Raw genomic sequence first — 283,341 nt, 5'->3', positions numbered from 1 at the left:
CCCTCCCTGTCCCATCCCATCCTGTCCCGTTCTGTCCTGTCCTACCCCATCCCATCCCATCTCATCCTGTCCCTTCCTGTCCCATCCCATCCTGTCCCGTTCTGTCCCATCCCATCCTCTCCTGTTCTGTCCTGTCCTATCCTGTCCCGTCCCATCCCATCCCATCCCATCCCATCCCATCCTATCAGCAGTTACAGCTCAGAGCATTCACCTTTTAGGAGCCTTGTTGTGCCTCCAGGAATGCCACTTTGAAACCAAAGGATTTGGGATGATTCCCTAACACCTTGGAGCCTTCAGAACGCTTGAAGAGACCCCATTAGACTGGTCCCAAGGTCGCTCCGGAGGCAGAGCAGATCCTTCCCCTTCCCCTCTGCCCCTGCAAGCCCCGAACAGCCCCATCAGAAGATCACCTCCCTGCCGCACAGGACCCCTCGTCGTGCCCCTAAAAGGAGGTGGGGGGGGGGGGGGGGGGGGATGGAGATGGAGAGCAGCAGCGTGGCTGTCACCAGGGGACGAGCATTTGGCTGGCACCCCTGGGGGAATAAAGCTTTGGAAATCTATAGGGTTCAGAATGGCCTGTATGGATTTTCCATTTCCTTTGCATGTAAGGAGGCAGATTACAGGCTCATTTCTGCGCCTCCGAGGAGCTCACACAAAAGCCTTAACAACGCCTATTGTCAGGGCAGACAAACAGCCCCCATCAATCTTCGATCAGCTTCATCCCAGCCCTTTGAAACTCTGATTATGCTCCAGCACAATGAGGAGCACATGATGATGGGGATGACATTAGGGACAGAATCCAGAGGTGTTTCATTACCGGCAGAATGCAGGATTATTTTGCCTGCCAAAAGCAGAGAGCTGCTCCCGCTCCAGGGGCAGCTTCCAGGCTGCAAATATCCAGGTTCAGGCCATTCAGAGAAGCAGTTTCTTCTCCAGCCAGTTCCTGTCACACCAGCTCCTGGGTTCAGCCAGGACGAAGACAGCAGTGTGTCAGAAACCACAAAATGTTGGCTTTGGGGACCCAAACACTCAATGCCTGAAGGGGACCTACAAGAAGGCTGTTTACAAAGGCCTGCAGGATAGGACAAGGGGCAAGGAATCACAGAATCACAGAATCATAGAATCAGTCAGGGTTGGAAGGGACCACAAGGAGCAGCCAGTTCCAATCTCCCCTTCCATGTCCAGGGACACCTCACACTAGATCAGGCTGGCCACAGCCTCATCCAGCCTGGCCTTAAACACCTCCAGGGATGAAGCTTCCAACACCTCCCTGGGCAACTCATTCCAGCCTCTCACCACCCTCAGGCTGAACATCTTCTTCCTAACATCCAGTCTGAATCTCCCCGTTTGTTCCATTCCCCTGAGTCCTATCACAGAATCATAGAAGCAAGCAGGTTGGAAGAGAGCTCCAAGCTCAGCCAGTCCAACCTAGCACCCAGCCCTGGCCAATCAACCAGACCATGGCACTAAGTGCCTCATCCAGGCTTTGCTTGAACACCTCCAGGGACAGCTACTCCACCACCTCCCTGGGCAGTTCATTCCAGTGCCAATCACTCTCACTGTGAAGAACTTCCTCCTAAGAAGGAACTACCTGACAGCCTAAAAAGTCCCTCCCCAGCTTTCTTGTAGGCCTCCCTTAAGATACTGAAATGACTTCCCATTGGAATGGGCTGCCCAGGGAGGTGGTGGAGGCACCATCCCTGAAGGTCTTCAAGCAAAGCCTGGCTGAGGCACTTAGTGCCATGGTCTGGTTGACTGGATAGGGCTGGGGGATAGGTTGGACTGGCTGAGCTTGGAGGTCTCTTCCAACCTGGTTGATTCTGTGATTCTGTGACTTAAAATCAGAGAAGAGCAAATTTAGATTAGATGTTAGGGACAAGTTCTGCACCATGAGGGTGGTGGAACATTGGAACAGGTTGCCCAGGGAGGTGGTTGAAGCCCCATCCCTGGAGGTAATCAAGGTCAGGCTCGACAGAGCTCTAGTGGAGGTTGTCCATGCTCACTGCAGGAGTGTTGGGCACTCTGGAGGTGCCTTCCAACCCAACCCATTCTCTGATTCTCTGATTCTGTCCTCCTCTCTGAGCCTGTCTCAGGTGCTCATGCAGCATCCCCAGTTCAGATGCGCTCAGACGCAGCTGTTAGCTCCATGCGCAGCCTCCGCTCCCATCCCCGCTCTGGGTTTAGTGCCTGGCACTGTGCTGCTCTCCCCTCACAGAAGGCATTTTGCATTTGCATTAATGCTGAGTTAATTCCTCACTATTAGTATCCAGAGATTCAACTGATTGGCTACTTCCTTTAACATAACTGTTTCTGTTGTCAGCCCTGTAAATCTGGTGAAGTAATGAAGCACCAGGAGAGGAGGCACTTGGCACCGACAAAAGGCACAGGTACTGAGAGCACAAACAAGGTGTGGGGAGCAATAAAATACCTGGCAATTTATTTCCATACTTAATGCAATGACCTTCCTGACTGTCTCCTGAGCTCGAGGATGACTTATTTCCTCGCTGAGTAAATGTGTTGTAGTGTGGGGCTTCTCTTCTGCCTTTCTCATCATTTGCTTTCCCTTCCCGTTGGGATACAACGCTCTGGATTTAGACAAAGTGTGGCTGAAGCACAGAGAGCTTCACCCTGGGGCTCTGGTGATGAGAGATGGGACCATGCTTCCTACCAACAGTCACCAACAAAGGCTGGCAGGGGTGGCCATGTCTCTCCAGCCTGCACCAGAAAAAGAGGGTGACTCCTGCCACCTTCTCATGAAGTTGCCCACCCCTCCTGGAGCCCTAGTCAGGACCTGCAGTGTGGACAATGTTCTGCTCTATCAGACCCTGGTCCTCCAAGTTCAATCTCTTGTGGGCACCCAATGTGGCACAGGAAGGCAGCAAAGACAGAGTAATGCCCAACTTTGCCAGCACCAGCAATTCCTGGCCCTGTGCTGAGCCATGCAAGCTGCATTTTGGGTAGAGGTGTTTGTGAGAGACTCACCATGGTGCAGGACAAGCCTCTGCCAGCTTGGTGATGCCAATGGAGATGATGTCCCTTTGTGTCACACACTGTATAACCTCACCCAGGGACTGCTATCCCTCCCAGGAGATCACAGTGTCCCCAGACAAGGTAGAGAAAGTGCCAGGAAGAAAAACTGCTGCCAAAATGGCCACAAGCTGCTGTGTATTGCCCCGTGATGGATGAGCAGATCCATCAGCCCCTAGGGCAGGCAGAAGATGCTCTCAGAGGACAAATCCTGTCCTTCTGTCTGGGTCACTGCGTGGTTCTGAGTCTGAAAACCCACAGCACTGGGGTTTGTGCTGGTGGCTCATACCAAGGCCAGGCACTGTGATCCCCAAGTTCTTGGCCAGCCTCACATGGGAGTGAGAAGATGCAACTTGCTCCCTCGGCAAGAGGGACTGCACCAGCCGCACGTTTTCCTCTGCTTCCACCAGCTCAGCCCACTGCCTGCACTCTGTGCCAGCCTCGTCCCTTCCCCAGCTCATCCTGCCCCAGAATCACCCAGACCCCCCCCCAAAGCTGAGCCTGGAGCTGTGCTGGGCCCAGGAGCCACACCGTGCCAGCTCCACAGGCTGCTCCGGATCGCTTCTCCCGTCCGCACCCAGCGCAGCAGAGCCGGCACCGCGGGGGACAGCGGCTGCCTGCCGCTCAGCGCTGCCGGGGAAGGAGGAGGAGGAGCGGGTGAGTGTCATTAGGAGACAGTTAGAGCTTGATGAAGTGGATAATGAGAGACGCAGTGACATGATTCTTGTGCCTCACGAGGCTGCGTGAAGCCAGCACTTCTCCAGAGCCTGCTTGCAAGCTCAGCACTGCCGTGCCGGGGAGAGCCAGAAGGAGACCCCAGCTCTGCTGTGTCTTCTCCAGGCACAGACCCCAGCTCTGCTGTGTCTTCTCCAGGCACAGACCCCAGCTCTGCTGTGTCTTCTCCAGGCACAGACCCCAGCTCCGCTGCCTCTTCTCCAGGAGCAGACCCCAGCTCTGCTGCCTCCTCTCCAGGCACAGACCTCAGCTCTGCTGTGTCTTCTCCAGGCACAGACCCCAGCTCTGCTGTGTCTTCTCCAGGCACAGACCTCAGCTCTGCTGTGTCTTCTCCAGGCACAGACCCCAGCTCTGCTGTGTCTTCTCCAGGCACAGACCTCAGCTCTGCTGCCTCCTCTCCAGGCACAGACCCCAGCTCTGCTGCCTCCTCTCCAGGCACAGACCTCAGCTCTGCTGTGTCTTCTCCAGGCACAGACCCCAGCTCCGCTGCCTCTTCTCCAGGAGCAGACCCCAGCTCTGCTGCCTCCTCTCCAGGCACAGACCTCAGCTCTGCTGTGTCTTCTCCAGGCACAGACCCCAGCTCTGCTGTGTCTTCTCCAGGCACAGACCCCAGCTCCGCTGCCTCCTCTCCAGGCACAGACCCCAGCTCTGCTGCCTCTTCTCCAGGAGCAGTGTTTGTGGATTCTTGCAGACTTTGTTGTGGTGGTGAAAGATCAGAGGACGCACGGTGCCCAGCAACCCAAAGCAGCTGCAGCTCCATGCATTTCTGAGCCCCCCTCCCCATCCCCTGGGGCTCCCTGTGCTGCAGCAGCAGCTCTGGGGCTTTCTGCTCTGGGCTCATGACGGCAGAGCAAAGCAATTGAAGCTGGAACTCAGCTGAACCCTGGAGCTCCTCCTGGTCGGGATCATCCCTTTGCTGTTCAGATCAACCTGCACTCCGGTTAATCAGCCACCGAATCCATCTTCTCAGGGGCTGCCAGCTCAGATCTCGTGTCTGGTTCTGAGAAACAGTTTTCTCCCCAGCCACAGCATCTAGAAGAAGAGGGGAGAGCACTCTCCTTGCAAACGAGCTGCCAGGTCCCTTCGTGGCTCCTTCTCACAGCACCTGCTGTGAGAGGCTGCAACGAACTGCTCAGAGATGCCAGAGCAAAGCCGATTGGCTCCGTGTCCCTTGGCTGCCCCATCACAGCCCAGGGCACAGCCATGCACACCTCGTGGTCCCCAGCACCCCAGCCTGTGATGCTGCTACATTTCGTGCTGGTGGCTCAGAGACCACTGTGATCCCTAAATACCACCACTGCAGCACAGGACAGAGCAGCACATGGCAGGGGGCAGGGCTGTGGTACCAGCATGGAGATAAACATGACCCAGCCCTGGCTGGCAGGTGGCACAGGGAGCTGGCGAGGCTGTGCCACCAGGCAGGTCACACTTGGAGTGCTCTTGATCTCTTGGGCCTCCTCCTGCTTTGTGGTGTTGAAATGTTCTGCCCTGTTCCAAACCCACATCCACAAAACTCCCCTGCCTCCTTCAGTGGGGAGCCTCAGAGCCTCTTCACCCACGGGGTGAGGAATTGCTGACCCCAGGAGGAAAACCCTTCCAACCCAGGGTGGCCCAGGGTGACACACACACACTCCTGCTCAGTGACTCATTTGATCCAGGTGGGGTTGGTCTCTTCTCCCAGACAACCAGCAACAGAAGAAGGGGACACAGCCTCAAGTTGTGCCAGGGGAGGTCTAGGCTGGATGTTAGGAGGAAGATGTCAGAGAGAGTGATTGGCATTGGAATGGGCTGCCCAGGGAGGTGGTGGAGGCACTGTCCCTGGAGGTGTTGCAGCCAAGCCTGGCTGGGGCACTTAGTGCCATGGTCTGGTTGACTGGACAGGGCTGGGTGCTAGGTTGGTCTGGCTGAGCTTGGAGCTCTCTTCCAACCTGCTTCATTCTATGATTCTATGATCCCAGTACATGCTTCCACTCCTCACTTGGTGGGAGCTGATGAAGTCAGAGAACTCAGCTGTTTTCTGAGTTATGTTCTTGAAAAGCAAAGTTGGGCACAAAGCCAAAGTCTCATTTGATCACCCAAATTAAACTCTCTTGTACCAGAAGAAGCCAGGCTTCCATAGAAATGTCAGGAGACAGACATGGAAAAGAAAGAGCCTCACAGTGCCTGGGCTGCCAGTCCCAGAACCCAAACCTGGAGCAGTGAGCAGCAAACCACAGAGTTAATCAGGCTGGAAAAGAGCTTCAGGATCAAGTCCAACCTATCACCTAACCCTTCTAACTGACCAAGCCATGGCACTAAGTGCCACATCCAGCCCCTTTTTAGACACCTCCAGGGATGGTGACTACACCACCTCCCCAGGCAGCACACTCCAATGACAATTGTTATGGCTGTGATTTCTTCCTAACATCCAGCCTAAACCTGCCCTGGCACAGCTTGAGGCTGTGCCCTCTTCTTCTGTCCCTGGGTGCCTGGGAGAAGAGAACTATAGAATCATAGAATCAGCCAGGGTTGGAAGAGACCACAAGGAGCAGCCAGTTCCAGCCCCCCTGCCATGCCCAGGGACACCCTACCCTAGAGCAGGCTGCACACAGCCTCAGCCAGCCTGGCCTCAAACACCTCCAGCCATGGGGCCTCAACCACCTCCCCGGGCAACCCATTCCAGCCTCTCACCACTCTCCTGCTCAACAACTTCCTCCTCACCTCCAGCCTCACTCTCCCCACCTCCAGCTTTGCTCCATAATTCCTGATCCTCTCACTCCCTCACAGCATAAGTCCCTCCCCAGCTTTTTTGTAGCCCCCTTCAGATCCTGGCAGGCCACAAGAAGGTCCCCTGGGAGCCTCCTCTGCTACAGCCTGCACAGCCCCAACTCTTTCAGTCTGTCCTCATAAGACATATATAGACCATATAGAGCAACCCCACCTGGCTACAGCCTCCCTGCAGGCAGCTGCAGGCAGCAATGAGCTCTGCCCTGAGCCTCCTCTGCTGCAGGCTGCACCCCCCCAGCTCCCTCAGCCTCTCCTCACAGGGCTGTGCTCCAGGCCCCTCCCCAGCCTTGCTGCCCTTCTCCAAACACCTTCCTACACCTCAACATCTTTCTTAAATTGAGGGGCCCCGAACTGGACACAGTCCTCATGGTGTGGCCTGAGCAGTGCTGAGTATGGAACCAAATGAAAACCTGTGAGCACTCAACAGACCCAAAGCCTGCTCCTACTCATCAGTTTATTAGGACTGAAATGAGGGAACAAACAATCCCTTTCCTCCTTGAAAACTTTGGAGAGGAGAACTTTTAGCTTGCTGGATAAAGCAAAGCTTGCAAATGGTTGCTCTGCAGCCTTTATCTGCAATACAGCACTGGATTCACTCTCAGCTTCTGATGGGGCAGGACCCCCACAGCATTGGAGCTCATTGTGGTTTTCCAGAGTAAAAAATGGGCTGGGAAAGGGCTGTGGGAGCCCTGAGTAGTGGAGTCAGGGAGCAGAGGGATGGACACATGGAACCCTCTCAGCATCAGGCTGTCCTTTGGGAGGGGGGAACTCAGCAGTGAGCAGGGACATTAAGCCTTGCAGCACCTGTGTGTCAGAAGGGGCACCTCGGGAGTGCCACAGCCCTGCCAGTGTTTCTGAGGATGGAGAGGGCATCTGGTGTGAAGCCCTGGCAGAAAGTGGGTCTGGACACCAGGATCAGCAAATCCCCTGGCTGTGGAGTTCAACCTGTCCCTGTGCCTGACAAGTGACTCTCATCACTCCTGTCTCTGCTTTGAGCCATGGTCTCTTCTCTAAGGCATCCAGACCCCTCCTTTTCCTATTAACCAAGCTGATGATCTGAGAGCTTTTACCCCTCCACAAGCCAAGAGAGCTGCACTCCTCCAAGAATGCCTCAGAGCCACATAATCCCATCACCAGAAAAGGTAAAAAGAGTCACAATTATTTATTGACTCAGAGCTTAAGGAAATGTTGTTTCCCCTCTCTAACAGCATAAAGGAGATTTGGCCTCTGATGCTTTCTCCCACTCTCCAGTCAATAACTTCAACAACCATTCAGCCTGGCTCACCTCAGCCCACGCATCCAGCCTCATTTCTCTGAGCTTTGGATGAGTCCAGGAGATAAAAGGAGGTTGAATGACAGCACCCAAGCGATGTGAGACATTTGCACTCCCTGCACCCAGCTCTGTGCTCCGGTGGTAATTCACCTGTGGCTTCCCCTTTGTGAGGGTGCCACCACAGCTGGAAAAGCTCCTTCTGTGGCAGCAGATGTCTGACAGGAGGTGGTGGCTGCTCTGTTATGCCAAGAAGCTCTGGGGAAGCACAGGCAGACCCAGCACGCTCCGTGGTGGCAATAATTCAGCACATCCAGCTGTGGCAGAAGCTGTTGGGTCCCCAGCCTTGGGCTGAGCAAAGCTTTTCTGGGCAGGAATGCTCAGCCTGGTGAGGTAGAGACTTCTGACAGTGCCACCTGGCTTTAAACCAGCTCAGAAGATCCCAACAGGGCTGGTTCTGAGTCTCAGCAGCACTCAATGACAAAGTTACTCCCAGTTCTCTTCTCAACTCCATTTCAAGCCTTCCACTTGAGTGGAGGTTCTTGTCTCGTGGTGACCTCTCCAGCTTTCCACAGCATCACATCTCCATCACACATAGGTTTATTTTTGTGCTCTCAGGTGACCAACTCTGGGATTCTCCAGCTCTGTCCTTGATAGCAAAGGTGGAGGGGAGGAAGTCCCCTCCTTCCCCTCTGCAAGGCTTTAGAGGCCTGCCAGGGAGATCCCTGGGGTGAACATGGAAGCCAGTAATTAACAAAGCATCCAGTAATTAATAAAGCATCCCAATAATGGAGCTTTTTCTAAACCAGGCAGCTCAGGGCTCTCCAAGGTCTTTCCAGGCTCCCAAGCCCACACTAAAGGCACAGTGATGCTGAGGCAGCTGTGGGTGCTCAGCACCTGCTCAGGTGAGGAGGATGGGGACCCCACACACCCAGTGGCTGTTGGCCAAGCCTTGCTAGGGCTCAGCTGTGGCACCTGCACTGAGAGGCCAAGCCAAAACCTCATCCCCATCCAAACTCTGGGCAAGGCAGAGCAGCTCTTTTTTAGCCTTAGCCTCAACACCCCCTCATGATGAGCACCCACTCCAGGTATGTCACTGGAGTGGGGTCACTGCCTTATCCTCACAGCACCCCACAGCAGCCCTAACGCAGAGCCACCCAAGCGCCGCTGCAGCGCTTTTGCTTTACACAAAGCCCCATACCCTCTCCCCCTACCTTTATTAATATGATTAATAATTAGGGGCAAAAAAAAAAAACAAACCCTACACCTCAGCTTAGCATAAAATAAATATGTGCATAAAAGACAGATCTAATAAACCTGGACAGGATTTATGCTTTTTCCCAGACGTGGCTTTGCAAGCGATGATGCTGCACAGTGCTGCTGATTTGCTGGATGGGAACCATATAATTTACCCTGTCAGTGAGCATAAGAAATCTTATCTATGCAAGGGGATGACTGATGGGCTCATGAAAACTGGCAGAGAAGCAAATAAAATCATTTTGTCCCTTAAAAAAAAAAAAACCCAACCAAAACCCCCCAAAAAACAAATCTCTAATTACCATGTCCTTGTTTATGACAGCGCAGGAGGGTGAGGGCTCTGTCAGTACCTACAATGCAGATCTCTGCTTTGGGCTGAAACTTTCTTTTCATTTCCAAGTTGTAGAGTTGTTATTTTTTTTTTTCCTTGGTTTTTTTTTTTTTTTTAAAGCTAGTAATTATAGCTGTTAGTTCTTTGCTCTGATGTAAGCTCTTCTTGACAAGAACAGCACAGATACCCGAACTGACACAGCCGAGCAGAGCCTGGGCTGCAGCAGCAGAAGTGTGGCCAGCAGCGTGAGGGAAGAGATTCTCCCCGCTCTGCTCTGCTCGGCTGAGACCCCACCTGGAGTACTGCATCCAGTTCTGGAGCCACTATGACAAGAGGGATGTGGAGATGCTGGAGTGTTTCCAACCTGTCCTTTGATTCAGGCTGGGCATAAGGAGGAAGTACTGAATTCAGTTCTGGAGCCACTATGACAAGAGGGATGTAGAGATGCTGGAGTGTGTCCAGAGAAGGGCCATGAGGATGCTCAGAGGGCTGCAGCAGCTCTGCTGTGAGCACAGACTGAAAGAGTTGGGGCTGTGCAGGCTGGAGCAGAGGAGGCTCCCAGGGGACCTTCTTGTGGCCTTCCAGGATCTGAAGGGGACCTACAAAAAAGGAGGAAGCTCTTCAGCATGAGAGTGGTGAGAGCCTGGAACAGGTTGCCCAGGGAGGTGTTGGAAGTCTCATCCCTGGAGGTGTTTCAGGCCAGGCTGGCTGAGGCTGTGGGCAGTCTGCTCTAGGGTAGGGTGTCCCTGCCCATGGCAGGGGGGTTGAACTAGATGATCATTGTGGTCCCTTCCAACCCAGACTGATCCTATGATTCCTCAGCCAGATCTGCTGGGAACTCATCCATGTAACAAGCACAAGCTCAGGTCAGCCCAAAATGATCACAAGGCTATGAAGCAGCCAGTGGCTGTGCTGGGAGGGTTGGGTGGGCTCTGGGGTGGGCTCTTTCACCTCTCTCCACAAGCACCTGCACAGATGGACATGGACACTTGGCTGTCCCCATCACAGATCTCAGCAGTTCATGAAAGGCTTCCTTATGCTGCATTGGGTTTGTGCATTTGCACCTCTGTCTGTCTGTCCTGGCATCAGGCAGGCACCCACCCACCCCTCTGTGTCCTGCAGAAGCCATGAGCCTGTCAGGAGTTAAAGCTCACTTTGGCAGATGGGAGCATGAAACAGAGGAAAGGGGAGCAGCTCAGCTCAGGGTGGGTAGGATCATCTGGCTCCCAAAGCATCGCTGCTGGAGCATCCCCTCCAGTTCCCAGAGCATCCTTCCTGGGGAATTCCTTCTAGCTCCCAGGGCACCTGCTCCAGCTCCCAGAGCATCCTTCTCAGGGCATCCACACCAGCTCTCAGGGCATCCCTTCCAGTTCCCAGAGCATCCTTCCTAGGGCATCCTCCCCAGCTTCCAGAGTATCCTTCTCAAGGCATCCACACCAGCTCCCAGGACATCTCCTCCAGCTCCCACAGTATCCTTCCTGTGGCATCCTTCCCAGCTCTCAGAGCATCCCTCCCTTCCCACACTGCTGAAGAGTGTGCAGGACAGAGCTGTGCTATGGGAAGTGAGGAAGCAGAAAGAGCTGCAGGATGCTCTTGGAGGGAAGGTGCAGCAGCAGCAGGTGAAGATGCTGCACTCGGCTGCAGGCAGCTCCTGTTCAGCTCTCTCTCCTCCACTGCAGTGACTGCACACACAAAGCACAGTTTGCATCTACAAGACCTTCTGCAGAGCTGCTTCTGCATCTGACTTCGTGGTTAAGGGCTGCTGCTGCTGCCTGCATCCTGCTTGGGACTGGCAGAGGAGTGGGCAGAACAACAGGCAGAGGAACTGCTACACAGCCCTGTTTAGAGAAGCATCTCCTGCTCCTCTGCTCCTGCAGCATCAACCATGCAGCCCAAGTCCTTCCCCTCTCTCTCAGTGGTTAGAACAGAGTTAATTAACACTGCTCCCTGAGAAAAATTGGCCCCAGCTGAAAGCAAGCCCAACCACAAAAAAAGAAACCCTCCAAAATACTGCTTTGGATTAAAGTCTGAGAGCTGGGACAGAAATGAGTGTTTGCTTTTGGATTTCAGGGAAAAGCATCACCTGTAGTTTGGGGTCTGGGAGGCTTGGCTGAGACAGCTGAAGGCTGTGTGGACATCCAGTGAGACCTGGACAGACAGAGCTGGGCACAGAGGAACCAAATGAGGACAAGTGCAGAGTCCTGCACCTGGGAAGGAATAATAAACTGCAGCAGTACAGGCTGGGAGGTGACTGCTGGAGAGCAGCCCTGTGGAGAGGGACCTGGGAGTGCTGGGGGAGAACATCCATGGCACAGCAATGTGCCCTTGTGGCCAAGGCCAAGGGGATCCTGGGGTGCATTAAGGAGAGTGTGTTCAGCAGATCAAGGGAGGTTCTCCTGCCCCTCTACTCTGCCCTGCTGAGACCTCATCTTGAATACTGTGTTCAGTTTTGGGCTCCCCAGTTCCAGAGGGACAGGGATCTGCTGGAGAGGGTCCAGTGGAGAGGTTGTGGAGTCTCCTTCTCTGGAGCCTTTCCAAGCCTGTCTGGATGTGTTCCTCTGTGCCCTGAGCTAGATTGTGTGGTCCTGCTCTGGCAGGGTGGTTGGACTGGATGATGCCCTTGGATCCCTTCCAACCCCTAATATCCTGTGAGCCTGTGGTGTCATTGTCCCCAGTTGTCCTCTCTGCTTATTGCAGAAAGAATCCACCCCAATGAATGTGGTTAGAGAGAGGAACAGGAGGGTTCCCATCACACTTTCCTTCTTCCCTACAAATATAGAAGCTACTGAGTCGGAGAAAAAGGCATCAGAAGGCATTCATTCATTTTATGTTAGACTGTGGTGAGAGAGAGAAATCATCACCAACACAATCCCAACAAATCTGCAAAGGAAAATGCTGCTGCTTCTTTAGATTTCTGGAAAGGGAATGGTTTGGGTTTTTTTTAAGACACAAATGTTCCTCTCTGCACTCACATTTTGATTTCAGCTGAGGTGACAGAGCTGCAGCAGGCTCCTCGTGCAGATAAACCCACAAGGTGTGGGGTGAGCTAAACCCCAGCGACTCCTCTGCTCCTTCGGGGTGAAACTGGCAGCAGGCACCAGGATGCTTCTTCCATCTGTGCTTCTCCTGCCCTTTCTTGGGTTGGAGGTGCTGGCACCATGGCACTGTCCCAGCCACCACAACCCCTAGACCAAGCCTGGACTTTGGGGTGTCCCTCCACCCACCTCCTCTCCCCACTGTCCTCAATTTACCTCGGGCATGGCAGAGAAATCTTCCTGCCCTCTTTCAAGACATGGCACCACCAGCTGAACCCCAGCCAACACGAGGCTTATCCAGGCTGCAGAAGCAGAACACCCAGCCCTGGTTCTGTGGAGTTGGGCTGTCAGATGGTCCCTGGGGCAGGTCCCAGAACAGCATCATGCAAGAGGGAGAAGAGCAGCTAAAGCAAAGAGGAGTGGAGAAGTTGAGAAGTGACATGTTGACGAGAGGAGCTCTAAAAAAAAATCACTGTTTGCTGAGATCCTGGGAAGGGAAACAGAAAAAAAACCCCTCTTACATCTTAAAAGTCACTGCAGCTACAAGCTCCAAAGGTCACAGGTTTTGCATTTTCCTTGCTGCTGGAAGCTCTGCTAATCGCTGTTTAAGCAGAGTTCACTGGTGAGGAATGGCTTCGGTGGCAGGGCTCGCTCCTCGCCCGGGGGGGAGGGAGTGGAGCTAGGTTAATAACACCTTATTCTGCAGAAAATTCCACTCCACTGGAGCATGTGTGCAGAGGACTTTGATTGCAATGAGGATTGATAGCAGTCCTGCAAAGCAGGACAACCAAAGCAGCAACAAACCCAAGCGTTCCTGCCCGCCGAGCTGGGTGCTGACTCCTGCAGCCTCTCACCCCGGGCTGATTAGTTGGCAATAATCTGAGGGAAGGGTTTGTGCTCCTCTGCTCGGCAGAGATCTACAGCAGGGTCGTAAAGCCTTCCTGGAGCTGCAGAGCTGTGTGGGGGCTAATTGGTGTAATTACCTCTGATGAATTGCCAATAGCAGCCGCTGCTCAGAGGAACTGCCTCTGTGGTCCAGGGGAGTGTCCTCGTCCTGGGGTGATGAGGTGTCCAGGACCAAGGCTACAGCAGGATGAGACCTCCCAAGCTCCTTGAGATCCCTGCTGGCCTGGTAACCAGAGAGGTGGGAGCTGCCCCAGCCCTGGAATGATTTCAAGTCAGGTTATTTGGGGCTCTGAGGTGTCCAGGACCAAGACTACAGCAGGATGAGACTTCCCAAGCTCCAGAGAGGTGGGAGCTGCCCCATCCCTGGAATGATTTTAAGTCAGGTAATTTGGGGCTCTGAGGTGTCCAGGACCAAGACTACAGCAGGATGAGACCTCTCAAGCTCCTTGAGATCCCTGCTGGCCTGGTAACTGGAGAGGTGGGAGCTGCCCCATGCCTGGAACCACTCCAGGTTAGGTTACTTGGGGCTGCCTGCTCTAGTTTCAGATGTCCCTGCTGACTGCAGGAGGTTGGACTGGATGACATTTAAAGGTTCCTTCCCACCCAAACCAGTCTCTCCCAACAAATCCTCTCCCAGAGAGGGTTGTGTGAGTGAAACCACAGGCACAGTCCTCTCCCTGGGGAGTTTCTCCTCAGCCCCGGGGTGACCTGTACAACTGGGAGCAGTCCCAGACTTCCACTGACCCAACTCTACCAAAGCCTGCACGTCTGGTGGAGGTTTTCTGCTCTGGGTGAGGGCAGGGAGATGCAGCAGCCACTTTGCTGCCAGCGCTGCCAGGAGCTGTGGTGCTATTTTTAGAACACGTGTGTGCAGCTTTTTTAGCATCTCTTTTCCCTGTGTTCCCTCTCTTGCTTTCCTATCAAAGCAGAGAGGGACAGGAAAGGGCTTTGTTGTCCTCACCTGGAGGTCCTGGTGGCAGCTCAGAAGCGGCAGGCGCAGGGAGGTAAAACACCAGGCAGATAAACTGCAAATAATGAAGAGGTGCAAGAGTGCAATAAATAAAGGGGGATTAAATCAGAACAAAGTCAGGTGACATTTATGTAGAGCATCATCTATGCAGATTACTCATGTGAAAAACGTCCAGGTGTCATCACAGCTCACTTTAGCTCCACGATTAGATAACTCCCAGGCAAACGACTCCCATACCTCTGCATCGCGCTCCAGGATGAACCCTGCTGCCTCCCAGGCTCAGCCTCACTGGGTACCAGACTCAGCTCCCCACACAGCTCTGAGCGAAGCCACAGAAGCATTTGTGTCCCTGCAAGCATCTAGCTGGTACCCAGGGGGGGCAGGAGTGGGCATGGGACAGGCTGGGCATGGTGCAGAGCCTCTCCTCGCAGCTCCGTGCTGCCAAGGCCAAGTTAGGTGATCTCTGGGGAACAGTCCTTAGGGCTCAGCACCTGCAGTAGCATCTTAGGGTTTGGTAACATCACCTGCCAGCCCTGTCCAGCACTACCACCACCAAGTCACCGGGCACAGAGCAGATGGCTGCAGCCAGCAGCAGCTCCAGCAGTGTCCCCCTACCATGGCAATGAGGAGAGCCACAGGGTTTGGCTGGTTGTGATCCATCCCTGCCTGGGCACAGCTCCCAACAACCCTTCCCAACACAGTCCTGGCTGCTGCAGATCCTTGGTTTTGAGAGTGATGAACAATTCCTTGCCATGACCATGTTAGGTCTATGAAACAAAGACTGTTCCAAGCCCAGCAAGGTCCTTTGTGGACACAAAGCAATTCCCTAAGCCACTCATCTGCTTTATTGCTGTCTTCATCTCCGCTCCTAAGCCTTCTGCCACCTGCTCTCTTCAAGGCTCAGGCACAGGGCTTTCCACGGGGGGCAGCTTTCCATGACACATTTGCACAGTTTAATGAGGCTGGAGCCTGAGCCACATCTTCAAGCACCACCACGGTGCTGAAAATCACCATGTGGGAGCAGTAACATCCCCATGTCATCACTGTCTGGTTCACTCAGGGCTATTCTTCTTGAGAACCTCAGTGGGAAGTGCACTTTGTGAGTGATAAGGGCCATAACTTTGCTTTATTTCCCCCCTCTGTGCTGTTTTTGCCTCACACCCTGTGTGGTTCTTTGTGTCATTTTTATAGTGACTTACAACAGCCTGAGCAGAGTTAGCTCTGATTTACTTCAGAGAGAGAGAGAGAGAAAGAGAGAGAGAGAGAGGGAGAGGCTCCGTGTGCCTGCTTGGAGCTGAAGGGGAAGTGATCCTTTTGTTGAGCCCTGTGTGGCACTTAGCTAAATAAAATCAGGGGGAAAAAAGGAGCAAAACAGAGATGTTTGCTTTGTGTTAAGGAATGATTTCTCCCTCAGCACACCACCACTGCTCTGCACTTAGATGCTCCTACAGCAGCTATTGAGCAGGGACCTCACAATGCTGATCCGTGTTCAACAGCTCCCTGCTGAGGCAGGCTTGACCCACATTGTCTGGAGGAAACACTCACAGCATCACAGAGTTAACCAGGTTGGAGAAGACCTTTGAGATCATCGAGTCCAATCTATCACCTAACGCCTTCTAATTGACTAAACCATGGCACTAAGTGCCTCATCCAGTCCCCTCTTAAACACTTCCAAGGATGGGGACTCCACCACCTCCCTTGGCAGCCCATTCCAATGCCAATCAGAGAATCAGTCTGGGTTGGAAGGGACCACAAGGAGCAGACAGTTCCAGCATCCTGCCATGCCCAGGGACACCTCACACTAGAGCAGGCTGCCCACAGCCTCAGCCAGCCTGGCCTTAAACACCTCCAGGCATGATGCTTCCACCACCTTCCTGAGCAACCCATTCCAGCCTCTCACCACTCTCCTGCTCAACAACTTCCTCCTCACCTCCAGTCTGACTCTCCCCACCTCCAGCTTTGCTCCATTCCCCCCAAGTCCTATCACTACCTGACAGCCTAAAAAGTCCCTCCCCAGCTTTCTTGTAGCCCCCTTAAGATACTTAAGGCCACAATAAGGTTGCTTCTGAGCCTTCTCCTCTCCAGACTGCACAGCCCCAACTCCCTCAGTCTCTCCTCATAGCAGAGGTGCTCCAGTCCTCTGCTCCTCCTTGTGGCCCTCCTCTGGACACCTTCCAGCACCTCCACATCCCTCTTTCTGTAAAGAACTTCTTCCTAACATCCAGCCTAAGCCTGCCCTGGAGCAGCTTGAGGCTGTGTCCTCTTGTTCTGTCACTGTCTGCCTGGAGAAGATATCAAACCCACCTTGCCACAACCTCCCTTCAGGGAGTTGTAGAGAGCAATGAGGTCCTGGCTGGACATTCCCTTGTGCCTTGACACAAATATTGGTGACTCCAGCAGCTGTTCCAGCCCACTGCCAGCTGTCACTGCTGCCACTGGCCCTGTCCTGCCTTGTCACATGGTTTTCACTCTGGCTGGGGGCACAGCAGAGCTCAGCCCTGTGATGGGGAGTATAACCAGGCTCCAACCTGTCCTTTGCCTCTGCAGAAGAGGATCTGCATGGGTGCTCACGTCCCCCTTTACTGCATCTAAGAGATGCCCCAGTTGGGCCAGGCACCAAGTTGGGATCCACCCACCCATCTCCTCAAGGAACAAGGTAGGAGAGCATGGGCAGACAGCTGCAGTCATCATGGTCATGCCCAGAACATGGGGAAAGAAAACCCAATGAAATACCTTTTGCAGGAGGCCACTGAGCTGGAGCTTGAGGAATAAAAGCTCCATTTTCTCCTCCTGACCTGGCTGCAGCCCCAGCTTGGCCCTGGTCCCCCCCAAGGTGAAGGCAAAGCCTCATCTTGCTTTACCTCTGTTGTGGGCTGTCACTCTGCCCCTCATTAGAGCCAGAGCAATATGTCAAAGGTGGCAGCTCCCTGCTACTGAATCCCAGCCCTCAGCACACGCATTCCCCTGCCTGCTGCTTCGTGTTGGTTGAGGCTCACTTTCAAAGACACTGCAGCCCCTGCTCTTAATAAAGTGCAAATGCCAAGCTTTTGTGAGAGGTGAGGGGAAGGTGTGTGGGGGGTACCACCACCATACCCTCTTTAAAAATTGATAAAAATAAGATTAACAGATGCCTCTGGCTGTGAGGCTCCATCGCTCCAGCCTCCTGCTCAGCACATCTCCATGGCAACTTGCTTATCTGGCCTGAATAATGCACCGGGAAACTTGGGGTCCACCCAGACTTCTGGGCTCTTCCAGTTTGCCCAGACTGCACACCCGTGACCCTGGCAGCACAGAAATGGGCAGGGGAGCTGCCTTGGGGAGCAGCAGTTGGGACTGGCTAAGTTCAGACACCTTCGCTGCTGCTGAAACTGCGCCAGTACATCCCAGCTGCAGGCTCCGGAGCGGGATGGTGCCCCAGGAGGAGATGGTCTTTGTGGATGGGATGGGATAGGAGGAGCAGCACTGTCGTGAGTCTGAGATGGAGACTCTGGTTAGGGGCTGGGCAGATGGGGCAGGACAGTCTGAAGGAGCCATGGAGTTCCTCCGGGCTCTGCTGCAGCACCCATCCAGCCTGCTGAGGAGCTGGCACAGCTCTGCGAGGCTGGGGGGCAGAGCAGGTGCACCAGGAGCCTCCCCACTCCTCACCCCAGCATCTTCATCTTCCAAAACATCTCAGCAGAGCTGGGCTGACTGCTGCTCTCCACTTGCACCTGCTGCAGCATGGATCCACCAGGGTGCAAATATTCTGTTTGATGCTCCACATCCCCCCTTTAACATTTCATCTCCTCCCTGCTGCTGCTGCTGCCTGCAGCTGGAGCAGCCTCAGCCTTTCCCACCACTCTCTTCACCAGTGCCTTCACTTGGCCTTTAGCCATGAGCAGCCCTCACCTTTGAGGTGCTGTTACCACCCCACCACACACAGGGGCAGGGGGTAGCCCCCACTACTGAAGCCTCCACCCCAGGCTTTGTCTGCAGCAGAGATTTCTCTCATCCAGGTTTTTCTGGGAGTGCAGCAGCTATGAACTTACAGCACGAGAGCAGCAACTGCTCTTTGGAGAGAGATTCTAGGATGCAGCTCTTGGAGCAGGGATGCTGGAAAGCAGATGAGCCATTTAATTCTCAGGAGATTTCAAGTGCAAGACAAGAACAGAACAAAACATCCAGAATTAGAATGGTTTGGGTTGAAAGGGCCTTAAAGATCATCCAGTTCCAACTCTCCTGCCATGGGCACTAAAACAGGTTGCTCAAGGCCTCATCTAACCTGACCTTGAACACCTCCAGGGAGGGCACATTCACAACCACCCTGGGCAACCTGCTCCAGAGTCTCCCTACCCTCACTGCAAATAATTTCTTCCCAATATTCAGTCTAAATCTCCCCTCCTCACAAAGCCAATTACCCTCCCAGCTCACCTTTCCTTTGGCCCAGCCTTGTCCACCACTACTTTTCCCTAACCTTCACCTTCCTCTAAACTGCCCTCAGCCCTTTTGGAGGTTTCAACTTCTTTCTGCTGCTGAGTGATGCTCTGTAAAGCAGGTGCTAATGAGCCCAGCTCCTTCATTTCACCCATGGAGAGATTTGTTATTGACAATAAGCAAAGAGCCAGGCTGGAGCTGTGCAGCTGGAGTTAATTCTCTTACACAGAAGGACATCGATTTGTTGTCGTGAAGCATTTGTTAACCAAGAGGCATTTCCAGCTGAAGGGTGGAAAAACCCTGCCAAAGTTTCAAGTTCTTGCAAGCCACTCAAACTTTGGTTTGCAACCAAGTGGGTGTTCTGCAGCAGAGAGGAGCCCAGGGATGACATCTGCTGGTGCTGGGCTATTTTTCTCCCCCTACAACAGAATCACAGAACTTTAGAGGTTGGAAAAGACCTCCAGAGATCATTGAGTCTCCAACCCCACCCTCTGCCAAAAGCAGGATCAAAGATGCATCTCTTGGTGGCCATGAGCAAAGCAAGCCCAGCAGAACTGGGCTTAAATGGGCTGATGCTGGGACATTTTCCATCCACTACAACAGAATCACAGAACATCAGAGGTTGGAAGAGACCTCCAGAGATCGAGTTGAGGGAAGAGATTCTCCCCCTCTGCTCCGCTCTGCTGAGACCCCACCTGGAGTCCTGCATCCAGCTCTGGAGCCCCTGGGACAAGAGGGCTGTGGAGATGCTGGAGAGTGTCCAGAGCAGGGCCAGGAGGATGCTCAGAGGCTGCAGCAGCTCTGCTGTGAGCACAGACTGAAAGAGTTGGGGCTGTGCAGGCTGGAGCAGAGGAGGCTCCCAGGCGACCTTCTTGTGGCCTTCCAGCATCTGAAGGGGCTAAAAAAAAGCTGGGGAGGGACTTTTTAGGCTGTGAGGCAGTGCCAGGAGTGGGGGGAATGGAGCAAAGCTGGAGGTGGGGAGAGTGAGGCTGGAGGTGAGGAGGAAGTTGTTGAGCAGGAGAGTGGGGAGAGGCTGGAATGGGTTGCCCAGGGAGGTGGTTGAGGCTCCATGGCTGGAGGTGTTTGAGGCCAGGCTGGCTGAGGCTGTGTGCAGCCTGCTCTAGGGTAAGGTGTCCCTGGGCATGGCAGGGGGGTTGGAACTGTCTGCTCCTTGTGGTCCCTTCCAACCCTGCCTGATTCTATGATTCTATGAGTCCAACCCCACCCCGTGCCAGAAGCAGGATCAAAAGGTGCATCTCTTGGTGGCCACGAGCAAAGCAAGCCCAGCAGCACTCCCATGCCAGGTGCTGTTTTGTTCTCTCTCTGCAAAAATTATCACCAGTGGCTGTCTGTCCACCCAAGTCCTGACCTTCAGATGCTTGGATGGCACTTGGTCACCACAGCAGCCCTAGCCAGTCAACCAGAACACAGCACTAAGTGCCTCATCCAGGCTTTTCTTCTACACCTCCAGGGACAGTGACTCCACCACCTCCCTGGGCAGCCTGTTCCAGTGCCAATCACTCTCTCTGCCAACAACTTCCTCCTAACATCCAGCCTAGACTTCCCCCAGCACAACTTCAGGCTGTGTCCCCTTGTTCTATTGCTGGTTGCCTGGGAGAAGAGCCCAACCCCACCTGGCTACAACCTCCCTTCAGGTAGTTGTAGACAGCAGTGAGGTCCCCCCGAGCTTCCTCTTCTCCAGGCTGCACCCCCCCAACTCCCTCAGCCTCTCCTCATAGGGTTTGTGTTCCAGGCCCTTCACCAGCTTTGTTGCCCTTCTCTGGACACCTTCCAGCACCTGCTCCAGCTGGAGATGTCCCTGCTCACTGCAGAGCAGTTGGACAAGAAGTCTTTCAAAGGTCCCTTCCAACCTGATGTATTCTGTGGTTCTGTGGGCAAGGGGAGCAGAACCCACTCACAGAGGTATCCTTGGGAAGGAGAGAAGCTCCTCTCCCCCCCCAGCCCCACATTCCCCTGTGTGCTCTGCAGAGAAGTTAGGTTTGCTTTTAAGTTACCTTTATTTAAATGCAAGGAAAAGAAAAAAAAAGAGAGAAATCCTCAGCTTAAATTGCAGGAGGTTTTGTGATATTTAATATCCAAAGCTAGGAAAGGTCATGTCTGCCTGAAAATAAAATGAGGTTTAATCTGGAGATTGTGTGTGGCAGTTTTTTTATGAAAATTTGGTTTAGAAATAGATCTTAAATCCATAAGGTCACCCAGAAGAATGTTCTTCTTGCTCAGAGGTTTAGCATCCCTGTACCTCAGAGGAGTAAAAGATGTTTCAGTGAAGAGGAATATAAAATCCTGCACCTTCCCTTCTGCTCCTATCTGCACCTGCACCCAGGATGGTTTCTTCTGCATCCCTCCTGTGGAGGATCACAGGATGGTAGGGGTTGGAAGGGACCCGAAATGATCATCAGGTCCAACTTCTCTGACAGAGCAGGACCACACAATCTAGCACAGATCACAGAGAAACACATCACAGAATCAAGCAGCTTGGAACAAATCTCCAAGCTCAGCCAGTCCAACCTAGCACCCAGCCCTGGCCAAGCAACCAGACCATGGCACTAAGTGACTCATCCAGGCTTGGCTTCAACACCTCCAGGGATGGTGACTCCACCACCTCCCTGGGCAGCCCATTCCAATGCCAATCACTCTCTCTGCCAACAACTTCCTCCTCACATCCAGACAGGCCTTGAAAGTCTCCAGGGAAGGAGACTCCACAACCCCCCTGGAGACTGTGCCAGTGCTCTGGGACCCCTACAGTCAAGAAGTTCCCCTCCTCATTGAACTGGAACCTCTTACACTGCAACTTACACCCATTGCTCCCTGTCCTAGCCCAGGGAGCAGTGAGCAGAGCCTGTGCCCCCCCCTCCTAACCAGCCCTCTTCTCTTTATTTCCCTATTTGTGTTCAAGGTGTAACAAATAACCTACCTTTGTTGTTCTCCTCCATCACTTCTAACACCATTTTCCAGTCCATTGATGTTAAGTTCATGACAACTGCTGCTGCAGTGACCCTGCCGTGGCCTTGCCAAGGCTGCTCCAGCTGAGCCCAAGAACTTCATCTTAACAGAAACACCATTTTGTACCCAGACTCTGGAGAGCACAGCACTGAGCTGGGCCAGAAAGAGACTTCACCCCCAGGGCACTTCAGAAATATTTCAGACTCTTCTCATTCCTTCCTTTCCTGAACAAGGACAGAAGCCAAAGGGCTGGAGGGTGACACAGCTGTGGGCAACCCCAGCTGGGCTGGGATGTCAGAAATAACATGAACAAGGTATGCAAGCCTACAGCAAGCACAGGCAGCCTCTGTTCTGGCAGGGGGCAGGACTGAAGGGCAAGCCTGCCAGTCCCTACACAGTCCCTACCAGCTGACAAACTCTCCTGCTGAAACCAAGGAGATCTTCACTGAGATGTGGCTCCAGGAGAAGCCCAGAGGGGTCTGACTGTCTGTGACTGCTCCACAAAGCTCTGCAAGGACCAGCCTCAGGGTGCTACCACCTGACAGGCCCCTTCAGGCACTGAAACCCTCTGCTGGGAACCTTGCAGCAACAGTCTCCTCTTTGGAACAGGGGTGCTGTACTGATTCACTTTCAAAACAAGCTGCAGGGAGCTGCCTGTGTGAAGGCAGGCAAGGAAGAATCACTCAGCATCACAGTAACCAGGTTGGAAAAGACCTTCAGGATCACCAGCCCAACCTCTAACCCTACTCTCCAAGATTCACCTTAAACCATGTTCCAAAGAGCCCTCTGGCAGGAGTGGAGAATGTCCTACAGAGCAACCCTAAGAGCACCCCAAAGAGAATGCACCTAAGAGCATCCCAAAAGATTACTTCTATCAACCCAGAAGCTCCACTTCATTCTTGCTCCTCAGTAGTACCCTGCCTCATGTCCTCTCCAGCAGGACTCATGTCACAGTCTAGACATAGCTATGGCACAAAACACTTCCACAGCTCTGCTTCTGGGTCCAGGCTCCTCTGCCTGCACAGGGGCTGAATTCCCTGCTGTTGCCTGTCAGAACTGTGCAGAGCTCCGTGGGTTTTAATCATTGCTGTGCTTGGCATTAGAGCTCAGTAGAGAGGAAGGTGACAGCCTCCTGCTTGTGCAGGCAGCACTGGGTGAGTGTTCAGTGTGAGATCAGACACCAGCCCCTGCAGTGCTGCTGCTGAGCTGTGTCGTGCTTAGACACCTTCACTCTGCTGTCCTGGGCTCACCCTCAGCAGCCCTGCACCTGCCTCCTTTACATGCCAAGCCAGGACATGACCCAAAGAAAGGCAGAGGAGCTGTGGCTCTGTCACCATCAGACACATTGCACCAGCTCGAGTGGCCTCAGCTGCCTTCACCACCCCTCAGCACCACCATGGCATCAGCACACAGGGCTGTGGCATTGAGTGGTGCCAGCAGCCACCTTGCCCCAGTGTGGGAGTCCTGGCACTGCCATGCTTGCCCCTAAGGATCCACAGACTGCACCAGGTTGGAAGGCAGCCTCAAAGCTCCTGTTGTCCAACCTACCTGCAGTCAGCAGGGACACCTCCAGCCAGATCAGGTCACCCAGGGCCACATTCAGTCTGATCTTGAATGTCTCCAGGAATGAGACCTTAACCACATCCCTGGTTCCAGTGTCTCACCACCCTCACAGAATCACAGAAACCTGCAGGTTGGCAAAGTCCCTCATAGAATCATAGAATCAGTCAGGGTTGGAAGGGAGCACAAGGAGCAGCCAGTTCCAGCCCCCCTGCTATGCCCAGGGACACCCTACCCTAGAGCAGGCTGCACACAGCCTCAGCCAGCCTGGCCTCAAACACCTCCAGCCATGGGGCCTCAGCCACCTCCCTGGGCAACCCATTCCAGCCTCTCACCACTCTCCTGCTCAACAACTTCCTCCCCACCTCCAGCCTCACTCTCCCCACTTCCATATTTGCTTCATTCCTCCCAGTCCTGTCACTCCCTGAGAGCCTCAAAAGTCCCTCCCCAGCTTTTTTGTAGCCCACTTCAGATGCTGGCAGGCCACAAGGAGGTCCCCTGGGAGCCTCCTCTGCTCCAGCCTGCACAGCCCCAACTCTTTCAGTCTGTGCTCACAGCAGAGCTGCTGCAGCCTCTCAGCATCCTCCTGGCCCTGCTCTGGACACACTGCAGCATCTCCACAGCCCTCTTGTCATAGGCACTCCAGCACTGGATGCAGTACTCCAGATGGGGTCTCAGCAGAGCAGAGGGGGAGAATCCTCTCCCTGGCCCTGCTGGCCACACTTCTCCTGCTGCAGCCCAGGCTCTGGATGCTTTCTGGGCTCCAAGTGCACACTGCTGGCTCAGAAGGGGGACCTTTATTATGACCTGCATCACATCCAAAGGACCCTTAAACACATGCAGGGTGGGTGACTCCACCACCTCCCTGGGTGCACCTCATTGTGCAGAACTTCTTCCTGATGTCCAACCTAAATCTGCCCTGCTCCAGTTTCAAACCAATGCCACTCATCCCATCCCTGCAAGCCCTTCTAAACAACTCTGTCCTTATCCCAGCACTTCTGGGGCTGTGCAGTCTCTGACCCGTGCAAAACCACTTGGGCAAACCCCCAAACTCCGACCAGATTTGTTCCTCACCAAAGCTCTGCTTTCCAAGGGAGCATCTCCCTGCAGCCAGCTGCTGCCATGCAGGAGAGCAGACAGCACAGCAAGGCAGTGCCTCGCCAAACCTTTTACCGGTGCTTCTATCACTCTGTTTGATCTCGTTGGGAATCAAAGGCAGCAATTACAGCCTTAATCTCCTTCTGTACGACTGCAGCTCCAACCACCACGTGTAACATAAACCACAGCACCTGCACAAAACAAAGGAGTAAGGGGGGAAAAAAAATGACATGTGCTCTGTGCTGCCTGGCTTAAGAGACTTGGAAAAGAGCTTCAGAGCTCCCTGAAATTTCAGATCCATCCCTTTCAGACAGCTCAAGTGCAGGCTGCAAGCTCACAGTTGTTTTGTAGGGTGGCTTTGGTTTTTTTTCTCCTGGCTCTTGTGTATCAAGAAGAGAAAATATCAGCCAGGGCTCACGAAAAGGCTCCCTTCTAATTCTAGATACACTTACTGATGGGGCTGCAGATCTGTGAGATTTCAGAGGCCCAAAGGGGAAGGAAAACAGAAGAGAAGAAAATGCCAATAAAGGAACTGCAGCTTTATGAGCATGGAGAAGAGATGAAACCCAAGGAGCTTTGTGCATAGCATTTCTTTGGCTGAAAAAAACATTCTCCCCCCCCCACTTTGGGTGAAATCCAGCAGAGAGGCAGCTCTAGCTAGGGCTGTAAAAAAAGATCTTGGTTTAGCACTACAAAGCCTATTTCAGTCCCAAAGCATCCATGCCTCTGGTGGGTCTTTGTGTGTGCAAAGGCACTCCTGACAGAGCCCCAGTGTGGGGCACTGGGTGAGCAGCACAGATGGTGTTTGCCTTTCACTAAGCACCTCAATTCCCCACAGAAGTACCTGCTATAATCCAAGATTTACTGCAAGTGACTGCAATTCATGGTTCCAGGTGATTCCAGACCCTGGGCATCCCTGAAACAGCCTGTACCAAGGTGAAGCCCTCATAGAATCAGTCAGGGTTGGAAGGGACCACAAGGATCAGACAGTTCCAGCATCCTGCCATGAGCAGGGACACCTCACACTTAGATCAGGCTGTCCACAGCCTCATCCAGCCTGGCCTTAAACACCTCCAGGGATGAGGCTTCCACCACCTCCCTGGGCAACTCCTTCCAGGATCTCACCACTCTCATGCTGAACAACAACTTCCTAACATCCAGTCTGAATCTCCCCATTTCCAGCTTTGTTCCATTCCCCCCAATCCTATCACTACCTGACAGCCTAAAATGTTCCTCCACAGATTTATTGTAGCCCCCCTTAAGATACTTAAGGCCACAAGAAGGTCACTTCAGAGCCTTCTCCTCTCCAGACTGAACAGCCCCAACTCCCTCAGTCTCTCCTCACAGCAGAGCAGCTCCAGCCCTCTGCTCATCCTTCTGGCCCTTCTCTGGATGCCTTCCAGCACCTCCACATCCCTCTTGCAATAGTGGCTCCAGAACTGGATGCAGTGCTCCAGGTGGGGTCTCACCAGTGAGGAGTAGAGGGAGAGGATCACTTCCCTCACCCTTCTGTCCACACTGCTCTTGCTGCAGCCCAGGCTCTGCTTGGCTTTCTGGGCTGCACCAGCACACTGCCAGCTTGTACTGAGCTTCTCGTCCATCACCTACCATGGATGGGAAGCTTGGCCCAGGGGCTGCTGGCTTGGGGAGGCTGTGTTGGGACTTGGCTGCAGAGCTCTGGAAGTTGTAAGGGCAGCACTGCCCAGCCAGGCAGCAGCTCCAGGCAACACAGCCCTTAGGCAGCCTCCAATACCACCTCCCAACCCATGTGGGGTTGACAGAGCTGGGGGAGAGCACCACTTGCAGGGCAGAGAAAGTGTCTGCTTTAAAAGCCCAAATGATGCCAACAGCTTTAACCCCATACCCATGATGAAAGTGATCATGCAGCACTCAGGGATGATGGAGGCTGCCTGGAGATATTAAACCCCCACCATGTTCAGCCCTTAAATCTCAGGAGTAACCAAGTGGCCACTTCTCATCCAGGAGCTGTCATCTGGAAAGCCTTTGCTGTGGCAAGCTCAGGCTGGCCAGCACACACAGACCTGATACAGGGAAGATCTTGGAAGCCTCTGGGAATTCATCTCCCTCATCAGTCCTGTGTCCCTGGAACTGTAGTGACCTAGGTCTGGCAGTGCCACATCCAGTTCAGCTGGGATCCATTCCCACCCTGCAGCATGCAGCCAAGCACCCACACCCCATCAGCACCATGGGTCCCCTCTCCTCCTGACCACTCATGGAATGTCAGGGGCTGGAAGGGACCTCCAAAGCTCATCCAATCCAACCCCCCTGACAGAGCAGGATCTCCCAGAGCAGATCACACAGGAACACATTCAGGCAGGCTTTGAATATCTCCAGAGAGGGAGACTCCACAACCCCCCTGGGCAGCCTGTTCCAGGATTCTGTCACCCTCTCAGGGAAAAAATCCTCCTCATGTTTAAATGAAACTTCCTCTGCCTCAGCTTCCACCATTGCCCCTTGTGCTGGCACTGGCATCCCCCAGCAGAGCCTGGCTGCAGCCTCCTGCCACTCAATCCTTTACATCTTTACAAACACTGATGAGGTCACCATCCAGGCAGGGTTTGAGGATCTCCATGGGTCCTGTGGGATGGAGGATGGACAGCAGGAGGATCCCTCCCATCACACACTAAGCCAGGAAGGTGTTAAACTGGAGAGGAAAAGTGACACCTGGATATTGCCTGCTGTAATGGAAGCAGCCAAGTGCTAAAGGCAGCTCTTAAACAGCTTTTGTGTTCCCCATTAACTCACCTGATCCTGACCAGCTCTGACAGGCAGAGAGCTGCTGGGCAGCAACTTCCCCAGCCAGGTGGCTCCCAGCCCTGCTCACCAGGATGGCCCAGGAGCTGAGTGGGACCCACCTGCTCCTCACATCCCACACCCACTGCCCAGAACCCTTCTGCACACAGCGTGGATGCCATCCTGCCCTCTGCCTCCCCTGCCAAAATGGGATGGGGAGAGCTGGGGGCCCTGCTCCAGCACCCTGCTTTTAGCAAGAGGGTCCCAAGGTGGAGCCAGAGGGGACAGTGGCAGCAAATCGCAGATGGACTTTGAGGGTAAGTTCTGGAACTGTGGAATTGCAGGAAAACAAAGGCACTTCCCAGTGCCCACAGCACCCCCCCACGGCTCCCCCTCCCTCTACTGCTCCAGAGGCTGCAGCCACACATTGCAAGCTGGGGCTGAGGGCAGGAGGGTGTTACCTAAACACAGAGATGGCAATTCTTGCTATTTCCAAGGCACAAACAAGTGGGAAGGAAAAAGAGGAGGGTGGGGGCTGGGCAGTCTCAGCATGTCTCTGCCAGCTTAGAGCTGCCCATCTTCTTCATGCCACTCATGGGCTCTTCATGCCCATCCCTGCAGGCATACCCAGCATGTCCCCAGGGCAGCTGGTGGCAGCTGCAGGACCAGGTTTCTGGGGAGGGTCCTGCTGGGCCTCTGGAGATGGCCATGGAGGTGAGGGTGAGAATGGGGCTTGTTTTCTAGCCCAGGGACATCTCTTCTGCTCGAGCCACCAAAAGGCTCTGGGGCTGAGCTTGTCTAGGTGACTGGGGGGCTGTGTGCCCCAGAGCTAGCCCCAGGTGGGCTGTGGCACCTTCCCAGACCTATGGCACCTGGCAGCAGCTGGTAAGCAAAGGTGGCAAGTGCTGGGACCTGGTGAGGATCACCCAGAGGGTCTTGTCCTTCACCATGGCTCCTGGCCTCCAACCCAGCCCTCCCCCATGGCCTCAGCCCCACAGGCAGCAGCTTCTGCCCTCCTCTGTGTGCCTCACTGCTGCCTTCCTACCAGCCTTGGAAGCATGGACTGGAGACAGAAACCTGTCTGCTGGGTACCCTGAGCCCATCTGTTCCCCTCAGACACGATACATTCTGGGAGCATCATCTGCACAACGACTTTCTCCTCGACAATCTGGGGCGGGGAGGAGGAGGGGGCTGGGGGATTTTCACTCCTCTCTGCTTCCAGCATCTCACCCCGATCCCAGGCACTCCCCTCTCCTCCTGCACCAGGGTGGCATCAGTCAGCCCCCAAACGGAAAGCTCCACCGTTCAGGGAGGGGAGGAGGCCACGGAGGTCTTCTGCTGTTTGTTCTCTTCTCGGCAACACCTTCTGAGCACTGTCACACATTTCTCTTGTGCTGTTACTCTGAGTTTCTCTTCCAGCCAGACGAGGTTGGTGAAAAGGTTTTATCTCCATTCACAGTTTCTAACAAGAGCTGAGCTCAGATTTCCTCACTGCTTTGCTTTCCACCAGCAGCTTTCCAGTACTTAGCAGATTCTCTGAGCAAGGCAGCAGCCACCTTTATTCTCCCCCCTTTGCAGTTAGCTCTCTCCTGCTTTTGCAGGATAAGGCTTATTAAAAATGCATAGAGAATAGAGGCTTGTGTAGGGAGGGAGGAGGGGGAGAGCAATGCTAGGAAAATAATTCCAGCTAATTGGAATTTGGAAAGGGTTGTGCTAGCAGGGGTTCAAAATCCCAACCAGACTCCCAAACCCAAGCTGGTTTGATGTGCTTTGGCCCAAACCTGGTTTTGAGAGAAGTGTTTCATGGAAGTGTTAAAGGAAACATCAGAGAATCACAGAATCAGGCAGGTTGGAAGAGAGCTCCAAGCTCAGCCAGGCCAACCTAGCACCCAGCCCTGCCCAACCAACCAGACCATGGCACTAAGTGCCCCAGCCAGGCTTGGCTTCAACACCTCCAGCCACAGAGACTCCACCACCTCCCTGGGCAGCCCATTCCAATGCCAATCACTCTCTCTGACAACAACTTCCTCCTCACATCCAGCCTAGACCTCCCCTGGCACAGCTTGAATCTGTGTCCCCTTGTTCTGTTGCTGGTTGCCTGGGAAAAGAGCTCAACTCCACCTGACTACAGCCTCCCTTCAGGGAGCTGCAGACAGCAATGAGCTCTGCCCTGAGCCTCCTCTTCTCCAGGCTAAACAACTCCAGAGTCTGAGTTCCTTAAAATTCTGCAGTGAAGATGTTTGGAGTGAAAAAGCCATTTGGATCCAACCAGCTTAGCTTCCAGCTGGGGATGAATCCTTGCTTCTCCTCTTCCACCTTCAGTTCACAGCCAGGTTTGTCACCTCTTGTCCTGCAGCTGTGGGGACTGAGCAAGGAAAAGTCTCTGCTCTCAGGAGCTGCCTGGGAAAAGTTTCTCCTGGGGTTTTTGGTAACAGGCTGAGGGGTTCCAGCCAGCCCCAGCGATGGGTTTGTGCCCCTGCCTGCCACCTGGGCAACAATCAGCATGCACAATGCTGGCAGTGCCTGCAGCCCAACCCCATCCACTTGCCACCTTTGCCAGTGTCAGCAGCTGAGTCTGGAGGCATCCCAGCCCCACACCACCTGATTTCTGTCCTGGGCAAAGTAGAACACCCACATGACAGCAGCAGAGCTTCACTCTCTGCTTTCCTCAGCACACAGCCCTGGTTTCTTGGTCAGGTCAGGTAAAAGGCAGGACCTTAATTGTGCTCCAGGATCTCTCCAAAGCAACCACACAAATTCACAGGCTGATTCCCCTCTAAAACGAGCACATCTATTCAAAGCAGGTAAAAGATTCCTCTCTGCCTAGCACCATGCCAAGAATATTGCTTCTTCACTAGAATAACTCTGCTCTGTCTGCCAGCACTGATGTATGACAGAAACACTGAGAGTCTTCATTGTCTGCTCAGGAACTCATACAATCAGTCAGGGTTGGAAGGGACCACAAGGAGCAGACAGTCCCAACCCCCCTGCCATGCCCAGGGACACCCTACCCTAGAGCAGGCTGCACACAGCCTCAGCCAGCCTGGCCTCAAACACCTCCAGCCATGGGGCCTCAACCACCTCCCTGGGCAACCCATTCCAGCCTCTCACCACTCTCATGCTGAGCAACTTCCTCCTCGTGTCCAGCCTGAACCTCCCCACCTCCAGCTTTGCTCCATTCCCCCCAGTCCTGTCACTCCCTGAGAGCCTAAAAAGTTCCTCCCCAGCTGTTCTGTAGCCCCCTTCAGATCCTGGAAGGCCACAAGAAGGTCGCCTGGGAGCCTCCTCTGCTCCAGCCTGCACAGCCCCAACTCTTTCAGTCTGTGCTCACAGCAGAGCTGCTGCAGCCTCTGAGCATCCTCCTGGACCTTTGAACACATTGGGTGCTTCTGTGCTCCACAACCTCCCTGGAGGTGTTCAAGGCCAGGTTGGATGAGGCCTTGAGCAACCTGTTCTAGTGGGAGGTGTCCTTGCCTATGGCAGGGAGTTGGAACTGGCTAAGCTCTGAGGTCCCTTCCAACCTAACCCATTCTATGAGTCTGTGATTCTGTGATTCTATAGTTTAGTGTTGACCCTTCAGTGCTGGGCTGAACGTTGGACTGGATGATCTTGGAGGTCTCTTCCAACCAGATGTATCAGGAGCTGAAAGAGACCTTGAAAGTTCATCCAGTCCAACCCCCCTGACAGAGCAGGATCACCTAGAGCAGACCACACAGAAAGGCATCCAGGTGGGTCTTGAATATCTCCAGACAAGGAGACTCCACCACCCTCCCTGGGCAGCTTGTTCCAGTGCTCTGTCACCCTCACAGTGATTTTTTCCCCCCACTCTGTGATTCTGTAATTGATTAGGTGGTAAATGTTGCACCACAGCTCAATCATGTTGCACCAGGACAGAACCCAGCCTCTGATGCCACTGCTGTGGGCACAACCACACTCTCACCACCCAGCAGCAACTGGCTGGAGGGATGCAGTTTGAGTGGGGAGCCTCGAGAAGCATAGGAAAGACATAAAAATCAAACAGTCCATCAGCTTCAGTTTTATTCTCTCCATAAAACACCTCCAGCAGAGCTCTGCAAAAGCAAAAAACAAAAAAAAACCCAACCAAAAAGCAGTGCAAGAAATGTGCTGCACCTTTTAACCCTCGCTCACACAAAGAGCAGCAAAGAACGTGGGGCACTTCCAGACTGACTCCTTGGCCTGGAGTCGTGTACCCCAAAACTCCTCTCCCTCTGTGGTTTGAATGGGAGAGGAAAAGCATCTGCCCTGCAGGTGTGAAGGTGGGGAGCAAAGGGCCCTCCTGGCATGAGGAGTGCCCATGCAGTGCCCACAGGGGGAGCAAAGGGACCTCCCGGCACCAGGGGTGCCCCTGCAGATGCCCATAGGAGCAGCAAAGGGCCCTCCCAGCATCAGGGGTGCCCCTGCAGATGCCCATGGGGGGAGCAAAGGGTCCTTCTGGCATGAGAGGTGCCTGTGTGGTGCCCACAGGGGGAGCAAAGGGCCCTCCCAGCACCAGGGGTGCCCCTGCAGATGCCCATAGGAGCAGCAAAGGGCCCTCCTAGCACCAGGGGCACCTGTGCAGATGCCTATGGGGGGAGAAAAGGGCCCTCCTAGTACCAGGGGTGCCCATGCAGATGCCCATGGCGGGAGCAAAGAGCCCTCTGGCACAAGGGGTGCCTTGTGCAGATGCCCATGGCAGGAGCAAAGAGCCCTCTGGCACAAGGGGTGCCTTGTGCAGATGCCCATAGGGGGAGCAAAGAGCTCTCTGGCACCAGGAGTGCCCCTGCAGATGACCATGGCAGGAGCAAAGGGCCCTTCTGGCACCAGGAGTGCCCCTGCAGATGCCCATGGAGGCAGCAAAGGCCCTCCCAGCACCAGGGGTGCCCATGCAGATGCCCATGGAGGCAGCAAAGGCCCTCCCAGCACCAGGGGTGCCCCTGCATTGCCCACGCTGGGATCGAGCTGCCATTGGCTGTGCTCTTCATGCCCAGGCAGTGCTAACTCAGCTCTTGGGCTAGGAAGGGTACAAACATTGGGCTGCTGCCTGCCTTAGAGTTCTGCCCTGCCTGGGTAGTCCCTGCAGAAAGAGTCCCCTGGTGCTCCTAAGGACAAGCTCCTGAGGGCCAGGACCATCCCTGCTTTGGGCAGCTTCCCACCATAAGCACCCCCTTTGTGCAGCTGGATTGGCCTTAGGGAGCCTCAGATGACTTTGAAAGAGAACAGTGGCCAAGCCCCTGAGCTGCCCTTCTCTCAGCCAGCCTGGCTCACCTGGGAGGGAGCTTTTGGCTCAGCCTGACTAATAGTGGGGGGTTCTGTGTTCAGTAGCTTAGCCTTTTCCACCTCCTGACTTCCAAACCAGTCAGATTTACCTGTGGTATCCTTGTGAGACCTTCTCAATCAAACTGAATCTGTTAATTAAACCTCAGTTAATTTCTGTGTGTAGTTTTGGGGGTGGGCTTTGGGGAAAAGAAAAGAATTCTGGTTTTAGAGATATATATATCCCTGACTTGGCCACATTAATTCCCTGCCTCCACAACACTCCTCAGCTCCAAGAGCTGGGTGCTGACCCAGCTCAGGCAGAGCCTTTGTGCAGCCCCAGCTGGCTCTGCTCCCCCACACTAGCAGTGCAGCTTCTCTCAGCACCTTTGTTGTTTCTTTTCTTGATCTCATCCATTTTCCTGATGTTCTGTGTCAGCTTCAGACACAGCAAAGCCTTCCCCCTACTCTGCCCTCTTTCTGCACAGCCATCCCTGTTCCCACCACACTTGGTGGTACCGTTTGAGAGTGAGGGACCACAAAGCATCCTACATTTGCACAGGATGGTTTTACAGGGGTTACTTTTGGGTGTCCTAGAGTGGTACTTAGGCAGAGTTGCTAACACACTCCCTAAATGTGCCAGCAGAGCAAATCCTTGCTTGGAAAAGCCATGAGCACAGCATTGATGCAAGGAGCATCTTTAGCTGGTGAGCTAAATGTTTCCCTCCTAGCTTCTTCCAGAAACTCAATTTTGAGGTGATTTCAGCAGCAGCTCCCAGCCCTGCACAAAGGGAGCCAGAAGGACTTTTCTCAGCAGCCAGGAAACAATGGCACCAGGGGAGCAAAGCCAAACCCTCCTGTACAGGCTCCAACAGAGTTGCCTTAAGGGTTCTAGGCAATCAATAAAATATCACTGCAGATGGATCCAGGCTGGAGCTGCTCTGCTTTTGCTTTGCCTTTCAGGTAACATTTCCTGGGCAGGGCTGGAGCTGCTGAGGGTCCCTGCCTGGTGCTCAGCATTATGCTGCCATCATCTCCTCCCACCCCATGCCTGCTTTGCCTTGGAGGGGGTGGGTGCAGCTTGCCCAGGCTTTTCTAAATGTCCTTTAAAAGGACAGTGCTGCCAGGGCAGTGACCCTGGAGATGCAGGAGTGTTTGTGATGGTGCTGGAATGGGGGGATCAGGAGTGACTGTGGGAATTTGGCAAGGCTCAGCGTTAGGGTTGTGCTGTCTGGCTCAGCACCAGGCACCCACAGCTCCCTCTGCTCACTGCAGTGTGGCACTGGCTGCAGGAGACCAGCAGCGAGCACCAACAGTCAATGAACACCTGAAAACACAACAGACAGCCAGAGGGAATAATTAACCAGGGAGCACCTTCACCCTGATTAATTTTTCCCAGTCAAATAACCAAGTCAGTGCTCCCTGGCCCTTGGTCCCATGCATGCTCCAGAAGCCAGAGAGCATCACTTCTGCCTTGGACCCACAGCTCTGAGTTGCAGCCAGGTGCCTCTGTGAACACAGAGCAAGACCATGGGGCTTGGCTGCCTGATGTCTCTGCTCTTGCTGGGAAAGAACAACCCCAGGGAGCAGGATAGGTTGGGCACTGAGCTGTTGGAAGGCAGTGAAAGGGAAAAGGATTTGGGGGTCCTGGTGGATGGGAGGTTGCCCATGAGCCAGCAATGTGCTCTGGTGGCCAGGAGAGCCAATGCCATTGGGGTGCATTAGAAAGGCTGTGGTTAGTAGGCTGAGAGAGGTTCTCCTGCCCCTCTACTCTGCCCTGCTGAGGCCACATCTGGAGTATTGTGGCCGGTTCTGGGCCCCCAGTTCAAGAGAGACACAGAACTGCTGGAGAGAGTCCAGCACAGAGCCACAAAGATGCTGAGGGGAATGGAACAGCAGAGCCTGAGGGAGCTGGGGCTGTGCTGCTGGGAAAAGAGGAGCTGAGAGGTGACCTCAGCAATGGTTCTCAATGTGTGCAGGTGAGTGGCAGGAGGCTGAGCCAGGCTCTGCTGGGGGATGCCAGTGCCAGCACAAGGGGCTGGGTGGAGGCTGAGGCAGAGGAAGTTTAATGTAAACATGAGGAGGATTTTTTCCCCTGTGAGGGTGCCAGAGCCCTGGAACAGGCTGCCCAGGGGGGCTGTGGAGTCTCCCTCTCTGGAGATATTCAAGAGCTGCTTGGGTGTGTTCCTGTGTATAAGAGATCCTGCTCTGGCAGGGGGACTGGACCAGATGAGCTTTTGAGGTCCCTTCCAGCTCCTGCTATTCTGTGATTCTGTGATTCCAAACCCATCTTCTCCTCCACTGTGTTGTCACAAGCTCCTCTCCCTCACAAAGCTCCCCTGCCAAGGAGCCATCACCAGACATGGCTGCTTTTGTGAAGCTGGTGCCAACCAAGTGCCCCATGCACCGCTGGCAGGTTGGCTCTCCTGAGCTGGGTTACTGGAGCCATATCTTCCTGCAGGGCTGCCCTGGACCCAGGCTTACTGATGGAAGTTCTGAGGAGGCTCATCACACAGTGCCAGCAGAGGCTGCTCCTCCCTGCACCCTGCAACCAGGCCTGGACTGGCACTGCCCTGAGGAGAGAGGGCACTGCAGGGGGACAAGGGACTTGCAGACACCATTCTTGGCCCATAGAAAGACAATTTTGGATTCAAACAGTTCTGCCTTTGAACAAAACCTGTTGCTCCAGCCCAGTCTTTCTTCAAGGGGAAGAAAAAAAACCCCAACACCACCAACCACTTCTCTGCTTGCACAAAGTTCTCCCTTCCCAAAGTGTTTGCATCAGCCACGAATTGGCTGATTTCCTGTAACACGACAGCAGCCACATCAACATGGCACATTTTGGCTGAGACTTTCTGCTCTTAAAAATCTGGAAAGGAAAAGTTCTGGTTCCCACAGCAACCACAGGTAGCAATTATCCTGGTTCTGCACGTTTCTAGAACAGAAGGAAGGTTTGCTCTCTGCAGCCCTCTTCCAAATGCACAGCGAAGGATGCCCTTTGTGCATCCAAATGCATTGATTTCTCTCTTGGTTTGTTTTCTCTGGGCTTGAAATCTTTCCTCTATCGACATTTTTGGTTTTTTCTTTTGGTTTTGGGGGTGGGGGAGAGCTTTTTGTAGCTGCTGGGAAACATAGACCCTCCTAAACCACATCGTACTTAATTTAGAATTGGAGAATTAAGCAGGTTGGAAGAGAGCTCCAAGCTCAGCCAGCCCAACCTAGCACCCAGCCCTATCCAGTCAACCAGAACACAGCACTAAGTGCCCTATCCAGCTTTGGCTTCAACACCTCCAGGGATGGTGCCTCCACCACCTCCCTGGGCAGCCCATTCCAATGCCAATCACTCTCTCTGACAACAACTTCCTAACAACATCCAGCCTAGACCTCCCCCAGTACAACTTGGATCTGTGTCCCCTTGTTCTGTTGCTGGTTGCCTGGGAAAAGAGCCCAACCCCACCTGGCTACAGCCTCCCTTCAGGCAGCTGCAGACAGCAATGAGCTCTGCCTTGAGCCTCCTCTTCTGCAGGCTGCACCCTCCCAGCTCCCTCAGCCTCACAGGGCTGTGCTCCAGGTCCCTCCCCAGCCTTGCTGCCCTTCTCTGGACACCTTCCAGCACCTCAACATCTCTCTTGAATTGAGGAACCCAGAACTGGACACAGTTTATTCCCTCTTAGCTCTGTTCTGAGCCACAAACACAATTCACCGTGCTTGCTGCGTCAGGTTTTCTCCCTGTGCATCACACAGAATGAATATCACCACAATAAAATTCATAGTTTGTGACACTCCCTTATTAATAGCAGCTTCTGATGGCAAAGAAAGATTACTGCAGCTGTCAGGAGTTGATACAGCTCTGGCTTCTCCTATTAGAGGACACTCAGTGATGCCTGTGCCTCCAGAAGGGAAAAGCCTTCCCTGTGCTGATGGAACAAGAGCTGAGAAGGGAAACCCAGGAGCACAAACCCATGCAGTCTCCTTCCTGCAAGGTGGTGCCAGTAGCCATGGGTGTTTTCAGGAGGAAGACACCTAGGGGACTGGAGGGCATGTCTTGTGAGGAGAGGCTGAGAGACTTGGTCTGGAAAAAGAGAAGACTGAGAGGGGATTTGATAAATGGCTACAAATATCTGAGGGCTGCCAGGAGTGGGGGACAGGCTCTGCTCACTGCTCCCTGGGATAGGACAAGGAGCAACGGGTGTAAGTTGCAGCAAAAGAGGTTCTGCCTCAACACAAGGCAGGAAGGGTCCCAGAGCCCTGGCACAGGCTGCCCAGAGAGGCTGTGGAGTCTCCTTCTCTGGAGCCTCTCAAGGCCTGTCTGGATGTGTTCCTCTGTGATCTGTGTTAGATAGCATTGTCCTGCTCTGGCAGAGGGGGTTGGTTTCGATGATCTCCTTGGGTCCCTTCCAACCCCTAGCATCCTGTGAGCCTGTGATCCTGTAATGCCCTTTAAATGCCACACTCAATAAAGCAAGAGAGGAGGAGGTGGTGGTGTTCCTGGCAGGAGCTCTAGCAACTTGCATGGCTCCCTGAGCTCCCCCAGCATATTCCTGTGATTAACAGACCCGTGGCTTGCTAGGGGTTTAGTGTTTTATTTCCTCTTTAATTAGCCAAGCTCTCCTAATTAGTAGTCCTTTATCTTCAGGACCCAATCTCCTGAATGCAGATGAGCTCCAGCAAGACGCTGAACAGAGCCCATGCTGCTACCTGGCCCAGTTTGGAAGCTGTTGCCTGGTTTGGGGAGGCTCAGCAGCAGTGCCATCACCTGGAAAACTCTTTTCCTGTCACTTCCCACTTCCCCTGCAGTTGCATGCTCACTCTGCTGCTGCAAATTGCCTTTGGTTCCCTCCTTTCTCTCTCTAAATGACAAAGTCTGGGTCCTGCTTTCTAACCACCTTCTGCTCTGTGGGTGCTGCAGGGAGCTCCAGTTGGCCAGGGCTTCATCACCAGCCCAGTTAGACCAGTTTGTGTCCATCCAGGCCTGGATTCTACTGTGCCAGCACGAAGCCATCCCAGTATTGCCATCCTGACCCCTGGCTCAGCTCAGCTTTTCCTCCCTAAAGTTGAGCTTGGTGGGAGAGAAGGAATAATTACTGTCTGCAGCTCAGCAGCCTACGCTTTAACGTGCATTAGTGCTACAAACTGTCCTGATGGCTCTGGTACATTCATTATCTGCTCAGTCCTATTCCAGCCAAGATGCAGCACTTGATTTAAATCTTTGCTGTCAGATCTGATTAAAAATTAAGTTGAGCACAGTTGTAGGAAAGGGAAATTAACATTCTTTTTGAGTAATACCATATAATTTAGTGCAACAATTAATACAACTGACTCATGAAGCTGCTAATGCAGAGCTGGTGCAGCCTCGGGTTGGAAGCAGGCAGGGACATGTCACTGATTTGGGGCTCTAAAGGAGTTCAGGTAAAGGTGCAGGTGCTCCTAGGTGCACCTAGGAGCCCATTGCCATCTCAGCACTCCAAACTAGTGGAATATAAAGAGGTTATCAGACTTCACAGGGTGTTAAGGGTCGGAAGGGATCCAAGGAGATCACTGGGTCCAACTGCCCTGCCAGAGTAGGGCCACAGAATCTAGCACAGAGTTCTACAGAATTGTCCTATCCTAGTGGTGGGACAAGAGGAAACATCCTCCAGTAGCCCCAGGGGAGGGTTAGGTTGGGCAGGAGGAACAATTTCTCCCCCCAAAGGGCTGTCAAGCCCTGGGTGAGGTTGTTCAGGGCAATAGTAGAGTCCCCACCCCTGGAGGGGTTTCAAAGCCGTGGAGATGTGGTGCTGAGGGCTGTGGCTTAGTGGTGACCTGGCAGTGCTGGGTTCATAGTTGAACTCAATGCTCTTTTTTACTGCTGGCTAACCTCAAGAGACTGTCAGCTACTGAATAATACAAAGCACAGCATCACGGAGTTCTTGCAGCTCCAGCTACCTGCAAAGCTCTGCAGCAGCCCCTGGGAGGACAGGCAGAGCAGCGAACACACCATTAGGGCTTGCACTGCTCACTCTGCTCTGACAACTTTAATAGTGTGCTTTATTTGTACCAGTTAGGGGCCTGGGGATGAGGGATCCACGGAAACATTTGCCACTTAGTGTCAGCAAAAAAGGGCCAGAGGCAAACCTTGTGTGAGACACCCACATGCCAGGGCTCACAGAGCTGCTAGTGGAGGGTTGGCAGCAGGGTCAGAAAGAACAGAGGCTGGAAACTGTCCACACGTGGGGCTGGACTCAGGGGCAACACTGTGGGGTCTGGGGAGTTGGGTTTCTTGGGAAGAAATGAATTCTTCACATGCTCCTGACAAGTTCTCAGCTGTGGCTGCAATCCTCCCACTGCCCAAAGGGCACCGTGGCAGCCTCAGCCCTGCCTCCAGCACCCTCCCAATGTACCACAGCCACCAAAGCACAGCAGGATTCGTCCCACAGTGTTGCTCAGACAGCACAAGGTTGTCTCTGTGGGGTTTGGATCCTGCCATTCACCACCAGTGTGACAGCTTTGCCCAACCTCAGCTCAGTCCTGCAGCAGCATCTGCCTGAAGTCCAAATCTGGAGCTCTCCCTGCAAGCACAAGGAGAATGTGCTAAGTGCACCCCTGCAGACAGCACCACTTCAACAGCTCATTCCCCAAGTGGTGTTTAAACCTTCTCAGGCTCCTGTAGCTAAAAGATGGCCAAGAGGATCTGTGGGACAGTGGAAGAGGGCAGGAACAGTCCACTTGCTGCCCAAGGCTACCCAGCTGCTGAAGCTGTGCTTCACCCACCCCTGCACAGACACACACTCAGCAGGTCCCTGCTCTGCATGTCCCGGCAGCACCTAGGACCCTTGTGAGGCACACAGACACCATCCTGCGTGTTTTACAGGCTGGGACAGACACACAGCACAGCAGACAGACTGCCCAAGGCCACCTGGGGTCTGTGATGAAGCCAGAGGATAAACTCTGGAAGGGGTTGCCCAGGGAAGTGGTTGAGGCCCCATGGCTGGAGGTGTTTGAGGCCAGGCTGGCTGAGGCTGTGTGCAGCCTGCTCTAGGGTAGGGTGTCCCTGGGCATGGCAGGGGGGGTGGAACTGGCTGCTCCTTGTGTTCCCTTCCAACCCTGACTGATTCTGTGATTCTATGATTCTATGATCTCATATCCATGAAACCATCACAGGTTTGCAGCAAGATGTGGTTAAAAGCAGTCCTGGAGCAGAGAATCTCCTTGGCCAGGGGCTGGGCAGCTCTGGGAAGTCTCTGTTTCTTTGCAGCTTTCTGACTGAATGCAGACAGCTCAGCCTGTTCTGGGCTTTCAATCCCAGGGCCATTTAGGACTGCAGAATAGAGCTCGTTTATAAGCAGAGTGGGTGAGTTTCCCAGCCCTCTGTCCCCCTCTCACTCTCTGAGAATTACTGTCCCTCATTACCCTGCAACAAAAGCATCCCTGCCTCGAAGGTGAGTGGGAGCACTTCTCCTGTCATCCTGCAAACCAGCAAAGGAAAACAGCATTGACCCCAATGCTGAGCCCCTAGGCTGAGGGTGCCATGAGACGCTGGCACCCTTCTGCCTGCTGCTGCCCATCCCTGCAGTGGGGAGGGCAGCAGTGGAGGGTCACCATTAGCTGAACTCCCAGGGACAAGTCTCCATTCTGGCAGGAGGGTTTGATTTATCCTGTGACAGGCACTCTGTGAAACATGGCAGCACTTTTTTTTGGCCATTAGCAGCATTCTGCAGATGTCATTCACACTGCCCATCATTGGGGGGGGGGGCGTATTTTTGGCTCTTGAGAGTGCTGAGGTTCATTGTGTAACCCACCCCCTGCTTCGGCTCTCTGCAGCTATTTATAGCCAGCCTCGGGCAGCAGAGGGAAGCCTGGCTCTGCAGGCAGCCCAGGAGGAAGAGATGCTGGTCAGCAGCCTGCCCAGGGCTGCCTTACTTTCGCTTGCTACAAAGCAGCTCAAAGTCAGAAACCCAGAGGTGTGGGCTGGGCTCCTTTGCTTTGATCCAGCTGGAGAAGACAGAGTCAGAAATGGATTTTTTGAGTGCTTGATCTTGCTCATCCGTTTCCCTCCCGTGGTGCAGGAGCTGTTGGTCCTGCCAGCCCATCTCCTCCCTCCTACCACCCTGGATGCTTTCTACCTGCCAGCTCAAGCTCTGACTCAGCTTTTCCCCTCATCCAGAGGCTGTAAGGTTTGGGAGTGGCAGATTCTGTACTCAGAAGCACAGAAGATCATTTAGCCAGACTACCCCTTTAAGACCTGCCTGTGGCTCGGACCCAGGGCAACAGCACCCATGTAGAGCTCCATCTCTTCCTCACTGCAGCTGCACAACTCAAACTCTCTGCCTTTCTGATGCTGGGAATCACTCCCAGGTGCTCAGGTAGAGGGCAGGATGCTTTGGATGCAAGAACTGGAGAATATTCACAGAATCATAGAGTCAAACAGGTTGGAAGAAACCTCCAAGCTCAGCCAGCCCAACCTAGCACCCAGTTCTAGACAACCAACCAGACCATGACACTAAGTGCCCCAGACAGGCTTTGCTTCAACACCTCCAGCCACAGCGAATCCACCACCTCCCTGGGCAGCCCATTCCAATGCCAATCACTCTCTCTGACAACAACTTCCTCCTCACATCCAGCCTAGACCTCCCCTGGCACAACTCAAGACTGTGTCCCCTTGTTCTCTTGCTGGTTGCCTGGCAGCAGAGCCCAACCTCACCTGGCTACAGCCTCCCTTCAGGCAGCTGCAGACAGCAATGAGCTCTGCCCTGAGCCTCCTCTGCTGCAGGCAGCACACCCCCAGCTCCCTCAGCCTCTCCTCACAGGGCTGTGCTCCAGGTCCCTCCCCAGCCTTGCTGCCCTTCTCCAAACACCTTCCAGCACCTCAACATCTCTCTTCAATTCAGGAGCCCAGAACTGGACACAGCACTCCAGGGGTGGCCTGAGCAGTGCTGAGCACAGGGGCAGAAGAACCTCCCTTGTCCTGTTGCCCACACTGCTCCTGAGCCAGCCCAGGATGCCATTGGCTCTGCTGCCCACCTGGGCACTGCTGCCTCATCTTCAGCTCCTCTCTACCAACACCCCCAGCTCCCTCTCTGGCTGCTCTCAGCCACTCTGTCCCCATTCCATGGCTGCAGGCTGATCTCAGCCCATCCCAAGCTGAGCTTTGTCTCGTTTGCTGTGTGAGCCTGAGCAGAGCAGCTGGAACTGGCATTACTCATTTATCACTTCGCAGGGGTGCTCAAATTCTTCATCCCTAAAATCCATGCCTGGCTCTTTGAATCCTGCTCAAGGTGTCTCACCCCTTCTCCTTTTGCTCCTTGCAGTGCCTCTGCTCCAGAATCTAGCAGCCAAACAGGGTTTTTTTTTGCCTCAGGTCTTTAATAAGAGGAGTTTTGCCGGAGCTTATTATCGCTGAAATTAAAAGTCACCTTGGGTTTTCCTCGCTCACTTTAGCACACTCTGCTGCTGTCTTCCACATCTATAAAAGGAAACTTTATGGCTCTCAGCTCTCTGCTTCCTAAAAATTGCATGCAAAGACAAAAAAGATCTCCTTTTTTCTTGCTTTTGTCTTGTTCTTCTTTCTGTTTTCAGCTACGCAGAGGCGGTTTGTGCCGCACGTTCGCTGCGCAGTGACCTTCTGGGAACACTGCACAGCTGAGCAGCTTTGATGCAAACTTGGGTTTACAGTGGCAAGAAAAACACTGTGGGGAATGAAGAGTCCTCATGGACTGCTCTTCCAGTGTCTGAAGGGGGCCTACAGGAAGGCTGGGGAGGGACTATTGATAAGGTCTTGTAATGGCAGGACGAGGAGGAATGGGCTTGAACTGGCAGAGGGGAGATTGAAACCAGATGTTAGGAAAGGGATCTTGACAGTGAGGGTGAAACACTGGCACAGGCTGCCCAGGGAGGTTGTGGCTGCTCCCTCCCTGGAGGTGTTCATGGCCAGGTTGGATGAGGCCTTGGGTAGCCTATTCTAGTGGGAGGTGTCCCTGCCTGTGGCAGGGGGTTGGAACTCGATGAGCTTTGATGTCCCTTCCAACCTAAACCATTCTGTGATTCCATGATTCTATGATGCTCAGCCCTCTGGGGGCTTTGCTCTACTACTTCAGAAGTGGAGTCAACCTTCACCTGCCAAACTTCATCCTGACCTGCTCCTGCTGCCTTAACCTTGAAAATAAAGCCAGGTTTGCCTGCAGCTGGTGAGGGAGAGGGATCCCAGAGGTAGAATCATAGAACCATAGAATCACAGAATCATAGAATCACAGACTCAGTCAGGGTTGGAAGGGACCATAAGGAGCAGCCAGTTCCAATCCCCCTGCCATGCCCAGGGACACCCTATCCTAGAGCAGGCTGCACACAGCCTCAGCCAGCCTGGCCTCAAACACCTCCAGCCATGGGGCCTCAAACACCTCCCTGGGCAACCCATTCCAGCCTCTCATCACTCTCCTGCTCAACAACTTCCTCCTCATGTCCACTCTGACTCTCCCCACCTCCAGCTTTGCTCCATTCCTCCAAGTCCTGTCACTCCCTGAGAGCCTAAAAAGTCCCTCCCCAGCTTTTTTGCAGCCCCCTTCAGATGCTGGAAGGCCACAAGAAGGTCCCCTGGGAGCCTCCTCTTCTCCAGCCTGCGCAGCCCCAACTCTTTCAGTCTGTGCTCACAGCAGAGCTGCTGCAGACCTCTGAGGGCTAAGTAACAGCCCTCTGCTTGCTTAAATCAAAGGGATGCTCCAGGAAGAAAACCAACCCACCCAGCCCACTCTCTCCTCCCTTCCCCTCTCTCTTCCCCTCTCCTCTCCTCCCCTCCTCTCCCCTCTCTCCTCCCCTCTCCTCTCCCCTCCTCTCCTCCCGGTTCCGCAGCATCCGCTAGCAAGGATCTCCACTCTGAGCCCTTCCCCTCACCGCTGCCCAGTGATGTCAGCAGCTGCCTCTGTGGGAGGATCACCAAACCCAAACCGTGCCAGCAAAATGTTGAATTCCTGAAGGCAGCACTGGGGCTGCACCAACTCAGGGGCTACTCCCAGCAGCTATTTATCAGCTCTCCAAAATCAAGTCAGAGTTTTACAGGCTCATTCCAGGGAGGATCCCCAGGCAACATCCCCATTGCCTGGGACCAATCCTGCCCCCACACTGCTCTCAAATGGATTCTTTCATCCTGGAAGAGCACAGCTCCTCTCCCCTGGAACAACTGGGATACTTTTGAAGTTGTTTTGCCAGCATCCAGATCAAGCTGGGTTCATTTTTTAATGACATCCTCATGCTCCTGTTACACAGCTACAAAGATTGTTTTGATACTTCAGGAATATTTGACTCGATAGTCAAAACAAAGTGCTAGAAACTGAACAAGAACTCCCCTTGAATGCAGAACTGGCTGATTAACAGCAGCTTGTTCTGTAGGGTACCATCCTGACCGGCTTCCCAATTAGCTCCAGCTCTGCTGTCAGAGCCAACAGCTCAGGACAAGGGGCTGTTAATTAACTGCAGCTTTCTTCTTTTGTCAGCTCCTAAATTGATCTCCCTGTTATCGACAGGGTGTGTGCAACATACCGGAGGGCGAGCAGGAGAAAACAGGCAGCTCCTCCTCATCCCACAGCCGAAAGCATCACCTCAGTCTCCTGCTCGTTACGAACCACCCACCCAAGGAATGTCTTTCAGCTGGGGGCTGTCAGCTCTTTTCCAGCTTCCTCCCAGTCTAAAGCCTTGTGGAATTAGCTGAATGCAAAGCCTCGGGGAGAACAGTCCTTCCCCAAGCATGGGAAGAGAGGATAGGAGTAAGAAGCAGCAGGGACATGGAGGCTGAATCAAAGTCCATCCCAGTCAGAGTGTTCCCTCCTGCACTCACCCAGCCTCCCTCTTGTGCTGCTGGAATGTGTCTGAACCCCAGAAAGTCAGGGGCTGGAAGGGACCTCAAAAGATCATAGAATCATAGAATGGTTTAGGTTGGAAGGGACCTCAAAGCTCAGCCAGTTCCAGCCCCTTGCCATAGGCAGGGACACCTCCCACTAGAACAAGTCCCTCAGGGTCTCATCCAACCTGGCCTTGAACACCTCCAGGGAAGTTGTGGAGCACAGAAGCACAGATCAAAGATCACATTGGGTGCTTCTGTGCTCCACAACCTCCCTGGGAAACCTGTGCCAGTGTCTCACCACCCTCAACCCGTGCCAGTGTCTCACTACCCTCAACCCGTGCCAGTGTCTCACCACCCTCAACCTGTGCCAGTGTCTCACCATCCTCAACCTGTGCCAGTGTCTCACCACCCTCAACCTGTGCCAGTGTCTCACCACCCTCATCCAAGTGTTTTGCTTTTTCTTCTCTCCTGCATCTTTCACTGCTCTCTCAGCCTTGCCTGGCATCTCCATGGGGCATCATACACAGGCTGGCACAGCCCTTCCCCTATCATGGAAAGAGAGGACAGGAGTAAGAAGCAGCAGGGATGTGGAGGTTGACTCTAAGTCCATCCCAGTCAGAGTGTGCTTTGCATGGGGTTCAGCAGCATCCACTCTCTCTTGCCTCCTGCCCACCACAAGCAAAATGGGAGCAGTGTTCTCCTGAAGTGTTGTGCTTCAGGTCCTGAACACCTCCCTGGGCAACCTGTGCCAGTGTCTCACCACCCTCACTGCAAACAACTTTCCCCTCACCTCTAGTTTGCCCAGGTCTTGTGCTCTTGTGATGAGCTCTGAGTGAGCATCATAAGCATGGTCCACATGTGGGTGGCTGGGCTGGGAGCTGAAGTGTTAGTAATGCCTTGGCAGAGCTGTGTTATGTGGCAAACAGTGCCCACGGTTCTGCTGCCCGCACCAACTCGTTGCCAGGCTCAGATGCAGAGCTGCTGACTGAGGGCAGCTCAGCTTCACAGTTCCTGTTTGTTTGTGTCTGAAGCTTTTTATTTGCTCTCATTTAACGCTGATGAACCTTCCACGTGGACCTCACTGAAGCTCTTTTGCCAGGCAGCTTTAAAAGTCCATTTGTTTTGTCAGCTCCTAATGGTTTGCAAATCGTTATCACCGGAGCTCAGACAGGAGCAACCACTTCTGTGACTGACCTGAGCTTAGGGTCACTTTCTCTGGACTCCCAAACTTAATTTACTTTCATTCCTGGCATCGTGGCAATATTCCTAACCTCTGGAGCTCCTGGAAAGCTGCTAGTGAGGCTGTTCCCACCCCGGCCAGCTCCTCTGGGCTAAACTGCATGCTTCTGGGCAGGGATAATCTGCTGCCAGGTTTCTGCAGGGTTCTCTCCAGCGCTGATTTGCTTTACCCTCAGGGTTTTTTTACCCCTTGGCATGGTAGGAATGAGCCTGTCCAACGATTCTGTGTGGTTGGCACTGCCTGCTCTGCTTGGCACACAAAAGCTTGGCCAAGGGAGCTGCGGTTCGCTGCGAGCAGGAGTGCGATGCCAGGGTCCAGCAGAAGAGGCACAAGGTGTGGATGTTTGTTTGCTTTGCCCCTCAGAAGCAACGGTTGATGCCTCCAAAGCTCGAAACGAAGCAAAAACAGCTTCCAGGGCTGGTTAAACCACAGCTAAGAGCATCCTCCTGCGCCTCACCTGCCCTTGGCCCCCAGCCTCCCCCCCACACACACCAGCAGCTGCTCCAGCGCAGCCACATCCTCCCCACTCCTGCTCCTTTGTGTTGCTGGCAGCAGGGGCAGGGTCGATGCTTTGGGTGTCTCGGCAAGACAATGTCTGTCCATTCTTGCCATGATATCGATGCCTTGGATGCTGTTCTACCGTCTGCACTTCATCCGTTGTAAAGTGCTGCCCTTATCCCCTGGCAGTCGTTTGGGGGACGGTGCAGGACTTGAAAGGAACTCGAATGGGTACACCTGGTTGCAGAGGAAACGCTGCAGGCATTGAGCAATGGTTCTAAAGGCCTAAAGGTTCTGTTTGCCTCAGCTCTTTAGTGCTTGTGTGGCCGTTTCACAGGGGCTTTAACAAGGGACATCTTCCACGGAGGGCACAAAAACGAAGGGCTCATCCTCCACGTGCAGTTTTGCTGCTCTGCATCTTCTCCTTCCATGCACTCCCAGGCAATTAATAAACCCCTAAATCCACCTCTTCCCCCTGCAATCCTCACTGACTTCCCCAGCCTAATTGTCAGGCTGTCTTTCATTAAGCCAACTGCAGACTTTTGATCTACTTCTGGGGAAGAGCTTTTTGTGTTCAGCATTTGAACGAACTAGTCCCCTGTTTACCAGATTTACATCAAAATAAGGTTTCTGGGAAAGAAAATGCAGCTTAGCAAAATAAAAATCAAAAAAGAGAGAATGTGCAAAGCCCCCAGAGAACGAATTCATCTGCATTTCAGCAATGATAATCATAACATAGCCTGAGACAGGCTGCTTTGGTAGCAGAGAGCTGCAGGAGGAACGTGGTGTTGGAACTTGGTGTTTCTCCACCTCTCGGGGGCTGTTTCCTCTGTGCCAGGCTGATCCCAGCCCTGCAGGGGCACAAGTTGCTCTTCTCTGAGCCTCTCCAGGCTGATCCCAGTCCTGCAAGGGCAGAGGCTGCTCTTCTCTGAGCCTCTCCAGGCTGATCCCAGTCCTGCAAGGGCAGAGGTTGCTCTTCTCTGAGCCTCTCCGGGCTGATCTCAGCCCTGCAGGGGCACAAGTTGCTGTTCTCTGAGCCTCTCCAGGCTGATCCCAGCCCTGCAGGGGCACAGGTTGCTCTTCTCTGAGCCTCTCCAGGCTGATCCCAGCTCTGCAGGGGCAGAAGCTGCTCCACAACCTCCCTGGAGGTGTTCAAGGCCAGGTTGGATGAAGCTTTGAGTGACCTATTCTAGTGGGAGGTGTCCTATGGCAGGGGGCTGGAACTGGCTGAGCTTTGAGGTCCCTTCCAACCTTAAACCATTCTATGATTCTATTCTATGAAAAAAAGCCCCAAACAACAAACCCCCCCCAAAGTTCGCTCTGGAAGTGAGGTTTGGAGCCCAGAGGAGCATCCTGCATGCTAAGCTGTGACCTCATCTCTGGCTAAAGAAGCAAAACAGTTAATGCTGGGGAAGAGGAACAATCCTGCTTTTGTTTTTATCTGATCTTAGCTGGACACAGCAGATTATGCAGAGCACTGAGGAAAGCAGCATAAGCAAGATCCTTTGGTAGTTGAAATGATCCACCTTATCTCAAAAACAAATTGTGCCTCTTGCCCCTTTGAAGTTCTGAGATGATTTTTAATGGTGGAGCTGGGGCTCAGCTTTTGAGGTGAAGCTGTCAGTAATGTATGCTAATGGATTTGCTGGGTGCATATCTCCACATCTGCCTAGATGCCAGTGCCACGATAACCACAGGCACATCAGCAGGCTGCTGGGTGGGTTATGGAATGATGCTGACAGCACCCAAGGTGAGGCTGGGCTGGGGCAGCTTCCAGGCTTTGTGGGCAGGCAAGGGGGCAGTGTGATGCTCCTGATCTGGGTGTGTTTGTATCAATCAAGACAGGTGAACTCAGTTCTGGAACAGCTCTGGTGCTTCCAGCCCTCTTCAGAGGGGCTCAGAGCATGGCCCAGCAGATGGCAGCCCTCTGGCAGCGATGGGCAATGGGCAGCTGCAGGAAGAGCTGTTGGTTGTCCTCTGTGGACTCCTTTGAAGAACCTCTCTCTATTTTCCCTTCTTTAACCTCTCTCTATTTTCCCTTCTTTAACCTCTCTCTATTTTCCTTCTTTAACCTCTCTCTATTTTCCTTCTTTAACCTCTCTCTATTTTCCCTTCTTTAACCTCTCTCTTAATTTCCCTTATTTAACATCTCTGTAGTTTTCCTTCTTTAACCTCTATTTTTCCTTCTTTAAACTCTCTCAATTTTTCCTTCTTTAGCCTCTCTCTATTTTTCCTTCTTTAAATTCTCTCTAATTTTTCTTTCTTTAACCTCTCTCTTAATTCCCCTTCTTTAACCTCTCTCTATTTTTCCTTCTTTAGTCTCTCTCTATTTTTCCTTCTTTAAGCTCTAATTTCCCTTCTTTAACCTCTAATTTTCCTTCTTTAACTTCTCTCTTAATTTTCTTTCTTTAACCTCTCTCTAATTTTCCTTCTTTAGCCTCTCTCTATTTTTCCTTCTTTAACCTCTCTCTAATTTTCCTTCTTTAACCCCTCTCTATTTTTCTTTCTTTAACCTCTCTCTACTTAATTTCCCTTCTTGAACCTCTCTCTTAATTTTCCTTCTTTAACACCAGCATCTTGAATTTCCTTTGTTTTAACCCTCCCTAGAAGCAAGACCTTCAGGTGCCTGCCTGCTGTCACTGCCACTTGAAGGTCAGTGGCAGCAGCCAAGGACTTTCCCCCTCTCCTGACAGCCCTGGCATGAGGCTGTGTGGCACATTCAGGGATCATTTCATCAGAGGCATGGTTGGCTAATCTCTTTAGCTCCAATTATTCAGCCATATGATGTATGTAAATCTGAGTGACTCTCAGCAGCTCCAGGCCTTGATGTGTTTGTAAGGAACCCTGATCCTGAGATTATTTTGCAGCTTTTGAATCTTTACTGCCAAGAGAGGATCTGGATAAAACCAACCCCTGCAAGTCAGTGCTTTAAGGGCAGCCTCCTCTCCTGCAGGCCTGAGCTGAGGCACATCTCTGGTGTTCTCAGAACCCAGCAGCATGGAGACACTGCTCCAGATTTGCTTTGCTCCTTGGAATTTCATACTCCCAGCTGGAGCTACTGAGGACCAGCCCTGGACACAGCACAGGTCACAGCATCCTTTGCCCAGTGTGAAATATTCAGCAGCCAGCATGAAGGCAGCTGCAGTTAGCTGCCCCTAGGCAGTGCCATGGCACCCTGCATGGGATGTCAGCAAAGGGAAAACAAATCTGGTGGGCTGTGGTCTGAGCTCTCACAGCTGTGGGGAAGGTGCTGGGATGCTGGTGGGCTGTGGTCTGAGCTCCCATAGCTTAGGGAAGGTGCTGGGATGCTGGTGGGCTGTGGTCTGAGCTCCCATAGCTTAGGGAAGGTGCTGGGATGCTGGTGGGCTGTGGTCTGAGCTCCCATAGCTTAGGGAAGGTGCTGGGATGCTGGTGGGCTGTGGTCTGAGCTCTCACAGCTGTGGGGAAGGTGCTGGGATGCTGGTGGGCTGTGGTCTGAGCTCCCATAGCTGTGGGGAAGGTGCTGGGATGCTGGTGGGCTGTGGTCTGAGCCTCAGGGGTTGCTCTCTGAGAGTCTGGCAGTGCAGAGCACAAGTTATCCTGTGCATCTCTGGTCACTCCTAGTCCCTGATGATGACAAATGACCAATTCCTGGGAATTCCATCAGATGGATGGAGAAGGAACTGCCCCAACCAATGCAATTCCCCTCTTTGCAGGGACACCAGCAGAGGCTGGGAGTTTGCAGCTTAGCTTCTACACCTCCCAACCTCTCAATGATAACAAACCCTAAACTGAGAGAGAGAAAAAAAAACAAAACCAAACCAACAACAACCCCAAACGACCAAAACAAAAATCAAATCTCAAATTCTACTGGAATTTGCTCCAAAGCAAAAGAGAATCAATCACAGCCTGTCCTCAGCTCTTTAAGGCAGCCTTGGATTGTTTCTAAACAAAAGCAGAATCAATACAGAAATGCTTCTTATGCTTCATTTTGGGGTTGGTGGGGGTTGGTTGGGTTTTTTTTTCCTGAAGCTCAATATCAGCTCTGCAATTTGGCTGAACAATTATGAAGGATCTGTTATGTCATCCAGCCCTTTGCTGGGGCCCAGCCTGCAATCATCTGTGATTGCTCACAGGGCCAGCTTTAAATATTGGTTTGCTTTCCACTGGGTTGTGGTTTGGGGATTGGTGTTTGGGTTTTTTTTCTTTCCCTCTCCCCTCCAACGACCATTCAGAAATAAACTGAAGCTGCTGATCAATTCCATCGACTGCAGAGCCACAGTTATTAATGCCTCTGGTTGGCTGCTGGCTTCCCAACTTTTCTGATCCATTAGTTATGAGCCCCCATTGATTGCAAACAGGCAGCCTCACAGCATTGTTTTCTCCAGCTCCCCAAAAAAAAAACCCCAACCCACCCCCACAACAACAAAGAGCTTTGTGCAGTCACTTCTCCCCCCCCCACACCCCCACCCCAGGAGGCACAGCGTGGGTTTCAGAGCCAGCACGAGATGATAATGTCATTTCACCACAATAACTTCCTTTGTGAGTAAAAGTGACAAAGCTATTTTGGAAGGGCTTCATTAAAGATGACTTCATTTTGTTTCCAAGCCATGCACCCTTCTCCTTCACCTCCTGCTTGTTGTTTGCTCAGTTCTGCTTGCTCTGCTCTCTAGGTAGCTGCTGCTGGATCTGCTGCCTGGGTCCACCAGCAAATGCAGGTGTTTGGGGCTCTGCAGCCTTCTGGAAGGAGGTTTCTTTGCCCTGGGTGTCTGCATAGATGCAGGGAGGTGTCCTGGGTGCAGGACAAGCCTGAGCAGCAGAGCACACCATGGGAAAGCAAAGCACACCATGGGATGGGAAAGCAAAGCACACTATGGGAAAGCAAAGCACACTATGGGATGGGAAAGCAAAGCACACTATGGGATGGGAAAGCAAAGCACACCGTGGGAAAGCAAAGCACACTATAGGAAAGCAAAGCACACCATGGGAAAGCAAAGAACACCATGGGATGGAAAAGCAAAGCACACCATGGGAAAGCAAAGCACACCATGAGAAAGCAAAGAACACCATGGGAAAGCAAAGCACACCATGAGAAAGCAAAGCACACCATGAGAAAGCAAAGCACACCATGGGAAAGCAAAGAACACCATGGGAAAGCAAAGCACACCATGAGAAAGCAAAGCACACCATGAGAAAGCAAAGAACACCATGGGAAAGCAAAGCACACCATGGGAAAGCAAAGAACACCATGGGATGGGAAAGCAAAGCCAGGCTTTGTCAGCCCCAGGTCTGGTCCATCTTATACAAGAAAGATGTGGACATACTGGAGCATGTCCAGAGCAGGGCCATGAGGATGCTGAGAGGGCTTCAGCAGCTCTGCTATGAGGACAGACTGAAAGAGTTGGGGCTGTGCAGGCTGGAGAAGAGGAGGCTCCCAGGGGACCTTCTTGTGACCTTCCAGCATCTGAAGTGGGCTACAAAACAGCTGGGGAGGGACTTTTTAGGCTGTCAGGGAGTGGCAGGAGTGGGGGGAATGGAGCAAAGCTGGAGGTGAGGAGGAAGTTGTTGAGCAGGAGAGTGGTGAGAGGCTGGAATGGGTTGCCCAGGGAGGTGGTTGAGGCCCCATGGCTGGAGGTGTTTGAGGCCAGGCTGGCTGAGGCTGTGTGCAGCCTGCTCTAGGGTAGGGTGTCCCTGAGCATGGCAGGGGGCTTGGAACTGCCTGCTCCTTGTGCTCCCTTCCAACCCTGACTAATTCTATGATTCTAGACCCAACCTTGAGCTGAAGAAGGGGACTAGGTGCACAGCACATCCTTCCCTCACTGATGCTCAGTGCTTCATCTCAAGCAAGGAGAAGCTTTGTTGTGCTGGACCTGAGCAAACTTGCTGAGGCTGCACTCAATGCCTCTGTCCATGTCAACTTGCCTAAATTCTCTCCCATTTGATCCAGTAGGAAGCATTGCCACACACTGCCTGTTTGGTTCCTAACCAGTTCACACTCAGGAACCTAATTAGAGCCCAAGAGGAGACCTTTTTACTCTCTACAGCTACATGAAGGGAGGTTGGAGTGAGGAGGGGCAGCTTCTTCTGCTTGATGTCAAGCAACAGGACCAGAAGAAATGGTCCTCTTGATGCAGCCCAGAAACAACACATCTTTAAGCCTCCAGATTACAAACTTTGATCTTTTCAGTGCAATTTACAGATGCTGAAAGCCATCATTATGTCTCACTTTAATTCACTGCCATTTAGATGCCCTAAATCTATCTAACTCTGCCAAGGAAGTCTGATGCTTGAAGCAAGTCTCACACATCAGCTGCTTCACCTTCCAGCTGAAGATGCTCCTACAATTGTCCTATTGATCCTGAAAGAGAAGGATCATTCCTTCCCCCCCCTGAAGCTGCACTGAAGTGACCTTGCTGATGAAGATGCAAAATGAGTGGCATTAGATCAGTACCATGGGGAAGGTCACCCTGCAGTCAGGTCTTGGTGCTCAAATACTGTGCCTGTCCCTGTACCAAGAGTCAGAGTGATGGTTAGGCTTGGTGGGGCTCTAAGCAGCCTGATCTAGTTGGGGGTCACAGGATCAAAGATGTTAGGGGTTGGAAGAGATCCAAGAGATCATCAAATCCAACCCCCCTGCCAGAGCAGGACAATCCTATCTAACACAGATCACACAGGAACACATCCAGACAGGCCTGGAAAGGCTCCAGAGAAGGAGACTCCACAACCTCTCTGGGCAGCCTGTGCCAGTGCTCTGGGACCCTTTCAGGCAAGAAGTTCCCCCTTGTGTTGAACTGCAACCTCCTGAGCTGCAGCTTCCATCCACTGCTTCTTGTCCTATCCCAGGCAGCAGTGAGCAGAGCCTGTCTCCCCCCTCCTGACCCCCAGCCCTCAGATAGTTATAATCATTGATTAAATCCCCTCTCAGTCTTCTCTTCTCCAGACTAAGCAGCCCCAGGCCCCTCAGCCTCTCCTCACCAGGCAGTGCTCCAGTCCCCTCATCATCCTTGTAGCCCTCTCCAGCAGATCCCTGTCCCCCTTCAACTGGGGAGCCCAAACCTGAAGGCAGTACTCAAGATGAGGTCTCAGCAGGGCAGAGGGAGAGGAGAACCTCCCTTGATCTGCTGGACACACTCCTTACTGCACCCCAGGATCCCCTTGGCACTCTTAGTCACAGGGGCACATTGCTGTGCCATGGATGTCTCTGCTTACTGCAGCAGGGTTGGATTAGATGACCTTTAAAGATGCCTTCCAAGCAAATGCACTTTATGGTTCTATGGTTCTGTTCCTGCTGAACATTCAACCAAGGGGTTGAATTTCCTCAGGGCACAGAAAATCAGACAACGATTTGGACACAGTGGGTGGTGGTAGTTGAGACTACTATTAGACAGGAGGGGGAAGCACTGGGGAACTTCTTCTTAAAGGGAGTTGTAATTTCAGTAGTTGTCAGAGTGCAGAGGTTGTGCCTCATCCTGATTGTTTAACCAGGTGGAAAGGAAAGGAAAAACTCTTGCTGTGAATGGGAGAGGAAGATCTGAGCCTGCAGGAATAAAGTCAGCAAGAGAAACAGTGTAAAGAAGAAGGAGATGGCTTCAAGTTACAGGAAGCACAAAATCTTCCTCACTGAGATAGGACATGGAAAAGCAGAACTGGGAAGAGGCAGAGCAGAGATGCTGCTTTAGGAGGTGACCTGCCAATGGGCCAGGAACAGACCTTGCACCCAGATCCAGCCACCCAACCTCTGTTGTGAGCCAGCACAGACCAAACTGTCCATCACCCATAGGTCTACACCTCATGGTGCCCAGCACCTTCTTGAACACCAGAGGAAAGCAAGACAACCCTTTTTGGGAGAGGGGAAGGGAGAGCAGGGGTGACCTCATTGCTGTCTACAACCACCTGAAGGGAGGCTGTAGCCAGGTGGGGTTGGGCTCTTTTCCCAGGCAACCAGCAACAGAACAAGGGGACACAGATTCAAGCTGTGCCAGGGGAGGTCTAGGCTGGATGTGAGGAGGAAGTTGTTGGCAGAGAGAGTGATTGGCATTGGAATGGGCTGCCCAGGGAGGTGGTGGAGTCTGTGTGGCTGGAGGTGTTGAAGCCAAGCCTGGCTGGGGCACTTAGTGCCATGGTCTGGTTGGTTGGGCAGGGCTGGATGCTAGGTTGGGCTGGAGGAGCTTGGAGCTCTCTTCCAACCTGCTTCCTTCTATGATTCTATGCTTTTTCCTCGTTAATGGCTTGTGATCTGGAGCATGTGATGTGTGCATGCCATAGTGGACTGCAGAAGGAGGAGAGAGAGAAACTCCCTGAAGCCATTTCTGCTTATTCTCCATCTTGCTTTTGGAGCATCCTTGGGGATTGCCTTTCTCACGAGGAGCACAGTTTGGAGGACAAAGAAGGTGACACTCTCCAGGAGGTCATTTCCAAGTGTCCTTTCTTCTAGAGATCAAAAAATGTTGAGCCTGGTGAAGAACAATTTCAATGTTGCCTTTAAAACTTGGACCAAACAATGCTGACAAAGCAAACTTCTCACATCCAGAGACTAAACCTCCTCTGCTTTTTGTAGTGGGGGCCTGAGCACATTGCTTGCCAGAGGCTCTCAGCGTGAGCACTTTCTCTCTTAGCAGGTTCTGAGAGCATGCTGCAGAAATAACCCTTCTGCATCTGCTCTTGCTCAGGATGCTTCTGCTGCACTGCTGCTGCCGTGCTGGACCTGGGAGCTCCCATCAGGACAGGACAGAAAAGGCTTTTGGAGAACTGGGAAGACTTACACTAGAAACTGGATTTAGTTCTGGATCACTCCAGGCTCTTGTTAGGACCCTGAGCAATTCACAGCCACTGAGGGGGTGGTGGCAGCATGAGGACACAAGTGCCCTGTGCTGTGCTGGAGTTCACAAGAGGTCTGTATTCAAACATCCAAAGCAATTTATAGCAAGGGGCCCCCTTGGCACACAGCATCTCCTGGGAGGTGACTGTCTGGCTGAGGCTGATCACCCTTGACTTCACCTAGAGCTGTTCACTCCCTGAGCCAGCAATTAATCCCCTGCCTGCCCACCCCCAAGACTCAGCTGTTAAAAGCCTACAGCCAATAAAAGCAATAGGTTACAGCTGTAGTGAAGGACATCTCTTACGTGGTGAGAGCTGCACCCGCTTCAGCGAGGTCCTTTCCCCCCAGTGCTCTGCAGAGCAAGGCAACAACTCAGTAAAAAACCCTAGGGTCATTGTCATCACAGATCCCTCTTCTGCTGGGCACTTGCAAGCACTCCCTGGCACACATCTGGAGTTCACTGCCCAGCAAGGAGCAGATCAAGCCTCCAGCCTGTTCTCTTTGGTACCTCCCAGCTGCACAGCTGCAGCAGATCTGTGCAAGCCAAGTTCACCTGAGCCTTTTCCTTCAGGAAAGCAGAAGTGCTCCTGCTGTTACCTTGCAGATCCTGAGCCTCTGCTAGGATCTCCTTCTGGTTTCTTGCTTCCCTGTGGCCGTGAGACAAGTGGCAGGTTGTGCTTTGGGGAGTGCCAAGGAGCAAAGCAAGCAGTGGCCACAGTCACTGCACGAAGCACAAAGGAGAGCTGCAGCCTCTGGAGCAGCACAGCACGGCAGCAACATCTCCTCCAAGGAACGCTGCCCTTAGGCCTGGATGGCTTCTTTGGTCTTTGCCTAACAGTAAATTGCAGGAAACCAGAGGAGCACATGTCCTAGAATATTTACTTTGCTGGATGCAGTAAAAGAGAGCCTGTCCCACTCCAAACTCATCCCCATCACAGACCACACTGCATGTCCAGAGAAGGGCAACAAGGCTGGTGAAAGGCCTGGAGCACAAACCCTATGAGGAGAGGCTGAGGGAGCTGGGGGTGTTTAGCCTAGAGAAGAGGAGGCTCAGGGGTGACCTCATTGCTGTCCACAACTACCTGAAGAGAGGCTGTAGCCAGGTGGGGGTTGGGCTCTTCTCCCAGACAACCATCAACAGAACAAGGGGACACAGTCTCAAGTTGTGCTGGGGGAAGTATAGGCTGGATGTTAGGAGGAAGTTGATGGCAGAGAGAGTGATTGGTATTGGAATGGGCTGCCCAGGGAGGTGGTGGAGTCTCCATCTCTGGAGGTGTTGAAGAAAAGCCTGGCTGGGGCACTTAGTGCCATGGTCTAGTTGACTGGATAGGGCTGGGTGCTAGGTTGGCCTGGCTGAGCTTGGAGGTCTCTTCCAACCTGCTTGATTCTATGATTCTATGCACATCCCTTCAGCCCAGTCTATAAGCCCAGCACTAGAAGGCAGGCAGAGCAGCCCTTGGCCTAAGCTAAGAACCTAAAGTGACAAAGGCAAAATGGGTACCCAGCATTTCATCCCCCCCGGGGCTAGGAGCCTCTCTGTCAGCACACAAGCTGCTGGAGCAGCAGGCTGTGCCAGTGCCACTGCTCATTACTGCAGTGCAAAGAACAAGTGACCACAGGTAAAGCTCCCAGCTTTTCCTCTAATCCTAAATGGCTGCAGCACTTCTTCACCCAGGAGGTCTCAGCACTGACAAGGTCTCCCCTCACCACTCTCCTTCCAGCTCTGGGGGTCCCCTCTCCCACCTCCAGCCATGGTTTGGGCTCCTTCCTGAGGCCTTTTTCATCACCTTTAGAGGGTTCAGAGGGGGGTGCTGCTCTCTTTTGTTGCTCTCCATCCAGGCTCTGAAGTGCAGAGCTTTATTAGCTGTGTCCTCAGCCACTTCAGAGCTGCAGCCAGGCTGCCACGCTTCACCAGCAGCTCATTTATTAGGCAGCTCAGCAAGACTTTAATCTACTTGGAGGGCCTCTCTTCCTTCTCTTCTAATTCATAAATGAGTATCTTTATGTTTAATCTCTAGTCAAACTACTCCTCTCTTGATCTTTAAACTGTTAACACCAAAGTCTAGCCCTGCCTCTCTCCAGGGCCAACCTTCCCACAACCAGCACTACAGCTCCATAGGCATTGGGAGGGCAAGGCTGGAACTCTGCTCTCACACACTTTGGGACTGTATCTCATTGAAATGAGTGAAAGTGTGACATGAGGATTGGGATTGCTATCTGGGGAAGACAGAACTTCACTTTCCATCAGAACAAAGACCCCTGACTTCCCAACTCCACAGTTACTAAAGCTCTGCACTTCAGAGGCTGAGTGGAGAGCAGCAAAAGACTCCATCTCCTCTCCTCGAAGGCTCCATCACCTCTCCTCACAGGGCTGTGCTCCAGGTCCCTCCCCAGCCTTGCTGCCCTTCTCCAAACACCTTCCAGCACCTCAGCATCTCTCTTCAATTCACAAGCCCAGAACTGGACACAGCACTCATTGTGTGGACTGAGCAGTGCTGAGCACAGGGGCAGAAGAACCTCCCTTGTTCTACTAGCCACACTGCTCCTGATACTGGCCAGGATGCCATTGGCTCTCTTGGCCACCTGGGCACATTGCTGCCTCATCTTCAGCTACTATCTATCTACCAGTACCCTTCAGCCTACTGTCTACCAGTACCAGAACACAAACCACAGAGAAGACAGAGCAGACCCTGTCCTGCCTCCCCCAAGTCACATCAAAGCTGAATCCTTTCTCCCTGTATGCAAAAGCCAAACAAGAGTGAGTGCTCAGGAAGCAAAACTACAGATGTGCAAAGTTCCATAATCAAGAAGTGAATGTTTAGCAAAGAACCAATACAAAACACCTCTCTCTGTACAGACACTTGAAGTATCACAGGCTCATAGGATGTTAGGGGTTGGAAGGGAACCAAAGAGATCATTGAGTCCAACCCCCCTGCCAGAGCAGGACAATTCTGTCTAACACAGATCACACAGGAACACATCCAGACAGGCCTTGGAAGGCTCCACAGAAGGAGACTCCACAACCTCTCTGGGCAGCCTGTGCCAGGGCTCTGGGACCCTTCCAGGCAAGAAGTTTCCCCTTGTGTTGAGCTGGAACCTCCTGTGCTGCAGCTTCCATCCATTGCTGCTTGTCCTATCCCAGGGAGCAGTGAGCAGAGCCTGTCCCCCCCCTCCTGGCCCCCAGCCCTCAGATAGTTATAAACATTGATTCAATCCCCTCTCAATCTTCTCTTCTCCAGACTACACAGCCCCAAGTCCCTCAGCCTCTCCTCAGTGTTCCAGTCCCCTCATCATCCTCATAGCCCTCCACTGGACCCTCTCCAGCAGATCCCTGTCCCTCTGAAACTGGGGAGCCCAAAACTGGACACAGTATTCAAGATGAGGTCTCAGCAGGGCAGAATAGAGGGGGAAGAGAGCCTCCCTCGACCTGCTAATGATCTGATGTTTGCCAGACACTTGTGGAGTTGTTTTTTTCTCTTCTATTCTCTCTCTTTTTTTCCCATTTAGATCTGAAAAAGAAACCCAAAAGCATCCTATAGAAAATTATGGAAATAAACTCTCAAGAGAAGCTTGTGATTTATTTTCTCCCCCCTAGGGCTTCTCCACACCAGGTTTCAACATGCAACTCATGTTCCACCACAAAGTGGAAGGCTGCACAGAGCACAGATACAATCTAGTGAAGATTTCTGTGTGCTCTGAGATGAAGCTGCACCAACTCTGCTTTCCACCAAGACCTGCTACAAAAATGTTTTTCTCCCATCCCATCACCAAAGAGAAAAGAACAAGCCATAGGAAGAGCAGTGCTTAAAATCCAAGGGGGTATTCCTGGTCCACGTTTAGAGTCATGAGAAGATTGCAGGGTCAGGATCAAAGGATGTTGGAGGTGGGAAGGGACCTCCAGAGATTGTTGAGTCCAACTCCCCTGCTAGAGCAGGATCACCCTGCAGTCAGGTCTTGGTGCTCAAATACTGTGCCTGTCCCTATACCAAAGGTCAGAGTGATGGTTAGGCTTGGTGGGGCTCTAAGCAGCTTGATCTAGTTGGGGGTCACAGGATCAAAGGTGTCAGGGGTTGGAAGGGACACAAAGAGATCATCCAGTCCAAGCCTCTGCCAGAACAGGACCACACAATCTAGCTCAGGTCACACAGGAACACATTCAGACAGGCCTGGAAAGGCTCCACAGAAGCAGACTCCACAACCTCTCTGGGCAGCCTGTGCCAGGGCTCTGGGACCCTTCCAGCAAAGAAGTTCCCCCTTGTGTTGAGGTGGAACCTCCTGAGCTGCAGCTTCCATCCATTGCTTCTTGTCCTATCCCAGGCAGCAGTGAGCAGAGCCTGTCCTCCCCTTCCTGACCCCCAGCCCTCAGATAGTTATAAACATTGATCAAATCCCCTCTGAGTCTTCTCTTCTCCAGACTAAGCAGCCCCAGGTCCCTCAGCCTCTCCTCACCAGGCAGCACTCCAGTCCCCTCATTTTGTAAGCAACACATTGTTGGGAAGATATTAGTTCTGTTTCACTCAGAATTAAATATAATCACTACTGGTGAATGAATTACAATTTATGTGTTGTCCTGCTTGGTAAGTCCAATCATCATCCTCATAGCTCCTTCTCCTATCACAGGGTGCAGCCAAGAGGACTTTGTCCTCTCCCTCTTAACCCCCAGCCCTCAGATGTTTATAAACATTGATTAGATCCCCCTAAGTCTTCTCTTCACCAGACCAAAAAGCCCCAAGTCCCTCAGCCTCTCCTCACAGGCAGTGCTCCAGGCCCTTTGACATCATAAGATAATGACTAAGATAATAAAACAGTTAAGTCTTGTCCAAGGCAACTCCCCAGGCAGTGCTGGTGGCAGAGGTGGGGGGGACCCAAGTGTCCCCAGCACAAAGTCAGCTGAAAAGTCACAGGTGGGTTTATAAAGAGCTTCTTTCTTCCTCATCTGCAGCTGGGGGCCCAGTTGGCTGAACTAGGGCTAAAAGCCAAACCAGCAGGTGGTTGCCCACAAGATACTGTGGACTTGTCCCTCTCTGCTCCACCTGCAGTTCTCAGGACACAGAGGAGAGTCATTTTCTGTTTTCACCAGGTGCAAGAAGGTCTCAGATAAAGCATGACTGAGTTCAGAGTATCATAGCCCTTGTGTTGGCTTTGTGCTGATGGAACAGCCCTCTCCACCTGGAAGACCACCCAAAGTTGGGGCTCTTGCTGCATTTGCTCCTAGCTGCTTCTTTCTCCTTCCTCCAGCTCTTGCAGTATGAACCCAAGGCACTTATCTGGGAGTCTAGGGTGAGTTTTGAGCCCTGCACCAGCCTCACAGCCAAAGGAAGCCTCTGAAAATGGCTTTCAAAACAAAACAAAAGGCAAACTGAGCATGGCCCAAACGTGTCAGCTTTCAGCTGCTCCTCTGTGGCAAGGTCAGCAGATGAGGAAGTAGCTTGGTGGCACTAAGCACTGCTGGGAGGAGAGAGGCTGTGCCAGCAGCATCACCAGCACAACCCTCGCCCAGCCACTGGGACGAACTGGACTGAGTGGGAAGAGCAGAGAGCAGCTTATCTGTTACAACTCAACCCCCAGGTTGTTTTCCATCTTTTCACATTACCTTTCTCCCTTCTCTCCACACCTTTCAAGCACCAAACAAACATCAGATTTCATGCAAGGTAATAAAAAGCAGCATTTCCCTCCTCCTCTGGCTAGGACTGTGATGTAGGTGGGAAGCCTCCCACACCTCCCACTCCCCTCTCAATCCACAAACACAACGAGCTGCACAATCCCCCTCCAGCAGGAGAAAACACAAAGCTCTTCACTCCTTACTAAGCTGAAAAGTGCCAAAAGGCACAGACAGCCACGACTAATAACCACTTACCTCAGCTGTCTGCTTTAGCAGTGTTTTAAAAAGGGAACCTCATGTTTGAGTAAATCAAAGGCACTGGAAACTGGTGCTGGAGGTGGCACAAGGTGGTCTCTCTCCTCACAGCTCAGGGCAGGAGATGAGTGCTGCCACTGGGGCCAACAGGGAGGTTCTCCTTCTCCAATGCGCTGTACCCAGGCAGGTTTGAGACAGGCAGTGTGTTTTTTACTGGACAGTTTAGCTACTTGAAGAAGACAGGGACATTTGACAGTGGTTGGTCACCTGAAGGACATTCCCCACCTCAAACACTCACTTCTTGCCTCCAGACAGCTAACACACCTCAGTCCTTCACAGCGTCTTGCCCACAGCCAGCACCTGCTCACAGGATGTCAGGGGTTGGAAGGGACCCAAAGAGATCATTGAGTCCAACTCCCCTGCCACAGCAGGACCACACAATCCAGCTCAGGCCACACAGGAACACATCCAGACAGGCCCAGAAAGGCTCCAGAGAAGGAGATCTCACTGGGGAGCCTGTGCCAGTGCTCTGGAACCCTTCCAGGAAAGAAGTTCCCCCTTGTGTTGAGCTGCAACCTCCTGTGCTGCAGCTTCCATCCACCGCTTGCCCTATCCCAGGGAGCAGTGAGCAGAGCCTGTTCCCCTCCTCCTGACCCCCAGTCCTCAGATAGTTATAACCATTGATTAAATCCCCTCTCACTCTTCTCTTCTGCAGACTAAACAGCCCCAGGTCCCTCAGCCTCTCCTCAGTGTTCCAGTCCCCTCATCATTCTTGTAGCCCTCCATTGGACCCTCTCCAGCAGATCCTTGTGCCTCTTCAATTGGGGAGCCTAAAACTGAAGGCAGTACTCAAGATGAGGTCTCAGCAGGGCAGAGCAGAGGTGGAGGAGAACCTCCCTGGATCATCTGGACACACTCTTTTTATTGCACCCCAGGATCCCATTGACCTTCTTGGCCACGAGGGCACATTGCAGTCCCATGGACAACTTGGTATCCACCTCCACTCCCAGGTCCCTCTCCTACTGCTATGGGAAGCTCTTGGACATGCCACACCCTTCCTAAAACAGGATCCTTTGGCCCCCAGCACCATCAGGTCTTCCCCTGCCAAACGATGCCCTGTTGTGCCTCATTCTATCTTGAACAAGCATAACCAGACCCAGCCACAGCTTCCCCACCCAGCACTGAAACCTTCTCCGAATGTGCTGGAAGAAGGCAGAAATTAGCTGGAGCTGGAAACAGGCCTGAGTTTGCCATGGGACCGAGAAAAGAAACTGCCTGCAGCTGGCCAAATTAATTCCCAGCATAATTCCACTGAAGCCTGGTTTGAACCGGCACTGGAAAGAACCTGCTTTTTCCTTGCCCTTTGCTTGTGTGGAGAGGGAGGGGAGGGGAAGCCAACAAAGGTATTTAACAGCTCATTCCAAATCTTTGCATGGGCAATTAGACATGTGGGCAGCAAAGTGCCCTGCGCACTCCCGGGCTGGCAGGTGACCAACCTTCTGCTCAAGCCAGTTGGTGCATTTGTGCAGGAGGAGAAAGGAGAGCCCCCTCCTGCCTTCCACACAATGGAACCTCGCTTCGAAGCTGACAGGTCGCAGACAAAAACCACACGAGGAGGCAGCAGCAAGGCAAGGAGCACACCAAATTTTTTTTCTGTAAGCCAGTTCCACGGAAAGATAATTGCAAGCAGAGCCTAATTCTGCAGCCTCTAATTTTCTTGTCTGACTAAGCAGGCATAATTTACACCCATCCATTGCAAATGGCTTCTCCCACCAGTCCTAAGGATACAGGGCTGCTTGTTTTCATTAAAAAAAAAAAAAAAAAAAGCAAATAGGCTTTAAAAGTAAATAAATAAATAAATAAAGAACTATTTCCTACCTCTGCAGAATGAGGCTGAAGCACACAGGCGAAGGCTACCTGATGTTCAGTAGGCATTTCCACTCAGCCCAGTCCAAAAGGTGATACTGCAGCAAGGAAAAGGCAGCACTTGATGAGGCTGGCTGGCCAAAATAGCTTCTCCTCTTGTGGGATGAGCACGTGGGCTGATAAAGACAATAATTTGAACTGGTATTGCTCATTTGTTCTCTGCTGCCCTTTTCAGCACACACACGACATGCTGCAATTGCAGGACCCTCTCCTCCCTGCAGTGCCATGCGGGGCTGATGCCAAGCAGGGCTCACACAGCTTGGCCCCACACATCCCTTGGGATGCTTTCACTCTCTGGGCACTGGGATGGCTTTATTCCTGCTCACCAACACCATGGTACACTCAAAAGAGCCAGGCAGCTGCTCATGTTCTCCCAAGCTTCTGCTGTCTTGGTGACCCTGCAGGTGTGGATGCCAGGAATTGCACAGCCTGGTGTCTCCCAGCAAGCAGCAGTCCATCTCCAGGTTCAAAACCAAGAGCACTTCAAAAGCAGTGACTGATCAAAGGAGTCCCTGTCAGGAGGTGCCCAGCAAGGGTCCTGCTGCGTGGGGTTTTATGTGAGAGCTGGCACGGATGTGGCTGCTCCAACATCAGAGCAGCGGTGGCTGAAACACCTCCCATGCCCTCCCAACCAGCCAACTCCACCTGAGGGTTTTATATTTCTGCTGTCCCCCCCTGGGTGAAAGACACCAGACCCCCCCCCCCCCCCCCAAGAGACAGGTGACCCCATGTGACAGTATCTGGATGTTGCTGGTGTAGAGAACCAGCTGGATTCCTGCCAGGCGTGTGACATCCCTGTGAGCCAGGAGGGGACCCTTGGACAAGGCAAATTGTGTCATAACTGATTAAAAACAGACCAAAGATTTCCCTGCCTAATTTCATCCTTTGAAGAGTCTCCACCAGCCACAGTGACACCAGCTGCAGGCAGGGCAGCCTGGCAAACTTCTCTACTCATCCTTTGCTAAGGGCCATGTGCTGGTGTAGCCCACATCTCAGTCTCAGATCAACCCTAGCTGGAAAGGGGGTGGAGGAGGAAATGATGATGTAAATATCACTGGGATGAAGGAAGAGCCAGTTCCCATCTCCTGCTAGCCTGGGGATAATGGGGGCAAAACCTCCTGCCTGTTCCCAGCAGCTCAGCTGGCAGAGCCCAGCCCAGAGCAGGGAGCTGCTGTGCCATAGAATCAATCAAGGTTAGAAGGGACCACAAGGATCATCTAGTTCCAACTCCCCGGCCATGGGCTGGGACATCCTACTCTAGATCAGGATCCTAGATCAGTGTCCCTACCCTGGGTCCTCATCTCCTTCACCTGCTGCACGAAGGGATCTGCAGAGGTGGGCAATGCCAACTACCTCCCAGGCAGAGCTGAAGAAGCTTTTGATCCGTTCAAACGCTCGGGCCACACACACAGAGCTCTGATCAGAGTTTCCCCTCAGCGCTGGTCCCCGCAAACATCCCTGCGCAGGAACAGGAGGCAGCAGTTGGTACCAACTCCCTCTTCGTGTTCGCAGCTTCCGCGGAGCGTTTCTGCTCTGGGCTTTGACAGGAGCTCGCATCCTCCCAGCGCCTTCGCCTGACTCTCACGATAATATATGCAGCAGAACTGGATACATTTCAAACCAGCTATTACACCACAGTGTGTTCCAACACAAATATATGCAGTGTAGAGCAGCAAAGGGAAAAAAAAAAAAAAGCCCTTCCAAGGGTATCGCCGAGGAACACAGATTGCGGAACAAACGCCTTGCGCTGCGCGCTGCGCGCCGGCCCCGCCGTGCCGGGGCTGAGGGAGCTGACACCCGGCGAGTCGCACCGGGAGAGGCAACCGGGGAGAAACTGAAGCAGCAAGAACCCCCCGCCCCCAGAAATCCGGATCATTTGTCCAGCAGCACGGCAGGCAGAGCAAACCTTCCTCAGGGGCAGCAGGACTCTGGTGCCTGCCTTGCTGCCTCCGAGAGCGCAGCATCCCTGCCCTGCTCGGGCTGTAGGGGAAGGCGAAGCTCTTCCCGTTGGGGATGAGATGCCGAGTAGGAAGAGGAGTTTTTTCCCCTCTTTTCCCTCCCACAACAAGCAAAATCCATCACAAAATTCCAGTCACTTTGCGGGGGCAAACGAGGTTCCTTGGCGTTTGCTTTTGCAAGAGCTCCCAGAGTGTGGGTGGCTCCTGCACCTCATCCTGGCAGCTCACGAGTTAATGCCTTTGGCAGTAACGAGGTTCTCAACAGACCCGGGGGCAAAACAGCTCCTTCAAGCCCTGAGCAGACCCCAGATCTTTAGGGCAAACTAGCTTCTCCCCGTGGGTGCTGCGAGCCCCACGCAGCCCTTGGCACCCCATCAGTGCCATCACAGCTCCTCGGTGCTACTCCAGAAGTAATCTGGCCTTGGCATTCAGAAGCAGGGAAATCTCCTGTGGCACAAGCAGAGCTGCAGGAGGAAGCAGAATTAAAACCAGAGCGTTTGGGGAGAAGAAACGAGCACACGGTCAGACAGGAAGGAGGGGAGGGATTCTTCACAAGGGGTGAACCTGTGAACTACAGGCTGAAATGTAATTTAGCAGCCCATCAATCAAGCTGCTGGGTGCCAGAGTTAAGGGCTAGCAGGGACTGTTTCAGTAGAGGGCACTCAAGTCCCAGAAATCTGCATTTGCCAGCCCCGCCGTAGTTACTCTCTGGTATTTTAGGAGCTGACTCCAGCACATGAATCTCAGTAATGTGAGCACTGGGTCTCATAACTCACCCTGATCGCGGTTATATTACACCTGATGCGTATAAATCTAAACAAAATACATGTGGATGGAGCTAATCCGAACGCACCGGTTTAGATCCTGTTACAAAAAAAGATAAAGAGAAGCCTCTTTTCCCTCCCTTAGCAGGGAAAAATGGCACGGCTATAGAAGTGCTTGGTCTCTTTCTGCTGCTGCTGCCGCTCCAGAGCATGAATCTTACCTGAAAAAGGTCTTTTGTCAGCCAGCATTTTTCCCCTTCAATATTTGTAATTTACACGTTCCCCCCCGCTACACTTTTGTAAGCAAAACCAAAGTCCTGCACCCACAGCCATCAGAGCAGCTATAAATCCCCAGCTGTATTTGTAGGTGAGAGAGAGGCTGAGATTTTTACACGGCCAAAACAAATGCAGGAACGGGCAGGGAAATCAGAGCCCTCCCCGGGTGATAAACGGAGCTCTGAGCACCACGTGGCTCTGCTGTCAGGAAGGCAGCAGGAAAATCTAACACATCCAAGCATCCTCATGACAGCCTAGGAATAGCCAAATGACTCCTTCTAGATGGTACAGCGTGTTCAGGAGTTATAAATACAGCAGAATTTGCACTAATTGATATAAATGAAATGATGAATTCCTGCATTAAGATCATCCTCACAGCAGTTGTGAACTGGACAAATATCTTGTATTTTTAGCACCACTGCAACAACTCACAGAAGAACACCAAAGCTCTTCTGCTACTTGTGGTTGTCCTTCAGCAAGGCAACAGCCACAGATTCCCAGGGAAGGTCTTAAATTAACCCCAAAATCAACCTACTCCCTCCTAAGCTCCCCCCAAGACCAGTCACCCATGTTCCAGGGCCCAGCATACACAGCTCAGCCCAGCATCCCAGGCAGCACTTAATGGGTACCAGCACTGAGATGGAGCTCTAGTCCTGTGCAAGGTGCATTGGCTCAGGTGTGGACCCCAGGGAGCAGACTCAGGGGTCATATAATTAAATAGTCCTTGTCGTGGGAAAGAAACCAACAGCCTAAGGCAACTGTGGTGCAACATCTAAGAGCAGTTCAAAAATATACTCTCTTTTTAATCACATCTGGAGCAGCACAGAGATCCCTGAGGGAGAGGGGAGAGAGGAGAGAGGAGAGAGGAAAGGGGAGAGGGGAGAGAGAAGAGGGGAAAGGGGAGACGGGAGAGAGGAGAGGGAAGAGGGGAGAGAGGCCCTGCCAAATCACACAAGAGGGACTGGCAAGGAGAGAGTGGGAACTCAGGAATGTGAGGAAGGGAAACCCAGCCCTCATCTGATCTTCTGCTGTGTGACTGTGGATGGCTCCAGGAGGAAAGGCCACACAGACCCCCAATCAAGGAGCTGTGAAGCTGTGGGTGACACATCTGCCCAGTGCCAGGCAGGTCAGGGCTGGTCTGGTCTCTACGTTCTGCTTTCCTGAGCTGCTCTCTGACCCACCCCCACAAGGACTATCCACGACCTCCACACACCCATCAGATTCTAATCGAGTAAGAAAAACAAACAAACTCTTTGTGCTGGCTCTGCAGTGGTGTCTAGGGGCTGAGGCAAAGGTTGGAGCCTGATTTGTGCCTGATGCCAGCAAAAAGGCAAGAAGCAGCACCACGACGCCAGAGAGCTAACAAAACAGATCATCCCAGCTCCATTTTCACATGAACTGCTCACAAATCCTGAACCTCCTTCCAAGTTGCTGAGAATCAACATTATTTTCTGCACGCTGGAGTTTACAGAGAGTGGAGAGCAGCCACAGATGAAACAGCCCTCTCCACTCTCAGCCTGCCAACAGCTTTCTGAGGCTTTGTTTATCTGCAGGTGCAAAGATTCACCAGGTTGTGACATTTAATTTCAGAAGAGGGTCAGAGGAACAGCTGTCCTTCGCTGAAGCAATAAGGGAAGAAGATTTCTTCCATGCCCTTTTGCTAAATCTTTTCCTTTCTGGTGTCATGAGGGATAAAGTTGTCCTTAACACGAGCCACTCTTTCCTGTAACTTTGACACTGGAGAAAAGATTTCCTACTGGGAATCAGCCTTGGTCTGCCTACAGTGAACAGGAACAAGAGACCTCTGAGACCCAACCTTTGCATAGTGCTTCAGAGATGCTGAACAGTGTCCGTGCTTCACTCGTAGGTAGGAAGAACATAAGCCAGTGCTGACAGCCCAGGTCAGGCCCAGGGGGACCTTCCCATCACCCCAAAAGAAGGACCAGTTAAAGCATGGCCCCAGGTGCCTGGGGATGCTCCGCAGCAGGCAGTAGGAAGAGGCACAGCAGCATCTCCAAGAGGGGCTGGTGCTGCAGTGGGCATGCAAGCTCCTCAGAGAGTCCTCCGGCTTTTCCTTGTGATTCTGTGGCCAGGACGGCTACTGGCCAGTGCCAGACTGCACAGAGCCACGATGGGCACGCAGGGAGCCCACGGGGCTGCCTCATGCAGCACTCAGTGCGTACTGACTGATGGCAGCTGCTGCACCCAGGAACTCCCCTTCCAGTTGCAGACCCCAAATGGTTTTGCCCTGTCCCCTCCTCCAGTCCACGCACCGGAGCTGACTGAGGCTGGTCGGGACGGGCGGTGGGAGCGCAGGACAGCCACCAGCTTCTCCCACAGCACTGAGCTGCTGGGGAGCGTGTTCGAAGGACGAGCAGACAAGGAGTAACTGGTGTGTTTGTGAGGAAATCAGTGCTGTGCTCCCAGCCCTTCCCGATGCAGCTCGCAGGCGGCTGGCAAATGGGAGCGGCTGGGAATGCTGGAACTGATCAAATTATTGAAATGAGGGGGAAATAAACTCGCCTCAGCCGAGCCCCCGAGTTGACAAAGCAGCCTCCTTATCTGCGACATGTGCGACCCCTTGTCTGTCCCCAGGGTCACCCAGCTCCCGCCTAGGGATCGCCGCTCCACGGTCCCCCAGTACCCACCCGCTGCCCCTGCCTCTGCCGTGTCCGGCCCGAGGGATGGTGCCTCGCCTCGCCCGGTGCCTGGCGAAGGGGACACAGGGGACACAGGGGGCAGCGAGCTCTCCGGGTACGGCGGGACTCTCGGGAGCTCGGAAGACAGCCAGCACCCCTTGATCGGCGGGGCTGAAGGGGGCAGAGGGAGGCCGGTTCTCCCGGTACCCTCCTTGTATTCCCGATACACCCCCAGTACCTCGCGTACCGCTGCCCCCGCCCCTCCGCAGTCGCCGCCGAGGGTCCGCGGCCGCCTCGACCTCGCCCCGGGGGAGCGGGCGGGTGGCAGCGGCTCGGTGCCGGTGTCGGTGTGTCGGGGGGTGTCTGTGTGTCGGTGTGAGCGTGTCAGGGCGTGTGGCTGGGTGGGCACCGTGCTCCACTCCGGGGCTTGGCGCCAGCCCGCGCATCAGCGGTAGGAGGGGACAGAGCCGCTCCCGCGGGCGCACCGGCAGCCCCGGCTCCGCAGGTGCCTCCCGACCGGCACCGGCACCGCACGGACCTGCTCGGCTGGGCTCGGCACGGAGTGGAACGGCTCGACTCGGCACGGAGTGGAGAGGAACGACTCGGCTCGACTCGGAGTGGCTGCCGCGGGACGGGCCGGCGCGGCCGCACTAAGATGAGCCATGAGCGGAGCGGCCCCGGTCCGCACCGGCCGCTCCGCCTGAGCCCCGGGCAGCAGAAGCCCGCTCCCCCGCTGTCCCTGGGGCCGTAGGGCCGCCCCGGCCCCGCGCCCTCCCCAACGATGCCCCATCTCTGGCAGGCTCTCCGCGGCGTGCTCTGGGAATATTGGGCAGCGCTACTGGTCGGCGGCTTCTGGGGCCAGTGCTCGCACGGGATGCCGCATGTCATCCGGATCGGTAAGCGGCGGGGACACGCTCGGGGCGCCGAGACGGGCGGGGGATGCGCTGCCGAGGGACTGGAGGGTCAGCGAAGCGGTGAGGGACCGGCACCGGGAAAGCGTCCGGTCCGAGCTGCCGCCCTGGGCACCGTGTGATGGGGCACGGTGCTGAACACGGTGCAAAGAGGAGAGGAGGGCGTTGTGCCCCCGGCGAGGTGCTGACCCCTAGAGCAGGGGGGTGATGCGCCTATGGAGATGGGAGATGTTGTGGCTCCGGAAAGGGGAGATGCTGTGGCCCTGGAGAGGGGAGATGCTGTGGCCCTGGAGAGGAGCTGTGGCCCTGGAGAGGGGAGATGCTGTACCCCCGAAAAGGGGAGATGCTGTGCCTCCAGAGAGAGGGTGCTGAGTGCCTGGAGAAGAGGAATGCCCTGTCCCCAGAGAAGGGATATGCTGTGCTCCCAGTAAAGGGGAGACGCTGAGCCTGCTACTAGGAGGGCTGCCGTGTTCGGTACAAGGAGAGCTCCTGTGCCAGCACAAGGAGAATGCTGTGCCATTGCAAGGAGAGGTGCTGAGCCTGCTGCAGTAGGGATGCTGTGCAGAGGTGCTTTGACTCAGGGCCAGAGGTGCCCAGTATAGGGGACAGGCATCCCGAGGAGCCCGCGGCGCTGAGCCCCACTGCCCGCAGAGTGCCAGAGGCTGGCTGTGCCGCTGCGGCTGCCGAGGGCCGGGCAGCTTTCATTAAATCAGTGAGGTTTGGGGGGAAATTAATTTTTAATAATGTTACATAAAGTAATTGCACAGATAACAGCTTGGGAGAGAGTCGGCAATGTTTCCTTTGCTAATTAAACGAGCTTCTTGTTTTAAGTGCGTCATGATTCTGTACGCCCCGTGCTCCTCACTGTCTGTAAGCCTTCCCGGGGACTTGCTGTCTGCCCAGCAAAGATTATAAGGACTGCTCTCCCTTTCTTCTTAGGGGTCAGATTCCAACCCAGAGGAATTGGTGAAAACCAAATAGAACTGTGAATATTTTAAAGTGTGGGGGGGGGGGGGGGGAGGAGGGAATGGGTCTTATTTATCCCAGTGAGACTGCACAGCAGCAATGTGAACACCAGTAAGAGGAAAATGTTAGTCCTGAGGGACAGATGGTCTCTGTCACCTCCAGGCTGGGCTGGAGCAACACCACGTCCCAGATCATCTCATGGACAAGGGCTTGATCCCTGCAGGGTGAACATCTGCTCTCCCCTGGACTTCCGTGAATGAGACGCTCTGGGCAGATGTGGTCCTGGGCATGCTGAGTGCCAGAAGTGCTGGCAGAAAAGGTTAATGGACTTGGCCTGGGGCCTGGGCCCTGGCTGCTGCTGGACTTCTGCTGGAGCCCTGCTGCTTGGTGTGCTCAGCTGGGAATAGTTGTGCGACAGAGCTCCCCTAGCCCCCCTCCCAGGAAACCTCCCGCGGCTGCTGACAGGCACGCTGGGCTTTGCCAGTGCCATCGTGAGAGCAGAGAGGAGGCATCCTGCTGTGCCCCCCCATCCATCACCACCCTGGCTCCTCCACAGCATCGGCCACGTTTCTTTTCCCAGCGGTGCCACGGTACAGACGCCCATGGGGACCATAAGCCATGTGCTTGGGGGGATGCTATTGCAGCTGGGGTGCTAAGCTTCCAATTCATCCTGCCTTGGGCTCGGCAGCAGCAGGACTGGTCCCTGGTGGCATCTCCGGCATGCTGCCAGCCTGGCGCTCCCAAGCGGGTGTGTGGGGGCTGCTGCTGCACACACAGGCACTCACCGGGGAATGGGCTGAAGTCACCACAGCTGGCGTGTGCTGAGACCCCCGGGAATGCCAGGGGCTCGTGGGAGATGTTCAGGCCCAGGAGTATCCCTATAGCTCTGGGAGATGTTTAGTCTGGAGCACGGGTGCCTCAGTCGTCCTGAAAACGATTTTCAAAGCAGTTGCACAAAAGGAGAGAGGAGCTTTCAACCCGGGCACTGCCGCCAGCCCTTCACACGCACCTCTTGGCTTTGCTCCCCTTCACGGGAAGCTCTTCAGCTCGGGAAGGCAGGAAGGTGGGCAGCGAGGCAGGGAAGCAGGCAAAGAGGGAGGCAGGAAGGCAGGGCAGCAGGCAGGCAGACGGGCAGGGAGGGCTGCCCACCACAGAACACTGCCCTGCAGCGCCTCTGCCAGCACTACCCTGCCTTCTGCAGGAAGAAAAATACCCCAGCCCTCAGCACCTCATTTAGCCTTTTCCTTTATCAGTCAAATCAGAAACTTAAAAGATCAGGAAAAAAAAAAGGCTTTAAAAGGGGCTGCAGGGAGCTCTGTGTTTGCCTTTGCTCTCAGCTAACACTGGCATAATTCTGACCTCTTTTTCAGCCCACTGAAAAATTGCAGCTTCTTCAACTCCCCCCCCCCCCAGCCCCCCGCATTAATTTGTGCGAAGCTGCCCTGGCTTTCAAGCCATTCTTTTAATTATTAGGTTATGCCAAGAAGCAGAGAACACTTAAATAAGTATTGTTTTAGAAGAGAAAAAAATCTAACTGGAGAGAAAGCAGGGAACTTTTCAAAGCTGGCGTTTCCCTATGAAGCTGACTGCTAAAATAAACACAGGCAGAGATATCTAAGAAAGGGAAGGAAAAAGCCAAAAGCAGAGTCTTGCTCTCGCGAGTAAGATATAAATATTTAATCTAAATATATCTGTACATAACACAGGTACGAGGAGAAGTGTGCCTCATTGCCGGGTTGGGGTTGTTTTGTGCTTTTTTTTGTTGTTGTTCTTGAAGTAGGAGCTTGTATCTGAGGGTTGTTCAGCACCTGCTCAATGATTGTACAACCTGCTAAAGATGTGACAAGGCTGCGTCAGAAAACGCCACCTCGAGTTGCGGCGCGCTTGAGGTGCTGGGTTCAGCTCCGAGTTAGTCTGGTGTAACGAGGTAACTGAGGCAGGGTGTGCGTGGAGTTAACTTCGGGTTTGCAGCACGGTGAGTGAGAGGTAGTGTGAGGTGCTGCCAGCTCTGGCTGTGGATGAGATCAGGGAGATTACCCCCCCCCCCCGGTTATTAAGAGCCGCACCGAGCAGCGGCAACATCGTGCCCCTCAGACGGCAGAAGCAGCGAGCGCGAAGTGATTAAGCTGCCGTCAACAGCCTATTTAGCTAACCTTTCTCTTAGATTAAAAAGCAATAGTAGCAGCCCTTCGAAGTGACAGACGAGAGCCTGATGCCATGTTGTAGAGCCCGGTGGCACCGGCCCCTAGCAGAGCAGGGCGAGGTGACTGGAAACGGAGTCACAGGTGGAGCCCGAGCAGCAGCAGCAGCGCGCAGCAGCCCGGGTTCAGCGGCCCTGCATCGCTCGAGCATCACCATCAATTACTCAGGGTGATTATTTTGATGGATGATGTGTTAGCAAGGTGTACGTGTGGAGCAGGTGGGTGCCAGCGGTTGGTGATTAACAAAGAATCGTATAAAATAGACCTCGGGAGGCGTCAGCCCGGCGTTAGCGCTGGCATGTGGTGATTAGCGGCTTTGTTTGTATTCGAGTGCTGACGAGGAGGTGACACCAGCACTGCTAGCCCCTCTGCCAGCATTTCCCCATCACCCCTGCTCCACGAGGAGAGTGGAACAAGTGGTTCAGCCTCCCTCTCTACCACCCCCTCTGTGGGCATGTGGGGATAATCAGGGTCCCCCTACCGATCCTACACCTGGGTTCCCTCCAAACCCTGGCCACCCGCTCCCCTGGACCTTGCTCTGCAGGAGCGCTGAGCTGTGCCTGGGGGTGGGGGTTGCATTCGGCTTTCTGCGTTTGAAAAGGGATCACCTTCACCTCGGCGTTCTCACTTCTCCGATGTAATTCTTTTACCACGGTTACATCCCCGCTGATATTTGCGCCAATAATCCCAGCTCAGGAGTGTTTGACAGCCTCACCGGTGCGCGGCTGAAGTCGCTGCGAGCAGGATTGGGCTCAGCCAAGCTTTTAAACAAACAGTCCTGCGTCCAGGAGTTGATCAGGTTTTATTTCTCGCAGTCTCCTCCTAAGCTGTGCTTGTGTAGAGAAGGGATCAGGGCATTGATTGTTTGTATGACTTGCAAGTAACGCGGAGAAGACAATCGAATTGGGCTGGAGTCGGTGTGGAAAAAAAAGGCATTGATTATTTTGTATACATAACACAGAAAACAAATTCTGTGGCTAATTATCCTCTGTGGGATTGGCTTTTCTGAGGCTTTACTATGCCAGCCTGGAAATTTTGTTCTGAAATCACCTTCCCACACTCTGCAAACCGAGTTTCATTTTTAACGGTAAAGGCAAGAGAAGGTAAAACGGTAAAGCCATCTGGAGAAGGCTGAAAAGGGCAGTGGCCACTGGGCTGGGAGCTGCCTGGCTCTGGAGTGTGGAGGTGCTGGAGTGGGATACTCTGAAGAGCAGCTCTGGTGGTGTTCTGATCAGCTCCTGGTCGGTGCCTGCTCTGGATGGCATCTTTAGGGACAGGTGCCCCAATGTGCCAGCCAGGGCCTGGGGCCACCGAGTGTAAACCAACGAGGAGTTTTTCTCAGTCTACCGAGGTGATGAAATGTGGTGGGGAAGGAACTGGCAGAAACTGAACTGAAATCCATACCTTTTTCCCTTTCCCAAAGCCAGCAGCATCAGAGAACAGTTTCACAGCACCTGAGACCATTCCCTAGGCTCAAAACACCTTAACTGGGGCGATCTTCTCTGCCCAGCTCCCTGCCACCTTCTCCCCACTTTGGAGCACAAGCATCCAGAGCAGAGCTGGGCTTCCCCTGGCCAAGGGACACTGTCTGCTGTGGGTGGGTGTCTGCAGCAGCATCAATAGGGTCTCACATACAGAATCACAGAATCACAGAATAAAACAGGTTGGAAAAGACCTCCAGGATCATCGAGTCCAACCTATCACCTAACCCTTCTGATCACTGGAAGGGGTTTCTCAGAAAGGTTGTAGATTTCCCCTTCCTGGAAATGTTCAAGGACAGGTTGGATGAGGCTTTCAGCAACCTCACCTAGTGCAAGATACCTCTGCTACAGCAAGGAAGTTGGACTAGCTGCTCTTTGAATGTCCCTTCCAACTTGAGCTATACATGCCTGAGATGAGGATCTAGCCCCCTGAACCTCCTGCGGCCAAGCAGGCTGAGATGCTGCTGCAGGCTTCTGCTTTCTGCATCTTCACCATTGCCAGCAAAGTGCTTTTGTTCGCTTCACCTGGGGTTTAAATCGCGTTATTGCCTTTGTGTCTGCTGCACTTCCGTCGGCATTGCTGTGGCCACGCACCCATTGTTCAAGCCTTTACTAGTTGATAAAGTTATTTCAGGTCATGAGATGCTTTGTGTGTCAGATAACACATCCCAGTGATTTCAGTGGGCTGCAAGGGCTGGCAGTGTAAATTGTTTGGTGGTAAATTAATTCTGAATACATTTGAATAACAATGTTACCTCTTTATCGCAGAATAGTCTAATTGTTTGATCTTGGCATTCTCCTGAGAACTTCATACAGGAAATTAAGATCAAACCACAAACCAGAATAAAAGAGACCCTCATTCATCACAGGGCAGGAGCAGCACCAAAGTAAGCAGCCCTGCTTAGTGCTGGGCTGCTGCCTCGGAGCGGGCACCTTCCTCTGGCTGTGGGCACCAGCGCCACGACCTCCTCGATGGGTTGCACAGTGCTGGGTTGTGCAGAACTTGAATGGGGAAGGAACCTCTTGTGGGCTTCATCCGTGGGGACAGGGGTGGTGGCTGTGCCTGGCACTGCTGCCCAGGCAACATGTGCCTGCTCCTGTGGCATTGCCACTCCTGCTTCTGCCACCTGCAAATCCACTGTCACCGCTGCAAACTTAATTTCTCCATCTCTGGATGCTTTTGCTGATGGAACTAATTGGAGGTTGGTGTCATGAGGAGATCTCAGTGAAGCCTTCTTGACACAGTCGTGTGCCAAATGACTCTAAAAGTGACTCAGCTGACAGGGAAGTTTGGTCTTGCTCATCCTGGTGAATGAAGTGCTCCTTTGGTACGGAGCAGCACTTCCACTCAATTACCAATCCTAGAGGAAATCCAGCTCTTCCTAAAGGCTATCCAGCTCGTCCTGCTCTCACCTGCGGTGGATGATACCAGCGGGGCTGACGGCTCTGCCTATGGGCCAGCATCAGCAGAGGGCACTGTGCCTCGCCAGCTGCCCTGCCCGAGTGGCTCTGTCCACCTTGCTCCTTCAGCTCCCGCACGCTGGGCTCCTGCTTTAGCCATCCTCTCTGATTCCATCCCCTCTGATGCTGGGAGCAGCACTGCCAGGAGAGCTACGATGCAGGAGTCTCTTACGGAGATGCGGATCAAACAAACCCCAATACTGCGCGGGCTGCTCCCGGCGCTGAGCCCGGCAATGTGCTGCCTTTCTGCACCAGCTCTGCTGTGCAACTCCCTTTCCCTCCTCTTGGCTGGAGGTTTCATGTGATGCCGTCTCGACTTCTTTCTTCCCTTTGCATACTCAGAAGCCAGGCTGGTGGAAGTCTCTGGGTGAGGCAGATAACGAGTTGAAAGCAGCAGAACTCACTGGGCGAGGAGGGGGAGAGAGGCAAAGGCTGAGAGCTGCTGAGGGCTGAAGGGGAGGATAAAAGCTGCGCTGCGGCGGCGTTGCCGAAGGGAAGAGATGTGAAGTGGGGAGTGCTGCTTGCCTCACAGCCAGGAGAACCCAAGTTGCTGTGACTGCAGATGTTGCTGTTTGCAGTGTCTGCAGGGGCATCCTGACACTCCACCAGCTCCTCTGCCCGGAGAATCCAGATTGCGTTTTCAGGCAGGGATTGTCTGCATTTGGGCTGATGTAGAGGGAGTTGAGATGCGATGGAGCTTCTTGCGTCGCTGCTGCTGCTCATTAGCACTAAACCCAGGGATAATCTGCTGGTATTTGTTACTCATAATACAGCCTAAACCTGATGAAGGTTCTCAGCACCGGCAAGAGCTCTCCAAGCAGGTGGAAGGTTTAATGCTTTGTCTTTGCTCCAGCACCAGCTTTTCTTTGTGGCTGCCTCTCCGAGCCCCTTTTGCTCTCACCTCCTGCCCCACACCTTGCTCTGCTGCCCAGGGAACCTTCCCTCAACCTTCAGCATCGTTTCTCAGGTTTGAACTGAGTGAAACTCCCCACATCCAGTGTTACCCCAGCATGCAGCAGCATCACTCCTTGTGCTTTTCATCTGCAGCAAGCCACGGTACATAACCACACAGGGATGTTACTGCTCTGTGATTTCTGGGAGGGCAAAGAACCAGAGAAACGTGGGTTGCTTGAGTGATAACACAGCAGGAGCTTACAGAACTGTCCTGCCAGCCTCCCTGCCAGCCTCCCCAGAGAAGTCCAGCACTGGCAAGATACTCCTCCACCTCACCCTGGACTCCAGTGCTGCTGGTGAGGGGCTGAAGAGGCACCAGTTGGTGTCCATCTTGGTTCTGTCAGCAACTGATTCACTGCCCCAGAGAAAAATCCCCTGAGTGGCATATTTTTCTTTGAGGTACAGCCTGCCCTTTTGCTTGAGTCACACTAAGTCTAAAGAGCAGCACCAAAATCAGAGTATTTACACCTTGGATTAGGAGCTGAGTCTGTGTGGTCAATGAATCCCTGCTCAGGAAAGTTTTAAGCAGAGAAATAAACCATCTAATGTCAAAGGAATACAGCAGAGACTTAAACCCACACCACTGTGCAGATGAATTCTTGCACTTTGCTCATTCCTCTGCAAATTTGGCACCCCCAGGCACCAAGGGGTGTCCAGATTCCCCTGTGCATTACCAAGGATTTTGAGACTGATTGATTCAAATTAGCTTTCTGACTTCGCCATCTGCAAACAGCAGCTTCAGGAGCTGTGCCAGGGCAGCAGCTGAGACTGTAAGTGTGGTTCCTGTGCCCCATAAGGAATGGGAAGAGGCCACTGGCTGCTTTTACAGAGGCCAGTGGATACTCATTAGCTGGTGATGACATTGGATTGCTAAACTATGTCCTCTGTTCCAGCTAGGGACTTGGAGGTGACCAGAGCTGCTCTTTGAACTCACTAGCAACCAGGTGAATAGGAACAGAAGCTGCTCCTAAAATAACAGAGCTGGTGCTGCAGAATCCAAACTGGATCAGAGATGCAGAAGGGAATGGGGAGGGAACTGCTCTGGCTGTGGGTGGCTCTCCCCACTCTAATGAATCTCCTGTCATCTCCTGCTTGTCTTCTGGGATGGAACAGTAAATAAAATCTGGTACAGCCCACAAAGTGAGCCGAGTTATGGCTGTCTGTGGGGACTGAGGTGTTAGACTTGGTGGTTAGTTCTGCAGTGAATTTGAAGCACTCCGAGGGAAGTCTCAGCAATGACTTGCACTTGTCTGGCACAGCATTCGGGGCACCTGCCTCTTCCCTGCTGCTCTGTGGTGGCTCCTCCACCCAGCAGCATCACAGCTCAGGGGATGACCACCAGTCTGTGGGGCTCTGCTAGCTTGATCCTTGGTCAGCTGCCTGCCAGCAGCACGCTGCTCTCCACAGTCACAGCCAGAGCAGCCCCTGAGTGTGGTTCTCTTCCTTGAGAAGGAAAACCAGTCACTTAACCCTGCGGAACTCCCAGATGTTGTCCTCTCAATGGCTCTGCAGCAGAAGGTACATTATGATTAACCTCAAAAGCCTCTTTGCCTGTACAAGATAGATTCATATTTTCTCCCTCTCTTTTTTTTTTTGGGTTATTAAGGACTGGATTCTTGCTGCAGACAGTGATGGATTGAATAATCAATTTCCTTATCTACGTAATACATGAAAGCGATCCATCAGTGCCAGATAATCAATCCAGCTTGGGGGTTTCAGCATGTAAGAGTATGTGTGTGTGCACTTGGTGAGCTGTTTTTCCTCCTGTATCATTGTCAGGCCAAATAACATCTCCCTTTCTGTGCTTTTGTTGATGGTGTGTAAAAGAAAGCCAGGACATTATATTACACCTTGTAAGTTTTACGGTACTTGAGAGGTTTATGTGGTATGAATGTAAAGGGCAATGCAATAATGCAAAGGGCAGAGAGACATTTTTAAGCACAGAAGGATACACATGGAGCTGCAGAGATAAATCTGGGGGGATAATCATCCCACAGTGTCTTTCCTATGGATGAGAGATGAAGATGTTCGTTGCAAATCAGGCTTCAGGTCACTCCTGCCCTGGGCTCTGGCTCTGCTCTGGGGTTATAAGCTACTTTTAACCCATGCTCTGGTAACACTGCTGTCCTCTGCCATGTCCTGTGCCCTGCTGAAGGACAATGTCATTCTCCATCACTTAGGTGGTACATTGGGCTTGCAGCATTCAAAGACTTGAGTGAATGAAGGTGGGTTGGTTGTCTTCCTTGAGTTAGGAAAGGGTTGATCTAGGGAATTAACCACGGGAGGGAAGTAAGAGGCAAAATGTCCAAGTCTGAAGCTTAAATAGAGTTTAGATGAGGAAGAAGATCCTGAGTCACAGAATCATAGAATCCCAGGTTGGGAGGGACCTTAAGGATCATCTGCTCCAACCTTTTTTTTTCTTGGTCTGTGGTTTCCCCACAGTCTGGATGTTTGCTGCCACAATCTACTGGGTTTGATCTAGGCAGGAAACTGCCTCCAAATCAGGTCTGAGGATTCTAGCAGTCGCTGTCCTGGCAAAGGGAGAAACTTGACAGCATCTTCTTCTTGATAGAGTTCTTAAATGACCCAGCAATGAATCCCCCTCAGGTGGGAATATTCAGAATTCAGCATTTGTAATTAGCAGTAGAATGGAGCCAAAATGCCAGCACACTCTGAGGTCACAGCAGGTTTTGTGCACTGCTCCATGTGTGCTTCATTCAAATCCCAGGTTGTTTGGTGGCCTTACGATGGCACAAGCACTGATCACCCTTCTGCTGCCTCCTCGTGTCCTGTGCTTTCTGATTTTGCCTTTGTTGCTTTCAGGTTTAATTGTCTGGCACAGGGTTGGGATTTCCCTGATTTGAACCATCTCATCAGAAGTGAAAAAGAGAACTGGAGACTGCAGCTCTGGGATGTGGCAGAGCCTCGTGGGGGTCCCAAGAGTGGCAGCTGGCTGGTATCTCATTTCCCATCCGTGGCAGCACTAAAGCGGTGGTCAGGAGCACAATCTGGAGCTGGCAAACGCAGGAGCAGGCTCCTCTTCTGGCAGGAGGTCCCTGGGATGAGGAGAAAATCCTCTGAGTCTTTCTCCCTCTCCTCTGGAGCCCTATTCTGCCAAATCAGCAACCAACCCCACCGGAGACCCGCACCTGCTGTGGCTCAGGATGCTGTCACCGCTCCATTTTCTCTTGCAGTGATGCTGTTGCCATTTTAAGCTGAGACAGGGACCTGTAAAAAAAGAGACTCTTAGTTTAAATCTCTGCCTATAAAACCCAAAAGCTCTTTTCTCCCTTTATAGGGAAAGAAACACATTTTCTCCCTCCCTTTACACACCTCTTACGCATCTTTTATTTCTGGAAGATCAGTTTTTGTCATCTTTACTCAGAAGAGACTCAAAACGAGTCCTTGGCTGTTTAGCTGGAGGGCAATAGCTGGGCTTGGCTCATAATATTTGGAAATAGGAGCTTCTGGTTGCTTTTCCTCTTCATCTATGCCACGGGGGAAAGAATGCATTGCAGGCTCTTAGCTGAAGCTGGTGCCACTTTCTGCCACGTCGAGCTTGTCTTTGCACAGGTATCAGCATCGCTTCAGCTTGAAGCTCTCAGCACCAGGTGCCGAATGCAAACAATCCTCTGCTCTCCTGGCAGCTCCCTTGGGTCCCAGGGATGTGTCCACAGGCAAGAGTGACTTGGTGCACGTGCCTGCCCGTTTCTAAGCTGAGCAGCAAAGAGGCAGTTAGAGCCATGTTTACTTAATTCCCTGACACACTCATGTGGTGCTGTGGTTATTTGGGGAAGCACGTGAGAGATTCTCTTGCCTGCAGTTGTAGCTGTGTAGGGGAAGTGTGGCAATTGCAGTTGCTGGATCCATGTAGAATCATATCACAGAATCAAGCAGGTTGGAAGAGATCTCCAAGCTCAGCCAGTCCAACCTAGCAATCAGCCCTAGCCAATCAACCAGACCATGGCACTAAATGTCTCTAATGTTGCTTCAACACCTCCAGGGACAGTGACTCCACCACCTCCCTGGGCAGCTCATTCCAATGACAAATCACTCTCTCTGCCAACAACTTCCTCCTAACATCCAGTCTATACTTCCCCTGGCACAACTTTCCTCCAATTAGAGGGAGAGCAATGGCATACTAAAACCCTTATCTCTGTGTTGTGAATTCATATTTAGCATTGGTCCTTTTTTGGAGGCAATTCTAACCTGATTAACTCAGTTCTTCACTGAGAGAGTCATTGGACACTGGAATGGGCTGCCTGGGAGGTGGTGGAGTCGCCGTCCCTGGAGCTGTTCAAGGCAGGACTGGACGTGGCACTTGGTGCCATGGTCTGGCCTTGAGCTCTGTGGTAAAGGGTTGGACTTGATGATCTGTGAGGTCTCTTCCAACCTTGGTGATACTGTGATACTGAACTCTCCCTCTCATTCCTATTGCCTCTCTCCAAAGAAGGAACTTTTTTCAAGGGCTTGTAGTGCTGGGATGAGAGGCAATGGATATGAGCTGGAAGAGGGGAGATTTGTACTGGAAATCAGGAAAAAAGTGTTTCCAGTGAGGGTGGTGAGACACTGGCACAGGTTGCCCAGGGAGGTTGTGGAGCACAGAAGCACCCAATGTGATCAAAGATCACATTGGGTGCTTCTGTGCTCCACAACCTCCCTGAAGGTATTCAAAGCCAGGTTGGATGAGGCCTTGAGCAACCTGGGCTAATCAGAGGGCTGGAGCAGCTCTGCTATGAGGAAAGAGTGAAAGAGCTGGGACTGGGCAGGCTGCAGAAGAGGTGACCTTATTGTGGCCTTCCAGGATCTGAAGGGGGTTTACAATAAAAGCTGGGGAGGGATTTTTATTAGGCTGTCAGAGAGTGGCAGGACTGGGGGGAATGGAGCAAAGCTGGAGGTGGGGAGAGTGAGGGTGGAGGTGAGGAGGAAGTTGTTGAGCAGGAGAGTGGTGAGAGGCTGGAATGGGTTGCCCAGGGAGGTGGTTGAGGCCCCATGGCTGGAAGTGTTTGAGGCCAGGCTGGCTGAGGCTGTGTGCAGCCTGCTCTAGGGTAGGGTGTCCCTGGGCATGGCAGGGGGGTTGGAACTAGATGATTCTCATGGTCCTTTCTAACCCTGACTGATTCTATGATGATTCCATGATTCTCATTGAAGGTGTCCCTGCCCATAGCAGGGGGTTGGAACTGGATGATCTTTAGGGTCCCTTCCAAGTCAAACCATTCTGCAAATCTATAAGTCTCACACACTGAGGGAAGCCACAACTCAGCCACAAGAAAATTCCAGGACCCTTATTCAGAACTCAGCCTTGGCAGATGCCTCCTGCACTTTGTCTTGCCTGAGCACTCCCAGTTCCCTGCCCCTGCAGCACCCCTCTGCTCTCAGCACTTTGCATGCTGAGCTCCTCAGATGAGCTCTTGCACACTCTGTACTTTCTCCCATCTCCTGCATTCTCCTTCCCCAGCAGCTGGCTGGGATTTTGCTGACTGCTTGGAAACAAAACTCTCAGCATGTTCCTCCTCTCCTAAAGCTCCTACAAGGTGTCACCAGCCTGGTGACAGCAACCTCCTGCACACACTCAGCTCCCATGGCTCCTCCTGGCAGTTCTCCTGACTATCTCTATTTAGTGCTGGCCCAGGAGGCTGAGCTGCAGCTTTGATCCTCCTTGTTAAGATCATCCTGGGCAGTTACAGGACTCTGCTCCCTGAGTGTTTGTGGGGAACCCATTTCCACATGAATTATGAAAGCTTGATGCCAGCAGGGCTGTGATTCATAAATTGCTTTGACAGCAGCATTTTGAACGAAAACACAGAGCAAGAGGGGTAATAAAACTTGTCCTTAAGGGAGTGGACTTGGGAGTTCTGGAAAGAATTCTTGCCCAGAGATTATTTATGATCATTACCCACCAAAATGTGGGGTTGAATTTTTATTGCTAGTAAATTACTTGTAAACCCCCACAGGGGACTTCATCATTTTTCCTTTCTGGCCATGCCACTTTGATTTGGGTTGTTTGGGGTTTTTTAACATCTGGATCTTTGTAAGCAGTTCAGGCAACACTTCTGCTTTGGAATAACAATAATTCTTCCTCCATAGCCTGGGTGTTAAGGGGTTAATCACTCTTGGATTTCAGCTGACCAAAACTTCCTGACAGTGATGGAGCCCCCAGCACAACACTGTCTGGATGTGTTCCTCTGTCATCTGTGCTAGATAGGATTGTCCTGCCCTGGCAGGGGGGGTTGGACTCGATATTCTCCTTGGGTCCCTTCCAACCCTTACCATCCTGTGATCTTGTGAACACAAGAAGGACATGGAGTGGTTAGAGCCAGTGCAGAGGAGGGCCATGAGGATGCTCAGAGGGCTGCAGCAGCTCTGCTGTAAGGACAGGCTATAAGAGTTGGGGCTCTGCAGCCTGGAGAAGAGAAGGCTTGGAGGAGACACTGGAATGGCTTACCAGGATCTGAAGGGGGCTACAGGAAGGCTGGGGAGGGACTATAGACAAGGTCTTGTAATGACAGGACAAGAGGGAATGGGTTTGAACTGGCAGAGGGGAAATTCAAACTAGATGTTAGGAAAGAGTTCTTGACAGTGAGGGTGGTGAGACACTGGCACAGGTTGCCCAGGGAGGTTGTGGAGCACAGAAGCACAGAATGTGATCTTTGATCCTGCAGCAGAGGAGGCTCAGGGGTGACCTCATTGCTGTCTACAACCACCTGAAGGGAGGCTGTAGCCAGGTGGGGTTGGGCTCTGCTGCCAGACAACCTGCAACAGAACAAGGGGACACAGCCTCAATTTGTGCCAGGGGTGGTCTAGGCTGGATGTTAGGAGGAAGTTGTTGCCAGAGAGAGATTGGCATTGGAATGGGCTGCCCAGGGAGGTGGTGGAGTTGCCATCCCTGGAGATGTTGAAGAAAAGACTGGATGAGACCATGGGGTCTAGCTGATTGGCTAGGGCTGGGTGATAAGCTGGACTGGATGATTATAGAATCAACCAGGTTGGAAGAGACCTCCAAGATCATCCAGCCCAACCTATCAACCTATCTTGGAGGTTTCTTCCAACCTGCTTGATTCTATGGCTTTATGATGGACCATTTTGGAAAGACATCTTGGAAAGAGGTGAGAGCTACCTCCAGGGATCAAAGTTTGGTGAAAGCCACTTCCTATGGTCCCTTCTGGAGCTCTCTCCCTGCTCTGGTGTTCCAGACACTCCTCTTGTTCTGGACAGGGGCAACAAGTGGCTGCAAACGTTTCTCAGCTCTTGGGGCTCTTGGGCCATTTGTATGTTCATTACCAGTGTCAGTGACAAAGCCAGCACAGGACTAGTTGCATTTTTGATCCCAGCACAGCAATTTCTCAGAGCCAGGTTCCCTTTGCAGGCTTTCAAAGCCTTATTTTTAGGGAAGTATGTTTTGATCTCTCGTTAGCTCCTGTTCTGCTCCGCTCCAGGCTCCCTGCCTGGCTTTGAACAAATGGCTTTGCTCTTCTGAGCCTTCAGCCTGTGCTTGTAAAATGGGGCTAAGTGTGCTCCCTGCTCCTCTGGGGCCTTGTGATTGTGAAGGGGTTTACAGACTGGGATGTACTGGGGATGTAAACAGCTGAGATGGCTGCACCGAGGCAGCGGCTCTGGGGCAGAGCAAAGAGCAAGCAGAACCCTGTGGAAACAGTGGAACAGTGAAATTACAACCTGGGACTCTCTGTCTGGAGTCATTCTGAAAGAAAATGAGTATCCTGAACATGCTTAACTGCTTATTTAATGTAGATTAGAGAAGTTATTTATTGAAATCTAACAACTGTTTACTCAATATGGGACTGGAAAGCCTTAAAGCATCCCCTTAATAATCCCCTGGTATTTCACTGCTCTACAATAGCTGTGCTGCTGCAGCCCAATTAAAGCCCTGTTTCAGGCACTTAATTTAAAAGGAGGCTCTAACAAGCTCCTGATCACTTGGCTCCCCAGCCAGATCCATATGATCCAGGGTTCTGCGCCCTGCTGGGTGCCAGACGCATGCCTGGCATAGAATCATAGAATCAGAGAATCAAGCAGGTTGGAAGAGACCTCCAACATCAGCCAGTCCAACCTAGCACCCAGCCCTATTCAGTCAAGTAGACCATGGCACTAAGTGCCTCACTGAGTCTTTTCTTCAACACCTCCAGGGATGGTGCCTCCACCACCTCCCTGGGCAGCCCATTCCAATGCCAATCAATCTCTCTGCCAACAACTTCCTCCTAACATCCAGCCTAGACCTACCCTGGCACAACTTGAGACTGTGTCCCCTTGTTCTATTGCTGGTTGCCTGGGAGAAGAGCCCAACCCCCACCTGGCTACAGCCTCCCTTCAGGTAGTTGTAGACAGCAATGAGGTCACCCCTAAATATTTTGTCATGTTGGGCTGGGGCTCAGAGAGGACTGCCTGAAGGAGTCAGGGATGGGGACTGCTGCTGGGCCAGAAGGGGACCAGGGACTGTGAGATGTTCTCTGGCTTCAGGAGCAGCTCCTACCCCATACACTATGGCTTTGGTCCTGGGGTGCAGCAGAGCCAAGGTGTTGTGGGAAGCAGAGAGATTGAAGGAGCTGGGGCTATTCAGTCTGGGGAGGAGAAGGCTCCAAAGTGACCTTATTGTGACCTGAAGTGGCCTACAAGAAAGCTGGGGGGGGATTTCTTAGGCTGCCAGGTAGTCATAGGACTGAGGGCAATGGAACAAAGCTGGAAATGGGGAGATTCAGACTGGATGTTAGGAACAAGTTGTTGAGCATGAGGGTGGTGAGAGGCTGGAATGGGTTACCCAGGGAGGTGGTTGAGGCCCCATGGCTGGAGGTGTTTAAGGCCCGGCTGGATGAGGCTGTGTGCAGCCTGATCTAGTGTGAGGTGTCCCTGGGCATGGCAGAGGGGGTTGGAACTGGCTGCTCCTTGTGGTCCCCTCCAACCCTGCCTGATTCTTGATCCTATGAGTCTGTGATTCCATGAGTCTGTGATTCTATGAGGTCTATGATTTTGTGATTCTATGAGTCTGTGATTCTGTGATTCTATGAGTCTATGATTCTGTGATTCTATACTTAAGGCTTTTGAATGCCAGAGCACTCCAGGGACCAGAATATTCACTGGGGTCTACTCCTGTGCAGGATGCTCTTGGGAAGCAGCAGCCCCTAACACCAGCTATGGATTTGTCACTGTCATGGGAAACAGAATCAGGATATTTCCTGCAGGAGACACCTCCAGCTTGATGACTCCTTTTGGCCAGAAGACCTGATGTGAAGGACCAATTTTGGAAGGAGCACCCAAGGCCAAAACCTTGCATGGTGTTTATGGGAACCTCTGAAATCCTGCAAGGACTGGAGGGCCTCCATGCTGGGTGTCTGAGCAGCTCTTGCCCTGGACCTTGCTGTGGTTGAGATTCAGCAGGCTGGCACATGATGACAAGCCTGTATCATTACCCTGCCCTATACCAGGCCTTCATGGGCAAGCAGCATGAGAAAGGGCCCTCAGGACATCCTCTGAAGACAGCTGCTTGCCATCCAGCAAAGTGACTTCCCTCTGCCTCTCTTTAAACCCCCCTAATCCAAGCTCCCTGCAATTCAAGCGTGTTTGAAATAGGAAGTGACAGTGGCTTTGTGCTGGCTCTGCAGCCTGATGGGATCTTAATTTGTGTAAGTGAGTTTGTTTCTTTTTAATTATCAGCCTGAGATTCAGGGCTGAGGAACAGGAGGACCCCATGAGGCATGCCTGGCTGCTTCGAGGATGGAGTTGGTTTCTTTATTCAAGTACTCAAGTACAGCTCTTAATTTTGTGGCTGATATTACAGTACAGTGCAGGAGGAAAGGAAAAAGCAGGATAAGAGACTGGCACCCAGGTCAGATCCCAGCTCTGGCAGAGACCCTGGGCAGCATGAGGCAAACCACATCAAGAGAACACTCCTCTTATTTTGCTTGTGGTGGGCAGGAGGCAAGAGAGAGTGGATGCTGCTGAACCCCATGCAAAGCACACTCTGACTGGGATGGACTTGGAGTCAGCCTCCACGTCCCTGCTGCTTCTTACTCCTGTCTTCTCTTTCCATGCCAGGGGAAAGGCTGTGCCAGCCTGTGTATGGTGCCCCATGGAGATGCCAGGCAAGGCTGAGAGAGCAGTGAAAGATGCAGGAGAGAAGAAAAAACCAAAACACCTGGAGGAGGGTGGTGAGACACTGGCACAGGTTGAGGGTGGTGAGACACTTGCACAGGTTGAGGGTGGTGAGACACTGGCACAGGTTGAAGGTGGTGAGACACTGGCACAGGTTGAAGGTGGTGAGACACTTGCACAGGTTGAGGGTGGTGAGACACTGGCACAGGTTGAGGGTGGTGAGACACTGGCACAGGTTGAAGGTGGTGAGACACTGGCACAGGTTGAGGGTGGTGAGACACTTGCACAGGTTGAGGGTGGTGAGACACTGGCACAGGGAGGTTGTGGAGCACAGAGAGGGAGGGTGAGAAGATACTAGCACAGGTTGCCCAGGGAGGTTGTGGAGCACAGAAGCACCCAATGTGATCAAAGATCACATTGGGTGCTTCTGTGCTCCACAACCTCCCTGGAGGTGTTCAGGACCAGGCTGGATGAAGCCTTAAGCAACCTGTTCTAGTGGGAGGTGTCTGGAACTGGAGGGTTGAAACTGGCTGAGCTTTGAGGTCTCTTCCAACCTCAAACCATTCCATGATCTTTTTGAGATCTCTTCTAGCCCCTGACATTCAGGGATTCAAATACATCCCAGCAGCACAGGAGGGAAGCTGGTTGGGTGCAGAAGGGAACCCAGAGTGACCTGCCCTGCCCAGGCACACCACTGCTAGGCTTCAGCAGGACCCACCTTAGGAGGGAAAAGATGCTTCAGAGTGGGAAGAACAGGAGCAGCTCCTCCAGTTGCTGCTGCTCAGACTTCATGTGTTGCTAATTACACACACTCATGTTTGTGGTGTTCCCTGCCAGCCCATGATGGATGCTCTATAATCTAAGAGATGAGAGAGTGCATTTGTTTTCTAAGGCTAACTGCACACAATCTGTTCTTGTACAAAGCTGAACACTTTGAGGGTTTGGTGCCTTTCAGTGTCGAGTATAACATCCAGACCTCCCCGACAATAACCTTCATTAATCAGGCTTCCCTGGTTTGGGAGCAGCAGAGCCCAGGATGGCTTCTTTGTATGTCAAAGCTTGCGAGGATCCCACTCTGAAAAGCCTCCTGCTGCTCAGCCGTTCTTTGGCTTTTCTTTCTTTGCTTTAAATGGGAAAATATCCTCCCAGCAGAGCCCAGCATCGTTTGCCTTGTGTCTCCACGCACTTCTTTTAAACTAATAGCTTAAAGAGGGGGAGGGAGAAGCAGCTGCAAGTTGCTGGGAGCAGGGAGAACTTCACTTCAAGAGGATTCGGCTTCTTTTGTTTTTCACAAGAGCTGGTGAGTGTTCAGAGCTTTACAAAATAGAGCTGCTGCTTCTTCAGAGTCCTGAAAGGTAGATTCAGGGACAGGGTGTTTGAGGGCTTTCAGAAGATGCAGAATCATAGACATCCTTTTGCAAGCTTACTGGTGTCCCCCAAACGGTTTGCAAAGCTGGAGATGGGTAGGTTCAGCCTGGAGGTGAGGAGGAAGTTGTTGAGCAGGAGAGTGGTGAGAGGCTGGAATGGGTTGCCCAGGGAGGGGGTTGAGGCCCCATGGCTGGAGGTGTTTGAGGCCAGGCTGGCTGAGGCTGTGTGCAGCCTGCTCTAGGGTAGGGTGTCCCTGAGCATGGCAGGGGGGTTGGAACTGGCTGCTCCTTGTGCTCCCTTCCAACCCTGACTGATTCTGTGATTCTATGATTCTATGATTTTATGACTCTGTTCTATAACTCGTAGGATCAGAATCATAGACTCATAGTATGGTTTGGGTTGGAAGGGACCTCCAGAGGTCATTCAGTCCAACCCCCCTCTCCTCTCAGCAGAGACATCCTCCACTAGGGCAGGTTGCCCACAGCCCTGACCTTCAACACCTCCAAGCATGGGGCTTTAGCTATCTCCTTGAGCAACTTGTTCCACTCTTCCACCACCCTCACGCTGCAAAACTTGTTCCTAGCATCCAATGTAAATCTGCTCTTCTCTCATTCCAAACCACTGCTCCTTGTCCCATCACTGCAGGCCTTTGGGAACAGTCCCTCTGCAGCCTTCCTCTAGTCCCTTCATGCACTGGGAGACCACTCTTAGGTCTCCCCAGACTCTTCTCTTCTCCAGGCTGAACAATCCCCACCTCCCTCAGCCTGTCCTCATAGCAGAGGTGCTCCAACCCCCTGGCTCAACTAGATCAGGTTGCACAAAGCCCTGTCCAGCCTCCCCTTGAGTATCCCAAGGGATGGGGCCTCAACTACACCCCTGGGCAACCCATGCCAGTGTTCCAGCGCCCTCACGCTGCAGAACTTGTTCCTAACATCCAATCTAAGTCTGCTCTTCTCTGCTTTGAAACGATTGAAACTTTGCTCCTCTCACCACAGGCTTTCAGAAGCAGTCTCTCCTCTCCCCAAGCCTGAGTGAAGGTCCCACAGAGCTCTGTGAGCTGCTGCTCTCTGCTGTGCTTCCACAACCTCCTGCAGCTACTGAAATTCTGCTGCCTCAGTTCAAGTCTCCATCACTCTCTGGAGCTTTAGATAGCTCCCAAACTCCCTCACTTCCCTGAGCAGAGGAACATAGCAGGACTCAGGGGCACTGCAAAAGGACCCTGCTTTTATTTAGCTGCCTAAATACACCAGGGCTTCCAGAACTGCTTGCCCAGAGGAACTGTCCCTATGGCGGGGAGGCAACAGACTGAGGAAGGGCATTGCCTGTGGGTAGAGTGGCGCAGAGGGAGGGTAATGAGTGCCAGGGAAGGATGTTTTGGTCGCTAGGCTGAGAAACTGGGTCTGAGGAGCTGTGGAAGGTGTCTCCAGGGACACAGCTTCTGTCAGAGCAGCTCAGCCTTGTTTCTTGGGCAAGTGCAGCTTGGACGTGCCCGCAGTGCCCAGGCTTGCTGGTGGGAGCCTGCCAGCTTCCCAGGCTGGCCTTGCACCGCGTTCCTTAGGGACAGGGACTTGCCACAGTGGCTGAAAGCACTCGGGGATCAAACAGCACAAGAAAAGCCACCCAAAGCAGGACTGCAGCTGGGCAAGGCAGGCTGGAGCAGTGCCTAACCTTGACCTCATTCCAGCCCTGCAAAACAGACCCAGAGCTCCCTGCCTGTCCTTGGCAGAGACCATTTCTCAACGCAGACAGGACCCTTCCGAGCTGCTCACCAAACTACAACCAAGCGCTGGGCTGCCTCTGAGCATCTCCTCAGCTAACATCACTCTCAAGCCATTCCAAGCAGCATATTTTAGCTTCAACAGCTGAATAACTGCTGCAGAAACCTCTCTCTGAGCCCTCCCAAGGTCTCAAGAAAGTTTTTTTTGGGGGAGGGGGTGGGGGTTGGAATTTTTGGTGGGTCGTTTGTTGTTGTTTGTTTCTTTCTTTTTTTTTTCTCTCCTCTCTCTTTTTTTTTTTACCCCCCCCTCACTGTACACTTCAAATGCTTCATTGTCAAAGTGGTTAAAAAGCCCTCCTTTATCAAATGTGTGCATCCCTTTCAGCTCAGCTGAAAAGGCATTAAAATAACTGCAGCTGGGGAAAGAATAATTACAGCGGGATTTTGTCAAGGACTCTCTTGTCTGATGTCGCCATCTGTGACAGGGTGAATGCAAAGATCATTTGAAGCACAGGCAGTTTCCACGTAGGGAAATGGATTTCTGGAGCTTGTAGGATATTTATGGTAAATTATTGAACTTTATTGGTTTGGGCTTGGTTGTTTCTTTTATGGCCTCATTATGCCCCTTGGAGTAAGGAGCTCTTCCTTCTCCTCTCGGTTCTGCGCTTTGCGCCGGGGGGGAAAAGTGCACTGCAGTAAAAGTGAGACTTTGGAGGGGTTTCAAGGAGATGTCCTATTAATCAGATTGTTTCCCTGCTCTTCCAGAGCATCCTCCATGCCTTTAAAAAACATCTTTAGAGCGAGAGCCTCTTCTTGACCAGGTGTTAATAGCCAGTCCTTCAAGCATGGGCAGTGACAGGGGCTTGTAAACATCACATTCGCGCATTAATTTCCTCCTGCCTCTTAGAATATTGGTTCTGAGACTCCCACTAAGAGGACATTGCTGAGCTCTTCCCTCAGACATCGTCCCCCCCCCCCACGCCTTCACTGCCAAATTAAGAACAGACTGGCGCACTGGAAATGAGTAATTGGCTGCCAGAGAGGCTGAAAAGGAGCCTTGGCTGTGCTGATAGTGGCTGCTCCGTCAATGGGGCTCCCGCTGGAGCCAAGGCTCTTTGCTCACCCACTACGCTGGGTGGGAGCAACCCGAGGGCTGGCTTCTGCGTGGGGTGCTGCCCTCCTAGGGCTTCTCCAGCTATGGTTACGTCCATGCCCCTGGCCATCCTGCCCTGGCACGGAGGCTGGGCACAGTGCTGCACTCCTAGGGCTTCTCCAGCTATGGTTACGTCCATGCCCCTGGCCATCCTGCCCTGGCACGGAGGCTGGGCACAGTGCTGCACTCCTAGGGCTTCTCCAGCCATGGTTATGTCCATGCCCCTGCCCCTCCTGCCCTGGCACGCAGGCTGGGCACAGTGCTGCACTCCTAGGGCTTCTCCAGCTATGGTTACATCCATGCCCCTGCCCCTCTTGCCCTGGCACGGAGGCTGGTCACAGTGTTGCACTCCTAGGGCTTCTCCAGCCATGGTCACATCCATGCCCCTGCCCCTCCTGCCCTGCAACAGACACTGGCACAGTGCTGCACTCCTAGGACTTCTCCAGCTATGGTCACATCCATGCCCCTGCCCCTCCTGCCCTGGCACAGAGACTGGCACAGTGCTGCACTCCTAGGGCTTCTCCAGCTATGGTCACATCCATGCCCCTGCCCCTCCTGCCCTGGCACGGAGACTGGGCACAGTGCTGCACTCCTAGGGCTTCTCCAGCTATGGTCACATCCATGCCCCTGCCCCTCCTGCCCTGGCACGGAGCCTGGCACAGTGCTGCACTCCTAGAGCTCTTCCAGCTATGGTCACATCCATGCCCCTGCCCCTCCTGCCCTGGCACGGAGGCTGGGCACAGTGCTGCACTCCTGGCAGCTCCAGGCTGTGGTTACTTTGCTCTGCTGGGGATGAGGTTTGAGTAACTTCAGGAGGCTGTGTCCAGCAGGAGCCTGAGGTGGGCTGAGGGTTACCCTGGGCATGGCACCTGTGTCCTTGCAGCACACAGCAGCTCACTGGAGCTGCTGGCTATAAAGCACTCAAATAGCTGCTGCTGGGCAGCCTGGGGGATGGTTCTGTGCACAGAGGAGGAGGTTGGCTCCTTCTGGGAAACTTAATGGGGCTCCACCTGAAAAGTGTCCAACAGCTCTTCCCTGGGTGGTGCTGCACAGACATCCTTCACCTCACAGTGCAGTGCAGCAAGTGCCTCCACCCACCCTGCCCAGCTCCTGCAGCGCTTCCACAACCCCAAGGATACCTGAGACAACCCAGCAGAGGAACTTTGTCAGATGTGAACTTTTCAGCAGTACTGAGATCATTGTTCTGACAGCTGAAGGCTGCTGCAGTCCTTGGCAGCCACCTCTGGAGCTTGCAAATGGAAATCAGAAGGGAAGAGAAAGTGCCCGTTTGTTCTCGCAGAAGAGCCCTCTACCCACCCCGCCTGCCCTCAGTGCCCTGGGGCTGTGGCTGCCCTCCGCAGCTGCTCAACATCTGCAGCGCCTTCTGGCTCACTAACAGCCTCTCTCCATGCTAACAAGGAGACCATGCTGCAGCCCCTCCACCCAGAAAGCCTCCTCCACACACCTCTGGCCTTGGCACGGGCACAGCTCACAGCACTGCCCCACAGAGAGACATTTGTCCTCAAGACATGAGGGGTGGACAGGTCTGGAAACCATCTGAGAGAGCTTACCTGTGCCAGGGTGGGCAGGGGAGGGTCAGCAGTGTGTGGTTCTTGGGTATTTTGGAGCAAGCATGCCAGAAACTTGGGCAGAAACATCCAGGGCAGAGCTGGCAAACCCAGGAGATGTGGACTTGCCACGGGAGGGGTGGGACTGATCTCGGGAGAAGTGTGTGGGCTGTGGACTAATGGGGAAGAAACCAGACAGCCTTCATTTCCCTATCTACAGCCCCAGGCAATTTGCTGTTTGCCCTCAGCCATCCAAGTGACACAAGAAAGCCTCAGGAGGTTCTGCCTGAGCCTCACTCTCCACTCCAGGCTGTAAAGGATTTAGCTCGATCCTTCACATTTCAGTACCTAAAATTAGACTGAGCTGCAGCCCCGGGGTGATAGGAGAGCCCAGCTGTGCACATACCAACTGCAAAGCTCTGGGAGCACCTGGGGAGGCACTCAGAGAACAGCACTTGGGACCCTTTGGAAGTCAGACACTGCCAGGTGCTGCTTGCTTTAGAGAGGAGAGGCTGTGCACAGGTGGTTTACACTGGTTAGTAGGTGGTGGGAGCTTGCCTGTCGCTGGTACCTTGTGTGGCAGAGCTAAGCAGGTGCTGGTGTCACAGGCTCACAGGCTCACAGGATGCCAGGGGTTGGAAGGGAACCAAAGAGATCATTGAGTCCAACCTCTTGCAAGAGCAGGACCACACAATCTAGCCCAGGTCACACAGGAACACATCCAGACAGGCCTGCAAAGACTCCAGGCAAGGAGACTCCACAACCTCTCTGGGCAGCCTGTGCCAGGGCTCTGGGACCCTTCCAGTCAAGAAGTTCCCCCTTGTGTTGAGCTGGAACCTCCTGTGCTGCAGCTTCCATCCATTGCTGCTTGTCCTATCCCAGGGAGCAGTGAGCAGAGCCTGTGCCCCCCACTCCTGACCCCCAGCCCTCAGATAGTTCTAAACATTGATTCAATCCCCTCTCAGTCTTCTCTTCTCCAGATTCAACAGCCCCAGGGCCCTCAGCCTCTCCTCCTCAGGCAGTGCTCCAGTCCCCTCCTCATCCTCATAGCCCTCCCTTGGACCTTCTCCAGCAGATCCTTGTCCCTATTCAACTGGGGAGCCCAAACCTGAAGGCAGTACTCAAGATGAGGTCTCAGCAGGGCAGAGCAGAGGCAGAGGAGTACCTCCTTCTAATGCACTGGGTGATCACACCTGGCATTACTTAAGAGCTCTCCCAGGCCTGTGCCAACTCTCCCCACCAGCACTGTGCCTGCTGCTCAGCCTCCAAGTCCAGCCCCAGATCCTCCAGCCCTCCACCTGAGCCCAGGCCAGCAGAACCTCAGGCTCCTGGCCCAGTTTCTGGCAGAAGCAGGCAGGAGAAGCTCCTGCGCTTGCTCAGAAGCTGGAAGTCCTCCTGCTCCTTGGTTTCTTTTCCTCCAGCTATCACACTTGTTAACTCAAATTAACATTCATAATGCCAAATCTATTGGAACATGCCTCCCAGACTCCCAGACATTTCTGTTATGGTCAGGATTAATCACAAGGGATAATTAGAGTATTAAATGAAATAATTCTAACATTATGACTCTAATAAGCGAATCTTTGGGTATTAGCTCCTGAGAAAAGACAACTCTGGGGAAGCAGAGAAGTTTTCATGGATGCCTCTAGCTGCATTTGTTTCTCTTTGCATTTTCAATTAAAGATGCCCAAACATCTGCCACACTGAGTCAACTCTCCCTGTTTGCAAGGAGTTGGGAGGCTGGCAGAGGGATGGGCTCCTGCAGGAACACTTCACTGGTGCCCATGGCTGCAGGAAGGCAGCAGTGAAGGCTACACTGCACCCAGACTGAACCTTGCACACCTTCACCATCCTGCCAGGAGCTTTGAGGGAGGAGATGTGTGCTAATTTGAAGCACAAGATGCTCTGGGGCTGTTGTCTGGTCGTGAGAGAGGTGTTTGGGAACTGTCAGACCATTCCATGAGTTGGGATTTGTCCAGCCACAGGAGATGGTTTTCACCTCTTCAGGGCTAGAGGAAAACTCAGAGGGAGGAGAAGGTCATCATGATTCTATGGGGAGGTGTAGGCTGGATGTCAGGAAGTTGTTGGCAGAGAGAGTGATTGGCATTGGAATGGGCTGCCCAGGGAGGTGGTGGAGTCTCTGTGCCTGGAGGTGTTGAAGCCAAGCCTGGCTGGGGCACTTAGTGCCATGGTCTGGTTGCTTGGTCAGGGCTGGGTGCTAGGTTGGGCTGGCTGAGCTTGGAGGTCCCTTCCAACCTGCTTGATTCTATGATTCTATGTGGGGCTGGTCCCCACGGAGAGGGTTTGTTTGTCTGGCAAACAGCATGCTCCAGCTCTGCTGTCCCCACACACCACCTACCTGCCAGCCAAGGAACGCTTGGCAGGTCCTGCCTGAGGCCAATTCCAAGCTCAGCCAGCTCAGCTCCACGGGATGCAGGCTCTGGCAACACCTCCTGGCCCCAGGCATTAACTCCTCTGAGAAAATGGAGCCTTGCACAGCCTCCAAGGGTCTGGTTATCTTCTCTGACAGAGCCTTGGCTTGGCCTGCAGGACAGCCAGCATCTGCTAGGGACTGCAGGAGAGGACTGGGATCAGGAGATTGATTGTCAGAGGCCTTCTTGGAGCCAACAGGTTTTTTGCACCTCTAGTGTATGCACAGCCCCTCTCCAACATTCCATGTCGTGCTAGAGAGGCAGAAATGAATTCATTACAGAATGATGCAATTGCAAATGCTTAAAAATACCATTTCTGTACGTTTCTGTAAGCCCACACATCAGCAGGCAGCCAAGAGCTGCCAGTGGCTGGGCTCTGGGTTTGCACATGTTCAAGAGGAGAGAATGCAAAGAGCTGCTGGAGAAGTAAACTGGGCTGGTGGCTGTCCTGCACCCTCCAGCCCAGCATAGGCAGAGGGTGAAAAGTGCAGTGGGATGCAGAATACACAGACAAAGCCATCCCAGCTTTTCACCAAGAGATACTGATCATAGAATCATAGAATGAACCAGGTTGGAAGAGACCTCCAAGATCATCCAGTCCAACCTAGCACCCAGCCCTGCCCAGTCAACCAGACCATGGCACTGAGTGCCTCATCCAGGCTTTTCTTGAACACCTCAAGGGATGGTGCCTCCACCACCTCCCTGGGCAGCCCATTCCAATGGGAAATCACTCCCTCTGTGAAGAACTTCCTCCTAACATCCAGCCTATGCTAGGTGGAAAAAAAAAAGGGGGGGGGGGATTTTTATCATGTCAGTGATAACAGCAAAGTTTATATCAATGCTGAGTATTTCACAGGCTCACAGGCTCATAGAATCATAGAATCAACCAGGTTGGAAGAGACCTCCAAGATCATCCAGTCCAACCTAGCACCCAGCCCTAGCCAGTCAACCAGACCATGGCACTAAGTGCCTCAGCCAGTCTTTTCTTGAAGACCCCCAGGGACAGTGCCTCCACCACCTCCCTGGGCAGCCCATTCCAATGCCAATCACTCTCTCTGTGAAGAACTTCTTCCTAATATCCAGCCTATACCTACCCTGGCACAACTTGAGACTGTGTCCCCTCGTTCTATTGCTGGTTGCCTGGGAGAAGAGGCCATCCCCCACCAGGGACCCAAGGAAATCATCGAGTCCAACCCCCCCTGCCAGAGCAGGACAATCCTATCTAACACAGATCACAGAAGAGCACATCCAGACAGGCCTGGAAAGGCTCCATAGGAGACTCCACAACCTCTGTTTCCCTCTGTCAGGCAACGAAAAGAAGAATTCCTTTTGGTACCTGGAAGCAGCTCCCATGGCGTGTGGAAGGAATCACCTCAGTGCAAAGCACTCAAGTGCTCTACTCCACACAGAACCCAGCCTTTGCAGCCTACATGTGCTGCTCTAACTTTAGAATCACTCAGTTCCAAGAAGGAGCTGCAAGGCAGCAGCTAAACATCACAGTGTGGGGACACGTGGCAGGTCCTGTGGCCATGCAGTGCTCTCTCTCTCTCTCTGCTCTCTGCTGTGGTGTTCACACACACACCATGGTTCAGTACAGACTCGTGCAACAGCCACCTACACTGTAGAGATGTGCCCCTCTGAGACCCCTGCAGGGAGATATATCATAGAAACATAGAACCATAGAAACATAGACCCATAGAATCATAGAACCAAGGAGTCACAGAATCATAGAAACACAGAACTAGATAATCATAGAATCATAGAAACATAGAACCACAGAAACACAGAATCATAGAACTATAGAATCACAGGACCATAGAATCACAGAACCGTAGAAACATAGAATCATAGAACATAGAATCATAGAATCAGAACTATAGAATCATAGAAACATAGAAACATAGAACCACAGAAACACAGAACTATAGAATCACAGAACCATAGAATCACAGAACCTTAAAAACATAGAATCATAGAACATAGAATCATAGAATCAGAACTATAGAATCATAGAAAGATAGAAATATAGAACTAGAGAATCATAGAAACATAGAACCACAGAATCGTAGAACCATAGAAAGGTCTGGGCCAGAATGGACCTCTAGAGGTCATCCAGTCCTGCCCTCGTGTAGTCAACAGGGACATCCCCACCAGACCAGGTCACCCAGTGATCTGCGAAGCCTCACCTTGAATGTCTCTGTGGAAGGACCCCAACTGCATCCCTGGGCAGACTGTTCCAGTGCTCCACCACCCTCAGTAAAGAACTTGTTCCCAACATCCAATCTAAGTCATGGAATCATAGAGGCATAGAAGCAAGCAGGTTGGATGAGACCTCCAAGATCAGCCAGTCCAACCTAGCTCCCAGCCCTGGCCAATCAATTAGACCATGGCACTAAGTGCCTCATTGAGTCTTTTCTTCAACACCTCCAGGGATAGAGACTCCACCACCTCCCTGGGCAGCTCATTCCAATGCCAATCACTCTCTCTGACAACAACTTCCTCCTAACATCCAGCATAGACCTCCCCTGGCACAGCTTCTGGCTGTGTCCCCTTCTTCTGTTGCTGCTTGCATGGGAGCAGAGCCCAACCCCACCTGGCTACAGCCTTCCTGCAGGCAGCTGCAGGCAGCAATGAGCTCTGCCCTGAGCCTCCTCTGCTGCAGGCTGCACACCCCCAGCTCCCTCAGCCTCTCCTCACAGGGCTGTGCTCCAGGGCCCCCCCCCAGAAATCTGCTCTTCTCAAGCTTGAACTCATTGCCTCTGGTCCTGTCACTGCAGGCCTTTGTAAACATCTTCCCTCCATCCTTCCTGTAACCTCATTCCAGGCTCTCATCACCCTCATGCTGAAGAACCTCGTTCTTATATTATATCTAGGCTGAATCTCCCCATTTCCAGCTTTGCCCCGTTCCCCCCACTCCTATCACTCCTTGACAGCCTAAAAAGTCCCTCCCCAGCTTTCTTGTAGCCCCTTTAAGACACCAAAAGGCCACAATAAGGTGACCTAGGAGCCTTCTCCTCTCCAGACTGGAGACTCCAGGTGGAGTCACCGTGCCTGGAGGTGATCAAGAAAAGCCTGGATGAGGCACTGAGTGCCATGGTCTGGTTGACTGGCTAGGGCTGGGTGCTAGGCTGGACTGGCTGATCTTGGAGGTCTCTTCCAACCTGCTTGCTTCTGTGATTCTATGACTGAACAGCCCCAACCCCCCCAGCCTGCCTCCAATAGCCGACGAGCTGCAGCCGGCATTAGACGGCAGGGATTTCTGTGCAGGGACAGAGCAGTTCCCAATCCAGCTGCAATCCCAATCCAGCTGCAAAGGCTGGGCTGGTTTTTGGAGGCTCTGCAGCCAGGGCAGGAGCTGCCAGGCAGCTGCATTTCCTGGCACGTCAGAGGAATCCGCTGTAATGCATTGTCATGCATTAGCATAATAATTGGCGAGCACTCGCAGATGAATCGTTTACTGACTGATAGATTTCGCAGAGAAGCTGTGAAGGTTAGGTGGAGGGTGAAAACATTTCCCTGTGTCAATGAACAGACTTCATTCTTTCTCTGCCGGCGCTGTTGAAATTGTGCAGAGCTGTGTCCATTAGCATCACAAAGGCACAGCAACCCCAGGCGGTGCTGGAATGGGATCTGCCCCCGGGCTGCTCCAGCAGCTGACCCTTGGCACAGGGAGGGTTGGCAAAGATTGTGTCAAACTGCACCCGTGGTGGCCTCCTGTCCCTCAGGCTTGCTCCTTCCTTCCTGGGGTGGGCAGCTCAACTCTCATGGAGTACAGCATCCTGCTCTGGTGCCCTCCACACAAGAAGGACATGGACCTGATGGAGCAAGTCTAGAGGAGGGCCATGAAAATGGTCAGGGGGTTGGAGCACCTTCACTTCTTTTGAAGTGCCCCTGAGTCCTGCTGTGTTCCTCTGCTCAGAGCAGTGAGGGAGTTTGGGAGCTATCTAAAGCTCCAGGGAGTGATGGAGACTTGAACTGAGGCAGCAGAATTTCAGTAGCTGCAGGAGGTTGTGGAAGCACAGCAGAGAGCAGCAGCTCACAGAGCTCTGTGGGACCTTCACTCAGGCTTGGGGAGAGGAGAGACTGCTTATGAAAGCCTGTGGTGAGAGGAGCAAAGTTTCAATCGTTTCAAAGCAGAGAAGAGCAGACTTAGATTGGATGTTAGGAACAAGTTCTGCAGCGTGAGGGCGCTGGAACACTGGCAGGGGTTGCCCAGGGCTGTAGTTGAGGCCCCATCCCTTGGGATACTCAAGGGGAGGCTGGACAGGGCTTTGTGCAACCTGATCTAGTTGAGCCAGGGGGTTGGAGCACCTCTGCTATGAGGACAGGCTGAGGGAGGTGGGGATTGTTCAGCCTGGAGAAGAGAAGAGTCTGGGGAGACCTAAGAGTGGTCTCCCAGTGCGTGAAGGGACTAGAGGAAGGCTGCAGAGGGACTGTTCCCAAAGGCCTGCAGTGATGGGACAAGGAGCAGTGGTTTGGAATGAGAGAAGAGCAGATTTACATTGGATGCTAGGAACAAGTTTTGCAGCGTGAGGGTGGTGGAAGAGTGGAACAAGTTGCTCAAGGAGATAGCTAAAGCCCCATGCTTGGAGGTGTTGAAGGTCAGGGCTGTGGGCAACCTGCCCTAGTGGAGGATGTCTCTGCTGAGAGGAGAGGGGGGTTGGACTGAATGACCTCTGGAGGTCCCTTCCAACCCAAACCATTCTATGGTCAGTTTGGGTCCTTTGGGTCTGTCCTGGTACATGGCCCCATGCTGGGCAGCAGCCTGTGGGTCCCATCCTGAGTCACCACCACCCTTTCTTCTCCAGTCACTTCCATTCTTAGTCTTTCAGGGCAGGGATGCCTTTTTTCACTGTTTTCATCCCAAATGACCCCCTGGGGAGCTCCAGCCCCTTCTGTGCTTCAGTGACAGCCCTGAGCCATAGTGGCTCTGTCTGAGCTCATCTCAGCTTTCCTCCCCACCTTGGCAGCTCCTTGCTTGCTTTTCCTGGCCTGTGTCCCCAGAGCCACCAACGTTTTGCTCTCCAAACACAAGCTGCAGAGCCCTGCAGCTGGGGAAGCTGCAGGATGGAGCAGAGCTGGTGAAGGTGGATGACACCCATGAGGGCCTGCATCAAGGGAAGACACAGAGAGGCAGCTTTTGAATATGGATGAACTGTCACACAGGGCTGTGCTGTTCCATCTGGGCACAGGTACAAGGACCTGCTAATGGAGACAATGTCAGCTCAAATTGGGATGTCCTGCCAAGGCTTGAGTTTGCTCCTGAGTTTTCTCCAGGTCTTCTGAGTTCTTGAGCAAAAGCAGACATCACCTGGGTCTCCCCTGGGAAATGTGTGACATCTCTGAATAATTTACACCCTCTGGCTCCTGCCTTTTCTCTCCCTGGACTTCACTGCAGACTGCCACAATGACAACCCTGCAGCTAAGGTGGAGAAAACTGGAAAGCTGATGGGAAGGGACAAGGCTGCATCTTCTGGCCAGAGAGTTTTGGGGAACCACTTAAGTCAGGTTTCCCCTTGCCATTATAAATGTTAATTCTGGTGCAATTTGGAGAAGGTGGATGTGAGGAGGAAGGAAACCTTTCAGCATATGAGAAGACAAAGCTTTTGTCTCCACTGTCACCAAGTGGAGGGAGATCAGACACAGGCACAGACTTTGCCTGACAAGAGGTCCCAAATGGTCTTGCCCCCTGGTTGCCTTTCACCTCATAGGGCTACGAGGATGATGAGGGGACTGGAGGGCATGGCTGAGGAGGAGAGGCTGAGGGACCTGAGGCTGCTTAGTCTGGAAAAGAAAAGACTTAGAGGGGACTTGATAAATGTTTCTAAGTATCTGAGGGCTGCCAGGAGAGGGGGGACAGGCTCTGCTCACTGCTCCCCAGGGTAGAACAAGGAGCAATGGGTGTAAGTTGCAGCCAAAGAGGTTCCAGCTCAACACAAGGGGGAACTTCTTTCCTGTAAGGGTCCCAGAGCTCTGCCACAGGCTGCCCAGAGAGGTTGTGGATTCTCCTTCTATGTTCCTCTGTGATCTGTGTTAGATAGTATTGCCCTGCTCTAGCAGGGGGGTTGGACTCTGCTCTGCTGAGACTCCACCTGGAGTACTGCATCCAGTTCTGGAGCCCCTGGGACAAGAGGGATGTGGAGATGCTGGAGAGTGTCCAGAGCAGGGCCAGGAGGATGCTCAGAGGCTGCAGCAGCTCTGCTGTGAGCACAGACTGAATGAGTTGGGGCTGTGCAGGCTGGAGCAGAGGAGGCTCCCAGGGAACCTTCTTGTGGCCTTCCAGCATCTGAAGGGGGCTACAAAAAAGCTGTGGAGGGACTTTTGAGGCTGTCAGGGAGTGCCAGGAGTGGGGGGGATGGAGCAAAGCTGGAAGTGGGGAGAGTCAGACTGGATGTTAGGAACAAGTTGTTGAGCAGGAGAGTGGTGAGAGGCTGGAATGGGTTGCCCAGGGAGGTGGTTGAGGCCCCATGGCTGGAGGTGTTTGAGGCCAGGCTGGCTGAGGCTGTGTGCAGCCTGCTCTAGGGTAGGGTGTCCCTGGGCATGGTAGGGGGTTGGAACTGGCTGCTACTTGTGGTCTCTTCCAATCCTGACTGCTTCTGTGATTCCTGCCTTAAGAACAGGAATATTTAGGACCGGGGTGGGAGTGGGAGAAAAAATATCCACTGCTGAGAAGCCCACAGACAGACAAACACCCTGGCAATCTCCATCCCCCAAGTAGACATTTCCCACTCACTGTGCCTGAGCACTGCTCCTGTCTCTCTAGAAAGGCAAAGTAAACAATTAAACAGCTCCTGCTCTCCTGATCTGAGCTGTGAAAGCTTCTTCCTGCACACAAATGTGACCTGCTTGACTCTGGCACTCTAATTGGTAATAGGGAAATCGAAATGCAATTTAGAGTAACAGATTCCTTCCCACTTTACAGTTGCAATGTGTTTCATTAACACTCCTGCAGCACTCTGCACTATCAGGGATGCTTCTGCTTTGGTTAGGAGGGAGAAAATCCACTGCTGTGGGGTGCAGTGATGGGGTCAAAGCAGCACAGTGCAGGGCTGCCCCTGCACATGGGCTGCAGCTGCGAGCTGCTGAGATGGGGGTGGAGGGCACAAGGATTTGTGTGGGGAATGTTGGTTCTGGCACTTGGGGTTTTAGCCCTGCAGCCTCCAGCAGTCACTCGACAGGGCAAGAGTCTTGCTGAGCAAGGCAGAAGGCTCAGTGCTCCCAGGGCTGGGGTATCATGTATGTGAGCTGCAGCACAGGAGCTTCCAGCTCAACACAAGGGGGAACTTCTCGACTGGAAGGGTCCCAGAGCACTGGCACAGGCTGCCCAGAGAGGCTGTGGAGTCTCCTTCTGTGGAGCCTTTCCAGGCCTGTCTGGATGCAGGTAGGTGTTGCTCCCAGGCAGCCAGCAACAGAACACAGCCTCAAGTTGTGCCAGGGCAGGTCTAGGCTGGATGTTAGAGGAAGTTCTTCATAAAGAGAGTGATTGGCATTGGAATGGGCTGCCCAGAGAGGTGGTGGAGTGGCTGTGGCTGGAGGTGTTGAAGTCAAGCCTGGCTGGGGCACTTAGTGCCATGGTCTGGTTGCTTGGCCAGGGCTGGGTGCTAGGTTGGGCTGACTGAGCTTGGAGCTCTCTTCCAACCTGCTTGGGTTTATGATTTTATGATTCATTGCTGTGTGCCCTGAGCTAGATTGTGTGGTCCTGCCCTGGCAGGGAGGTTGGACTCGATGATCTCTTTGGGTCCCTTCCAGCCCCTGACATCCTGTGAGCCTGTGACCACTGAGGGGTGATGGCAGCTCCTGCTGGCACACAGCTTGGTGCAGTTTAAGTGCTGGAAAGAATCACACTGAGCAGGGAAGAGGATGTTTCTCCTTCCCTCTTCCACAAACTATTGTCTGTGTCTGTAAGACAACACTGTCATTCCATCAGGACAGGGAGAGAGTCCAACACAGGCCACAAAGATGGTGTGGGGCCTGGAGCATCTCTGTGAGGAGGAAAAGCTGAGAGCTTTGGGGCTGCTGAGCCTGGAGAAGAGCAACCTGAGAGTGGACCTGAGCAGTGCTTATAAATATCTGGAGGTGATGAGGATGAGGATGAGGATGAGGCTGGGCTCTTCTCAGTGGTGCCCAGCGACAGGACAAGGGGCAATGGACACAAAGTGGAACTCAGGAGGTTTTACTTGAACTTAAGGAGCTGGCACTGTGCTGCTGCTCTGGGCTGAGCTTTGCTCTGTGGCTGCCAGGGGGCTGCCAACTCCTGTGGCTGAGGATGCATTCAAGCTGCTGCAACTTCAAAGGGAAAAACACAGCCCAGCACCAAACACTCATTAAAGTCTACTTCTGCTTCTTTAAAGGACATCTATTATTTATTTCTGCTCAGATATCTTTTAATAATTAGCATGAAAGAGAAATGCAGCAGCAGATGGGGGATGTTCCTGGGGACAATTTCAGTGCTGCATACTTCATTCTGTACAGATGTAACTTTCAGCCCTTTGCTTCAGACTGAACGTGGCTGACAGACAATGTGGGAGGCAGCAGGGGGTTGGGGGTTTAATTGAATATGTGCTATTTGTTTAGCAAATAAATGGTGTCTTATTGAAAACAGAAGCTTTTCAACTGATCCTGAGGAGCATGTCCAAACTCATGTTAACATCTTCATGTTTTGCTCCAGCTGAAAGGAGTTGGTTCCTGCACATGACAAAGAGAAGGGCCAGGAGGATGCTCAGAGGGCTGCAGCAGCTCTGATATGAGGACAGAGTTGGGGCTGTGCAGGCTGGAGCAGAGGAGGCTCCCAGGGGACCTTCTTGTGGACTTCCAGCATCTGAAGGGGGCTACAAAAAAGCTGGGGAGGGACTTTTCAGGCTATCAGGGAGTGCCAGGCCTGGGGGGAATGGAACAAAGCTGGAGGTGGGGAGAGTGAGGCTGGAGGTGAGGAGGAAGTTGTTGAGCAGGAGAGTGGTGAGAGGCTGGAATGGGTTGCCCAGGGAGGTGGTTGAGGCCCCATGGCTGGAGGTGTTTGAGGCCAGGCTGGCTGAGGCTGTGTGCAGCCTGCTCTAGGGTAGGGTGTCCCTGGGCATGGCAGGGGGGTTGGAACTGTCTGCTCCTTGTGGTCCCTTCCAACCCTGACTGATTCTATGGTTCTATGCTAATCCATTGATAACGCAGAGAAAACCCTGAGCAGAGCTATGAGAGAGGTTGCTCACAAAAGCAGCTTTCTCCTCTCATCAAACCCCAGGGGGTGTCAGAAGAATTAGCAGCTCTGCTGGTTTGAAACATGAAGATTAGGAAGAAATTCCTTAGAGTGAGGGGTGCTTGGACTGGATGAGCTTGGAGGTCTCTCCCAACCTGCATGCTTCTCTGTTAGGAAAAAGTTCTTTCCAGTGAGGGTGGTGAGACATTGACACAGGTTACCCAGAGAAGCTGTGGATGCCCTCTCCCTGGAGGTGTTCAAGGCCAGCTTGGATGAGGTTTTGAGCAACCTGAGCTTATGGCAGAGTGATTGGAACCAGATGATCTTTAAGGCCCCAACCCATTCTGTGCCGCTGCGCTCCGTGCGCGCATCGCAGCAGGCTGTGCCCATACACAGAGGGTACCAAACGCCCCTTTGGCAGGAGGGGGACAATATTTCACTGCAGAAGTAAAGAACAATAATAGGGGGGATGGGGAAAGTGCTATCTCAGCTCGCTGCATAAGCAGCAATGTGCAGGCATATCATTTGGAACACGGATTAATAATTCCTGCTCTCAGTAGTGGTAGCCAGCCTGATTTATCATGCCGATGCTATCATGGTCCCAGACTTTATTGTCCTTTAAATTATACTGCAGTCTATACAGGAGCCAGGCAGGGATCTAAATCAACTATTACTGCCTGTAAATTTGGAAACAAAGAGTAGGTTTTTGGCCCTTTAAATCACGGAGTTTGGGTGGTTTATTAGGTGAACGTTACGACGTTTTATGTCGCCCAAGTTTTGCTTTCCCAGCCCAGTGAGGTCCTGCCTGCCTGCCTGCCTGCCTCCCTGCCTGTCTCTAAGGGAGAGGTTTGCAACCCCCTCTGTTGTGCTGTTTAGTGAGAGGGGTCAGGGAGTTCTGCTCCCCTGGGGTCGCTGCGTAAAGGAGATGCTTTTAATCTGACCCAAAGCCTCACCTCCACTGCCTCTCTCCGTCCCTCCCTGCCTGTCCCTGTGGGGAGAGTTTGCAACCCCCTCTGTTGTCCTGCCTAGTGAGAGGGGTCAGGGAGTTCTGCTCCCCTGGAGTCGCTGCGTAAAGGAGATGCTTTTAATCTGACCCAAAGCCTCACCTCCGCTGCCTCTCTCCCTCCCTCCCTCCCTGCCTGTCCCTATGGAAGGGATTTGCAACCACCTCTGTTGTCCTGCCTAGTCAGGGAGTTCTGCTCCTCTGGGGTCGCTGGGTAAAGGAGATGCTTTTAATCTGACCCAAAGCCACACCTCCGCTGCCTCCCTCCCTCCCTCCCTGCCCCTATGGAAGTGGTTTGCAACCACCTCTCTTCTCCTGCCTAGTGAGAGGGGTCAGGGAGTTCTGCCCCCCTGGGGTCGCTGCGTAAAGGAGATGCTTTTAATCTGACCCAAAGCCTCACCTCCGCTGCCTCTCTCCCTCCCTCCCTGCCTGTCCCTATGGAAGGGGTTTGCAACCACCTCTCTTCTCCTGCCTAGTGAGGGGTCAGGGAGCTCTGCTCCCCTGGGAATGCTGCGTAAAGGAGATGCTTTTAATCTGACCCAGAGCCTCACCTCCTGGGAGCCAGAGCTGGATGTTCACTGCGCCTCCCTCCTGCACGCAGGCACCGCGGGGAGCGACCTCACAGCCGCCTGGATTCACAGCAACGTCAATAGCAGCTCTGCATGAAGCAGCTGCTGCCCACAGCATGGGGAAAGCCCTTTCCTAGCTGGCAGGATGGAAATCCTGGGCTGCAGGTGGTTGGGGATGGACACGGCCCTGTGGCACAGGGCACACAGCCTCGCAGATCTCCAGGGGGCAGGAGGATGCTGGTGCTATCCCCTGCCACCATGGAGCAAGAGATCGAGAGATCGATCCAGCAGGTGTTGAGTGGGGGCTTAGGAACCTCCTCAGATGGCCTTCATTTATCGGCTCTTGGGGGAAGGGCCACCTGCTGGTCTGTGTGTGCCAGCTGCTGGTCTGTATGTGCCACCTCTGGGAGGGAAGTGCCAGCTGCTGGTCTGTGTGTGCCACCTCTGGGAGGGAAGTGCCAGCTGCTGGTCTGTGTGTGCCACCTCTGGGAGGGAAGTGCCAGCTGCTGGTCTGTGTGTGCCACCTCTGGGAGAGAAGGGCCAGCTGCTGGTCTGTGTGTGCCACCTCTGGGAGAGAAGGGCCAGCTGCTGGTCTGTGTGTGCCACCTCTGGGAGGGAAGGGCCAGGTGCTGGTCTGTGTGTGCCACCTCTGGGAGGGAAGGGGCAGCTGCTGGTCTGTGTGTGCCACCTCTGGGAGGGAAGGGCCAGCTGCTGGTCTGTGTGTGCCACCTCTGGGAGGGAAGGGCCAGCTGCTGGTCTGTGTGTGCCACCTCTGGGAGGGAAGGGCCAGCTGCTGGTCTGTGTGTGCCACCTCTGGGAGGGAAGGGCCAGCTGCTGGTCTGTGTGTGCCACCTCTGGGAGGGAAGGGGCAGCTGCTGGTCTGTGTGTGCCACCTCTTGGGGGAAGGGGCAGCTGCAGAGCTGTCAGCTGCTCTGCCCGAGCCTCACCGTTCAGCAGGTAATTGAAAAGCTGATGAGAGGAGCTGTCAGCGCTGTCAGCTCTGCTCGCCTGGCAGCTGAGCTGCGATCCATTCACAGGCACCAGCATGCTGTTTATGGTTTTGTCATCTCCCACCTGAGTGTCTGGATCAGGCTCTTGATTTCTGCCTTGCCCTTTGTCCTGCTTTCCTTGCCTGGCGTGGGTTGCTGGCTCCCTGTGCTGGGGGCATGGAGCAGAGAGAGGGAATGGCTCTCAGATGAGAGGGCTGAGACCACCTGTGGCACAGCCACGCTCAGCATGTCCTCAGCACATCCTGTGGCAACAGATACCCTCCTGATGTATGGCACAGGGCTCCTGCCAGCGTGGGGATGGGGATGGTCCTGGCACAAAGGGGCTTTGCAAAGCCAGGGCAAAAGGTGGTTGTGGCTGTGAAGAGCTTCTGATGTTGTAAATAGCTGTGGAAGATCAAGGGGGAGGAAGGAACAGGGGGATGGGAGCCTTCTGACAAGGAGGGCAGGGCAGCTGGAGGGGGGGGTTACAGGGACAGTATGGGGCTCACCACAGAGCAACCCTCCCCCCAGGCTTCCCAAAGCAGAGACCCCAGCTGGCAGTTTGGCACAGAGGGCACTGGCCAGGTGCTCTCCTTACCTACCCAGGACTGAGAAGGTGTCACTTTGGGTCCCTGTTCTGTGTGGCACAAGCCCTGGGTGGCAGGGTACTGAGGGCAGGCAGGACAGTGGGGACAGGAGTCCCCAGCTGGGGCAGGAGATGTGCACAGAAGGATTGGTGGCAGTTTCATCTGTTGGCTGCTGGTGGTGGAGTTGCTTTGCAGACCCTGTGATGTATTAGCTTGGCCTCTTCTCCGACAAGAAGAAAAATGGGGAAGGCAAAGTGTTTCTGTGTTTGTAGGCTTAGAACAAATCACTTTTATGTTAACAGAGCAGCTGGAGCCATTAGGGAATCCTGGTGGATTTAAAGAGCTGCAAAAAGCTACCTCCCCAGGAGCTCATCTGAAACCTCAGGAGGATCACAGGATGTTAGGGGTTGGAAGGGAGCTCTGGAGATCTTTGGGCTGCCCGGGGAGGTGGTGGAGTCGCCGTCCCTGGGGCAGTTCAAGGCAAGGTTGGACGTGGCACTTGGTGCCATGGTCTAGCCTTGAGCTCTGTGGTAAAGGGTTGGGCTTGATGATCTGTGAGGTCTCTTCCAACCCTGATGATACTGTGATACTGTGATACTGTAATCCCCCTGCCAGAGCAGGACCACAGAATCTAGTGCAGGTTGCACAGGGATGCATCCAAACAGGGCTTGAAAGTCTTCAGAGAAGGAGACTCCACAGTCTCTCTGGGGAGCCTGTTCCAGTGCTCTGTGGCTCTTACAGTAAAGAAGTTCTTCCTCAGGTGGAGGTGGAATCTCCTGTGCTGCAGTTTCCATCCATTGCCCCTTTTCCTGCTGCAGGGCACAAGTGAGCAGAGGCTGTCCCTGTCCCTTCCTTCCTGACCCCTCAGCCCTCAGATGTTTAGAAAACAACATTTATTAAATCCCCTCTCAGTCTTCTCTTCTCCAGACTAAAAAGCTGAGTCTGGTGGCAGGCTGAGCAGATTGGAGACCCTGTCAGGGGTCTGCAGCCACTGTGCCATGCTGTGGAGCCACAGCTGCCCAAACAGGCAAAGCAGAGCCTGGCACCATCCCTTCTGGTGCAGGAGACTAAGGGGAGGTTCAAGAAGCTGAGCAAGAAGTGAGGAGGCACAAGAATTTGTTTGCTCACCATCTCAGCTGGGCCTGGTACCTGCTCCCCCAGGCCATCAGCACCATGTTTGCCAGACTGCTCCTGGCATTGCCCTCAGACACAGCCCTGCCAATCTCCTCCTGCCACGTGGAGCAGCCACATCCTAGTGGCACCTGAAGACACTTCTGTGTGGGGACAGGGAGGGAGGAAGGAGGGACACAATCCCACCTCAGATACCTTGGGCCTGATCCTTCATTGCCTGCCCCTGGTGCAAAGCTTCCCAGGGTTGAGGCTGCCCAAAGGACCACAAAGGGAAAACCAATCTCAGAGCTCTTGGGTGTCCTCCCCCAGGGCACTGGGTTCAGTCTGAGAAGAAGCTTTCTAGTGGTGCTGTCTCCTGCTCAGCACAGACTAAACCAAGGCCCTCCATGGACAGAAAGAGAAGACTCTGACTGCCACACAGGCACCTTTTGCTCCAGCAAAAACCTGGCTTACACCCAGCATAAAACAGCCTTTAACCCAACCAGGAGCCCTTCCCTGACCTCCAAGCACATGGTGCCCTCAGAGAGGACAAACTGGTACCACAGTACTTAAATCTCCCAAGACTCCTCCTCATTCCTTCGACTCCTCCTGTGCTTTTGGGCACTTCAGCTGCCAGAAGCTTCCCAGCACGTACTGGGTTGCAGTGGAGCAGCCCCAGCACAGCCAAGCAGCAGCACAGGCAGCAGAGCTGCTGCTGGCTCCTCTCTGCTGTACGGATCTGTGCTTGAGAGGAGCACAAGAGGTATAAGATGCCACCTTCCCAAGGTGTAAGATGCCACCTTCCCAAGGTGTAAGGTGCCACCTTCCCAAGGTGTAAGTGTCCTACACTGCTCTGGCACAGGTAGAAACAACGATAAGAGGCCCCCAAGACCTGGGCAAGTGACTGTGTTGCTGCTCCCTTCCTCTGCCTCATTGTTCAAGCGCTCCAGAGCTGTGACACAGACTTTGGCAAGGCTGAGCTCAGGATGACTGAGCTGAGTTTTGAGCCCCTGCTTTTCGAGTGGGTTCATAAATGAAGCATCCCATGATTTATTTGCTTTGGGTCAGGTTGTTAGGGACTTTTTTCCTCCCCCCTCCCCCCCTCCTTTTGTGATCCATAACAAGCCGAGCGAGCAGCACTGCCAGCAAGGCAGCGACACCAGAACGTCACCATTGTGAGAGCAGTTTCCCTCGGGCTCCTATTTTTAAGCAGTCTCCTGGAGTCCCTCCTGCCCACGTTCTGGTGAAAGCACTCCAAAGCTTAACAGGTTTGACGTTTTCATTTCTGTTTGCCTTTAAATCCCCAACATCATCTGAGGGAGCACTGCAGCTCCACCGCCCGCCAGTCTCTGCCAAGCCCCAACACCGGGAACACAAGGCAGGGGCGTTGGGATGAAGTGAACGATGGCAGATGAGCTGCTGCAGACCCCCCTCTATCTTGGAGCTCTGCTCTCCTCACGGCCCTTTCAGCAGATGATTTGCTTTCTGGGTAATGGCTCCTGGCATGTAGAGCAAGAGGAGCGTTGTTATTTCATGAGCACCAGGGAGGCTGCTGCCCAGGTCCCCCCCTGCTCTGTTCCATTTTGCTGCTAACACAACTTTGCACTCTCCTTCCGTCGGCTGCAGCTGCTGCTGCAAGAGCATCGCAGGCTCTGTGCTGCTTCTCCTTACCCCCCAGCATCCCACTCATCTGGAGCAAGCAGCTGGGGAGCTCAGGCAGCCTCCTTCACCCAGCTCCGAGCTGTAGGCCAGAGCTGGTGGAGCTCATCCCAGGCAGCTGCACTGCTGGGAGCACTGTCCTGTTAGTGATACTGCAGCTAGCTACACGCTCAGACATTAGCAACCTGCTCCTCACAGCTCCTCTCGTGTCTTGTCCCACAACTCTGAACATCATCCTCCACGAACCCAAGTCTCCTGCTGTAACAGACCCTCCCTGAGGAGAGCTGCAGGGTGAGAGCACGGTGGCTCTGTGCAGCTGCTCCAGTTGGAGGCTCACAGTGCTGCCCCCCTACCTTCCCCACCCTGGGGAGCCCCAGCCTCGATGCCTGCCTCTAGAGGGATACCCAGGAAGAAGAGGAAGAAACGGCATCCGTCAGGCTTTGCTGCCTTCAGAGCTGCACCTCCAACTCCAGCCTTTATCCCCTCCACAAACTCTGTTCCACCTCCTTCTGGGCTTCAGCCAAATCCATCACAGGCAAAGCAAGGGCTTCAAAGTCCCAGACCACCCAGGAGCTTTTCCAAGCCCCATCAGGTTTCCAAAGCCTAATGCACTGCACACCACACGAACCTTGTGTCCCTTTCACTGCATAGCAACTAATCCTACCAACATCATGATGATGTTTATCATCATCTCAGTGCTGTGGGTTTCTGCCCTGGACCTGCAGCATGGCAGGAGAGTGATAAACCACAGTATGTCGCCAGGGACATGTTCTGTGCTGGCACAGCTGAGAGGTCCTTTCACCTTTGATCTCTGAGTTTTGCAGCTTCTCATCTCAGGAGCAGAGATTCAGGTTTGGGTTTCAGGCCAAGCTGTGCCTGGGAACACTGTACCCAGCACAGGAAGCTTTCCAGGTGAGGAGCCCCAGCAGAGATGGCACCTCCACAGCTCTGATTCCCTTCTCCTTTCCTTTCCTTGGGCCCCAGAGCATGTCAGGGTTGAAAGAACCCAAGCAAGCCAGCAGCAGGCTATCATCTCTGGGAGGATGATTATAGCTAGTACTGAAAATTGCACAAAATGCCTCCCCAATGAGGAAGATTGCAGGGAGGCAGGGAAAATTACCTTTTTCATTATGTCTTAAAAATGCTGCAATCTCAGCCTGTGCCTGGCATTCCAGGAACTGGGGCTTGTGCAGAGCAGCCCTGCTGGAGTGGGCTTGCAGAGAGCAAAGAAAATGGAGACTTCTCTTAGCCAGGTACATCAGAAACCCATCAGCACTGGTTTTAAATCCCAGTATTTGGAATTTACCTTAGTTGTTGAAAAGCTTTCTGCAGCTCCCACTAACCAGCCACAAATGGTCCAGGCAGCCTGGAGGAGGTTTAAAAGAGGAGAAATGAAACTCCGACAGGACTTGAAGGATCTGAGGGTGCTTTGTAGCCCTCCACTAACCCAGAACGGGGGCTGGAGTGGATCTGGGAACAGGTCTCCACTGGAGCCCGTGGAGGGAGGCATCTGGGTGTGGCTGTGCTGGTGGCTCCCCCCAGGTGCAGGTCCCCTCCTGGCTGCAGAGCCCTGCCGATGGTGCTGCAGTTCCAGCCCGTTGGCAAAGCTCAGCTTGTGCTCAGCGGAGGAGGACTTGCACCGAGGTGGGAGAGCTGGAGCTGAGCTGATGTTCTGTGCAGCAGTCTGCCTGCTGTAAGCCAGGATCTGCCAGAAGCTCTGCCAGCCTTCTCCTCTCCACCCATACAGCCTTTGCTGCAGGCTGCCTGCTCTGCAGGGATGAGGGAAGTGAGTTCCACAGGCCACCCCAGGGACATGCAGGCCTTGGGGACAGGCTGGTCAGAGGCTTGGCAGGGTGAGTGTGGACTGGTTTGGTCCAGTCCTGATGTGAGCCAAGGAAATGTCTGCTCAGAATTGTCTGGATATGGTGCTCCAGAGCCACAGAAGCATCACAGTATCACAGTATCACCAAGGTTGGAAGAGACCTCATAGATCATCAAGTCCAACCCTTAACCACAGAGCTCAAGGCTAGACCATGGCACCAAGTGCCACGTCCAGTCCTGCCTTGAACAGCTCCAGGGACGGCGACTCCACCACCTCCCCGGGCAGCCCATTCCAGTGTCCACTTCTTTGTGTCACCCAAGGAGCATCTTCTTTCTCCTCTGAGCTGTGTTTGGGCTCTGCAGTGAAGCATGAGCAGACCAGGCAGAGATCTTGCCCCCAGAGAGCTGAAAATACCCCCCAAAAGAAGCAAGCCTCTTTGTTGAAGTGCTGAACTCAGGATGCCCATTGACATCTCACTGTGTCACAGATGACACTCAGAGGTGCCTGAGATGTGGCACACCAGGTCCTGCCTGCCTAAGTAACTTTCTGGTCTTGGGCACCTGCTTATGCAGTGCTGGCACCAGAGCCCTGGCTTGTGGCTCCTGGGAAGCCCTCCCTGACCCTGACACCAGCAGGAGGGGACACTGTGACCAGGCAGCTTCAGAGAACTTCCCAGAACAGAGAGATTCGTTGCCTTTGGCGAACAGGGGGAAGAAGATAGTTTTGGCCAGGAGCCCATCCCTGCTTATTGCTGAACTCGAGCCAGCAATAAAATTAAGAGCCAGAAACAAAACACAAAAGCCATAAAGGAAAAAGATGGGGTTGGGACAGCAAAGATAAATTAGGAATTATGCAAAGCAGAACATTTGTAAGGAATCTAAGGACGTCCTGGTAGAACATTCATGGTTGGTGAGGAGAAGGATCACAGCATCCTAACATTCAGGTTGCAAAAGACTCTCAGGATCACAGGCTCACAGGATGTTAGGGGTTGGAAGAGACTCAAAGAGATCATCCAGTCCAACCCCTGCAAGAGCAGGACCACACAATCTAGCTCAGGGCACACAGGAACTCATCCAGAGAGGCCTGCAAAGGCCCCAGAGAAGGAGACTCCACAGCCTCTCTGGGCAGCCTGTGCCAGTGCTCTGGGACCCTTACAGGAAAGAAGTTCCCCCTTGTGTTGAGCTGGAACCTCTTTTGCTGCAACTTACACCCATTGCTCCTTGTCCTATCCCAGGGAGCAGTGAGCAGAGCCTGTCCCCTCCTGACCCCCAGCCCTCAGAGAGTTAAAAACATTGATTCAATCCCCTCTCAGTCTTCTCTTCTCCAGACTAAGCAGCCTCAGGTCCCTCAGCCTCCCCTCATCAGCCATGCCCTCCAGTGCCTTCATCATCCTCCTAGCCCTCCCTTGGACCCTCTCCAGCAGATCCCTGTCCCTCTTCAACTGGGGAGCCCAAAACTGAACACAGGATTCAAGATGAGGTCTCACCAGGGCAGAGTAGAGGGACAGGAGAACCTCCCTTGATCTGCTGGACACACTCCTCCTAATACACCCCAGGATCCCATTGGCCTTCTTGGCCACCAGGGCACATTGCTGTGCCATGGGGAACTTGTTAGCCACCAGGACCCCCAGGGCCATCTCCTTGGGGCTGCTCTCCAGCAGATCACCTCCCAGCCTGTACTGGTGCAGTTTATTATTCCTCCCCAGATGCAGGACTCTGCACTTGTCCTTGGATCACCAAGTCCAACCCCCAGCCCTGTTCCTCAAGCTTCACCCCTGAACCATGTCCCCAAGCACCACATCCAAATGACCTTTAAGAAGGTGAAATGCTCCCAAATCCGCAGGCTTCAGCTGGATGTGGTGGAGTTGTTTACAGTGCAGAAGTGATACCCAGAAAGGCTTAAATCTTCTTTTCTACTCCTGGCAAGAAAAGCAAAGTGATATTTGATGTCATTGAGGGGTGCTGGAGTCTATTGCTTTCCTTTGGGAATCAAGGGGGAGCCCAGGAACTGGAGAGACAGCAAAGCTAAGGAGAGGAATTTGGGATCAACTCATGCCTGTGGCTCGGCAGAGCTGCAGGAAGGTCACTAATGAAGCATTTCACAGCAGCACTAATTTAATGCCTCTCAATGCAGAAAGAGTTGTCAAGTAAATCTGACTCCATGCTCCAGAGGGAGGCTGGGATTTGAGGGCTGCAGCCTTTTGTCCTCTTCAGGGATGGGTTTTAGTGACCGTGTGAAATGGGGCAGAGCTGGTGTGGGGCTGGAGGAGGCAGGTGGTGTAAATTGACCTGCTTGGGAGGGTGGTGAAAAGGCACAGAGGTTGGTGTGGTGCATCTGGAGGGCTCTGCACAGCACAGGTCATGGGGATCAGTAGCTGCTTGGCTTTTTATGGGTTTAAACTGGCAGAGGGGAGATTGGAACTAGATGCTCAGGTGGCCAGGAAGCATCCTGGGCTGGCTCAGGAGCAGTGTGGGCAGCAGGACAAGGGAGGTTCTTCTGCCCCTGTGCTCAGCATTGGTCAGGACACACCCTGAGTGCTGTGTGCAGTTCTGGGCTCCTGAAGAGAGATGTTGAGGTGCTGGAAGGTGTTGAGAGAAGGGCAGCAAGGCTGGGGAGGGGACTGGAGCACAGCCCTGTGAGGAGAGGCTGAGGGAACTGGGGGTGTGCAGCCTACAGCAGAGGAGGCTCAGGGCAGAGCTCATTGCTGTCTGCAGCTCCCTGAAGGGAGGCTGTAGCCAGATGGGGTTGGGCTCTGCTGCCAGGCAGCCACCAATAGAACAAGGGGACACAGCCTCAGGTTGTGCCTGGGGAAGTACAGGCTGGATGTGAGGAGGAAGTTGTTGTCAGAGAGAGTGATTGGCCCATCCCTGAGCCCAGAATCCTGTGCCAGATGCTGTCTGGAGCTAACTGTGGGTCAGGCAGGAGTCTGAGTGGCTCTGTTTCAAAGCTCTAAGTGTTTCTGCTGTGCCACGAAGAGTGCAGAGCACTGCGGCTGCTCCACGCATCCCTCCTCTGCCTGCATCCAGTCTTTGGTGCCATTTTTGTCATCCACTGAGGCTTATTTCTTGAAGGGCCATAATAGTAGGGTGCTAAATAATTGCATTAGGGGAGGGTGAGAACAGAAGCCTCTTGTTTTTGAGAACATTCTTTCCAATTGAATCAGGCAGGCGAGCTTGGGCTCAGCCTGTGCTGCAGGGACACTCAATAATGAAGGTTCCTCTTCTTTAGTTGCTTTTCTAGGCCACTAATCTAATCTTTGACTTCCAAACCCTGGTGCCTATTGAATTTGCACTGACTCTTTTTTTTTTAACCCTGGCTATTAAAAGCAACAGAAGTGGCCCAGGCTCAAGTGATTGGTGGCTATTTGGAGAGCTGCAGATGCCCTTCTGCCAGGCAGGCACCAGTTGTGCTCAGCATGACCCTCAGTTGAAGCACTTCCCCTGGGTTTATTAAGTCAGACCCTATTAGACCAAGGTTAAGAAACAAAGGGGATGATTGTTACAGGACATCCCAAGGGATGAGGGGCACAAGGAGAGGCAGGAATGATCAGACAGCAACAGGGGGTTTCAAAGACCCTCACAAAAGTGCCCAATGGCCACTGCCATAGCCATGGGCAGCACAGGTGCTATGACAGTTATTGGCTGGTACTGGAGAGCTAATCCCACTCATGTGCATCAAGAAGGCCTGGAGCACTGAGACATGAGTGAAGTTTACACACACACACACACATCCTCCAGCACACACCCCCAGCCCCCCCTTTGTCAGAATTAAGTAAATCACAGAATCATAGACTCAAGAAGGTTGGAAGAGAGCTCCAAGCTCAGACAGGCCAACCTAGCACCCAGCCCTGGCCAAGCAACCAGACCATGGCACTAAGTGCCCCAGCCAGGCTTGAACACCTCCAGGGACGGTGACTCCACCACCTCCCCTGGGCAGCCCATTCCAATGCCAATCACTCTCTCTGACAACAATTTGCTCCTAACATCCATCCTAGACCTCCCCTGGCACAACTTGAGACTGCGTCTCCTTCTTCTGTTGCTGCTTGCCTGGCAGCAACCCCCCAGCTCCCTCAGCCTCTCCTCACAGGGCTGTGTTCCAGGACCCTCCCCAGCCTTGCTGCCCTTCTCCAAACACCTTCCAGCACCTCAACAACTCTCTTGAATTCAGGAGCCCAGAACTGGACACAGCACTCAAGGTGTGGCCTGAGCAGTGCTGAACACAGGGGCACAAGAACCTCCCTTGCCCTGCTGCCCACACTGCTCCTGAGCCAGCCCAGGATGCCATTGGCTCTGCTGCCCACCTGGGCACTGCTGCCTCATCTTTAGCTCCTCTCTCCCAGCATCCCCAGGTCCCTCTCTGCCTGGCTGCTCTCAGCCACTCTGTCCCCAGCCTGTAGTGCTGCTTGGGGTTGTTGTGGCCAAAGTGTAGAACCCTGCACTTGGCCTTGTTCAATCTCATCCCATTGGCCTCTGCCTACCCATCCAGCCTGGCCAGGTCCCTCTGCAGGGCTCTGCTACCCTCCAACAGCTCCACAGCTGCTCCTAGCTTGGTGTCACCTGCAAACTTACTGCTGCTGGACTCACTCCATCCCCTTGGCAAAACCCAGGAGCGAAACACACCATAGCAGGCTGAGGTGCAGAAAAAGAGTTGGGGTTTGTTGGGGGTTTTTTTTGGCTCAGTTGAGCCTGCATCTGCCATCAGTCCCGTGGCAGCTGAGTACCTGTGATCCTGTGCACTCATTAGATTTTGGTGTTAATTGAAATTGCTGTTGAAAGCCACACGGTGTTGTTGTGCCGCAGCCTAAGCAACCTCAGCGGGGGCTGGTGGGGGGGGGAAGAGAAGAAAAGGACTTTTTCCTTTGAAGAACTCCAAGAAAAGTTGTCTGTCACTGAGAAAAAAAAAATGGTCTATTATTATTTTAGAAGCAGAACAAGCCTAAATTGTTGGACACCATCAGCAGAAAGTGCCTGGCCTGGGTCAGTGTTTCTCCTGTGGGCTTCTCCCATCCGGCTGAGCTCCTCCTCGCACAGTGCTGCTGCCCCGTGCAGCATGGCAAAAGCATTAAGCAGACCCCCAAGCAGCACACCCAGGCTTTCAGGCAGCAATTGTCATCCTCTTCCAGCTCCAGCCAGCTGGAAATGCAGGTACTCAGCAAGGCCTTGGTTGCCTGCAGCCTGGTTGCCTGCCTGCTCCAGCCTAGGAAGAGCCAGCCCAGGGCAGCGCTGCCTCCAGTGCGGAGGCTCCAGGAGAGGCACCCACAGGCACCTCGGTGCAGGATGGGCTCTGACCTGAGCAAAAGGACTTCAGAAAGATGCTCTCTTGTGTCTCTTCTGTTTGGAGAGCTGCAGCAAGCTCAGCTTGCTGGCAGCCTGTGTTTCGAGGCTGGGTATTACCCTCTTCAAGCACCTGCATGTCCTCACACACAGCAGAAGTGCCTGCCTAAGACACAGGGTTTCATGCAGAAATCAACTAAAAGCTGTCATAGCATTTTGCTCTGATGGGAGGCAAACACAGAGTGATTTGGGCTGAGATTTCCTGTAGGTTTCTTCAGAAATGAAACCTGAAATGACAAGGAGCACGAGGGAAATTGCTCCTCGGTATCCCTGGGAGTTGAAATTGCTGAGCGCTGCAGAGCTTCACCAAATCCCCTTATTGAGGACACATTCTCACAATATTGGTAGATGGGACAAGGGCTGAGATTTGAAAGTGTCACAGAGAGCACAAAGAACTGGCAGGGGCCCTTCTCTAGGCAGTGCCTGCAGAACAGCTGTGGTAGGCATCACATTTCCAAATATTCCCTGTGCAAAACTGATTTGTTGAGTGGATCTGCTGGCCACATAACCACCCTGGCTGCAGAGACAAGGGGCAGACACAAGCTACCATTAGAATCATGGAATCACAGAATCAAGCAGGTTGGAAGAGAGCTCCAAGCTCAGCCAGTCCAACCTAGCACCCAGCCCTGGCCAAGCAACCAGACCATGGCACTAAGTGCCCCAGCCAGGCTGCACTTCAGCACACCCATGAATACATTGCCCTTGTCCTGTCACTGCAGGCCTTTGCAAACAGTCCTTCTCCTGCCAGGGGCAGGGACACCTCACACTAGATCAGGCTGCCCACAGCCTCATCCAGCCTGGCCTTAAACACCTCCAGGGATGAGGCTTCCACCACCTCCCTAGGAAACCCATTCCAGGCTCTCATCACCCTCACAGTGAAGAACTTCTTCCTAACATCCAGTCTGAATCTCCCCATCTCCAGCTTTGTTCCATTCTCCCCATTCCTATCACTACCTGACAGCCTAAAAAGTTCCTCCACAGATTTATTGTAGCCCACTTAAGACACTGAAAGGCCACAATAAGGTCACCTTGGAGCCTTCTCCTCTCCAGATTGAACAGCTCCAATTCCCTCAGTCTCTCCTCACAGCAGAGCAGTTCCAGCCCTCTGCTCATCCTCCTGGCCCTTCTCTGGACAACTTCCAGCACATCCACATCCCTTTTGCAATAGTGGCTCCAGAACTGGATGCAGTATTTCAGGTGGTGTCTCACAAGTGAGGAGTAGAGAGGGAGAATCACCTCCCTTGACCTGCTGGCCACACTTCTCTTGCTGCAGCCCAGGCACTGCTTGGCTTTCTGGGCTGCAAGAACACACTGCTGGCTCCTGTTGAGAGGGGTAGGATCTACTTTTTGACAGGGTTGGGAAACAAATCTCTCCTGTCCTTGGATCACTGCTAAATACACTGCCCTGTGGGAGAAGGGCACGTAACAGGCAGCACACAGAGCACATCTCTTGGGCATCTTGAAGGGTGCCCATTAAAAATTAAGGGACAGGAGTGGCTGCAAATCTACAATACCATGTGCATGTTGGTGGGGTAGAGAACAGGCTCAGCAAACAATGGAGCATCTGCTTGCAAAAAGCAGACAAAGCCAATAATCAGCCTCTGCTTATTTTTATATCCTAACTCACTGCTGGAGTGAGAGTGGCTGTGGCCTGACTCCTGATAAGCAGCAGACAGGCAGAAATGTGGTCACCAGCTGGTGCTGCTGGCACCACTGCGGGCACTGCAGCAGGGCTGGAGCACAGGCAGGACATGGAGAGAAGGAGACAGGCTGCTGGATAGCATGGGGAGAAGGGCAGGGCCTGATGGAGGGTATGGAGAGAAGGACAAGGGCTGCTGGAGAGCATGGAGAGAAGGACAGGGGCTGCTGGAGAGCATGGAGAGAAGGAGAGAGGCTGCTGGAGAGCATGGAGGGAAGGACAGGGGCTGCTGGAGAGCATGGAGGGAAGGGCAGGGGCTGCTGGAGAGCATGGAGGGAAGGAGAGAGGCTGATGGAAAGTACGGAGAGAAGGGCAGGGGCTGCTGGAGAGCATGGAGAGAAAGGAGAGGATCTCTGGTCGAGAGGATGGAAGGGGCAAGCAGCTGAGTCATGTCCCTGGTGTACAAAAGCACTTGGGATCAGCTCACTGCTGTGACAGTCCAAGGCTGCTGATGAACCCTGATGGTGTGAGCTGTGTTGGGTGGCACAGCCCCTCCACAGTAAGGGATGGCACTGGGAAGGGGACAAGAGCCTCAAGAGCCAGAAGAAGGCAGCTTTGGCAGAGAGAAGCAGAAGTGCTCAAACAGAAGTGACAAGAGGTGCTGGGGCAGGCAGCAGTGTCTGGTTGAACTCCACACATGGAATGAGAGGAGAGAGTGGAAATGTCTAAAGCAATTGGGGGGAGTTTATTCAATCCCCAGAGGAGCTCCAGATGGTTTGTGTGGCTACTGCAGCTTCTGGTGTTCCTGCTGCTGCTTGTGTTGCTGGGTTTCCAGGGGTGTTAGTGTTAGCAGGGGTGGTTGCTTTTCTCCCTGCCTCCCTCCCTGGGACACAGGAATGTTCTCCTTCCCCACAGGCAGCAGCAGAGCCCCCATCTCCTCCCTGTGACAGCACTGGCTGAGAGGGAAATGTCCTCCCTGTGTGTTTGTCTCCCCTTTCCATACTTTTTGGGAATTAGAAACCCATCCTTGGGTCTTCACTTCTGGTTTGTGTGATGCTGAAAAGTGTCTTTGTGGCCTCTCTGTGACAATCTGCTGTCCTTGAGTGGTTTCGTTGGGGCTGTAGCCACAGTACTGCAGTGAGTGACAGCATTTCCCTGGGGGAGCTGAGCCACAGGGATGCTCTTCACTCTTTTTTCATAGAATTATAGAGCCAGCCAGATTGGAAGAGACCTCCAAGCTCAGCCAGCCCAACCTAGAACCCAGCCCTAGCTTCAAAAGCTCCAAGCACAGCAACTCCACCACCTCCCTGGGCAGCCCATTCCAATGCCAATCACTCTCTCTGACAACAACTTCCTCCTAACATCCAGCCTAGACCTCCCCCAGCACAGCTTGAGGCTCTGTCTCCTTCTTCTGTCCCTGGCTGCCTGGCAGCAGAGCCCAACCCCACCTGGCTACAGCCTCCCTGCAGGCAGCTGCAGACAGCAATGAGCTCTGCCCTGAGCCTCCTCTGCTGCAGGCTGCACACCCCCAGCTCCCTCAGCCTCTCCTCACAGGGCTGTGCTCCAGGACCCTCCCCAGCCTTGCTGCCCTTCTCTCAACACCTTCCAGCACCTCAACATCTCTCTGCAATGCAGGAGCCCAGAACTGGACACAGCACTGCAGGTGTGGCCTGAGCAGTGCTGAACACAGGGGCAGAAGAACCTCCCTTGTCCTGCTGCCCACATTGCTCCTGAGCCAGCCCAGGATGCCATTGGCTCTGCTTCCCACCTGGGCACTGCTGCCTCATCTTCAGCTCCTCTCTCCCAGCACCCCCAGGTCCCTCTCTGCCTGGCTGCTCTCAGTCACTCTGTCCCCAGCCTGTAGTGCTGCTTGGGGTTGTTGTGGCCAAATGTAACCCCCTTCACTTAGCCATGGCTTCCTCTGTCAATTCCACTCCAGGTAGAAGTCTCCTTCCTGTTTTGTTGCATCTCCCAAGAGTTTCAGAAAGGTGTTGGGTTTAAACCATGCCTACAAGATTCCCACATTCTCCTGTCCCACACAATACAGCCATCCCCACAGTAAATCCCATGTACAGGTGAGACCATCCCTTCCCTGGGCTCCTTTTGTGGTCCTTCAGCCTCAGACTGGAGCACCAGAGTCAAACATTTCACTGGTGTAAAGCAAATGAATCAAAGTCCAGGGGAACTCAGCAGCTCTGGAGCAGTTTGTGACTTCACAGAGCATCCCAGGGGCAGAGAGAAGTCCTTCATCAACCACCCAGCCAAGCTCTTGCTTCCTGCCTGTTTCCAATGGTCTTTTCCCTCTATGCTCTCACTCTATCCCACCTGATTTGAGAAGAAAAGTGTCTGAGGCTTTCTTTTCTTTCAGCTGTGCATTTTTAATTGGCCTATAAATTCCACTTTGTTGTGTTCTAGGATGTTGGTTTTATTTTCCAATAGAACTGTCTCTTCTTTGATGAGGGCAGAGATTTATGACCCAATTTCCAGCTTTATGTTTCCCTTTTGGTCTGCTGTTTGAGCTGGTTCCTAGTTACACAGAGAACTCCTTTCCCCCAGCTTTTCATAGCTGAGTTTCCTCCAGTCCTTATTTCTGTGGTGCTCGTTAGTGCCCATTTCTTTTACTCAGTCTCCTCAGGATTCATTTTTGGCTTTGGATCCATCCCTAGACCTGCATTTCCACTTTATGTCTTCATGAGGACATCTCTGAGCTTTCCATAATTAGACACTATATTGTCACTGAGCTGTGTGATATCCTCATCATTTTATGGCTGTGTTTATGCTCTGGGTCCCCCTGCACAACCCAGCAGAGAAATACTGAGGGAGCATCTTAGGTGTTTATTTTTATACACCCATGGAGAACATAACACTGTGACCTTCAGTCCAGCTTGTGGCTGTTAACCAGCAGATAAAGCCACAGGCATTCACAGGAGAGCCTGTGAGCAGCCTGCATGGTGAGGTGGAGTTTAGCTCTGTCTGTGGAAGGGGAGCACAGTGGAGCCACAGCCAGCACCAAGACCTCACAGCCTGGCAGCTAAAGCAGTTCCCAGTGCCCTGCCTCGAAATGCCTCCTCAGCAGCTGGTGCAGGCAGCACACAGGCAGCGGTGGCACAAAGCTGTGCTGTGCTAGGGGATGTCCTGGCGTGGCCAGCCCCCACCCCAGCCTGCAGGGCAGGTGCCCACCAGATGCTCCTGGTGACCTTCCAGTGTTTGCTCCTGGTGACCTTCCAGTGTTTGCTCCTGGTGACCTTTCAGTATTTACTCCTGGTGACCCTCCAGTGTTTGCTCCTGGTGACCTTTCAGTGTTTGCTCCTGGTGACCCTCCAGTGTTTGCTCCTGGTGACCTTCCAGTGTTTGCTCCTGGTGACCTTTCAGTGTTTGCTCCTGGTGACCTTTCAGTGTTTGCTCCTGGTGACCTTCCAGTGTTTGCTCCTGGTGACCTTTCAGTGTTTGCTCCTGGTGACCTTCCAGTGTTTGCTCCTGGTGACCTCCAGTATTTCCCTTGGTGACTCCCAGTATTTGCCTTGGCGACCTTCAGTGTTTGCTCCTGATGACTCCCAGTATTTGCCTTGGTGACCTCCAGTATATGTCTTGGTGACCTCCAGTACTTGCTCCCGGTGACCTCCAGTATTTGCTCCTGGTAACCTCCAGTATTTGCTCCTGGAGAGCTGAGCTGCTGGCTGTGTGTGGAGATTTGCCTTGCTCTGAAAGACCTGGGGCAAAACACAGCCCAAGGCAGCTTCTCCCTGGAGGGCAAAGCCCAGGAGGTGTTGTGTGCTGGTCACACAGCCCAGGGCTCTCCCTGCTTGGGGAGGTAACTTTGAGAGGACATTTCAGGACTGATGAAGATCTCAGCTCCTCTGGCTGTAAATACTTAGATCCCTTCTCCATGGCTGGGAAGAAGAGAGCTGTGGGGCAGACTCACAGGGTCACTCGGACTTGGGCAGAGCTCCCAGCACAAACTGATGCTGCTGGAACGACTGGCCCCAGCGAGCAGGGCTGAGCTGCTCAGAGGAGGAACAACCAGAGCAGGAAGGGGGCAATTTCAGGGCTCTCATGGCACCCAGCAGGCTGTGCTGGCTAAGAACACAGGGAGCAAGGCAGTGGGCTGCAGGAGCTGCTCTGCAAGGCACCAAAGAGATCAGCCAGGGGTGGATCCAAAGGTGGGACCAGCATCTCCAGGAGCTCCACAGGCACCACCAGAGCAAAGCATTTGTGCTGCTAGGAGCTGCAGAGCCTGCAACTGCTGCTCCTCTTCCTGGCACCTGACTTCCCAGAGACCATGAGGTGCTTTGCAGAGGCAGAATCAGGGACAAGCTCTGCAGGGATGCACCTGGGGGCGGGGGGGGTTGCTTCCAAAGGGATTAAATCCATCACAGTGCATACAGCCATGAGACAGGCTGGGTTTAAATGCCAGCCCCGCACTGGCTGTGGGACTCATTTGCTGACCTTTCAGCACACACTTACCATATTGATTCAAGGAGAAGCCTTTTTTGCTTCTGAACTGAAGAGCCAACCATCATCCCCCGGTGTGATTTTAGACTGTTTATACAGAGTGTATCTTGGTGCAGACTTCAAAGGTCACAGGCAAAACTCTGGGAGTTAATTGGCTCCATTGTTTCTAATCCTGCCTTTGAGGTGAGGAAGATTCTTTGTTGTTAAGGCAGGAAAAGGCTCAGCTCTTCGCATCCAATAGAGCTTGGGAAAAGGAAATCTGCAGAAGGAGGTTCAGCACATGGAGCTCTTCAGCACAGCTAAGATGCTTCTCTCCACCCCTCTTCTTCTGCACAAAAGGCTGAATCATTTCCACCTGCGATGGGAGAGCATCAAGAACCTGAGGGAAGTTAAGGCAGTGCTGTTTGTCCCTTCAGCATCACAGGCAGCCCTCACAGCTTCTTGCTGTGATCTTCAGCCTGTGCTCCTCCTGTAGAAAGAGACTTTTGTGGTTTTGTCTTGGCATTTACCAGGCAAGGATGCTTTAAAGACTGGGGGAAAATAAGCTTCTTATGTTCATGCCACAGACTCTAAATGTTATATTTGCTAGTAAGATGTATCTGGGAGAGATCAGAGTTACAACATGTGCACAAGGTCTGGGAGAGGAATTCCAGAGAGATGTTGAGGTGCTGGAAGGTGTTTGGAGAAGGGTAGTAAGGCTGGGGAGGGGCCTGGAGCACAGCCCTGTGAGGAGAGGCTGAGGGAGCTGGGGGGGTGCAGCCTGCAGAAGAGGAGGCTGAGGGCAGAGCTCATTGCTGTCTGCAGCTCCCTGAAGGGAGGCTGTAGCCAGGTGGGGTTGGGCTCTGCTGCCAGGCAAGCAGCAACAGAACAAGGGGACACAGTCTCAAGCTGTGCTGGGGGAGGTCTAGGCTGGATGTTAGGAGGAAGTTGTTGTCAGAGAGAGTGATTGGCATTGGAATGGGCTGCCCAGGGAGGTGGTAGAGTTGCTGTGCCTGGAGGTGTTGAAGCCAAGCCTGGCTGGGGCACTTAGTGCCATGGTCTGGTTGCTTGGCTAGGGCTGAGTGCTAGGTTGGACTGGATGATCTTGGAGGTCTGTTCCAACCTGCTTGATTCTATGATTCTATCACAATGGCTGGGGACATCCCTCCTGCTCCAGAAAGGAGAGGGCTGTACTGGGGGAGCAGGGAGGGGTCAAGGACTGCACCCCTTACACTTGCATAGGAACGGGGGCAAGAAAGGGAAGAGCTTGCAGGAGCCTTATCTCACCTCAAGTTTTAATTGCAGTCCTTTTCTGCACAGCTTCTAGATTCCAGCAGCAAGGTCCACAGCAAGAGCAGAAATCAGGCTATTGATTTCCAATGCCAGCTCCTCTGTTTTCATTATTACAGCCCCAAGATGTTATTTTAATTAAGGGAATCCCAGGAAGCAGGCTGTAGGCTCAACCTGGCAGAGCAGCTGAGTTGTGATAGCAGCTTTGAGAGAGCACAGCACGGCACAAGATGCATGCAGTGGGGAAGCCTCACACCCCCTCAAGCCCAGCCACCGTGCTGGGCACCAGCTTGGCTTGTTGCAGGGCACTGGTGGTGCCCCCAGAGCTCTGCAGGGCAGCCCACTTGGTGCCCCTGGAGCTGAGCACAGCCCTGCCCAGCAGCTGCTCATACCCAGCTGCCCCAGGCAGCACTGGGCAGGGGGACACTGGCCAGTGGCAGAGTTTCTCAAGTGGGATCAGTGCCTGCAGCTTCCCCCAACATCCCAGAATGTCACTGGGAGCAATTTGTTTGCAGTGGCTGAACCCAGGATTTTGCAGAGGGTACAGGCATGGTCCCAATGCTTCACTCCACCAGGATCATCTGCTGCTACCCAGCAGAGTCTCACTTTCTGCTGGGCTAGAAGCTGCTGGAAGCAGCAGGGCAGGGACCTGGACAGGCTGGAGATGTGAGCCCAGGCCAACGACATGACACTCAACAAGGCCAAGTGTCAGGTGCTGCACCTGGGTGGGTGCAATCCCAAATACAGCTCCAGGATGGGTGGGGAATGGCTGAGAGCAGCCCTGAGGAACAGAACCTGGGGGTCTGGGGTGAGGAAAAGCTCAACAGGAGCCTGCAGTGGGAGTGCAGCCCAGACACAACCCTGTGCTGGGCTGCAGCAAGAGCAGTGTGGGCACAGGGCAAGGGAGGGGATTCTGCTCCTTGGCTCTGCTCTCCTCAGACCCTACCTGCAGTCCTGGCTGCAGTTCTGCAGCCCCCAGCACAAGCAGGACATGGAAGTGTTGGAGCCAGTGCAGAGGAGGCCACCAAGATGCTGAGAGGGCTGCAGCAGCTCTGCTCTGAGCACAGGCTGAGAGAGTTGGGGCTGTGCAGCCTGCAGAGGAGAAGGCTTGGAGGAGACCTTGGAGTGGCCTTGCAGGATCTGAAGGGAGCTACAGGAGGGACTACTGACAAAGTTTTGTAATGACAGGATGAGGAGCAATGGGTTTGAGTTAGCAGAGGGGAGATTGAAAGTGGATGTTAGGAAGAAGTTCTTTGAAGTGAGGGCGGTGAGAAACTGGCACAGGTTGCCCAGGGTGGTTGTGATCTTTGATCACATTCTGTGCTTCTGTGCTCCACAACCTCCCTGGAGGTGTTCAAGGCCAGGCTGGATGAGACCTTGAGCAACCTGTTCCAGTGAGAGGTGTCCCTGCCTATGGCAGGGAGTTGGAACTGGCTGAGCTTTGAGCTCCCTTCCAACCTAAACCCTTCTATGATTCCATGATCTCTTCCAAGCAGCCTTTAACAGCATCTCACACCTCAAGAGAAGGGCAAAACACAAAGCTCAGCACTACAGAGGGGAGTGTCTGCAGCAGCCTCTCCAAACCTGCTCTCAGATGGACTGATCCATCTCTTCTTTCCCTGCTTAGCATCTGAAGCTCCACACCAGCCAGCCTTAAATGAGAGGCTCAGGCAGGGGCAGTACTCCCAGCTCAGCTCTGTGTGGCCCAGGCAGGGCAGTTGTACCCCACCACGGGGCTGTTCAGCCCACGAGGGAAGAGGGGGAGGATTGTTTTGCCCAATTTCATGTGGTTTCCCCACAGGCAATCTGCTTTCTGTAGCCCCACGGTGGTGAGGAGGGATGCCAGCTCGTGTTCACGGCGCTATAAATAGGGTGGGAAATAGGAAACCTTCACTCCTCAGCTTCCCTCTCACAAATCTCTGCCTTGAACATGCTTTTAATTAAAAGCACATTCAGCTCAGCTGCATTTTAAGCTCTGGGGTGTTGAGGGTTTTTTTTTTTGCATCTCCCACTCAGAAGTGGCCCTTCCTACCCAGCCAGCTTGACTGACAGCAAATCATTTCCCCCCCCCCCCACCTCCATTCAATTCATTCTACTCCCAGTTTATACCACACAAGGAGCACACAGCAGATATCAACTTACCTGAAGTCAAAGAAATGACAGGAAGGGACAACAAAAAGGAGGGGGAGCAATTTCAGGGGGGAGAAAAAATCAAAAGGCAATAAAGGAGAGGTTGAGCATCCCATGGGAAGCCAGGCAGTGTGTCCTGCACAGCCTCATCTGCAGCTCTTACTCCTGGGCACTGTCCCAACAGCCCCAGGGCTGAGACAGGGGCAGGAGGGCACAGAAGCTGTGGTCTGAGTGGTCCCCACTGGACTCTGACCATAGCAGGGCTCTGGTCCTGGTGGTAGAGAAAGCTCCAACAGGCTTACAGGATATCAGGGGTGGGAAGGGACCCAAAGTGATCATCAAATCCAAACCCTCTGCCACAGCAGGACCACACAATCTAGCTCAGGGCACACAGGAGCACATCCAGACAGGCCTGCAAAGGCTCCAGAGGAGGAGACTCCACAATCTCTCTGGGCAGCCTGTGCCAGTGCTCTGGGACCCTTCCAGGCAAGAAGTTCCCCCTTGTGTTGAGCTGGAACCTCCTGTGCTGCAGCTTCCATCCATTGCTCCTTGTCCTATCCCAGGGAGCAGTGAGCAGAGCCTGTCCCCCCCTCCTGACCCCCAGCCCTCAGATAGTTGTAACCATTGATTCAATCCCCTCTCAGTCTTCTCTCTCCAGACTAAGCAGCCCCAGGTCCCTCAGCCTCTCCTCCTCAGGCAGTGCTGCAGTCCCCTCATCATCCTCATAGCCCTCTGCTGGACCCTCTCCAGCAGATCCCTGTCCCTCTGCAACTGGGGAGCTCAGTTTAGGGGCTCTGACCCAAGCTGCTTTCACAGTCTTTCCCAAGTGCCTTTACCTTTTGCAGCCTTTACCAGTGCCAAATCCTGATTCTCTTTAGGTGGCAGAAGATTCCTGTCACCAGAGGCTCCAGAGAGCACAAAGGCTGCTTTTTTGTTGTTTATTTCTCTTCACCTGAACAAAGTTCACCAAACACCACAGCTCTGCAGGGCTGCTTTATGCTCTGATCACTCCTCCAGCTCCTCAGCCTCTCTCAGTGCTCCAAAACAGCTGCCCCAGGGAGGCAGGAATGCTCCCAGCCAGGGCAGGGCAATTAGGAGGCAGCAATGCCCTGCTGCCTTTTCACTGGCTGCTGCTGGGTGTCTAAGAGAAGTTTGATTCCAATCAGTGGATATTATCTCATTAACCCTTCCAGAGAGCTGCCCCCACCCTCCATGCTCCCAGCAGCAGTTTGCTGGTTCATGCTAACGAGACCTGTGTTGCTGCTCCTGTTGAGGGCTGGATCTCATTAATTAGCTCTGCAGGAATCAATGGGAGCCACTGAACACCATAATCCTTGGTAATTCATAATGCTGCAGTCGAGGAAACAGCAGCCTCAGCACTAAATAAGGAGTGAGCACTGTGATAATGCTTTGACACAGGCTGAGGGAGCTGGCCTTGTTCAGCCTGGAGAAGAGGAGGTTCCATGGGGATCTTAGAGCTGCCTTCCAGTACCTGAAAGGATCCTACAGGAAGGCTGTAGAGGGATTTTGCATGTCCCATAGTGCCACCTCTACTCGTTTTTAGGGACAGTGACTCCACCACTTCCCTGAGCATCTTGTTCCAACACCTCACCAAGTGCAACATAAACTCATCTTGAGTACTGCCTTCAGTTTTGGGCTCCCCAGTTGAAGAGGGACAGGGATCTGCTGGAGAGGGTCCAAGGGAGGGCTATGAGGATGATGAGGGGACTGGAGCACTGCCTGGTGAGGAGAGGCTGAGGGACCTGGGGCTGCTTAGTCTGGAGAAGAGAAGACTGAGAGGGTATTGAATCAATATTTGGAACTATCTGAGGGTCAGGAGTGGGGGACAGGCTCTGCTCACTGCTCCCTGGGACAGGACAAGCAGCAATGGATGGAAGCTGCAGCACAGGAGGTTGCAGCTCAACACAAGGGGGAACTTCTTGTCTGGAAGGGTCCCAGAGCCCTGGCACAGCCTGCCCAGAGAGGTTGTGAAGCCTCCTTCTGTGGAGCCTTTGCAGGCCTGTCTGGATGTGTTCCTGTGTGCCCTGAGCTAGATTGCATGGTCCTGCTCTGGCAGGGGGTTGGTCTCAATGATCTCCTTGAGTCCCTTCCAGCCCCTGACATCCTGTGATAACTCAGAAGCAACCTAACCCCATCCTGGAATCACAGAATCAGTCAGGGTTGGAAGGGACCACAAGGATCATCTAGATCCAAGCCCCCTGCCATGGGCAGGCTGAGAGCATGACTGGGTACAGGCAGGGTGCCCAGCACCAGGATGGTGACCCTGTGCCATAGCCATGCTTGGAGAGCCTGAGAGCCAGCAGCATGCACACAGCCAAAGGCTTGGAGCACAGCTCAGCACAAGCTGCTCTTTCATCTGCATCGTTTGCTTTTATGAGATGGGAAAGACATTTAATGGCTGGTTTTGATCATTTAGGGGGCTGTAAAAGTCCTCTGCTGCCGGGCAGGTCCAGCACATCCATCTGCACCCCTTCCCCCTCCTCTGTCTGTAGCTGTTTGTTGTACACTGAGGGTACAAACGACAGGGAAAATAACGACAGTGTTTTCCAGAGCAGGTCCTTTTGTCATCCCCTTTTTTTCCCCCCCTCCTTTCATTCCCTGGAATAAAGTGCTGCTTTTAAGTCAGCAAATCTTTCAGCTGTAATTACCTTGGGTGCTCAGAATTGACAATTAAGAAAATGAAAAAGAAAAACACCAAACCCAAAAGGAAGAAAATAGAAGGAGGAAACCAAAACCATGCACAGAAACATTGCAGCATCACAAATACCTACCCCAGGAGACCTTTCCTGCCGGGAAGGATGTTAGTCAAGGGAGACTGGGAAGGAATTCCTACCAAATCCTGACTTTTTTTCTCCTTACAAAACACTGGGATCATGCAGAGGTTGTGTCCAGCCCCTCCCCAGAGCCCTGGGGGCTCCCTGCCCACACTGCACCAAACATTCCTTGTCCCTCCCTCCATGCCCAGCCAGCACAGAAATAGAGAGGGAAAATCCCATCTGCCCCAAGCCAGGCTCTAAGGATGTTTTCCCGAGAGGATCCTGGAGTGTGGCCCCCAAAATCCCTCCTGGGAGTAGCCCTTTGCTCTCCACGACTCCTGCTCCCTGCCCAAGTCTGGCTCTCTCTCCACACCCACACCAGGTGCCAAAGAGGCTGAAGCAGTTTCTACACCTCCCAGTTTGTGCCCCTGAGCAACAGCAGCCCAGGGCAGTGAATCCCTGGAGCCCTGGCACCCCTCCATGCTTGGAAACAGGTGGAGATCCATCACAGATCTCTGATTCAAGGGAGGGCTGTGAGGATGATGAGGGGACTGCAGCACTGCCTGATGAGGAGAGGCTGAGGGATCTGGGGCTGCTTAATCTGCAGAAGACTGAGAGGGGATTGAATCAATGTCTACAACTATCAGGAGTGGGGCACAGGCTCTGCTCACTGCTCCCTGGGATAGGAGAAGCAGCAATGAATGGAAGCTGCAGCACAGGAGGTTGCAGCTCAACACAAGGAGGAACTTCTTGCCTAGAAGGGTCCCAGAGCACTGGCACAGGATGCCCAGAGAGGTTGTGGAGTCTCCTTCTCTGGAGCTTTTCCAGGCCTGTCTGAATGTGTTCCTGTGTGGCCTGAGCTAGATTGGATGTCCCTGCTCTGGCAGGGGGGTTGGACTGAATGAGCTCCTTGGGTCCCTTCCAACCCCTGACATCTGTCATCCTGTGGTCCCTTCCACCCTGACTGGTTCTGCAGTTCTATGATTCATTGCTGTCTGCAGCTACCTGCAGGGAGGCAGTAGCCAGGTGGGGTTGGGCTCTTCTGCCAGGCAAGCAGCACCAGAACAAGGGGACACAGTCTCAAGTTGTGGCAGGGGAGGTCTAGGCTGGATGCTAGGAGGAAGTTGTTGTCAGAGAGAGTGATTGGCATTGGAATGAGCTGCCCAGGGAGGTGGTGGAGTCACTGTCCCTGGAAGTGTTGAAGCCAATCCTGGCTGGGGCACTTAGTGCCATGGTCTGGCTGGTTGGGCAGGGCTGGGTGCTAGGTTGCACTGGCTGAGCTTGGAGCTCTCTTCCAACCTGCTTGATTCTATGATTCTATGTAAAAGAAGAGCAACCAAACCCAGGAGACAGCAACAGCAAAGAGCCTGACATAGGTTTGTGGCTGTCAGCTCCCAAACAAAATCCATTTCCTCCATCAGATTCAGCATCTATCAGGAGCAAATTGCCAGCACGTGGCACAAACCCAAAACTCTTGTAAAAGGGAGCTGTTAAATATTTAGGGCAGATGACAAACAATATGTCACAATATTTGCAGGGCTTCATTTGCCATTCGCTGCAGAGCCTCACTCAAAGCCCTGAATTTGATTTGGTTTGGGCTTTTTTTCTTCTGTTTTGGGGGAAGCATCAAGACAAGAATGAGAAAGGAACAGTTGGATTTGGTGCCAGCTGGAAAGGAAGTGGAGGATTGCATTTGGAGTTCTTAAGTCTAACGTTATATGCTACCTGCCAGGTGGGGATTAGGCAGGTATTAGCTGGGGCTTAGCAATGAATATGTAAGATTTTAATTAAGGTGCAATAATTGTCATTTTAATTGGGTTGAGTTTTTGTGCAAGACTCTATTTCGCTGTAGGACTCCTTCTAGTCCATGTTTAGACCAGGAATAGTCCAGAGGAAACAGGAGTTAATAAATGATAGGGAAGGAAATCAAACAGAGGACTCGAACCATGGCCAGCCAAAGCTGCACAGACTCAAGGCTGAGCTCTTCTCACAAAGTCACAGAATTAAGCAGGTTGGAAGAGACCTCTGAGGTCATCCAGTCCAACCTAGCAGCTAACACCTTCTAATTAACCAGACCATGGCACTAAGAGTTTCATTCAGCCTCCTTTTAAACACCTTCAGGGATGGCCACTCCACCACCTCCCTGGGCAGCCCATTCCAGTGCCAATCACTCTCTCTGACAACAAATTCCTCCTAACATCCAGCCTAGACCTCCCCTGGCACAGCTTGAGGCTGTGTCCCCTTGTTCTGTCTCTGGCTGCCTGGCAGCAGAGCCCAACCCCACCTGGCTACAGCCTCCCTTCAGGCAGCTGCAGACAGCAATGAGCTCTGCCCTGAGCCTCCTCTTCTGCAGGCTGCACCCCCCCAGCTCCCTCAGCCTCTCCTCACAGGGCTGTGCTCCAGGACCCTCCCCAGCTTTGCTGCCCTTCTCTGGACACATCCCAGTACCCCAGCATTGAGTGGCCCAAAACTGGACAGAGTCCCAAGCTGGGACCCAGACCAAAACATCTCCTGGGTTCTTTCCCCTGTGAGGGTGCCAGAGCCCTGGCACAGGCTGCCCAGTGGGGTTGTGGAGTCTCCCTCTCTGGAGATATTCAAAAGCTGCCTGGATGTGTTCCTGTGTGATCTGCTCTGGGTGCTCCTGCTCTGGCAGGGTAGTTGGACTGTCTGAGCTTTGGAGGTCCCTTCCAGGCCCTGACATTCTATGATTCTATGATCCCAAAGGTCCTTTGCAACCTGGATGATTCCATGATTCTATGCAATTTTTCCTACTATCCAACCTAACCCTCCCCTGGCACAACTTCAGGCCACATCTTGACATCATTTTTTTTCCCCTACAGAATATTTTGTTTGGAGAGCTCAACACCAAAACCTCTCTGGAGATATTCCAAACCCACCTAGATGCATTCCTATGTGATCCTGTCTAGGTGATCCTGCTCTGGCAGGGGGGTTGGACTGGATGAGCTTTGGAATTCCCTTCCAGACCCTGCCATTCTGTGACTCTAAGATTCTCTGCTGGAGCTGATTTGACCTGTGGAGGTCTGTGTCACACTGTGAGCTGCAAATTGGGTAACTGAAAAGTTTCTTGGCATTTTCCTTGCTCTGCTGTTGATAGGAATCCACTCCTGGGAGATTCTGATGCTGCCTTTCCCTTCCTTTTTTTTTCCTCTTCATTGATGTTGTTGTTCATTAATTGAGCCTGGTTAAAAGAGAAATGCCCATTTCAGCTTAGTCATGTCTCATGCAAATTGAAAATGTAAATATCATTAAGAAATCTGTTGGCAATGTAATTCCTCTCTGCTGTAGCACTGCTGAAGGTCTTTGATCTCAGATTAAGGCTTTGATCCGCTCCCCAGGCTGGGGTCAGGTAGTGACAGGGCTGGGGGGAATGGAGCAAAGCTGGAGGTGGGGAGAGTGAGGCTGGAGGTGAGGAGGAAGTTGTTGAGCAGGAGAGTGGTGAGAGGCTGGAATGGGTTGCCCAGGGAGGGGGTTGAGGCCCCATGGCTGGAGGTGTTTGAGGCCAGGCTGGCTGAGGCTGTGTGCAGCCTGCTCTAGGGTAGGGTGTCCCTGGGCATGGCAGGGGGGTTGGAACTGGCTGCTCCTTGTGCTCCCTTCCAACCCTGCCTGATTCTGTGGGAGGCAAATATGAATGGGAAGCTGGGAGGAGAAGCTGTGCTGGATGCTAAACCCTCTTTAGGGGAATTTCCTGAGGGAAAGTGACTGAAGTCATTGAGGGAATGCTAGAAGGGGAAGCTGTCAACTGCACCAGCAAAGAACCTTCCTGCTCAGCAGCACAGGGCTCTGGCACCCAGCATTTGCAGCTCTTCTCTCTCTCTGGGCAGCCTGCTCTAGGGTAGGGTGCCCCTTCCCATAGCAGGGGGCTTGGAACTGGCTGCTCCTTGTGGTCCCTTCCAACCCTGACTGATTCTGTGCTACTGTGACTGATTCTGTGTGTCAGGCATGGCACTGACGCTGGTAAATGCTCCTCAGATGTAAAAAAGCAACACCAGAGCAACTCCTTCACAAGCAAAGGCACAGGGAAAGCTGCCAATTAGACCACACCAGGAGGAGCTGCAACCAGAAGTTTCTTTCTGGAAGCTGCAACCCAGGCTGCTGGGATCACAACCAGGAGTGCCAAACAGCTCAGAGAGCAGCTCCTTCCCACCTGAACTTCCCAGCCCCAGCCCCTCATTAAATAACAGGCTGCCATATTCCATTAATTCCTCCTTTAGTGCCACTGATGTGCTGATACACAGAGTTTAGCTCCTGTGTTCTTAATCAGTTAATTTAAGCAGAAGCATTAATAATGGATTTCTGTGCCACTTGACTGCTCCTCTGTTACACAGCTCCGAAGCAGGCGGGGAAATGTCACCCCCTATGACACCAAGCACCTAATAACACTGCAAATTAAAGAGGGCCTGGCACATCCACTATCAAAAGCAGAAAAGAAGGAGATGAAGTCTCCTGGGAAAGGCACAGCCTTGCTGTGCTGGGATCTCTGTGCTGGCAGGTGGGGAAATGCCTCCCTGTGGGATACAGGCGGCTCAAAGCTCTGATTTCCTGCCTGCATTCACAGGATGCTTTAAGTTGGAAGGGAGCTCAAAGCTCAGCCAGTTCCAACCCCCTGCCATAGGCAGGGACACCTCCCACTAGAACAGGTTGCTCAAGGACACATCCAACCTGGCCTTGAACACCTTCAGGGAGGTTGTGGAGCACAGAAGCACCCAATGTGATCTTTGATCACATTGGGTGCTTCTGTGCTCCACAATCTCCCTGGGCAACCTGTGTCAGGGTCTCACCACCCTTACCCTGTGCCAGTGTCTCACCACCCTCATTGCAAACAACTTCTTCCTCACAGCCACTTTCAGTCTCCCCTCTGCCACTTTAAACCCATTCCTCCTCATCCTGCCTTGGACACCTTCAGGGAAGTTGTGGAGCACAGAAGCACCCAATGTGATCTCACAGGATGTCAGGGGTTGGAAGGGACCCAAGGAGATCATCCAGCCCAACCCCCCTGCTGGAGCAGGACAATACAATCTAGCTCAGGGCACACAGGAACACATCCAGACAGGCTTTGAAAGGCTCCAAGGAAGGAGACTCCACAAGCTCTCTGGACAAGAAAGAAGTTCCCCCTTGTGTTGAGCTGCAACCTCCTGTGCTGCAGCTTCCATCCATTGCTCCTGGTCCTATCCTAGGGAGCAGTGGATCCTGTTGTCCCATATCCCCCCCTCCCTCACAGCCCTCAGATAGTTCTAAACATTGATTCAATCCCCTCTCAGTTTTCTCTTCTGCAGTCTAAGCAGCCCCAGGCCCCTCAGCCTCTCCTCACTAGGAGCCATTATGAGCCATGGCACTCATGACCCTCTCAGCCAGGCAACCTGAGGTGGCACTGGCTCCATCTCACTGTAAGGTGTCATGGACACAGGGAATGGGATCACTGACTGATTACATCAACTGGGATCATATCTACAGCTGGGCAGGTTCTTCATGGGCTCCATGGGCAGAGCAAAACTCAGAAGACTTCCAGAAGGGAGGTTGTAGCCAGGTGGGGTTGGGCTCTGCTGCCAGGCAAGCAGCAACAAAACAAAGGGACACAGTCCCAAGTTGTGCCAGGGGAGGTTCAGGCTGGATGTTAGGATGAAGTTGTTGTCAGAGAGAGTGATTGGCACTGGAATGGGCTGCCCAGGGAGGTGGTGGAGTCACTGCCCCTGGAGGTGTTGAAGCCAAGCCTGGCTGGGGCACTTAGTGCCATGGTCTGGTTGCTTGGCTGGGTGCTAGGTTGGACTGGATGAGCTTGGAGCTCTCTTCTAACCTGCTTGATTCCATGATTCTATGATCAGCAAGTCCAACCCATATCCCTACTCTGCAAGGTGCACCCTAAACCATATCCCCAAGCACCACATCCAAAGGACTTTTCAGCACATCCAGGGTTGGTAACTCCACCACCTCCCTGGGCAGCTCATTCCAATGCCTGACCACTCCTGCTGGGAGAAGAAATGTTTCCTAATATCTAGTGCCATGGTCTGGTTGCTTGGCTAGGGCTGGGTGCTAGGCTGGACTGGCTGAGCTTGGAGGTCTCTTCCAACCTGCTTGATTCTATGAGTCTAAGGTACAGCTGGGAGCCAGAGATGCTGCTAGCAGAGGAGCACATGCTCAGGGACAGGTCTGCTGTGTTGGCAGCTCTTACAAAAGGGACTTGTCATGGGCACAGGCAGCAGCTGAGCCTCAGCAACCCAGACACACAGGCTCTGGGGTTAATCTTCCTCCTGCCACAGCCACATCCTCCTCCTGGGTGTTTAGCGATTAGCATCCAGAGGGAGAGCAGCATCCCTGGGCAGGAGACAGCTCAGCCCTGCCAGCAGCAGCCAATTGCTGTGCAGGGTCCCTCTTGCCTGATGCCTGGGACTGGCGTGGAAGCCTGACTGTGCTGCTTCACATCAGGCAGTGCCAGGCTGAAGTGACAGGGCTGATGCATGATCAGCAGCAGCTCCGGGGGACAGAGCTCAGATCCTGCCGTGCCTTTCTTCTGTCAGAATCAGACTCCCACTGCCAGGCCTCAGAAATCACTTTCAGCTCCTTTCCAGAAGGTTTGTTTCAAGAAGTGGGCAGGTTCTGCTCACTGCCTTCACGCTGAGCCCACCCACGGTGCTGCCGCAGGGAGGGCATGGCAGGCTGCTGCTATCTGGCATCTGCAGTCCTGTGGCAGCCCATGGAGGACATGGGCAGAGAGCTCCACGGTGTCAGGAGGGCTTCCTGGGTGGGAAAAGGGGTTACTGGATGGGGAGGTGCTGAAGGGTGAGAGCCTCTGGCATCCCCCAGTGCTGCCTTCCTCACCCAGGGTGATCTGGTTTGTGCGGGGGACATCAGCTGGCACCAGCCTCAGGCACAGAGGATCCACTCAACTCTTGCCTGAACAGGCATCAGCTCCAGCTCTGCTGTGGCTGCTTGTGGAGGAGTTTATGATAGCAGCTTCTCGGTGGAGAGCACAGGGAAACAGTTCCTATGACCAAACCTCTCAGTGCTGTACCTTTGGGTGACCAAACCTCTCAGTGCTTTCCCTTTGGGTGCCAAACCTCTCAGTGCTGTCCCTTTGGGTGCCAAACCTCTCAGTGCTGTCCCTTTGGGTGACCAAACCTCTCAGTGCTTTCCCTTTGGGTGCCAAACCTCTCAGTGCTGTCCCTTTGGGTGACCAAACCTCTCAGTGCTGTCCCTTTGGGTGACCAAACCTCTCAGTGCTTTCCCTTTGGGTGACCAAACCTCTCAGTGCTGTCCCTTTGGGTGCCAAACCTCTCAGTGCTGTCCCTTTGGGTGACCAAACTTCTCAGTGCTGTCTCTTTGGGTGACCAAACCTCTCAGTGCTTTCCCTTTGGTTCTGCTGGCACTGACTGACCAGCCCTGGTCCTCATGGGCAATTTCAACCAGCCTGACATCTGCTGGAGGGACAAGACAGCAAGGCATCAGCAAACCTGGATTGCATAGATGACAACTTCCTCCTCCAAATGGTAGAGGAACCAACAAGAAAAGGTGCTGTGCTGGACCTTGTTCCAGTCTGCTGACCACACCAAGCTGTGTGGTGCAGCAGCCAGGCTGGAGGGCAGGGATCCATCCAGAAGCACCTGGACAGGCTGCAGAGGTGGGCACAAGCCAAGCTCAGGAGGTTCAACAAGACCAAGTGCAAGGTCCTGCAGCTGGGTCAAGGCAATGCCAAGCACAACTCCAGGCTGGGCAGTGAGTGGCTGGAGAGCAGCCCTGAGGAGAGGGACTTGGGGGTGCTGCTGGAGGAGAAGCTCAACAGGAGCCAGCAGTGTGCACTTGCAGCCCAGAAAGCCAAGCAGAGCCTGGGCTGCAGCAGACTGGATGTGAGGAGGAAGTTGTTGAGCAGGAGAGTGGTGAGAGGCTGGAATGGGTTGCCCAGGGAGGTGGTTGAGGCCCCATGGCTGGAGGTGTTTGAGGCCAGGCTGGCTGAGGCTGTGTGCAGCCTGCTCTAGGGTAGGGTGTCCCTGGGCATGGGAGGGGGGTTGGAACTGGCTGCTCCTTGTGCTCCCTTCCAACCCTGACTGATGCTATGATTGCTCTCTGATTTCCTCACTTCCACTGCAGCTTTATTACAGCCCTATGCTGCTGTGTCAGAGCCTCTGGAGTTTCAGTTCCATTCCCAGTGCACAACCTCATTCTTTGGAGAACTTTCTTCTACTTCCCACTGGTGTTATCTCATTTCTCTTTATCAGTATAAACACCAGCTCTGAAGGGACCTGGACCATGACAATGAAATTCTCTTCACTGGACTGGTCAGATAAGCAGAAGTATCAATTCTCAAAGCTCCCTGGGAGAAGCAGCTCTGGTGAGGAAAGCTCCTAGGAAGGTCTCTCCTTTCTTCCTCCCTCAGAAAGCCTCCGAGTGGCACCCTGGAGAGACAGGCACTAAATTCTTTGCACTGCCATCAGCCCATTTGCTAATGCTGGCCCCAAAAGAGAGCCCAGCAGAAGGTGATGTTGCCACACCACAGCCAGCCCTGCTGCTGAGCAAGCAGAACAGTTTGTAACCTCGGAGAAAAACACACCAAGGAGAGATCCCTGGGCACAGAGGTCTGCCAGACAGAGGCAGGAGCTCTCCTGCCCCTGGAGGAGCTCAGCTTGGCTCCAGCCTCAGCAAGAGCTATTTCCAAACAAGCATTTCTTGCAGGATGTCACATGGAAAGAGACTGTCAGAAAGCTGTCTAAATGTGTTAACAACACTGTCAGCGGGGGAGAGGGAAGTGTTATCAGAAGTAGTCGTTCTTCAAAGCTAAGTAACTCCCTGGTTTTATAGGGAGTAAAAGATAAGAGATCACACCACACACTGAGGGCTGCTGCAATTCTCTTCCCGAGGATGAAGCTGTTTGTCTTGTTAAAAAGGGGAAGAGGGCAGAAAGGGGAACCCTGAAATACTTTGACTTAGCTCTCGACAGGGCTAAAAATAACTGAGGTTGTGCTCAGCCTGCAGAACCATGGCTCGGGGTGAGCTACAGCACTGGGACAGGATTCCCACCCCATCCACTGAGCTTCCCTCTGCCTCCCTCCTGAGGCCATCCCAGAGACCACAGAATCACAGAATTGCTTTGGTTGCAAAAGTCCTTTAACAGCATCCAGCGCAACCAGCAACCCAACACTACCATGGCCACTAAACCATGTCCCCGAGTGCCATGCCCACAGGTTTCTTGAACACTTCCAAGGATGCTGACTCCACCACCTCCCTGGGCAGCCTGTGCCAGTGCTTGACCACCCTTGCAGCAAAGGAGTTTTTCCTGATCTCCAACCTACACCTCCCCTGGCACAATCTCAGGCCATTTCTTCTTGTCCTTTCACCTGATACTAGGGAGAGAAGATCCTCCAGCATCATCACCTGGAGATGGAGGAGAGCAGTGTGCCTTTGCTAGATGCAGACAGGCTTGGGCTGTCTGCAGTGTGCACTTGCAGCCTGCAGGGCCAAGCAGAGCCTGGGCTGCAGCAGCAGAAGTGTGGCCAGCAGGGCCAGGGAGAGGATTCTCCCCCTCTGCTGTGCTCTGCTGAGACCCCACCTGGAGTACTGCATCCAGTTCTGGAGTGCCTATGACAAGAGGGCTGTGGAGATGCTGGAGTGTGTCCAGAGCAGGGCCAGGAGGTTGCTCAGAGGGCTGCAGCAGCTCTGCTGTGAGCACAGACTGAAAGAGTTGGGGCTGTGCAGGCTGGAGCAGAGGAGGCTCCCAGGGGACCTCCTTGTGGCCTTCCAGCATCTGAAGGGGGCTCAAAAAAAGCTGGGGAGGGACTTTTGAGGCTATCAGGGAGTGGCAGGAGTGGGGGGAATGAAACAAATCTGGAGGTGGGGAGAGTGAGGCTGGAGGTGAGGAAGAAGTTGTTGAGCAGGAGAGTGGTGAGAGGCTGGAATGGGTTGCCCAGGGAGGTGGTTGAGGCCCCATGGCTGGAGGTGTTTGAGGCCAGGCTGGCTGAGGCTGTGTGCAGCCTGCTCTAGGGTAGGGTGTCCCTGGGCATGGCAGGGGGGTTGGAACTGGCTGCTCCTCGTGTTCCCTTCCAACCCTGCCTGATTCTGTGGTTCCATGGTGCTGATTGGCACCAGTGGGATTTGGGGAGTTTCCTGGGACCCAGCCTGTGCCCTGGACAGAATTGAATTTTCTGCTGCTCAGAGCTGGATCCTTTGTGCTTTGCAGCTAAACCTCCCAGGACACCTGGTAGCAGCCTCCTGCCTGGGGCTGTTGCTTTTCTAATCTGGAGCTACAAGGAGACTTTCAGGCATTTGCTCTGGATCCTCATTTGGAATGTTTAAATCTCCCCACCCCGCAGCACCATCAGTGGTCATCAAATAAAGCAACATGAAGTGATCAGACATGAAGTTGGTTCTAATTAGCTGTTTCCCCATATGCTGATCGACCTTCTCTGGAGAGCAATTAGCCTGCTTTAGAGGTAAAAGACAGCTGAGGATTGTTGAACCTGCCTGGTGATTGATATTTAAAAGCCAAGTCAAGTGGAATAATGGATGGCTCCATCAAAACCATGTGAAAGTCTGGGCTGGTAGCCTTTGATCCTGTCCCACCTGAGCAGATAGGGATGGTGTCTGCTGAGCCATCTCCTGCCAGGCTGACTCCCAGACCAAGGCTCCACTGCACTGCAAATATGGCATAGTAAGAAAGTTGTCAGGGAAAAACATGGCAATAAACTCAGCCTGAAACTGATGCAGCACATTCCAGAGCCTCACCACTCTCGCTGGGAGAAAGTTTTTCCTAACATCAAGGTCTGGACTAGATATTAGGAAACATTTCTTTTCCCAGCAGGAGTGGTCAGGCATTGGAATGAGCTGCCCAGGGAGGTGGTGGAGTTACCAACCTTGGATGTGTTGAAAAGTCCTTTGGATGTGGTGCTTGGGGATACGGTTTAGGGTGCACCTGGCAGAGTAGGGATATGGGTTGGACTTGCTGATCATAGAATCAGGCATGCTGGAAGAGACCTCCAAGCTCAGCCAGCCCAACCTAGCACCCAGCCCTGGCCAAGCAACCAGACCATGGCACTAAGTGCCCCAGCCAGGCTTGGCTTCAACACCTCCAGCCACGGCAACTCCACCACCTCCCTGGGCAGCCCATTCCAATGCCAATCACTCTCTCTGACAACAACTTCCTCCTAACATCCAGCCCAGACATCCCCTGGCACAACTGGAGACTGTGTCCCCTTGTTCTGTTGTTGCTTGCCTGGGAGAAGAGCCCAACCCCACCTGGCTACAGCCTCCCTTCAGGCAGCTGCAGACAGCAATGAGCCCTGCCCTGAGCCTCCTCTTCTGCAGGCTGCACACCCCCAGCTCCCTCAGCCTCTCCTGACAGGGCTGTGCTCCAGGCTCCTTTTCCAACCTGAGTGTTTCTGTGATGCTGTGGTTCAGGAGTGTGCCCAGCACCTGGCACTGCAGCAGGAAGGCTGTGGGCTCACTGATGGGTGAGGCAAACAGCAGCAACCCTCCCAGGGTAAATCAGGCAGCAAATGCTCTCCCCAACCTCAGGAGGACAGGACAGAGCAGGACAGAGCTGAGCACTGTCTTGTAACTGCCTGCAAAGCCATGGGAAGGGGAGAAGGAAGGGAAGGGACCTGAGCAGACAGAAGCAATACTGGGCAGGAGGCTGCTAGCATCAGGTCAGTGAGCAGCACCCTTTAACTACCCAACACCTGGGATAACTGCAGACACAGGGCAGGGACAGAATTGGTTTAGAGAGAGACAGCAACACTGAAAGACTTCTAGCTTCTTTGTCTCAGAAAGTTGTTTGTAGGCAGTCTAGAGAACTGGGAACTGCTTTGTTGCTGCCTTTTGAGAGCCCATTGACTTTCTGTCCTTTTATAAGTGTAAAGCCACAATGAGGTCACTCTTACAAGACCCTCATGGGACTACTCTCTCTGGGAAGTACAAGCAGAGCTGACCCAGCCTGTTTGTCCAAACACTCTGCAGCAGCCCTGCCTTGCACTGCTTCATCCTTCTCGATGAGTCTTGCAGGGGACACACAGGACCACCCCCACCACCCATCCCCCCCAAGCCTGGTGATCAGCCAGCTGATGTCACATCCCTCAGCCTCCCAATAGCTCAAGTTGATGTTCTCCATTTTTGCTCAAATGGAGAAGCTGCAACAATTATTTTCATAATTAGCTGGCTTTTCAAATTAATGCCAGTTATGCTATGTAATCATGGTGAAGATTATGCATTAATCAGCTGTTTCAAGCTGGTTATTAGGCTCTTTAAATAATGATCAGAATGAACATCTCTGAAGGAGAGGAACAAAGCCAAGAGGGCCAGCAGTGTGCCAGGAGTGGGGCTGGGGGGACTGGCTGTGCCCTGCACCCCAATCACAGACTAGACCCTTCTCTCCATCCCTCAAAGTGTCTGAGGACCCAGCAGGTTGGTGGGTGTGTGTGGTGGCTGCTTTGCAGCTCCTTGGCAGCTGGGGTGGTTTCCACATCTCCCCAGAACACTCAGCACCCAGTGGTGCCACCAGCACTCTGTCGCCCCTGCCCCTCTGCCTCCTCACTGCCAGGCACCACGCTCAAGGTTCTGGGTAGCCTCTTACACTCAGTTGGATGCCTGGGATGGGAGTTTATTTGGGATCAGATAGCAATAATCCACATGCTCAGTCCTTCTATAATCTATCATAATCAGAAGTGCCCCAAAGCAGCCCTGAAGGCTCTGGGCTAGGAGGAAGGCTGGTGTCAGACAGCTGATAATCAATAGAACACCATCCCAGTTATCACTTCAGGCTGATGCTGGAAAACAAACACAAATTCCTTGCTAAAATGCTCTGGACAGAGAAGCTTTGAACAGCGAGACAGGGATGAATCTCACACTTCAGGCTGTGCTGATTGCTTCTGCTCTAATGCTGTGCATGAACTTTCCCTGCCCTAAGAAACTTAGATTGAGCTACCAGCATCTGCAGACTCTGGTAAGGGCGAATAACTTTCCTTGCACTGATCAGTAATTAAGTGTTTGGGGATGATCCAGTGAGAGTGAGGCACTTGGAGAGTTTGGCTTCTGCCTCTACTGCCAAGTGCTCTGCATTAAATCCTGGTTGTGACTGACTTGCTGCAGACTGCATGGACTCAGGGCTGGGTGCTAGTTTGGACTAGGTGATCTTGGAGGTCTCTTCCAACCTGGTTGATTCTATGAATTATAGAATCTTAGAATCATAGAATCAGTCAGGGTTGGAAGGGACCACAAGGAGCAGCCAGTTCCAACTCCCCTGCCATGCCCAGGGACACCCTACCCTAGAGCAGGCTGCACACAGCCTCAGCCAGCCTGGCCTCAAACACCTCCAGCCATGGGACCTCAACCACCTCCCTGGGCAACCCATTCCAGCCTCTCACCACTCTCCTGCTCAACAACTTCCTCCTCACCTCCGCTCTGAATCTCCCCACCTCCAGCTTTGCTCCATTCCCCCCACTCCTGTCACTCCCTAGGAGCCTCAAAAGTCCCTCCCCAACTTTTTTGTAGCCCACTTCAGATCCTAGAGGGCCACCAGAAGGTCCCCTGGGAGCCTCCTCTTCTGCAGCCTGCACAGCCCCAACTCTTTCAGGCTGTGCTCACAGCAGAGCTGCTGCAGCTCTCTGAGCATCCTCCTGGCCCTATGACTGGAATGGACCTCCAGGAGGACCATCCAGCCTCTTTTTCTTTATGCTTCCCTCTATTACCAGAGTCAGTGCTGAAGCCAGAAATACTTTTGTCTACCAGAAACATGTGGTGAGCAGCTGAAATGTTTTTGGATGGTTATGGCTGTACACTCCCTGCCATGGCCACTCCACAATTGGGGACACAGACAGCCACAATCTGCAGGGGAAGAGGAGGAAAGTGACTTGCCATGGTCATGGAGAGCAGGAAAGTCAACATCTTCTCAAGGTCCTTGGCAGCCTTGCTGTGACAGTCTCCAGGCATCACTGGTGTGGGTCACTCAGGCCTTTTGGCTGGGTTCCTGGGAGGACACACAGCATGTGGCTGCCAACAGAAAGGGCTGCTTGGCTCTTGCCAAACTGGCACTCACGGCTGAGACCAAATCGCCATCGAAATGACAGCTAATGAGTTCTGGCTCCTGAAGGAGACTCATGTGGTTGCTTGAAAGCTGGGAGGGCTCAACAGACATCTGTTGTCTACAACAGAACAGTTTTGGACTACCTTAAATTGAAGAGGAAGATTTTCCTTCTGCTAATGAAGCCAGAGCCCATCTGTCACCGATGGCTCTTGCTTGCCTCCCTCATCCATTCGTTACTCTGCTTTACTTTTTCATGGCACTGAGCAAGGTTCTGTGTCCTTCCATGGCTTTGTGAGTGGACAGGATGGTGGCCACACCTCAGACACAAGGACCTGCGGCTGCACACATCTACAGCTTGCACTCAGTCAGTGGCTGTCAGTGGGGAGCTGAAGACAGGAGTCGCAGCTACAGAGCCAAGCGATTGTGAGAGATGAGCTGCTGGCCCCTGGGGAGGTGTAATGGCATTAGCAGCTCCTGAACGCAGGCAGGCAGGACCTGCATTATTGAGCAGAGAAGCTGTAGGGGAGGCAAAGTCAGAAGTCTCTGCTGGTCTGAATTAAGAACTTGACTAACACAAACATGAGGAACAAAGGATGATGAGAAGGGCACTAAAAAATAGCCAGCGGCAGGGCTGCGCTGCCCACCTGCCACATGAGGACCTGGGGGTGGGTGGACAAAGTGAGGACCTGAGGGTGGGTGGACAAGGTGAGGAGGAGCTCAGCACAGCAGGGAGTATCAGGAATAGCGCAGCCAGAAGGACCAAGGAAGTCCTTCTGCCCCTGTGTCCAGCACTGCTCAGGCCACCCCTTGAGTGCTGTGTACAGTTCTGGGCTCCTGAATTCAAGAGAGCTGTTGAGGTGCTGGAAGGTGTCCAGAGAAGGGCAGCAAGGGGACACAGTCTGAAGTGGTGTAGGGGGAAGTATAGGCTGGATGTTAGGAGGAAGCTGTTGTCAGAGAGAGTGATTGACATTGGAATGGGCTGCCCAGGGAGGTGGTGGAGTCAGTGTCTCTGGAGGTGTTCAAGAAAAGACTGGATGAGGCACTTGGTGTCATGGTCTGCTTGAGTGGATGGGGCTGGATGATGGGTTGGACTGGCTGATCTTGGAGGTCTCCTCCAGACTGGTTGATTCTATGATTCTTCAGGCCTGCAAATGTCACAGCTCTATCCAAAAGTCTTCTCCTCCTTGCTCCCTAAGATTCTGAATCCACCCTGCTGTGGCTGAATACTACCTTGGTCTTGTCTTGCAGGAGGGATCTTTGAGTATGCAGATGGCCCCAACACCCAGGTGATGAGTGCTGAGGAGCAAGCCTTCAGGTTTTCTGCCAACATTATTAACAGAAACAGAACTCTGCTGCCCAACACGACGCTGACCTACGACATCCAGAGGATACACTTCCACGACAGCTTCGAAGCCACTAAGAAAGGTAAGAGCGCAGCAGCTTCCCAGCAGCTTCCTTCCTCTCTCTGCCTCTCAGCACCGTTGTAACTACCTCATACCTACACTGCTGTCAGTGCCCAGAAGCTTCTCTGTCCATCTGCTGCTCAAGAAGAAGCTGTTTGTGCCCACAGCTCAGCCCTCTCACGGAGGTGCCCGTGCTTCACTGACAGCATCCTTCCCTCCCTTCCTCTTCCAGCCTGCGACCAGCTCGCTCTGGGGGTGGTAGCAATATTTGGACCTTCCCAAGGTTCCTGTACCAACGCTGTCCAGTCCATCTGCAATGCCCTGGAAGTCCCTCACATACAGCTTCGGTGGAAGCATCACCCTTTGGATAACAAGGACACTTTCTATGTCAACCTCTACCCTGACTATGCCTCCCTTAGCCATGCCATTCTGGACCTCGTGCAGTACTTGAAGTGGAGGTCAGCCACTGTGGTTTACGACGACAGCACAGGTGGGTAACAAAGGGCTTGGAGGAGGAACCCAGGAGATGTTTCGGGCTGGGTCCCAGATAGGGACTCTGTCCAGTTCTGGGCCACTCAATGCTGGGGTACTGGGATGTGTCCAGAGAAGGGCAGCAAGGCTGGGGAGGGGTCTGGAGCAGAGCCCTGTGAGGAGAGGCTGAGGGAGCTGGGGGTGTGCAGCCTGCATGTGAGGAGGCTCAGGGCAGAGCTCATTGCTGTCTGCAGCTCCCTGAAGGGAGGCTGTAGCCAGGTGGAAGTTGGGCTCTGCTGCCAGGCAAGCAACAACAGAAGAAGGGGACATAATCTCAAGTTGTGCCAGGGGAGGTCTAGGGTGGATGTTAGGAGGAATTTGTTGTCAGAGAGAGTGATTGGCATTGGAATGGGCTACCCAGGTAGGTGGTGGAGTCTCTGTGGCTGGAGCTGTTGAAGCCAAGCCTGGCTGGGGCACTTAGTGCCATGGTGTGGTTGGTTGGGCAGGGCTGGGTGCTAGGTTGGACTGGCTGAGCTTGGAGCCCTCTTCCAACCTGCTTGATTCTATGATTCTGTGAGAGGAACTTATCTAATGCACCCTTTTGGGAACAAAACAAGCAGTGACCAGGGCACACCAGTTCCCTGGCACCCAGGAGAGCATTGTAGAGGGTCCTGGGATCCTTCCTGTGGCATTTCAGTCACTAAGCACTTAGAAAGAGGGGAACCCACAGCTCCACCCTAGCTAAGAAAGGGCAAAGGGAGGATTAATTGCCTGTGGGGGCAATCCAGCTCAGTCCAGCTCTGCTTGGCACCATGGTACTCATCTGCACAAGCAAAGCCCTTGGTCTGGGGCTGCTTTGAGGATGCAGTTTCCCAGCTAAAAGCAAAAGAAGTTCTGGAAAGTTGTTTTGTTTTCTGGCTAATTCGCTAAAGCAGAGCTGACAAAGGAAGCTGGTGATGGTTACACAAAGCATGGCACTGCCCAGCGCCGGAGATAAACCCCCCAAAAACAAAGGACACATTGGAGAGCCTGTCCAACCGCATTCCACGGACCCGAATGCTTTCTTTAGGGGAGGGCTGATGAGAACAGAGTTTGACACTGCTGGTTTGTGAATGTGGGTCACAGTATGTTCCCTCCCTGCCACATTCTAATGTGTTCTTTCCACTCTGCAGAGGGACAGGCTTCTCTCTTGCTCCTTGTAAGAGAGGAGAAGCTTGCAATAGGCAGCTGATGAATTTCTTCTGGTGACACTAAGGTAGCAATCACCCCTCAGCCTCAGCCAGCCTGGCTTTGTACCTTCTGCAGGACAAAGAACTGAGTTCTGAGGGCAGCAAGAAGGTTCCAGGCTGTGGTTCAGTGTCTGGTCTGAGCTGTGCTCTTCAGAAATGGAGGTGCAGATTCCTTTTTGCCTCTGCTGCTGCGCATGGCAGATGCTGCAGACTGGAACTTGTTGCACAGCTGATTGGTGCATCCTGTCCTTGCTCAAGGGCACATTTCCTTAAGGCAAAATAGTGACAGGATAAGAGGGAATGGATTGAAGCTCGAGAAGGGTAGATTTAGACTGGAGATTAGGAAGACATTCTTGACAGCAAGAGTGGAGAAACACTCAAACAGGTTGGCCAGGGAGGTTGTGGATGTTCCCTCCTTGGAGGTGTTCAAGGTCAGGTTGGATGAGACCTTGAGCAATATGATCTAGTGAGTGGTGTTCTTGCCCATGGCAGAGGAGCTGAAACTAGATGATCTTTAAGATCTCTTCCCTTCTATGGATCTGTGAGAATGTCATGATCCCAGAGATGCCAAAGGTGAGGACAACCTGCTCCTCTCCTCTTGCCACCCAGTGCAGGGACCGCATCTGTACCACAAAGCAGGGAAACACCACGAAAAGCCATTCTGCTCCAGAAATATCTGGGGGGGGAGGGTGGTGAAGGGGGTGTTTAATGACTGACATCAAAGCCTATCAAAGCCAAGATGACACATGGCACCTTGGCCTTGCTACACCTTCCTCAATGCCCACCCGAGGGAGGGCAGCCGGGACTGCATTGCACGCAACAGCGCAGGAAGGACAAAGCAGCTGCGATGGCTGCAGAGCCAGGGGCAGAGCTGCTGTAACGCTGTGGGTTTGTCTCTGTGCAATGCCTGAAGGCCTCATCCGGCTGCAAGAGCTGATCATGGCCCCCTCGAGGTACAACATCCGCCTGAAGATCCGGCAGCTGCCGCTGGACACCGACGACGCGCGGCCGCTGCTGAAGGAGATGAAGCGGGGCAGGGAATTCCGCATCATCTTCGACTGCAGCCACCTGATGGCAGCTCAGATCCTCAAGCAGGTGAGCAGGGGGGCAGGTGGGGGTGAGGCAGAGGTAGGCACCCAGGAAGCCTACGAGGAGCATCTGGGGTTGGGCAGTCTGGAGAAGAGGAGGCTGAAGGGAGGAGACCCTAAGGGGAGACCTCATTGCTCCTTATGACTGCCTGAAGGGAGGTCGGAGAGAGGAGGGAACAGCCTCTGCCCCTTGGGGGCAAGCGATAGGAGAGGAGGAAATGATTTCAGGCTGCACCAGAGGAGGTTTGGGCTGGGTGCTAGGAGATAGTTCCTCACAGAAAGGGTTCTCAAACGTTGAAGTGGTCTGCCCAGGGCAGTGGTGGAGTCACCATCCCTGGAGGTGTTGAGGCAGTGTGTGGACCTGGTGCTTAAGGACATGGTTTAGCGTTGACCCTGCAGTGCTGGATGATCTTGGAGGTCTCTGCCAAGTGGATGTTTTCAGGGACTGTGATGCATATGAGTCAGCAGTGTGCCCAGGTGGCCAAGAGAGCCAGTGGCATCCTGGCCTGCATCAGGAATGGTGTGGTCAGCAGGAGCAGGGAGGTCATTCTGCCCCTGTGCTCTGCACTGGTTAGACCACACCTTGAGTGCTGTGTTCAGTTCTGGGCCCCCCAGTTTAGGAGGGACATTGAGATGCTTGAGCGTGTCCAGAGAAGGGCAACGAGGCTGGGGAGAGGCCTTGAGCACAGCCCTACGAGGAGAGGCTGAGGGAGCTGGGATTGGTTAGCCTGGAGAAGAGGAGGCTCAGGGGAGACCTTATTGCTGTCTACAACTACCTGAGGGGAGGTTGTGGCCAGGAGGAGGTTGCTCTCTTCTCTCAGGTGGCCAGCACCAGAACAAGAGGACACAGCCTCAGGCTGTGCCAAGGGAGATTTAGGCTGGAGGTGAGGAGAAAGTTCTTCACTGAGAGAGTCATTGGACACTGGAATGGGCTGCCCGGGGAGGTGGTGGAGTCGCCGTCGCCGTCCCTGGGGCAGTTCAAGGCAGGACTGGACGTGGCACTTGGTGCCATGGTCTAGCCTTGAGCACGGTGGTAAAGGGTTGGACTTGATGATCTGTGAGGTCTCTTCCAGCCCTGATGATACTGTGATACTGTGATATTGGGTAGCCATACCAGGGGACTGCCCAGATCTGCCTCTCTGTCCACAGGCCACAGCTCCACCAAGAACTACAACAGGTGCACCCTTCAAGGATGCTACAGCAAATGTGGTTTGCACTGGAAAACTGGAAGGGTCCAAAAAGTGACACAAAAGTAGTTAGACAGCAGGAAGAAGTTCTTCACAATGAGGGTGGTGAAATACTGGAACAGGCTGCCCAGAGATGTGGTGGAAGCCTCATCCCTGGAGACATTCAAGGTCAAACTTGATGGGCAACCTGATCTAGATGGAGATGGCCCTGCTGAGTGAGGGGAGGTTGGATAAGGTAACCTTCAGGAGTCCCAGCCCAAAGCACTCTGTGATTTTGTGACCATTGGTAAGAAGGGACTCATGTCCCTAGAGGAGACATGACAGGCACTGCTGCTCAGGCTGTGTCCCCTCTGCTACTGCTCCCCCCAGCCACAGCAGCAGCAGCAGCAGCAGCAGGACTGTGCCCTGGGTCACTTCTATCACTGCTCGATCAGCCCTGCACAGCTGTCCATGCACACTGATTTTCATCATCCTCTTTCCCTTCTGTGCTGCTTCATGTCCCAGGTTTGGGACCCAGTGACCTCTCAGCTGGGCAGGTGTTAGCCATCCTGGGTGGTCTGGGCCTGTCCCCAGCCCTGCATCTCACTGCTGCAGCCAGGAGGGACATCCTCTGTCCCTTCCTGAGCACCCTGTGCAGTTCTTGGACTTTAAGCCAGATGTCAGTGATTTTCCATTCATGTGGTCTCTCTCTCCTGTCTCTCTAAGTTCCTCTGCTGGCATTTTCCTCAGACCAGCAGGTTTGCTCCTCATTTCCACTTGCCTGGAGGTCTGAGGGTCGATACCAGGCAGAGGAAACCACACTCAGGTGGAAAAGCAGCGGTGCAAGTGTTGCTCATATCAGCCCAGCAAGACACTACCACATAGATTAAATCAATCCCCCGCAGGGCTGAGAAAGCAGTGCATGGAAAGAGGCTTCTCTTGCAGCCTGCTTGATGCAAAATGAAGGGAAGTGCTCTGAGAAATCAGAAAGCCTGGCAGGGATTATTAAAGGAAGCAATATCAGGGACTCATTGTCTCCTGCCTATTATTTTTACATCCTGCCTGTTTGGTGCTGCTCACTTATGATGCAGTTTATTATAGTTTATTGTGCCATCTGCTCTGCTCATCTCCAGGAGCGCAGAGTGAGGAAGACAGAGGAGAGGGGAGACTAAGGGGAAAGTTTCTCTAAGTCCTTCTGACTGGTTTTATTGAGCCTGAAGGGTTTGGGTTTGCTTTTTGCAGGAGCCAAGGCCATGGATTCCAACCTAGCAGTGTTAACACAGAGCATTCTTACCCAGGAAAAGCTGGGGAGATGCACAACCCCAACCCCTCTGCACACTGGGGGAGCTCAGAGCAGTGCAGAGTGTGGTTCTCCTGTCTCTGCTGAGGAAGCAGGAAGCTCACAAACCTCATCTTATCCTAACTGTTCTGCCTGCATCAAGAAATGCACATCTCAGGGTGCCACCTTCACCTGTGAGAGAGATTTTTCCCTTTACCTGGGGTAGAAGAAGAGGCTTCTGAGCCCTTACTCCACCCTGGCCCCTTAGGCTTTGCTTTGTGTGTTCACTGCAAGTACAAGTTGGGGAAAGGCAAAAACATCTCTTTACCTGGGGTAGAAAAAGAGGCTTCTGAGCACCTACTCCACCCTGCCCTTCTCAGGCTTTGCTTTGTGTGTTCACTGCAAATACAAGCTGGGGAAAGCCAAAAACATCTCCCAGTGAGGAGGGGAATCTGCTCTTGCTTTGCAGTGTCAGAAGAACAACTGCAAAAAAAGCTCCAGTCTTCTGTTTGACCCAGGAACAATAACAGTTATGTTTTATTGTAGTATCTACCTGTTGTAACATGCTGGTAACTACACCAGTGAGCTCTGCACACCTCTGGCCACCAGAATCTGCTCTGTCCAGGCTCCCTGGAGCCTTCTGGCTGCTCTGTCCACCCTGGTGCATTGCCCATAGGTGACAAAAATGCCCTTTAACACCCAGGTGCAGTGCCCATGGGTGACAAAAACGCCCTTTAACACCCTGGTGCAGTGCCCATAGTGACAAAAATGCCCTTTAGCACCCTGGTGCATTGCCCATAGGTGACAAAAACGCCCTTTAACACCCTGGTGCAGTGCCCATAGTGACAAAAATGCCCTTTAACACCCTGGTGCAGTGCCCATAGTGACAAAAATGCCCTTTAGCACCCTGGTGCAGTGCCCATAGTGACAAAAATGCCCTTTAGCACCCTGGTGCAGTGCCCATGGGTGACAAAAATGCCCTTTAGCACCCTGGTGCAGTGCCCATAGTGACAAAAATGCCCTTTAGCACCCTGGTGCAGTGCCCTAGGTGACAAAAATGCCCTTTAGCACCCTGGTGCAGTGCCCATAGTGACAAAAATGCCCTTTAACACCCTGGTGCAGTGCCCATGGGTGACAAAAATGCCCTTTAGCACCCTGGTGCAGTGCCCATGGGTGACAAAAATGCCCTTTAGCACCCTGGTGTAGTGCCCATAGTGACAAAAATGCCCTTTAGCACCCTGGTGCAGTGCCCATAGTGACAAAAATGCCCTTTAGCACCCTGGTGCAGTGCCCATAGTGACAAAAATGCCCTTTAACACCCTGGTGCAGTGCCCATGGGTGACAAAAATGCCCTTTCAAGACTTATGTTGCTATTTCCACCCCTTGGAACTGGTTTTAGCTGCACATCTTTAGGTAGCATGAAATGCTTTGAGCATCTCAAGCCTCCATCTGCTCAGGCAGCTCTGACTAGGCTCACACCATCCATGGTTAAGGTAAGGTGCTCCCACAGCAGACACCTACCAAGGCACTTCCCTGATCATCTGGGCAGGATTTTTTCACTGGAGTAGCCAAAAATACCACAACCCCATGGGTTAGTAATCCATGAGCAGTAACAAGAGAGCTGGCACAAGGAGGTGCAGATGACATTGCCACATTCTGCTCCAGCCTGGCTTCCTTGAAGCAACTGAGACATCAAACCATTGATTATTTTACCCTCTTGGACAAGCACATTGCTGTGAAAACCTACCACAGAGCCAGGCCTGCTCATGATGCCTTCCAACCCGCCCCAACTTCTCTGGCCTCGCTCATTTTTGGTCCCTTGTTAATGCTTTACATCTGTTCTCTGGCTCCCAGCTTCTCTGCTCTCCTTGGCAGCTGTCTCTGAACAGTTGCTGTGCTCTGCAGTGCACAGATGTGCCTGCCTTAACTTTAGCAGAGATCCCATTCTCATCCCAGAGATTGCCTGCAGCTTATCCACCAGCTTCATCATTTATTCATTTCCCCACAACCCCAGATGTGTCCTGCACCCAAGCTGCCAGCATGGGGAAGATGGAGCTTGCTCCTTGTGGCAGCTCAGGGCTCTTCATCCACCACTGAAAGAAGCCATCCAGCTGTGGACTCTGAACTGGAATCTCATCATTTCCTCTTGAGTGCTTCCACATCATCCCACTGATGCTTCACACACTCAGGACCACTCTCTGCTTTCACATCATCCCACTGATGCTTCACACACTCAGGACCATTCTCTGCTTTCACATCATCTCACTGATGCTTCACACACTCAGGACCACTCCCTGCTTTCACATCATCCCACTGATGCTTCACACACTCAGGACCACTCCCTGCTTTCACATCATCTCACTGATGCTTCACACACTCAGGACCACTCCCTACTCAGGCTCTGTGCACCTGGTCAGGAGGGAGCTGGAACAGCCCCCGTGGCCAGGCAGGTGGCACAGGGACAGTTTCCAGGCTTTCAGAAAGGCACTTCCATGCCTGAAAACAGGGAATAAATCCCCCCTCTAGAGTTGCAGAGGCTTTTAACCTCCACCATTTCCTTTTCCCTTGGTTTTGACATCTCCCTTCACACTGTCACTTCCTCCCTCCCTCAGGGCTAAATTCTGCCCTGGTAATTTTAGCAAAACCCAAGGGAAATGAACATTTCTGGGGGAATCTGAAGTTGCTTTCCCATCAGTGGAGAGTTTTAAATGCTCTTGCCTGAGTTTCCTCCAGAAAACCTGCTGACAAGAGCCAGCATCACAGCCAAACCCACAGGGATCTCCTTTAGCCAACCACCAACTTCAAGGTGACCCTTCCCACGGCCAGGGACGCGTTCCCCTTGTGCCACGTAGGGCACTGTGAGCCAGCCAAGGTGCCTGCAGCCCACAGCACGCCCTGCAAACCTGAGAGAACAGCATGTTCCCTCCATGGCTCACTTGTGCAGATCCCAGCAATCTGCAGGAGCCAGGCTTGTGTCGGGGCTGGCACAGCACACCTAGAGCCTGGGCTCGCCAAGTGCGCTTGGCTCCGCACCGCCGCCTCGCAGGGCTGAGGGGTGGGAGGTGTCCCTGCTCCCCAGCCCTGTGCTCTATGGTCCCTGACCCATTTCTTCCCCAGGCATGGCATCAGAGCCTGCCTGTGGTGCAAAGGCAGGAGGGACTCGGACCAGAGCTGTGGGTACAGGAACAGGTGTTCAAGGTGGAGGGGAACACAGAGCTGCAGCAATCCGTGGGTGAGAAAGCAAAAGCCTTTCACTCAGTGTCTCAGCCAGGGCCTGGGCTTGCAACCATGAGGAAAGGCTGCTCTTGCCATCCTGCACAGGTTTGTGAGAGCTGCTGGCTGTTGGGTGTCTCAGAAGGAAGGACAAGCCCTCCTTTCCCAGCTGAGCCCACAGAAGCCACCTGTATCCCTGGCAGACCATGCAGAGAGTGTTACCCACGGGTGACCCTGTGCTGTAGGCTGTGTCACCACTTTCCCTGGCACAGCAACACCCAGAAAGGCCACCAGCCTCTACAGGAGCTGGACACTGAGGCTTTGCTGTCATTTCAGAAGGGCTGGAGGACCACAGATCAGCTCAGCAGTTAAGCACCTGCCTCTTGCTGTGTGCTGTGCTTCACAGGGCTGACCCAGCCTCCAGCTCCTGCTGCAGTGCCCAGATCAGCTCCATAGAGGTTTCTGAGTGTTGTCATGGCCTGTGTCTGCTCTTGCTAACCTCTTTTCCCTCCTTTCCTCAAGGCCATGGCAATGGGAATGATGACAGAATACTACCACTTCATCTTCACCACTCTGGTAAAGTATCTGACCTGTGCACACCTCTCTCACACTCCACTGAGGCAGGAGGTCGTGGGGGCAGCGGGAGAGTGCATGGAGCCCTGCCCAGGGTGGGCATTGCACAGTCACAGGACTCTGGAGCACTAGGGTGGAAAAAGCAAGGGGAAAGGGGGGGGGGTCTGGTGCTCTATAATGAAAGGGAACAGTAAGGCTGAGTTTAGAGCAGCCCTCAGTGCTACAGCTGTAAGATCTCTGCAGCATCCCCAGGAGCTCAGCCCGAGTCACATCACTCTTTTCTTTCCCTGCCTTTGGACTGGCTCAGTGCTCTGGCTTTGCACAGATGTAGATTCTGCTTTTATTTCCCCTCCCAGTCACTGTGATTTGAGTGCAGCTACCCACACACAGAAAGAGGAACATATGTGTGGATTTGCAAAGCTCAAGTCCCACAGACAGGATCCAACAGGGCCAAGTTCCAGTCAGAAACTGAGTATAGGTCTGAGTGCACATCCTGGGTATATATGCCTGAGTGCTCACCCTGGGTATGCAGGTCTGAGTGCTCACCCTGGGTATGCAGGTCTGAGTGCTCACCCTGGGTATGCAGGTCTGAGTGCTCACCCTGGGTATGCAGGTCTGAGTGCTCACCCTGGGTATGCAGGTCTGAGTGCTCACCCAGGCCTCCCTTAAGAGCCAGGAGCAGCCCTGATGTGGCCAGCAGTTCAGTACCAGGTTTGTTTTACATGAGAAGACCTCAGCTTGAAATTAACTCTGCTCTTATTAAGCACAGGCCAGTTCCTCTCTGACTCCCAGAGGCATTTTGGTTTGGGTGGGTTTTTTTTTGGGGGGGGGGGCATACCACTTTTACTCCCACCTAGGATGCTATTGTCTGGTGCACTGATGAATTCTGTGTGATTTTCAAGATCCAATTTCTCTTTGTTCCTTTCCTAAAGGGAGGGGGGGGGGGGGGGCGGGGGGAGGGGAAGACTAAACTCACCCATAAAAATGGCCAAATGCAAAAGACATTTTAATTACCTCTGCTGCCATTATCTATTCCAGGCAGCTTTAAGCATTTCCCAGATAACCTCCTATTAATCAGCCCCAGCAGAGCCTGGAGTACATTTCATGTGTAGGTACAGCCTGGAGGTAGGGGGGGGAGAAAGAAAGAAGAGAATGATAATAAATTAATAGATAAGCAATCACAATTAATGCCACTTTCCTGAAATAACAGTTATATCATGGGAAAGATATTTTAATCTGCCATTCCTTAAGGCAATGTTTTCCTAGCATGCAATGCTTGTGCTTTGCCTTCTCCAGTACTAGACCCATGGGGTGCTAATGAATTAGTCTATTATGTTACACTGAATGTTTCTAAAAGGTCCCTCGTCAATACTGAGCACACTGCATCAACACTTGGCATGAAATGCTCCGACGTTTTGCTAGGCAGCAAGACTACAGTTCAGTGACTCCAGCCTGAAGAGCCCCATCAGGCTGCTCCATCAGAGGAGGAGGAGCTCTGCTGAGCCTCCAACCTCTCACATCCTGAGAGCTCCCTTCAAGAGGGCACGGCCAGGAAATCCTTGCAAATCCACAAGCTTGCCCCCGCTGCTGCTTACAGCAGTTAGAGACAGGGGCAGCAATGTGTGTTCGTGCTTGGAGTCAGGTGAGGAGCATCCAGTTCTGGAGCCCACATTACAAGAAGGACATGGAGATGCTGGAGTGTGTCGAGAGCAGGGCCAGGAGGATGCTCAGAGGCTGCAGCAGCTCTGCTGTGAGCACAGACTGAAAGAGTTGGGGCTGTGCAGGCTGGAGCAGAGGAGGCTCCCAGGCGACCTTCTTGTGGCCTTCCAGGATCTGAAGAGGGCTACAAAAAAGCTGGGGAGGGACTTTTCAGGTTATCAGGGAGTGGCAGGCCTGGAGGGAATGGGGCAAAGCTGGAGGTGAGGAGAGTGAGGCTGGAGGTGAGGAGGAAGTTGTTGAGCAGGAGAGTGGTGAGAGGCTGGAATGGGTTGCCCAGGGAGGTGGTTGAGGCCCCATGGCTGGAGGTGTTTGAGGCCAGGCTGGCTGAGGCTGTGTGCAGCCTGCTCTAGGGTAGGGTGTCCCTGGGCATGGCAGGGGGCTTGGAACTGGCTACTCCTTGTGGTCCCTTCCAACCCTGACTGATTCTATGGTTTGAAGGAGGGCACAGACAGGAAATCCTAGCAAGCCCAGAAGCTTGCCCCTGCTGCTGCTAACAGTAGCTAGAGGCAGGAACAACAATGTGTGCCCATGCTTGGAGTCAGTTGAGGAGCAATGGTTTGAAACAGGAGCAGAGTGGATTTAGGTTGGATGTCAGGAGGAAGTTCTTTGCTGTGAGAGTGCTGAGGGACATGGTTGAAGCCCCAATTCATGGAGACAGTCAGGGTCAGACTCAGTGTGGCCCTGAGCAGCCTGATGGAGATGTCCCTGCTGACTGCAAGGGAGTTGGACAAGATGACTTTGGAGGGTCCCTGCCAATCCAGTGTGATCTGTGGAACAGTAATGATGAATTACACACCCAGCCTGTCCTCTCTCCATGAGGCTCTAAACCAGAGCAGTCCTCTTGTCCACTGCTGCTGACAGTGGGGTGATCTTGTTAAACCCAGCGTGCCCAAGGCTCAGGACACCACACAAGTGCTCCTGTGACCAAACACAGGATGGTTTATTGCTCCAATAGTGCTGAGGGTGCCAACCTCCCACCACGGGCAAGGCTGCTCCTCCTAGCAACAGCTGCCTCTGCAGATCAGTGCCCAGACTGAGACCCATGGCAGGCACATTACCCATGAGCTGCTTTGCTCCTCCTGGACACCTGCTTCTGCAGCTTCTGACTGTGGAGGTGAGAGGATCAGACTCTGGCACTGTGGCTGACAAGGGGTGACCCAACAGGGAGGCAGGAAAGCATGCATAGGAAAGGGGAATTGCTGCAGAGACACACCAAGAGTGAAGCTTTCTAAAGGTAGGAGCATGAAAGGGGAAATTCATCTGCAGCACAGGAAATAATGAATGAAAGGGAGTGTAGATGAGGTGGAAAATAGAACCAGATGTTTCCATTTGTGGTGGTGAAGGAGCAGAAAATGCAGAAGAATTGATCTGGCAGTTCCCTACCATGCATGCACCTCCCCACCTTCTGACACTCTGCTTGTGTTCTTAATGCCAGGAGATGATTAATCAGACTGCAGCAGATCTAAACTGGAACAAAGAAAGGACCTGATGGAAGGTTGACTATAGGAAACTGATGAAATTAAAGGTCAGTGGAGAGCAGCAGGATGGGAAGGGCAACCAAAATACCAGTAGGAACTGAAAGGTGGTCAGGGCTGGCAACTGACAGATGAGAGGCCCTAAAATCTGGAGCTCAGTGGATTAGGTCCAGGGAGGTTCTTCTACCCCTCTACTATGCCCTGGTGAGACCACATCTGGAATACTGTGTTCAGTTTTGGGCTCCCCAGTTCAGGAATGACAGAGACCTGCTGGAGACAGTCCAGCAGAGAGCCACAAGGATGAGTGGGAGACTTGAGCATCTTCCCCTGTGGAAAGAGACTGAGAGCCCTGGGGGTGTTTAGCCTGGAGAAGAGAAGGCTGAGAGGAGATCTGACCAATGTGTACAAATGTCTGAGGGGTAGGGGTCAAGTGGATGGAGCCAATCTCTTTGCAGTGGTCAGCAGCAGCTACAAACTGGAACAGAGAAGGTTTCACTTCAACATGAGGAGAAACTTCTTTACAGGGATGGTGACAGAGCCCTGGAGCAGGCTGCCCAGAATGGTTGTGGAGTCTCCTTCTCTGGAGACTTTCCAGACCCTCCTGGATGCATTCCTGTGTGAACTACCCTGAGTGATTCTGCCTTGGTAGGGGGATTGGACTGGATAATCTCTGGAGGTCCCTTCCAACCTCTAAAGTTCTGTGATTCACTTTTACTCAAGTGCTGCTGGGGTGAGAAACACCACTAAATAACAACCCTGCTCTTGCTTAAATCAAAGGGATGCTCCAGGAAGGTCTGAGATTCTCTTCCTGGAGAAAAGGTCTGCCTCATTGCTCTCTACAGCTATCCGAAGGGAGGCTGTAGCCAGGTGGGGTTAGTCTCTTCTGCCAGGCACCCAGACATAGAAAAAGAGGTCACAGTCTCAAGCTGTGCCAGCGTAGGTTTAGGCTGGATGTTAGGAAGTTGTTCGTGCCAGAGAGTGTCATTTGCATTGGAATGGGCTGCCCAGGGAGGTGGTGGAGTCACAGTCCCTGGAAGTGTTTAAAGGAGACTGAAAGGGGCACTTAGTGCCATGGGTTAGTTAATTAGAAGGTGTTGGGTTGGACTGAATGATCTCAGAAGTCTTTTCCAACCTGGTTAATTATGTGAGTCTGTTGGAAAACTTCCCATCTCTGTGGGTAGTACTCCAGAGAGCCCTGAGGAGCTGTCTTTGCTCCACAGGGACCAGCAGAGGGGCTGAGCAAACATTCCCAGCCTCATCTCTGACACCCTCCATGAACCTGCCCTGAATCAGCAATGGCCTGGCTAGCAAGAGCAGGAAAGGGATGGTGCCCTTATACTGGGCACTGGTGAGGTCACACCTCAAGTTCTAGGTTCAGTTTTGGGGCCCTCATGCCAAGAAGGACATGGAGGGGCTGGAATGTGTCCAGGAAAGAAAGCCAGTGAAGGGTCTGGAGAGCAAAGCTGGTGAAGAGTGGCTGAAGCAGCTGGGGGTGTTTGATCTGGAGATGAGGAGAGACCTCATTGCTCTCTACAGCTCTGTGAAAGGAGATTGCAGTGAGCTGGAGCTGGTCTCTTCTCCCTACTATCAGGTGATAAGATGAGAAGAAATGGCTGACATTATGCCAAGGAAGGTTTAAGTTGGACACTAGTAACAATTTCTTCACTGAAATTGAGGTTAGGCATTAGAACAGGCTGTCCAGGGAGGTGGTGGAGTCCCCATCCCTGGAGGTCTTCAAGCAGTATGCTTGGCCATAGCATTCTGGGACATGGTTTAATAGCCACAGTGGCATGGGGCTGAAGGTTGGACCTGATGGTCTTAGAGAGCTTTTCCAACCAAAGCACAACACTACTCCCCCAGGAGCTTCCAGCTCAGCCAAGCACTTAAGCTCATCATAAGTGAGAAGAAAGAAGCAGCTAAACACAGGGGAACTCAGCCCCCATGGGTGATGTTAGAGTAGCTTTTGAGCCTAGTCCTACCTGGCTGGGGGGCCACCAGGCCCCCCGGCCTTTAGATCACCTCCACCATTCACCCAGGGTGCACCATGGGGACTCACCAGCAACAGTGGAAGGAGGATCCCTCTGCCCAGCTGGGCAAGCTTAGGGCTTCTGCCTTTCCTGGGGCAGATTATAAAGGGGAGTGAGCAGGGAGGGCAAAGTGGTCACACCTGGGGTGGGAGGAGACTCCAACAGCACCCAGGTGCTGCGGGTTTGGGAGATAAAAGGGTAAAATGGGCTGGGGGGGGGGGGGGAATAGGGGCAGATAGAGTGGAAAAGGGGAGGTGGTGTGGAAAGGAGGGAGTTGGAGGGGGAAAGGATAGAGGGGAAAAGGGGAGGTGGTGTGGAAAGGAGGGAGAAAGGATAGAGATAAAAAGAGGAAGATAAGGAGGAAAGGACAAAGGTGGAGAGGAAAGGAGGAAAATGGGGGAAAGAGGAAGATGGAGAGGAAGGAGATAGAAAGAAGAAGAGGAAGATGGGTGAAAACAGGAGATGGAGAGGAAAGGAGGGAGAAGGGGGATACAATTAATAAGAATAAAAAGGTAGTTCTGCTCTGCCAGGGGCATTGGACTAAATGATCTTTCGAGGTCCCTTCCAGCCCCTAACTCTCTGTGATTCTGAGGGGAACCAATCTGGGTTTGCCACCACAATAATAAAAAAAATGATTTCCCCACAGCAATTCCCAGAATACAAACCAAAGTGTGACAAAAGGTTACAAACCCTGCAGAAATAAACCCCTGCCAGCGAGTCAGAGGCAGGAGCAGCCTCACACACACAGAGGAGAGCAGCGCCTGGCTGCGGCTAAACCTCTCTCTTTGCCCTCAGTGAGAGTAAGTCATTTAAAAGTCAGCACTGTAGCCTGCTTTGCTCAATGCCCTTTAACAAAACAGGGAGGTTTGTACTTTCAGGAAGGGAAAAAAAAACAACCCCAGCAACAACAGCCAAAGAGCAGCGAGGCTGAGCTGGGCTCTGCTGTGATTAATGGCTGGGTCCTGGCTGCACCTGCTGCCGAGAGCGCAGCGCAGTGCCTGGGCTGCGGAGTCAGAGGGCAGCGCTTAAGGAAAAGATCAACCCCCCCTCAGAGCTTATTAAAGCAAAACAGCTGTAAGAGTTCCTTGCTCTCCCGCTGAGAGTGAAGTCTCAGCTGCTGGCAGCGCTGGGTTCGTTGTGCTTTGCTGAGGGCAGTGTGTTTAGGGCCAGCGCTTGCCCAGCTCCTCCCGGCAGAGCAGAGCAGAGCTCGCTGCTGATGGATGCTGTGTCTGGGCGAACCCACAGCCTGGCTGTGTGCTGCCAGCACGGGCACGTTATTCCAGACAGCAGGAGTCACCTAGTCCGTGCTGTGTTTAACCTCTCTGGTGAGAGCAATGAGCAGTGCTCTGTACTCAGCCCCCTCCCAACCCTCCACCTCAGAGGCAGGGCTGTTGCCTTCCCACCTCCCTGCACCTTTGTGACCACTGAGCGCTGGCAGAGATTGTTCAGGATAAACTCTGATGAACTCTGTCCCATCCACGAATGATTCCCTTCAACCAAGCCCCCTGCCAGCTGCCCTTCCTCACGACATTCATCCAGGACCCCCTGGTTCCATGCTGGGGCTCACTGTTGCTGCTTAACCGCAGCCCAGTCACGGAGCCCTGACGGTGATCCCTCAGCTGAAGATCAGATTTTGACGCAGGGCAGTGCCAGGAGATGCATTAAAGAAGTGCACTGGCAGAGGCCTCCAAAAGCCCCTCTCTCGCTGCTGCCAAGTGCTGCTGGTGGGCTGGCTGCCAGCAGCTGAGGGCTGCCTGGCGGGGCTGCAGGCACACAAAGGGCATCCTCATTCACTTGCAGACTGTGTAGGCTGGTCGGAATGTCAAGAAATGCGTCTTAGTTCCTCTTTGATAGCTGTCTGCAAATTGGCATTCTGCACTCCCAGTTCCTCTGTCATCTGCAGCACCCTGGGGGCTTCAGCACTCCCAGCTCATCCTCCATAGAAGGGCCTCAAGGAGCTCCAGAGGCAGGAACTCTGCCTTGTCCCCTGCCTTGGCTGCTCTTTTTTCCCCACTTACAGAGAGCAGTCCTGGTTCTCTCTCCCCACACCTCCCTCGCCGCTTTCATGCAGACTGAGTCCTTTGTCAGGAGCTCCCCTCCGTGTGGGGGTGAACCTGCACATCTGACACCCACACTCCGCTGGCCCCCACGAGTCTCTGCAGGCAGTGACTAAGAGCAGCAGCCAGTAGAAGGCAGCAGCCATGAGGCCATCATCCTGCCTGCCGCCTCCTGCGGGCTCTGCCCTCTAACCTCAGAACCGATGCAGAAGAGACAAACAAAACACAGCTAAGCAAAATGTTTAAACTGGTTTCTCTCTTTTAAGGATCTTTATGCATTAGACCTAGAACCATATCGCTACTCTGGAGTGAACCTGACTGGCTTCCGGATCCTCAACGTGGAGAACCCCCACGTGTCCTCCATCGTCGAGAAGTGGTCCATGGAGAGGCTGCAGTCGGCGCCCAAGGCGGAGCTGGGGCTGCTCGATGGTGTGATGATGGTATGGGAGGTTTAAGGGAAGCGTGGGTGAGGTCTGGGGAGCAGATTGACAGGGCAGGGAGGGCAAGAATTGGTTTGGTTCTCGTACGAGCAGCAGCTCATCCCAAGTGTCTTCCCCAAGGTTGGCATCCTTAATAACCATGGCTTGAACTTGGTGACTTTGGGTGGTGAGTTCCCTGCAGCCCACTGCTGGGTTCACACTCTCCTTTTGCACCCCAGCTACCAACAGATTTGCCAGTTCTGAGGGGCTCTCCTCCTCCCTCCCTTCTTGCTGCTGAAACACTGCCCCCAGGACCACCAAATCTTAAAGCTTCTGGTCACAGAAAGGGCTGAGCGCAGTGGGGAAGTGCCATGGCAGTGGCAACTGGGAACCAGCAGAGAGGGAGCTGCAGCCAGCTGGGTGCTATGCCCCTTGGTGAAGGTGCTGACACTGAGGAGGATGGGCTGAGTGCACTCCAAGCCCCACAGCACCCAGAAGGGTCTCCCTCTGCCCTTGGCTGCTCTCCACAGGTTCTGTTTCAGCTCAGGGCAGGATGAGCACCTTGCAGGTTATCCCTGGAAGCAGCAGCATTCCTATCCCCTTGGACGACCCAGGTAGCCAGAGCCTCTCTGATGGGGGTGGCAGGGTCCCAGCTGTCACCACTTCTCCTGAGAGCCCCCATCCCAAGGGTGTGAGACAGCACATGGCTGGAAAGGGCTAGGCAATTCCCCAAGATTGATGCAGGGAGAACAAGCCAAAGCCATGCCCAGAGCTGGGCTTTGCTGCAGCTTTGATGACTCCTTTAGGGCCTGATGGCAGCTCTGCTCTGCTGAGTTACTGCTGGGAAGGGCCAGCACCTGCTCGCCCATCTGTTTTCCCTGCCAGGCTGTTTCAGACCCCTGCAATTGCTGACTGGCTCCCTCCTTCCCTTTCCCTCTAGGTCTGCCAGAACCAGCACCACAAGTGGCAAAGCCTCTCAGACTTTCACCTTGAGATGGCCCCTCACATCCCTCCTGTTGTTTTTGCCCTTAGAGGAGAGCTCCAGCATTCAGGCTGCAAGAGCTGGGGCTGTTCAGCCTGGAGAAGAGAAGGTTCCAGACAGACCTTAGAGCAGACTTCCAGTAGTTGAAGGGGACTACAGGAGAGCTGGGAAGGGACTTCTTACAAGAGCTTGTAGTGCCAGGACGAGAAGGAAGGGATTGAAGCTTGAGGAGGGGACTTTTAGACTGGAGATTAGGAAGACATTCTCGACAATGAGGATGGGGAGACATTGGAATAGCTTGCCCAGGGAGGTTGTGGATGCTCTCTCCCTTGGCCAGCTTGGATGAGGCCTTGAGCAACCTGATCTAGTGGAAGGTGTCCCATGGCAGGTGGCTTGAAACTTCAATGTCACTTACAACCTAAATCATTCGATGTAGCTATGAAATCTCCTTCAGCCTCCTACCTCCCTGCAGCAGTGCCCACAGCTGCAACCCTGCACTGCCTGCAGCACTGCTGGGTCTCCCCTGCTGTTGGCTCCTCCTGGGCTTCTTCAAAGGGGATCCTGCCTTTTAGCTGTGCTTGTCTGCTGTCTGTCCCAATGGGGCTCTGCTCTCAGCTGGGCTTTACAGCAGGTAATTCACCATGAAATTGGCCATATTCTTGTACCCCCTCTCTCCTTGCCCCAAACCTGCCCCTGCTGTTGTAAACAAGCCCCCAGGATGCAGGTCGGTGCCTGCTCTTCATGCTTGGGTGCTGCAGGAAGGGGAAGGTCACAGGGCTGGCTGCCAGCACTGGAGATTTTCTCCACGACCACATCCTGCTAGATATTTGCCCAGTTACTTGCTGTGTTGTTTTGCTTTATTGTGCTTTATTACACTGCTGCTGCCCTCACATCTGGTTTGTAGCTTTGTGAGGCCACCAAATGATGCATTTGCACTGGGAGGATTTACCATATCGGAGTGAAAGATAAAATCCAATTCCCTTCATCAGTGTTTGGAGGTGACATGGGGCATCTCAAATTGAATCTAAAGCCATCACATTATATGGAAAGGGGAGGGGGAAGGAACAAGGCCTGCCTAGATCAAATCATTGAAATGCAGGAAGTCTGTGAGCTCCTGATCTCGGTGACAGTTTGGTCACTTTGGCAAACCCTCTGTCCACAGACAAGCCTTTTAATCCTCTGGTTTGTGTTTGCCCATGTATAAAGCAGCATGGACATTGTGTCCTCGTTGCAGGTTTGGTTTTGCACTCAAGCAAAACAGACCAAATCAGAAAATCCTGTTCCTCTCTGCTGCGTTCAGACATCTCTGCCTGCCCTCTTTGGCAGTCCAGCAGTGGCTGCAGCGGAACAACCGGAGCAGATGCACACAGACAAGTGACATTTCCACCAGATCAGGCTTTAAGGAAGAGCTCTAAAGAGCCACCCACAGAAAAAGATGCTGGCAAGGCTTTGTCATGGGCAGAGCAATGAGTTTTGAGGATGTGCTTTGCATGAGAGGTCAGCTTGGAGGTTTACAGAAGTCCTGCATTCTAGCAGAAGCACGGACAGCAATTTCTCCAGAGCCCAATGCAGCTCTCCAGAGACCAGTGGAGCTCTCCAGAGACCAGTGGAGCTCTCCAGAGCCCAATGCAGCTCTCCAGAGCCCAGTGGAGCTCTCCAGAGCCTAGTGGAGCTCTCCGGAGCCCAGTGGAGCTCTCCGGAGCCCAGTGCAGCTCTCCAGAGCCCAATGGAGCTCTCCAGAACCCAGTGGAGCTCTCCAGAGCCTAGTGGAGCTCTTGAGAACCCAGTGGCGCTCTCTGGAGCCCAGTGCAGCTCTCCAGAGCCCAATGCAGCTCTCGAGAACCCAATGCAGCTCTCCAGAGCCCAATGGAGCTCTTGAGAACCCAGTGCAGCTCTCCAGAGCCCAATGCAGCTCTCGAAATCCCAGTGGAGCTCTCCAGAGCCCAGTAGAGCTTTTCAGAGTCCAGTGAACCTCTTCAGGCCCCAGTGGCTATCCCAAGAGCCCAGCCCTACCTTCAGGCAGCTGTTTGCAGGGTTAGACACCCAGGAGGTAGGATCACCAGCGCTGAACCAGCAGAGCGAACACCCTTGGGTCTGGCGGGTGTGGGGCAGGTGTTGGTTGGGAGGGTTCTTGCAGCCTCTCCTGTGCCACCTTAGGGACCCCTCGCTGCTGGGCTGCCTCTCTGCTGCCGTGTGCTGCCTGACCACTGCCTTGCTCCGGCAGCAGCACCAACACAAACGCTGTTCCCCTTCCCTTCAGACAGACGCTGCCCTCTTGTACGACGCGGTGCATGTGGTGTCCGTCTGCTACCAGCGCGCCCCGCAGATGACAGTCAACTCCCTGCAGTGTCACCGCCACAAGGCCTGGAGGTTCGGTGGCCGCTTCATGAATTTCATCAAAGAGGTAAAAGCAGCATTTGCACCACAACTGCCCCCACGGACACAAACCTCCCCAGCAGCAGCAGCAGCTGCGGGGAAGTGTGGTGGAGAGGCTTGGCAGGTGTCCGGGTCCGGAGGCTGGTGAGAGGCGAGAGCGGGGTACTGGCGACTCGACTCAGCATCTGCTAGGCATCAGTACAGCTTTATTAGGGTAGTGAAGCCTCTTATATAGTGCTCAGAGGAGGTGTATCCAGCTAGCCTGGGGCTGGCACAAGTGGACAGTACAGATTGGCCCAGAGCCACGTGCAAGGCGCAGGTAGGCTGCCCTGTGCCTAAAACAACCTGTGGTTCTACCCCAGGGGGCTGGCAGGCTCAGCCCCCTGAAGCTGTATCTGCCCCAGGGGCTGGCAGGCTCAGCCCCCTGAAGCTGTATCTGCCCCAGGGGCTGGCAGGCTCAGCCCCCTGAAGCTGTATCCGCCCCAGGGGCTGGCAGGTCCAGCCCCCCAGCAGGTGTGCGTGGGTTGCTCACTTGTCCACAGCCTGGCTTCCTTGAGCCAGCAAGCTCAAGGACATCTCCCATCACAAGGTCTCATGTGTATAGCTCATGTCCTGCTGTGGGAGAATTCTCCCACAGGCAGGTGGTAGAAAAATCCTCCCCCTGCCTGAGCAGGTACAAGTGGGTGGAAGCAGACAGGATATGTCAGGGGTTGGAAGGGACCCAAAGAGATCATCCAGTCTGACTCCCCTGCCAGAGCAGGGCCATGCAATCTAGCTCAGGGCACATAGGAACACATCCAGACAGCACTTGAAAGGCACCAGACATGGAGACTCCACAACCTCTCTGGGCAGCCTGTGCCAGTAATCCTTACAGTAAAGAATCATAGAATCATAGACTCAACCAGGTTGGAAGAGGCCTCCAAGATCACCCAGTCCAACCTATCCCCCAGCTTCCTCTTGTGTTGAGCTGGAAACTCCTGTGGTGCAGCTTCCATCCATTGCTCCTTGTCCTATCCCAGGGAGCAGTGAGCAGAGCCTAATACACACCAGGCTGCTGAGCACACACAGAAAGGACAAATCCTCTCTTTGCCTTCCAAACCCCATCCCTGCAGCCACACCAAAACAACCAAACCAGGCTGAAATCTCCTGTGCTGTCACCAAGACTGGCCTTGGCCTCTTCTCACGTCAGGAGCAGCTGGACCCTGCTCTCTGTGAGGCCATTTCTTAGCAGAGCAATTGTACAGCTGCCTTTCAGAGGAACATTTGCTCAGGGTCCACAAAGGACATTCAGTGCCACTAAACCAACCCCAGTGGTGAGGCTGGCAGCACTGGGTGTCTCTGCCTGTGCACTGATGAGCAGCTTTGGCAGAGCAGAGGATTTAGCAAGCACTGAGCCCAGGGAGCAAGGAGGCAGCTCCATTCCCCCTCTGTTTTCATTCATTAGCATTTCTCTCTGTTCAGCCCATCTAATTGTTTGTTTGCATCTGGCTGAAGCACTCAAGCAGGCTCAAAGCAAAGGGTGTTTGTGAGCTGGGAGCTCACAAAGGGAGTGCAGCAGAAGGAAGGTGCTAGAGCAGGTCCAGAGGAAGGCAACAAAGCTGGGGAAGGGCCTGGAGAACAAATCTGATGAGGAACAATAGAGGGAGCTGGGGATGGTTAGTTTGAAACAGAGGAGGCCGAGGGGAGACTACATAAAGGGATGTTGTGAAGAGGCTGCTGCTGGGCTCTTCTCACAGGTAATTATAGTCTGGATGTTAGGAAGAAGTTCTTCAGAAAGAGAGTGATTGGCACTGGAATGAGCTGCCCAGGGAGGTGGTGCAGTGGCCATGCCTGGAGGTGTTGAAGCCAAGCCTGGCTGGGTCACTTAGTGCCATGGTCTGGTTGGTTGGGCAGGGCTGGGTGCTAGGTTGGACTGGCTGAGTTTGGAGGTCTTTTCCAACCTGCTTGATTCTATGATCCTATGGAGGTAGAACAAGGGGGAATGGCCTCAAGCTGAGGCTGGGGAGTTTTAGATTGGATATTAGGAAACATTTTTTTACAGAAAGAGTGGTCAGGGACTGGAATGAGCTGCCCAGGGAGGTGCTGGAGTCACCCAGCCTGGATGCATTTCAGGCTGGTTTGGATGTGGTGCTTGGGGCTATGGTTTAAGGTGAATCCTGTAGAGTAGGGTTCTAGGTTGGAGTTGGTGATCCCGAGGGGCTTTGGCAACCTGCAGGTTTCTGTGATTCTGTGAGTGGTTTGCAGCCCTCCCAGAAAGGGCCCCAAGCATCCTCCCCTGCCCTCCCTCCCTGGGCTTTGCTCTGTCTCCAAAAAGGAGCCCTCACAGCAGGAAAAGCTGAAGACAGAGCTGCAGGGAGATACTGCAGCTCCCAGCAGGTATGGCTTGGTGACAACTCCCCTCATTTACCCCAAGGCCTTTGAGACTTCTGTGCCTGTGGGAAGCTACAGAGCTGGCTGCAGTCTGGGCTACACAACTGGGGCTCAGGTAAGGGTGGGCATAAAATCCCCTCAAGTCCTCAACAAGAAAGGGCAGAAGCAAGAAAGGGCAGAAGCATGAAAGGGCAGAAGCAGGTTGCTACTCATTGTTCTGTGCTGCAGCATCACCTGCAGACCCTGATTGTGGGGCACTGAGAGCTCACCCCAGTGCTGCCAGAGCTGCTGGGAGCCTCTGCAGCAGCAAAGGGGAGGAGAGAGGAGGACTCATTCCCATTGCAGACAAGAGAATGAACTTCTGTCTTTGTAGGCACCGAGGGTGGTTTCTCTCCTCTCTCTCCTTTGTGGTGTTTTGTTCCCCTCTGCAGAAAGCTGCTCCAGCTGGCTGCCAAAAGAGAGTGTAAATAATTTGTTTGGTTGGCTCCTATTGCAAATTACCCTCAGCCTCACACTCCAGTGCCTGCCTGTTGTTTCCCTGCCTGGCACTGCCTCAGCTCGTTGCAGGGATCAGCTTCCTCCCTGCTGCAATCAGAGCACACAGTAATTGCTCTCTCTAAACCTCTGCACCAAGCAGGGTGCAGAGGGACCCCCCCCACCACCACAGACAGCCACTGCCTCTGTCTGTGGTCACCGTGGGTACCACTGTCCTCACTCATGGGGTGGGCACAGGAGGGCACCTGCTGCAGGGGATCCTCCTGGAGTGAAGCTCTGCTTGTTCCTGCTTGCTGAGGGGCAGTCAGGTTGGGACAGTGGTGCTGCCAACACTAGAATGCCATCCTCACCCCGTGTGGCATCAAGCACACTGGAAGCAGGGTGACAGGGTTGAACACGGGACAGGAAGGGACAGGCTCCTCCACAGCCTCAGCCTGCAAGAGCCCAGGGCAGTGGGCATTTGGAGTGTGCCCACAGAGATGGAGCCAACAGCAGTTAGATCAGAGCCTTCTGGGGGCCATGGCACCCCCACCCTGGGTGTTTTGCAGCTGCTGGTGCCCCGTGCCCATCCCCATAGGAGATAAGGGCTCATGAACACTCTGTGTTTTCCCTGGCTTCCAGGGAGCTCCTCAGGTCCTTTGAGGAAGCCACCTGCGCCAGGGAGCAACCTGAGCACAGCCTCCCCCTGAGCTCCCAGGGGGTCAGGCTAACAGAAGGCTGGGAGGAAGCTGTCACTGCTCCCCAGGAATTAATGAGGAAGAGCCAAGGGAGTGGATTTACTGGGAAATGTGCCAGTCATCCCCCTTAGGAATCCACTACACCACCTCATCCACGGGGATATTTCAAGCTCCCCCACCCATAACAGAAATCCATTCACCAGCAAGCAGCACAGACTGGGAGCAGGCACTCAAGTGCTCAGGGGAAGAGCTCCAGTCCCAATTCTCTCAGCTCCCCCAGCTGAGACTACAGAGCAGAGGAGCATGCCAGCAGCCCAGCACTGACAGGGGCACACTCCTTGGGATGATGCTTCCAGCACCGTGCCTGGGCAGAGCAGGCAGCATGGACCATGCTGTCCCTCAGCAGCTGCTCTGCTAACACATCCAGTGCCTGACAGGCCTCCCTCACCTCCTAAATCAGAGGGATTTGCTGTGGTGGAGCTGCAAGGTGTAGAGTGGAAGAGAAACAGAATGGGAGAATAATTTGTGTGGCACCAAATCTAGACATCTTCACCCCAAACTCTTGCTCGGAGGACCAGCTGCTTGGGAGGACCAGCTCCCAAGTCAGATCAGGTTGTGCAGGACTCCATCCAGTCAAGCATTGGGAATCATAGAATCAACCAGGCTGGAAGAGAGCTCCAAGATCATCCAGTCCAACCTAGCACCCAGCCCTAGCCAGCCAACCAGACCATGGCACTAAGTGCCTCATCCAGTCTTCTCTTGAACACCTCCAGGGATGGTGACTCCACCACCTCCCTGGGCAGCCCATTCCAATGCCAATCACTCTCTCTGGGAAGAACTTCCTCCTAACATCCAGCCTATAATCTTCAGGGATGGCCTTTCCCAGCCCCAGTGGACATCTAACCCATGCTTATACAACCAAAACCTGCTCCAGGGGTACAGAACACACCACACACCCACCAGGTTCCCATGCCTGCCTCAAACACCAGAGCCTGCTACCACGGACAAGCCCTGAGCCTCTTCTGCTCTACTTTCCATCTGAAAGGAGGGTTGGGAGTAGGGAGGGGAGAATGGTCCATGACATTTTAGCTTCCCCACACCTTGGAAGCATCAGCAGGTTCATGCCAAAAAAGAAAAGGGATTATTGATGAGGTTGACTGGAGCTGTCCCAGCCCCAGGCTCCCTGCAGCTTGGTATTTATCAGCGCCGCAAGGATAAATGCAGCACGCAAGGATGCCATGATAAATGCAAGTGGGTTTTTCTCCTGAGTCATCACGTCCTGCAACAGCTGCTGAACACAACAAGGTGTGAGCAAACCCAAAACCTGCAGCAAGGGCTGCAGGAGACTTAAGCAAAGCTCCAGCTCCGTCTGCAGCCTGAACGGCGACGGAGGTGACTATTAATTAATCATGCTCTTTGGGGAGAAAAGAGCCAGGAAAAGGACTAATTAAAAGAGCACACAGTGGAGGAGACAAAAGATTGTTTCTAATAGCAAGTAACAGCCCTGCTGTGTGTTTTCTGCCTTTCACAGGCCCAATGGGAGGGATTAACAGGACGGATTGTCTTTAACAAAACCAGTGGCTTGCGGACAGACTTCGATTTGGACATCATCAGCCTCAAAGAAGATGGGCTGGAGAAGGTAGGCAGGGGGGGGTTAGGCTTATCTGCTTGGGGCTTTGTCTAATTCTGGCATTCAGGGAGCAGAGAGAATGGTTGGGGGATTGCATTGTTCCCAAGGGTGTTTTTTCTTCTCTCTCCTGGGATAATTATCAAAGGATATTTACTTGCTGGGATTTCTCAGATCCTTTTCAGGGCCCCCACTGTGACTCACCAGCCCCAAAGCTACCTGCGTGGGATTACACTTGGTAGCTCCAGAAGTGCTTGTGGCGCTTGCCTGGGATGGTGGAAGAAGCAGAAGAAACTTTCTGAGCAGCCATTAACCTCTCTTTGGCTAGGCCAAAGGTGGAAAGAATGGCAGCCTGTCCCCCCCCCCACCTTGCTGAGCCTGCAAGTGCTGCTTTTGCCCTGAGGAGGACACAGCTCTTGAAAGCATCATCTCAGTGTGATCCCCCACAATGAATCTTGCCAAAGGCTTGCAAACGACACCAGCTCATTGCAGCCTGGCCTTTGCAGGAGGATGCAGAGGATGTTCTGCTTTAATTCCTCTCTAAGGGACAATAAGAAACAAAGTGGAGTGTGTGCTGCCTGCCTGCCTGGCTGGAGGGGGCTGCTTGGGTGGCTGCATTTGCCCAGTCAGCCCCAGGTGACACAGCACAAAGGCTGCAGCCTCTGATCCTCCTAATGAGGGCAAACGTCCCCTGTGCACATGAATGCTGATGCTGATGTGCAAACCTGAGTCTTGGGTGCTCAGGGGGATTTAATTTCCTTTAATTACTCTTTGAAAAAAAAAAAAGGGGGGGGGGGGGGGGGGGGGAAGCTACATACAAAGCAGCAAAGCTCCTGAAACAGGCTACAAGGTGAGATCAGTTGGTTTAAGACAAAAGAGAGCAGCAAATGACCTGGAGTGAAGAAAGCCTGGCACAGAGGAGAGCTGATGCCAGCAGAGAGCAATACCCAGGGACCAGGCTCTAACCAGGCTCCAACTAGCAGGATGGAGGGCATCAAGAGCTCCAAGCCTGACCTTTTCCATGAGCACTTCTGAGTCCTCATCCTGCTAAAGGGCTCTTCAGACTCAGAGAGGAGCTGGCAATGGGGCAGCAAATCTCTATTTAGAGCAGTCTGCTTCCCAACAGGCACAAGGTGCCTATGGGCAGCGAGGGATGAGTGCCCAGTCCTGTAACCTCTGGGCACAGGGACAGCTTCTGCTGCCCAGGAAACGCCAGCCAGGAGCATAGGGAAGGAGTTTTCAATTAGCCAGCACAGCCTGCACAGATGACTTCTCCAGTCAAGGCTGGGGAATTAATCACAGCACAGGTAGGCAGCGCCGGGGGCTGGAGTCTGCTCAGCCCTCCTGTTTGAGAGGCTGGCTCCTGCATGGTGCAGCTCCCTAGGAGCAGGCAGCCTGGCTTCCCACCCCCCCTTTTCTTACAGTTTGGTTTTCTTTTTGCTCTGACATAAATTGTTGCCACGTTTCACACCAAGGCAGCAGCTCTTGGCTTGGTGTAAAAACAATCTCAAGGTCACCACAGTGCTCTCCTAGATGGGTTTGGTTGTTTGGTGGGATTTGGGGTTGGGTGGGGTTTTTTTTTTGTGTCAAATGTAGAATAAAAAAAACATTTCAAATAAACCCAGTGAGCTTCAGGCTCAGCTGCCAGCAGCCCAGGAAGGAGGCAGGAAAGGAGTTGGGGCAGTCCTCACCTTCTCACGAGAGCTGAGAAACACAGCATCATGGAACTGCTTTGGTTGGAAAAGGCCTCCAAGGTCATTGAGTGCAATCATTGCCCTAACACCACTATGGGCATCAAACCACGTCCCACAGTGCCATGGGCACACAGTTCTTGAGCACCTACAGGGGTTGTGTAGTTCTGGAGCCCCCAACACAAGAAGGACATGGAAGTGTTGAAGCCAGTGCAGAGGAGGCCACCGAGATGCTGAGAGGGCTGCAGCAGCTCTGCTGTGAGCACAGGCTGAGAGAGTTGGGACTCTGCAGCCTGGAGAAGAGAAGGCTTGGAGGAGACCTTGGAGTGGCCTTCCAATGTCTTGAGGGGGATAGAGGAGGGCTGGGGAGGGACTACTGACAAGGATGAGGAGGAATGGGTTTGAAGTGGCAGAGGGGAGATTGAAAGTGGCTGTTAGGAAGAAGTTGTTTGCAGTGAGGGTGGTGAGAGACTGGCACAGGTTGCCCAGGGAAATTGTGGAGCACAGAAGCACAGAATGTGATCTCCACAACCTCCCTGGAGGTATTCAGGACCAGGCTGAATGAGGCCTTGAGCAACCTGTTGTAGTGGGAGGTGTCCCTGCCTATGGCAGAGATTGGAACTGGCTGAGCTTTGAGGTCCCTTCCAACCTAAACCATTCTATGATTTCGTGACTGTGACTCCACTACCTCCCTGGGCAGCCTGTCCCAATGGCTGACCACTCTTGCAGCAAAAGAAGAGTAGGGTTAATGGTTGGACCTGATGATCCCTCACCTAGAGGGATGAGGGAGGCCACATCAGGAGTACTGTGTCCAGTTATGAGGCCCCCAGTTCAAAAGGGACACAGAACTGCTGGAGAGAGTCCAGCACAGAGCCACAGAGATGCTGAGGGGAATGAAACAGCTCTGTTAGGAGCAGAGACTGAGGGAGCTGGGGCTGTGCTGCTGGAAGAGGAGGAGCTGAGAGGTGACCTCAGCAATGGTTATCAATGTGTGCAGGTGAGTGGCAGGAGGCTGCAGCCAGGCTCTGCTGGGTGATGCCAGTGCCAGCACAAGGGGCAGTGGTGGAAGCTGAGGCAGAGGAAGTTTCACTTAAACATGAGGAGGGTTTTTTCCCTGTGAGGGTGCCAGAGCCCTGGAACAGGCTGCCCAGGGGGGTTGTGGAGTCTCCCTCTCTGCAGATATTCAAGAGCTGCCTGGCTGTGTTCCTGTGTGATCTGCTCTGAGTGCTCCTGCTCTGGCAGGGGGGTTGGAGTGGATGAGCTTTGGAGGTCCCTTCCAGCCCCTGGCATTCTATGATTTTATGATGCCAAATGTCCTTTGCAACCTGAATGATTCCATGATTCCATGCATTTTTCACAGGCTCACAGGATGTTAGGGGTTGGAAGGGACCCAAGGAGATCATCCAGTACAACCCCCCTGCCAGAGCAGGACAATCCTATCTAACACAGATCAGAGGAACACATCCAGACAGGCCTTGAAAGGCTCCACAGAAGGAGACTCCACAACCTCTCTGGGCAGCCTGTGCCAGTGCTCTGGGACCCTTCCAGTCAAGAAGTTCCCCTTGTGTTGAGCTGGAACCTCCTGTGCTGCAGCTTCCATCCACTGCTGCTTGTCCTGTCCCAGGGAGCAGTGAGCAGAGCCTGTCCCCCGCTCCTGGCAGCCCTCAGATACTTATAAACATTTATCCAACCCCCTCTCAGTCTTCTCTTTTCCCTACTATCCAACCTAACCCTCCCCTGGCACAATTTCAGGCCACAGCTTGACATCTGTTTGGGTTTGTTTTTTTCCCTACAGAACATTTTGTTTGCAGAGTCCAAACCAAACCCAGCAACTCGTGGCACAGTGGCACCGAGGGACTGCTGGGGAGCTTGTTGGCAGAGTAACAGGAAAATGGGCAAAGCAGTTGGGTACTCTGTGAACCAAATTGTTTTGAGTACAACCACAGCCTCCAGCTGTCAAACGAAGGCTTCCAGGGGGTACCAGAGGGTAGCTGCCACCGGTGGTGTTTATTGCTGCTGGGTTTATGGCTGCTGGGTGCCACTTAAAGCCCATAAGAAGCCACCAGGCTCCAGTCATGCCCCAGCCAGCCAGACCAATTTTGCCTCCAACGATGCTGAGATCTCACATTTCCCATTGTTGTTTTTTTGAAGGCTCCCTGCCAGCTCTGGAGGGGTTTAAAGTATCAGTGTCAAACCCCTGTGGAAGCTTGGGGGGGGGCAATAGTTAAGCAGAAGCAAGAAAACACCAAACTCCAAACAAATCCCACCCGGGTTGGGCATTATGGATAATAGCTTCTGTTTGTTGAGCTTTAGGATTGAACTCCTGATCCTGATACCTCCTGGATGTTCCAGGGATTACAGGAGTATTAACTAAACCTAATTACATGTAGTTTGACTATCTGACTCACACAGCTCTCTTAATGCTCTCCTTTCCTTTCTTTTCTTGCCTTCTCTGAAACGTTTCAAACCAAGTCATAGAATCATAGAATCAAAGAATCATAGAATCAAAGAATCATAGAATCAAAGAATCATAGAATCAAAGTATCATAGACTCATAGAATCATAGACTCATAGAATTATAGAATCAAAGAATCATAGACTCATAGACTCATAGAATCAAAGAATCATAGACTCATAGACTCATAGAATCAAAGAATCATAGAATCAAAGTATCATAGACTCATAGAATCATAGACTCATAGAATCATAGAATCAAAGACTCATAGACTCATAGAATCATAGACTCATAGAATTATAGAATCAAAGAATCATAGACTCATAGACTCATAGAATCAAAGAATCATAGAATCAAAGTATCATAGACTCATAGAATCATAGACTCATAGAATCATAGAATCAAAGACTCATAGACTCATAGAATCATAGACTCATAGAATTATAGAATCAAAGAATCATAGACTCATAGACTCATAGAATCAAAGAATCATAGACTCATAGAATCAAAGAATCATAGACTCATAGAATCATAGAATCAAAGAATCATAGACTTACAGAATCAAAGAATCATTATCACAGTATCAAGGTTGGAAGAGACCTCACAGATCATCAAGTCCAACCCTTTACCACAGAGCTCAAGGCTAGACCATGGCACCAAGTGCCACATCCAGTCCTGCCTTGAATAGCTCCAGGGATGGCGACTCCACCACCTCCCCGGGCAGCCCATTCCAGTGTCCAATGACTCTCATAGAAGCATAAAAGAACCATAGAATCATAGAACCAAAGAATCACAGAATGAAAGAATCATAAAATCATAGAATCAAAGAATCATAGACTCAGAAGTATAGAATCATAGAAGCTTAGAATCACAGAATCAAAGAATCATAGACTCATAGAATCAAAGAATCATATAATCATAGAATTATAGACTCAAAGAATCATGGAAGCATAGAATCAAAGAATCACAGAATCAAAGAATCATAGAATCATAGACTCATAGAAGCATAAAATCATAGAATCAAAGAATCATAGACTCATAGAATCATGGAATCACAGAACTATAGAATCAAAGAATCCTAGAATCAGTCAGGGTTGGAAGGGACCACAAGGAGCAGCCAGTTCCAACCCCCCTGCCATGCCCAGGGACACCCTACCCTAGAGCAGGCTGCACACAGCCTCAGCCAGCCTGGCCTCAAACACCTCCAGCCATGGGGCCTCAACCACCTCCCTGGGCAACCCATTCCAGCCTCTCACCACTCTCCTGCTCAACAACTTCCTCCTCACCTCCAGCCTCACTCTCCCCACCTCCAGCTTTGCTCCATTCCCCCCACTCCTGTCACTCCCTGTGAAGTGCCACACAGTTAATTTTCTTAAGGACAGCTCAAGGCAGTTAACAGGGCTGCAGTGCTGCTGGCAGGGGCTTCCCAACCCTCCTCCTCCTCTCCCATGCACTGTTAGAATCTTTTGACAGTGCAGCTGGAGTGTGATGGGAGGAGATAAGGGGGAATTGCTCTGGTTCTGCATGAAATATTCAGAGCCCTTCAGAAAGTTTGTGGAAATTCTTGGAGAATTTATGATTTCTTCTTTTTTTTTGCCCTGCCAGGCAGCACTGCTCATTACAAAGTCTCTTTTAGGGGATGCAGTAAAACCAAGTTCTCCCCTTGGACTGCTGAAGAGGTGGAAGAATCTTAAAAATAGCCATAAATAAAATATGGGAAGTTGCTGGCTCCCCAGTGGGCTCCAGCTGGCTGCCTTTGGTTGCTCTCCGAGTCCCACCTCACAGCTTGACCCTAGGATGGATCGTTCTGTTCCCATTTCCATGCAGAGCTTTGCTTCTCCTCACTCTCAGGCTGGCTCCACAGCCACCCTGCTCAGTCTGCTGGCAGCAATCCCGAATTCCTCCAGCTTTCCTGGTGTTTTTTCCCATGTCACAGCCCTTTAGCCAGCTCTGCCTTCAGAGTTTGCTCTGTGGAGATCAGCCTCAGGGCTGCTCAGTTACTTCTCTTAAGCAGAAGGAAGGTTTGCTGTTTCTGCATCAACATCTCCTGCCTCTTCTTCAGGCTCTGATAATGGATTCAAATTGGCAGCTGGAGAAAAACAGCACCTCAGAGTGATAAGGAATGGAGCTGCCCATGCCCATGCCTGAGCAGGTCACCTGTGTCACTCAGGCTCCCCAGAGAGGTTGTGGAATCTCCTTCTCTGGCAACTTTCAAGGCTTGTCTGGATGTGTTCCTCTGTGATCTGTGCTGGATTGTGTGCTCTTGCTCTGGCAGGGGGGTTGGACATGGTGATCTGGTGAGATGCTGGCACAGGTTGCCCAGGGAGGCTGTGGCTGCTTCCTCCCTGGAGGTGTTTAAGGACCAGGTTGGATGAGGCCTTGAACAACCTGCTCTAGTGAGAGGTGTCCCTGCCTATGTCGAGGGGCTGAAGCTGAATGATCCTTGAGGTCTCTTCCAACCTAGACCATTCTATGATTCTATCTCCTTGGGTCCCTTCAAACCTCTGTGATCCACTGCCAATCCCATTGAGTGAACCTCTCTGACAGGGTGAGCAGGACCCTTCCAGGGTGACCCATTAGAAACAGATCTTGTCACAGCACAGGGGACAGGAGTGATGCCTAGCAAGGATTTGCAGAGCTGCTCAAGTTCAGTTTTATTCTCCTCACCAAAGAGCAGACTGGTGGGGAAATAAAAAAGAGAAAGAAAATGCCTTCAGACTTGTGGAGCTCTTTTGTTCTGCTTTCTCCTTGCCCAGAGTTGACTCTTCAGCATGCTTTGAAGCATTTGCCCTCACAGAACCTTTGCACCTTGCTCGTTGAGCCCCCAAATTCCACCCATTGTGGTCTTCTCTCATGCACCTGAAACAAAGGGCAGCAGAGAGGTTGGTTACTGTGCAGGTGCAGCTGTCACCTGCAGCTGAAGTGTTCCTGCTCATCTGTCCAGCTGATGCAAGACCAGAACTTGAGGTTTGCTTCCCTTTACTGAAGATGAAATAAGCTTCGTTTGCAGGCCAGTAGGATGCTGACAGCAAGTGAGGAATGTGAGGAATGTTCACAGGTTTGCTTCCTCCTTTCAGGTTGGAGCTTGGAGCCCTTCAGATGGTTTGAACATCACCGAAATCTCCAAAGGACGAGGGCCCAACGTCACCGACTCGCTGAGCAACAGATCCCTCATTGTCACCACTGTCCTGGTAGGAGACTTCAAGTCTTTGTCCTTCTCCACGATCTCAGCTATTTGGCACATCCACAGCATCCCAGCAGAGACCTTGCTAGCCAAGCAAGGGCACAGAGTGCCTCACACAAGTGCTGGGCTCAGCAGGGCACTGTGATGCCTGTGCACTGCAGTGAGGTGACCCCCTCTGATGCCACCACTCCCCAGCAGGCTGCCTGCCAACATGACAGTGAGGTTGGCATGGGCCAGCAGGTACCATGCATTGCTTGTGCCCAGAATGATGCTGCTCATCCCTCTGAGCAACTCTGCTGCAGCTGCCCAGCCAGCTCCCCTGTCCCTCTCTGCTCCCTTCATGCAGGAGGTTTGCATGTGCTGAGCTCCAGGAAAATGCCCAGCTGCCCATTTTCCAGCAGTGCCCAGTTACCAGGGCAGAGCAGGGCAGTGGTGGGAACTGTCAGATCCCTCCCCAGACAGAGGGATCCTTCCTGCTTACAGGAGGGAACAGGAAGAGCAAGCTTAGCTGTGACAGATCTGCTCCTTTGCCCCTCCTAAGTCCAGCTCAGGGACCTGCTCCTACCCAGCACAGCGCAGCTGCTGAGCAGAGCTGCTCTGCTCCCTGCCATCATGCAGCAGTTTGTTCTCACCTCCACAACTGGGCCTGACAGCAGGCAGCAGATCAGAGTGAATTTGTGTTTCCCAGCTAACAAGTCATGACCAGTGCCACAAGTTTCTTGTGCCATTGGTTTCTGAGAGGCTGCACCACACAGCACGGGCTTGTGGCATGTCACTGGCAAGCAACAAAAAGGTGCCAGCCCTTGGCCAGCCTGCCCACAGCTGGGCCTCAGTTGTGGGTTTGACCAGGGAAATTTTCTGCCCCTTTCGTGGTTCACATTTTCAAGGAGCAGAAAGGTGCAGGTGGTAAAGAGCCAGCTGGGATGGCACTGCAGGTCCTGAGCAGTGTGAGCCCCTGGGATGTCCCTGCCTTCCCAAAACGAGGTGGATAAGGAGCTGCTTTACTTTGAGGGTGGTAAAGCACTGGAGCAGGCTGCCCAGAGGAGATCTATAAGCCATCTGCTTCCCATGCCTTTTGGGGGCAGCATTTGCATCTCACACTCCATGGGCACATACAAGTTACAGAACATACAAGGGTGACATCGGTCCCCACTCCTAGAGCCTGCACATGTGCAGGGTATTAATGACAGAATGGCAGGGGCTGGAAGGGACCTCCGAAGCTCAGCCAATCCAACCCCCCTGCCAGAGCAGGAGCACTCAGAGCAGATCACACAGGAACACAGCCAGGCAGCTCTTGAATATCTCCAGAGAGGGAGACTCCACAACCCCCCTGGGCAGCCTGTTCCAGGGCTCTGGCACCCTCACAGGCAAAAAATCCTCCTCGTGTTCAAATGAAACTTCCTCTGCCTCAGCTTCCACCACTGCCCCTTGTGCTGGCACTGGCATCACCCAGCAGAGCCTGGCTGCAGCCTCCTGCCACTCACCTGCACATATTGAGAACCATTGCTGAGGTCACCTCTCAGCTCCTCTTTTTCCAGCCCCAGCTCCCTCAGTCTCTGCTCCTAACAGAGCTGTTCCATTCCCTTCAGCATCTCTGTGGCTCTGTGCTGGACTCTCTCCAGCAGTTCTATGTCCCTCTTGAACTGGAGGACCCAGAACTGGACACAGTACTTCCAGATGTGGCCTCAGCAGGGCAGAGTAGAGGGGCAGGAGAACCTCTCTTGTCCTACTAACCACAGCCCTTCTAATCCACCCCAATGGCACTGGCCCTCCTGGCCACCAGAGCACATTGCTGGCTCACGCTCAGCCTCCCATCCACTAGGACCCCCAAATCCTTTCCCCCTTTGCTGCCTTCCATCACTCAGTCCCCAACCTATCCTGCTCCCTGGGATTGTTCTTTCCCTTGCCTGTCCTACAACTCCCTTGCCTGCAGGAGAAGGAAATGTGCTCAGACCTGAGTTCTGCAGCAACTGCATTTTCATTTGCTGGGCTCTGAGGAGAAACCACAATGATCAATTTCATTTGCATTTGCAACACCTCTTTGTACCTCCACCTCTGTGTAAGCGATCGCAGAGAAGCCATGGGAGGAAACCATTCAAAGGAAGAGCAGGAAAGGTTGTTTTGGGGTTGGGTTTCTTTTTTTTTCTCCTTCCCTTTTTGCTCATATTGAAGTGACTTGTTGGAAGAGAAATATTACCCCAGCAGCCAGCACTGCTCTCCCCAAGCAATATGGGAACTGTGAAGTTATGAAATTGAGGGCACCTTCACTGAGAAATCGATTAGCAAACGGAGAGCGTTTGTGAATTGGATGTCTGGCCATTTGCAGTAATAAATTGTGAAATAGTCCGTGGATAAGTGGTTCACAGAGTTCAGAATTACCCCCTAGGAAACGCTGGAGACCTGCAGATGCATTCCTGAGGCGAGCTGCATGCTAGCGCTCGGCGCCTGGGCTCCTCCATATGGATGTGACCCCCGCGGTGCAGCCCCGGGATTAATTGTCATTTATGGCTGCTCCTCTGCCGTGCCCCGCAGAGATCCACGGGTCCAGCTGATCCCAACAAAGGCCTGAGTCCAGAGGAAAAAGCCAAGGGGGTAGCCAAGGAGCCTGGGTTTTAACTGAGCCCTGTGTGCCAAGCTCAATGCCACGGGCACGATCCTACCGGTTCAGCTTTGCAGGTCTGCAAGTGGAGCTGCTCCTGCCCTCTTGTCCACTCCCTGCCCTGCTCTGAGGCTGGGCTGGCACCTCCTGCCCATCCACTCTGGGGCTGGCTGGGAATCAAAGGGTGTCAACCCAGGCTGGCACAGGCCAGCTCTGGGTCCAAGCCTCAAGGTACCCATCAGCTCTCCAGTAGTACTCTAACTGGGACTCCAGGTCTTCCCTCTCACAACTTCAAGACCTCCCATCCCAAAGACTCCAGTACCGTGGCTCAGGAAGGCCCTTGCTGGCCACCCCATAGGCAAGAATTGTGACCTTGCAGGAGCTGTCTCCCACCCTCCCCTTCTAGCTTCTGCCTTTTGCCTGCCATCCCCATCTGTCCTCTACACATTTTCTCCCTCGGGCTCCCCAGCATCCCTTGTCCTCAGTGACTGCCCAAGCCTGATACTCCCCAAAGGGCTGCATGGTTGGGTGTGTTTCTAACTTCACCTGCCAGCCCCTGCTAGAGGCAGAGACCCACAGAGAACAGCCTTCTGGAGAGCCCTTCCTCAGTCCTCCTTCACTTGTGCTGGTGCTTGGCACTGCTGTCATTAAAGGCTCCCTCCCCCCATTACCTTCCCACAGCAGCTCTAACCAGAACAGGCAGCAGAGCTTTGATCTGGGCAGCAGTAGGGCTCTGAACCCTGGGCACAGGGGAGTCATAGAATCATTGAATAAAGCAGGTTGGAAGAGAGCTCCAAGCTCAGCCAGCACAACCTAGCACCCAGCCCTGACCAACCAACCAGACCATGGCACTAAGTGCCCCAGCCAGGATTGGCTTCAACACCTCCAGGCACAGCAATTCCACCACCTCCCTGGGCAGCCCATTCCAATGCCAATCACTCTCTCTGCCAAAAACTTCCTCCTAACATCCAGCCTGAACCTCCCCTGGTACAACTCGAATAGAATCATTAAGGTTGGCAATGCCCTCCAAGTCCATCCATTGCTCCAATACCACCATGCCCACTAAACCATGTCCCAGAGTGCCATCTCCACCTGTTCCTTGAACACCTCCAGGGAAGGTGACTCCACCACCTGCCTGGGCAGCCTGTTCCAGTGCCTGACCACTCTTGCAGCAAAGACATTTTCCCCAATATCCAATCCATTTATCCACCCCCACTCTTTTATTGCTTCTTCACACTCGCCTTTCTCCGAGCATGAAATGGTTCTTTCTCTCTCTGAAATCCCACCAAATGGAAAACAGTTGGCTGCTCAGAAGAGAGAAAATTAAATTTGGTGGGGAAAACAAGGCTGCTAATTAGCTGATGTGCTGTGCAAAGTTAATTTATTCCCAACACATCACCACGCCAACGCTGCCTGAAGAGGCTGAGCCTCGTGGCGCAGGATGACCCATGGGGGTCACAGGCTCACAGGATATTAGGGGTTGGAAGGGACCCAAAGAGATCATCAAAACCAACCCCCCTGCCAGAGCAGGACAATGCTATCTAACACAGATCACACAGGAACTCATCCAGACAGGCCTGGAAAGGCTCCACAGAAGGAGACTCCACAGCCTCTCTGGGCAGCCTGTGCCAGGGCTCTGGGACCCTTCCAGTCAAGTTCTCCCTTGTGCTGAGGTGGAACCTCCTGTGCTGCAATTTACATCCATTGCTCCTTGAGCTATCCCAGGGAGCAGTGAGCAGAGCCTGTCCCCCCCCTCCTGGCCAACCCTCAGATGCTTATAAACATTTATCCAATCCCCTCTCAGTCTTCTCTTCTCCAGACTAAGCAGTCCCAGGTCCCTCAACCTCTCCTCATCAGCCATGCCCTCCTGTCTCCTCATCATCCTCCTAGCCCTCCTCTGGACCCTCACCAGCAGATCCCTGTCCCTCTTCAACTGGGGAGCCCAAAACTGAACACAGTATTCAAGATGAGGTCCAGTGAGAGCTGAGCCCACAGCTGAGCTGTGATGGGGACTTTTTGCCTTCCCTGGTGCAGGAAGAGCCCTTCGTCATGTTCCGTAAGTCAGACACAGCCCTGTTTGGGAACGACCGCTTTGAGGGCTACTGCATCGACCTGCTGAAGGAGCTGGCCATCATCCTGGGCTTCACCTACGAGATCCGCCTGGTGGAGGACGGCAAATACGGCGCCCAGGATGAGAAGGGGCAGTGGAATGGCATGATCAAGGAGCTCATCGACCACGTGAGTGAGCCCCATCTGCAGCTACCAAAGGGTGGCTGTGTCCTGGCTTCCCCTGAGGGGCTTTCTGCCTAGGGGAGGGATGGGTGCCCACTGCTTGCTGTCTCGGGACAGCCACACTCAGCTCCTCGCCCCATCTGCAGCTGCCAAGGGGTGGCTGTATCCAGGCTGTCCTTATGGGGCTTTCTGCCTAGGGGAGGGATGGGTGCCCACTACTTGATGGCTCAGGGCAGCTACACTGAGCTACTCACCCCATCTGCAGCTGCCAAGGGGTGGCTGTGTCCAGGCTGTCCCTGTGGGGCTTTCTGCCTGGGGGAGGGATGGGTGCCCACTGCTTGCTGTCTCGGGACAGCCACACTCAGCTCCTTACCCTATCTGCAGCTGCCAAGGGGTGGCTGTGTCCAGGCTGTCCTTGTGGGGCTTTCTGCCTAGGGGAGGGATGGGTGCCCACTACTTGATGGCTCAGGGCAGCTACACTGAGCTCCTCGCCCCATCTGCAGCTGCCAAGGGGTGGCTGTGTCTGGGTTGTCCCTGTGGGGCTTTCTGCCTGGGGGAGGGATGGGTGCCCACTGCTTGCTCCTCGCCCCACCTGGGCTCTGTGTTGCACAGTTTGTCAGCAGAGAATCTCTTTGCCTGAGTCTTCTAAATATTCACAGAATCACAGAATGTCAGGGGCTGGAAGGGACTTCCAAGGCTCATCCAGTCCAACCCCTCTGCAGAGCAGGATCACCTAGAGCAGATCACACAGGAATGCAACCAGGAGGGTTTTGAATAGCTCCAGAGAGACAGTTCCTAGAAAAGGACTTTCTCATGTTACAGAAATCATAGAATCATAGAACCAGGCAGGTTGGAAAAGACCTCCAAGATCATCCAGCCCAACCTAGCACCCAGCCCTGGCCAACTAACCAGACCATGGCATTAAGTGCCTTATCCAGGCTTGGCTTCAATACCTCCAGGGACAGTGACTCCACCACCTCCCTGGGCAGCCCATTCAATGCCAATCACTCTCTCTGCTAACAACTGCCTCCTAACATCCAGCCTGGACCTCCTCTGGCACAACTTGAGAAATGGACCTCATGGTACAGAAATAGACCTCATGGCTTGAGGTGTAGACACCCCCCGCCCCCCCGCCCCCACTGCCCACAGCAGGGTGCGAGCTGGACACGTGGGGAGCAGGGAAGAGGCTCCTTCATGGGCCAGCTATGAGCTGCCTCTCCTGGGCAGTAGTTGCATGTCCCTGCTCTCAACCCTGAGGACACTGCTGCTCTGTCCTGACAAACATGGGCCTGGGCACAACCCCAGGGTGGCTCAGGGAGCCCAAATGCATCCCAGCCACAGCTCAGCAGTCTCCAGAAGATGCATGCAGACTGCAGGAGCAGGTGTGCAGTGGAGACTTTCATTTTCTTTCTCTTCCTCTTATCAAAAACACATCTTATTTTCTAAAACCTCCTGGGACAGGGAAGCTCCCTCTGCAGCAGCAGCTGCACTTTTCCCTCTGCAGCCACTTCTAAAAGCCCATTAAACACCACTAAAACTGTCGTGGCAGCTTTCCTCTCACTGCTGCCAAGGAAAAGAAGTCACCTCATCTGAAACCTCCACTCGCAGCCAGAGCTCGCTCAGTTTCCTAATTAGATATTTTGCCTTCAGCACATCCTGTGATCCCAGAAGCCCAGGCAGGGAGGTGAGGTGTTGGGTTGGGATTTTTTTTATGAATTTCTGATTCCCAGAAAAAGGTCTCTTGAAGAAAAGATGAGGCCAAAATTAATCTGTGATCTCAGTGGCGGCGCGAGCAGCCCTAGCGCCGTGACCCAGCTCTCTGCTCCTCCAAACCCAGCTCAAGTGCTTGCAGCCCTTGAACCACCTCTCCAGTTGCTGGCAAGCAGCACTACAGGCTGGGGACAGAATGGCTGGAGAGTATCCAGGAAGGAAGGGACCTGGGGGTACTGGTGGATAGTAGGCTGAAGATGAGCCAGCAGTGTGCCTAGGTGGGCAGCAGAGCCAATGGCATCCTGGGCTGGCTCAGGAACAGTGTGGCCAGCAGGACAGGGGAGGTTATTCTTCACCTGTACTCAACGCTGGTCAGGCCACACCTTGAGTAGTGCGTCCAGTTGTGGGCTCCTCCCAACAAGACAGATGTTGAGGTGCTGGAAGGTGTGGAGAGAAGGGCATCAAGGCTGGTGAAGGGCCTGGAACACAAACCCTATGAGGAGAGGCTGAGGTTGTTTAGGCTGGAGAAGAGGAGGCTCAGGGATGACCTCACTGCTGTCTACAACTACCTGAAGGGAGGTTGTAGTCAGGTGGGGGTTGGGCTCTGCTCCCAGGTAAGCAACAACAGAAGAAGGGGACACAGTCTCAAGTTGTGCCAGGGGAGGTCTAGTCTGGCTGTTAGGAGGAAGTTGTTGTCAGAGAGAGTGATTGGCACTGGAATGGGCTGCCCAGGGAGGTGGTGGAGTTGCCATGCTTGGAGGTGTTCAAGCAAAGCCTGGCTGGGGCACTTAGTGCCATGGTCTGGTTGGTTGGGCAGGGCTGGGTGCTAGGTTGGACTGGCTGAGCTTGGAGCCCTCTTCCAACCTGCTTAATTCTATGATTCTATGTTTTGAAAGTGTTGCCTAAGTGAAAAGGGGACGAAAATAACCCCACGTAGGTAGCAGCTGTGCTGCTGTTGCAGCTCATGTGAGGAGAATGCCTTTGCTGGGTGAGTCACTTCAGAAGCCGAGCAGAGAGGGAGCATTGTCTGGTGGGGAGGATGCGCAGCGAGCTGGGAGCTGGGAGCTGGGCTGTGTGTCCAGATTTGGCTTGTCTGCCCTAAATGACATTGGACAAGTTGCTTCTGTGCCATGCTTCCTCCATCTGTAAAAGGCAGATGATAATGATGATGTCCCTCGGAGGGACACAGGGATGCTTAATCAGTTTGCAGTCCTTGGACAGCTCCCCTGGAGAAGCAGCAGCGCAAGGGCAGGCAGGGACAGCCCGCGGGGGAGCAGGACGCTGTGCCACGGGGAAAGTGCCACAGGCTCTGCAGAGCTGCCCAGGGAGCTTTGCTTCCAGCAAACTCCACAAGGCTCAGACACAGATCTGATGGCCTCTTACACAACAGCCTGCCCGAGTTAGCCAAGTGACAGCGTCCCAGCAGAGGGGACCACTGCTGTGCGGTGCTGAGTGATGTGTGTGTGACACAGACACAAAGAGAGCTGGGGCCCAGGCTGCTGTCCCCAGCAGCTCTGGGACATGGCTTCTGCTGTCCCGCTGCTGGGAGCAGGGTTTGTAGCTCTCACCTCAGAGTGTCTGAAGTGCAGGGCTCTGAAGAAGGAAATTGCTCCAAAGCAGGGCATCAGATACAGGGGAGAGAAGCCAGACTGTGGTTTAGTCCCAGCCACATCACCTTCAGTCTCCTGCAAGATGTTAGAGGCTTCTTGGGAGGCTTTCAGACATTCCCAAAGCTGTGGTCAGCTGGAAGAGGCAGACCAGAAAGATGCTACAGGGAACAACCTCACTAACACCAGATTCACGATCAGCCTGCAGCGAAGCACTCCTTAGCTAATCACTTCACTGCACAGCAGCAAAGGACCAAATGCCCTCTCCTTGCAAGTTTTGCTGCAGCACCAAGGTTGCTTTCTGCTTTCCACCAGCAGTGCTGGGTGCAGGCCTCAGAGTGATTCATGAGCACTGCCCAAAGCCCATCTGAAGCCATTCTTTTCTTCATCTGCATGCCATTGCTTTTTATAGCTGTGTTTATGCAGAGCATTAAAAAGTGAAACTGCAACCAGATGGGGCCCTTCCTCGGCAGCAAAGCATCTTCAGATCATGTGGGGAAAGGAACAAAGCCACTGGCACTTGGCAATGGGCAAGTTCAAACTCATTTCACACCCAGTAGGGAGAGTGTTGGAGGCAGCACTCAGACAAAGTCATGGTGATAAAAGCAGGGTTGGCCATGCCGTGGGTTTGATGTCTGAGCTGGCTTTCCTCCAGACCCATTGTTTCTTTCTCAGAAAGAGTTGAGATCACTCAGGTAGGAACAGAAAGCAGAGAGGGTTTTGTGAGGTCCAAACACCCAGCAAGTTGTTGAGCATGAGAGTGGTGAGAGGCTGGAATGGGTTGGTGGTTGAGGCCCCATCCCTGGAGGTGATTAAGGCCAGGCTGGATGAGGCTGTGGACAGCCTGATCTAGGGTAGGTTGTCCCTGCCCATGGCAGGGGGGTTAGAACTGGCTGATCCTTGTGGTCCCTTCCAACCCTGACTGATTCTAGGATTCTAGGATTAACTCTGTGCACAATGTCTGTGTGTTGCTGAAGGGTAACTGGTGTGAGACTCAGCCCCCAGGCTGTGACTGCTCTGTGATGCAGCAGCTCTGGTACAGGCTTGTCCTGTGCTCAGGAGAGGCTGCTCCAGAGGTGGAAGAGGTTAAAATGGTGATTTCTGTCACTGGGAAAGGCTGAGAGCAGGGGGAGCAGCTGATGTTTTGCACCAGGAACAGCCTGATCTGAGGCTGAAATTGGTGACAAGAAGATAAGTGAAACCAGGAGGGAAAATACAGAACAAGAAGCTGGGTGTGGGTGTTGGCCAGGGCAGGCCAGGAAGGTAATTTGGGTGCTCCAGGGGTGATGGTGCCTACCAAGCTGAGGTGTACATCACAGCACTGATGTTGGGCTGTTTACAGGGTGACTTCTCACGGCTCGTTTGGGGTCAGGCAGCATCCTGCCTCCCCTGTCTCTCTGATCCAGACATGCCTGCCCATGGGCAGTGATGCCTTGGGCTATGATCCTTTGTAAATTCGCTTTGTTTCCAGTCTGGCCTTCAGCATAAACAAGAAAAGCAACAGCAGTCAGAGCAGCTCTCAGCGTGACCCTGTCTTCCAGGTCCCAAGTAGCAGATCTGGGGAGGACAGCCTCATGCAGTCAGCTGCAAAAAGCCTGCCCTGCTGCCTTTCATCTGCTGCTCGTCCTTCATCACAAGAAAATCCTGGGTTGATGGAATTCAGTCCATTCCCTGGAGAACCTGACTCTTTCCTCACCATGGCAGCTTTTTTGTCACTCTGCCTGCTGCACAGCAGCCTCAGTGGAACGAGCAGGGAAAGCTGAACCCACTCACACTGGCATGTGAGGAGGTTTGGGGTGCTCAGGTGACACAGAGATGCTCCTGTGCCATAATAAATGGGGAACAGCCTTAGACATCCTCTCTCTACAATAATCATAGAGTCATAGAATCAAGCAGGTTGGAAGAGAGCTCCAAGCTGAGCCAGTCCAACCTAGCACCCAGCCCTGGCCAATCATCTAGACCATGGCACTAAGTGCCTCATCCAGTCAATGGCACTTCCCTCTCTGCAGAACTTACAGAAGAGATTACAAGAGGCTCAAGAGGACTTCATGGTCCTTGTTCCTTCTCTTCAGCTCACAGCTAGGTTTGCCCTGCCAACATCTGTCCTTAATTTGCCAGGGATATTACATCAATTAACAGGAATGGTCTCTAAATTAGGCCTGCAATAGGAAGAGCAGCTATGAAGGGCTTGGTCCAGCCACTTAAAGCTGATCCCTGAGCAGGGGGCCCATGGTGACAGGCTGAGGTGGGACCTTGCTCTCCTCAAGGGTCACTTCTCGCTCTGAGCCTTTGCTGGTCCCTGGCCAGCAGGAGGGGAGGCAGCAGGCACAGGGCAGTGCACTGAGACCCTGCCAAGGCAGCAGCCCTTCTGCCCCCGAGCCAGGGCTGCAAGAGGGAGCAGCTGTGCCTCGTTGTACCCAGCGCTGTGGGGTAGCTGTGCCCAAGGGTGCTGATGGGACTTGGGTGGGGCAGAGATGGGACCTGGGGCTGGAAGCAGGAGAGCAGAAAATCTCTGGCTGTGGTGGTGGCAAAGGGCCCAAGCGTGGAGGCTGCCAGCCAGACACCTGAATAACAAGAGAATCAGTGAAATGTGCTTTATTTACCCATCTCTTAGGCAACACACATCATTAGTTTGTGTAAATACCCAGCTCAGATTGACAAAACAAGCACAGAGGCAGCTTCCCTTCCTGAATCAATATTTATCTTGGGACTTCTGCTGTTGCAGGCTCTGCTGTGAGTGGCAGAGGTCGGATGCTGCAGGATTGCCACAGTGACTGGGGCTGTGCAGGAGCCTCTCTGACCCCAGGGGCCACATTCCCTTGATAAGAGAGAGCCTGAAGATAAGCCTTAGCATTTCCTGGCTAAAGCCAAGCACCTCTGCAGAGCACAGGCTCCTCCAGACACCAAATGCCCACTCAGCTCCCAGCAGTTCCAGCCAAGTGAAAACCCTCCAGGGCTGGTTGAGTGAGGAGATCCAAACCCTCTGAGGTGTGCTAGAGAAGTGTCTGTGTTTGGTGTGTAGCTGCCCTGACAAAATCCATCTTTTTGGCCTCAGTTCAGCAGAACACTTAAGAACACACACCCAGGAGGCTTGGAAGGTGTGCAAGCTGCAGTGAAACTGAGGTGTGTGCTCAAAGGGATTTGCTGGCCAGGGGCAACTGCAGTAAGTCCTCACCGTTAAGAAATCCATCCCCCTGCTTTGCAGCAGAGAGAAGCAGCCAGGGCCTGCTAATTGACTTCCCAGTTTGTAATGTCAAAGCAGGACAAATGAAAGCTTCACCCTTGGTGGGGTTTGATTTAGATCCTTTCAGTCAGCAGAGCTTTAATTAAGGGCCACCTTCAGAAGAATCTGCATTGATAAAAAGGGTATTGAAACACAGCCCTGTGGTGTCTCCAGCAGCTGAGAACACCTGACTGGGCTCCCAGTCCCTGCTCTGAGCTGCCTGTGCTTGGCACTGGCTGCCAAGGGGCACAGGGCTGTGGTCAAACCATGGGAGCTGCTGAAATGACACTAATGTTTTATTCCTCCACTGAAAGAGTTTTGATTCTTGGGCATCCTTGCAGATTCCTCTCTGTTTTTTTTTTGTGGCTGGGCTGGAGCTTGCTCTATCATCTTGACAGATTTGGCTTGGGATCCCTCTGGCAGGCAGTGGCTGCCAGTGCTGACCACAGAGCTGCTCATTTCTCTCCTCCTCCAGAAACATCCACAGCCAAAGCCTTCGCTATCTGCTGCAGCTTTTCCAGGACACCCACACAGAGGTGATGGAGGAGCTCAAAGCTGCATTTCTTTTGCCAGTTCTGCCTTGTGACTTTGGAGCTTGATGAGCCACAGCTCTAAAGCCTGCTGTGAGGTGGCGACAGCAGCCAAGCTGCCAACCTGCTGGGCACCCTCTGATGGAACAGCCCCAAGGACACAGGCTCTGCTCTTCAGAGGCAGAACTTCACCACCTCAAGCCAGGCAGCCAGCACTGCCTGCCCACTCCCAGCCCCTCCCAGACCTCCCATCCACTCCTAAAGCCCTTTTCCACTACTAAAGCCCCTGTTCACTACTAAAGCCCCTGTTCACTCCTAACATCCTTGTCCACTCCCAAACCTCCTGTCCTTCAGCTCCAGCAACATCACCAGAGCTGCAGCTGGCACCAAAGGGCTCACTGGGAAAGAAATGTTCCCATTTCCCCTCAGCTTTGACAGCTGCCAGTGATTGAAGTGGACATTTTCTGTACCAAGGCAGCTGAAATTCTATTTCCATTTGGACAGTGAGAGGGAAAGGGCACAGCCAGGGTTCAGCTGAAGCAGCATGTCAGAAAAAAAGAACATTTTCACCCTTGTTAGAGAATTCCTCTTCACTCAGGGCCTCCAAAGCTGCCTTCCTCAGAGATCAGACCCCTCTTGCACAGGCTGTGGGCTGTGTTTGAGGCCACTGCTGCAGTGTGGCCGCTGTGGAGTGGAAGCAGCTCGGTTCTAACTCGTTGCTCTCTCCTCCCTTTGTGTCTGCCTCCCTCGGTGCTGCCCACAGAAAGCTGACCTGGCCGTGGCTCCTCTCACCATCACCCACGTGCGGGAGAAAGCCATCGACTTCTCCAAGCCCTTCATGACCCTGGGGGTCAGCATCCTCTATCGGAAGCCCAACGGGACCAACCCCAGCGTGTTCTCCTTCCTCAACCCCCTGTCTCCTGACATCTGGATGTACATCCTCCTGGCCTACCTGGGGGTCAGCTGCGTGCTGTTTGTCATAGCCAGGTAAGGGAATGCCTCTGCCACCCCACCCCTGCCACCATCCTGCATCCGCTGCCACGCCACAGAATGCCCTCCCACGCTCGGCTCCGTTCGCTGCCTGGTTGCAGGGATCCAAGCAGCCAGTGGGAGCTGTGGCATCGAACCCAGGCCATTGAGGACATCCCTTCTGGTCTCTTGGCATGGAGCTGCTCACAGCTGCCAAGCTCCTGTGCCCTGTTCCCTTTCAGCCCAGGATCTCAGAGCGGTGGCAGAGGTGATGCAAAGCCCATGGTGAAAATCAAAGAGAACCTATCCTCAGGGGAAATCTGTTTCCTCCTCCAGCAGCTAGAGCCTGTGTTTTATCTTTGTTCCTTCCCCAGCTGAACGTGCTGGTGTGTTTGCTGTGTGACACAGAGCTGCCAGCCCCTTCTGCTCTAGCAGGGCAGCAGCTCCACAGATCTACTCATTTCCAGTACAAAAGGATTTTAAGATGTGCTTTCTTTTATGGTTTTAGAAGCTCTGCTGCCTTTTGCTTTCATCAGCACCTCCTTGGGTAGCTTTCATGCTCCTGTTGGGAGCCTTCTCCCCCACCTTCTCCAGGAAGCTGCCCAGCCTCCCTGCTGGATGCTGGACACAAAACTGCCATGTCCTAGACCATTTCCAGCTCCTATCTTAGAATCCTCCACCAGCAAAGCTCCCTCAAACCCTCCCCTGTAGCAAAAGAACAGAGAACCCATTGCTACAGCTCAGACAATGTGTCTGTTTACAACATTAATATGCATCTAATTAGCATGTTTAAAACCTCTATATTTAAAAGCAGAGGAATTTGCATACATTTGCATGTGTTATTAATTTCAGAGAGTCTTTGATGAGGCACACACAGAGTCCAGGGCTGCTCTCAATACGTGATTCCACCTTTGCAAACCAAACCAAAGCTCTCCCCTCCCTCCCTCCTCTGGGTAGTCCCCTCCCTGGCACAGCCCTTGCTGGATGTTTCCACCCTCTGCAGAGTCACCACGGCCATGGAAGGTTCCCAGGCACAACCTGAATTCAGAGGCTTCTTCCTCATTTCTCCCAGCTCAAGCTCTGCCAGCAGAAAGCTGAACCCCACAGCTCGGGCTGGGGCTCTGCACAGACCCCAGGGGCGGCTGTGCTGGGCTCTGCTCAGAGCATCCTTCAGCAAGCAGCTTCTCTCTAAAGCACTGACATCAATCAGGCAGTCAAAGGCAAGATTAAATAGGAAACTGCAGCAACCAGAATCCATTAACCCTCATGTTACAACAAATATGTAATTTCCAACATCCCTCAGGTCCACAGAGGCATTTAGAGACGATTTCCTGAGTTCACTGTGTAATATCCTGATTACACAGAGCAGCAGTTGTCAAAGGGAACTGGGCTTGGCAGACAGTGCTGCTGTCCCAGACCAGCTGGGATGCTAAAGCAACTACATCTTCTGAGCCTTCCTCTGCAGAGGTGCAGAGCTGGAGAGGCTGCACTTCACTCTTGGAGGACACAGAAGGCTCGAAGACACCCACAGAGGGAGTAAAACCTGAAGATCTGTGGCTTTGCCTCTGCTTTTGTCCTGAAATGAGTTTCAGAATCTCTCTACACCATACCAGTTATGATGTAATGCAAAGAGTTTTCCCTCACTTTTTGGCTGAAGCTGGACCTATAAAATACAGAATCGTAGAATCAGTCAGGGTTGGAAGGGACCACAAGGAGCAGCCAGTTCCAACCCCCCTGCCATGGCCAGGGACACCCTACCCTAGAGCAGGCTGCACACAGCCTCAGCCAGCCTGGCCTCAAACACCTCCAGCCATGGGGCCTCAACCACCTCCCTGGGCAACCCATTCCAGCCTCTCACCACTCTCCTGCTCAACAACTTCCTCCTCACCTCCAGCTTTGCTCCATTCCCCCCAGTCCTGGCACTCTCTGACAGCCTCAAAAGTCCCTCCCCAGCTTTTGTGTAGCCCCCTTCAGATCCTGGAAGGCCACAAGAAGGTCACCTGGGAGCCTCCTCTGCTCCAGCCTGCACAGCCTCAACTCTTTCAGTCTGTGCTCACAGCAGAGCTGCTGCAGCCTCTGAGCATCCTCCTGGCCCTGCTCTGGACACTCTCCAGCATCTCCACAGCCCTCTTGTAATAGTGGCTCCAGAGCTGGTTGCAGTAGTCCAGGTGGGGTCTCAGCAGAGCACAGCAGAGGAGGAGAATCCCCTCCCTGTCCCTGCTGGCCACACTTCTGCTGCTGCAGCCCAGGCTCTGCTTGGCTCTCTGGGCTGCATATTGCAAGTCCATTTTCTTTTGCATGTGTTTTGGTGCTGACATTTCTTCTGTCTTCCCCCATTCACAGGACACCAAGTGCTTAGTGTTCATTAAGGGCTGTGCAGAAACGAGCTCTTTACACATAAAGATGGAAATGAAAAGAGATTCCCTAGGAAAATATTTACTGCATTCAGAAGTCAGGGAAACAACATCTGCCCTGACCCCACTGAAGCCTCTGAAATTCAATTCTCAGGAGAAAACCACAGCCCAGACAGCAAAGCCTTAACTCAGAAACATGAGTCTCCTGAACTGGGCATCAGAGTCCTCTGCTGATGCTATAATCATAGGTCAATGCCACTTAAAACCAACTTAGGGAGTATTTAGAGGCAGGGGATGGATGGATTTGATCCATCTCCCCTTTTAATCAGTCCCTGTAGTTAATGATGGAGCTCTGCCTCTACCCACCCCAGCCCCCACAGAGCCATAAGCAGTGGCAATTGAGAAGGCTTCCTGGGGCTGATTTATCTGGTGACCAGCTCCAGGTTGTGAGGGGGATGTGCAGCTGGCTGACCTGAGCTGCCACCTCAGCCTCACACGGCCCTCAAACTACAGCTAATCACCTTTGGGCAGGTTTAATGCTTCTCCTAATTGCAATGAGGACTGGGGGCACCCAGGAGCCATTTCTCTGGAGGTGCAATTTAGCCTCAAAAAGTGGTTTGTGTTTTCTCTTTTAAACCTGCTCTGAACTGCTCCCCTGTCAAGAAGAGGAGACAAGAAAATAGGCAGCATTTGTGACCAGCTAATCCCCAGGTGCTGTTAAAGGGAACCAGCCCATGGAGGATCTTCAGCAGCCCCCATTTATTATGGCTCCAACTGCATGGGGTCAACCAGTTTGGCTTGCTCCTTCCTTCATTACCCTCAGCTTCTGCTAATGGCCTCTCTGGCTCTTCAAGCACTGGAAGCTCTGTCCCTGCTTTGCAGCTCTCTGAATATTTCTCTGTCATTTGAGCAGCATCAGTAGGTTCCCACTCACAGGCCTTGAAGTTCTTCAGCCTGTCATCTTGTCAGGCTCATTTGATCTCACCAATTCCCTTTCTGGTTCATATTCTTTCATTGGCAGCCTCACCCCCACCCCCCCACCCCCAAAAAAAAAAGAGAGAAGTTTTAATCTAATTCCTGAACTTTGGCTTCATTTGACAGAAGGGGCTTAGGCAGCATCCTTCACACAGCTCTGCTGTGGGTTCACAGGGTCTCCAGAACAGGCAGCACACAAAGCCAGCTCTGAATGCAGCCCATTTCTTGCCTGCCATTTGAACAAAGCAGAGGGAGGAGGCAGGAAGAAGGACCCAACCATCACCTGGCTGGACCAGCAGGACTGTCAGGGTGAGCCTGAGGGTCCCCATTGCAGAAAGGCAAGAGAGAGGGCAAGGAGGAGAAGTTAAACTGCATCTTGCAGCTGGAAAATAGCAGCAAAAGCTGGGACAGATATACCCAGGACTGCACCAAGTCCATCCCCACGATGGGAGCTTCCCCCAGACTTTGCCCTGCCCAGTTCATGGCCCAGGGACCACAGCTCCCTGCTGCTGGAACGTCCCCAGGTGTCAGGCTCTGAAGAGAGTCCCACAGCCCCACTGTGCAGAGCAGAGGCTGGAGGAGCTTTGTGCCAGCAGGGACAGAGCTAAGGATCTTCTCTCCAAATCCATCCAAGGGGTGGCTGAGGGCCCCAAGACATCTCCTTGGGTAGCAGCATCTGCCAGAGAACCTCAGAGAAGTGTCTCCTAAGGCAGGCTGTGGGCTGGGTTTGCAGAAAGGGCTGCTGTGAAGCTACAGGGATTTCAGGAAGAAGTGGAGATGGTAATTAATGCCTGGTTCAAAAGCAATTAGACCAATTATGTTTTAATTTAATCTCTGCAAAATTTGGGACTCTTAGAAAACGTAAATAAACAGCTCTGAAAATATTAATGTCTCTCCTGTTGAGCATCCTCCTCAGAGCCTGGCTGAAAGAGCTACTTTCACTGCAGCATTTGCCTGTCAGTCCCAGGCAGGGTTTGCAGAGATGATCTCTGAGCATTCCCTGGCTTCCCCCAAGATCTCCAGGGCTGCCCATGGATTCTACCCCACGGGGAGTGAGTGTCCTCCCACCCACTGCAGTGGGGCCAACCGTGGCAGCAGTCCTACATCAGCTCCACATCTGTGCTGGTGTCCTGGGCAGGTAGGATTCCTGCCTGCCAGCAAGGTGGGAACTTCTGGGCTAAATCCCACCCTGATTCCCATGTGCACTGTCAGGAGGACCCCTTGACATACCCTGACTTGTCCCAGCTACTGCTGCAGAATCCCTGTGGAACCTCTCCTCTGTCAGTCTAAAGCATCATGGTTTGGAGCTGTTACGTTTAGAGGTTGTCTGCCTGCACCAGATCCCATCCCATCATCTGCTCCAGCTGCTGCATTGCAGAGATGATCCAAAGTGACCAAAGGCTTTGAGAAAGCAGTCTGAGATCCCTCAGAAGGACCTGGCTTCCCACCTTTCCTTGTTCCATGGTGCAGGGCCTGGGGCTCAGCCACTCTGATCACTCTGGAAAGCCTTGGCTGAATTGGTCATTCCCCCCAGCTAAGCCTCACAGCCAAAAGGGGTCAGCAGCCCCTGCACAGTGCCAGGAGATGCATTAATGTTCCTTTCTCTGCTGTTCCTTTAGGGTTTGGTCAGTCCCCACCCCCACTAACAGCTCTCACTTTCCCTGTGCCACCACAGGTTCAGCCCCTACGAGTGGTACGATGCCCACCCCTGCAACCCAGGCTCGGACATTGTGGAGAACAACTTCACTCTGCTGAACAGCTTCTGGTTTGGGATGGGAGCACTGATGCAGCAAGGTACAGCAGCACCCCCTGCACACACCCCCGGGCCCAGCTTCTCCAGCACAGCCTCTTCTTTCCTGGGGCTTTTTACATTTGAAGTCCATTTTCTTCCCCACAGGAAAAGGATAAAACATCTGAAATGCTCCTCAGCACCAGCAACCATGGAAAGGGTTGGGGAGTGGGACTGGGACTGGGTGGGGGAGATCCTCTCATCCAGTGCCTCCTGGCACCTGCCTAGAGCCCACTGCTCCAGATGGAGATGTGCCACGGGGCACTGCAGCACCCAAGCATGCTGCTCCCCAGGGAGCTGGGTGCATGGCAGGCAGCTGGGGCTGGGGCCAAGGCCAGCAAGGGATCCATCAGAGCAGAACCTCACCAGTCTTGGCTTTGGTTATTCCACACTTTGAACTTCACCTCCATGCAGGCACACAGCGAGCTGGTTCCCTGCACAGCACAGAGGGGGATGTGTGCCAGGGCTGAGTCTTGTCTGGTGTATCTCAGGAAGAGGTCCAGAGTTTTGATGCCAAGAAGGCTAATTGATTCCTTCTGGGTCAGAGTATCACTTTTCACTCCTATTACCCCCCTTTCTTTTTGGCACATGCCTCTATTCCTCTTCTCCACCTTCTGTGGGTCAAAGCTCTGTCCCAGCAGCTCACCCCCAGCTCAGGGCCGGGCTCAGGCCCACCCCAGGAGCTGCAGCTGGCTGCTGGCACAAAGGTGCTACTGCAGAGCAAGATCTGCTGCCACCAAAGCTCTGGCAGGTGTTGGAAGATGCAGCTCCCCAGGCTGCCAACTGGAAGCACAGTTGGTGCTGGAGCAGTGGCATCTTCACAGGTGTGCTGCTGCTGGGTGCAGGGAGCAGCACCCACCCACTCTTGGAGCCCTGAGAAGGAGCACTGCCTTCATCTTCCTCAGCTCTGGGATGCACCAAGCTCAGCAGCCACCCATGGACTCTGTAAAGTCTTACTTCTGGTAATCACAGAATCACAGAAACAGCCAGGATGGAAAAGCTCTTCAGGATCACCAAGCCCAACCTAGAACCCTGCTCTACAGGATTCACCTTAAACCATAACCCTCTGCACCACAGCCAAACCACTCTGAAACACATCCAGGGTTGACTCCACCACCTCCTCCACCACAGAAGTTTCAAAGGCCTTGGGGTAAATGAGGGGAGTTGTCACCAAGCCATACCTGCTGGGAGCTGCAGTATCTCCCTGCAGCTCTGCCTTCAGCTTTTCCTACTTTTGAGGGCTCCTTTCTGGAGACAGAGCAAAGCCCAGGGAGGGAGGGCAGGAGTGGATGCTTGGGGCCTTTTCTGGGAGGGCTGCAAACCACTCACAGAATCACACAATCACAGCACCATGCAGGTTGCCAAAGCCCCTTAGGATCACCAAGCCCAACCTAGAAGCCTACTCTGCAATATTCACCTTAAACCATAGCCCCAAGCACCACATCTAATCCAGCCTTAAACACATCCAGGCTGAGTGACTCCAGCACCTCCCTGGGCAGCTCCTTCCAGTCCCTGACCACTCTCTGTGTAAAAAGCTTTTTCCTAATGTCCAATCTAAACCTCCCCAGCCTCAGCTTGAGGCCATTCCCCTTTGTTCTGTCTCTGATTCCCTGTGAGCAGAGCCCAGCAGCAGCCTCTCCACAACGTCCCTTCAGGCAGCTGTAGCCAGCAATGAGGTCTCCCCTCCAAGAGATCTGTTCGGTTTCAGGCTCTCTGTCCTGGCTTGCTCTGTTTAAATCAGCTCGCACAGAAGACAGCATCCTGCCCTCTGCTCTGTCTCCACTTTCACCCTCATCTGGTCACCCTGCCCCTTGTGAAGTGGCCCAACCATGCCTCTAGCAGAGGGCAGAGGGCACAGCGAGGGCTCTGCCTGGCAGCGCTGCCTGGCAGCTGCTGCGTGCGAGACGAAGGCGTTACTGGTGTCAGACACAGAGACAGGGCCCTTAGCAATGGGATGAGGATGGGATTACATCCCTGCGTGTGGATGGAACAGAGCAAACGGCGCGGAGAGAGACGGAGCGAACAGAGTAAATCCGTTCAGGAGACAGCAGAGGGGGAGCTTGTGAGCAGCTCTGGGTGAGGAGCAAAATTCAGCTGCGATCTAATTGCAGAAAATCCTGGAATAGAAAGAAGTGGAAAATGTCAAACGTTTGTCACACTTTAATTTACCGTGTCCCAGCAGCTACACACAGAGAGCAAAAGCACCACAGCAGCAGCCTGGCGGCTTGCACACCGCTCCCAGCCCCTCCCGCTGGAGCCTGCCGGGGAGATCCTGCCCCCATCCCGGCGGCTCGGGCGGACGATGCCCGCTCCCAGCGGGATGAATCATCCCCTCATCAGATGCAGCTAAACGAGAAAAGCTGCGTTCTTTTTAACTCTGTTCTGCGTCTAAGAAGGGAAACGTTTCAAAGCCAGACTGATGTCACACCACCCCGCGCATCAAAAGGCAAGAGACGGGATGGGAAAGGAGCAGGACCTGGAGAAGAAGCCAAAGCAGCCCTCAAATCCAAGGCTCTTCTGCTTCCTGGTGCCTCGCAGCACTCCGAGAGGAGAAAAGCCACAGCTCTGTGCTGTGCTTTGATGCCACACTGCTTAAAATCGCCTTGCAAAGCCCCATCTTTGTTGTAAATTCCAGGTTGGATATATCCTCTGAACGCACTTGCTTCAAACCCAAAGCCTTTTCCTGGCTTTCAAAGGTATCTTGGGCCATTACAAAAATAGCACAACCCATTTAGTCCTTCCTGCCTGCTCAATGAAAGTCATTCCAGACCTGCTACCCCTTTTTGTGCTGTAACATCTCCTGCTTCCCTTCTTCTAACTGGTATTCAAAGTACTGCACCCTGATAGCTCCTTTCTCTTGCTGTTTGATTCTCCCCCATCCTCCCCCTCCATCCTTTTTTTTTGGGAGGGTGAGTGTCTTTTTTCCCCCCTCCCAGCCTCGTGTATTTGAACACACTCCCCAGAGTGAGTCCTTTGAAAAGTAAATCCGTAGAAAAGCAAAGCACTTTTTAAATGGCAGAACAAAAGGCTCATCAAAGTTCCTAAATAGCTCAGTATTTAAAGCTCATTGGGGGAAAAAAAGCAGCCTGGTTAATTACTTCGGTTGGAACAGCTCCTGCAAACTGTGTGTAACCCAAGGTCAGCAAGAGAGGGGTTTCTACCAATGCTACAAACCCACCCCCCACCCACTTGCTTGCTTCCAAGATGCCTGGGTAATTTGCCTCCAAACCAGTTGGCTTGGCTTGCTTTGCTGCCCTGCCAGGGAGCTCTAATTCCTGACGTGTAGAGGGATGTCTGCAGCAGAATAAAATGGGTCCTTTCTTTTCTCCTTCCCCTGCCCCACCCCAGGCTCCGAGCTGATGCCCAAGGCGCTGTCCACACGGATCATCGGCGGCATATGGTGGTTCTTCACCCTCATTATCATCTCGTCCTACACGGCCAACCTTGCTGCCTTCCTGACGGTGGAGAGGATGGAGTCCCCCATCGACTCGGCAGATGACTTGGCAAAGCAGACCAAGATAGAGTACGGGGCAGTGAAGGATGGAGCTACCATGACCTTCTTCAAGGTGAGACCAGGCAGAGCCTTTCTACCTTCCAGGCAGAGAGGCAATGCTCTCAGGCCAACAAGAGGGAGAAGAAAAGACCAAAGACAAAAAGCCTCCCGAGCCACCGCTGCTGCTCCCTATAAGCAGGTTGTTCAGGCTCTCATCCTTGGCAAGGCTTTGCCACCTGAGCTCACCTAGGTTCAGGTCAGGGCTAGATCCACTCCCTCCCAGGTGCTAATTGAAGTCACAGTTCTGAAATTGCAGTGATTTTACAGCTTTGCAGACTGTACCCAGTGCTGGCTCAGACACCAAAGCCCATGTCAGGGCAGGGGAATCTCACATCAAAGCTCTGCCCCCTGAGTATCTTCCCCAGCTCTACACCTCACCCCCTGCAGCTCCTTCCCTGTTTCTGCAACAAGAGCTCCACAGAGCACCTGGAGCTGAACCTCCAGCCTTCAGGGATGGAGAGGAGAACAAATGAAACCTAAAGTGGGACAGATGCTGCCAAGTGCCCTCCTTTGCCCAGCCTTTTTATTTTACAGCTGAAATATCTTTCTTGTCCTTCAGATATTCACATTAACACAGTCAAGTCTTATTAACCTCTGAAACCCCATGTGAGGTAGCACCACCGAGGCATGGGCACAATTAAATCACAGCAATATCTTCTCTTTAAGGCATAATTAATATCAGAAGTTAGCCAATGCTGCAGAGAAGGGTGCTGAGAGCATTCACATTTCACTATTGCCTCGAGAATGGATAGAAGCAGAGAGGCTCCAAAGGCTCTTTGCAGCAAACTGTGAAAGCAGAGGGGCTGAAGGGTGAGGAAGGAGGGTGAGCAACCCCGGGGGGATCACCTTGGCTGGGGGAGGGTTTGAAATTCAAGGAGGAGCTCATTTCTCAGGGCAAGGTTTGCAATTATCTCCACATCAGTCAAGGATTTCAGTATCTGAAGTGGGCTCCAAAAAAGGTGGGGAGGGACTTTTGAGGCTGTCAGAGAGTGCCAGGACTGGGGGGAATGGAGCAAAGGTGGAGGTGGGGAGAGTCAGGCTGAAGGTGAGGAGGAAGTTGTTGAGCAGGAGAGTGGTGAGAGGCTGGAATGGGTTGCCCAGGGAGGGGGTTGAGGCCCCATGGCTGGAGGTGTTTGAGGCCAGGCTGGCTGAGGCTGTGTGCAGCCTGCTCTAGGGTAGGGTGTCCCTGGGCATGGCAGGGGGGTTGGAACTGGCTGCTCCTTGTGCTCCCTTCCAACCCTGACTGATTCTATGGTTCTATGATTCTGTTCTATGAGTCTAAGCACTGCAGCCCTTGACTGATGTGATGCTCTCCCTGGGTTCTCTGCCAGTAAGGCACTGGAAGAGCAGAGCCTGTGGGGCAGGAATGGAGCTGCAAGAGCACTGGGGAACATTCTTTCCCCTTCCAGTCACCCCAGCTCAGAAAGAGATAGAGGGGCCCAAGTGTGGCAGAGTTCATGCTTTAGAGAGCAGGTTGTGCCTGGAATGCTGCAGTAGCTGGAAGAGGCACAGTGCAAAGGCTGCTGGGCTGGGCTGGAGCAGTTCAGTTGCCAAGACCCATTAATAGAAGCCAACCTGCTGAAAGTTAATGTCAGGAAACAGAAACATTCTTCTGCAGCTTCCCTTGGCTAGGATGTGGTAAAGGAGCCACTGCACTTGCTGAACCTCTGTGCTCCCTTTGCCAGGCAGGAATGCAGACTGGTAAAGAAACAAGGAGGATTTGGGTTGATCTTGAATTCATTCTGGGAGATCAAAATGTTGCCTAGAATAGCAGGTTGCTGCTGGTTGGTTTGCTCTCTGCAGTGGGGCTGGGGCTGCAGTTTTGCCTTTGGCATGGTCAGATGTGTGGTGTTACCTTCCAAAAGCTATAGAAACCTGGAACAGCTGCCAGGAGAGGACAGACTTTTACTGGTGTGCTTTAACTGCTCTTCCCAGGAAGAGATTTACATGGGAATAAAAGGAAACTGCCTGTTTTAAACCCCATCAAGGGCACAGCATATTTATGGTCTCATATCATTATCCATCAGAATCATTCTTTGGCATTTGCAGTGGTTATTGATCCAGTGCCTCTTCCTCTTTCTGTGTTGTTATTATTGCTGTTTGGAGATGGATGCTCCAGGATGTCCCTTCTGACACCTCTGGAGCAGTGTGCACATTCCTGTGGGATGCTTCATTCATTTGTCCTCTATGTACAGAGAGCTACAGCAGAGCCAGAATCTCTCCCACCCCTCAGCAAGGTCCAATGAGGGCAAATCCCCTGGTGCTTGCAGCAGGACTGCTCTGCCAGCCCTGCCTTCATGGGGCACCTGGCAAACTGCAGAGAGGCCCAGGGCACAGAGCAACAGGCACCTCGGGCACCTGCTGAGGATCTGCCCTCCCTCCAGATGGGTGGGACTGAAAGGACTGCCAAGTACATGGAGCTTTGTGCCACCTTCCTCTGCTCTGCTAGAGACAGCTCTGTGTGACTGCAGCTCCTGTAAAGGTCATCCTTGTCCTTCACTGCATCCTTCTTGGCTCTCCCAGAACCTGAGAGGTCTATAAAAGTAGGATCAAAGGCTGCAGAAGGAGGGCACCATCCTGAAGCAGAGCTTAAGGAGTGATGTGAAACAGGAGGAACACAACGACCTTGCACACTTTTCCCTGAGATGCTTCCCAAAGCCCTCATCAGCTTGCTGCCTGAGGTCAGACCGACTGAAGGCTCACACAGCTCTCACTGAAGTGCCTGCAGAAGCTCCCAGCTGACCCAAGCCAAAGCACATCTCTGGAGCAGCCTCGCAGGGAGCAGTTCTGCCCCCACGAAGGCTTTCAGCCCTGCGGCTGAGCTTAACCAGCAGCAGGCAGCAGAAGAGGGAAGCTCTCCCAAGCCTCCTGGCAGGTTTGGATGGCACAAGAAGAACTCTTGAGCAGCTATTTCTTGCAGATCGAGCTGCAGGAATAAACACAGATCAATTAACTTGGGAACAGCATCCAGTGCTCATCATGAATCACACCAGAAAGCCTCACGTCTCGCGGAGGGATGCTGCCTCTGAACAAATGCTGGGTTTGGAGTAGGGCTGTGAGAGTCTGTCTGTGTGTGTACAGATATATTCACTTGTAGAGAAATGTTAAATCCTCAAGAGTAAGTATCTTCACTTAGAGAAAATCAATTTATTTTTTTTTCATACAGGCTGGAATTGAAAATCTTAAGCCTGAAAGTTACTTTCTTGCCCATTTCACTGATAAAAAAGCCTCTGTGTCTTGGCAAGATGCCTTGTAGTGGCTCCTCTAAACTATTCCATTAATTTATTTGGGTGACTGCTCTTGAAGCATTGGTTATTAGAGGCAGCTTCTGAGCTGTGACTCTAAAGAATGACTTCAGAGGCGTCGTGAGTGTGGTGGTGTTCAGAGGGGCTGGCGCTCAGCTCTCGCACCCGCAGCTCACTGAGCCCCGGCGCTGGGTTGATGAAGATGCAGAGCACACAGGCCAGATTCTGATCTGATCTGTCCCACCCAAGATGAAGAGAAGCTCTGTTGGAGTTTAAACCGGTGGAGTGCTGTGGGTAAACAATGACCCTTTGCTCACCAGTGTGGTTAGATGGTCATAATCCACTTCATTTCTGTGACACAGTGACTTCTATGCATTCTAGCAAGAGGCTGCTCCACCAAGAGTGGTTACAGTCAGAGGGTACAGGGTTACTTGTAAGGCATAGATAGGTCAGCATACCATAACAATCTGAGGGTCAGCCTCTGGGGCTGGCTAAACTCTGCCCACCTGCAGCTGCACTCCACCCCTTGCAGCTGCATGTGGAGGGAAGCCACCCTGTGCCTGAGGGACATTGAGATGCTTGAGCGTGTCCAGAGAAGGGCGACGAGGCTGGGGAGAGGCCTTGAGCACAGCCCTACGAGGAGAGGCTGAGGGAGCTGGGATTGGTTAGCCTGGAGAAGAGGAGGCTCAGGGGTGACCTTATTGCTGTCTACAACTACCTGAGGGGAGGTTGTGGCCAGGAGGAGGTTGCTCTCTTCTCTCAGGTGGCCAGCACCAGAACAAGAGGACACAGCCTCAGGCTGTGCCAGGGGAGATTTAGGCTGGAGGTGAGGAGAAAGTTCTTCCCTGAGAGAGTCATTGGACACTGGAATGGGCTGCCCGGGGAGGTGGTGGAGTCGCCGTCCCTGGAGCTGTTCAAGGCAGGATTGGGCATGGCACTTGGTGCCATGGTCTGGCCTTGAGCTCTGTGGTAAAGGGTTGGACTTGATGATCTATGAGGTCTCTTCCAACCCTGATTATACTGTGATACTGTGATATCTAGCTCCCAGGAGGGACTCAAGGACATTCTCAGCACAGTTGCTCATGTTTATCATTTCTGTGTCCTCTGCTAACAAGAATTCTCCAACAAAGCTCCACTCTCATGAACTGGTGTGCAAGGTGTAGGCAGGGGAGATACAGAATCCCTCCCAGCATGAACCGTGACCAGCAGTGCTCAGCCACCGCCTTTGTTTATCAGCAATGACCTCCATCATTCCTAACACTCCAAAGCTCCTGACTCTGGGACTTCTCTGCCAGGAAGAAGTTGGTGTCAGGTCGTTTATCTTAATGTTTCAGAGCAACCAAGCCCTTCTTCTTCATCTCCAGTTGGCAGCAAAATGGGTGCAGGAGAAACTCTCTGCCTTGCTCCAACTCGGTTTCCTTTTACACAGGCAGTAGAAATAAAGAGAGATTCCAGAGGCAATCCCTTAGCCACAGCACAGCAAACACCAGATCAAACCAGTAACCAACCCCAGGAAGGATTCCCCAAGGCAAATCAGAGTCCAACAAAACAAACTGTGCATGCACACAAAGCCCAGAGAAGCAAACACAGTTCCTGTGTGTTCTGGCCTGACCTTGAGCTTGCTACTGAGGTGGGTTTGATTCTGTGGTGCTCAGGTCATGTCCTCCCAAGCCTCGCAAGTGACCACCTCACAGTGCAGCTGCAGTGTTCTGGGAGGAGGAAAGGGAGGAAGGAACAACTTTTCCTCTAACAGGAAGAAATCACAGAATCATAGAAGCAAGCAGGCTGGAAAAGACCTCCAAGCTCAGCCAGTCCAACCTAGCACCCAGCCCTGCCCAACCAACCAGACCATGGCACTAAGTGCCCCAGCCAGGATTGGCTGCAACACCTCCAGCCACACAGACTTCACCACCTCCCTGGGCAGCCCATTCCAATGCCAATCACTCTCTCTGCCAGGAACTTCCTCCTAACAGCCAGCCTAGACCTCCCCTGGCACAACCTGAGACTCTGTCCCCTTCTTCTGTTGCTGCTTGCCTGGCAGCAGAGCCCAACCCCACCTGGCTACAGCCTCCCTGCAGGCAGCTGCAGACAGCAATGAGCTCTGCCCTGAGCCTCCTCTTCTGCAGGCTGCACACCCCCAGCTCCCTCAGCCTCTCCTCACAGGGCTCTGCTCCAGGACCCTCACCACCTTTGTCACCCTTCTCTGGACACCTTCCAGTATCTCAACGTCTCTCTCGAATCAAGGCCCCAGAACTGGACACAGTACAGTGGTTGAGGCTCCCCAGACCAGGGTGTGAGCTGGAGCTGTGCTGCTCACCATGGTTGTTGATGGATGACTGCTCACCATGACTGACAACTGCTTCTGGTCTGGACAAACAGCCTCAACCATCAGCTGCTGGTGCTGGGCTGAGAGCTGCAGGTGGGGAATTCTCACTAAGAACAGCAGAGTTCTTCCCTCACTTTAGCCAAGTTAGAGAAACTAATAGGAAATAAGCTCCTGTGGCAGAGATGAAGGCTTCAACCCAGGGCAAAGCCTGAGAGTGCCCTCCCCAGAGCCAGGTGTGAAGCTGCTCTGCCCATCCTGAGGGCCTGTCCTGCCCTACAGGGAGAGGCTACCACAGCCTTTGGGGCAGACCAGCAGAAGGAGCAGGGTCCTGCTGTGGAGACACAGCCCCTCTGTGCTGAAGGACTCCTGCCCCTGTGACCAGAGCTCTGCTCCCTTTGGTGACAGGCAGCTGTGGCTCAGAGGGGATGCTCCATGCCATGGATGCTCCCACCCAGCACCTCCAGAGCAGGACTTTGCTCAGCACAGCTGGAGCTGGCCCAGCTGAGCTCCTCCTGCATTTCAAACCACAATTACCTCCTTTCAGCTGGTCAGGAGCAGTGATTTAAGAAGAGGAGAGAAAAGTGTTTTTTCTCTTCTAGGAGCCCTGTCTGATGTAATTTAAGTTGCCTGAAGAGCCACAATGCCTCATGCAAGTCCTATTAGCTTCACTAAACACAGCCTATTGATTTTTTTGGGGGCCAGTTTATTTCTCTCTATACTTTAAACTGGGAGAGCATTGATGTTGTTTAAGAGCTCTGTGTCAACACCCAAGGAGCATTAAATGCAGGAAGAGGAGAGAAAAGGAGAACTGCTGAACCCAGAGGCCTCAGATGTGAACTATATAAATGTTAAACAAGTCCTTATCAGCCAGCTGGGTGTGCTGTTCATTTCAATTACCCCATTGTAATGCACAGATATTTAATAATCCTCTTTTTTTGGGGGGGGAGGCTACATTTCTTGCTGCTCTTTGAGGTTTGAAAGATGCCACAAATCTACCTTAGAGGCACTGGTCCAGGTTTTCAAGCGAGGGAGATTAGCCTGCCTCTTGAATGAAGTTTGCTCTGCCACTTCCACTCCTTCATCGAGTGGATTAGAAGGAGCATGAGGCTGAAGGGAGATGAAATGAAGCTGTGGTGCTCAGAGGGATGGAGCACCTCTGCTATGAGCACAGGCTGAGAGAGCTGGGGATCTGCAGGCTGGAGAAGAGAAGGATTGGAGGAGACCTTATAGTGGCCTTGCAGGATCTGAAGGGGGCTACAGCAAGGCTGGGGAGGGACTATTGACAAGGTCTGGTAATGACAGGATGAGGAGGAATGGGTTTAAACTGGCAGAGGAGAGATTTAGAGTAGATGTTAGGAGGGAGTTCTTTACAGTGAGGGTGGTGAGCCACTGGCACAGGTTGAGGGTGGTGAGACCCTGGCACACGTTTAGGGTGGTGAGATCCTGGCATAGGTTGAAGGTGGTGAGACACTGACATAGGTTGAGGGTGGTGAGACACTGATATAGGTTGAGGGTGGTGAGACACTGGCACAGGTTGAGGGTGGTGAGACCCTGGCACAGGCTGAAGGTGGTGAGACCCTGGCACAGGTTGAGGGTGGTGAGACACTGGCACAGGCTAAAGGTGGTGAGACCCTGGCACAGGTTGAGGGTGGTGAGACACTGGCACAGGCTGAAGGTGGTGAGACCCTGGCACAGGTTGAGGGTGGTGAGACCCTGGCACAGGTTGCCCAGGGAGGTTGTGGAGCACAGAAGCACCCAATGTGATCAAAGATGTGATCTTTGTGCCCACGCTGGCACAGTTTGGGTGCTACTGCAAAAGAAATGTGGGGGTGATGAAGCAGCAGTGGAGAGGCTGGGCTGGGGCTCCATCTCCTGCTGTCTCACAGGAGGACAGAGACCTGAGCAAAGATAACCAGAGGTAAAGCAGAGCTTCTGCCGCAGAGCTCCTCTGCAGCTGCAGGTCACCAGCTGCCCTTACTCACAGAGACTTATCAGCCCCTCTGACTTATCAGCCAGCTCCAGGCTCTTGCTGAGCAGCGTGGTGAAGGAGGAGGAGGTTTTGGCTGAGTAAGCTGCCTCATAAAATAGAAGGCAAAAGGAGATGTAGGAAAAAATAAGGAATTAGGTAGAAAAGAAGAGGAGGAGAGAAAGGAGCAGGAGGCAGTGTGAGCATGAGCCTCCGTGGCCCAGTGCTAGTCCAGAGCTCAGCTGGACCTACCGAGCTGATCTGGGGAGAGCTGCCTTCACCCACAGCAACAGCACCACCAGCAAAGGGGAAACACCAGGAGAAAGAGGTGACCTCATTGCTGCCTACAGCTACCTAAGGGAGGCTGTAGCCAGGTGGGGTTGGGCTCTGCTCCCAGGTAACCAGCAACAGAACAAGGGGACACAGTCTCAAGCTGTGCCAGGGCAGGTCTAGGCTGGATGTTAGGGGGAAGTTGTTGTCAGAGAGAGTGATTGGCATTGGAATGGGCTGCCCAGGGAGGTGGTGGAGTCACTGTGCCTGGAGGTGTTCCAGAAGAGACTGACTGAGGCACTTAGTGCCATGGTCTGGTTGCTTGGCCAGGGCTGGGTGCTAGGTTGGGCTGGCTGAGCTTGAAGGTCTCTTCCAACCTGAGTGATTCTATGATTCTATGGAAGCTGACCTGACCTTCCTGGTGACTCTTCTGAAACTGAGGCCAGTTGGGACTTGTGTGACAACCCAGGCACAGACAGCTCAGAAGGTGGCTGTAGTTCATAGAATCATAAAACCAACCAGGTTGGAAGAGACCTCCAAGCTCATCCAGGCCAAATGCTTTGTTTCCAGGGCTGGGGAAGGACACAAACCAACTGAATCCCTTCTCACTGAACACATTTTCTAGAAGAAAACAACATCCCCATGCACAGTAAGCTGGGAAAAAAAAAACATATTCCTCTTGTTTAACAGAATGCCTGCTGATAGTGGCAGAATATCCAGGTCTATTTTTAGCTGTAAGGCAGTCTTGAATATTTCTGTGCTGCTGTTTATGTGGAGATGTTACATTTGTTTGGCAGTTGCACATATCTCAGAGGAGACATCCTTCCTTGTGATGCTTGAGGAAAGACAAAAAACATTATGGAGTGTGTGCAAGAGAGAAAAACATCCCCTCTGAAAGCTTCTTTGTCTCTTCTCATTGTACAGAAACAATTCAGGACAAAACAAAACTCTGGTGGGGAAGCTAAGAGATGGAAACAGGTAGGCTGGTAGCCCACCACAGCAGGGAGTTGTGCAGGGTACCAGGACAAGGGCTTACTGCACCCCACCAAAGCAGATGGACATTTTGGTCCCACTTGCAGAATCTCTCTACAGCTGCCTGAAAGGAGGTTGAAGTGCAAGGTCTTCATTTGGGTCGAGGCAATGCCAAGCACAACTCCTGGCTGGGCACAACTCCTGGCAGAGGAGAGGGACTTGGGGGTGCTGCTGGAGGAGAAGCTCAACAGGAGCCAGCAGTGTGCACTTGCAGCCCAGAAAGCCAAGCAGAGCCTGGGCTGCAGCAGCAGAAGTGTGGCCAGCAGGGCCAGGGAGGGGATTCTCCCCCTCTGCTGTGCTCTGCTGAGACCCCACCTGGAGTACTGCATCCAGTGCTGGAGCCACTATTACAAGAGGGCTGTGGAGATGCTGGAGAGTGTCCAGAGCAGGGCCAGGAGGATGCTCAGAGGCTGCAGCAGCTCTGCTGTGAGCACAGACTGAAAGAGTTGGGGCTGTGCAGGCTGGAGAAGAGGAGGCTCCCTGGGGACCTTCTTGTGGCCTCCCAGGATCTGAAGGGGGCTACACAAAAGCTGGGGAGGGACTTTTGAGACTGTCAGGGAGTGGCAGGAGTGGGGGGAATGGAGCAAAGCTGGAGGTGGGGAGAGTGAGGCTGGAGGTGAGGAGGAAGTTGTTGAGCAGGAGAGTGGTGAGAGGCTGGAATGGGTTGCCCAGGGAGGTGGTTGAGGTCCCATAGCTGGAGGTGTTTGAGGCCAGGCTGGCTGAGGCTGTGTGCAGCCTGCTCTAGGGTAGAGTGTCCCTGGGCATGGCAGAGGGGTTGGAACTGGCTGCTCCTTGTGGTCCCTTCCAACCCTGACTGATTCTATGACTCTATGACTCTCTGGAGTGAGGTGGAGGTTGGTGTCTTCTCCCTAGTATCAGGTGATAGAAAGAGAAGAAATGGCTGAAATTGTGCCAGGGGAGGCTTAGATTGGAGAAAAATTTCTTTGCTGCAGGAGTGGTCAGGGATTGGCACAGGCTGCCCAGGGAGGTGGTGGAGTCCCTATGCCTGGAGGTGTTCTAGATACCTGTGGCACTTCAGGCCATGGTTTAGTGACCAGGGTGGCGTTGGGTTGATGCCTGGACTGGAGCTGTTGAAGCCAAGCCTGGCTGGGGCACTTAGTGCCATGATCTGGTTGCTTGGCCAGGGCTGGGTGCTAGGTTGGCCTGGCTGAGCTTGGAGGTCTTTTCCAACCTGCTTGCTTCTATGATTCTATGATTAATTTGTGTTTTGGGGGGCTGGGGGGGGTATCACTTTTTGCAGAAATCCAAAATTTCCACCTTTGAAAAAATGTGGGCTTTCATGAGCAGCAAACCCACTGCCCTGGTCAAGAACAACGAGGAAGGCATCCAGAGAACCCTCACAGCTGACTACGCCCTGCTGATGGAGTCAACCACCATCGAGTACATCACCCAGAGGAACTGCAACCTGACACAGATTGGGGGTCTCATCGACACCAAAGGCTATGGGATTGGGACTCCCATGGGTAAGTGACACCAGAGGGGGATGGGAAGTGCTCTGTATGTGCTCCAGAGGGGTGCTTGTCACCATAGGTACACCAGATGGGATTCTGACATCCCACTCCCAGCAGCAGGTTTCCAAATCATGGAGTAGAATCACAGAATGGGTTAGGTTGGAAGGGAGCTCAAAGCTCAGCCAGTTCCAACCCCCTGCCATGGGCAGAGACACCTCCCACTAGAACAGGTTGCTCAAGGACTCATCCAGCCTGGTCTTGAACACCTCCAGGGAGGTTGTGGAGCACAGAAGCACCCAATGTGATCTTTGATCTTTGATCACATTCTGTGCTTCTGTGCTCCACAACCTCCCTGGGCAACCTGTGCCAGTGTCTCATCACCCTCACTGCAAACAACTTCTTCCTAACATCCACTTTCAATCTCCCCTCTGCCACTTCAAACCCATTCCTCCTCCTGCTGTCATGACAAGACCTTGTCAATAGTCCCTCCCCAGCCCTCCTGGAGCCCTCTTCAGATCCTGGAAGGCCACTCCAAGGTCTCCTCCAAACCTTCTCTTCTGCAGGCTGCACAGCCCCAACTCTCTCAGCCTGTGCTCAGAGCAGAGCTGCTGCAGCCCTCTCAGCATCTTGGTGGCCTCCTCTGAACTGGCTCCAACACTTCCATGTCCTTCTTGTGTTGGGGGCTCCAGAAGTGCACAGAGGACTCCAGGAGTAAAATGCCATGTCCTGCACTGCCTGCCTGTGGGACAGAGGCCTGTGCTGTGTGATTTTTATCTCACTGTGCTGGTTTGAGGCTAATTAGTATATTATAATAAGAGAAATTAGATCATTGGTTGTAAAAAGAAAATAATGATAAAGTCACAGGCTCACAGGATGCCAGGGGTTGGAAGGGACTCAAGGAGATCATCAAGCCCAACCTCCTTGCCAGAGCAGAACAATAAAATCTGGCTCAGGTTGCACAGGAACAAATCAAGAGAGGCCTGGAAAGTCTCTCCTTGAAAGGAGACTCCACAACCTCTCTGGGCAGCCTGTGCCAGTGCTCTGGGACCCTTCCAGGAAAGTTCCTCCTTGTGTTGAGCTGCAACCTCCTGTCCTGCAGCTTCCATCTATTGCTGCTTGTCCTATCCCAGGGAGCAGTGAGCAGAGCCTGTTCCCCCCTCCTGACCTCCAGCCCTCAGATAGTTATAAACATTGATTAAATCCCTTCTCAGTCTTCTCTTCTGCAGACTAAGCAGCCCCAGGTCCCTCAGCCTCTCCTCATCAGCCATGCCCTTCGGTCCACTCATCATCCTCATAGCCCTCTGTTGGACCCTCTCCAGCAGACCCCTGAATCATTATGTGTCACTCAGTCTGTATCACTCACTCTGTACCATATCAGTCTGCACCATTCACTGGATTGCTATAAGGGATAAAAAGCCAAAGTGTGAACAATTTTGACCCCTTTGCTTCCGAGCATTTGTTCCCTTTGGATCTCTTCTTCGCTCTAATATCTTCCACTAACCTTGACTAGATAAAAGTAAATACTTCCAAGCCACCTGAGCTGGTCTGGTAAATTTCAATGGGTGGGGGGAAAGTTCCTTAACCCACTGCACCCTCTTTCCCTCTGTATCTGCTGGTGTCCCCCATCCCCAGGGTCACCATACAGGGACAAGATCACCATTGCCATCCTGCAGCTGCAGGAGGAGGACAAGCTGCACGTAATGAAGGAGAAGTGGTGGCGGGGGAATGGCTGCCCTGAGGATGAGAACAAGGAGGCCAGTGCTCTGGGCATCCAGAACATTGGTGGCATCTTCATCGTCCTGGCAGCAGGCCTGGTGCTCTCTGTCTTCGTGGCCATGGTGGAGTTCATCTACAAGCTGCGCAAGACGGCGGAGCGTGAGCAGGTACCAGCTCCCTCCAGCCCCCGGCACCAAGGGTGCTCTGCACACCGAGGCAGGGACGTGGGCAGGCAGAAAAGTTCAGCCTCTGCTGCCTGGAGGTCGTTCAGCATCCCAAAATGCCATGCCCTAAGGCTCATTGCTCTGTCATGCTGCTTGGACAGCCTCAGGGCAGGGGAGGAACACATCCACCATGAGCAAGGTCTTCTGCTGCTGCAGGAACTGGAGTAGCAAAGACTGCAGGGTAGCTCTGAGTGAGCAGGCATCAACGATGCCCACACAGACAGAGCCCTTTCTGAGCTGTTGCTTCCTCTCACTGCTATTACATGTCCCATATTCCAGGTGCAATACACACATGCACAAAGTGTCCACCTCTTCTGCCCACTCCCAATCACAGAGCCTCAAGGAACTGCTCAGGGCTCCACCAGGAAGGCTTATACTGTCTTAGAAACTTCCAGAGCACACAAACAGTCTGACCCACCCACAGCAGCTCAGTGGTGCTCCTCAATCATAGAACTGTTTGGGTTGGAAAAGCTCTCTCAGATCATTGAGCCAACCACCAACCTAGGACCACCATGGCCATTAACCCACATCCCCAGATGCCACATCCACAGGTTTCTTGAACACTTCCAGGGATGATGACTCCACCACCTCCTTAGGCAGCCTGTGCCAACGCCTGGCCACTCTTGCAGGAAAGAATTCTTTCCTCATATCCAACCTACCTCTCCTCAGGCACAATTTCAGGCCATTTGCTGTCATCCTGTCAGCTGATGAGTAGCATGAACGAAGAGAACTGCAGGTTTGGTTTCCCTCTTACTTGTGTGCCCCAGCACAGCCAGTGGGAGGTGCATCTGTGTGCAGAACTCAAAGCAAGCTGCCCACCTGAGGGACTAGACAGATGAAGGAAAACTGCCCACCAGCAAACCCAGCAGGACTCCAGAGCCCTCTGATTCCCAGCACAGTAATCTCCCAGCCCCAGCAGGGATCACACAGAGCACAGAGGCTCTAACAGTCCCCTCTGGCTCTGCCTTTTTGCAGCCTTTAGCATGTCAAAGGCATCACTCTTGCCAAAGGAGAGAGGGCTCAGCCCGCCGCCGGAGCCCCACTAAACACAGCTCATGCCTTAAATGCAGCTTAAACCTGCTGCTTGCCCTCCGCAGAGCCTCCTCCTGCTCACGGAGAGATCAGCACAACATGTGGCAAGCAGTAACTGCTTTCTGCCCCTGCTCACCTCAGTAATGCTGCTTTCTGCCCCTGTTCTCCCCAGTTTGGGTGCTTTCTGTCCCTGCCCTCCCCAGTTTGGGTGCTTTCTGTCCCTGCCCTACTCAGTTTTGGTGCTTTCTGCCTCTGCTCTCCCCAGGATTGATTCTTTCTGCTCCTGCTCTCCCCAGTTTTGGTGCTTTCTGCCCCTGCCCTCCCCAGTTTGGGTGGTTTCTACCCCTGCCCTACTCAATTTTGGTGCTTTCTGCCCCTGCCCTCCCCAGTAACCCTGCTTTCTGCCCTACCCTCCCCAGTTTTGGTGCTTTCTGTCCTGCCCTCCCCAGTAACTCTGTTTTCTGCCCCTGCTCTCCCCAGTTTTGATGCTTTCTGCCCTGCCCTCCCCAGTAACTCTGTTTTCTGCCCCTGCTCTCCCCAGTTTTGGTGCTTTCTGCCTCTGCTCTCCCCAGGATTGGTTCTTTCTACCCCTGCTCTCACCAGTTTGGGTGGTTTCTACCCCTGCCCTACTCAATTTTGGTGCTTTCTGCCCTGCCCTCCCCAGTAACTCTGTTTTCTGCCCCTGCTCTCCCCAGTTTTGGTGCTTTCTGCCCTGCCCTCCCCAGTAACTCTGTTTTCTGCCCCTGCTCTCCCCAGTTTTGGTGCTTTCTGCCCTGCCCTCCCCAGTAACTCTGCTTTCTGCCCCTGCTCTCCCCAGTTTTGGTGCTTTCTGCCCTGCCCTCCCCAGTAACTCTGCTTTCTGCCCCTGCTCTCCCCAGTTTTGGTGCTTTCTGCCCTGCTCTCCCCAGTAACTCTGCTTTCTGCCCCTGCTCTCCGCAGCGCTCCTTCTGCAGCGCCATGGCCGATGAGATCCGACTGTCGCTCACCTGCCAGCGCCGGGTCAAGCACAAGCCGCAGCCTCCCGTCATGGTGAAGACAGACGCCGTGATCAACATGCACACCTTCAACGACCGCCGCCTGCCAGGCAAGGACAACATGACCTGCAACACCGGATTGACACCCGTCTTTCCCTAGGGAATGGGAACGGAGGAGGGCGGGAGGGAAGGAGCTGCGGCAGACGAGGCTGGATGCGCTCTGAACTAGGGAAGAAAGGATTGGAAGTGATGAGGATAACAACAAACACCCCAAACAGACAGGAAAACAACCAAGCAACCCAAACAAGCCTGGTTTGGTTCATCTAGAGAACAAGACCTTTGCCACGCAGCTGCATCCATCACCGGCATGGAAGGCAGAAGAACTTCAAAGCAGGGACTGCAACGTGGGGCTTGGGGCTTTTTGGGGTTGTTTTGGGGCTTTTTAGGTCTTTTTTTTCTCTTCTTTTTTTTTTTTTCCTTCTTTGTTTTTCCTTTTTCCCTCCTTTTTTCTTTTTTTTTTTTCCTCTTTTTTTTCTCTTTTTTTTCCTCCTCCTCTTCTTTTTTTTTCTCTTCTCTTTTTTTTCCTCTTCTCTTCCTCCTTTTTTCTTTTTTCCCCTCTCTTTTTTCTTTTTTTTCTCCTCTTTTTTTTCCTCTTCTCTTTTTTCCTCTTCTTTTTTTCTCTTATTTTTTTTGTCCTCTACTTTTTTTTCTCTCTTCCTCCTCTCTTTTTTTCTCTTCTCTTTTTTTCCCTCTTCTATTCCTCCTTTTTTCTCTTTTTCCACTCTTTTTTCTTTTTTTTCTCCCCTTTTTTCCCCTCTTCTCTTTTTTTTCCTCTTCTTTTTTTTTCTCTTCTCTTTTTTTTTTCTCTCCTCTCATTTTTTTTCTCCTCTACTATTTTTTTTCCTTCAATGCTTAGATCCTACAGGCTTCATGGAGTCCAAATGACACCACCCAGGAGTCTGATGTTTACATACTGAAAACACACAGAGGTGAAACAGGATTGAGCCAAACCAGCCCTGGGCAGGTAAAGAGGAGCCCACCCCCGAGCCAGGTTCTATAGTATGGCAATAAACAGGAACCCTCTGCCAGGTGCAGCCTGGCACAAGCAGCCACCTGTGCCAGCGTCTTCTCCACGCTGGTAGACACAGCACATAGGACATGATGCCCAGGAAGGGGAAAGGTGAAGCACCTGACAGCCACAGCTTTGCCTTCTCTGGAAGCAGCTCATGGTGGCACTTCACAGCTGTGCTGGCCGTGGACATCTGCAGCTGGAAGCCCAAATGGGATATACAGTGGGAGAAATCAACACACCATCAGCAGACCCTCAGCAGCTGACCATGAAGGGCCAAATAAGGCTGAATGCAGCCAAACTCCAGTGTGGTGTGCACAGGAGCTGCTGCCATCTCCAAGTGACAGCACCCCCACACTTGTGCACAACTCCAGCCCATGTCAGCGTGACACAGTGACCTCTAGGTCCTCAGCTCCTCCAGTCTCTCCACAAAGCTCAGTGTCTCCTGCAGAGAGGTGTGGGAAGGGGCTGAGCCTGCAGGTTTCAGCAGTGCCAGGAGGTGCCAAGAGCGGAGCAGTACCCACGTCCATGGAGCTCAGCAGTGCTGAGCTGCAGCTCTGCTGCCTTCACACTCAGGCCAGGAGAGCACTGATGTCTGGAAGAGGACTAAATGCTCTCCGTGGCAAGTCAAAGGCCCAGCCTGCAGGGCCAGGGCTGACCTGGGATAAGCAGCACTATGTGAGCCAACCCTGGCACCACTCTGGCTCTGCCCCTGCCCCAGCAGCATTTCCAGGTGATTTAAGCAAACACTGAAATGGTCTTAAGAAAACTCCCAGGACCTGCTCTGATTTTCAAGTTGCTTAACCCAGAAGGCTGCTCCTGCAGATGAATTCCATCAGAATTACCAAAGACCCCTCTGCTGACCTAAGGCAAGGCTTGGGTGATGCCACCCAGCTCCATCCCTCCACAGGAACCACACGAGTGGCCGGTGGGACACTGCAAATTAATTTGCCAACTGAACCAAACAGCTCTGCCCATCGGAACCCAGCACATCCCCCAGAGCCTGCAAAGGTGCTGAAAGCTGTGATTTAAACACTGGTGGGGAAGAAAAGAGCAAACACCTTCCCCTATGCTTGGCAAGTGTGACAGTGACCACCACTCACCCCTGCTCTAGAGGGCAGGCAGAGTCATGTGGCTGTGTCCTCTGTGTCCTGAGCAAAGTGCCACAGCCACTGCAGGAACCTACAGCTGAAGTGACCCAGTTTGCCCTCCCCTTGCTGCAAAGCCTCTCTGGAAACTTTGCCCTCGCCCAAAGGAACAAACCTGTTTGGAGCTGCTCTGGGATTGCTTTTTTTTCTTTTCCCCACCTGTTCCATCTCCAGGCTCAGCTCTGGAGCTGATCACAATTAGCAAATCAGCTCAAGGGGAGAGCTGCTCCTCCCCTCCTCACCACAGATCCTAATTTGTCCTTTGGGGGGTTTGTCTGGTTTTGGTTTTTTTATTTTCCTCCCTGATGTTAAAGAAGCAACAAAAAGTGACCCAAAACAAAGCAGGAGTGTGTCAGATTTTGACTCAAGTAAAGGTTTGCAAAGCACTGAGGTTTGTTTTCATGGAAACCATGGCAAATTAGGATTGGGAGATGCCAATGGGCATTGCCATCCAAAGAGATGCTGACCAAGTCCCCTGCAGCAGAGGCTGGAAGCACTGCTCTGCTTCCCACAGGGAAGAACATTCTGTGTCTCTTTGCTGATCCTTAGGCTGCTGTGAGTAGTGGATTTTTATGTTTTCCTTGTAGGTTTCTGAGCTCTTTGAAAGAGGTTTTCACAATTAAGGCAGAGAAAAACAAAGCCTGAGCCTGGGCTCTCAGTGTTCAGAGAGTAAAACCCCCCCAGAAACCAGAACTCATTTTGTTTCTTGGCAGCTTTTAAATAAATAAATAACTCTGACTAATATCCCAAACCCCATTTATTCATCTTTGACACCAGTTTGATTTGATTTTACTCACAAACATCCCCGAGTGACAGGTGAGTGTCTGGAATTAACTGGTGCTATCTGCCAGCAGAGCAAAGCCTGCAGAGTAACCCTTTCCTTTCTCTTTCTCTCTCTCTCCACTGCCCATAAATCAGCAGCTCATGCATCTGCAGCCTGAGGTTATGTCTCAACCCTCATCATTAAAACGTTGGAAGGGTCTGTGCTGCTCAGAGCAAGGCAGGAGCTTTGGGAACTGCCTGGGCCCCAGCACTGGGGACCTCTGGCTCCTGCCCAGTGAAGGGAGGGGAGCTGGGATTGATTCTCACCTCAGCCCTCCTGCTGTATGCCAGAGGCAACTCGACCAGCACGAATTCCACCTGTTGCTACTCTCCTCAGCAGATCCCAGGGTCTTTCTGCCATCCACATCTTCCCTCGGAACCCTTTGCCCTCATCCCAGAGAGCCAGGAGCTGGACAGGGTTTGACTGCAGAGCAGCAAGACCCCAGACTGGCACTGCTGTGCTGGGAGACCTGAGGAGGGACAGACCTGCTGGCCAAGCCTCTAAGCCTTCTGTGAGCTGTTCTGGAACCTGTTTGAGACCATCCATGGCTGACACCTGAGAAATTATTTGACTCCCAACTTTGTTTCAGTTGCTTCCTCTCTTGGTGGGCAGAGGGACTGAAAATGAGCCGAGGAGATAAAGCAAGCAGAGGTTTGCACTGTCAAACTGCCTCCAAGCTGCATCACCTTGGTTCTCTGTCCCTTTAGCTTTTTCCTTCCAGCTCTCCCATGAGACAGAGCAAGGCCACAGGGGAGGCTTTGTTTGGGGTGGCTTCTGTTTGGAGTTGACCACAGAGTGTGTAAAGTCTGCTGCCAAGGTGATGGATCCACAAAGAGCTGGAAGATGCAGCAAGGAGCCAGCTTCAGCCCCTGAGCAACCTCTGCTCCACCACCTTGTTGAGTCTGCTCTTGAGGGTGATGGATCCACAAACAGCTGGAAGATGCAGCAGGGAAGCAGCTCCAGCCCCTGGACAACCTCTGCTCCCTCACCTTGATGAGTCTACTGTTGAGGGTGATGGATCCACAAAGAGTTGGAACACACAGAAGGGAACCAGCTCCAGCCCCTGGGCAACCCCTGCTCCACCACCTTGATGAGTCTGCTGTCAAGGTGATGGATCCACAAAGAGCTGGAAGATGCAGCAAGGAGCCAGCTCCAGCCCCTGGGCAACCTCTGCTCCCCCGCCTTGATGAGTCTGCTGTTGAGGGTGATGAATTCACAAAGAGCTGGAAGACACAGCAGGGAACCAGCTCCAGCCCCTGGGCAACCTCTGCTCCCCCACCTTGATGAGTCTGCTGTTGAGGGTGATGGATCCACAAAGAGCTGGAAGATGCAGCAGGGAACCAGCTCCATCCTCTGAGCAACCTTGATGGGTGCTCCTGTGGCATGGGATCAGCCATGGGCCCAGCACTGGTGGTGATCTCTGGAGAGATCACCTCAAAAAGGACTCTGTAGATCCTGGCACTGTGCACCCAGCGTGGCCAAACCTTGCAGAGCTCCCTTAGACCCAGCAACCGCAGGGAGCTGCAGCACAGCCCTGCGTGGGCATCGGTACCACGAGCCCCCTGCTCTCTGTACCTTCCTTTGCCATGGAACAAAAACCCACAACCAAACCAACCAACCAAAAGAGACAAAATAAAAGGACAAAAGTAGGGGGTGGGGAAAGAAGTAAAAAGGAGGAAAAATAGAAAAAGGAGGGGAAAGGAAAACCAAAAGGAAAAATTTGGTCTCTGTGACATTCAGGGGATTTTTCCTTTGTGGACCTGCAGAATTTCTATGACTTAGAGTTTGGGTGGGGGGGGGTGAGGGGGGGGGGTTGGGTTTTGGCTTTTTTTTGGTTTTGTTTTTTTTTTTGTAAGCATTTTGTAACAATTTTGGTTTCATAGTAACTGTGTTACTTGCTGCTCATTCTAGGGCCGAGGTAAAGAAACTTTCCAACAAAACCAACAAAAGGAAAAAAAAAAAAAGGAACAAAAAAGAAAAAAAATAAAAATAAGAAGGAAAAAAAAAAGAGAGAGAGAGAGAGAGAGGGAGGGGGGAGGAAAAAAAAAATTCTGATGCTTATTTTCCTTTTTAAGACACTGTGAAATATCAGAGTGCACAGTTTGCTGTATGAAGTAATATGGTTTTAAAATTTTCAATAAAAGCCCTTTCTAGAAAACAAAAGCAGTCCTGCCCCTGCCTGCTGAACAAGGAACCTCAGCTTTAATACAAGGGTGGTCAGCAGGGCAAGGGAGGGGATTCTTGCTTTCTGGGTTTGGTTTTGCCCCCACCTCCCACCCGCCCCAGGTTGATGAGTGCTGTGTTCAGTTCTGGGCCACTCAATTCAAGAGAGATGTTGAGGTGCTGGAGCATGTCCAGAGAAGGGCAACAAAGCTGGTGAGGGGCCTGGAGCACAAATCCTATGAGGAGAGGCTGAGGGAGCTGGGGGTGTGCAGCCTGGAGAAGAGGAGGCTCAGGGGTGATCTTATTACTGTCTACAACTACTTGAAGGGAGGTTGTAGCCAGGTGGGGGGTGGCCTCTTCTGCCAGGAAACCAGCAACAGAACAAGGGGACACAGTCTCAAGTTGTGCCAGGGTAGGTCTAGGCTGGATGTTAGGAGGAAGTTCTTCCCAGAGAGAGTGCTTGGCATTGGAATGGGCTGCCCAGGGAGGTGGTGGAGGCACTGTCCCTGAGGGTCTTCAAGAAAAGACTGGATGGGGCACTTGGTGCCATGGTCTGGTTGATTGGATAGGGCTGGGTGCTAGGTTGGACTGGATGATCTTGGAGGTCTCTTCCAACCTGCTTGATTCTATGATTCTATGAGGGACAGGGATCTGCTGGAAAAGGTCCAGCAAATGGCTGTAAGGATGATGAGGGGACTGGAGCACTGCCTGATGAGGAGAGGCTGAGGGACCTGGGGCTGCTTAGTCTGGAGAAGAGAAGACTGAGAGGGGATTGAATCAATGGTTTCAACTATCTGAGGGTCAGGAGGGGGGACAGGCTCTGCTCACTGCTCCCTGGCATAGGACAAGCAGCAGTGGATGGAAGCTGCAGCACAGGAGGTTGCAGCTCAACACAAGGGGGAACTTCTTGCCTGGAAGGGTCCCAGAGCACTGGCACAGGCTGCCCAGAGAGGTTGTGGAGTCTCCTTCTGTGGAGCCTTTCCAGGCCTGTCTGGATGTGTTCCTCTATGATGTGTTAAATAGGATTGTCCTGCTCTGGCAGGGGGTTGGACTCAATGATCTCCTCGGGTCCCTTCCAACCCCTAATATCCTGTGATCCTGTGACTCTGTCCCTTTAATCTGCTTTCCTCAGACCCCACCTGGAGTACTCTTGTTATTATATTCTAATTAGCCTCAAACCAGCACAGTGAGATAAAAATCACACAGCACAGGCCTCTGTCCCACAGGCAGGCAGTGCAGGACATGGCATTTTACTCCTGGAGTCCTCTGTGCACTTCTGGAGCCCCCAACACAAGAAGGACATGGAAGTGTTTGAGCCAGTTCAGAGGAGGCCACCAAGATGCTGAGAGGGCTGCAGCAGCTCTGCTCTGAGCACAGGCTGAGAGAGTTGGGGCTCTGCAGCCTGGAGAAGAGAAGGCTTCAAAGAATCACAGAACCATGCATGTTGACAAAGCCCCTCAGCAGCACCAAGTCCACTCAGGGTGGTCTTAGATGGATGGTTGGACTTGATGATCTTAGAGCTCTTTTCCTACCCAAACAGTTCCCTGGTTATTTGCTGTACACTGAGGATGAGGAGACAATTCCTCCCCATTTGTGGAGTTTTTAAGGGTCACCCTCACTCAGCCCCCCCCGGAAGGCAGCAGCTTTGACGTTCCTGCCAAGGAGGGACTTGCAGAGCAGAGCTGAGCCTTGCTTTTATACTCTGAACCCTGATCAACATGCAGAGAACGTGGCAGGGAAAAGAAGGGAGATGGGGGGAGGAAAGGTAAAAGCAGCAAAGCTGCTTCCACATTGCTTAGCTCATGAGACCTGCTTCTGGGGATGAATTCCCTTCCCAGGGGCCAAGGGCTGCAGCAGGAGAAGGTTGCTGAGCAAAGGATGGAGCAGGACAGGGCAGCACCCAACAACCTTGCCCCCACCAAACCTCGGTCTGTGGCAGAAACGGGAGGGGTTGTCAACAGAAATCGTTATCAGCAGGAGCGGCAGGCAGCAATTAACCTTGTCAGTCACAGCTCACCCTTCGGCGGCTGGGAGCCCCCCGCCTCCGAGCTGCCAATCAAGCTTCGGATGAATAATTCATCAGCCAACAGGTTTGCACTGCAAAACAGCCACCGGGTCCCTTTGAGCTCCCGTTAGTCCCTCTGGGCACAAGGGGGAGAGCATCAGGACGTGGTGACCGAGGTGCTTCTGCCACCTCCCACCTCCTGTCTCCCTCCCGACACCTTCAGGCATCTCAGATTTTCAGCTCAGAGGACAACTCTTAACCTCTATTTCTCCCAGGAAAGCCCCATTCCAAAGCAGGAATTGTACATCTGCGAGCAGGGGTTTGCCTGAGCCCAGGTGTCAGAGCTCTGCTGCAGCCCTGGGCCTGCTGGCAGGGGAGCTCAGCATCTCTACCACCATCACCACCCTCTTGCACTCTTGCTCTCCACTCAGCAGCTACAAACATCGACTCTCTGCTGCTCTCTCCAGCCAAACAGAAACCTTGTCACTCGGGGGGGACCCTGGGCAAGCTCAATTTGAATGCCTGAATGAAAATGTAAGGGTGGAACAAAGAGAAGATTAGCAGCAGAAAATGCAGCTTCTGCTCTGATGCACTACATGGTCCAAGAGATGGTCCCTGTGTGGCAGAAGGGCTGGGCATGGATTGGGGACGTTCTGGTCCATGGTAGCAAGGAGCTGTTACTACACAAAAGAACTCTCCCCTCTGAAAGCCTTTGACCCTCAGGCATCAGGATGTGCCACCACCATCATCCTGAGCCAGCCACTAGTGGTGTCCCTCAAGCATCAGTGCTGGGCCTGGGCCTGTTTAATATCTTTATGGATGATTTGGACCAGGGGATTGAGTCCAGCAGCAGTAAGTTTGCAGATGACACCAAGCTAGGAGCAGCTGTGGAGTTGTTGGAGGGTAGCAGAGCCCTGCAGAGGGATCTGGCCAGGCTGGATGGGTGGGCAGAGGCCAAGGGGATGAGATTGAACAAGGCCAAGTGCAGGGTTCTACTCTTTGGCCACAACAACCTCAAGCAGAGGCTGGGGCCAGAGTGGCTGAGAGCAGCCAGGCAGAGAGGGAGCTGGGGGTGTTGGGAGAGAGGAGCTGAAGATGAGGCAGCAGTACCCAGGTGGGCAGCAGAGCCAATGGCATCCTGGGCTGGCTCAGGAGCAGTGTGGGCAGCAGGACAAGGGAGGTTCTTGTGCCCCTCTGCTCAGCACTGCTCAGGCCACACCTGCAGTGCTGTGTCCAGTTCTGGGCTCCGGAATTGCAGAGAGATGTTGAGGTGCTGGAAGGTGTTTGGAGAAGGGCAGCAAGGCTGGGGAGGGGCCTGGAGCAGAGCCCTGTGAGGAGAGGCTGAGGGAGCTGGGGGGGTGCAGCCTGCAGTAGAGGAGGCTCAGGGCAGAGCTCATTGCTGTCTGCAACTACCTGCAGGGAGGCTGTAGCCAGGTGGGGTTGGGCTCATCTGCCAGGCAAGCAGCAAGAGAACAAGGGGACACAGCCTCAAGCTGTGCCAGGGCTCTGGCTGTTCTCTGATTCCAGACACTAAACAGCTATGGGCACAGGGCTCTGGCTCTCCTCTGCCTCCCCAGACACTAAACAGCTATGGGCACAGGGCTCTGGCTCTCCTCTGCCTCCCCAGACACTGAACAGCTATGGGCACAGGCCTCTGGCTCTCCTCTGCCTCCCCAGACACTAAACAGCTATGGGCACAGGGCTCTGGCTCTCCTCTGCCTCCCCAGACACTGAACAGCTATGGGCACAGGGCTCTGGCTCTCCTCTGCCTCCCCAGACACTAAAAACACTCACACCAAAGAAGTGCAGTGCCCTGTCCCACCCCAAGAACGACTCTCCCACTGCTGCCTCTCCTGGCACACAAGCCAGGGTGCCCAGCAACTGCCCACAGGGGGACAGGGCAGCACACAAGGATGAAGGTACCTTTATGCCCCCCCCCCCCCCGAGGATAGATTGGTGCTGGAGCAGGATCTGACCTCTCTGCCAGCCGCAGCAAGCAGGAACACCTCAGCTGGAAGTGGCACTGCTGAAGGACACTTTTGAGAGCTGAAAGTGCTGAGCAATCTGCAGGGCCACTGGGGGTGCTGACACCTTTTATTTTAAGTAGTATCAGTGGTGCTGTTTAGTAGACTCTGAGCACAGCCTGCAAGCAGGATCTTAGTAAACAAGAACCCTTTTGGCAGCAGTGCAGTAACATATGGGCTCTGGAGAGAGTGTGCCTTCAAATGGCTCTCTTAGCTCTGCAAAGTGCCTCTGCTTCACACCCCAAAGCACCCCCTGAAAGGAAACTGCATCTGGAGAGCCTCCTTTTAGTGCCATTAAAGAGATGCAGGTGGGAGCAGAGCACAACCTTCCAGCAGAAGGGAGCAGGGCATCATTACAGGAAGAAAGAGGGCACATGGCAGAGAAGAGGGTCAGCTGAGTCACTGCAGAAAAGTGGAGGTGTGCTGCAGAACCATTTCAAGCAGTGCCCAGCCCATCCTTTTAGGGCTTTTTTACTCCTCAGCAGCAGTTTGTTTGTTTTCACCCTCCCCAGCTGCTCAGAATTTCTGTTTTGTACATGCCTGCTCTTTGCTCACTTTAAGGCTTTTTAGAATCATGGAATCAGTCAGGGTGGGAAGGGACCACAAGGAGTAGCCAGTTCCAACCCTACTGCCACAGGCAGGGACACCTCACACTAGATCAGGCTGGCCAGAGCCTAATCCAGCCTGGCCTTAAACACCTCCAGGGATGAAGCTTCCACCCCCACCCTGGGCAATCTGTTTTCCTCCTTCTCTTTCTCCCTCTGCTTTGCAGGACACACACTGCCCACTGCTCCTCTTCAGCAAAGCTTCTGCTACACTTCACTAGCACAGTTTGCTCAGAGGTGTTCAGGCTGCTGCTGGCACTGCTGGCACTGCAGGTGTCATTACCAGAGGGACTTGCACAGCTTGAAAGATGGTGGCAGCCTCCCCCTGCCATGCTCTCAGAATCATAGAATCAGTGGAAGGGACCACAAGCATCATCTAGTTCAAACTCCCTTACCATGCCCAGGGACACCCTACCCTAGAGCAGGCTGCACATAGCCTCAGCCAGCCTGGCCTCAAACACCTCCAGCCATGGGGCCTCAACCCCCTCCCTGGGCAACCCATTCCAGCCTCTCACCACTCTCCTGCTCAACAACTTCCTCCTCACCTCCAGCCTCACTCTCCCCACCTCCATCTTTGCTCCATTCCCCCACTCCTGTCACTACCTGAATTCACACCAAGAGACCCCTCTGTAGCTGCCTGATCATCTGCGGGGCACATCAGGCTCAGCATTACAGTAACCTGCTGCTTAACCCCTGGCTACTCAAGCCTAACACTTCTGTGAACTGGAGTCCTCTTCCCCTGTGCTCTTCTCCCACCCCAGTGGCAAAGCTGTTAGCTTGGAGCAGATCTGTTAATGTGGCACAAGGAGCTAAAGAAGATGTATTTATGCTCCTTCCTTTGCAATTGATAATCTCAAGAGAGAGAGCCTGGTAATAATTTCTCTCACTGGGGCTCCTCTCCTGGCAGCCCACACTGCAGAGGGGAATCACAGCTCATTTGCATAAGATAATGAAACTGCAGCAAAAGAGTGAAACTGCACAGCCACATTGCTTTAATGACAGATGCTTCTTAAACACTTTAATTATGTCTCTCAGAGCACTTTTAGCAGGGCCACAGAAAGGGAGAGAGAGATTGTCCTGGTTGATGGGAGGTTGCCCATGAGCCAGCAATGAGCTCTGGTGGCCAGGAGGGTCAATGCCAGTCTGGGGTGCATTAGAAGGGCTGTGGTTAGTAAGCTGAGAGAGGTTCTCCTGCCCCTCCACTGGAGCAAAGCTGGAGGTGGGGAGAGTGAGGCTGGAGGTGAGGAGGAAGTTGTTGAGCAGGAGAGTGGTGAGAGGCTGGAATGGGTTGCCCAGGGAGGTGGTTGAGGCCCCATGGCTGGAGGTGTTTGAGGCCAGGCTGGCTGAGGCTGTGTGCAGCCTGCTCTAGGGGAGGGTGTCCCTGGGCACGGCAGGGGGGTTGGAACTTGCTGCTCCTTGTGGTCCCTTCCAATTCTGACTGATTTTGTGATTCTATGAATTCTGCTCCTCTGGAAGCTCTGCAACATAATCACAGAATCATAGAAACAAGCAGGTTGGAAGAGAGCTCCAAGCTCAGCCAGTCCAACCTAGCACCCAGCCCTGCCCAACCAACCAGACCATGGCACTAAGTGCCCCAGCCAGGCTCTTCTTCAACACCTCCAGGGACGGTGACTCCACCACCTCCCTGGGCAGCCCATTCCAATGCCAATCACTCTCTCTGACAACAACTTCCTCCTAAAATCCAGCCTCAACCTCCCCTGGCACCGTTTGAGACTGTCCCCTTGTTCTGTGCTCGTTGCCTGGCAGAAGTTGATCACATTCTGTGCTTCTGTTGCTCCACAGCCTCTCTGGGCAACCTGTATCAGTGTCTCATCACCCTCACTGCAAACAACTTCCCAACATCCAGTTTCAATCTCCCCCCTGCCAGTTTAAACCCATTCCTCCTCATCCTGTCATTACAAGACCTTGTCAATTATAGTTTCCCTCGTTCCTGTCACCAAACATCCAGCAGTTCCTCTGTGATCTGTGCTAGATTGTGTGGTCCTGCTCTGGCAGCAGGGTTGGACTCAATGATCTCCTTGGGTCCCTTCCAACCCCTAATATCCTGTGATCCTGTGAGCAGTGTGTGGCTTTAGTAGTCACCAAAGATTGCAAAAGAGGCAGATGGCCAAGCAGGGTGGGCACAGACATTGGAGCTGATGTCTACTTGACTTGCTTCCAGCTCTGCCCTGGATGCAGGGTGCCCTGTTCCCCAGCCCCCACTGGCTCTGCAGCTCTCCTCCCAGCGCCAGAGGTTCTCCAAAGACTGAGGGAACATTTTCTTCAGAGCATTTCCAGCAGATTCTAACAGAGGAATGGTGGCTAAAGCTGTGCAATCCAAAGCTGGCAGCCAGCAAGCAAACATCCATCAGAAGTGGGTAATTGATGCTATCTAGGGCCAGTTTATTCCAATCAATACAGCACTCTGCACATCGCTATTCACCGCAGCTCCTGGCTGTTGCAGAGGGCTAGAAAATGTTATTATCCAGACAAACCCCTAATTCCAACAAATTCGATTACCCAGGCAAATGACAATAACACAAACAAACCCATCTGAGGCTCTGAATGGTTCCTGGGTGCTTTGGTTTCTTTCTTTCTGGCAGGATTTGCAGCGCACGCTGTGGGCACCTTGGGTTTCAGAGAGGGTGGGAAAGAACAGCCCTCAAGCACCTGCTTACTCAGAGACAAACTCATGATTATCTCCAAGACTCCTCTCCAAAGACCTTCTCAGAGGAGTTGGCCCTTCCACACTAACTAAGTGAGGCTTTTTCTTCCCCTCCCATCACTCTCAGACTCCTCTGCAAGAGGCAGGTCTGTTCAGCGAGGTCTGAGCGCTCCAGCTTGGACATGGAGAACTATTTAAATGGCCATGAAGTTAAATAGAGTCATAGAATGGTTTAGGATGGAAAAGTTAAATGGAATCAGAATGGTTTAGGTTGGAAAAGTGAAATAGAATGGTTGGAAAAGTGAAATAGAATGGTTTAGGTTGGAAAAGTCGAATGAAATCAAAGAATCATGGAATGGTTTAGGTTGGAAGGGACCTCAGAGATCACAGGATCACAGGATATTAGGGGTTGGAAGGAACCCAAGGAGATGATTGAGTCCAACCCTCCACCATAGGCAGGGACACCTCTCACTAGAACAGGTTGCTCAAGGCCTCATCCAGCCTGGTCTTGAACACCTCCAGGGAGGTTGTGGAGCACAGACTCACTGAATGTGATCTTTGGTGCTTCTGCAACCTCCCTGGGCAACCTGTGCCAGTGTCTCACCACCCTCACTGCAAACAACTTCTTCCTAACATTTACTTTCAATCTCCCCTCTGCCACTTTAAACCCATTCCTCCTCCTCCTGTCATGACAAGACCTTGTCAATAGTCCCTCCCCAGCCCTTCTGGAGCCCTCTTCAGATCCTGCAAGGCCACTCCAAGGTCTTCTCCAAGCCTTCTCTTCTGCAGGCTGCAGAGCCCCAACTCTCTCAGCCTGTGCTCAGAGCAGAGCTGCTGCAGCCCTCTCAGCATCTTGGTGGCCTCCTCTGAACTGGCTCAAACACTTCCATGTCCTTCTTGTGTTGGGGGCTCCAGAAGTGCACAGAGGACTCCAGGAGTAAAATGCCATGTCCTGCACTGCCTGCCTGTGGGACAGAGGCCTGTGCTGTGTGATTTTTATCTCACTGTGCTGGTTTGAGGCTAATTAGAATATTATAATAAGAGTACTCCAGGTGGGGTCTGAGGAAATCAGATTAAAGAGGCAGAATCACAGGATTTTGGTGGCCTCCTCTGGACTGGCTCCAACACTTCCATGTCCTTCTTGTGCTGGGGGCTCCAGAACTGCACACAGGACTCCAGGTGGGGTCTGAAGAGAACAGAGTAAAGGAGCAGAATCCCTTCCCTTGCCCTGCTGCCCACACTGCTCTTGCTGCAGCCAAGGACTTAAAGAACTATTTAAATGCCCATAATGCTACATATGAGATTTGGAAACCTTTTGAATTTGTTCTTGCTCCCTTTAGGTTTATTTTTTCCAGGAGATGTTGATAGCTCCACAAGGTCAGGTAAACAAATCAGCAGCCCTAAGTGTTTCCTAGCGCAGCGCAATCGAGATGGATGCTGCACAACAGCCCCAGAAAGCAAAGCTGGAATTTTTATTCTCCTCAGAAGGGAGGTCTGATGAGGCAGCCTGGACTCACTCGCCAACAGACACATGCCAGGTGACTTCTGCATGCAAGCACAGGAGCTGAAATCTCAATTTTCACACCCAAGAAGCCTGCCACGGCGCCACGGCACCGCTTTGAAATGAGCTACCAAGCAGGGATGATGGATGAAGTAAACAAAGCTGGGTGGAAAGGGCAATGTTATTGGTGGTTGTTTTGGTTTTTTTTTTCACGAGGGGGGGAAAAAAAATCATTTTCATTATGAAGCCTCCAATGAGAACTTCAAAACAAGCTGAATTGTTTAGATTTCCTCAGAACACAGCGGTGAGACCAACGTCGCTTTCCCTGCCAGGGCTGCAGGGGCCCAGGGACTGACAGCTCAGCTTCTTCTGCAGGCTCCCACCCCCAAATCCCCCCCAGAGATTTGGCAGGAAGCTACCCAAGGGTTTTGTTTTCTGATGGTGTCTCAGCACCTTCAGCATCTCTGCCTCACCTCTCTGCTGCCCTACACACACTGCTCTGCTCTCCCCACTCCACGCCTGTGCTGTGTGGTCCTAACTCCTTTCCCTTGAGCAAGCCCCTTCAGAAGGACTTTGTGCCTATTATACACCAGGCTATGGGCTAAAGCCTTCCCTGGGCTGGTGGCAGGCCTCAGGCAGCTCTCTAATGAGGTCATCAATAACCCAGAGCAGCTGCTCAGAGAGAATTCAGCTGTTCAAAGAGACAAAAGTCCATTACATTTATTGCACGAAACGTTGGACATGGTTTAGACAGAGAACTGCTGCCAAATTATATAAACTACCAAAAATCTGCCAAATGGAGGAAGTGGAGGCTGGACAGGGCATTTTTGAGCTGCCATTATCCTTGGAGGGAAGAGGAGATGCATTTATCTCACGTTGCTGTCAGGAAGCAACAAGTCGGATGACATTTGCAGTGCCAGAGCTGCGATTCCATGGGTGGAGCAGAAGAAAAGAGCTCTGGGAGGAGAGAGGCTGCACCAAAACACCTCTGAAAAGGTTTGGTTTTTCTTTTTTCCCTTGCAAGCAGGTCATAAAATGCTAAAGAAACTAACCTGCATAGTCTCTGGGTTGCCCAGGGAGGTGATGGAGTTGTCATCCCTTGAGGTGTTGAAGAAGAGCCTGGATGAGGCACTTAGTGCCATGGTCTGGTTGATTGGCCAGGGCTGGGTGCTAGGTTGGACTGGCTGAGCTTGGAGGTCTCTTCCAACCTGCTTGATTCTAGGATTCTAACCTGGTTGATTCCATGATTCTATTTACCACCAGGACAACTTCAGAATTCAGCTTTGTTTCAGGAGCTCCAAAAATCCACCTGCACCAGCAACACGGAGGTCTGGAAGAGCAGACAGTGAGGTGGGTTAGGAACTGGTTGCAAGATAGAGTTCAGAGGGTGGTGAGCAATGGTGTCACGTCCAGCTGGAGAGCTGTGACCAGTGGTGTCCCCCAGGGATCAGTGCTGGGGCCAGTCCTGTTTAACATCTTCATCAATGACATTGATGAGGGCACAGACAGACAGAGTCTGCTTAGCAGGTTTGCTGACAACACCAAGCTGGGAGGCTTGGCTGAGACAGCTGAAGGCTGTGCTGCCATCCAGAGAGACCTGGGCAGACAGAGCTGGGCACAGAGGATCCAGATGAAGCTTAACAAGGCCAAGTGCAGAGTTCTGCATCTGGGGAGGAGTAATAAACTGCACCAGTACAGGCTGGGAGGTGATCTGCTGGAGAGCAGCCCCAAGGAGAGGGACCTGGGGGTCCTGGTGGCTAACAAGTTCCCCATGGCACAGCAATGTGCCCTTGTGGCCAAGAAGGCCAATGGGATCCTGGGGAAGAGTGTGTCCAGCAGATCAAGGGAGGTTCTCCTGTCCCTCTGCTCTGCCCTGCTGAGACCTCATCATGAATACTGTGTTCAGTTTTGGGCTCCCCAGTTGAAGAGGGACAGGGATCTGCTGGAGAGGGTCCAGTGGAGGGCTAGGAGGATGATGAGGGGACTGAGTGGCATGGCTGATGAGGAGAGGCTGAGGGACCTGGGGCTGCTTAGTCTGCAGAAGAGAAGACTGAGAGGGGATTTGATAAATGTTTTTAACTATCTGAGGGCTGCCAGGAGGAGGAGGGACAGGCTCTGCTCACTGCTCCCTGGGATAGGACAAGCAGCAATGGGTGTAAGTTGCAGCACAGGAGGTTCTGTCTCAACACATGGGGGAACTTCTTTCCTGTAAAGGTCCCAGAACCCTGGCACAGGCTGCCCAGAGAGGTTGTGGAGTCTCCTTCTCTGGAGCTTTTCAAGGCCTGTCTGGATGTGTTCCTGTGTGATCTGTGTTAGACAGCATTGTCCTGCTCTGGCATGGGGGTTGGACTGGATGATCTCCTCGGGTCCCTTCCAACCCCTAATATCCTGTGAGCCTGTGGACTGGGCAGAGGCTTTCACTCGCCAGATTTCCCTCACCAGAAGCTCTTCCCCAGGCACAAAACCCTGATGAGTTTTATTTTAACCAAACTTTTCAGGGTGGAGAAGAGATTCAGGATGGAGAAGAGATTCAGCTTGGAACGAGCTACAAAGTGGAGCAGAGACACCTCCAGGCAAAGAGAGACAACTAAAGGAGGGTGCAGCCTGCAGCTGCTGGCTAAGGGGATGTGGCTGCAGCCTGCAAGGGCATGGGCACAGCACTCACCATGGGTGAAGCCAGGGGAGTCCTTGGACCTTCAAAGCCTGGGAGCAGCTCCTGCATTGTGGTCACCACCAACTCCCAGCCTCACTCTGTGGTGGAGCTGCTCATGGAGACAGCTTCATGCTCATCCCAAGGGCACTTGAGTAGCTGCAGGAGCTTGCAGGTGGGCTCAGACAAGACATCACCCTGGGCAGACAGAGAGAGCCAAAAGATCAGCTGTATGGGGACTCTGGAAGAGCTCAGAGGGAGATCTAGAAGTCCAAATGCAATTAATTTGCCATAAGACACGAAAATATGTGAAGTAGAAGAGGACTGGAAAACCCCCACATGGTTATCAAGGGATGTGAGCTAATTACCAAGCACTTCACTAACTGGGGGGTTGGAAATGTGAGGCTGTAACAAGCCACACAAAAGGCTCAAATGTTCTCCAGTTGTCGAGGAGAGGAAGAAAGTTCTACTTCATCTGCCCACAAACATGATAAATCATACAGAGGATTAATTAGCAGCAATTAGCAATTAGTGACTTTCTCTGTTCATGCTCCAGGAGAGGAACCAGGCAGTGGAAGGCTCTCGGGCCCCAGCTGTGTGTCAGTGGCAAGCAGCCCAAACTGCTATCCCAAGAATAATCTCTCTGACATGCACCAAAGACTCAATCCTTCAGGAGCCCAATGAACAGGAGACACTTTGATAGATACCTCAGTAAATAAAGAGCAAGTGGAAAATTCAGTGGGCAAGACAATTCACCTTCCCCAGCTGGAAGGTAGAGCCCAGCAAGGAGCTGGCTGTGGGAAGCACTTGGATGGCTCCACAGCACAGCTCTGGCCTGGAGCAGGGATCCAGCACTCAGCACATGCACAGGATTGGGTCTGCTCACATGCTCGGGGGCCCTGACCTCACCAAGGCACAAATGCAAGCTGCTAGAGATTGCTGAAACCAGGCAGTGAAGAGAAGCTTGCAGGTAGCTCAGGAGAGCCCAGCCAGATGAGGAGAAGGAGGAGGAGGTGGAGGAGGAGGAGGAGCAGGAGGAAGAGGTGGTGGAGGAGGAGGAGGAGGAGGAGGAGGAGGAGGAGGAGGAGGAGGAGGAAGGGGAGGAGGAGGAGGAGGAGGAGGAGGAGGAGGAGGAGGAGGAGGAGGAGGAGGAGGAGGAGGAGGAGGAGGAGGAGGAGGAGGAGGAGGAGGAGGAGGAGGAAGAGGTGGTGGAGGTAATTCCAGTTTCTGGCCCACATCACTCAGCTGCTTCTCTCCCAACAACCAGCTCTGGAGGGAGCAACTGAGTGGCACGAAAGAGCAGAAAGGTGCAGCAGGGATCTGAAGGCACCGAACCAGCAGTCAGGAGGAGCCTACAGGGAGGTGTTTGAGCAGAGCACAGGGCTGGCCCCTGCAGCTGCACCCAGAGAGGAACAGAAGAAGACACATCAAGCAGCTCAGAGAGGGCTTATTTTTAGGCAGAGCTGAGCAGTCTCCCGTGGAAATGCCTGGCAATGCTGGTGGCTGGGCTCTTGAACCAGCAGCTCCAGAGGAGCCTTCCTGTGCCACATGTGAGCTGCAGCAGCGAGTTGGGCACTTCCACTGACTACCTTTTGTAACTAGCAAGATTAGTTCTTGGGGTGTGTGTGTGTGTGTGTGTGTGTTAAGATTCCCATCAAAACCAATCAAGAAAAATCCAGCCTGCACCTTGCCAGTAAAATCCTTTTCTCTGCAGGGTGGGGGCCTGGCCAATTCCCACGGAGCTAAGGAAACGCAGAGCAGTTTTCAACTGCTGGTCTAGCAATAAAATCCTGCTCCCTCACAAATGGAATTCAGAACGTACCACAGGGGCCATACATTATCCTGCCTGAAAACTCCCCCGGGGGCAAAAGGAGGTTAACGAAAACTTTGGAGAACTTAATGCAAAAGGCTGATCCTGCTCCAAGCGCCAAGGAGCAGCGCGGGGAGGTGTGGACACAGCATTTTCCCCTGCTGCTGAGGGGTTGGCTGCAGTTTGAACTCTACTGAAATAGCCTCCTCGCCTCTCATTTTTCATTGCTGCTGCAGGTGCTGCCCAGCAGTCAGCAGTTGTTGGTTGGGGGAAGGTTGTTTCCCTGCAAGCCTTCGCGCAGCCGATGCTCGCCCCAGCGGCACAGATGGAACGGGGAAGGTCTGTCCCCTAAAAGCTAAAGAGAGGGAAGGAGAACAGTCCAAAATCTGAAAACCAAACTGAAATGCCTCAAATTCCTCCTCAAGCTGCTTCAGTAGTTGCTGGGAGTCGTTTGCAGCTAAAGGATGGTGCAATCCCAAGCACAATTCCAGGGTGGGTGGGGAATGGCTGAGAGCAGCCCTCAGGAACAGGACCTGGGGGTCTGGGGTGATGAAAAGCTCAACAGGAGCCTGCAGTGGGAGTGCAGCCCAGACACAACCCTGTGCTGGGCTGCAGCAAGAGCAGTGTGGGCAGCAGGGAAGGGAGGGGATTTTACCCCTTGGCTCTGCTCTCCTCAGACCCCATCTGCAGTCCTGGGGGCAGTTCTGCAGCCTCCAGCACAAGCAGGACATGGAAGTGTTGGAGCCATTCCAGAGGAGGCCACCAAGTTGCTGAGAGGGCTGCAGCTGCTCTGCTGTGAGCACAGGCTGAGAGAGTTGGGGCTGTGCAGCCTGGAGAGGAGAAGGTTTGGAGGAGACCTTGGAGTGGCCTTGCAGGATCTGAAGGGGACTCCAGAAGGGCTGGGGAGGGACTATTGACAAGGTCTTGTAGTGACAGGACAAGGGGGAATGGGTTTGAAGTGGCAGAGAGGAGATTTAGATAGGATGTTAGGAAGAAATTCTTTGCAGCAAGAGTGGTGAGACACTGGCACAGGTTGTCTAGGGAGGTTGTGGCTGCTCCTTCCCTGGAGATGTTCAAGACCAGGTTGGATGAGGCTCTGAACAGCCTGATCAAGTGTGAAGTGTCCTTGCCTATGGTAGGGGGGTGGAAATGGATGATCCTTTTGGTCCTTTCCAATCCTGACTGATTCTATGATTCTAAGATCATCCAGTCCAACCTTTGACCCAGCACTGAACAGTCAACACTAAACCATGTCCCTAAACAGCCTGATAAATGTCCCAATGAGCATTTGGAAACTGTGCTTCTCCTGCAAGTTCACATCAGGTTTTCCAGCTGCCTTTTGTCTGCCCTCAGGACCACTGGAGTCCTTCCAGTGTGCACTGACACTGTCCCACACCATCACTTCTGCATCTATTTCTACCCATGCAGCCACCAGATTCCAGCCTGCTACATCTCTCCAGGCTGCCAGCACCATGGCAGAGCCTTTTTCATCCAGCTCTGTGTTTAATTAGGGCCTGTTTTGCTCCTACCTGTTCAGACGTCTGCTCCGAACGCTGCATCTCCCTCCAGGGTGCTGCACAAGTCTGACACACAGCACACAGCAACCAGTACCTGTTCTCTTCCACTGGAACAGACTTTTACCACACTTAGCATGAGGAAATCTGGAGAAACAAAACTGAATTGGAAGAAATCAGGGTGTACTTGCAGGAAGCAAACCCACTGGATCCATGCCAAGGTTTCAGTGCTCTGCAAGACAAGAGGAAGCGAGCAGGCTGTTGTCTCCATGCACTGACCTGCTCAGAGCCTTTCTGCAGCGTGGTGCTTGGCTAAAGTCAAAGATCCAGTCAGGAGAGGAGCTTTTTCAGTGGCAAGTCAGCTAAATTGTGCATTTTAAGCCACTGAATAGAGCAGCAGAGCATCTCACAGTGCCACTTGATGTTCTGCAAGGCTAATAGGACTATTAGATGGCCTGACTTGCCCTACCCTTCTGCTGATGGGGGAAGCAAGGGTGGGAGGAAAACAAAGGCTTGGGCCATTATGTCCCATCCCAAAGTGATAAACAGATGCCCACAGGTGTTTAGGTACTTGTTAGTGTCTTGCCCAAGTAAGGGGAAGCAAGCCCTGAGGTAATCTCAGAAGGTCAGTTTGGCAAGTGTCATTTTGATTGGTGAGTCTCTGTGGGCAAAGGAGCCTTTGTACTTGGGCAAGGAATAGAAATGGAGATAAGGTGCAAGCAGCTGAGCTGCTTCTGCCTCACTGCTCTGCCTCAGTGCATGCTGCTTCTGCATCAGTGCATGCTGCATCAGTGCATGCTGCATCAGTGCATGCTGTTGCTGCCTCAGTGCATGCTGCATCAGTGCATGCTGTTGCTGCCTCAGTGCATGCTGCTTCTGCCTGGCTGCCTCTGCCTCACTGCTCTGCCTCAGTGCATGCTGCTTCTGCCTGGCTGCCTTTGCCTCACTGCTCTTGGTCAATGTGTTCTGCTTTGCCTCGTGCTTCACAGCAGCTTAGCCCTGATGTTTTGGGCTTGAACTACCTGGAAGCTTAAGTGCCTCAGGTTTCCCAGGAGAAGTCACTTAAGTGCCTCACGAGGTGGTGAGAAGTGCCACTGACATTGTGCTCTCTGCACAGATGCAAGAGATCCTGCACCTCTGCCAACCTCCATGCCAAGAGGAGCCAGGATCAGGTCAGAGATCCTCTGCCTCTTTCCCAGCACCCTGGGAAGATCTAGAAGCCTTTCAACATCTGAGCAGTTCCAACCTTGCCACACATGAGCCAGGACTATCTTGACCTTGCTACCCCACTGCAGTGAGTAGCACTGACTTACCCTAGGGCTCCAGGCTGCCTGTTTGTGAGGCTAAAGCCATTCTGTGGCTAAACTTTTCTAACCCTCTGATCCTCCTAAATGAATGAATTGTTCATAAGCACCCTTGGGCAGATTTTCCTGACCAAATTAGAACCCAGATGTAACTCATTTGTATATAGTTGTGGGCAGGGCTTGCCAGAAATAAAATTAACTATGTATTTCATCACTCCTGCCCCAACTAAATCACTTGAATACACAGCACACAAGTTATGGAAATCTGCCTCCATGGGGCAGAGCAGGACACCCCTCAGTCAGGACCTGGGTGTGCAGTGAGCTGCAGCTCCTCTGCTGCTCTGTAGCAGCTCAGTCACACACTCCTGCCCGTGGAACCCAGCACCTTGCCCTCTGTCCCCAGGAACCACAGCTTGCCTTAGATTGATTTGTCAACAGCTTATAAACCAAGCAAAAGCAGAGCACTGACACTGCTTCCCTTCCACACAGCACACTGGGAAGGAGATTTTTATGGTTGTGCTAAATATCTGCCTTAAATTATTATGAAGTGTAGTAAAGCATCATAAAGCCTTCAGTCAGCTGCAGGAAATGAACTGAATTAAAGCTGCTGATGATTTACAGTCCAAGCTCTTGTCCAACAAGAAGGTGACCAAACAGCTGTCACTGCAGCATGTCTCCAAGGACAGTGTGACCTCATCTCCCACATGGACATCACCAGATCCCACAAATGCTTTTCTGCTCCTTTCTGCCTCTTCTCAAAGGCTCACAGGATGTCAGGGGTTGGAAGGGACACAAGGAGGTCATCCAGTCCAACCCCCCTGACGCAACAGGACCACACAATCCAACTCAGGGCACACAGGAACACATCCAGACAGGCCTGGAAAGTCTCTCCTTGAAAGGAGACTCCACAACCTCTCTGGGCAGCCTGTGCCAGTGCTCTGGGAGCCTTCCAGGCAAGAAGTTCCCCCTTGTGTTGAGGCAGAACCTCTTTTGCTGCAACTTACACCCATTGCTGCTTGTCCTATCCCAGGGAGCAGTGAGCAGAGCCTGTCCCACACCTCCTGACCCCCAGCCCTCAGATAGTTATCAACATTGATTCATTTCTCTCTGAGTCTTCTCTTCTGCAGACTAAGCAACCCCAGGTGCCTCAGCCTCTCCTCACCAGGCATTGCTCCAGTCCCCTCATCATCCTCATAGCCCTCTGCTGGACTCTGCAGCAGATCCCTGTCCCTCTTCAACTGGGGAGCCCAAAACTGAAGACAGGACACAGGATAAAGTGTTACCAGGGAATTGCAGAGGGGGAGGAGAACCTTTCTCAGTCTGCTGGACACACTCTGCTTAGTGACCCCCAGGATCCCATTGGCCCTCTTAGGCCACCAGGGCACATTGCTGTGCCATGAATGTTCTCCCCCAGCACTCCCAGGTCCCTCTCCACAGGGCTGCTCTCCAGCAGGTCACCTCCCAACCTGTACTGGTGCAGTTTATTATCCCTCCCCAGTGCAGGACTCACACGTGGCAGTGTCACTCCTGACTATTCTGTGTAGCTCCTTTTCTGCCATCAAACATTTCTTTTGCTCTGCCTTGCCTGCAATAAAAAATCAAAGCTGCTTCCCCACTGCCCTCAGAGCAAGTCAGTTTTTAGGGATCTTTGTTCCACCATCACTCAACCTCTTCCTAAAACCCTTAATTTCCTCTTAGCCAGGCAACCTGGAGGGATTTTTGCCCGAGCCACCTGAAGAACACCACTCACAAATCCCTTGTTCCCAAATAAATCGAGGGCCAAATAACATTTGTCAGTGTTTTACTTCCTCTCATTGCTCACAATTAATGAGGCCTCCTAATCTCCATAAAACATGGAATGATTTCTCCTGGGATCCCAGGGGACACATTAGACTTTTGGAATATCAATCCAATTCATGCCTTCCTGAGATTGTAAATTAATCACACTGATTACAGCTTTATTTACTCACTGAGGTCTACTTAGTCCTTCCTTTGTTGCTGTAAAAAGCTTGTTATTCTCTTTAATTGAGCTGCCTTTGTCAACTGCCTGCCTTCTCACTAATTATTTGCCTTGATGAGAGTGGAGTTCCTAATTACTAATGCTCTCCTGAAATCTGGCATCTGACAAGGAGCATTAAAGTGGCATGGGCTTGGGGTAGGAGGGACATGGGTGAGGCTACAGGGAAGGAGTAAGGATGCTGGGAGAGTTTTCTCCCCCTTCTGAGCTGCCTTCCAGCCAGGCTGTGCCTCTCCTGTGATTCCACCCACAGCTCACGCAGCTGACCCTTTTCACAGTCGCTTTGTGTTGTAAAGAGGCAAATTCCAAACCTTTGAGGAGAGGCTGAGGGAGCTGGGGGAGTGCAGCCTGGTAAGGAGGAGGCTCAAGGCAGATCTCATTGCTGTCTGAAGGGAGACTGTAGCCAGATGGGGTTGGGCTCTTGTGCCAGGAAACCAGCAACAGACCAAGGGGACACAGCCTCAAGTTGTGATGGGGGAAGAGGTCTGGGCTGGATGTTAGGAGGAAGTTGTTGTCAGAGAGAGTGATTGGCATTGGAATGGGCTGCCCAGGGAGGTGGTGGAGTCAACTTGGATGGAGATGTTCAAGCCTGGCTGGGGCACTTAGTGCCATGGTCTGGTTGATTGGGCAGGGCTGGGTGCTAGGTTGGGCTGGCTGAGCTTGGAGCTCTCTTCCAACCTGCTTGATTCAATGAAACTCCCTAGCTGTTTACACAGAGCCCTCAGCCCTGGTGAGGAGCAGCATCAGGAAAAAAAATCTCTGTTTGCAAATTCATTAACCAACTAAACCAGGGAATGGAACCACACGGAAGCAGCAGCTCACCTAACCCTGCCCCAAGAGCTGCAGGTTGGCTGAAGCCAAGAAACTGAAGTCATTGCAAGGGGAAATAGTGAAGGAAAGATGTGCCATAAAATAACAGCTATAGCAGGACAAGATTGCCTGGAGCAGCAACTGTGGCTGAGGCAATGAACCCTGATCAAATTCAGCTCTGTAGGTGGAGAGAAGGAGCTCAAAGATGCTAAACAGAAGAGCACAGAGCTTCAGCACGGTCCAGATGTGATCCCCAGGGAGAAGCTCTGGTCTAAAGTTTGAAAACCAGTATCAGTCAGGGTCAGAAGTGAGTGGATTGTGCTGTCAGCTGGGCTCCAGAGGCTCCTGGACATTGGGATGGGTTTGCCCAGGAATGGAGGAGCTGCCTCAACAGGCTCACCCGTGGTGACTCCGGCAGGTTTCTCATCCGGGGGAGCTGGCAGCTTGCAGGCACCGCCAGGAGCTGTGAGTGTGTTGTAGATGCTTGTTGGCATCTGCTTGTGGGTTTGTCCTTCTTCCTGGCAGTCCCAGGGGTTCCAGGTCAGTCAGAGCTTTGTGATGCTGGCTGAATGGGATAAAGCAGCTTCTGTCCCTAGTCTGATGCCTAAGCCAGCAGTAGCTCATCTCTAGCTGAATGCCTTGCACAGGTCTCCTGCAGAAGGGAGACACTAACCAGATTAGAGGCGGTTTGAAAGCTCTGGAGAGCACTCATAAATGCATTAGGGGATTTGCATAACAACAGGCAGTTTAAGTGGCACACAGAAGGAGCAGATGATGATCCACTAAACAAATCTGCACGTCTGAAAACTCCCTGCTCGGCTGGAATCCATCCCGTGCAGCACCGACCCCCGCAGCAGCCAGCACACACCAAGCCCTCCTCCCTCTGGTCTTGCTGATGCAACAAGAATCTTATGGTATCAATATGAGCTGGCAGTGTGCTGGTGCAGCCCAGAAAGCCAAGCAGAGCCTGGGCTGCAGCAAGAGAAGTGTAGGTAGCAGGGCGAGGGAAGTGATCCTGCTCCCCTGCTCTGCACTGGTGAGACTCCACCTGGAGCACTGCATCCAGTTCTGGAGCCACTGTTGCAAGAGGGATGTGGAGGTGCTGGAAGGTGTCCAGAGAAGGGCCACGAGGATTAGAAGAGGTCTGGAGCTGCTCTGCTGTGAGGAGAGACTGAGGGAGTAGGGGGTGTTCAGTCTGGAGAGGAGAAGGGCTTCAAGATGACCTTATTGTGGCCTTGCAGTATCTTAAGTGGGCTGCAAGAAAGCTGGGGAGGGACTTTTTAGGCTGTCAGGTAGGGATAGGAATGGGGAGAGTGGAAGAAAACTGGAGGTGGGGAGATTCAGACTGGATGTGAGGAAGAAGTTGTTGAGCATGAGAGTGGTGAGAGCCTGGAATAGGCTGCCCAGGAGGTGGTGGAAGCCTTATCCCTGGAGGTGTTTCAGGCCAGGCTGGATGAGGCTGTGGCCAGCCTGATCTAGTGTGAGGTGTTCCTGCCCCTGGCAGGGCAGTTGGAACTGGCTGATCCTTGTGGTCCCTTCCTGACTGATTCTATGATTAACATCCCCACTGTTTACCCAGCACAGATGGGAGCCCACAGCTCTCCTCCACAGCCTGGACTTACTCCATGATCATGGACAATGAGTGGATCCTGTCAGCATGGCACAGCCTTCTTCCAGCAGGACAATCCAGCCTGACAGGTGACTGTCAAAGAGCTGATGCCTTTGAAAGATGAGAGGACAGTCTGGCATGGCCAGTGTACAGCAAGCTGGTGATGGCCACTCAAGAGGAACCCACTCTGCCCTGCACCAGAGATGCATAAAGACATCAAGCAGAAGGTTTTCAATCAGCTGCTCTCTGGTTTACATCTTCTCTCAGTGTTACATGGGTCTGAGAGACTATGAAGGTAGACAAACCTTTGATTCAAAGAAGGTTGTGGTTCTCTGGCAGTCTCTGGCACAAACAATGGAGTTTTAGAAGCAAGTCTTGAGCTGCAGGGAGCCATGAAATGTCAAGATGCAGAAGCATCTCAGGCCAGCAGCAGGCAGGAGCTCACAGCAGCAGGGCAAGCAGCTGAGCAGGGCACAGGGAGCAAACATGTGGGGGGCCAGGGTCAGGCAGTAGAAAGGTGCCCAGAAGGCTTTGCTGGGCCAAAAATGGGCAGGATTGAACAGAGCTGGGGAAAGAGTTTATGATTGTATCTACCTCTGTCTTTCAGTCCCACAAACACTTCAATTGCCTCCTCTCATCCAAAGGCACTGTCTATTTTTTTCCCCTCAAAGCAAATCCTACTGGAAACTCCATTTTCCCTGCCACAGGTGACCATTGGCAGCCAACCACACAGCTCTCCCTTTCCAGATGTGGCTGGACAAAGATTGAGGGACACAGCTGGATGCCATCCTCTCTTCTCAGACTAATGAGACAAGCTGAAGAGTGAGGCTTTGATAGCTCAGCACATTGCAACAAAGGATCTCAGGCTGTGCCCGTGGCTGGAAATGAAGGGACTGCAGTTGTAGTCCTGGGCTGGCTAAGTGAGGAGTTTGCTATTTTGGGTAGACACAGAGGAGTCCCTGATGTATCTTGAGCTTTAAGAGGACTGTGGTGATGGGCAGAGCTAATGAAACCTCAGCTGCACAGCTATTTACACAGATGTTTCACCAGCACAGAGTGCAGCAGGCTCAGCAGCAAGACTTTCTGATGGACCCAGGCCCAATTATCTGCCAAACGTTCTCCAGCTTTGCTCTGACAGGCACTAATGGAGCCACTTACAGCTCCAAGTCAAAATTGCTCAGCTTTAAATTGGAAAAAATACTTTTTTTTGTGCACTGGGGGGTGGGGGTGGGGAGAGGCTGGGTTAGGCTGGAATAGTAGAGGGACAAAGAGGAGCAAGGCATAAAGGAATGGAAGGTGAGGACGCCTGCAAGAGCCCTGCTGGAAGTGACTGTCAAATGGTGTTTACCAAGGAGAGCTGTGCCAGGGCTCTGCAACGCCCTTCCTGCAGCAGGCACCCAGGCAGTGCTGCCAGCAAACACAGCAGAGACACAGAGCAGATGGAGAAATTAGCCATGACAGGAGAGTTTGCCATCCCTGCTCTCTGCTTCCTCCAGACTGAGCCAGCACACACAGGGACAGGCTGCTCTGGGCAGAACAAGCCCAGCCCAAGCGAACACTTGCTGGTGCTCTGTGCTTCTTCTAGCACTGCCTGAGGCTACGACAGCAAGGCAGCCTTGTTGTGATGATGTGGGATGGATTCACAACCCTCTGGGTGAAGCTTCCTCCTGGCAATTCTGATCTAATTGTTCCCAGCTCCTTTCATTAGTGTTCAGGGGCTGGCATGGAACATGTCGCATCTGCCCACACGTCAGAGCCCAGGCTGCAGACATCTCTGAACCTTTCTTTTCCTCCCTCTGAGTTCTGTTTGGGATCTTCTTTGCTTGGATACATTGTTCAGTTCTGATTTGGCATATATCTTTCCACTGTTTTCTCTTCCACCTCTCTATTTCTCACCACCACCACCATGACTGTGCTATCCCTGTGCTATCCCCTCTCTGGTACTGCTCTTTTCCTGCAGCTCTTGGCTCCTGCCCACCCAGCTACCCCAGATTTCCCCACTTGCCTCCTCATTCATGTCCACTCTAACTCTCCCAACTAGTCCACAAAATCCATCACACTTCCCAACCCCTTAAAAAGTGCCCTCAGTTCAACAGTGGGGACCTGCCTTGGTTTCTGTGTCACAGAAAGGCAGGCAGACATCTGTCCCAGCAAGGCAGCCCAGCTCTGAGCTGCAGCTCCCCTTGGGGATTGCACAAAGGGTTACTGAACACTGAAAGGGTTCTCCAGCATTGGAATAGGCTGCTCAGAGTGGTGGTGGAGTCATCATCCCTGGTGGTGTTCAAACAACCTGGTGCTTTGAGCCATGGTTTAGTGGTGACCTTGCAGGGCTGGGCCAAAGGCTGGGCTGGCTGATCTTGTGGTCCAGAAGGTCTCTTCTAACCAAAGATATTCTGTGATTTTGTGATTGGTTCTTGCCTCCATCCATGGGTCTCAACTTATGGGGTCAGCTGCTTTCACCTGGCCTGAGCAGAGCACCTAAAGAACCATGGAATTGTTTCAGTTGGAAAAGACCTCTAAGATCATCGAGTCCAAGCATCCAAACAATCACCAGTTGGAAAAGATCTCAAGGATCATCAAGTCCAAGCATCTAAACAATCACCAGTAGGAAAAGACCTCTAAGATCATCGAGTCCAAGCATCTAAACAATCACCAGTAGGAAAAGACCTCTAAGATCATCGAGTCCAAGCATCCAAACAATCACCAGTAGGAAAAGGTCTCAAGGATCATCAAGTCCAAGCATCCAAACAATCACCAGTAGGAAAAGGTCTCAAGGATCATCAAGTCCAAGCATCCAAACAATCACCAGTAGGAAAAGACCTCTAAGATCATCGAGTCCAAGCATCCAAACAATCACCAGTTGGAAAAGATCTCAAGGATCATCAAGTCCAAGCATCCAAACAATCACCAGTTGGAAAAGTTCTCAAGGATCATCAAGTCCAAGCATCCAAACAATCTCCAGTTGGAAAAGACCTCTAAGATCATCAAGTCCAAGCATCCAAACAATCACCAAGCTGAAGAACATCAGCATTTGGTGCTTGTTATTGCTTCAGAGCCTGACCTAAAGGATCCAAGCCAGAAACAGCCCTAGCAGGAGCAGTAATGGGGAGGAGAGAGGCTGCTAAGAAGCAAGCCTTGGTTCTGACCAAGCTGCAGCCAGCTACTTCTTGTGCCAAACAACTTGACGCAGCCTTTCCAGAGGTGCTTTCAGAACTGAAATAACATCGGGTTAGAAAGTTCACCAATGGTGTTTGAGATGTCAGGGGAAGGAAATTAGCAGCTGATAGAATTTTTCTGCCAGAAGTTCACAGAATCAGATCTGACAGAACTCCTAATGCAGAAGATAAGTGGTGGCCAGGAACGCTTCGCCTGTCACGCTGGGTCACGGTGAAGAGAGGGAAGCTTGGCAGGGTCTGGAGCAGAGTAACTCCTGCTCAGGAATCAGGGCAAGAGCACAAACAGCCAGAGCTGAGTGACTAATGAATGATTTATTCAAGATCTGTCAGCTTGCTTTCTTCACTGAACTCTCCTGGCTTCCTCCAGTTCATTCTTTAGCCCAATCATGTGTGTGATGAAAATTCAGCTCCAATTCATCGGACAGCAGTCCCCTGGCATCACAAACAGCTGCTGCTGTCCCAGAGGCCACCAGATACATCATCTCCCTGCCTGAACACAACCTTGTGGCCTTTGGTTTAAAGCCCAGGAGATGTGGTTTGTTCTGGGTGGATCTGGCTTTTTGGATGCCAAATCACACAGTCCCTGAGGCCTCCAGACATGGGGCAAGGAGGGGCAGAGCCACTGAACCCCCCCCACCTCACAAGGCTGATTTTGCACCACTCTCAAGTGCAGAAGGCTGATGTTGGGATGGAGCACCAAATACTCCAGGGAAATCATGGAATGGTTTAGGTTGGAAGGGAGCTCAAAGCTCAGCCAGTTCCACTCCCCCTCATAGGTAAGGACACCTCCCACTAGAACAGGTTGCTCAAGGTCTCATTCAACCTGGCCCAGCACCGGGGATGGACCTGAGGTGTGCACTGCTCTGATCACTTTGTGGTACCCACTTGCCCCAAGAGTGCAAGGCTGCATTCCAAGCCATATTATTTATAGCTGGCTAATCACAGCTTAATTACAGCAGCTCAGCAGGCTCTGCTGTGAACACTGAGCATGAGGCAGCTCCACCAGGAAACTTTTTATGAGATAAGCAGAAGCATCAAATTACTCAAGATGTGTGAGAAAAGCCTGTTTAGTGTTAATTGGGACAATTACCTTTTCTCCTAATTTGCATGCATCATGAATATTAAAGCCAAAAGGAAAACTCTTTCACTGGCTAACTGCTGCCTGGAGAAGCATCTGCAGGGAGGGAGGAAAGCTGGAGAGCAGGATGGAGGCAGCAGCAGTGAGGTGCCAGCCTCAGAGCTTCAGCGCAGGTTGGAGAGCAGAGGAATGCTCCTAAGAACAAAACCAGCAGCACCAGTCCTCTGCAGACACTGCTGGAACCAGAGACCCTCTGCTCTGCTCTGCACTGCCTGTTGGAGCTGCAGGAGGGCCAGGATCACAGGCTCACAGGATGTCAGTGGTTGGAAGGGACACAAGGAGATCATCCAGTCCAACCCCCTCCTGACACAACAGGACCATACAATCTAGCTCAGGGCACACAGGAACACATCCAGACAGGCCTGGAAAGTCTCTCCTTAAAAAGAGACTCCACAACCTCTCTGGGCAGCCTGTGCCAGGGCTCTGGGACCCTTCCAGTCAAGAAGGTGCCCCTTGTGTTGAGGCAGAACCTCCTGTGCTGCAGCTTCCATCCATTGCTCCTGGTCCTATCCCAGGGAGCAGTGAGCAGAGCCTGTCCTCCCCATCCTGGCAGCCCTCAGATACTTACAAACATTGATTCAACCCCCTCTGAGTCTTCTCTTCTGCAGACTAAGCAGCCCCAGGTCCCTCAGCCTCTCCTCACCAGGCATTGCTCCAGTCCCCTCATCATCCTCATAGCCCTCTGGTGGACTATGCAGCAGATCCCTGTCCCTCTTCAACTGGGGAGCCCAAAACTGAAGGCAGTGCTCAAGAGGAGGTCTCAGCAGGGCAGAGTAGAGAAGGAGGGGAACCTGGCCTGTATCAGGAACCCATCCTGGCCTGGCTCAGGAGCAGTGTGGCCAGCAGGACAAGGGAGGTTCTTCTGCCTCTGTACTAGCACTGGTTAGGCCACACCTGGAATGCTGTGTCCAATTCTGGGCTCCTTGATTCAAGAGAGATGTTGAGATACTGGAACATGTCCAGAGAAGGGCAGCAAGGCCTGGAGCACAGCCCTGTGAGGAGAGGCTGAGGGAGCTGGGAGTGTGCAGCCTGCAGAAGAGGAGGCTCAGAGCAGACCTAGCACCCAGCCCTGGCCAAGCAACCAGACCATGGCACTAAGTGCCCCAGCCAGGCTTGGCTGCAACACCTCCAGCCACACAGACTCCACCACCTCCCTGGGCAGCCCATTCCAATGCCAATCACTCTCTCTAACAACAACTTCCTCCTAACATCCAGCCCAGACCTCCCCTGGCACAACTTGAGACTCTGTCCCCTTGTTCTGGTGCTGCTTGCCTGGCAGCAGAGCCCAACCCCACCTGGCTACAGCCTCCCTTCAGGGTGTTGCAAACAGCAATGAGCTCTGCCCTGAGCCTCCTCTTCTGTACACCCCCAGCTCCCTCAGCCTCTCCTCACAGGGCTGTGCTCCAGCCTCCTCCTCAGCCTTGCTGCCCTTCTCCAAACACCTTCCAGCACCTCAACATCTCTCTTGAGCTGAGTGGTCCTCATGTGGTGATGGCAAACCTACCAACTGAAACATCTCAGAGCTCCACCATCCACAGCCTGCCAGGACAAGGTGAGCAGCAGAGGCTCGGTGGGCTTGGGGGCTGCAGACAGGGCTGTCCCCCTGCCCTCTCCTTTCATAACTTACCTCTGCTAAAGAAGCCTGAGAGAGCTATTTACAGCAGCCGTTAAACAAGGCAATATTTCAGCATCGATTTTGTGTCCTTCCCTCTGCTGTGCACAGCTTTTGATAACTCAAACCCTATGGATTTTTCTATAAACAAAAAATTAATGCCTGCAACAGGAGAGTGTGCAACTGGTTACTGCAGAGACAGAGCAGAGCCTTGGGGGTGCTGGCTGGACTGGGAAGAGACAACTAAAGCACTTGTGGCTTGTCCTGCCCGGGCGTTAAACGAGGTGGCAGGGAAGGATGTTTGGAGAGCAGCAGATGATATGGTGTGACCCATGCTGACCCTTCAATTGCCCATGAAATGCTCTCCAATTACTTCATGGTTATTGCTCTTAAATCTCACTGCTCCTCTGGAGGTTGTGGTTTGGTCTCCAGGGACACCAAGGGGCTTGGAGGAGCTCAAAGAGGAAGCAGAGATGGCAGAGTGGTAGGGGTTGGTGTTGCACATGTGCTGCCTTGCCTGGGCATGTTTGCCTGCTCCACCAGAGAGGAAAGCATGGGAAATGGACACAGAAGAACCTGGAGCCACTGAGTCTGGCCTGCCCAGGGTCCTGTGGTAAACAAGGTACATACTAAGCTTGTGGCTGCCTAGTGCAAGGCCTGTGCTCTTCCCAAACTTGGGAGATATAGGTGAGACATTAGGAGGAAGTTCTTCCCAGAGAGTGATTGGCATTGGAATGAGCTGCCCAGGGAGGTGGTGGAGTCACCATCCCTGGAGGTGTTCAAGAAAAGCCTGGATGAGGCACTTGGTGTCATGGTCTGGTTGCTTGGCTAGGGCTAGGTGCTAGGTTGGATTGGATGAGCTTGGAGGTCTCTTCCAACCTGCTTGATTCTGTGATTCTATGACCTCGGGAGATCATTGAGGCCAGCTCACCTCTCAGAGCAAGATCACCTAAAGCAGGTCACACAGGAACACATCCAGAAGGGTCTGGAATGTCTCAAGAGGAGACCCCCACAGTCTCTCTGCAATGTAAAGGGGAACCTTCACATTCCCCCTCTCTCCCAGCCCCTGCCTGCTGTCACTGCTGTCACCCAGGGTGTGCCAACATCCATTCCAGTAGTGCTCCAGCCTTGCACCAGCCTTGTTCTGCCTACAAAGGAGCCTCCACTAATGGCCTGAGGTGGGGGAACTCTGGCATGGACTGGCACTCACTGGCCAGTCTCTTTTCTGGCACCTGCTCTCTGGGGCTCTGCTTTTCTGTGCCAGACCAAAAAGGCATCTAAAAGACATTCCACAGCCCTCTGCATCCACTCACAGTCCCACACCTTTTTTGCTGCACTATACTGAAGCCATATATGAGCAAAAGCACTTTCTGTGCCTAGCTGGAGTCTGACCATTTTAATCACCTGAGCTCATGAACAGCACCATTGACTTCACAGGTGGCAGAAACCATCTCCCAGTCCATGGGCACCAGTGCAGGAAATTAAGAGGAATTCAGTGAGTGCACATAGGGAGTGAGAGAAAATGATACAGCCTGGTGTCATCTCCTGTGTCCATGGAATAATGTGTAAATAATCAAGGAAATAAATATACTAAATCTTTAAAATCCTCAGCCAGAAAAGTTAGCAAAACCACTCAGAGAGGCAGGGACTGGCAGGAGAGGCAGGGAGGGCAGGAGAGAGAGGAACTGGCAAGAGAGGGAGGAACTGGCAGGAGAGGCAGGGACAGCCAGAAGAGGTAGGGACTGGCAGGAGAGGCAGGGACTGACTGGCAGGAGAGGGAGGAACTAGCAGCAGAGGGAGGAACTGGCAGGAGAGGCAGGGACTGACTGGCAGGAGAGGGAGGAATGGGCAGGAGAAGGTGGAACTGGCAGGAGAGGCAGGGACAGCCAGGAGAGGTAGGGAGGGCAGGAGAGGCAGGGACTGGCAGGAGAGGCAGTGCTTTTGTTAAGCACACAGCAGGTCTGCTTTCCTTGCTCTCCCCCCGAGGCACTATTCCCTAGCTGGTTCTCCATGAGCCCCTTTATCTGTTACTGTAAATCAGAGGCTCTGCTGCTGCTGAGATAGGAGCCAGCAGGGCGTGGGCTGCCTGCAGAACATCTCTTCTCCAGTGCCAGCAGCCAGCACATGCCAGACCACGCAGCCAGCCCATGAGAGGAGGCTGCTTCCCTAGTAGTGGGAGACCCTGCTTGGAGCAGCCCCAGCTCCTGCAGCATCCGCAGGAATGGGTGGCAGCAGCTGGCAGTGCCCTGCAGCCACCCAGGGCAGACACCTGGGCTGCAGAGGGCTGCTCAACAGCCTCCAGCTCCACCTCTGCCCAGCTCAGCACCCTGCACAAACCCAGCTCTGGCTGTGGCCAAGGCCAGCTGCAGAGCCAGCAGCACCCATGGGTGCCTCAGGCCAGGCTACAGGGCTGGGGAGAGCAGGCACAGGCTGCGCCCACGCACAGTATGGTTCTGCTTATTAATGCTTCTGCCAGGCTGTTTGCAAACTGGCTGTGGGTTTTTGGCTGGCTGTTTTTGGAGCACAAATCCCCCACCCCTTTTTGTTTGTGTTGTTGTTGCTGTTGACAAGAACAATTGCTGGAAGGGCAGCAAGATGAAATTAATAAAGCAAGAGTAAATGACAAGGCAGCCACAGCCATGGGCACCTCTAAAGACAGAGGGGTCAGGGATGCCACTGCACCAAAGACAGCAAACAGTTTTCTGTGTCATGCTATTCAAATACTGAATTTATTGCAAAACAAAAAGCCCTTTGTATTTTAAACCACCTCCCTCCAAAAAAAACATAGAGGCAAGAAAGCAGCTCCTGGGTTCAGTCCTTGAGCAAACAATCTGAACTAATTCAGACTTCACATCCCTTAACAAGGCCAAGCAGGGGCAAGGCAGCCTTCAACAGCTGCCTGGATTTCGGTGTCATTTCTCCTGATTCTGTGTCATTTGCTATTACTCTGATTCCATTAGGAGTTACAGGAGAGGTAATGGGCAGATGAAGGGATCCAAGCCCAGGCTGATGCAGAAAGCAGAGCTCCTTCCATTAGCCAGCCGCTGTGACAGTCGGTAATGGATTTCATACCCCACAGATGTGAAGCTTGCGCTAGAGCAGGGCTAATTTGGTGATAACAGTTTATCAACAGATTGATGGAAGATAAGGGGCAACCACCAGACACAGCCCAGGCCATGTGTAAGTCATCATCCCCCCAACCCCCCCGGTGAGTCCCAGGTGGCCAAGAGAGCCAATGGCATCCTGGGCTGGCTCAGGAGCAGTGTGGGCAGCAGGACAAGGGAGGTTCTTCTGCCTCTGTGCTCAGCACTGCTCAGGCCACACCTGCAGTGCTGTGTCCAGTTCTGGGCTCCTCAATCCAAGAGAGATGTTGAGGTGCTGGAAGGTGTTTGGAGAAGGGCAGCAAGGCTGGGGAGGGGCCTGGAGCACAGCCCTGTGAGGAGAGGCTGAGGGAGCTGGGGGTGTGCAGCCTGCAGCAGAGGAGGCTGAGGGCAGAGCTGATTGCTGCCTGCAGCTGCCTGCAGGGAGGCTGTAGCCAGGTGGGTTTGGGCTCTGCTGCCAGGCAAGCAGCAAGAGACCAAGGGGATACAGTCTCAAGCTGTGCCAGGGCAGGTTGAGGCTGGATGTGAGGAGGAAGTAGTTGTCAGAGAGAGTGATTGGCATTGGAATGGGCTGCTCAGGGAGGTGGTGGAGTCTGTGTGGCTGGAGGTGTTGAAGCCAAGCCTGGCTGGGGCACTTAGTGCCATGGTCTGGTTGCTTGGGCAGGGCTGGGTGCTAGGTTGGACTGGCTGAGCTTGGAGGTTTCCTCCAATCTGGCTGATTCTATGATTCTGTGACTCCATGATTCTATTCCAGGCCCACACCAGGCTCTCTCCCCTACCTCCACCCCCATTTGAGCCACCTGCCAAAAGCACAAGCCGAGTTAACACCTCTGCTGCTCCCCAGACAGCAGCCATCCCTAATCCCCATCCCAAGAAGCTGAAGGACGTGTTTCCTCAGCTGCTATTTTAGGCAGCACCTTGGAAGTAAGATTGATACCAGCTCTCTCCTAGGAAATCTCTCCAGAGCAGCAAAAAAGTCACCCCCAATTTACACTGCTTTCCCGACACCACCACCGCAGATCTCATCTTAAACCTCGGCGCTAATCTGGTCGCTGCTCAACCAGCAGCAAGCCCACTGCAGCACTGGGGATTAGCATTTCATGCCTTTGGAAAAGGATTAGTGGGACTGAAGGGAGCTGGGGAGGGGTTAATTTGAACATAAATTTGCATCCATAAAGATGCAGCAAAGCACAGAGCTCACCAAGCTCTCCAAGCCCCACACTGCCCCAGCCCCGCACCTACCTCCAGCAGGTAGCTGTGCCACAGACGCTGCAACGCACCAGGGAGGATGCTTCAGCAGCAGCCTTTCTGCCAACAGTGCAGACTGATTTCAATCTTCACAGTGCTGTGGGCTTCAGGAAAACAGATTCCCATGCCAGAAAGCAGCAGCTAGAAAAAGTTTCCCTATGATCTCTTGCAGACCTGCCACAGACTCCTGACATGCAATGCATGAAGATCGACTTGATAACTGCTGGGGCTTTTTTAACTGCCTTTATCTCTTTTGGAAGGCTCTTTCAGGCTCTGGCTCCTGACAGGCTGATTTTTATTTCTCATTTTCCATCTAAACTTCCTCCTGGCCTCTTTACACCTATTTGTTCTGCATTGATGTTAATTTCTGAAGAGCTTTATTCCCATTTTATTTCTGTCTCCTTGCTGGCAGCGATGATGTTGGCTCTGAGTTCTGTATTGTGTTTCAGCTGAGAATTTCAGACACTGCACAGGGCCATACAAACACTTGCAACTGACTGACAAAGAGTCTGAGGAGAGTTGGGGGTAATGTTTTCATGATCACAGGCTCACAGGATGTCAGGGGTTGGAAGGGACACAAGGAGGTCATCCAGTCCAACCCCCCCGGCCAGAGCAGGACCACACATCTAGCTCAGGTCACACAGGAACACATCCAGGCAGGTCTGGAAAGTCTCTCCTTGAAAGGAGACTCCACAACCTCTCTGGGCAGCCTGTGCCAGTGCTCAGGGACCCCTCCAGTCAAGAAGGTGCCCCTTGTGTTGAGCTGCAACCTCCTGTGCTGCAGCTTCCATCCATTGCTGTTTGTCCTATGCCAGGGAGCAGTGAGCAGAGCCTGTCCCCCCCTCCTGACCCCCAGCCCTCAGATAGTTATCAACATTGATTCAATCCCCTCTCAGTCTTCTCTCTCCAGACTAAGCAGCCCCAGGGCCCTCAGCCTCTCCTCATCAGGCAGTGCTCCAGTCCCCTCATCATCCTCACAGCCCTCCACTGGACTCTCTCCAGTAGATCCCTGTCCCTCTGCAAATGGGGAGCCCAAAACTGAAGGCAGTACACAAGATGGGGAGGTTGAGGTTTGGGCTCTTCTGTCAGGCAACCAGCACAGAACAAGGGGACACAGCCTCAAGTTGTACCAGGGGAGGTTCAGGCTGAATGCTAGGAGGAAGTTGTTGTCAGAGAGAGTGATTGGCATTGGAATGGGCTGCCCAGGGAGGTGGTGGAGTTGCTGTCCCTGGAGGTGTTCTTGCCAAGGCTGGCTGGGGCACTTAGTGCCATGGTCTGTTTGGTTGGGCAGGGATGGGTGCTAGGTTGGGCTAGCTGAGCTTGGAGCTCTCTTCCAACCTGCTTGACTCTATGACTCTAAGATTCTAATATGAGGTCTCACCAGAGCAGAGTAGAGGCAGATGAAGTTTCAGAGAAGATACACGTTTGGATGGGTAACCACCTGCTGGGCTGTTTTCCATCCAATTGTGGCTTAAGAAAAACATTCTTTCCATCAGCCAGTTCAGCAAAACAAGGATCATTATCACTTGCTCTCATTTTTCTTGGTGGATCTTGAAGGTCTTAATGATTCTATGATCATGGTGGAATAGAATCACTGAATTGTTTCATCTGGAAAAGCCCTCTAAGATCACTGAGTCCAACCATCAGCCCAACATCACCATTAAACCATGTCCTAGAGTGCCATGGCCACACTTTTTTTGAGCATCTCCAGGCATGGTGACTCCTCTGGAGCATCTCCAGGCATGGTGACTCCACCACCTTGCTGTGCAACCTGTTCCAATGCCTGAACAATTACAGACCTGCCTGGCATCCTCTGCCACAAGTGGGCTGTGCAAGTGCCAGATGCAGCAGTCAAGGCAGGGGACATGTCCTTTGAGCACCAGTTCTACAGGGCACATCCCCTCTGACATGGCCTGGCCACAGCTCATTTGTTGTGGGTGCTGCTCTCCGAAGTCAGCTGCATCTTTCTGGTATGGAAAGAGCTCAGAGCCTGGCCATGTTCATAGGTTACCATAAGATCCTGCAGCTGAGTGACACAGCTAACCCCAGCCTAGCAGAGCAGAGGATATCAGCACATCAGCTTCATCTGTCCCCCTGACACTGCTGCCAAAGCTCTGACACAACCACAGCAGCAGAAGAAAGATTTTACAATGCCAGAGGCCCACTTCTGCCACCATCTAATGCAGGCATCCATTTTTAATGGGTGCTTATACTCGAGTGAGTCAGATGCTGAAAACAATCAGGACATGAGACACAAGTGTTGTTATTTGCATCTCCAATTCTCTCTGAGATGGCAATCTGCAGCAAAGAAGCCTCTTTCTGCTCACATGGGAGACAACAGGAGTTTAACTCCATCCATTTATTTCTGATGAGAGCAGAGCTCCAGCACAGCCAAGAGAATTTTTGCCCTAATTGACTGTCTCTGCTCAGAGCATTCCCTTGCAGCATCCCAGCCAAGGCAGAGCCTCCACCATATCACCCACCACAGCACCAGTCTGGAAAGGCCACCCCAGGCCAAAGCACACCTGAGCAGCATGGCCACAAACTCTTCACCTCACTTCTGGAGATGCTCAGCTAACAGCCACACTCCTCCTCACTGAGCTGTGCCCAGCAGAAACCAGCACCGTGTGCTGGAATCCCCTCCCTACACATGCAAATCCAGCACCCAGTCAAAAAGAGCTTCCCCCACTCACCCATTTGCACACCCAAGTGAGGTGTTGGGGTACCAGGCAGAGCATCTGTGAGCTGAAAAGGGTCTGAAAACATCTTACCCTCAGCCAGGGGCCAGTTAATTGCAAACCAACCAGAGAGGACCCCCCTGCTGCAAGCAGGGTTCAGAGAAGAGCAGGATTGCTGCAGTATGTCACCACTTTGTCACCCTCTGCTTGCTTTGCAAAGACGGAGGGGACTGACTGGCACAGCCTCGGGGGTTAGGTTTGCTTGTAGAAAAGAAGTTTGCAACTTCCCTGACAGTTGTGTGCTCCATCCTCACGAGAGGGACCAGCACCAGGCTCCACCGAGGGACCAAAAGCAGCTGCGGGGCTCATTTCCAGCTGCTGCTCTCCCTCCCCTTCTAACAAGAAATGTGGATCTGAAGATTTCTGTCACAAGCCACTGACTGCTCTTTACACATGCAGCAACAACCACCCAAAGCTCCTCCTGACAGAAGCCCTCAGCAGCACACAGCCACCTGTGTGACACGATGCTGTTCCTCCTGCTCAGCCCCATCTGCATACCCAGCAAGGTGCATAAACAAATAGCCACTGCCACACAATTCATCTTCATTTGTCAGGAGTGGCAGGAGAGCTCACTTGTGACTCCCCTGCTCCATCCTCTCCTCACTCATGAAGATTGATGCCCTTAAACACATCCCCCATCATGAGCCCTCTGGATGCAGGGGGTTCTTTGCCAGCAGTCTGGAAGTTGGTGAGGATCCAGAGCAGCCACGGGAGCAGCACCCACAGGGGCAAGCACCCTGCCTGCAGCTCCCAGGTGGTGGTTGGGTTATTTTCCTTCTGCCTCACAAGCTCTTACCACAGCTTTGCCACAGCCTTTGGTCCTGCACAGCAGCACACTGCCAGGCCTTGCCTCAGCCCAGCACCTCAGATGACCACACTGGGACAGAGCTGTTGGATGAAGATAGGGACAGATAGACAGACAGACAGACAGACACCCACCTCCAGTGCTGGGCACACCAACAGCTGTGCCCAGCCACACTCCTGTTCCCCTCCACTTTGCCTTCTGGTGGCCATGAGGGAGGGTAGAAAAAGGGCATTGGGCCATGGGCAGGATGGAGCACAGGGGCCACGGTGGGCAGCTGCTGCCCTTCCAGCCCACTGCTGGGAGAAGCACTCAGCTCTGAGACTGTTCTGGCCCCAAAGGAAGCTTTTATCCCTACCTGCAGCTGAGCCATAGGCCAGGGTTTGGTGGGTTACTCCTTACCCATCCCCCTGCCCACCTGGTCCCCACACCCATGCTCCTGCCAGGCCTTTGCCCTGCAGGGAAGGTCACCTTGCAGTGAGTCTCCTTTCTCAGTCATCCTTAACACCCCAACCTGCTCCACTCAACAAAGGCTGCTCCTTGCACTGAGCCACAGCTCCCAGCCTCTAAACACCACAGGGACGGGGTCTGGCTTTTAGCCCCCCCCCTCTCAGCAGGGCCTCTGAAGCAGCCTCTCCAGTTAAACACACACTGCCAGAAGCACCAAAGTTTGCAGAGTGCTTCTGGAGCTTTCCCAGTTCTGCAGGCTCCTGGGTCTCACCGGTTGGCTGCTTGGTCCAGTGGGTTTGGAAATGACTCACAAAAGCTTCTTATTTCAAACACAGCTGGTGGTGAGGAAGCAGATTTCACTCCTGTCTTATGGCCTGCCAGGATCCCAGGAGCAGCCTGTGCCTGCAGTTATGATTAGCAGGGAAATGCACGATGGAAAATGAGCAAACAGCTTCATCTAGCACACACCTGTAGGACAACAACATTAGCAGTTGTGGCATAACGAGCACAGCACCTTCCCGGAGCACACAGGAGCTCCCTGGCTTGCTAAATGAGATTGTGTCCCCCCTGTAATTACCCTGCAGGGCTCAGGCTGCTGAGAGATCACAGACTTCTGTGCTGCTGCCTGGCAAGGAACCTTTGAAATCCCCCAGAGAAAGGAATTATCTTAAGGATGGCATAAAGGATAATGACAAGATTACAACTCACCTACTGAAAATCATAATGAATGAAGGTGATGGCATTTCTCAGCCTGAATGAATTGAATTTGTGCCAATTTCTTCCCTAGCTGCTGGCTGGTGGGGTGGGATTCTCTCTTCCAGGCAGACAGAGCTGCCTGCCACTTGGAAATGTTACACCAGGGCGGATTTGATAATCCTCATCTGGGGGCAGTAGCCTTGAAATTATAAATAAGCCAAAAGTTCAAGTGTCAATGTTGCAAATACCACCTGGAATCTCACCTAAATACTGATTTCTCCATTTCATTTTTAACACAGGGCTTCATTGCTCTCCCCTGGAAGTCTGCTGCTGCCTTCAGGACAGCTTAGCATCTTTCCTTGTGTTCTTCTTTGAAGGAAACAGATACTTTTAATGCCCCAAGAATTAAGCTTGGCAGATTCAGCTGACTCCTGCCAGGGCTAATTCTTTAGCTGCTTCCACTCAGCAGACTGGCATTTTATCCACTCTCTGATTCCCTTTTACTCCAACTGCCCAAAAATGTTAGATTTCCTTTTCCTTCTCCTTTCCTTTTCCTTCTCCTTTCCTTTTCCTTTCCCTTTCCCTTTTCCTTTCCCTTCCCTTCCTTTCTCCTCCCTTCCCTTCCCCTTTTCCTTTCCCTTCCCTTCCTTTCTCCTCCCTTCCCTTCCCCTTTCCCTTTCCCTTTCCCTTTCCCTTTCCCTTTCCTTTCCCTTCCTTTTTATTCCCTTTCCTTCCTTTTTCCCCCTCCTCTCCTCTCCTCTCCCCTCCCCTCCCCTCCCCTCCTCTATCTCCCTCCCTCCCCTCTTTTCACTGGACAGAGACCAGCACAGAGCCACAGTCTCCTGAGCCCTCCATGCAGCTTCTCTTCCAACAGCACCTGATGGCTCTTTGGTGTGAGTCTCTTACAAACCATAGCATTCTCTGAACCTCATTCTTAGTGCCATATTAGTGCAATAACCTCATGCTTTAGTGCCAACTTCCAAATGGAAGTGACCTTAAGATGCAGTAGGGGGGAGGCATTGATAGCCCCTAGCCCACTCCCCCCCTCTCTCCACCCTCCCAACCAAACCAGGACATTTACCTTAGAAATACCAAATGATCAAATCAAGCAATTAGTGCAGAATTGCACATAGAGAGAGCAATTCCCCTCTAATTGGGTCGTTCTGAAAGCAAATTAGCTTTGAAACCAGGAATGCTGAAAAGATTTTCCCCCCCAAATGATGGAATCCTAAGGGCTACAGAGGAAGGAACTTGGCAGACTTTAGCCACCCACCAGGACAAAGGTGCATGGAAACCACCACAGAGGGACACAGAACTGCTGGACAGAGACCAGCACAGAGACACAAAGATGCTGAAGGGAATGGAACAGCTCTGTTAGGAGGAGAACCTGAGGGAGCTGGAGCTGGGAGCTGGGAGAGGAGGAGCTGAGAGCTGACCTCAGCAACAGTGATAAAGAGCAAAGGTGAGTGGCAGGAGGCTGAGCCAGGCTCTGCTGGGTGATGCCAGTGCCAGCACAAGGGGCAGTGGTGGAAGCTGAGGCAGAGGAAGTTCCATTTGAACACGAGGAGGATTTTTTCCCCTGTGAGGGTGCCAGAGCCCTGGAACAGGCTGCCCAGGGGGGCTGTGGAGTCTCCCTCTCTGCAGATGTTCAAAACCCTCCTGGATGTGTTCCTGTGTGATCTGCTCTGAGTGCTCCTGCTCTGGCAGGGGACTTGGACTGGATGAGCTTTCAATGTCCTTTCCAGCCCCTGACATTCTGTGATTCTATGACTCCATCAATCATCTCCAGAGCAACCCAAGCCCCACATTCATTCACATTCTCCAGCACCCCTGTGTGAATCCTGTGTACTGGATTCAATCAGCTTCATACCTGCAGCATTTTGCTCCTTGGCTGCTCTGGCTGCAGTTTTGCAGCTGCAGTGACGCTGCCTCCAGCCCAGTATCGATGGACTGGGCAGGGCAGGGAAGGAGGCTTCTCACAAGATCTATCTGAAGACTGAGAGAACAAATCCAAAAGCTGACTCTTGCAGCTCCAAGAAGGACAAGGGAGAACATCCTCACAGTTACAATCATGAGCTAAAAACTCCATTACACCTGAGAGTGCCACCTGAGAGTCTCCCGTATCAGTACCTATGAGGTTGTATGAATATTAGTAAGAGCTCATGGCTGAAGAAGGAGCCCAGAACTTCCATCCTTAATGAATCCAAAGTTCACATCACCTCTAAAAATACAGCAAGTTTCAGTAATTCACACCAGTGCCCAGAAGCACAGAGTTGTAAAAACATCTACCAGCAGTGAGTGCAAACAGCCATCCCCCTCCTCTTCCTCACAGCCCATCTTACCCTTTGCAGTGATCCAAAGGAGCATCATCTTGCTCCATGGAGACCAAACAGGTATGGGATGATGAAGAAATGGTTCTGAGACTGCCAAGAGGGCACTGCTCAGCTGTGCAGGAGAGGAGACAGTGTCTTGCCCTCCTGGTCAAATGGACAGACCAAAGGGTAGAAGCTCAGTGGTGGCACCAGCTGCTAGCTGGTAGTGTGGGTGGTGAGACTCTGGCACAGGTTGCCCAGGGAGAAGGTGGAAACCTCATCCCTTGGGGTCTGTAAGGTGAGGCTGGATGTGGCTCTGAGCAGCCTGATCCAGTGTGAGGTGTCCCTGCCCGTGGCAGGGGGGTTGGCACTGGGTGACCTTTGAGGTCCCTTCCAGGCCTGACAATTCTCTGAGTCTATGATGGAGAAAAAGCCATCGAGAGACAGCTACGAAAGGAACCTGACATGGCACAAAGCCTGGCAGTGCCCTGTGCTGGAAGAGAAATGGGGCATCTGCCCATGGACTGCCTGGCACAGGCCAGATGCTTTTAACTGGAAAGGGGCAAAAGAGAAGCAAATTGGCACATGGAATTGCTTGAAGTCTCCCACAAAATTCCCTCTGCTTTTGTTTCAAACTTTCTCCTGCTCCACTCCTGCCCAGCTAAAGGATTTCTCCTGATGTTTCCCTTTCACAGTCACTAACAAACCCTGGTGAGGGTTCAGTCTCTCTCTCTTCAAACATCTTCCAGATACAAAACATTTTACTGCTCCTTGAATCCCTTTCACTGTCTTGAATTTGTGCTTATCTCTCAAGGATGCTTTTAAACACCTCCTGAGAATGAGCTGCTCTGGATAATGGGGAGGACCAAGCACAATAGCAGGAATCTCACCTTTAGCCGCTGGCTGCAGCTTGGAATTGAGCAGCTCAGAAGAGCACTTCTGATGAAATCTGTGCACGGCTTCAGGGGGATATTTCCTGTTCTGTTTAAGGGGAGATGGTGGAGGCTTAGCTCAGGTCCAAAAAAGAACAAGACCCAACCATTCTGTGGACCACAGGAAGAGCATCTTCTGTATAGTGAGCTCAGTTTTAAACCAGTGAACTGTCAAACAGGCACCAGGGACTCGTGTGAATCACAGAGTCATGGAATCAAGGAGGTTGGAAGAGAGCTCCAAGCTCAGCCAGCCCAACCTAGCACCCAGCCCTGCCCAACCAACCAGACCATGGCACTAAGTGCCCCAGCCAGGCTTGGCTCCAACACCTCCAGCCACAGAGACTCCACCACCTCCCTGGGCAGCCCATTCCAATGCCAATCACTCTCTGCCAACAACTTCCTCCTCACATCCAGCCTAGACCTCCCCTGGCACAACTTGAGACTCTGTCCCCTTGTTCTATTGCTGCTTGCTGGGGTCACTCATCCTCAATGTTCAGCAGTGAGGTTGGTCTGGAAGCAAACAAACACAACCCCAGGAACAACCAAATCTCTGCTGCAGGCAGCTTCCAGCTTTGGGCAGCTTCAGAAGGTGAGGAGCAGCACAACAGGGCCGTGCCCCTTCCAGGGTGATGAAGTCCCTCTGCTTCCAACCCCACCTGGCTACAATCTCTCTTCAGGGAGCTGCAGACAGCAATGAGCTCTGCCCTGAGCCTCCTCTGCTGCAGGCTGCACACCCCCAGCTCCCTCAGCCTCTCCTCACAGGGCTGTGCTCCAGGCCCCTCCCCAGCCTTGCTGCCCTTCTCCAAACACCTTCCAGCACCTCAACATCTCTCTTGAATTGAGGACTATAACATTCCTTCTCTGCCTGTTTCTAGCCTCATTTTTACCCCTCTTTCAGACCAAAGGGCTGTTGCAGAGCCTCTGCTAACCAGCAGATAGAAGAATTTAACAGAATAGTACAGGGAAAAAAGCCACAGGCATGAAAATGGGATGAGGTTTTCCCACTAACAGAGCATTGTGTGGCAGACAAAAGGAAACAGTGGGGCTAGATGTCACCTCTCAGCGGGTTATCATCAGGATTAAGCACATCCCTCCAAGAGCAGACAGCTCAGCTGCTGGGCTTGGGCACTACCAGCAGCACGGGCTGGGGCTAGATGGGTCCACAATGAATTTCCCTCTCATTAACATAAATCCAGCGCTGGCATCTGAGGAGAAAGAGCAAGTTCTTTGTGTCAGTATTAAAAATATGACAAAGACACTCTTATTACACAGTGTTTTATTGCTGAATGAGTTTAAGATATGCCTTATAGATCTCTCTCCATTAATCAATGAGATAAAACACTAATTAACGCCACCGAGATTGGAATTGGGCTTGGAGTGAACTCGGAGCTGTTCCTGGAGAGAGGCAGTGCATTAAAAAAAATGGACTGTTCATATGTGGCCAATCTGTTAGGAAAGGATTGATCTGAATTATGTCACCTCAGTTCCACTCTGCACATCCTTTAAGCCTGGTAAAGGATCTCCCAATTAAAGCAGTGAGGCAGCCACTCTCCCTGGCAATACATCAGTGGGTTTGTGCTGCTCATACACACACACCCCCATTTCTGTATTACATCTGCCAACGGATAGGACACAAAGAGCTTGAATCTATCAGCTCCACACACTGGAGGCAGCAGAGAAATGAGCACTGTGGCCCTCGTTCAGCTGGTGGAAAAAATGCTGGGCTGGATGTGACAGGGGCAGCTGGACTTAGAAGCATAGAACTATAGAATCAAAGAATCATAGAGTCATAGAATCAAAGAATCATGGACCTATAGAATCAAAGAATCATAGACCTATAGAATCAAAGAATCATAGACCTACAGAATCAAAGAATCATAGAACTATAGAATCAGAGAATCATAGAGTCATAGAATCAGAGAATCATAGTCATAGAATCAGAGAATCAAAGAATCATAGAAGCATAGAATCATAGAATCATAGTCAGAGAATCAGAGAATCATAGAAGCATAGAATCAAAGAATCATAGAACTATAGAAGCATAGAACTATAGAATCAAAGGATCATAGAATCGTAGAGTCATAGAATCATAGACCTATAGAATCAAAGAATCATAGAAGCATAGAATCATAGAACTATAGAATCAAAGAACCATAGAGTCATAGAATCAAAGAATCATGGAAGCATAGAGTCATAGAACTATAGAATCAAAGAATCATAGAAAGATAGAATCTATAAAATCATAGAATCAAAGAATAATAGAATCAAAGAATCATAGAATCATAGAATCATAGACCTATAGAATCAAAGAATCATAGAACCATAGAATCATAGACCTATAGAATCAAAGAATCATAGAACCATAGAATCATAGACCTATAGAATCAAAGAATCATAGAACCATAGAATCATAGACCTATAGAATCAAAGAATCATAGAACCATAGAATCATAGACCTATAGAATCAAAGAATCATAGAACCATAGAATCAAAGAATCATAGACTCAAAGAACCATAGGAACATAGAACCATAGAAGCAAAGAACCATAGAATCATAGAACCTATAGAATCATAGAATCAAAGAATCATAGGACCAAAAAATCGTAGTCATAGAATCGTAGAACCAAAGAATCATAGAATGAAAGAATCAGAATCATAGAATCAAATAATTAAATGGTCAAATGGACTTGATGATCTGTGAGGTCTCTTCCAACCCTGATGATACTGTGAAAAAAAATCATAGTCATAGAATCATAGAATCAAAAAATCAGTCAGGGTTGGGAGGGACCACAAAGATCATCCAGTTCCACTCCCCCCATGCCATGGACAGGGACACCCTACCCTAGATCAGGTTTCTTCGTGCTGGTTAGTCAAGACTTCATGCTGGTTAGTCAAGACTTCCATGAGCAAAGTCATTAAAGCCTTGTGTAAAAGCCAAGCACCACCCCAACACTGCAAACAGCACAACAAAAAGCAGTCCAAATCTGTATCTTGTTTGCCCAGCCGCTCCGTTTGCAGCTACCTTTTATTTGGAGCACAGGCCAGGTTCGGTGTTTGAAGATTCAATTCCCTCTCTCTGCTTGAGTCACTCTTGTTAACTGGTGACCTACTTAGCTGGGAGGCTTTGCCATTGTTTCCCTCTCCTTTCTCGATTGATCAGATTTTTGCTGCAAGCACAATCTTCAAGACCTTCCTCCTGGGTTCACATTTAACTCATCTCTCGCATTTGCCATGGATTATTCTAAAGAGGCACTTTTCCCACCTCCAGCCCCATACAGAAACCGATGCCTTTTAGATGCCAATTGAAACAGTCTCCTTTCTTTTGCTGTGCCTGTCCTATTATGCTCGATACACTCCCTCGTTAGATGTGCATTCAGAGCCATTTAGAAGGCATGAATACCTAAAGCTCAGCTCATTCAGCCGCATGCTGGGGATACACAGCCACTTAAACCTTGTCCTCTCTATCAAAACCTGTCAAATAATTACACAGGCACAGCACAAGGTGAAGCAAGATTCATGGCAGGAATTTAATTCATTAGTTCAGTCGATCCTGGCACATCCTAAGCACTGAAGATGCATTTGTCTTCAGCCCGGGACCTGCCTGCTTCAAACAGGGAATGAGGAGAGCTGGAGGAATCCGGAGGGGGAAATCCTCTTAACGAGGTTTCTTCTCAGCCAGGCAGCACATAAGCACCTGGGAATAAGTCCAGGTGGGAATATTTGTCCCTCGAGAGAAGCAAGACTCTGGGGTTTACACAAAAAGCCTCCTTGGGAAAGCCTGTATTTCTTTCAACACCTGTTTGCTTGCTTGCTTGCCAAAATCAAAGGGGACACAGCCTCAAGTTGTGCCAGGGGAGGTCTAGGCTGGATGTTAGGAGGAAGTTGTTGGCAGAGAGAGTGATTGGCACTGGAATGGGCTGCCCAGGAAGGTGGTGGAGTGGCTGTGCCTGGAGGTGTTGAAGCCAAGCCTGGCTGGGGCACTTAGTGCCATGGTCTGGTTGGTTGGGCAGGGCTGGGTGCTAGGTTGGACTGGCTGAGCTTGGAGCTCTCTTCCACCCTGCTTGGTTCTATGATTCTGTGATTCTGTGAAATGGGCAATTCTGGCCATTACCTTGGGAGGTGCCACCTCTTGGTGCTTCCAACTCCTATCAGAAGTTCACAGAACTCTTCACTCCAGCAGTCCTACAGAATAAGAGGGACCCCTTAAAGCCTGTGGCTAAATGAGAGCTGCAACATCTCGCTGAGATGCCCTCTAAAAAGCATTCCTGGCAATCTTTAGCTGGCAGGAGGAGTGTAAAGGCAAGCACCAGGCCCTTGGAACTACTAAATGCCACTTCCTTAAATTTTTCTAACGACCTTTTTATGTCTTTCTGCTTCTCCCTCCCTGGTATTTCAACAAGGTGCCCAAAGCCTCTTGGGAGGAAAGAAAATTGAATACTCAGTCTGTGGCACTTCAGAGAAGTGATCTCCAGAACACCTCACCTCTACCACCTCTGGAGATACAACTAAATGTCACCAAGGAATTTGGCATCTCTGGAGGCAAATTAAACAGAGCTTGTCCTCAGCTGTGCATTTGACAGCTGCCATTCAAACTTCCAAGATATCTTTTACCCCCACTTTGCTCTGCCAATCCTGCTGAGCTCCCCATAGGTCGATGCCACCTGCAGCTGTGGCACCAGACAGAGAAAAAAGGTCCCAAGTGGTCAGTTAATGCTACAGTGGTGAGACATGGAACAGGTTACCCATGGAGGTTGTGGATGCTCCCTCCCTAAAGGTGTTCAAGGCCAGGTTGGATGAGGCCTTGAGCAACCTGTTCTAGTGGGAGGTGTCCCTGCCTGTGTCAGGGATGGATGGAACTGGATGTTCTTTAGGGTCCTTTCCAACCCAACCCATTCTATCAATGGTGAGACCACTCTCTCTGTCAAGAACTTCCTCCTCACATCCAGCCTAGACCTCCCCTGGCACAACATGAGGCTGTGTCCCCTTGTTCTGTTTCTGGGTGCCTGGCAGCAGAGCCCAACCCCACCTGGCTACAGCCTCCCTTCAGGGAGCTGCAGGCAGCAATGAGCTCTGCCCTGAGCCTCCTCTGCTGCAGGCTGCACCCCCCCAGCTCCCTCAGCCTCTCCTCACAGGGCTGTGCTCCAGGCCCCTCTACCAGCCTTGCTGGACACATCCCAGTACCTCAACATCTCTCTTTAATTGAGAGGCCGAGAACTATGATCTCTTTAGGTCCCTTCCAGCCCCTGACATCCTGTGAGCCTGCGATTAATTTAAGGAACAATTGCAAAGCACAGCTCCCACCACATCCCTGCTGTATCTGCTCTGTGTCCTTACAGAGCTGCAGAACTACTAGCACAAGTTTTTAACCAGCTGATTGCCAACACCTCCGAGGAGTGAATACACCCAGGAGAAGCTGCTGAGTGATGGCACTCAGGGTGTGTCCTTGAAAACAACTTCTGCTATGGGCTCCTTTGTACACAAACCAAATTCATGCATTTGCAAATGACATGAAGGTTTCTGCTGGTGATTGCTCCATCCTAGGAGTGTCCTTGGTAATCTCGTACTGGGTCATCTCCCCTTGCAGAGCACATAGCTCAGGCTGCAAGTGCCAGGGTGACAAAGCTGAAGCTTGCACTAATGTAGCAGATCAATCACTCGCCTGAAAGATACACAGGCTCAGAAAACATGGTTTATACCTGTCATATTCAAGGGTAAACTTCCAGCACTGGAGAAAGCTGCTCAGATAACTCTGGGAGGCAGACAGTTGTGCTAGCCTCAGTGTCTAATCAAAAGAAAAATATGTTGTCTGTTTAACAATACCAACAATTTGGAGACTCCTCAAAGCAGTTAACCTGTGGGCAGACGTTCAAAGGCGTCTGAAGTTTGGCTGAGAGCTAACTTCTCTGATTGAAAAAGCCAGGATGTAAATTTGAGTCGTTGCAAAGGCAAGCTGAGCCATCAAAGGAAAAATACTGTCTGTAGCCTGACACCTCAGAGAGCAGACATTGTGATAAACAAGGGGAGAGCACAAGCTTGGGAGCAGCAGAAACCTTCCTGCCTTATACTGCGAGGTGGTTGCAGCCACTGGGACACTCAGACAAACTTTGTTTGGAAGCAGCTCAAGGTCATGGAATCACAGAATCATAGAGCCAAGCAGGTTAGAAGAGAGCTCCAAGCTCAGCCAGTCCAACCTAGCACCCAGCCCTGACCAAGCAACCAGACCATTGCACTAAGTGCCCCAGCCAGGCTTGGCTTCAACACCTCCAGGCACAGCCACTCCACCACCTCCCTGGGCAGCCCATTCCAATGCCAATCACTCTCTCTGACAACAACTTCCTCCTAACACCCAGCCTGAACCTGTCCTGGCACCACTTGACACTGTGTCCTCTTCTTCTGTTGCTGGTTGCCTGACAAAAGAGCCCAACCCCACCTGGCCATGACCTCCCTTCAGGTAGCTGTAGACAGCAATGAGTCAACCCTGAGCCTCCTCTGCTGCAGGCTGCACACCCCCAGCTCGCTCAAGCCTCTCCTCATAGGGTTTGTGTTCCAGGCCCTTCACCAGCCTTGATGCTCTTCTCTCCACACCTTCTAGCACCTCAACATCTCTCTTGAACTGAGGAACCCAGAACTGGACACAGCACTCAAGGGGTGGCCTGACCACTGTTGAGTACAGGGGAAGAATAATCTCCCTTGTCCTGCTGGCCACAATGTTCCTGATGCAGGCCAGGATGCCACTGGCTCTCTTGCCCACCTGGGCACACTGTTGGCTCATCTTCAGCTACTGTCTACCAGTAGCTCCAGCTCCCTTTCTTCCTGGCTGCTCTCAGCCACTCTGTCCCCAGCCTGTAGTGCTGCTTGGGGTTGTGTTGTGGCCAAAGTGCAGAACCCTGCACTTGGCCGTGTCCAATCGCATCCCATTGCTCATGCTGCATATCACCAGAATGAAAAAAACCCTTCTCCTACAAGTCCTGCAATGCCTTTTGAAGAAGGACAGAGTAAGGAGGGATGCTCTGAAAGCTCCAGGCTGCACATCAGGCCTCATGCCTCATTAGACAGCCGCGAATCCCGATCCGAGCTGCGCATCTCTAACGGGGATCGATAGGCAGCCCTCGTTAATTCAGCTGCTCATGAGCAACCTGTTTTCATTACAGTCATGCATTAGCATTTGCCTCTGTCCTACAGCAACCTACCCAGGGTAAAAGGGGGAGCTTTCAAATACAATTAAGCCAAAGCTGAGGCTGAGGCTCCAGGAATTGTCAATAAAATGAAGGTCTGAGTCAGTCTGGAGAAGCAGAGCTGACATCTGGCCGGTGGGCACCGGATGCCTCCTGCTCCTCTGCTCGTTAAGGCTCCTTCAGCTCACTGCAGCAGAGACTAAGCTGAGAGAATCAGAGAGAATCAGGCCCCTTCTTGGTTGCTGCTGCTATACAAGAGGCAATTAGCAGCTGGTAAAGCACACTGCAGTGTGTCACACCTCTTGGCTGCCTTACAAAGGATCAGTTGGCACTCCAGAGCCCAGCGGCACCAACTGGGGGTGTGTGTGAGTTCCACCTCCAGTTAGTTTGCCTTAGAATCATAGAATCAAGCAGGTTGGAAGAGACCTCCAAGATCATCCAGTCCAACCTAGCACCCAGCCCTAGCCAGTCAACCAGACCATGGCACTAAGTGCCTCATCCAGTCTTCTCTTGAACACCTCCAGGGATGGTGACTCCACCACCTCCCTGGGCAGCCCATTCCAATGCCAATCACTCTCTCTGGGAAGAACTTCCTCCTAACATCCAGCCTAGACCTCCTCTGGCACAACTTGAGACTGTGTCCCCTTGTTCTGTTGCTGGTCGCCTGGGAGAAGAGCCCAACCCCACCTGGCTACAATGCCCCTTCAGGTAGTTGTAGACAGCAATGAGGTCACCCTGAGCCTCCTCTTCTCTAGGCTAAACAACCCCAGCTCCCTCAGCCTCTCCTCATAGGGTTTGTGTTCCAGGCCCCTCACCAGCTATGTTGCCCTTCTCTGGACACCTTCCAGCACCTCAACATCTCTCTTGAATTGAGGGGCCCAGAACTGGACACAGCACTCAAGGTGTAGCCTGACCAGTGCTGAGTACAGGGGAAGAATAACCTCCCTTGTCCTGCTGCCCACACTGTTCCTGATGCAGGCCAGGATGCCACTGGCTCTCTTGCCCACCTGCACACACTGCTGGCTCATCTTCAGTCTACAGGACTTTCCCCACTTCAAATTGTCTCTTTAAGAATCTGATGGTGCTGCTCTGGCATCAGTGTTAAAAGCACTGAAGGTAGTGACAGCAAAACCTCTTCACTCGCTGGGACAAAGCAGAGCTTCCAGGTCTTTGCTCAGAGGAGTGCCCACGAACCCACGCGGGGCAGGATGTGAAGTGCCAGGTCAGACCTTTCACTTCTGACCAGGGTTAAAGACTTCAAACTGGGCAGGCACAATAGGTGATAACTGCAGCAGCCAGCGAGAAAGGGAGGCTGCAGGATCAAGCCCTTGCAGCAGAAAGAACTTTCCACGCAGAAATGAAAGCACCTGCAGGACCTGATCCCGCTCCAGACACACCGAAAATAACTCAGAGTGCAAACAGCCACCGGGAAACGTTAAAACAATTTCCAGTATCTGCATTTTCGTCTTTGTTAGAGTGACCTCCAGAGGTACTAGGGAACAACTGAAGCTCCCGAGCTGAAAGTGGCAGAGTTCACTCCAAGCCTGTAACTGCGACTCTGCTGCAGATCAGTTCCTGGCGTTTATAGCAGGCATGAAGGTGGAAGTTACACTGAAACACAGAACCATAGAACCAAGCAGGTTAGAAGAGAGCTCCAAGCTCAGCCAGCCCAACCTAGCACCCAGCCCTGGCCAACCAACCAGACCATGGCACTAAGTGCCTCATCCAGGCTTGGCTGCAACACCTCCAGCCACAGCCACTCCACCACCTCCCTGGGCAGCCCATTCCAATGCCAATCACTCTCTCTGACAACAACTTCCTAACAACATCCAGCCTAGACCTCCCCTGGCACAGTTTGAGGCTGTGTCCCCTTGTTCTGGCCCTGGCTGCCTGGCAGAAGAGCCCAACCCCACCTGGCTACAGCCTCCCTGCAGGCAGCAATGAGCTCTGCCCTGAGCCTCCTCTGCTGCAGGCTGCACCCCCTCAGCTCCCTCAGCCTCTCCTCACAGGGCTCTGCTCCAGGCCCCTCCCCAGCCTTGCTGCCCTTCTCCAAACACCTTCCAGCACCTCAACATCTCTCTGCAATGGTGGATCCCAAAACTGCACTGCAGGTGTGGTCTGAGCACTGCTGAGTACAGGGGCAGAAGAACCTCCCTTGTCCTGCTGCCCACACTGTTCCTGGTGCAGCCCAGGTTGCCATTGGCTCTGCTGCCCACCTGGGCACTCTGCTGCCTCCTCTGCAGCTCCTCTCTCCCAGCACCCCCAGCTCCCTTTCTGCCTGGCTGTTCTCAGGCACTCTGTCCCCAGCCTGTAGTTTATTGGGATAGATAAACAAGTTTATTGGGATAGAAGGCACATCCCATCCACACAGGCTGCCCACGAAAGGGATGCTCCTTAAGTATCTGATTTGCTTGAAATCCTCCCTCATAGGCCTGCCTCTAGCTCTAACAGCTCTGAAAGTGTCCTAATGGTCTCAGGCTGCTGGACAACAGGTGAGGAAAAACCCAAAGCGCACAGTGCTCTCTTCTCCCTCTGTATCAGTAAGTGCTGTGCCTGCTGAAGGGACAGAGCAAGGAAGATCTTTACAGTGACAGTGGTGACAACACTGGAACAGGTTGCCCAGAGATGGCCACATCTACAGAGACAGTCGAGGTTAAACCTGATGAGGGCCTGAGCAACCTCATCTAGTTGGAGATGTCTCTGCTCACTGCAAGGGGTTTGGACAAGATGACCTTTGAGGGTCCCTTCCAAACCCTCTTTGAAGGCCACATGCCCACAAGCTGGTGAAGCCAACCATGACCCCACAGCAGCTGTTCCAGCTGATGCCTCAGCCCCTGGTCCCAGCCCCCAGATGAGTGTCACAACCAACTCCAGGAGCCAGCTCCTACCCAGATCAGACAAGGAGCTGTCTACATCTACCTGAGGGGACACCGTGGAGAGGCTGCTGCTGGGCTCTTCTCCCAGGGAACTGGAGCCAGAACAAGGGGGAATGGCCTCAAGCTGAGGCTGGGGAGGTTTAGACTGGACATTAGGCAAAAGTTTTTCCACAGAGAGAGTGGTCAGGGACTGGAAGGAGCTGCCCAGGGAGGTGCCTGTTTAGCCTGGAGAAGAGGAGGCTCAGGGGTGATCTTTTTACTGTCTACAACTACCTGAAGGGGCATTGTAGCCAGGTGGGGGGTGGCCTCTTCTCCCAGGCAACCAGCAATAGAACACGGGGACACAGTCTCAAGTTGTGCCAGGGTAGGTATAGGCTGGATATTAGGAAGAAGTTCTTCACAGAGAGAGTGATTGGCATTGGAATGGGCTGCCCAGGGAGGTGGTGGAGGCACCATCCCTGGGGGTCTTCAAGAAACGACTGGATGAGGCACTTAGTGCCATGGTCTGGTTGATTGGTTAGGGCTGGGTGCTAGGTTGGACTGGATGATCTTGGAGGTCTCTTCCAACCTGGTTGATTCTATGATTCTATGATTCTATGCTGGAGTCACCCACCCTGGATGTGGTTTGGATGCAGTGCTTAGGGCTGTGGTTTAAGGTGAATCTTGCAGAGCAGGGTTCTAAGTTGGACTTTGATCCTGAGAGGCTTTTCCACCCTGGATGGTGCTGTGATTCTGTGATTTTTCACTCCAGCTCCTCCAGCTCCCCCTGCAGCCAATCCCCCCTCAGACAAAGCCACCAGCAGTGAGTTACAACCACTGGAAGTGAGAAGCCACCGAAGCCTGGAGCTGGCTGTGCTTCCTAACCTGGTTTTTATTCCCTAACACAATTGCCCATCCAGGAGGGTGTTTGTCAAGAACATTATGCAACAACTCATTATATTCTTCATAACTGCACTACTTCATTCCACTTCAAACTGCAGACACAGCCTATTTTTATGCAAACAAATACTTTCTGAGCAACTTTGAGCTCTCATATGCACTAATTAAATGTGTCACATGCACAGTGGAACCTTAAATTATATTTACTCAATCCTTCAGCAGTAAATGGTGCTCTGAACTGAGCACATGATGAATGAAATCTCATTCCTTGGCCTGCTCAGGGGAAAGGATGTGGGAATTCCTCCCAAACATCCTAAATTCGATTCTCTGTCATTTTCTGTTGAAGAATAAGCCTGCTGGAGAAGCATCACAGCAGGCTCAGTGTCTCCAGAGGACATTCTGCTTCATAGGGGTGTTTCAGGACATAGTGGGCAAGGCTGGGAAGGACAGAAATTGTGCTGGAGGGCAGGCACTGTCTTCTCCTGCACAAGGCAGAGGATCCATGCAAGGATTACCATGGCAGTGCCACCACTTCCATCTCAGCTGGCACCTCTTAAATCTGTGCAGACCTGACTCACAGACTTGAGCTGACTGAAAAGCCACTTGATGATGGGTTTTGTCTCAGGGGTCACAAAACCAAGAGAGGCAGAAAAGAATGATGCAGCCCATAAGCTCATCCTGCCTGGGCTGTGACACAGGTTGCTCAGGGAGTTGGTGAAAGCCTCATCCCTGCAGGTTTTTAAGGCCAGGCTGGCTGTGGCTCTGAGCAACCTGATCTAGTGTGAAGTGTCCCTGCCCATGGCAGGGGGGTTGGAACTGGCTGATCCTTGAGGTCCCTTCCAGCCTTGACACTTCTATGACTCTATATGATTCCATGCCCTGCCCTGCAGCAGCCAGTGCCAGAGGCACACAGGGGTCTTGGGGAGAGATCCTCACATCACCTGTGTGGTAGCTTGGGAGTTTCAAACCAGCACAACCTGTCTGAGCAAGGGGGTCTCAGGGGCCAGAGATTTCCTTAGCTGCAGAGCAGCTCACCAGAGAAACCCACCTCAGCATCTGTCCTTGCTCCAGACATCTCAGCCACAGGAAGAACCCATCCCACAGTCAGCCTCTGCATCCTTGCCTCCGTGCACAGCTCTCACTCACTCCAAACACTGTATTAGTGGATGGGGAATAGCAAAGCATTGGAGTTAAAGTGCTTGGCTGAGTGGGTAAGCACACTGCACATTCTTGGCTTTAAATAGTAAGAGTCAATGGGAATGGTCTTTAAGCTCTGTTACAGTAATGTGCAGTGTGTTTGTCATGGGCACAGCATATTCCTGCTTACCCTGTGTTTCTGGGAGAGCAGCATGCATTATTCAGAGGAGGAGACTGAGCTGGGTTGAAAATATCCCTTCAGTTTGTGCCTCCAAGCTGCAAAAGACTTCTCCCTCCCTGTGCTTGCACTGCTTTATAAACCCCTTAGATGTGTCTTCTCTGCAAAGCACTTAGCACATCTGGCTTGAAACAAATAAGAAACACAAGTTCTCCTGTTGGACAGGACCCCTCCAGATGCTCTTTATCCTTTCCCACCTCTGCATGGAAGGGAATAGCAGAGGCCATGCTCAGAGCACCTCTCCATGCCCTGGAGATGGGGAACAGTGCTCAGGGAGCCATGTGATGCTTAGCTTCCATCCCAAGTGCCCAAAGAGGGGACAACTGGCAGAACCAGGAGTTAACTTCTCTTATTCTGCTATTTCTTTCCTCAGAAGCCCACTGCCTGCATCCACCAACACCAGGGTGCCTGCAAAGCCTGGGCTGTGGTTGGGTGCAAGGTGCTCTGCTCTGCCCACAGCCATGGCACCTCAAGCCACCACCACACAGCTCCTGTTCCTTCTCCAGAGGGGAGGGAAATCTCCCTTGCTGAGAAGCTGACTGCTCTCTACTAGGACTGATGCCTTCAACCCATTATCAGTGGCAACCCTCCTGTTCCAGCCCAGCTTTCCACACACTCCTCTCTGCCCAGCAAACTCCTCCCTGCTTGGGTATTGCACATGTGGCCAGGAAGCAATCCCGAGGCACTGATGATGCTGTTCCTCCTCCAGAGGGGAGGGAAATCTTCTTCCTTGCTGAAAAGCTGACTGCTCTCTGCTAAGACTGGTTTCCTTCAATCCCTTATCAGTGACAACCCCCTTGCTCCAGCCCAGCTTTCCACACACTCCTCTCTGCCCAGCAAACTCCTCCCTGCTTGGGTACCACACGTGTGGCCAGGAAGCAATCCCAAGGCACTGATGATGCTGTTCCTCCTCCAGAGGGAAGGGAAATCTTCCTTGCTGAGAAGCTGACTGCTCTCTACTAGGACTGATGCCTTCAACCCCCCTGCTCCAGCCCAGCCTTCCACACACCCCTCTCTGCCCAGCAAACTCCTTCCTGCTTGGGTACCACACATGTGGCCAGGAAGCAATCCTGAGGAGCTGACGATGCTCAACCACAGCTTCCCCCGCTCTAGGCCTTTATAGCTCTGCCACCCTATACCCAAATAATCCCTTCAGCTCCTAACATATTTTTAGACATCCCATTAATATTTAACAAGGCAGCCCACAGCAAGTTAGATAGCAAAGCAATTAATTTTTAAATGCTGACATTTATTACAGCATGTAACTGCTACCTAACTTGCTGTGGGCTATCTGGATAAATGTCAGTTAAACAGCTAATAATTCTTTACAATTTAATATGAACATTATAAAAAAAATAGGGGGAGGAGGGGGAAGGAAAAAAAAAAGGCTCTGTAATTATCAGTTATTTCTAAAGTCTAATTGAGGCTTTCATTTTGGCACTGAGGATTCCCTCTCACGCATCCCTGCTTTGGCCTCTGAGGCTAAGTTGTTCTTGGTAATTAATTTATACATTGATTAATTTCCTTCCTTGTGGTGTTTCAAACCCTGCTTGTAAGGGCCAAGACATAGGACAGGACGCCCTGATGGATGTCACAGCAGCAGCAAGCAACACATCAAAGGGAATGGGCAGAGCCTGCACATGCAGTGTGCAGGATGGAGGTGGGAGATGGCTGCAGACTACCTCTGCCCCTACCTGCCAGTCCAAGGAGGTTCCTCACACCTTGATCTCAATGAATAAAGGAATTAAGAGGTCATTAACAGCTTTGAGACAACCAAGGAGGTTCCTCACACCTTGATCTCAATGAATAGAGGAATTAAGAGGTCATTAACAGCTCTGAGACAACCAAGGAGGTTCCTCACATCTTGATCTCAATGAATAGAGGAATTAAGAGGTCATTAACAGCTTTGAGACAACCAAGAAGGTTCCTCACACTTTGATCTCAATGAATAGAGGAATTAAGAGGTCATTAACAGCTCTGAGACAACCAAGGAGGTTCCTCACACCTTGATCTCAATGAATAAAGGAATTAAGAGGTCATTAACAGCTCTGAGACAACTAAGGAGGTTCCTCACACCTTGATCTCAATGAATAAAGGAATTAAGAGGTCATTAACAGCTTTGAGACAACTAAGGAGGTTCCTCACACCTTGATCTCAATGAATAGAGGTCATTAACAGCTTTGAGACATCAGATAATAACCTTAAACAACAAAAAATACATATTAATATAGCTCTAATTGCTTTGACATGATAATTTTAAACAGGAGGAAGAAAAGCTTTGAGTTTGTAGCTATCAAGAGGCTTTACAGCCTTGTGCCATGATCTGGTTGCTTGGCCAGGGCTGGGTGCTAGGTCTCTTTCAACCTGCTTGTTTCCATGATTCTATGATTCCTTTCCCACAGGGCTGCCTCCTCAGCCTCTTGCACATCAGCAGCTCCAGCAGTGGGAATGCTCCACGCTCCAGCCATCCATCAGCTGCCTGGAGAGAGAGGAACAGCCTCCAGAGCCTCATCTGCAAACACCAAGGGGGCTTCCCCCTGTGTAAAACAACAAAGATGCTCAGCATGGGCCCCACTGCTGGCATTAGCAGCTGTGTGTGGGCAGGGATAAAATGGGAAAAGAGGGGTGGGGAGGAAGAATGTCCTGGTCCTGAATTCATACTGATGCTGTCTGGGGCTGCAGAGAGGAGACAGATGTAGCCCTTCTGACTAATTACAGCTGACAAGGGATGCTCCAAGACAGTGCTGAGCATGTACCACACACAGGAGCTGGTTTGCCCTTCATGGCCCTAAGTGCCAGAGCAGAGCTGTGGGAAGCAGAACCCACACCTGCACTTGCCCAGAGGGCACATGGAATGAGTCCTGAGTCCTTGGGACTTGAATGAGATCAAGTTCAACAAGGACAAGTGCAGAGTTCTGCATCTAAGGAGGACTAACAAACTCCACCAGTACAGGCTGGGAGGTGATCTGCTGGAGAGCAGCCCCAAGGAGAGGGCCCTGGGGGTCCTGGTGGATAACATCCATGGCACAGCAATGTGCCCTTGTGGCCAAGAAGGCCAATGGGATCCTGGGGTGTATTAAGCAGAGTGTGTCCAGCAGATCAAGGGAGGTTCTCCTGTCCCTCTACTCTGCCCTGGTGAGACTTCATCTTACTGTGTTCAATTTTGGGCTCCCCAGATGAAGAGGGACAGGGATCTGCTGGAGAGGGTCCAGCAGAGGGCTATGAGGATGATGAGGGGACAGCAGAGCATGGCTGATGAGGAGAGGCTGAGGGACCTGGGGCTGCTTAGTCTGGAGAAGAGAAGACTGAGAGGGGATTTGATAAATGTTTTTAAGTATCTGAGGGCTGCCAGGAGGGGGGGGACAGGCTCTGCTCACTGCTGCCTGGGATAGCTCAAGCAGCAATGGATGTAAATTGCAGCAAAAGAGGTTCCAGCTCAACACAAGGGGGTCACAGAGGGAGGTCTGTAAGGGTCCCAGAGCCCTGGCACAGGCTGCCCAGAGAGGCTGTGCAGTCTCCTTCTCTGGAGCCTTTCCAGGCCTGTCTGGATGTGTTCCTCTGTGATCTGTGTTAGATAGCATTGTCCTGCTCTGGCAGGGGAGTTGGACTCAATGATCTCCTTGGGTCCCTTCCAGCCCCTATCATCCTATGAGCCTGTGAACAACGCTCCAAACTGGCACAAGAGATTTTGGCCTCCTTCCAGACGCTCCCTAGGCAGAGGCCTTGATGAGGAGAAGACTTTCCCCTCCCTCACTCCATGGCTGGAGGTGACCATTGCAGCTGAAAGCCTCAGGACCAACCCCATCTCCGCCAAGCGCAGCCCCAGCCTGCGCCGCGCCTCACTGCTAACAGCGTGGAGTGTAAGGAGCTATCGAGGCTCCCTGAGAACACAGTGCTTCAGAAACAATCCTGCTTGTACAGCATACATTTCCCTGTCATTTTTATTCCCTTGGCATTTTATTACTGAGGGATATTTGCATGAAAATGGAAGCTTTGTTTCACAAGCATTAATCTGCTTCTGTACGGCGGTCCTGGAGGAATTGACTGTGAATGAACACTCTGTATTCCTTCATGTTCTCACACACACCCCACACTCCCCCCCCCCAAAAAAAAAACCCTTGCCAATTATTTAAATGATTGTATCTTCTGGAGGGTTAATTTCCCCTCCATGAATCTCTTGTTCAATCAACACCGCAGCAATCTGGAGAGCTGAATGGGAAAGGAAGCTCCTGAGCAGCGACTGCGCCAGGCTGGGGCTGCTTTCAGCAAGGCAATCCTGGGGGCTGAGAAACGTCAGCATCTTGAAAAGGTGAGGCAGAAGGAAGGGAAATCCTGGCTTAGAATCTGCCTGTCCAAAAAACCATCAGCAGCCAGATGCTCCCCCAGGAGAGGTGTGTGCCCTGAGGGGGCTGATGGGCGTAAACGAACAGCTCCGGTTTTCATAACTCCAGATGACTTTGGGGAGATGTCTGCAGCAGGCAGCACACTTCACAGGTTTCAGTTCACAGAGCTTTAATCAAAATGTGCTCTGAAGATACTTTCCAAAAGCTTTCACAGAAAGATTGTGTTTTCCAAAGGCTGCAAGAAGAACACTTGTAATGGAAGAAGCAGCGACGCCGGCGTCAGAGACTAAGCTGATAAAGCTCCCAATTAAAACCTGAGTCTAAACCAACCTAATAAAACTTCATAGATTGGAAACCAAATCTCCCAGGAAATGGAAAGGTTTAGATTCACTGACAAACAGCTGAATCAGAAGGGTGAAGTTCTGCCTGGCCCTTCAGTTTGCCATCTCTCCTATTCTCCTGGTCTCCCTGAGAACATGGGAGGGTGACTGCAACCCACACATTGCAGCCTCAGGGTTACAGAAGGTCAGGGGCTGAAAGAGACCTCCAAAGTTCAGCCAGTCCAACTACCCTGCCAGAGCAGGAGCACCCAGAGCAGGTCACACAGGAACACATCCAGGCAGCTCTTGAATATCTCCAGAGAGGGAGACTCCACAACCCCTCTGGGCAGCCTGTTCCAGGGCTCTGGCACCCTCACAGGGAAAAAAAAATCCTCCTCATATTCAAATGAAACTTCCTATGGCTCAGCTTCCACCATGGCTCCTTGTGCTGGCACTGGCATCACCCAGCAGAGCCTGGCTCCAGCCTCCTGGCACTCATCCTTTACATCTTTATAACCATGAATGAGGTCATTCCCTGGGTTCACTTTACAAAGTACTTGAGTCTTCCAAAATCTGAGCTAAAGCAGAGGTCACTTCAGAGCTGGACTCTGACACCACCTGGAAAAGATGTTCTCAAGTTGTGCCAGAGGAGGTCTAGGCTGGATGTTAGGAGGAAGTTCTTCACAGAGTGATTTGCCATTGGAATGGGCTGCCCAGGGAGGTGGTGGAGTCCCTGGAGGTGTTCAAGAAAAGCCTGGATGAGGCACTTAGTGCCATGGTCTGGTTGCTTGACTAGGGCTGGGTGCTAGGTTGGACTGGATGAGCTTGGAGGTCTCTTCCAACCTGCTTGACTCTATGATTCTATGACCTCTGGAGATCATTGAGGCCAGCTCACCTCTCAGAGCAAGATCACCTAAGGCAGGTCACACAGGAACACACCCAGAAGGGTCTGGAATGTCTCAAGAGGAGACCCCCACAGTTTCTCTGCAATGTAAAGGGGAACTTTAATGTTCCTCCTCTCTCCTAGCCCCTGCCTGCTGTCACTGCTGTCACCCAGGGTGTGCCAACATCCATTCCAGTAGTGCTCCAGCCTTGCACCAGCCTTGTTCTGCCTACAAAGGAGCCTCATCCCAGGAAGCTCTTCTGCCCTCACTCTGTTTTGGGTGGGCTCCCCAACAACTAGAAGAAAACTCTGGATGCCCAAATGCAGAGACATTCATTCTTGGGCCAGCAAATGGGAGGAAATCAGACGGAAACCTCAGTCTATGATGCTTCTGAAGAGGCATTTTGCTCTCCCCTCTTTATTTAACCCAAACAAATGCACCCATTTACATCTACACATCTTCCAAATGTCTAATGCCTCCTGTAATTCCTGCCAATCTTTTATCACTTGAAAAACAATCAGGTTCTTTACTTGCCTAATTCTGTTTTGCTTGCTCCCAGGCAATTTAGCTCCTGAACCATCAAGCTGGTGCACATGTTCATTAGCCTCATCCATTTAGCTGCCCGGGCAGCTGTGCTGTTTAATGGAGCTGAAAGCACCACAGCCTTGTTCCCTTCTAGGACAAGCTGCTGGGAAGGAACCTGCAGGATTTCCCACTGTGGAAGCAGCCCACCCAGGGCCAGGGAACATGAGTGACAGAGCTCAGCTCATCTTCTGTGACTGGGTAGGTTTAGCCTAGATATTAGGACAGAGGTTTTCCCAGCAAGAGTGCTCAGGAACTGGGATGGGCTACCCAGGGAAGTGGAGTCACCAACCTTGGATGTGTTTAAAAGCTATTTGGATGGGGTGTACCTTGTAGAGTAGGGATATGGGTTGGACTTGGTGAGCCTGAGGGGCTTTTCAAATGGGAATGTTACTGTGATTTCTCTTTATGAGGTTGCAATCTTCTGGGGTTTCTGTTGAGATTTTTCATTCCTAGATGTTAGGAAAGGGTTCTTTGCAGTGAGGGTGGGGAGACACTGGCACAGGTTGAGGGTGGTGAAACACTGGCACAGGTTGGGGGTGGTGAGACACTGGCACAGGCTGAGGGTGGGGAGACACTGGCACAGGTTGCCCAGGGAGATTGTGGAGCACAGAAGCACCCAATGTGATCTTTGATCACATTGGGTGCTTCTGTGCTCCACAACCTCCCTGGAGGTGTTCAAGGCCAGGTTGGATGAGACCTTGAGTGACCTGTTCTAGTGGGAGGTGTCCCTGCCTATGGCAGAGGGTTGGAACTGGCTGAGCTTTGAGCTCCCTTCCAACCCAAACCATTCTATGTTCAGCTGCTACCCAGAGTCTCTCTTCTCTTGGTTAGATGAACATAAAGGGTGGCTACCAGGAGGATGGAGACTCTCCTTTTACAAGGAGTCACATGCAGAAGACAAGAGGTGATGGGGACAAGTTACTCCTGCAGAAAGTCTCATTTGACTCTAGATGAAAGTATTTCCCTATAAGGACAGTCAGAGGTTGGAATCATCTCCCAAGGGAAGCAGTGGAGTCCTCTACACTGGGCAGTTTTAAGGCTCAGCTTGGCAGAGTGCTGAGCCAGCTCATTTCAGCTAGGCTATCACCTAAAAAGGTTGGACCAGATGATGCTTGGAGTCCCTCCCAGCCTGGCATTCTTTGAGTCTATGAAACCCAACAGCAACTTCACTGCACAGAAACAGGAATGAAGAAAACTAATCCCAAAGTACTTAGTGAGGCATGAAGCTGAGCATGGGCCACTGGCAGCACAGAAATCGTTTAGGCTGTAGCTTACCAACAGCCAGAACTCCAAGAATACAAATCCACCTTGTATGGAGAAGTTTCTTCCACAGCATTGCAGGAGGGGATTGAGCATCATTACACCAAGGGACAACTAAATAGCTGAGAGAGCTCTGCAGAGCAGCCAGAGCTCAGCCAAATTCAGCCTAGAGAGAAAAAGGCTCCCAGGTGACCTTCTTGTGGCCATTCAGTATCTTAAGGAGGTCTACAAGAAAGCTGGGGAGGGACCTTTCAGGCTGTCAGGCAGTGATAGGACTGGGGGGAATGGAACACAGCTGGAAATGGGGAGAGTCAGAGTGGATGTTAGGAAGAAGTTGTTCAGCATGAGAGTGGTGAGAGCCTGGAAGGGCTTGCCCAGGGAGGTGGTGGAAGCCTCATCCCTGGAGGTGTTCAAGGGCAGGCTGGATGAGGCTGTGGACAGCCTGATCTAGTGTGAGGTGTCCCTGCTCATGGCAGGGGGGTTGTAACTGGCTGATCCTCGTGGTCCCTTGCAACCCTGCCTGATTCTATGGAATTCCATTCCCCACACAGAGCAGTCCCAGTCCAGCTCTCCCTGCCTGCTGCCCTCGATTCCCACCAGCTCCTTCCCACTCGCAGCACTGCCAACAGACTGGCAGCAGCTTAACCTTTCCCAAAGGGCATCCCTTCAGTCAGGCACCATTCCACCATCTCACAGAGCACATCCCAGGGGATGTAAGCAATAACCTTTAAAAGCTTCTGGGCCCACAAACTACCCCAAGCAGTGACTGGTCCTGCTTTTGGGAAAGGCAGACACTGAGTAAAGCAAACTGAGCAGCCAGACTGAGGGAGCCAGAGCAGCCACCCCTGCACCCCTGCCCTCGCCTGGCTGGTTAATTTTAGCCCAGAATAAAGTGAACTCTTGCAGAGAAACAGCTGCCTGGGGACTCAGAAGACGATCTGACACATCAGGAAAACATGTTTCCTGCCTTAATCTGGATGAATCACCTCGTCTGTGCCTCGGCTCTCCTCTCTCATTTGGTGACAAAGTCACCACAGCTCTGCAGCTGCTGCCCACCAGCTCCTAGAGAGGCTTCCTCTTACCCCAGAGGGGACAAGTAACAAGCAGCAGTCACTAGTGCAAAGTCAAAGTGTCAGTAACAAAGCTCCAGGATGAACCTAATGCTTGTGCTACCACACCCTGTGTGAGTCCAGGCTTGTCCACGGCCTTTGGGAAAGGCTGAGCACACGAGGTGAGAAGCAGTGACAGACTGGAGTGGCTGTGACACACAGCAGAGCATAACCAGGAGAAACTTGGAGCACCTAGAAAGGAAAAGCTCCTGTGGACAGTAACTCCCAGCCAGCAATGCTTCAGCCAGAACCTGGGCTGCAGAAACCCTCAGATCATAGAATCAAGCAGGCTGGAAGAGAGCTCCAAGCTCAGCCAGCCCAACCTAGCACCCAGCCCTGCCCAACCAACCAGACCATGGCACTAAGTGCCCCAGCCAGGCTTGGCTGCAACACCTCCAGCCACAGCCACTCCACCACCTCCTCAGGCAGCCCATTCCAATGCCAATCACTCTCTCTGACAACAACTTCCTCCTAACATCCAGCCTGGCACAACTTGAGACTGTGTCCCCTTGTTCTGTTGCTGGCTGCCTGGCAGCAGAGCCCAACCCCACCTGGCTACAGCCTCCCTTCAGGTAGCTGTAGACAGCAATAAGATCATCTCTGAGCCTCCTCTTCTCCAGCAGGCACCAGTTCTGCCCACCCAGGCTGGGGAACATGTACAAAGTCTCCACAACGACACTGGGTAGGAGTCAGTGCACTTCTTGTTCTCAAGCTGTTCCACTGTTGTCCTCAGCAGCTCTGAAGGCTACAGGCACCACCTTGGCCAATTCCAAAAGTGAAAGGCCTGGTTTCACATTTAGGATGCTTTTTCACACATCCACTTTAACCTTGTCCCTTGGCACCAGCAGGACAGCTCAGCCCCACAGGCTCCTCACACCTGGAGGGCAGGAATCTGTTTGCAAGCAGAGCTTCTTTTGTCTGAGCCTAGCTCTCCCCTACCCCCACCAACTGTGCTAATCCCTTCACCTGCTGCTAATCAGCCCCAGCAAACCTGCCTCGCTGGTAAACTGGGTGATTCATTACTGGGATCTGGTGGAAGTCTGCCACCAGCATCATAAATCCCCACAAACACATTTGGAAGCATTTGCCAATGGCAGAGCCTGAAGAGTAAAATATTGCCTCATTATTTGTCTTTCCCCATCAGAGGGCGAGAGCAGCAGAGGCAGCTCCAGCCTTTGTTGATTTAAATTATTGTGAGAGTAGCAGCCTAGCCCAGGATTTATTTTTATGGATTCTGTTCAATGAGAAGATGCCAGAAGCTAAGCTGCAGCCTGGCCCCGAGGCCAGAGAGTCCTGCGGTGCCTGCCGGGGCACAGCACTGGGTAATTGGCCCCTTACAGCAGAGCCAGGCTCCCCCTTTGCCACTCAGGGCAGCCAAATAGACAAAAAGGTATGAAATAGAGGCAAGGGTCACAGCAGGGCTCAGGGGACACCAATAACCCATCCCCAATAAGGAACAGTGCTGTACAATCAGAGCCAGGCTCCCCCTTTGCCACTCAGGGCAGCCAAACAGACAAAAAGGTAGGAAATAGAGGTAAGGGTCACAGCAGGGCTCAGGGGACACCAATAACCCATCCCCAATAAGGAACAGTGCTGTACAAGCAGAGCCAGGCTCCCCCTTTGCCACTCAGGGCAGCCAAATAGACAAAAAGGTATGAAATAGAGGCAAGGGTCACAGCAGGGCTCAGGGGACACCAATAACACATCCCCAATAAGGAATAGTGCTGTACAATCAGAGCCAGGTTCCCCCTTTACCATTCAGGGCAGCCAAATAGACAAAAAGGTAGGAAATAGAGGTAAGGGTCACAGCAGGACTCAGGGGACACCAATAACACATCCCCCACTAGGGAATGTTGCTGTATAACCAGAGCCAGGCTCCCCCTTTGCCACTCAGGGCAGCCAAATAGACAAAAAGGTAGGAAATAGAGGTAAGGGTCACAGCAGGGCTCAGGGGATACCAATAACACATCCCCCACTAGGGAACACTGCTGTACAAGCAGAGCCAGGCTCCCCCTTTGCCACTCAGGACAGATAAATAGAGAAAAAGGTAGAAAATAGAGAGAAGGATCACAGCAGGACTCAGGGGACACCAATAACACATCCCCCACTAGGGAATGTTGCTGTATAACCAGAGCCAGGCTCCCCCTTTGCCACTCAGGGCAGGCAAATAGACAAAAAGGTAGGAATTGGAAGTAAGGGTCACAGCAGGGCTCAGGGGACACCAATAACACACCCCCCACTAGGGAATAGTGCTGTACAAGCTGAGGTTTGAGCACACTTCTGTGACTCAGTTTGGGATCAAGCAAAGGAATCAGTGAGGAAATTATCTGGGATCAGTTTGGGATCAAGCAAAGGAAGTAGTGAGGAAATTATTTGGGATCAAGCAAAGGAATCAGTGAGGAGGTTATTTTTCCAGTGACCCCCAGAAATATCTCCCAAAGTTGGAATGTTGTCAGTGGCAGATTTGCCTTTGCTCCTCCTTGCTTGTTTTTTTCTTTCCATATAAAGACACCCAGAGAAGAGCAGAATCCTGGTTCAGGATGAAAATACAGCATCAGAGCAGGCTGAGGGGTACCAGGACTCACCACACTCGATGAGATGAAGGCAGGGACATGTCTGCAGGGGTTTCCTCTGTCAACTTCTGCATGAAGCCATCCAAACAATTTTCCTCTTCACACCTAGAGCAGGCAGTGTAAGAGCTTCCAGCCATGCTCACACCTTGGCTTGTTTCCTACCTGAAACCCAAAGGACTCCACCCAGAGGTGGCTTTGTCCTCCAGGCTCCCCCAGAACAGGGGACAGGCTGGCAGGTTTTAAATGCCAGTGCTTTGGTGGAGCCCAAACCTGCCCTCACCAGTGCCCACTAGGCCAGTTGCTGGGGAAAGCAGCAACCCTGAGCTACCACAGGGACTTTCTCAGAGGTAACACTCTAGTGGGAGGTGTCCCTGCCTATGGTGGGGGCTTGGAACTGGATGATCTTTGAGACCCCTTCTGTCCTAAGCCATTCTACCAAGCAATCCCTAGATGGTCTTTCCATAAAGCCACTAAACCCTCCAGCCAGCAAGGACTGGTCCTGCCTGCAGGAGCAGGCTCACACTTGAAGAGCAGCTCGGTTCTGCTCCAGCACACTCCCTGGGGGGGCAGCAGCCAGGAACAGCTGGTTCTGAAGCCAGCTCTGCTGCTAGACAAGCAGTGATGTGCTGTCCACTCACTGCTGAGATGATTCCCTTCCACTTGCACACTTGAAGAAGCAGCATTCATCGACCACCTGCCTATCCTCACCACAACTGTGTTCTGCTAAAAGCTCCAGCAGCTCTGGAAGCCTTCCTGGGGGAGTGACAGGTCCCACAGGCTGGGAGAATCCAGCCAAGGTTGTCTTGCCACCCTTGTCAGGGAAATCATGGCAAGCATTGCAGTCTGAACAGCTGGAGCCCAGCAGATCTGCCAGGCATGCAGCTAGGTAGCAGTGATGGGTTTATCACAAATCCCACAGAACAGCTGACACCCAGAGACTGAGTGAGAGCCCACAAAAGCTTGCTGGGACACTGCCAGAAAGCAATCTTCAGGACTGGTCAGGAAACAGCAGATGACATTTGGGTTTGGTGCTCACAATGGCAGCTGCAAGCTCCAGGAGTGCCCAGGCTCTGGGCAGGGCTGCTGCAGCCACTGGCATAGAATCATAGAATGATCTAGGTTGGAAGGGACCTCAAGGATGATCCAGCTCTGACCTCCCACCATAGGCAGGGACACCTCTCACTAGAGCAGGTTGCTCAAGGCCTCATCCAACCTGGCCTTAAACACTTCCAGGGAGGAAACAGCCACAGCCTCCCTGGGCAACCTGTGCCAGTGTCTCACCATCTTCGCTGCAAAGAAAGTCCTAACATCCAGCCTAAATCTCCCCTCTGCCAGTTCAAACCCATTCCCCCTTGTCCTGGCATTACAAGACCTTGTCAATAGTCCCTCCCCAGCCCTCCTGGAGTCCCCTTCAGATCCTGCAAGGCCACTCCAAGGTTTCCTCCAAACCTTCTCTTCTCCAGGCTGCAGAGCCCCAACTCTCTCAGCCTGTCCTCCAAGCAGAGCTGCTGCAGCCCTTTCAGCAACTTGGTGGCCTCCTCTGGACTGGCTCCAACACTTCCATGTCCTGCTTGTGCTGGGAGCTCCAGAACTGCCCCCAGGACTGCAGGTGGGGTGTGAGGAGAGCAGAGCCAAGGGGCAGAATCCCCTCCCTTGCCCTGTGCCCACACTGCTCTTGCTGCAGCCCAGCACAGGGTTGTGTCTGGGCTGCACTCACACTGCAGGCTCATGTTGAGCTTTTCATCACCCCAGACCCCCAGGGCCTGTTCCTCAGGGCTGCTCTCAGCCATTCCCCTCCCAGCCTGGAGCTGTGCTTGGGATTGCACCCACCCTGAGCCCCTCTCCCCAGCTCAGGAGCAGCCCAGGAGCCAGCTTTGCATCCTGATGAGGTGTCCCAGGAATGCAGCTGCAATTCACTGCAAAGCACGAGGAAGGAGCTGCCCTGCACTCAGCTCATCTGAGCATTTTTGAATGTCTCCAGGTGAAATGGATGTGACTAAGAACAGACACAAAACATTGCCTCGGCTCTGCTCTTCCACGGCAAATCTGTTTGCGCACCACTGCAGGGAGACTCTGCTAATGAAGTGGTGATTCAGGCTGGGGCTTGCTCAAGTTCTGAGCAGTGCTTGCAGGCAGAGCCTGCCTGCTGCAGCTAAGCACTGGGGGGATGCAAATGTGCCTTTGCCTGCAGCCCCAAAGCCCCCAGTGAAGCCCCCAGTGAAGCCCCCAGCTCCTCCGCTGGCTCAGGAGCTGCTCTTCTGGGGTGGGCAGGAGAGGCAGAAAGGATGACAGCTCTGGCCTTGGTCACACACCCACCTCCCAGCAGGGTCTGCTCAGTCACAGGCAGGGTTGCAGGGCTCCTGGCAGTCTGGGGACCCACTCAAACGTTTCATTTCCCTGCTTCAATCACACACTGCACAGCTCAGGACGCGGAAGGCTGTTTTCCAGAACACTCATTTCTGTCTCATCTCAGAGCTGAGAACAGAGAGGTCCCAGAGGGGCAGAAGCAGCAACAGAGCCATCCCCAAACACAGTTTAAAAGCAAGCACATCCCTTCCTCCCAGCTACTACTGACAGCTCTTCAGAGGCTCAACTCATCACTTGCACAAGCTGTGCACTTCAAGTTGGGGCTATAAGCTCAACAAGTGTCACAGTAAAAAAAGAGCTTTGGCTTCATACAGCCACCAAGTAATGACCAATTCTAGTTCAAATCATTCATCCAACATCAAATTGTCTATTAAATTACACCTGGGGCCAGACAAATCAGGGCACATGCTTTGTACAGTTCTCTCACCAGCAAGAGATGCTCCTCTGACGTTGGGCTGCTCCTGAAGCAGAGCAGGGTGCCCCTCGCTGCCCCCGAGTTGCAGCAGCTAAGAGCAAGGAGGATTAAAGCTCTCAGAGCAAAGCTGGTCAGTGCCATCTGCATTCAGTGGCAGCATCTGACACAGGTGGAATGAGTTCTGGGTGACATTTGCATCTTTCTTTTGCTTCTGACAGCAAAGGGAGGTCCTGCTGTCAAACTGAATTTCCACTCATTTAAACCCAGGCAAGAAGTGAGGATTAAAAGATGAAAGTTGTCAGCTCAGTCTTTTGCCTTGTCCTGCCTCCCCACTTCAGAAGCCTCCAGCCCAGCCCACAAAATGCCCCCAGTGATGGTGTCCTGTGAGCATGGAAGGCACAGGAAAATAAAACACTGATTGCACAGTGATAAGAAGTGCAAGCTAGATCATAGAATCAGAGTCAAGCAGGCTGGGAGAGACCTCCAAGCTCAGCCAGCCCAACCTAACACCCAACCCTG

At 52.7% G+C, this 283,341-nt stretch overlaps 1 protein-coding gene across 2 annotated transcripts; it reads left to right on the top strand.

The window, feature by feature from the left end:
* The first annotated feature begins 68,568 nt into the window (after positions 1–68,568).
* Positions 68,569–217,945, top strand: GRIK3 (glutamate ionotropic receptor kainate type subunit 3). 2 transcript variants are annotated; one of them, XM_064172779.1, is made up of 16 exons: positions 68,569–68,999; positions 144,214–144,390; positions 144,601–144,858; positions 146,982–147,163; positions 153,337–153,390; positions 160,932–161,105; positions 164,327–164,470; positions 169,516–169,623; positions 176,835–176,948; positions 181,575–181,778; positions 189,606–189,829; positions 194,816–194,934; positions 198,278–198,495; positions 208,583–208,805; positions 210,426–210,676; positions 212,705–217,945. In XM_064172779.1, the coding sequence occupies exons 1-16, from the start codon at positions 68,885–68,887 to the stop codon at positions 212,897–212,899; spliced, it is 2,760 nt and encodes a 919-aa protein (XP_064028849.1). In that variant the 5' UTR covers positions 68,569–68,884; the 3' UTR covers positions 212,900–217,945. The 2 variants fall into 2 exon arrangements, with proteins under 2 accessions (XP_064028849.1, XP_064028850.1); XM_064172780.1 differs by lacking the exons at positions 198,278–198,495; positions 208,583–208,805; positions 210,426–210,676; positions 212,705–217,945 and adding an exon at positions 197,565–197,765.
* The last annotated feature ends 65,396 nt before the right edge of the window (positions 217,946–283,341 follow it).

The sequence above is a fragment of the Pogoniulus pusillus genome, chromosome 37 (assembly GCF_015220805.1).
Source record: "Pogoniulus pusillus isolate bPogPus1 chromosome 37, bPogPus1.pri, whole genome shotgun sequence".
NCBI classification, from domain to species: Eukaryota; Metazoa; Chordata; class Aves; order Piciformes; family Lybiidae; genus Pogoniulus; species Pogoniulus pusillus.
The sequence above is the reverse complement of the archived record's forward strand: the minus strand, read 5'-3'. Positions and strand labels throughout refer to the sequence as shown.

Bases quoted from the DNA above. Each gene is read 5' to 3' on its own strand.
- GRIK3 (XM_064172779.1), top strand. From the start codon at position 68,885: ATGCCCCATCTCTGGCAGGCTCTCCGCGGCGTGCTCTGGGAATATTGG. The intron at 144,859-146,981 runs GTGGGTAACAAA...CAATGCCTGAAG, and splicing joins GGTTTACGACGACAGCACAG to GCCTCATCCGGCTGCAAGAG. The intron at 147,164-153,336 runs GTGAGCAGGGGG...CCTTTCCTCAAG, and splicing joins CAGCTCAGATCCTCAAGCAG to GCCATGGCAATGGGAATGAT.